Source organism: Anabrus simplex, chromosome 2 (assembly GCF_040414725.1).
Source record: "Anabrus simplex isolate iqAnaSimp1 chromosome 2, ASM4041472v1, whole genome shotgun sequence".
Lineage (NCBI taxonomy): Eukaryota > Metazoa > Arthropoda > Insecta > Orthoptera > Tettigoniidae > Anabrus > Anabrus simplex.
In genome coordinates, this window is record NC_090266.1 from 337,640,946 (window position 1) to 337,929,303 (window position 288,358).

At 41.3% G+C, this 288,358-nt stretch overlaps 1 protein-coding gene across 1 annotated transcript; it reads left to right on the top strand.

Moving 5' to 3' along the window:
- The first annotated feature begins 2,058 nt into the window (after positions 1-2,058).
- Positions 2,059-147,298, top strand: Gat (GABA transporter). Its single transcript, XM_067139069.2, has 13 exons — positions 2,059-2,128; positions 74,705-75,132; positions 76,668-76,769; positions 95,831-96,014; positions 103,431-103,563; positions 109,894-110,028; positions 114,429-114,532; positions 116,921-117,045; positions 117,634-117,746; positions 126,690-126,821; positions 139,078-139,281; positions 141,843-142,010; positions 145,177-147,298. Exons 2-13 carry the CDS (start codon positions 74,745-74,747, stop codon positions 145,264-145,266), a joined length of 1,878 nt encoding a protein of 625 aa, XP_066995170.1. The 5' UTR covers positions 2,059-2,128; positions 74,705-74,744; the 3' UTR covers positions 145,267-147,298.
- Positions 147,299-288,358: the final 141,060 nt, after the last annotated feature.

Sequence of the window (288,358 nt, forward strand, 5' to 3'; positions counted from 1 at the left end):
GTGGACCCCGTTCCAGCCCTCGTACCACTTTTCAAATTTCGTGGCAGAGCCGGGAATCGAACGCGGACCTCCGGGGGTGGCAGCTAATCACGCTAACCCACAGTAATTATACTTTAGAATTTAGAGTTCAGTGGCGACCTGAGTCTGCGTTTTTCGAACCAGTCACGAAAATGATTCTCCTAAGAATATTTCCATTATGAAATATTTATTCGTGAAAACCGCTTAGAAATGTAAACATGACAAATTGGAGGAGAATATCTCGCGGCCGCCACGGCCGATAATTGAGAAACACCGCTCTAGGCCACAACATTCGCCAAGGCTTCTACTTGTAAATGCGATATTCTGTAAACATCTTGAAGCATCCAAAGTGTTTATGCTTTTCGGCCTCATGCCACAAATAAAATGTTTAGAACTAGATATATTCATCAGCACTGCACACGACATGAGATCTTATGTGGAATTTAATGAAAATCCACAGCCTGTTTCCAGTCATTCGACCGGGTCAGCAATGGAATGAATGAAGCCCCCATCTAGCGCCGAGGATTGGAATTGTGCCGGCTGCCGAGGCCTGTCGCACTCCTCTGGGGCGATGATTAATGAATGACAGATGAAATGAAATGATACTGGAGAGTGTTGCTGGAATGAAATATGACAGGGGAAAACCGGAGTACCTGGAGAAAAACCTGTCCCGCCTCCGCTTTGTCCAGCACGAGTCTCACATTGAGTGACCGGGATTTGAACCACGGAACTCTGCCTGAGCCACGGAGGCTCGTTGAAATTTAATACATGAACAACTTTGGTGCAGAATTTGTCTTACTCATTTTCAACAAACCATAAAAACGTTTTCCCCCTGGAATATCTGATATATCATTACTAGGCCCCGGACTTTTAAAAAATGCATATGCGCATATGCAAATGCATATTTTGAACGTTAGTGCATATTTTGAACATTAGTGCATATACAGACATATTTTTCTCTTGTGTGTGATCGATTATCTAAGATTTCTGAACGAAATGAAAAATTTAATGAAATCTGTATGTTGCACATCACTTGGTAACATGAGAAACCTTCCCTGATCAAGGAAAGTGCTTTCAGTGTCGCAATACAAGTAGGTAGATGGATAAAGACGTTTTCCACAACTGCAATTTCCTTCTTTCTGACATTCCTTCCTCCTTCTCCTTACAGTTGCCTGCCAAGGTTTGCTTAAACAAGTGCGTTCATCTGTTAACTTGCTCTTCGTCCATTGCAATGTTTTACCAGATTAAACTGCAAAAATGCCTAAAGTCTTTGCCAGAAGGATGTTCCGAGCAGTCAGAGCCGGTGTACAAGTATTGCCCAGTTACGTCCGTCGACGTACAACGATAATTTTCAGCTTATAAATTACTTATGTCCGACAACAGAATGTCATCGACTCCTGAAAACATTGACAAACTGTTGAATCCTACTGCCATGTATCATTTTATAAGGAGTGAAACTTGTTTATCAATTTAACACTGAGTTAAAATTAAATAATTTGTTTGGTAATTGCAATATGTTTTATATTTAGTGCATATTTTCGTGCATATTTTTAACATTTTTAGTGCATATGTGCATGCATATTTTCGGAGTTTTTAGTGCATATGAATCCGAGCCCTAATCATTACACAGATCGTCAGTGATTGTGCTCATGGATAGCATATCTCAAAATGCCAATGACTGGCCGTTAATTAGAGTGAAAGCTAACAATAACATTGTAGAACAAGCTGTCCTAAGGAAGAGTAAATAATTGGTATCCGCAGCAGCGATGTATGACAGCGTGGGGTAACTTTTGGGGACTTCCTTGTCGAACTCATTATTTTCCCAGTCGTCAATGAGGTACCCTACTGTTGCATATGCGGTAGCATCCTTTAAGGAATGACATCAAGCCATAAATCAATATAGTAGTGGGGTTGCTCTATGAGCGTTTTAGCAATTTTTGAAGAGCTGTCATGTGAGCATTCGTAGGAACCCGGAGGGATTCGCATAGTGCGAAGTGTGGATTGGCTGGCACGCGGCAGAGTGGCGGGGGTCCGGTGAGACGACGAGGTAAAGCAGGGCGCGCGTCGAGTGCCACAAGAGTTGCGGCCGCCAGCCCGCTAGGACCACCATGTGAGTACGCTTGTAGTAACTTGTTAACAAGAAACAACACACTCAGTTGTACTGCTGCTGAACTCCACGTGAGTACCTAGTTTACAACACAGTCAGTTGTACTGCTGCTAAACTGTACGCGAGTACCTACAGTAGTTCGCCAGTCACAACGCAGTCAGTTGTACTGCTGTTGAACTCCACGTGAGTACCCAGCTCACAAGGCACAACACAGTGAGTGCATCCACAGTACCCAGTTCACAAAACGTAACACAGTGTGTCATTTCTCAACATCTAGTTTACAAGACATGAGACAGTAAGTAATTTCTCAACATTTAGTTTACAAGATATAACACCGTAAGTAATTTCTCAACATCTAGTTTACAAGACATAAGACAGTAAGTAATTTCTCAACATTTAGTTTACAAGATATAACACCGTAAGTAATTTATCAACATCTAGTTTACAAGACATGACACTGCATGTAACTCTTCAACACCTAGTTTACAAGACATGACACAGTATGTAACTTCTCAACACCTAGTTTACAAGACATAACACAGTAAGTAATTTCTCAACATCTAGTTTACAAGACATAACACAGTAAGTAATTTCTCAACACCTAGTTTACAAGACATAACACAGTAAGTAATTTCTCAACATCTAGTTTACAAGACATAACACAGTAAGTAATTTCCCAACATCTAGTTTACAAGACATGACACAGTAAGTAACTTCTAAACACCTACTTTACAAAACATGACACAATATATAACTTCTCAACACCTAGTTTAAACTACTTAACACAGTAAGTAACTTCTCAACACCTAGTTTATAAGACATGACGGAATAAGTAACTTCTATACACGTAGTTTACAAGACATGACACAGTATGTAACTTCTCAGCACCTAGTTTAAAACACATAACACAGTAAGTAACTTCTCAACACCTAGTTTATAAGACATGACGGAATAAGTAACTTCTATACACCTAGTTTACAAGACATGACACAGTATGTAACTTCTCAACATCTAGTTTACAAGACATGACACAGTATGTAACTTCTGAACACCTAGTTTACAAGACATGACACAGTATGTAACTTCTGAACACCTAGTTTACAAGGCATGACACAGTAAGTAACTTCTGAACACCTAGTTTACAAGACATGACACAGTATGTAACTTTTGAACACCTAGTTTACAAGACATGACACAGTATGTAACTTCTGAACACCTAGTTTACAAGACATGACACAGTATGTAACTTCTGAACACCTAGTTTACAAGACATGACACAGTATGTAACTTCTGAACACCTAGTTTACAAGGCATGACACAGTAAGTAACTTCTAAACACCTAGTTTACAAGGCATGACACAGTATGTAACTTCTGAACACCTAGTTTACAAGACATGACACAGTATGTAACTTCTGAATACCTAGTTTACAAGACATAATACAGTAAGTAACTTCTCAACACCTAGTTTACAAGACATAATACAGTAAGTAACTTCTAAACACCTAGTTTATAAGCAAATGGTCTTCCTACTGGCTATAACCATCACGAAAGTACACTTTCTTTACAATGCATGCAACAGCTTCTACAATAACACCTCTGCGTTCCATCACCCACATTATGTATTATTTAGACCTACAATGTTTAGAATGTCTCTTTAGTCTGCGAAATTCGCAAGGAATGGATGACTGAGTGTAATTTGAAGAACGGTACTTTCATTTCAGTTTACTTTACGTGCTGCTGCTTTATTTCATACGCTAGTTGTTTGGTAATGCAGGCAATAACAAGTGGAGCCTGCTTGATCCACTTAACTGGAACACATTTCGAATTTGTTTCAAATAATACCTCTGAAATTATTTTAAATATGTTGACGTTTGAAATTATCGGCAGGTATGGGATTAAACTGCCTCCTCCGCGGTGTGGCGGTAACGAATCTGTCACTTTCGCCAAGTTTGATTACTAGCCATGTCAGCTGGATCTGAGGGGTGGTTCCGGGTCCACTCAGCCTGCACGAGAACACTTGTGAGGTAACGGCCTAGAACTAGAAAACCAAGACTAACGCTGACCACGTGTCCCTTCGCAATCTGTTGGTCTTCGGGCTGAGCAGTGGTCACGTGGTAGGCCAAGGCCCATCAGGGTTGTAGCGCCGTGGTGTTTGTTTGTTTCTTCCTTTCTCTATGAGATTAAATGCAGCCCAGTAGCCTATATCCCAGTCATTGTGAAAGACATTTGCAAGCCACGCGACGTCCGACGTAGAAGCTCATCAGACATCTGCCAAATCTTATTAAATGGGACTAGAGACTGCGGTTAGTGCTTTTCAAGTAACCGATCAGTTTATATAATGTTAGTTGTCTAGTTCCATTCGGTTACGCAATGCAGTTGTGATACCGCTCACTGATAGAAATCTGGTGCTTTCAAATGGTCAGCCTATTGGGTTAACTGTAGGTACAGTGTGTTAAATTTCTCTAAGAGATTAGGCTTATCAACCAGTTAATCATGCTTAACGTAAAAGTATGATTTTGTTAACTTTTCCGAAAACGGAGGAGCGACATAATAGCGAGTGACATCATCAATGGCTTCTCGCCAAGGTGACCGTGGTCCGAATCCCTGCCAATGCGAGTAGAATTTTCTAACAGAGTGATCACGTCCCCATGGGTCTGATTCCACATACGACTGGAGTCCTGGAACTATGATCACGATCTCAAAAGTCACGTAAAATACTAGCTTGATTACAATATTTACTAAACGCAAATTATCGGGCATTTGTTAAAATTTCCAAGTGAATAAAGGATCACTGAAACAGAGACTGTACGATACCCGCAATTATTAACCACTGTAAGGAAATTCTATCACGGTTTGTTGACTGGAGCGCGCCTTGCGGATAAGTTAACACATGCTGGAAGTGATAGGCCAACATCATTCTTACGCCTGAACAACAGCCATGTGCGGTGCTTTTGGGGAAATACTGACGCGCGGCTAGGGCATATTCAACACCTTCTTGTAATATTTAATAATAATAATAATAATAGTAATAATAATAATAATAATAATAATAATAATAATAATAATAATAATAATAATAATAATAATAATAATAATAATCACTGGTGGATGCGAAGTAATATTCAAAACAAAAATAACACAATCATTCACTCATGTCCGACCACAGTCTTCCCTATAACAAAACTAAAACAAAGTGACTTTTCTACATTTTGATGTGACAGAATCATATGTTAGGTCATCCGAGTTCCGAATTTCATAGTACGGTTGGTACTCAACAATCCTCTGCAGGCTGTACAGAAGTTTCTCTCATTGCTGCGGCATTCCACCTATGAAAGTTGTGCGGGGTTGATTTTTTCACTTCTCCATTATTATTATTATTATTATTATTATTATTATTATTATTATTATTATTATTATTATTATTATTATTATTATTAGGTCTATTATTTATTTTCCTTAAATTGTACTTGTACAATATAGGGGTGGTGGGTGGTAAAACGGCAAGCCCCACATACACGGAAGTGCTACCTACGTCCCCGCATATATGTTTACGTAAACTCTATTTAAACTCTACATAAACTTTGTATACTTTGCCATGTTAGAAATTAGAAGTGTAGAAGTGCCAATATACTTTCCAAACTTCAATTTGCGTGATATCGGCTTTGGCGCACAAAATTTTATAACGTATGCATTACCAACTCGTGACTGTCGACGCAGAATGCACCAAAGAACGTCAGTATCAATTCCTTAAAAGTGATTTAATCCATACCTTAGTACCGAAATAAAACAAAGTTTCACAGCAGTGTTTGCTTAACCGAAGTTTGAAAACAGTAATCGACGAAACTAAATTCAACTTCTTTCAGCATTTTCATGAAATAGTTTGCATCAAGTCATATTAGGATTATGTAATATTTTAACCCATCCATGTGCAGCATGGTTCCTTTATTTTAAAATGAGAATGGGGACCCCTAAGGAGGAGAGGGAGGAGTGTCAGCGGCTGATGGGTTCATCTTTATCTTTCAACGAGCCTACACGTGGCTCATGTGCCATACAGGACGAGAATCTTACATCATACACAATATTCAACTGTAAGTGGCGGAGGCTTTTTGGCAGTGTACATTATAATGTTTCATGTATGTGTCTTTGCACGGTAGAAAATTAGTTAGGGAGACTTATCAGTGATCTCCGAAAGGATAGACAAGGTATAACTTTGGTGCAGGTCACGATGGTCCATGAAGGAGCTGAAGGTAAAGGCCTCCACTATTCCGCTGTAAAGTACTCTTTTACCGGTTCGAATTGCAAGGTGCAACTCTCATCCAATTTCGAGAAAGGAGGATGGGAATATTTGGAGAGTGTTTCACAGGACCACTCCAGTAGCAATGAGCAAGCTCGTGGACCACTCCAGTAGCAATGAGCAAGCTGTCAGCTTCGTAAGCTCGTGGACCACTCCAGTAGCAATGAGCAAGCTCGTGGAGCACTCCAGTAGCAATGAGCAAGCTGTCAGCTTCGTAAGCTCGTGGACCACTCCAGTAGCAATGAGCAAGCTCGTGGACCACTCCAGTAGCAATGAGCAAGCTCGTGGAGCACTCCAGTAGCAATGAGCAAGCTCGTGGAGCACTCCAGTAGCAATGAGCAAGCTCGTGGACCACTCCAGTAGCAATGAGCAAGCTCGTGGAGCACTCCAGTAGCAATGAGCAAGCTGTCAGCTTCGTAAGCTCGTGGACCACTCCAGTAGCAATGACCAAGCTCGTGGACCACTCCAGTAGCAATGAGCAAGCTCGTGGAGCACTCCAGTAGCAATGAGCAAGCTGTCAGCTTCGTAAGCTCGTGGACCACTCCAGTTGCAATGAGCAAGCTCGTGGACCACGGATAGAATCTCACCTCGATGGTTATTTTTGTTTCTTTTTCCTTGTTACGGGAACATGGTATTGTTCTTTTCATACCATAAATGACAGACAACTAGTATACGTGTGAAAACAATTTTGTGACTGCTTTGATCAAAATTATTTATCCAAACATAAAACAAAAACGGCTCGAATTTTATTGTTATACCAAACTTATAATCGTCAGTTTATAACCAGCTACGCAGTTCTTGCAACAATTACCGTTTAACAATAATGTAAGTTACTCATATTTTCAATACATGTGCCAGATGGTAATACGCACATTAATCAGCCAATGTTGTTAAACATATAATACTACAGATAACTTTAAGGTGCTTGTAATGAAAATGACATAAGAATAAGCCCAGCATTATAGCCTGCTCCGTAGCGCAGGAGTAGCCCCTCTACTTTTTACCCGAATGTCTTCGGTTCGATTTCCAGCTCGTTCGTGAATTTTATTCCTAGTCTCATGGTTGGGGCTAAGGTTACTCAGCATCGTGAATGCAACTAAGGATTGTCCGGCTCCGTGGCAGAATGGTCAGCGTAATGCTCTTCCGTTCTTAGGGCCGCGGGTTCGATTCCCTGCCGGGTCGGTGATTTTAACATTAACGCGATTTAATTCCCTTGGTTCGGGGAACATCCCTGCAACTTATTTTCTTAAAAACAGTTTCATTCACTACCTAATCAATATAATATTTTTTTACTAGGACTAGTTTCGGTATGTTTCACAACTTACTCGTTTTTTGAGCATCAACGGACAATGATAGATTAATGTCGTTTTAAATTAACAAGTGTTGATCAAGATAAAATATCCTTGTTTATGGACCATACTGAATATTTTAGCCCGCCTCTGTGGTGTAGTGGTTAGTGTGATTAGCTACCACCCCCGAAGGTCCGGGTTCGATTCCCGGTTCTGCAACGAAATTTGAAAGGTGATACGAGGGCTGGAACGGGGTTCATTCAACCTCGGGAGGTCAACTGAGTAGAGAGTGTTTCTATTCCCTCCTCAGTCATCCTCGAAGTGGTTTTCCGTGGTTTTCCACTTCTCCTCCTGGTAAATTCCGGGATGGTACCTAACTTAAGGCCACGGTCGCTTCCTTTCCTCTTCTTTGTCTATCCCTTCCGATCTTCCGATCCCTCCACAAGGCCCCTGTTCAGCATAGCAAGTGAGGCCACCTGGACGACGTACTGGTCCTCCTTCCCAGTTGTATTCCCCGACCCAAAGTCCCAGGCTCCAGGACACTGCCCTCGAGGGAGTAGATGTGGGATCCATCGCTGAGTCCGAGGGGAAAACCAACCCTGGAGGGTAAACAGATTAAGAAAGAAAGAAGAAAAAGACTGAGTATTTTAATTGTTTAAGATATATATGTGTTTTTTTCGGTTATATATGTGGTCATAGATTTTTAAGATTCAGTCTTATTTGACGTTTATATTAAGACATTCAATTTTAATAACACTATGTCCTTCCTTACACTGTTTTGCTATGAATAGCTGAAGATGGCCGTCTACATCGGTCGAAAGTAGTCCTAGTAATAAATATTTTATTGATTAGGTGTTCAATAAATTTCCAATTTATTTGAAATCATTTAAGAAAAGGCTAGAAATACAACAGTTAGGGAATCTGCCACCTGGGCGACTGCCCTAAATGCAGATCAGGATTGATTGATTGATTGATTGATTGATTGATTGATTGATTGATTGAAACTTTCATTAAGAAAATAAGTCATAGCCATCAATACGGGCCTAATAAAACATTCATTGCTTATCCCTGCAACTCTCACACAACACACGGCACTATCCTCCACCACAATAACTCGCAGTTTCCAATACACGAGAGATGTCCCCCCCCCCCCCCCTGGTCGGAGTGTCTGCCTTACAAGGACTGCGCCAGGCTGAAATAGCCACACGAAATTAATACATAACTGAGGATTGTCTAGGATTAAAGGCAGTACATCCTCTCAAGGAAGCCAGGTGATACGGCTGAGGAAGTCTTACGCCAACCACGTGACACTCTAATATCTGCAGGCCATCTGGCTGCACAGCAGTCGTCTTAGCAGAAGTGTTTAATAACTTGCACTCATCATCTTTCATGTACATGTCACTGGGTATACGAAGTAAGAGAAACGCTTATGTCGATCTCTTTTTCTTAATTCCAGCAGGGAAGCTCAAGCCTGCGTATATTTCTGATAAACTATTGAATGTTATGGAAAATGTTAAATAACACGTCACTGGCAAACTGTCTTAAACGTGGCTTCATCTAATTTCATCGAGAACTGTTGCTATGTAGTTACTTATATATAGATGGTGGTTTGTACCTGGTTATGTTGTGTTTAATAATGTTCATATCTACTAGAAGAAAGTATCTTTCCAAGGAGAGTTTCAGAAAACATATTTTCTACTGAATTAGCGACTGATGTGTTTGCCCTAATCTTTGAGGGCATATTTTCCGGTTTGTTTACAACTTGGAATGAGTATTAAACACCGTAACTTCACCCCCGCACACCTACTCCACAAATCGTCGTCGCGCCCCTGCTGGTAGACATCTCACTCTTCAGTCTTCAAAGAAGACACATTGGGATGAAGTGTAATATTTTTCACTTGCATGTCATATTTTGTTTTCGTATTGTTCGACTATTGTCGACATCATCTTTGATTACATTTTTTTTTACATAGAAGAAGGGCGTTGTGAGCCGACGGTTTATTTACGAGAATTATCTGAATGTTGTTAGAACTACAAGAGACTCGGATCAAACTGGTACTACGTTCTGTCTCTGTCATTCATACCAGAGTTCAGCCACATCTGAAATTTCACATAAACAGGTTTGGTAAAATATGAACCTCATGAATTTCAGTCAGTTTTTTACATTTTTCTTTGACGACTGATGAAAATAATAAAAATAATAATGGCCGGCCCTGCGGTGTAGAGGTGCCTGTCTCTTACCCGGAGGCCCCGAGTTCGATTCTCGGCCAGGTCAGAGATTCTTATCTGGATCTGAGGGGTGGTTCGAGATCAACTTAGCCTACATGATTACAGTTGAAGAGCCCGGTGCAAGAACCAGACAGCTCCAAAATATAAAACTTTTCAGAAGACACAAAAAACTTCATAAAATAATTACAGTGACTCGCATAATTATTCAGACAGACATGATTTATTATAGTTTCCTTTGTATTAGTGGTTTCAGTAATAATAAAGCACTCATATAAATTAGATACAAGTTTCTGTATGGAATATAAAAACTAAACATCCATCATTCTTCTAATGAACACGTTCAATGAAAATATAATAATTAAAAACAAAATCAAAATCAAAACCAATATTGCACAAAATTATTCGGACACTTGGCGTTTTACTTATGGTCCTAAAGGTTGAGTATCTGATGGGCTTTCCTTTCATTATAATTACTTCCCTGAGTCGACTTGGCATGCTCTCCACTAATTTCCGGATGTAATCGGGAGATATTTTCTGCCACTCTTCTTGAAGTCCATTTTTCAGTTATTCTCTAGATGTGATTGTTGTTTTCCTTATTTTTTTATCCACTTTGTCCCAAAGATTCTCAGTCCCATTCAAGTCTGGTGATTGTGGGGGAGGATGAAGCACCTTTGCGCAATTAAACAATAACCACATCCTTACATTCCAGGCCATATGCTTTGGGTCGTTATCTTGATAAAACGTAAACTGTTCACCAATCCCCATCTTTTCGGCACTCTTTTTCATATTGTCCCTCAGTATTTTAAGGTATTGAAAGTGGTCCATTTTACCCTCAATAAAAACCAATTCACCAACTCCACTCGCCGACATGCACCCCCACACCATTACCTGTCCACCACCATGCTTCACAGTTGCTTTCAGATTTTTCTCTTGAAGCTCAGTATTAGGACGCCGACAAACTGTTATCCTGCCATCAGATTGAAATATGTTAAATTTACTCTCATCAGCAAATATAACGTCATTCCACCACTCATTGCCTTCTTTAACAAGCTCTTTGGCAAACAGAATTCTCTTTCTTCGATTTACTTGATTTATAAAGGGCTTCCTTCTTGCAATATGGCCGCGAAAGTTACCTCTTCTGAGCACTCTCCGTATTGTTTCGGAATGCACTTTCTTTCCGGTGTCTGTGGCAATCTCCGTAGCGAGTTTTGGAGCACTGAACTTGGGTGCCTTTTTCATTTTTCTGATGATGTAACACTCTTCCCTCACAGAAAAAAGTTCTTAGACATCCCGTATGCGGTAGATGTCAATCCTATCTTCCTCCCGGAATCTTGTGATAATATCAGAGACTGTACTTTTCTTCATTTGTAGCATTTAAGCAATTTTACGATAACTTTTACCTTTAGCATGGTGAAAAATTACTAGCTGCCACTGTTCGATTGTGCTCTCTCTTCCTCTGCGGCCCATTTTCACCTACGTTGTACACAGCACTCTAACACACTGAATGTTTACGTTCACACTGCCCGTGGCTCTTTTACATACGACCTCTGCACGGCAACAGACTTTTGTCCGAATAATTTTGTTGAAGCACGTTAACTGCGTTCTGAGGTTCCGTGGTCGCTGGTTCTCTCCTGTTTTATACAAGTACACATTTGAACGTCTTGTTGAATCTGTGAAACTGGGTTCTGTTAGAAACTAGTTTGCGTATACGATATTTTCTCCGAAATATAGGGCCAGTGTGTAGCAAAGACTATAATTACTAACGTGTCCGAATAATTATGTGAGTCACTGTATATGTTGAAAAGGTAAGGGTTATCTACGCACACTAGCTAGACGCAGTAGTAACATACGTATTGAAGTGGAAATGGTGCGGGTTGTGTCACTGGACTCCTCTCTGTTTATTCACACAATCGCTGGAGCTGTCTTGTTTCATGCCCCGGTAAACTATGTTTGCTATGAAGAATGCAATAACCAGTACTATTTGCCTGAGTTATCAGTGTAAGATATTTTATTACACAGCAGACTTACTGTGGGAGTAAATATCGTTACAACGGGACAAGATTTATATCCGCCGAGGAAATGGGGTTCACAGGAAGTTCATCACTATTCAGCACCAACATCATCAAAGAGTGGATCATCACTCCCAGTTGAAACTATCTGGTTGTAGAATCACAAACAGTCAGGTGCAACATATTTCGAAGCTATATCTTTAACATCCTTTGCCTTATTTGCATTGAGTTTTAAGACCCTGCGATGTAGAACACTTGATGCGTTTGGTAAGGAAAGAGTAGCTCCCGCTTTCTCCAAAACAAAGATATCCCTTACAATTAGAGACGGGAATTATAGGCACGAATAGGTTAGAAAGCAAACGTATTTGAAGAAGGCGCAAGTGTAATCCAGCCGCTCTACAGTTATGTCGGGGAATTCCATAAATTTTTGGGGTTCTGTTTGTCCAGACCGATAATATATATGCAAATCTCACCGCAGAACCGTCATGCGGGTAACATGCACCTGCGCCTTGGTTAAATACGTTTGCATTCTAACCTATTCGTGCCTATAATTCCCGTCTCTACTTACAATGGTACTCGCATTGACACTGCAGAACAGTCCATTGCTGTTGTATTCAACGTATCTATATTTTCACACTGTCAACGTCGCATCTTTACGAAGACTGACGTTTGATTTGAAGAAGGTTTTGAAGTCAGTCATCCAGTCCAAAAACATTATTCGTGTTGCATCGTGAACAATGTACTTGCGACTCGCATTTTGTACCTGGGCATGATAGTCTTGTGGCAAATATTTCTCTCTCACTTTTGTTTCTCCTTCTCGATTACATCAAAGGTGCGGTCGCGGTGGTCGAACATTGAACTACATTCGCTGCAAGAAACAGACAGCTCCAGTAGCTGTCTGGGTTCATGCACCGGCACAAACAGTTCAAACAATCCCGACAGCTCCTTTTACACTCCCACTACGCACCAAATCAGCGGAGCAGTACACTTCTTGCACCGGCAGATAGAGCTAATTTTTAGGATAGCTTACAGCAAAAAGAAAATAAATTGACCAAAAGGTGGAGTTGTCAGGTTCTTGCGCCGGGCTCTACAATTGAGGAACTACAGTATCTAACGGTGAGATGGGGGCGCTGGTCTAGAAAGCCGAGAATAATGGTCCAGAAGATTCGTCGTGCCGGCCATACCACACCTCGTAATCTGTAGGCCTTGGCCATTCGGGGCTCTTGCGCCATAATAATAATAATAATAATAATAATAATAATAATAATAATAATAATAATAATAATAATAATAATAATAATAATAACGGCCGATGTGTCAGAATGTTGTCCCGGAAGAGTACTTTCAAGTGCCAGTGTATCTACCCACGCAGCGTGCAGTACCACCGGACTGAGCCAGGATTCGAACCAGTCAACTCGGACTCAGAAGGCCAGCACTCCACCGTCTGAGCCACTCACCCCAGCATATAAACCTGATTTAATTTCATCATCACTGTTTCTTTACTCTTTACTTTATCGAGAATGTGATTTAGAATTGTCATACCTAGGCGACTCCACTATCCTTCTTTCTACCTTCTTAAAAGTAAATGAGCAAAAGGGTTGTGATATCATAGTAACTTTGTTGCTAGCAGCCGCGGTTTGAATCTCGGTGAATACATATGGAATTTTTGAAATTAATATTACGATCCCGTCGTCCGGATCCCACGCAAAGCAGGAGGTTCCGTGGTTGTGATCATGATGTAAACAGTCACGCAAAGCTATAAGCCCCAGAAGCAAGCAAGTACTAATATGTTCTTAAATTGTTCAGTATATGCCAGGCTGAGCGGCTCAGACGGTAAAGCGCTTCTGAATTCAAGTTGACGGATTCAGTCCCGACTAAGTCCGGTTTCGGGAGATTTACCGATTCGTAAAAAAACTCTTGTGAGACAAACTTCCGGCTCCTCGACGTCTCCTAAAGCCATTCAAGTACCCAATGGGACGTAAAATCAGTATTAGTATTTAGAACTTGTCATAATGCCCCTGGAAAGAGATTGAAGTAGTTTTAAAGTGCATATAAAACGTATCTACTGGATTACTGCAATTATAGGTCACTCTGTTAGTCAGGAGTCAAGTGTCGGCCTACAGATCCCAAGATTGTGGGTTCAGTCCCGGCACGGGCAGTAGGATTCTTCAAGTCCAAATGACACTATGTTAGCATATATGAGGTCTCTGGTAGCATACTTGGTGTTTACCCGACAAAATTAATTTAAACTCGGCCATAGGTCGCCCAACAGAGATCCGTTTTCTCTGTCATGTGATAGATTAAAACAAGGAAAGCAAACCAAAGCAATCTCCGTAAAGGCCATGAAGGCTCTTGGTGGAGTGAAAGGTAAAAGCTTTCACATATCACTAAGTGGGGCGGAGTGCGCAGCCACCTTTGTTCCCACGGTCATGTGCCTTTCCAGAAGTGCAAATCACCTTTATAAACGTTTGAGTTCCTGACGGGAAATCGAACCCAGGCCCTTTCGTGTGAATTGACTACGCCTTTACCGCCTTGGTTAGGCAGCCTCTGGTAAAGAGAAACGGAACGTCGAAACTGGTGCGCATAGAGCATAAATGGTATCGTTTCAAGTAGCTCTGGTCATGTCCTCAGCCTGGTTCCAGTCATTCGACCAGGTTAGGTAATTTACCATTGCTTTCCTCATAGGGGCAGCAAGGGCTATTTAAGCATGACTGACCCTATGAATAATACCTGTCTCAGACATGCCCCGAATGCCATTACTCAGCACCACCCAGCAGCTTCCATATTGTCACAGCCATAGGTGAGACTGGGACTTGGGTGGAAGCTACACTTTGGTCTGGCCTGTGCCAAGAAACAGATGTACAAATTAAGGTATGAAGGCTTTCACGGCCGGTGTCAATATAATAAAAATCTTCCGGGCTATTATGCCGTGGTCGACTCCTCTCGATTCTCCCAAACGTTTCGACTACCGCTCTCCCGCCGGGATACAGGAGAGCGTATCGACACGACGCCACAGAAGATGACTACCGCAGCGAGAGGAGTGGACCACGGCATAATAGCCCGGAAGATTTTTATTATAGATGTACAAATACTGCATCCATCAAGAAGTGCTTAATACATGAAACGTACACATATGCAGAAATCAGCTCTCTAGTTAAAGTTTTACGTTCTTTAATTGCCCGCATGGGGATTCCATACCGATTAAAATATTTTTTGAAGTTTTACTTTTCAAATTTGGTTGCCATCTCATTTCGAATTTTGGATGTCTCTGACGTTTCGGTGTAGAATCCATTCCGTAATTGCCAGTGGCAGTAGCTGAGCCCATTCTCCACCGTTTTAATATAGTACATTTGCTGCGCCGTGGACAATATTGTTACAACTGCTCGAAGGAACTGTTTTCTTAAGGCGCAGCTGTAAACCGTTATCTCACTGCACAAGGTCGCGAGTTTTGCGCCAACGTTTATATTGAAAGAAGGTTTTGTCTATTCTTACAATATCGGAAGCTGGTACATGATTTGTGTTTTCTCTGAGTAAATATGCGTTATCATTGCTAACTCTTGTGAACGAGTGCGTTTGTCCCGAATATTTGAGTTCGCTAGCACGTTAGGCCGCCAAAAGACGAGGTCGTGTGGTTTTTTATATCCTGGGTGTGTCAATCCCCCAAAGCAAGTAGCAACTATCCGTGGACTCAGATGAGAGAAGAGAGATATTCTCGCGGTCATTCATAAAAATGGCTTCCTTGGCTTCCCATTTCAACTCCAGGCAAATGATCGGATTCTACTCTTCTCGAAGATCAACTACTCTCTTTCCACTTACAAATTTTTGAGTATACTGGCCGGTACACATACCACAGTGACCGTGGTTCGAATCCTAGCAAAGTAAATGATATTTTCGAAACGGAACGAAGGCTATATTTAATGTAGGCTAGGTCCGGTGTAGTCTCTGAGTGCTAGGTGTAAGCTATGTCTCAGCATCAGTTTCCAGTCAGTCAGTTAGTCAACTGTAATCACTAATCAGAGTGTTAAGCATTAACAAAAGCAAGCAATCAAGCAAGCGTGTAGTTGTACGCGGCTATTGATGTGTTCGTAGCTACGAGAACCGAGCGAGTTGGCTGCGTGGTACGAACCACGTAGCTGTGAGCTTGCATTCGGGTGATGCTGGGTTCGTGTCCCACTGTCGATAACTCTGAAGATGGTATTCCTTGGTTTCCCATTTTCATTCTAGGCAAATGCTGGGGCTATGCCATAATATGGCTACGGTCACTTCTTTTCCCGTCATAGCTCTGCCCTGTCTCACTGGGTCCATAAGACCTGTCTGAGCCCGTGTGACATAAAAGCTATATTAAGAAAAGTAGCCACGAGACCTCCTATTTTGCGTGGAATCTGAACTGCAGGGATGTAATGTTTCATATTAAAATATCCCACATGGATTCGCTGATATAAGAACCTTGGCCACATTGGTAAGAAGCCAGTGACAATGCCACTCGACTATCACACCTTGCATTTTAAAGCGGAAGTCGAGGTTTGTAGATCGACAACAATTCTCGATATGGCTGCCTGTTACGGATTACATTTACATCAATTGTCAAGAAATCGTACGACACAAGATAGAGTTCCGAAGTAAACTTGAGCAGGGATCAAATTAAGTAAGCAACCGGGCGAGTTGGCCGTGCGCGTAGAGGAGCGAGGCTGTGAGCTTGCATCCGGGAGATAGTAGGTTCGAATCCCACTATCGGCAGCCCTGAAAATGATTTTCCGTGGTTTCCCATTTTCACACCAGGCAAATGCTGGGGCTGTACCTTAATTAAGGCCACGGCCGCTTCCTTCCAACTCCTAGGCCTTTCCTATCCCATCGTCGCCATAAGACCTATCTGTGTCGGTGCGACGTAAAGCCCCTAGCAAATTAAGCAATATCGCTGACAATCGTCTGTTCTTCTATTTCTACCAAACGAGAGTTACATAAACTCAGTAACAACCGTCTATTGTGCTTTATATGTTTGCCAAGTGAAGGCTGCCCTAACAACTTTAACAATCGTCTCTTCTTCTTCCTCTTCTTCTTCTTCTTCCTCTTCTTAATCTGTTTACCCTCCAGGGTTGGTTTTTCCCTCGGACTCAGCGAGGGATCCCACCTCTAGCGCCTCAAGGGCAGTGTCCTGGAGCGTGAGACGTTGGGTCGGGAAATACAACTGGGGAGAATGACCAATACCTCGCCCAGGCGGCCTCACCTGCTATGCTGAATAGGGGTCTTGTGGGGGATGGGGAGATTGGAAGGGATAGGCAAGGAAGAGGGAAGGAAGCGGTCGTGGCCTTAAGTTAGGTACCATCCAGGCATTTGCCTGGAGGAGAAGTGGGAAACCACAGAACACCACTTCCAGGATGGCTAAGGTGGGAATCGAATCCACCTCTACTCATTTGACCTCCCGAGGCTGAGTGAACTCCGTTCCAGCCGTCGTACCACTTTTCAAATTTCGTGGCAGAGCCAGGAATCGAACCCGGGCCTCCGGGAGTGGCAGCTAATCACACTAACCACTATACCACAGAGGTGGACGAACATCTCCCTTGGTAAGCTATTCCAATACTGAACAATTCCTGGGTGTCTTAAGATGTGTCCTATCATTCTATCTCTTCTTCTGGTCAAATTTAGCCAAATCGATCTCCTCTCGCTAATTCGATTCAGTATCTCTTCATTCGTGATTCGCTAGGAGTGGGAAGGAAGCAGCCGTGGCCTTAATTAAGGTACAGCCCCAGCATTTGCCTGGTGTGAAAATGGGAAACCACGGAAAACCATCTTCAGGGCTGCCGACAGTGGGGTTCGAACCCACTATCTCCCGAATACTGGATACTGGCCGCACTTAAGCGACTGCAGCTATCGAGCTCGGTACTCCATTACCTTTGCTTTGGACTTATTTATTTTCATCTTGTGTTCCTTCCCCAATACTCTGTCCATACCATTCAGCAGTTTCTCCAGATCTTCTGCAGTCCCAGATAAAATAAAAAAAAATCATCAGCATATCTCAGGGATTTGATTTCCTCTCCTTGGATTGTGATTCCTATCCCAAATTCCTCTTTGATTTCCATTCAAGATCTACAAACGCCATGAATGTGGGCTTAACCTTCCTAATTCGATCCTCCAAGATCAGACCTAAAGTCAGGACTGTTTCACGTGTTCCTACATTTCTTCTAAAGCCAAATTGATCTTCTCCCAACTCAGTTTCAACTTGTCTTTCCATTCTTTTGTAAATTATACGCGTTAACATTTTGCAGACGTGGGATACTAAACTAACGGTGCGGTAGTTTCCACACTTGTCAGCACCGTATTTCTTGGGAATAGGTCTACATTCTTCCAAAAATCGGATGGCACTTCTCCTGTCTCGTACATCTTACACACTAAATGGAATAACCTCGCCATGCTGGTTTCTCCTAAGGCAGTCAGTAGTTCAGAAGGAATGTCATCAATTCCAGGTGCCTTGTTCCTGTTTAGGTCTCTTAAAGCTCTGTCAAATTCTGACCTCAAAATTGGGTCTCCAATTTCATCAGCCTCTTCTTGTTCCAGAACCATATCATCTACGTCATTAGCTTGATACAATTGTTGGTTATGTTCCTGCCATCTTTCTGCTTTGTCTTCTTTCCCTAGAAATGTTTTTCCATCTGAGATCTTAATATTCATACACCTAGTTTTCCTTTCTCCAAAAGTTTCCTTGACTTCGCTGTATGCAGCATCTACCTTTCCCAGTGCCATACAACCTTCAACATCCTTGCGATTCTCCTTCAGCCATTCTTCCTTAGCTGTCTTTCACTTCCTATCCACTTCATTTTTTAATCGCCCATATTCCTTTCTGCTCTTTCCATTTTTTGCATTCTTGTACTTTCGTCGTTCGTCAGTCAGGTCTGGTATCTTCTGAGTTATCTATTGATTCTTAGTTGATTTTTACTTTCTTCCTAACATTTGTTCAGCAGCCTTACTGATCTCATTCTTCACTCAGTTAAGTTGGAATAATATAGACATCTCTTCAACACAGGTAATCAGACATGATGTACTGACGGCCAATGTGTCACTGATCTCTTACAAGAAGCAACAACAACAACAACCAACTGCTGAATTCGTCATTCCCAACAATATTTGGGTGATGTCTACATCTCCAGGTCATTGCTGTTACATACGGGTAGACTTTTCAAAAATAAAATAATATATTTGTAAATGCATAAAACTTGTTTCATGCTTATCTAAGAGAGAACAGAAATTCAGACCCCCCCCACCACTAAATAGCGTACAAAATAATTCTAATAATTGTCTTAGGTCGTCTCTCTCCTGTGTCTATAAATGAATTGAAACTGGATGCCCCACATTACGCTCACGTGAAATTAAAGTGAATCAAGACGAGCTTGATTTATTACTTGACTGTTGAAATTGTGATCATAATCATGGAACGTTCCATTTTACATGGCTGTTAATGTCGTGGTCACAGCGACGGGACGTCCAGTTTTACGCGGCTGTTGATTTCGTGATCATAGCTAGGGGACGTGTAGTTGGAATTCATAGCCAGAGGACCTCTAAATTTACACATCCCGTGATTTTATGGTCAATGAGTAACCACTGATCTGCATTTCGAACAGTCGCCCAGGTGGCAGACTCCCTGTCAGTTATTTAACTAGTCCTTTCTTAACTAATTTCAAAGAAGTGGGAAATTTATCGAACATCTATCTTGATAAATGATTTCAATTCCTAGTTCCTCTCCCTATAAACGAATATTTGCCGCAATTTGTCGTCTTGAATTCCAGATTTATCTTCATATTGTGGTCTTTCATACTTTTGAGAATGTAACTCAACATTCTGCGTTTACTAGTGTCATCCCACACCATCTCTCCACTCTCCACTGACAGCTCGGAACATAGCGCTTAGTCGAGCAGTTCGTCTCCTTACTCCCAAGTCTTCCCAGCTCCAAGTTTGCAACATTTTCGTAACACTACTCTTTTGTCGGAAATCACCCAGAACATGTGCTGTTTATATTTGGATTTTTTCCAGCTTTAGAATCAAGTAATCCTGGTGAATGTCCCATTCACCGAAACTCTATACTCTATTTGTGCTTGTCCTTTACATGTTTACTAGAACCCCTAGATACCTTCATAACCATACGAAGAGATCTGTAACCTTTATTTACAGTCCCTGGCCAGGGGACCTCTAGTGTTAAGTTGATGTTGATTTCGTGATCATAGCCACGGGACCTCCAGTTTTATGCGAAACCAAACCATAAGGACGAGGTTTATAATTAATATCCTCCCCGTCTTCTGTCTCTTCGTTTCGAAATCGCACATTCATTGGTAGGGATTCAGTCCGTGGCAGCTTTGGTGAAAATTCGGCGACATTGTCACTCGGCTATCGGACCCTTCAACTTACTTTACGTCGCACCGACCCAGATATGTCTTACGTCGACGATGAGATAGGAAAGGCTTCGAAGTGGGAAGGAAGCGGCCGTGGCCTTAATTAAGGTACAGCTCCAGCATTTGCCTGGTGTGAAAATGGGAAAAGCACGGAAAACCGTCTTCAGGACCACCGACAGTGGGGCTCGAACCACTATCTCCCAGATGCAAGCGCACAGCAGCGTACCCTTAACCACACGGCCAACTCGCCCTGTGCGTAGGTATTTGATTCCCTTCGTGTATATAACGGATTAAGGTACGTATCTCAATAGTGCTAACCCCTCAAGACAATCGGTACAAGCGAAAGAAAATATTCTCTCCTCAGTTAGGACTATTCGTAAGTCGTCTGAATGTGTATCAGAGGTCACAAATGTCTATTGTTTTTTATAATAATAATGGCTTATGGCCTCCGGAGAGGCCTGGTGCGGGTCTTTTTCTCGTAGACGGCCTGCATGTCTGTGAAGATGAGGGCCCTACCTACGATGATTTCTAATGTTGAATACGCCACATACACCCAGCCCCCGAGCCATTGGAATTAACCAATTACTGTAAGGTTAAAATCCGCGACCCGGCTTGGAATCGAACCCGGGACCCTCTGGACCAAATGCCAGCACGCTAACCATTCAGCCATGGAGACGGACTATTGTTTCTTCATGATCAACAGTCATGTGAAGTGTGTCCGAGAACCTGTATAATCGTGGTGTATGTACTGCTATTTGTGTGTGCATTTTAGTTAAATGGAACTAGAATTGGGAAGGAAGTCATCTGATCCGTGGGTGAGGTGTCACTCCGTAATAATAATAATAATAATAATAATAATAATAATAATAATAATAATAATAATAATAATAATAATAATAACGATGCCTGCCTGAGCAGTTAAAATGATAGAGCGCCGGCCCTCTGAACCTAGGGGTCCATGTTCGATCCCAATTTGAAGGTATTTGAAGGTAGGCTACTCAAATAAGCCAGCCTCGTGTCGGTTGATTTACTGACACGTAATAGAACTCATGCGGGACAAACTTTCGGCACCTTGGAGTCTCCAAAAACCATAATAGAAGTTAGTGGGACGTAAAAGGTCCTTCTAACTCTTTTTACGGTTGTCGGAGACCTCGAGGTGCCGAAATTTCGTTCCATAAAAGTTCTTACACTTGCCGAAAAATCTACCGACACGGGACTGATGTACAGTACTTGACCGCCTTAAGAAGGAAACAAAAAGTAGACTGAACTGTGCTGGGGTCTAACATCTGAGCCATTCAGACCGGCAGTACCACCAGGAGTTAAAGGTAACAAATACAGTAAGCCATTCCTATGATGGCACTTCACGTCCAGTGTTCTAGATCAATATTAAAATTACGACTAAGCCAGGAATCGAACCAGGACCACCCAGACGGGAACCTGTTCTGCTAACCCGTAGAGCACTGTGATGACCTCCTCAGAAAGGTAGCCGAATTTATTCGAAGAACTTCTCTCACGGTGGATCTGGAATTACTGCGGACAATATAACTAGACGCGCGAGCCAGGCAAGCGATGATATCTGAACTCATGACATCAGTTCCAGTCTTGTGAATAAAATACTCCGTAACATATTACAAGAAAGGGTATTAATAATGTGATTTTATAGAGAAGGCTGGAAAGTGTGTTACAATAGAATGATCACTTTGTTATACAGTCGCTTCATTCTGACTAGCGGAACAGGAACTTTGTTTATTCTAATATAAACATAGCCTTCTGAACGAGCCGGCGAAAGGGTACACTTCCTTTCTTTTTCTTTGAAATCTCTGCTTCCCTGTCCTTGGCACACTTCAGTTAGTTAATTTAAAGTCCAGAAATATAGTCTTCATCTCTGCTAAAATAGCTCCGTCAGATACGAACACCTGTCTTGTGTAGGAGACTGGGAAACGTATATTCCATTACTTTACTCGAAGTCAGCAATACCTGCACTGTAATGAAACTGGTTTACAGTATTAATTAGTACATATAACTTGTTCGATTGTAGAAGGATAATACTTTATATATATCTTAAATGTCATAGTTACTTTAATGTTCAAACCTTAAACATTATTTCGTTAACTACAGTAATATCAATATTATTATGTAACTAAAAGTGAATTTAGAAAATAACCAGAAATGTCAAGTTAGACTTGTGAGCCTCCGTGGCTCAGGCGGCATCTCACCGCTGGATTCCGTAGTTCAAATCCCGGTCAGTCCATGTGAGATTTGTGTTGGACAAAGCGGAGGTGGTTGCTCCTGTTTTCCCTGTCATTTTTAATTCCAGCAACACTCTCCAATAACATTTTATCTGTCAATCATTAATCATTACCCCAGAGGAGTGTGACAGGCCTCGGCAGCCGGCACAAATATCATCCTCGCCGCTAGATGGGCGCTTCATTCATTCCATTCCTGACCCGGTCAAATGATTGGGGACAGGCTGTGGATATTCATTTTTCAAGTTAGACTTAAATATTGCACTCCTAAAAGTGGAACTGTTTTACAGTTATCGGCCTATTGCAAACTTCTGCCGACCACCTTTCGCATTTATGTCGTGTCCCTCAACTTCTATGCAATTCAGTAAAATTATGGTCTGCATTCTGCGTAGTCAAGGTGGCAAAGCAATGCCCATTTCATTCGAAAAGACATTCGATTGATTCCTAGCCAGGAAGTGGAAACATTTCGGAACGAGTCTTCGACTTCTGAAGAGCCATCCTCTGGGGTTCCAACAGCCTGCTACAGAAATGAGTAGCGGATTCATTTCTGGGGGCAAAAATGACTAGGAATAGAGCTAAACATTCTACCCAACTCACTTCCGCGGGTGGTTTTCTCTTCCACCCCGACAGCCTTCATGGCATATGCGTAGGCGACTTTGCTTTCGTTAAAAAAATAAACATTTATCGATCTCAGGCCTGCTGTTCTCTCCGATATTCATAAGTGTGAAATTCATATTTCAAATTAGTGTGGACTGCAACAAAAGAGTCGATTCGTAATTTAAAATGTACTATACTTAGTCCAAATTGTACCAAAGTTTAAAACTGGATTATTTCTGGTTAGTACAGTTGGTATTATTGTAAAACAGTTAAATTGATTTCCTTGAAATAACAAACTTGATGAGCAAATATAAGTGATGACTTCTGTTATCAGAAGAATTGTCCGGAAATTGCGCGTTTCATTGAGAATATTAGTACTAGAAAGTTCTTCGAGATATTTTATGTCGCACTCTTGGCATTAATGCAATCGAAATATTTCCATGTGCAGACCCTAGGGAAGTGTTTCGTGAAAGCATTTTACAACGGTATGGATCGTCAATAGATCCACCATCAGATGACATAGGTAATGTCGTTAAACCTCCCAATGTTCAGTATATGGCCATTATACATGAGATCTACAACCAATGGAATTAATAATCTGTTAGTATTCTTATTTGTGAGGTTATCGTGTCATGTTTTTGATGATGCTGATCATTAAAACAAGGCTTTGTTGATATTTTAGGCGAATTGATGGTGAAGAACAAAATATTTCCCTCTTGTATTTCCTGCAGAAGACAGCGAAGAAGATTCTCTTCTTATACATAATGCTGAGGAATGAAAGCATTTCATCATACAGGTTTTCTTTACAAAACTCCTGTAAAATGCTCGAAGAAAATTCGAGTTTTACGAAGATGGCGGATCCCTTTCCAAATGTTCGTATTGATGGTAGTACAGAACAGTTAATGCTCTCTGTGTGCGTACGGTATGTACAACAATACCCCTTTCAGACCTGAAAGAAAACTGGAGGTGTGAATTTTTGTTTGTACGCCAAGAACTGACTAAAATGCTCCTCAATACACATAATAATAGTTTATTTTACAAAATAAAAACTAACATCCGAAAAACAGGACCAACACAATTGTGCGTATCAAAATTCAAAACCTGGTTGTATCACGTACGATGGTGTAGCTTCAAAATTTACGTTCACTAACCAATGTACACACTTCATTGAATATATTCCGGTATTCAGTAAAGCTTCTAGATTAATATAAACGCAGTAAATAAATACTTACTTTCGGCACTACTGCTACCTGCCATCTCGCCGATCAACTGTGCTTTTTAAACTCTTCTTCCTTCGCCCTGGCGGTCAAGCGCATACTAAAATCAATTGAAATACACGCCACGCGTCCTGCACAATCACTGCAGTCCGGTGTAGCGCCGAAAAAACATCAAATACGGTCAGGGATAACTAAAATACGAACCCGCACAATTGTGCATACTCGGTCTGAAAGGGATACAATATTAGGCGCTGTTTCGTATCCTTTGGTATTAGTGCTTCGAGTAAAGGTTACGATCCAATTCATACTGCAGTGGTGGTGATGGTGGTGATTGTTGTTTTCAGAGGAAGTACAACATGGCAACCATCCGCAGTTCACACTGTAGGCAAGTGATCTCATCATCACGGCGGCTGTCAAAAATCCAATATGTATTTAGAAGTATCTTTCAGGAAATTGTGTCCTAATATCTGCAAGAACTATTAGACAGTAGACATAGTCAGCTATGAGAGTATGAAATTATATTACAGTATTTCTTCTCACCGGTCTTAGCACATATTCGTTATGTCATTACCATTCTTGAAATGGGTAGTGGAGTGGTAGGAGAGGAAGCCATATCAAACCTATGCGTCCATACATGTACGGACAAAGAATTTCTATGAACTTTAAAATTTCCATATACGCACCATACATAATCAGACACGAATATAAAGCATTTGGACATCCTGGAAACTATTTTCATCACTTTGCAGGACTACGAGCACAAAGAAAGTCAATATCCCAAACTAAGAGTGGATTCTCTACGATTTCTAAGTTCTTACAACCATGTCGTAAAATTAAAGTTAGTCTCATAAGTCTACCAGGAAATCGCTGTATTATGAAATAAAAATAGTTAGAGATCATGGCCATAAGTGAAACTTGATTTCACCTTGCTAAAGGGCAAACGAAACAATACTGTATAAATAAAGGAAGGAGACAGGTAATAGAGAAATTTACGCCATGTTTCCCAGGAAAATAAGCGAGGCGATTGATAGTGTAACCAAAATACAAGCCTAGAGTGGCCTGTCGTTCATAAAAGATTTTAGCTCCACTAGTTATTTTCACCTTCACTACGGGAGAAAAACTGATCTCATTAACTAAACGGTTGTCACCACAGACGAGTTATTTCTATACTCTTGGCATTATGTCACTCCAACTCAGGCAGGTCTTATGGCGACGAAGTGATAGGGCAGGGAAGGAAGTGAACGTGACCTCAATAAAGTTACAGCCCCAGCATTTATCTGGTATGAAAATGGGGAAACCATGGAAAACCACCTTGAGGACTGCCGACAGAGTGTTCTAACCCACCACATTTCGAATGCAAGCTCATAGTTACATGGCTGAACCGCGTAGCTAATTCGCTCGGTGACAAGGAAAAAATGATCGAAAGCTATACAGATGACGTACGGTAATATACGACTCGGTTCAGAGAGACGTTATGACGGTGAATGTAAACCTAATACTCGCACAGGAGGCCTACTATGATTTTAGAAAATTGAATCACGTCAGCCTCGTGTCGGTAGATTTACTGGCACGTAAAAGAGCTCCTGCGGGACAAAATTCTGGCACCTCAGCGTCTCGGAAAACCGTAGAATACTAGTTAGTGGGACGTAATAATAATAATAATAATAATAATAATAATAATAATAATAATAATAATAATAATAACAAACGGTCGTGTTAGCCGTGCCGTTAGGGGCGTGCGGCTATGAGCTTGCATTCGGGCGATAGTGAGTTCGAAGCCCACTGATGCCTTCCCGTTGTTTCCCGTTTCCACACTATGCAAATGCTGGGGCTGTACCTTCATTAAGGCCACGGCCGCTTACTTCACTCTCCTAGGCCTTTCCTATGCCATTGTCGCCATAAGACCTATCTGTGTTGGTGCGACGTAAAGCAAAGTGTAAATAATAATAATAATAATAATAATAATAATAATAATAATAATAATAATAATAATCGCTTGGCTTCTTCTACCATGTACAGACATTATAATATGGCATCATTTAGGCTGCCTGCATGTCAATTTCCATGTTCCGTTTTACTCTGCCACATGGCAGTGAAATGAGGACTTTGTTGGCCAAACAGTTTCTGAGTTAATTCATTCCGTCATGTAAACACAAAATGTGTAACCGGATATTCTTTACATGCCGACACTCTGTGGCACAGAGAGTAAAATGGAGTTTTTCTTTCCCTTCAAAAATGTGACAACCTCACTTCTGCCGGGCTCGAACTCGCGATCTTATGATCTAAAGGCCAACAGTGTCAAACACGTATGAAACCTGAGATTTTTCTTGTGTTTTAAATATCGTCTCCCGTGTTTATAATGATTTACAACATTTGTTGCTGATTATAAATAAGCATGAGATCTGAGGTTACGCAATAGAAAGCAAACGAATCATACTAGATAACTCTCAGAAACATCCAAGCTGAAATAGGTCACATCTATCTAATAAGACCTGACAGGTATGTTAGAGAAGCCTGTTTCGTTGGTGTTTGCATTGAAATGACGAAAGGCTCGAATTATTTCGTTTTCGTTGCAGTTTTATCCAATGGAATCAACATTCAAGTATTCTTCATCCAACAACTGTGAAGTGCACTGGCGTAAGAAAGCAGTTTCTACAATGTTCTATACCCGCCAATTAGTAACATTGTGTGTCGACTGATTTCTCACATTCAGGGTGCCAAAGGGAATGTCACAGTCACTAAATGGTAAAGAAGCGGGTCTCAGATTAGCGCCCCTCTTACAGGAAAATCTTACTAGAAAGGGGCCGTAGGCAAGCCTCAAGTTAATAAAAATCCAAACGCATCTTACTGTACTTCTGAAAATGTCATATACTGTAGTCACTACGTTAGATCTTCGAAACGAAAAATAACGTACCTCTGGTTTGGATTCCTTGTTGCAAGGATATGACCGTGATATCAGACGTGACGTAGACCTACAAATTTTCTTTCCTTACTCAGTGAAGAATGTTCAATCATGGAAAATAGACTTGTGCAACAAAAGCGAACAGTAGTGTTGCTATGCTGGTCATACAATGATGGTGTAGGAAATAAGGATCTTGGAGATGTAAGGCATCGACCATTATTATTGCTATTTACATTTTTCAGGTCACGTAATAATGAAGGTTCCTGAAACCATTTTTCCTGAAACATGAGCAAGGACTGAGTTAATAAATCTTATAATTCAGGATAGGATCACTATAATCACTACTGATCTGCATTTAGGGCAGTCGCCCAGGTGGCAGATACCCTATCTCTTGTTTTCCTAGCCTTTTCTTAAATGATTGCAAAGAAATTGGAAATTTATTGAACATCTCCCTTGGTAGTTATTCCAGTCCCTAACTCCTCTTCCTATAAACGAATATTTGCCCCAATTTGTCCTCTTGAATTCCAACTTTATCTTCATATTGTGATCTTTCCTACTTTTAAAGACACCACTCAAACGTATTCGTCTACTGATGTCCTCCCACGCCATCTCTCCATTGACAGCTCGGAACATACCACTTAGTCGATTCGAATGCCAGGTGATTTATACCGTTCCATTCATGCAGACTATCCAATCTACCGGTGGTCCGTGAACTGTAGGAGCTAAAATATCATAAACAATATACGTCATTAACACCAGCATCCAGCATCACAAAAGTTCCCGAACACTGCTAAAATATTTTCAACATGTCCCGGTCCTTTGGGAGTGGCGAAGCCCCACTCCCATTTGACAGACCGGAGACTCCAGGAGACGAACCGTAAAATAATCTGACGTTCGATGAGTCGTCATCAGAATCAGTGGGTCTTGTGGAGGGAAAGAAGTATGTAGACTATTTTATAACTTTTCTGTACAAACCAAGTAAACACAGTGTAGGCCCCTTGGATGGATTAGGAGATGAAAGGTATGCTTTAAAGGAATAATTTTTAAATTGTTTTAGATCTTGGAATTACATGGGATGAAAATAAGAATGTAAATAGAATCTCGTTTGAGGAGATGTAGATATGGTGAGGAATGTCAGATATGATGGAATACTGTTACAAGATAGGGCAAAGATGATCTCACAGGATAATATTGCCATAGAATTAGGATACGTTACTTTCTGAGCGGACAAAAGCCTGTAGGATGACTCCAACAACTGCCGTGATACTTATATGTTTAGAGTAGCTCCGCAAAACAGAGAAGACTGCAATACTTCGTCTCACTTAGACGCTCTCCTCCTGTGCTCAAGGTAGCGGGATAGAACCCGACACAGGTAAAGTAAAGGCTTCTACTATCCATTACCTCGACATTACGTTTGAGTGAGTGGTTGGCTCAATACCCGACCACCTCTGCTCTCCAGAATTTAACCCAGTATTCATTTTTTGCGTGGTACCATTTGACTCCAGAAGTGGAAGTCTAATTTCTAAATATTTTGACTTCATGACGGGGCATCGAACCCACGTCCTCTTGGGTGAAGCGAGCACGCCTTCACCATTTCGCGTAGGCAGCTCCTCGCGACAGAGTCGATTAACACTTAAGAGAGCTTCAATGTGAAAAAGGTGTGTCCGTAGATTTGACCGAAACGTTAAGAAAAAACCCTCTTGAAGCCGAGTTCGTTTCAAACAACCAATAATGGCACACCATTCATTGCTTATCGTACGTTTTATAGATCATCAGTTGAAAGGTTCGAAATAGTAGAGTAGTATGAAATTAGGTGGAAACATTGGAAGCAGTTCTGCTTTTACTGATAATATGATTATGCCACTGACTCGAAAACGAAGATCTAATACCATGAGACTAGTAGGGAGTATGATGTATGACAATCAGCATTTTCGAGCTAAAGGTGGTATTGAAAGGAAAGTGGAAATAAAAAAAATTAAAGGAGGTAGTCAAAAAAGGCATTATGGGAGAAATCAAATCCAGTTCATTTTGCTGGTGATTTACCATAGCACTAATGCATCGAAGGTTTTTGGTGATGCAAGGATGGGAAAGAGCTAAGATTAGTAAGGAAGCAGCCGTTGCTTAAATTAAGGTACAACCTGGTACGGTATGAAAATTGGAAACCATGGAAAAACATCTTCAATGCTGACGACGGTGGGGTTTGAACCCACCATATCCCGAATTTAAGCTTATCACTACGTGACCCGAACCGTACGGCTAACTTGCTCAATTCGAATTCAATTATTTCATTTTCACTTCATTTCATTTCATTTTTGTTCTATCAAACCTAAGTTAATTCGCAAAATAAACAAAAGAATCATATGTCGCTCTGTAGTCTGGCTGACTTTGCCATGTTGAGTATGAGCTGAATGTAACAATGATGCAAGTAGCGGCAGGTGAAGTAGGCCTACTGCATTCGTATTTGAGAGCTAAAGACTAAGTTCGGAAAGAATGCATTGAATGAAATGGATGTAGGTGTTGGAGTCATGTGGGGTGAGTAAGCAGGATACATTCTTCTTCTTCTTTTTCGTCCATGGCTCAACAGCCCTTCTATGATCTTGAGCTATTCAAGGACACTCTTCATTAATATCGGATCAACATCTTTCTTTCCCATCCTTTAATTTCATGGTAACTCAAATCCTACCCTTCATTGTCCAACCATCGCATAACTATTGCATAACATTTCTCCTACTTTCATACATTTTTTAGAAGGTTAAGTTCTTTACCTAATATTCTAGCCTCTGGAAAACTCAAAGAAAGTGAACACATATAGCCTACTGTAGTTCTCTAAATAACTTTCCTATTTTACTGTTAAGTAAAATTCTCTATGTCCATACTTCGATCCAAATATTTTTCTGAATATTTTTCTTCCAAAAATCTTTAGACATCCTTTTTCGTCAATATCGAGGACTCGGACCTATAGATCTATACTGATCTCAAAAATAATCTATTTTAGATAGCATGAACATCAGAAGGAGGTTAGATTATCTAGGGGATAACAAATCATTAATAGTAATGGAACGGATTAAGTGGCTCTGCGGTTTGTGTCATGTAGTTTGCATTCGGGAGACAGTGGGTTCGAACCCCACTGTCGATATTCACACCAGACAAATGCTGGGAATGGACCTAAATTAAGGCCACGGTCACTTCCTTCCCGCTCCTAGCCCTTTCCTATCCCATCGTCGCCATATGACCTATCTGCGTCGATGCGACGTAAAGAAAATTGTGAAGAAGAAAAAAATATAAAACAAGATTAATCGACTTGGATATAGACGGTAAGGGAGTTAGAGGGACGTCTCTAAGACAATGTTTTGAGTTAATATTTACTGTAATTATTTTTTGAGCGGGAAACGAGGTATGGCAGAGGCCCCTGTGAGCAGAGTTTTATGGATGTACTTAGCTCGTTCATAAAGCTGAATGGTCAGCGTTGAGACTTTCGGTTCAGAGGGTCCTGGATTCGATTCCCAGCAGGGTCGGGGATTTTAATCCCCTCTGATTAACTCTTCTGGTCCGAGGACTGGGTATTTGTGTTTGACCCAACACTTTCCTCTTCATATTCAGACAACACAATACACTACCAACCACCACAGAAACACGCAATAGTGATTACATCCCTCCATATAGGGTTGGCGTCAGGAAGGGAACCCGGCGGGAAAACAGAGCCAAATCGAGATGTGCGACACAGTTCACAGCCGCGACCCCACAGATGTGGGAAAAGCGGTAAAGGAAGAAGAAGAAGGGAAGGAAGGAAGGAAGGAAGGAAGGAAGGAAGGAAGGAAGGAAGGAAGGAAGGAAGAAGATCACTGTTATAATGAAAATGTTTACGATGTTGACTACATTGTTATACGTATACGTAATCTACACAAACTAATTAGCTAACGTCTACGAGGTGAGGACGATGCTATAATTTCTGGAAAGTAGGAGATAAACCTAGGCCTACTGGTGTCAAAACAGGTAACATATTTAGAATCATTAAGGTCAGTGACTGAACATCTTTGAATAGCGGTGACATTCAGTTTCCAATTAGTAGATATGCTAAGATATACCAGTAGAAGCAACAAAAGATCGAAATACTACATTATTTCAATAGGATCATTTAGCAGAGTAAGACACCACTTCCTACAAAGGTGAAGAAGAGAGCTCAATCCGTAGAAGTATTGGTACATCATTTTTCACTAGTTCTGTACTTTGGAAGGATCAACATATGATATGTGAGCCAGTCCGTAGCTCCTCGCACAAGACACAGCCACACGCACATTTCAGCTTGTTTCTCGTGAATTACGCAATGACCCTCCAGGAACGCCAATTTGTGCTCGACCCGGCAGCACCCTTAATAGGGAAGTCATCGAGTCGAGTGGGATACGTTTATTTGTTCATGAGAAGTTGTGAAACGCGCAGATTGTGCGATTAAATTGCTAAGATATGTTATTTGCTCTCCGTCGCCTTGCGGAGTGTATCCTGGATTCAGATTTTCTTCTTGTGCTGCATGTGCACTTCCCTTTAACTAATGAAAAGATTGTCCACACAAAGTAAGATAGTAGTACTGTATTTATGGAGATATATCTCAGTAGCTCGAGGTTGTGACTCTTTACATGTAAAATCTGCCTCGTGGGGAATTCTTTGCCTTCGCTGTTGTGTATCTCACGCTAATGCTTTATGTTTATCTACTATGACTCTTAAGAGACGCCGGAGAGGCCAAATTTCACCAAGAAAAGGGATTAGTAAATATTATTATTATTATTATTATTATTATTATTATTATTATTATTATTATTATTATTATTATTATTTACAATTTGCTTTACGTCGCACCGACACAGATATGTGTTATGGCGACGATGGGTTCGGAAAGGGCTAGGAGTGGGAAGGAAACGTCCACGGCCTTAATTAAGAAACAACGCCAGCATTTTCCTGGTGTGAAAATGGGAAAATCATGGAAAATCATCTTCAGCGCTGCCCACAGTGGGGGTTCGGACCCACTGTCTCCCGAATGCAAGTTGAGGTACGTGACGCGAACCACTCAGCCACTCGCTCGCTTACAGAAATATATATAGACACGTGTCTCTAGTGTTAAACACTCTTAAACACAACCAACTGCACAAAATATTCCATTGCGCAACCTTGAATATAGGCGATGACTAGTGAAATACGCTCCATAGCTGGTCATTCTCCTTCATTCAGAAGTCGTATCCCTCAAAAGTTGTACGCACTGGATGATAACACGTACTGAGATAGTGCAGTATTTTATCACGTTATTCCACAAAATTTCCTACAAGCTTAGCCTAAATATCGTCGTTGCCGGGACTAAACCTCCTATGTGATAATATTTCTGGAGATATACTGACCCGCAGCACATACATCATGAAGAGCGAGAATGCCTTGACAGTATTCACACAATATTGCACCTTAGATGACAGAACATTACCGGACAAAGTTCTAAGATAAAGTATTTCACATAGGAGGTTTTGTCCCAGCAGCGACGATATGCTCTCCAGTCAGCGTGTCCTCATAGCATTACCAAATGACTCACATTGCTAACCATATGTTATTGTTGCTTTTACTGCTATATACAAGATCTTGGAACATCGTGGTTAAACGCCCTGTGTGATTATCGCATTTGCCACTTGTCTGATGACCTTACGTTAATTTATTTACGTTCTAGACGATATCTCAGATCTGATATCTACAGTCATTCTTAGATTCATGTAGGCCTAATTGAATGTTAGGTCGCTTTTTTAACATGTATAAGTGTAAGCCTATACTTCATTCCCTGGTAGCTCTGAATGAGACTTAATTTTATAAAATAATGTTTCTAAAAGTATCTGAGAGCCTCCAGGTTTGATTCCTTACTCAGTCAAGAATGTAAAAAAATTACTTTGTGGCAGTAGCGTAGCCAGGATCGGCCGATGGGCGTGGGGGCGGGGGTGGTAGAACACAATGATGGCGCAAGCATGACTTGTCATTACAAGGGCACTGATGTAAGCGATATTGGTTCTACAATATTATATCTCTGAATGTTTATTTAGTTTATTGTTTATTGCCGGGCTGAGTGCCTCAGACGATTGAGGCGCTGGCCTTCTGACCCCACCTTGGCAGTTCGATCCTGGCTCAGTCCAGTGGTATTTTGAAGTTGCTCAAATACGTCAGCTTCGTGTCGGTACATTTACTGGCACCTAAAAAGAACTCCTGCGGGACAAAATTCCGGCACCTCGGCGTCTCCGGAAACCGAAAAAGTAGTTATTGGGACATAAAGCCAATAACAGTATCATTATTTTATTTCTTGTAAAAATTCCATTGGAGGTTGTGTTTGTTCGAATCCCCAGTAATCCCACCCCCGGCTACGCCCCTGCTTTGTGGTTGTCTGGCCTCGTGCGGAGAAACGGAGAATATACTGGCTACTAACTGCTCCTTACTTCGACAGTCACCTCAAATAGCCAAGGAATGAAGCGACCGTGGCTTTACTTCAAGTACAGCCCCAGCATTTACCCATCGTGGGGTTTCGAATCTACCATTTCCTGAACGAAGCTTACAGCTCCGTAGCCCGAACCACGCAGACAACTCGCTCGGTGATCAAATGTATCTTGCCACTAGATTGAATGAATGAATGCACAGTAGGTAACCCCGCGTTAAAGAATGTGGAAATAATAATAATAATAATAATAATAATAATAATAATAATAATAATAATAATAATAATCTGTCTGTTAGGTCATCAGCCCAGAGGCTGGTTGGATCCTCAAATAGCACCACCAAAGGCTATGCGGTTATAAGGAAACCGCAAAAACCAATGGCAGCACCAAAATGAGGCGTACTAGGCAAGACAAGGAAAATAATAATAATAATAATAATAATAATAATAATAATAATAATAATAATAATAATAATAATAATAATAATCGGAATAGACTTTCAACGTATTTGGTCGTGTTCAGTACACACAGGCTACTACACACCGAAAAGTACAGAACAAAAAAGTCTAACCGGACACCAGTGGGATCCAAGCCAAAACCTTCCAATTTCGCGTCGGATGCTGTTATCATTTGAGCTGTGGTGGCCTTGTTCGAATTTGTTCTCTAGGAAGATCTCTACCTTAAACTAAATGTCTACTTCGAGCAAAATACCGTCGTGAAAATTCAACATTCATTCAGACATAATAATGTTATTTGTTTTGCGTCCCGTTAACTACTTTTTGGGAGATGTAGAAGTGCCGGAATTTCGTCCCACGGGAGTTGTTTTTATGTGCCAGCAAATGTACCGACACGAGGCTGACGAACTTGAGCACCTTCAAATACCACCGGACTGAACCCTCGAACTTGACCTCAGAAGGCCAGTGTTCCACCGTTTGATTCGGGTCTACTCAAGCTGGCGGAAATATAATTCTTCCCTGATTTAATGTTAATTCCCGCATATAACAATTTTGTTTCAGTGTCTTAAGATGGAGCTTTAACGAAACTATTCAAAGGTAATGAGTAAATGTTTTGACGTCGCACCGAGTCAGTTAGGTACCGGGCGAGTTGGCCGTGCGCGTAGAGGCGCGCGGCTGTGAGCTTGCATCCGGGAGATAGTAGGTTCACATCCCACTATCGGTAGCCCTGAAAATGGTTTTCCGTGGTTTCCCATTTTCACACCAGGCTGTACCTTGATTAAGGCCACGGCCGCTTCCTTCCAACTCCTAGGCCTTTCCTATCCCATCGTCGCCATAAGACGATTGGATAGACAAGGACTAGGACTGCAAACGAAGTGGCCGTGGCGTTAATTAACATTCAGTCGCAACATCTGCCTCGCGTGTAAATGAGAAACCAAGGAAAATCATATTTAGGACTGCCGACGCGACGGTGGGGTTCGAACCCACCACACCCCGATTGCAAGCTCACAGCTGCGTGACCCGAACCACGTAGCGAAGTCGCTTGGTTAAAAGGCAATAACTTGTGAATCATTTACTTTACGGTTCGAAGTGACATCTTGCTGAATTTTATATCCATGGAAAATATAAAACACATCTGTTAATGTTGGTAGGTAGATATGAGTTCCTTGATTTTGTGGAAGGAGAAAAGTAAATGCTCGGTAAGGTGGATGTTGTTCTTGATGTACCACGGTTCATATCTCCAGAGGTGTTGACAGATGTGAGCCAAACCGTGGAGCACGCGCCCAGCCCAGGTATTTATTTCTAACTGAGTTGGAGGAAGTGGGAACGAGGTGAAAGAGGGTGGGGAAAGGCACCGGATGCGGCTCGTTACTCGCGAATCCCCCCACAGCCACATGCAAACAAGCAAGTATCACGCCCTGCACTGAAGCTCCCAATTATCTATGATTGCCTGCCAGCCAGTCAGTCAGTTTTCTCAGCCGGCTGAGGACACATCACTGACAAGCAACAGGTAACGTCCCAACGTTCTCTTGGTCTCCAACCGACAGATCAAACATTTTCTTGGTATGTTTACCCATCGGAAACATACAGCGGGGACCAACAAATCTCATAAAGAAGCTACCTGCGCATTAAAGGCACTCAGTAATGACTACTGCACCATATGGGGGATCAAGGGTGTTGGCAGTAGCAGCGATTGGCAATAACAAGTGGTGGTCGGGGGGGGGGGACACAAACTTGTACAGGGAACAAGATGAACCCGGGTTTGAGGAATGGGGGTGGGGGTATATGCATCAGAACTGAAAAAAAAAAAAAAAAAAAAAAAAGCTAGAAAATGGTAAGGTTTGTGATGCTCTCTGAGCGAATTTCAACAGCAAAGTAAAGGTTGAGAGTTTATCAACTTAAGTGTGGTAATAATAGTTTTCTTGATTCAATACTATACAATATAAAATTCACCAAAGGGACACATGTATTACAATTAAATAGAAATACGACGCGTGATTACATAATTATTAAAAAGTCATTTAGTTTTTGACTACAAAAAAGTCATTTAGTATTTGACTACAAAAAAGTCATTTAGTATTTGACTACACACTAAGAAACCAAGACATTAAAGATATTGCCACACTGACGAATGCGCGCGTCAAGCGGGTGAATCAAACCTCAGAGTGTCCATGAACTTGGCAAAAAAACAAAACTATTCGGTTAGCCGCGACGAACGATATTTTGTGCACATTTCCGCTAATAATTTTGTTAATAATTAAAGAAAATAAGGGAAGGAATCAGCTAATACGACAATAGGGGTTGTACAAATTGCTTTTAAAATAATTCCTATAATTCCTAGTTTCATTCGACTAAAATGGAATAGAAATGTAACGGTTTTTCCACAAAGTGTGTGTGTGTGTGTGTGTGTGTGTGTGGAGGGGGGGGGGAATTGCGCAATTGCATGTGCTGTAAGGAAGAGTAGCAGGTGTTTTTTTTTTGCCAAGTTCTTGGACACACTGAGGTTTGATTCACCCACTTGCCGCGCGCATTCGTCAGTGTGGTAATATCTTTAGTGTCTTAGTTTCTTAATCACCACTACTGAGAGTTGACATCAAATCAGCTATGTCTTTCAAACCAAACAATTCGAAATCGTGACAATGATGCTTAGCATCCGCTGTTCCTGGAGCAAGACATCAGGGGCACATTCTCTCTCAATGTAGAGACGTTGACAGCAACGAACGGAGAAGTCAGATGATATTTATTCTCCTATAGAGAGATAATTCTGCCACACGTTCAATTCAAACATACTTGCCGCACTACTGTGGTAAGAATGGAACCTCTTGTACATCTCAATATAAAGAAAGGAATATTCCTCAGCCTTTCATACTGCCGCGACATTGATCTTAGTGATATATTCGGTTAATCGTTGACCTTTCGTTCCCAGGAGAGCGGATTCTATCCCGCCTGAGGTCGGAGTTATTTAAAGATATTTAAATGCTACAGCTCCGTATTATTGGCTTCCGACTCGTTAAATAACTCCTGTGGAACGTAACTTGGACACCCTTGTGAACTTGGTCAACCACGAATCACAAGCCTTCCAATTCGTCCATGGACTCGCCAGAGGTCTGAGATTTGAGACATGAGGTCAAGGAAACATTTTGAACTCCTCATTAATTTTTTTCTAGCTATTCGGAAACAATTGAGGAGACGTAGGAAGATTCTTTAACCAATTGAAAGAGAACGAGCTTCTTCCAGCCCTGATGTTTACTTCTCGCACTCATTTGACAAGGTTCTTGTGGGATGTTGCTAGCTACTACACACAGTCCCATACACAGCAAGATAATCATAATTAACATCACTTACGATTTGCTTCTCAGCAGCCCGTCTAGGCGGGATGGACTTCAGCCTCACCGCGTACATCTCTCATCATTCCTCTCTCTCTTCTCTTTTGTCTTTGCTCTCTTCCACTTGTCCGACCACAATATTTCATCGTCATTCTACCTATATTTCTGTCATCCAAAAATGTCGATTTGGATGTGTAACGGGAGCTTAGCGTTCAAGATATCCTTCCTTTAGAGATGCAACCTACTGCCATTGAATGGCCACGAAATGATGTTCTGTGGTATGACGAGATAGATATTCATGTAGAACCAAGAGAGAAATGTATGGTATTGGAACTTGGATTCACCTCAACACGAGTAGTGAAAACTTGGTACTACACAGGCCGGGTCTATGGACCATGAAACCCTGCGTAGCGGGAGGTCGTGCGGAAGATTCTTAGGGGTTTTATAGGGAGTTAATATCGACGGTTTTTGGTATGTGATTATTTTCTCTGCTAGAGTTTAGCGCCTGTTTCTTCGGGCAGCAAGTGGTAGGTTGGTCATTCTGGAGTTCATATAGATGATTTTGCGATAGTTTAGCTGGTCGACAGGCTATATGTTGGCTATTTTGAATGCGAAATAAACTTCTCCACATTGCGTAATTTGATTTTTCGTCCTCTTTTATGAAATTTAGTGTATTATTTGTTGCAAGTAAGACTGTATTCGTATAATTTTTTATTCATACAATGATAGGCTGCCTAAATCTGACAACGTTATACCGTAACACTTGAATGCATGTTTAACCATGGAGAGTTTTCTGGACTTAGTCCTTCTCGTATGCAGGACCGGTGCTCGAAGGTGATTTATAAACATCTGGACAGAGCCTTTAATGGCCAAGACGGCTAAATCACAGTATAGATTCTTGGGAATGCCCAGGTAACATGAGTGAAAGAAGTGGAGCAGCTGAGAGACAGTTGCAGGATTTAGAAATCAAAAGGTCCAAGAAGAACATAATTAATTTGACAGGAATTTGCGAAAATACTCTCTTTCTCTGTAGAATTTTCTTTTTTTATTCATGTGCTGATTTTTTATTGTTGTAGACCGATATTTGTTAATGTTCTCTAACTTTTAGACTGAGAGCAGTGCTACGGCTATGGAGTCAAGTTCTGCATTTGGAAGGTGAGTGTGTTCGAAACTCACCGTCGACTGTCCTGAAAATGGTTTCCTGTTGTTTTCCATTTTCACTTGCAGGCAAATGCCGGGCCAGTTCCTGTTTATAGGCCACAGCCGATTTCTTCCAACTCGTTATCCAATTTAATTCACCATCATTCATTTCATCTTCATTAGTTCCTCAAATGAGATTGGCGTCAGGAAGGGCATCCGGCCGTAAATAATCCCATAAAATATCATCTTACCTCAGTCCCGACCCCATATCAAAAAACGGGTCTAAGTGTAGACATACATACGTTTTCTAAGTTTTAGAGGAATCCTGAGCTGAGATGACATAAACACGGAAAATTAAATACAAGTTAGGCCTATTTGGTATTTCCATTCTTTCCAGAAAATTCTTCCAAAATAAGAGGGCTTTTTAGTAGTTTTGGCACAGGTGCCCAAATATTACAGATTAGGCGCTGGTTCTACACCAAGATGATGGAGAATCAAACCATTTTCACTACCTACACACGTTTCTTTTCTGTTAATAATAATAATAATAATAATAATAATAATAATAATGCTGTTTGTTTTACGTCCCACTACCTACTTTACGGTTTTCGGAGACGCCGAGGTGCCGGAATTTAGTCTCGCAGGAATTATTTTACGTGCCAGTAAATCTACCGACACGAGGCTGACGTATTTGTGCACCTCCAAATACCACCGGACAGAGCCAGGATAGAACCTGCCAAGGTAGGGTCAGAAGGCCAGCGCCTCAAATCGTCTGAGCTAGTCAACCCGGTCCATCTTTTGCTGTTGGCTTTACCTCGCTCCGATTCAGACAGATCTTATGGCGATGATGGTATAGGATAGAGCTAGGGCTGGGAAGTCTGGTGTGAAAATGGGAAACCACTTAAAACCTATTCAGGGCTGCCGGCAGTTGGGTTTGAACCCGTCATCTCCTGAATGCAAGCTAACCGCGCAGCCAACTCGCTCGGCGCATATGTTTCTCATCATGAGTGTACTATGGACCAGATGTCGAAGTAAAACACATCCTAACTTATGAATGAGTCCTACACGGGTTGTAGTAGTTTGGACACTGGTAACGTACATAATCGGAGCCAGGTAATAGCTACACTTCGTAAGATATCACACAGGTAATTACTGTTTTGTAATTCCTTCAAATGTATTCAAGATGATATTTTTATGGGCCTAACATCTAGGTGCCGGCCCCTGGAAACATTTTCAAGTGTTACTCACGCCATATATACTGTGTATTACAAGTTGCTTTACGTCGTGCCGACTCAGACAGGTCGTATGGGACAGGAAAGGGCTAGGAGTGGGAAGGAAGCAATTGTGGCCTAATTAAGGTACAGCCCCAGAATTTACCTGGTGTGGAAGCTGGAAACCACGGAAAACCATCTTCATGGCTACCGACAGTGGGGTTCGAACCCGCGATCCCCCGAATACTGGATACTGGTCGCACTTAAGCGACTGCAGCTATCGAGCTCGGTACACGTCATATAAAGACATATCGCAGCCGAAGTGAGTGTTATCCACCGAAGATGCCAGGTATGCAGACTGCTGGACGCCTCCCAAGCTCATGTAAACACACTCGTACCCATTCATTTACGAGCTCCATTGATCATTAGGCGAACAGCTAAAAATAAAACATGAATAGGCCGCTACTACGACAGCCGACCTTGGCAAATCTTCAGCTCTACAGCTGTTCTCCAGGATTGAATAACCCAATAAGCTGATATTAGAGTCGGTAATCATAAAGCTGCCAGAATATCACGTGATGGAGTGATTCATGCTGCATGTTGTGGGGGAGTGCCTCTCTTCGCTTCAGACAAGCCACAGCAGATGGACACGTTATCAATATACCTCGGTATCAGCGCCTCAGAGGATAATTTTTACATTTCTACAGCAATTTAGTGAACTTAAAACTGTGCAAATTTTCTCATCTCACAATGTGGCGATAGATATTTTGAAATACCAGATCACGTGAGATCTTCGAATCTGAGCTACTTTGGGCGTGGTAACCACGTGTAGGAAAAGTGGAAAAGGAATTGGTACTCTACCACAAGTAAACTCCAGCTGAGTGCCTGGTCTGATTGAAAGTACTGGCTGGAGTTTGGGTAAGACATTAGCTTAAATGCGTGCAACGGAGAATTCACTTGCTTGCTATTAAATAAACGATCTTTTATTTGATGATTTTTCGTGCTAATCAGCTGGAGCGGTGTAAACTTTAAACAGCTAAAGTAAAACAATTATTAAAACGTTGTTTATCTCAGAGAATTCGTGAGCAAGGGCATCCCTATGACTGAAATATGGCAGTAGCTATAGCTACAGAAATCGTACAGCTTTGCATATCTTCTTCTTCTCCTTCTTCTTTATCTGTTTACCCTCCAGGGTCGGTTTCTTCCTCGGACTAGGCGAGGGATCACACCTCTACCACCACAAGGGCAGCGTCCTGGAGCTTCAGACACTGGGTCGGGGGATACAACTGGGGAGGATGACCAGTACCTCACCCAGGTGGCCTCACCTGCTATACTTAACAGGGGCCTTGCGGGGGGATGGGAAATTTGGAAGGGATAGATAAGGAAGAGGGAAGGAAGCGGTCGTGGCCTTAAGTTAGGTACCATCCTGGCATTTGCCTGGAGGAGAAGTGGGACACCACGGAAAACCACTCCCAGGATGGCTGAGGTGGGAATCGAACCCACCTCTACTAAGTTGACCTCCCGAGGCTGAGTGGACCCCGTTCCAGCCCTCGTACCACTGTACAAATTTCGTGACATATATACAGTATACAATACAATACTGCAGCTAATCACACTAACCACTACACCACAGAGGCGGACACAGCTTTGCATATACCAGTATGTAAAACATTCAAAAGTGTCTTTTTGCTAGTGGATTTACGTCGCACCGACACAGATAGGTCTTATGGCGACGATGGGATAGGAAAGGCCTAGGAGTTGGAAAGAAGCGGCCGTGGCCTTAATTAAGGTACATCCCCATCATTTGCCTGGTGTGAAAATGGAAAACCACGGAAAACCATCTTCAGGGCTGCCGACAGTGGGATTCGAACCCACTATCTCCCGGATGCAAGCTCACAGCCGCGCGGCTTTAACCGCACGACTAACTCGCCCGGTTTCAAAACTATTGACATTTTGACTGATCCAAGTAAATAAATAAATAAATAAATAAATAAATAAATAAATAAATAAATAAATAAATATTTTGACATAAATTAATTTTTAAAATATTTTTCTGATAATGATGTGTTATTTTTGGAATAAAGTAAACTTGTGTCCTCGACCTGAGATGGTGCAGCTCTTTTCAGGATGCGAGCTGCATGTACCGTTTCAACCACAGAAATTACCAACCCTCCTGCCGTTCTTAAACTTCTGGCAGAGCCGCGAATCGAACCTGGGCCCTTGAGGATGGCAGCTAACAGTGTTAACCGTTACGCTGCGGAGGCGGACACTTTCGGAATGATAAACCATAACTTGTGACAGAAACAATAAATTGCACATTTAAGGCTAATGTGATGATGGAAAAGGAATTCATGCCACTGCCCTTTGTTCCACTATGTTATCCGCTGAACAAACAGCCCGGGTCACCTGCCTACAGAGAGAACTGGAGATTTCTTTGAGAGAACTTGAAGAAGGCCTTGCCTGTTGATGAGCACACTTGAGTGCTACGGGTACAGTTAATGATATGGATTGAAGAGTTAGTAAACTGTGTATTATCAGAATTAATACGAGGGGCGTACTATATTGTTTAACACTTTATATTTTGTACGTCTGGGTATGGTTCACATTTCACTTTTGAAGGTGGTGACGTGTAACTAGTGTCTTGTTCCACCGTTTGGTAGCAGCACACGCACAACGGCCAGTGAATGCACTCGTCATAACTATTTCATTTTCATAACAACGCTGTCAGCGTAGGAGCAGACAACATGGAAAGCAACCGTCAGGGACAGCGCCATACGTCTTGGTTCCTATGGAAAGAAGGCGTGATCACTGCAGAAATTCATCGGCGCTTGGTGGCAGTTTGTGGAGAACATGCGCCGTCACGGAAAACAGTTTACAGCAGGGTGGAAGGTTGGAAAACAGGGCGCACATCGGTGGACAAGGGAACCAGTTCTGGAAGGAATGTGACAGTGTCAACATGATCATGGCGTTGCAAAAGTTCTCTGCTTACGTCCACACCCCTCTGCTTTTCGTCTGCAGACAAGAGTCTAGGCACCCACGTGGATGACACCGAAATCCTGGCATAGAGGAGCGTAGAACGTAAATTCACATTCAACACAAGTGAATCCACAGCTTTAGGAGTTCACCGTGTCTTCAAAAAGACATAGATATAAGAAGTGAACAAAATAGATTTTGAATCGAGACGTTGTTGGTTCATCACATTAGATGTTGGCGTTTGACAATGTGACAGCCTTAACTGTTGTGTGATCTTTAGCAATGTGTGTAATTATCCTGGCCTAAGTGTGCAAGGTGCCTCGGGAGTTGAAGTAAACACTAGCCTGGCGTTTTCTTGGAGTGAGTGAGAGAAACCTGGAGTCAAGATAATCATAGTTAGTGTCGGTTAGCAAATTTCGATTTTCTGAACGATACAACTTCTCAGTCATATTGCGGATGCTAGTAGTTTAACGTCGCACTAACACATCGAAGGTTTCTGGCGACACAAGGATGTGAAGATAGCGGCCGTGGCCTTAATGAAGGTCTGGTGCAAAAATGGGGAGCCACGGAAACCATCTTCAGTGTCGTTGATGGTGGGATTCGAACCCACCAAACTCCAAATGCAAACTCACAGCTTTGCGACCCGAACCACGCAGCTAACTCACTCGGTTAACAATCTGGATTGAAATAGAAAATTCTCTCCGACATCTTGATTTTCTGTGAAAGTGTCAATCAAAAATTAGACCAAGAAAAATAAATGGAAACGTTAATTACTTTCGTGTGGCTGTTGGAACTAGATGCATCCTTTGTAATGCAGATCCTCCGATGAGGGTGGATGACATCTTCCGCGTAATGGATGCTTCGTGTTATTGTGGTAGTGTTACGTGTTGTGTGTATGTTTCAGTGATGCTGGCACGAACATCCAGCTCCGGTACCAAAGGAATGTACAGTTTTGCGATTAAAATCCCACGATCCAGCCGAGAATCGAACCCGGGGTCCGAAATTCTCAAGGTAGAGACACTGAACACTCAGCCATGAAGCCGGAAAATATACATGATGGAGTTTTAAGACAGTTATCTTCCTGTGTGGACATCTAAACCCGCTGTACACATGCAATGCCCGACACTGCACTGGCTGTTAGTGAGTCATGTCCTTGTTTCTTCATATTTTGGTGATATTTATTCAGCTTTATCGGTTCTAATAAAGAGTCTAGATACTGGGTACTCACAAGGTTTACCGATGCACTCTGGACATTCATCTAAAAATAGCGACTGATTTAGAGTCCTCATTGCGACGTACAGGACCATGCGCGAAAAGTACATACATAGCTTGGAGTAAACTTGAATTTTACTTAATTGAATATATCAACAAAAAAAACCACCACGCACCTCCTAAAATTTTAAATTTTATGGAGTCTGAAGTGCGTACTTTTACGCTGCTCCTCTTTGCCACCTGCGAAGACTCACGGACAAGTACTGTGCATAGCCGCTCTCTGTAAGACTGGTTTAGACGTTCCGTGAAAGACAGTCAAGTATTGGATCAAGGGGCAGAGAGAAGTGGTGACATTTTCATGGTACATCTAGTTACTTGTTCAAGCAGAAGATTTGTTTATTTATTATTTATACTACCAGGAGAATGTGACTCCAGTTATATAGCTGCCCTGAGCAAAATATATATCACAAGTACTTCATGAAAAAGAAATTGAAACATTACACAAGAACAAAATTTAACTGTGAAAGTTACAAACACACATTTAAAAATATTATCTGAACAATAGAACAATTATTTTCTCCGAAAATATAGCTGGCTTTCTAATTAAAATTCAAACAAACGAATTATGTTCATTGAATTCACGTTCCGTCAATAGTCTTTCCGTTAAACATGTAAACTGCTTTGTATAATGTTACATTTAGTAATTGTCGGGACCATGACCGAAGTAAAAATCAAAGTTATCAACTGTATGTAGCATATGCTTGTATGTCGTGCGTGTACTGCCTACTTCGCTATTTCTGTGAAATACTGTCTTACTTAATAACTGGAGATAATAAAGAGCTGCCTAGATCTTAAACTCCCTTTCCTGGTATTGAAAGATACTTGTTGATGGAAAGAACAGCTCTATTTCATTATTCCCAAGTTTAAGCAGAAATACTGTATTTGCTCAGCCATCTGTTCAATAGTGATGTGCAGGTAAACTCGTTCAGATGTTCTCTGTAATGGGTGGTGCTTCTGGGGACAAATCTCTGATGGTAAGTTCAAAGTAACGGATGAGATGTGATATTTGGTAAACTGATGTACAAGCAGACTAGTTTTGAAGGCATGTCTTGGTGTACTGCTCACTGCGAATCGCTAACTGCAGAGAATGAGACAACCCATTGTGAAATTATCACTCTCAACTGGAAGACTGAGCGCTGTTTCAGCCCTGGGCTTGAACATTCTAACTAGTGCCTATAAGAGATACGAACACTAAAAGCCATTGCATTTGCAAAACAATACTGCGTTAACATCAAAAGGAATGAGCATGCGTCTTTCAAATGTAGCTCATGTTACTGAAAAAAATATATATACCCTATATATATATATATGCATAATATATCTTTCAAGGTAAACTGTTTCAGTTCAGCGGTGTCATTTCCTCGTAGTTTATTTATTCAGTCAATTTCTCTCGAAGCATTTCCCTGGAATGAATGTATAAGTCACGGAGAGAAACATTGCTGTTAAACTCGCTCTTCCCGACGAAATAGCATTCTTGTCTAAAATCTGCCAGTGGGAGCATTGTAAAGTCGTTCATGTGGTCTCTCTTTCCTGTTTGCCAGCAGCATGGCAACCGTCTTAATTGGTGACATACTCAGGGTGTTTTTATGTCATATTGAATTTTTAATGTCATGTTGAATATATTCGAAACTGAAAGGACACAGATGGTTTAATGCTCCATTTCTGTATCTATTGAATTCAAGTTTAAGGGGAATCTTCATTTCGAGAGATCCATAAAGAATCTCTTTCAGATAACATTTCTCCCCACCCCCTGGCATTTCTGAAGTTCATTGATAATTATAGGGGTGGTAAACGTATTAATAACATTATTATTTATTTACGTATTCTAATTCACAAAGTGGCTACACAGCCGCAAGCCAGTTTCTTGATTTTTTCCTCATCTTTTGTCGCTGCGTCATACAGCCAGGCCATATTGGTCTCGAACACGCAGCCGTAGATAACCCAAGTTACAGAGCCAACATCTTGACCCAAAACTACATCGGCCGGCAGAAACACGCTTGTTTTTAAGGATACGAATGATGGTTATTGGTAAGAAGGCACCGAGCAGATATGACGATGGCGTTGCCTCACCCTTAGAACAGTAAATGTTTTATACTTCTGTAAGCAATGTCACAAAAGACTGTTATTTTGTCCCTGGTTCCAGATATGTACAGCTACGTATAAAAGAGCTGAACATTTATTCATATATCATGAAAAGAACATACACATAAAATATTAATTTTACCGTGAGCTTAGCTCTAGTTCGTAATGCGAGTGAACCTCAATTCCCGTGATGACATTGTTGTTACTCTGTAAATTATTTCACAAATTGCATTAATCTAATTCGCTTCAGACGACGAGAAGTGACCGCAGACTTCATCGAATGAGTCAGTGTTCTAGTTTCTACATTTTTCAAAGTGATTCTTACAAACTTATTCTCATCCACATCAGTAATTAGATGGGCCGAAGAACAATTGTTTAAGTAAGTCACAGAATGCATTCAGTTGTAAACCCGTAACATTTTTTGGTTTTAGCCTATATCCTTCATCAAAGGTAAACCTATTTCAACCCGTACATTGTTAACAGTGACCAATAAAAACATTTTTTTAAATATTGATATATTAGGCTAAAATATACTACATTCTTTTAAAAGTTTGGATTTTCCTTAATGCACAACAGAAAGCGATAGTTCTATCTGAATTTATTGCAGTAAATATTATCGACTCATAAATTATTGTTTGGCAGAAATTGTGATAAAAAGCCGTCAGGTTTTTGCTACTTTACAGCTTTCGTCGTGTTCTCTCCTTTAACGTTAATGACGAGAACGGTAGATCCCTTCAAGGTAAAGGACGAAGGCACTCTTCCAGACCTACTTGAAGTAGTATTAAGGTAAAACAAATGTTAATTGTTATCACTTACAGCAAAGGCACCTGGTGCATGCACTGTGCACGGTGCAAAAGACAACTTCGCTCGGTTGACCAGAGTGCAGACCCCACTCCTCGATTTGGAGCAATAGCGCTGTCTCTCTTTCCCCACGCCTGTGTCGTTCGCTCCGCCTGTCCCCTTCTTCCTCACTTGCGCCGTAGCGCTCCAAATCCGAGCCGAGTTGAGCCGAGCTTAGCCGAGTAGCCCAGAGACGAAGCGTTGGTCCGAGCCGAGCCGAGTGGGACCGATGCACTGTGCACAGGAACTCTGCGCCTCAGTTTGCACGCGTGAGGTTTTGGGCGTTTGAGAGGCCCTGACTTACAGTTTCGAGTATAACCGCACGTCAGTTATTAAGAAAGAAACTCCCGCATGGAGTAAAACTTGTGTCTATTATTAAGAAGTAATGAACACCAAACAGAGATACTAGTAACTTGCTATGCCCACAGAACGTGAATAGTTGTATGCGGTCCAGTTTCTGAAAAGAAAGAGCCTGATACTTAGTGAGAGTTTTGATGCTTTCAGAATCTATTATTCTCTTAACAGAAAAGAATAATTGTCACTAATCTATACCGGCAACTTAAATAACTTTTCAAGGCAAAATTTCGACACACTGAGATCTCCAATTGTTGAAGGGACAGAATGCATACGAATTCCTGCATTGTCACTTTTCGTAGTTAACACTGAACGTAAATCGGCTGAAAATCAGAGTTAGTTATGCGTTAGCCGGTCTTGCTTAAGGTTGCAAGAGTGACTAACCACCTAACCACTTGGCATTTAAAGGTGCTTCTGTGTGAGGGACTCGAGAAGGTAGATTCACATGCACGTTGGTGGACTAGTTCCAGAACGTAATTACAGAACTTCAGCACCTTCTAAGCGTACGCTGGCCTCCTGAGCCTAACCTGGCAGGTTCGATCCAGACTCAGTCGCGTGGTATTAGAAGGTGCTCAGATTCGTCAGCCTCGTGTCAGATTTACTGGCACATAAAGGAACTCCTACAGGACCCATTTCCGACACCTCGGCGTCTCCGGAAACCGTAAAAATGTAGTTAGTGGGACGTAAAACCAATAACATTTTTATTCTCTTAAGACTGGTAATGGTCACCTGACAGGCTGTCGGCGGACCTGTGGTTATTGCCATAAGCGAACACAAGAATGGCCTACGAATGTCGGAGCATTCTTTTTCTGATCTGAATCCGATACAACAGGTGCCTCCTTATTTCCCTCCATATAATCTCCACCTGAACTACTGTCAGTCATATGGACTGGAAGGTTGCCTAAACTCAAAGATCTACCATCTCTGAACTTGCGATACTAGAACATTTTTTCTGGATCGCGAATACAGCATAAAAGAATGGAGGTCTGGCCTTGTACTGATGTCATATGTTCCGGATTTGACTCTCTGGTGTACTGTCTAGTATCATGACACTCATTATCCTCACCATCTACCCTATCACAGACGCATTTCCTTGCTCCTGACTATCACACTTTCCCAGATTATAGGCAAGTTCAGTAGAGTTGTTTTCGTGGTTTCTTAAAGCAAATTTCATTACCAAACTCCAAATAGCATTAAGCAAGAATATCTTTCTTTTCTTTATCCCCGAAATGTTATAAGGGTACTGATAACGAATACGGCAAAACGTTATAGAAATAAAACAAATAAACCCATAATTAAGAATGTTATTTCCTCCTTTATTGTTGTCAGGCATCTATTCTACAGTACTCTCTAAACCAGAGTTACTCCCATCACAACGTGATCTCCTCAAAGTCCTCTGAAACGTTCCTCTTGAATGAAAGGAATGAAAGAGACAATGCTCACAGACAGTTCAGAGCTCTACTTTTCGTAGTGACAGTGGCTAACAGCAGTTCTAAGCCAGTCTTTGTTGCCGAGTGCTTACTCCTGACCATCATATGTAATTGCCAATATTAGTCAATACACAGCTGTCTCCCGTTACAGAAGTTAGGAAAACTTAATCATCCTACTGTGGTAAATTTATTTCATGCGGGAGGTGACGTTCTCCGGAGGCCGTGCTAAAGCAAGGTGGCTCCAGATGTTGTGTGAACCATCTCCTATGGCCATTTAGAGCCCAGATTTTTAACCACTAATAGGTTAGAAGCAACTTATTTAAGAGCGTAGCAGATATTTTTTAAGTCGGTACAACGATTAGAACCCCTAGAATGTATGCAACTCGCCGAAATAATTGTACGGCGGGCTCACCACTTGCTACTTGCCAAATAAGTTTGAATACTAACCTAGCAGTGCTTGAAAATCCACCGAGCTCGATAGCTGCAGTCGGGCTTTAGACTGAACAGAACACATTTACTATACTGTTTGCCAGGTTTCGATCGAGTCTAGTCATCAACATTCTCTTAAGTATTGCAACGAACGTAGTCTTAGTTGTATTATCCAATATCGGTTCTTATGTAGTAATTCAAGTAGTTTTTGAATGTGTATTTCATGTAGACTACTATCAAATGAAAGTATTCGCTGGCAGTGAAATTTGGAAAGTTTGTCTAGTCCAAATCTCACAAACGCATTTGAACTACATGTGACATAAATATAGCCTTAACATTTGGATATTGTTGGTGAGACCGAATAGTAAGGCTTACAACTAACTGGAGACCTAATTTGGTAACTTAAATTCCACGAGCCCAGACCAACCGGTGTAGTTCAATTTTTGAGAATTTTCGTATAATGGAGTTTAAAATTTAGCATAACCGTCCCTCAGGGAGCACCCGAGATCGAATTGCTGGTGATAATTCAGTAACGAAATGAAAGTGGTACATTCTTCCTGATGGACTACAAACAGATAGCATGTTGTCCTAACGAAACCACTTTTTTTGCAATATTTCCCTCACTTACGTAATTTGGGTCAGTGTCAGGCCTAATCTTGTGATAGCGAGTTTGATCCAGAATTTTATATAGTGGAAGGTCATTGTATTCTAAGAGACTGGACCTCAGGGATGTCCAGCTTACCAATGTTACGTAAAGAAAACCATGGCAAATTGTATCTTGAACTACAAGTAAAATGGGCCACCTAAGATAACATATTACGGCTCATGAAGTTCAAATTGTCACCTGATTATCATTCATACTTGACAAAGTTGTAAACCAATTTTCCTGTTTGAGAGCCTATAATGCCTTACCAATTATTTTAATCCAAATATTAACTGCCTCAGTGGATAAAAGATAGATTGTCTGTTTATTATTCCCCAATTATACGTTCGAACCTGGCAGAGGTAGTTGGTTTTTGATGGACGAAAATAACTCTTAGTACCCCGTGATATAATTTTTGACACACCAAACTACGGTACCTTTGGTACATTGTCAGCATACATGTGACAAATTTAACTCCTTAGCCTTAGAAACCGCTTGGTAAAGATCTAAATGCACGGCTAGATAGCAGTACAATGAACGTTGGAACGTGTCTCCAAGTGACACCTCTTCAGATGGTCTGCAAACTGATAAATATTCATATTGCACCCGATAGCCATGTAAAAGGATGCAATATGTTTACTAATTTCATCACAGAAGTACAATGACACCATGAATTCTTGCTTTATATGGCAATAACCACGTCTCAAGCGGACGCTTTGAGGTTGAGGCACCGGACATGTTCTACACCTTTCTCTTTCCTAGCGATTTAATTCAGTCAACTGATCATTGTGAGAATATGAATTCAGGAGGAAACACTTGGCACCCCTAGAAATTTAACTGAGTCAGCTGATCATAGTGAGAATATAAATTCAGGAGGAAAAACGCCTGGTAGGCCTACCAAACCCGTGGTCTTCCCTTCTTCACGGACCCTCTACCCTCTATCTTATTTCACATTTCAAATAATCTCCAATTGACTTACACGGGAATTAATCTCAAGTTCCTTCTGGCTTCCTTTAACGTTACCTTTTGTTTAATCTTATACAGTAAATGAATACACGTTGAAGTAAATACAAATATGCATGTAATATTAACAATTCTTGAAAAATTAGAAACTTATTTTCTAATCCAAGTTGTAAACCAATTTTCCTATTTGTGAGCCTATAATGTCTTCAGACTTTCGGAATGTCTCTAAGGAATGGTTGTTGCTCTACTCCAAGAAGAGAAGATTCCGAAGGTAAATACAACGGACAAGAAGGGCGAGCAAAGATAAGTAGCGTCCTTCGAGATTGGCGCTTACTGTTAGAGCTAGGGCACTAAAACACTGTTTGCAACTACTCTAGCCACGCTAAACAATGTATTGCATGTTCTGTATAGAGGAATCGAGGTTGCTCAGGAAAACCAGTGTTAAACACAAGGTTTTCCGTATAAAATCTGACCGCTCACGCGCAGCTAAGACAAGGACGGCTGACTGGTCGGCTTCCCCTACACCCGCGGTCCACCTGGCTGTCTGACTCCCTTCCTGTCCCTCACTTCCCATGTTTTCACTACTTCAGTACACGATCTTGTGAATAAAATTAAGATTACTGATTCAGTGTTAAACCAGAAACACACGCGAAGACTTACAGTGTTAACAGAAGGAACATCAATCGAAACTGGCACAAAACTTCAACGTTCGCCACGAAAATCACTGCCGAAATTAGTACAGAAAGCTGGGTTTTCAGTGATTTCTGCACATACAACATCAAAATTACTAAAACAAAAACCTTAAAAATGCACACGTGTTCATAATTTCAAGCCAGCTGATCCCATAGCGCGTGTGCGTCTTTGCGAGTAATTCGTGTCATCAGTCCATCAAAATATGTCTGCCCGGTTACAAATGCCTCTTTAGCTGCGGAAGGACGACGTTCCCAGCATTTGTAATGAGGTAAGAAAGTTTAGTTTCTAAGGTACTATACATGCAGATTTACAGATTTAAGAAGTGAAGACAGCCAGATGGGCCGTGGGTGTGGGGGAAGTCAGGGTGTCGACCGGCACTGGCTCAGCCACATGCGAGCGGTCAGGTTTCATACCAAAAACCCTGTAGTAACGAAGATGTTCTCTTCTCAGAAAACAATCACGTTTGGAGAAAATGAAAACTTGTAACTTATGGCGACACAGAAGGGATACAGAAGACCCCTAGGAAACACATGGCTATACTATGGTTTTAGTATCACTGTGTGCTTAAGCTATCGAATAAATATCAAGCAGTGTTAAGTGTTCCATAACGAATATACTATACTCTTGGCGAGGTGGGGGACATAATCGTTTCAGAGGTCACTTGCTTATCCATACATACGTATGTTTAGTCATTAACCCACAGGTTAGCTTGATCCTCAAATAGCACCTCCAAATATTATGGTGTTATACGGAAACTGCACAAATCTATGGCGACGCTATAATGAAATGTACTAATATTGAGATATTCGGCATTCCTTTCCCCACTGAGCCAAAAGTGCTACTGTAGCATGACTGACCCAGCGAGTGACATTTTCGTAGTACCCAGATGCACCAGTCGTGCCCTAAATGTCATTACCCATCACAGCCTATCAAAAAATATAAACAGATGGATCTACAAAATATGAACGAGAAAACAGTTTTGATTGTAGGTAAACATGGTGTTCATTATGATAACGAACTATTAATGGTGAGGAATACAGTTTGACGATCTTAAGATATTCTGTATTCATTAAAACTAACGGGAAACACATGGGAATGTTTACGAAATTTCTTGTAGCATAAATATTATTCCAGGGAAATAATGGATAGGAAGTGCATTGTGGTATATGAGGTTTTGGTCGCGCAGCGACGATATATGCTTTGATTCTTGGATATTAAATTTGCTGTATCCAAACGCTTTTTACTTCCATTTAAAAATGCATTTAATAACCATTCCTTCTAGGAACTGTAACAGCAACGGAAAAGTTATATGAATATGCACATTTTGCATTCTTGTCACTTTATCAGAGTGAAAAATATAGGACTGGAAAAGTGATTTTAATGCGTGTATTAACTCCACTATGAGCGAACCTTCACATAAAACGCGTTGACTCTATAACATGTCTTAACAAACAGGAGGTCAGACTCGTTGGCTGAACGGTCAGCGTACTGGCCTTCGGTTAAGAGGGTGCCGCGTTCGATTCCCGGCCGGGTCGGAGATTTTAACCTTAATTGGTTAATTCCATTGTCACGGGGGCTGGGTGTATGTGTTTTCTTCATCATCATTTCATCCTCATCACGACGCGCAGGTCGCCTACGGGTGTCAAATAGAAAGACCTGAATCTGGCGAGCCGAACCCTTCCTGAGATATCACGGCACTAAAAGCCATACGACATTTCATTACAAACAGGAGAGGTATACTGAGTACTGTTATGTGTGTGCACTTGAAGAGTCATTTCAAGAGATGATGATGCTTGACCACTGTCCCATGCCAGTAGTCATATTCCCATTTGTGGTGCGAATGGAAAGGTGGACGATCAATGCTGTCCAGTGAGGATGTGTAGTGGACCACACCTCACTGACACACACAATAAAAGTATTGACTTCCAAGGAATCCATACAGTTGAGCTTGTACATGTCACATTTTGCTGCATGTTTACGAACGTAGACAAGGGAATCATCGGCCGATTGCGACTGCATTTGCTGGCTTTTTGTTGAAGTTTTGCCGTCCAAGACGACCAGCGGCCAGTTATCATTAAGAGCACATCCGGTTGTGAATCTGCCAGGGTCCTCAACCCATGGACATGTCCTTATCATAAGAAAAAATGGTATCACATATTACACATTTTGAAGGGTGGCTCAAATTTCTAATTCAACAGAAATCCATGTTTATAGACAACTTAAAGATGACGAGGAATAGTAATCGAAAGACGTTCTGAGGTCTATGACGTCGATGTTCGCCCTTAAAATTATGAACATTATTATTATTATTATTATTATTATTATTATTATTATTATTATTATTATTATTATTATTATTATTATTATTATAGGCCGCCTGTTGGCCATGGTTTTTAAGGCGTCAAGTCGATAAGGTATGACATCGTGGTTAACCTGTTCGAGTCCCGTTGGTGGAAAACACTTTCACGATCAGAATGTTGGCCGGCAAGATAGGGGAGATGGTGGTATTACTAATCACTAGATTCCACGTCAAAAACCCGGATTCAATTAAATCTCTCCACATTATTCGTATGGGTTGAGGGCATATGACGCTGTTGATGGTGATTCATCCGTCACATGGAGACGTAATAATAATGATGTTATTGGCTATACATCTCGCTAACTACTTTTACGGTTTTCGGAGACTCCGAGGAGGTGCCAGAATTTTGTCACGCACGATTTCTTTTACGTGTCAGTAAATCTACTGATAAGAGGCTGACGTATTTCAGCACCTTCAAATACTACCGGACTGAGCCAGGATCCAACCTGCCACGGTGGGGTCAGAAGGCCAGCGCCTCAACTGTCTGGGCCACTCAGCCCGGCGGGGATGGAGAGGTTAAATGTACTACTTGCTTTACGTCGCACCGACACAGATAGGTCTTATGGCGACGATGGGACAGGGAAGGGCTAGGAGTGGGAAGGAAGTGGCCGTGGCCTTAATTAAGGTACAACCCCAGCATTTGCCTGGTGTGAAAATGGGAAACCACGGAAAACCATCTTCAGGGCTGCCGGCAGTGGGGTTCGAAACTACTATCTCCCGAATACTGGATACTGGCCGCACTTAAGCGACTGCAGCTATCGAGCTCGGTGGTTAAATGTTGAGCAGACCCCTTGGTGTTATTCGACAGGAGTAGATTATGGCCGACACCAGGTTTCACCTTCTCCCTTCCTTACTGTATTATCATCATCCCACATATTATTATTTTTACGAATGAAACTGGCGGGTTTATTGGACTAATTTAATCTAGGATGACCCAATTACTACACACATACACATAATTATACTTGACAATAAATGACAACACTTCACTACTTAGTTTCTATTTACTAAAGTTTCTTGTCCTTACAGTGGCTCTCCGGCTTGCTGGTGTTTACCTGGAACGGACGATCTTTCCGCAATCCTTCTCACCTTTCATTTGGCTTCACAAGCACCAATCACTTCACACAACAGCTCATGCAGACAGGTTCGAACACGTCTTTCTTGACTACCACAACGCACGTCTACTATACACATGGGTCGACTCCAGACAAGGCCGATAAGTCGCAAGCGTGACTATTCTACACACTGAACTACTCAACACATATCACTCGACAACCTAGCACCAACAACTCAACTACGACCAACACTAAACAAGGACAACTCTTGTTTGAGGTGAGCCTCTTTCTGTACACCTGATGAAGTTCTTGTATCTTCGGGGTGTGGCCAGAATAGGAACGTTCTACTGTCGCCTTCCAGAAAATCCACGGAGACACCAGCCGTACATCACAATATAAGGAGAAGTCGTCATATACCCGCGGGTCGGCCGGGAACTCGCCAGCCTGACTTCCCGGCAATACCAGGTGCTGCCGCCTTTAAGAGCTGATCACTGTGATCTTTATCTTCTTCAGCTGCTCTTCGATAAGGCGCCAATCGGTCCAAATGCACCACCTTCGTCTTGCATCTTGGGTTCCGTTGTATGCGATAGATGATATCATTCCGAACGCGATAAGGGCCGTTCCATGCCTTCTGGACCTTGGGACACAAGTGTCTCTTCCTTACGGGCCTATACACCCACACTAGGTCGTTCTCATGATATCCGCTCGTTGATCGTATCATGCCTTCATTCGATCACTCACAGTATTTACAATACTATACGAGACAGTCTCCCCCACTTCCATCTCAACAAATCTTACAAAATACAGATTTCAGCACTCCCATCTCATGAAAATCTACAAAATAGGGTAATAAACCTTAGTCCCCTCGAACTGATTACAGGAGAAAAGGTGGAAGGGTTCGAGCCGTGAGTTTTCCGGTATAGAGTCTGTCTTCGATATCTAGTACGAATTTTTTCGTTCTGATGTGCCATTTGTACCGTAAGACAATTTTTGTAATAGGGGCTCATTAACTGGCTAATGTCCGACTCGTTGGCTGAATGTTCAGCGTACTGGCCTTCGGTTCAGAGGGTCCCGGGTTCGATTCCCAGGCGGGACGGGGATTTTAACCTTCATAGGTTAATTCCAATGGCTCGGGGGCTGGGTGTTTGTGCTGTCCCCAACATCCCTGCAACTCACACGCCACACATAACACTATCCTCCACCACAATAACACGCAGTTACCTACAAATGGCAGATGCCGCCCACCCTCATTGGAGGGTCTGCCTTACAAGGGCTGCACCCGGCTAGAAATAGCCACACGAAATTTTAAAAAACTGGCTACTATTTTTCAACCATGCCGTTACTGTGTTTAACGGGCTCATGTAGCTTCCTTTATAAACTTTTATTCGAGTATTATCGATTATGATAGCGTGCTACATTTTTGTGACATTTTAAATGTTGCTTTCATTACGATTTTAATGAATTCACATAATTCTATTTCGATTGGTTTTTATTTTTACATTTTGTGGAGGGTTGGAAGAGAAAGCAGACTTCAGTTATATTTCGTTCAGTACGAAATGATATGCAATAAGGGAGGCGTGTGAAAGAAATTTGCCGAGACGCGAGGTCGACATTTATGAAGCAAGGGTTTAATTACAGGCCGTCTTATTACTAGTGATATTGTAAGAAATTGGCCACCTTCTGGTATTCACAGCCCAATGTGCCATTATATGTGTATAAAGGGTATTCGTAGATATGCAAATAAATTAATAATTGAAAGATTATCTTGATTCTCACAATTTGCGTTCGTATACAATTTTACGATCTTTCATTAGATTTGGAATCTGAAAATTTTGAAGATGGAGCATTCTTTAATTACAGTAATAATTATTGGTATTTGAAATGTACCTCATATACTAGAAATACATGCAAAATGTGTTCAGATAAGCTTCATATCGTTTGTTTCAGCAGAGTTTCCCAAACAAAACTAATTAATTCCTGTATCTTAAGAAGTTTAGTAATATTTTATAAGGAATACTTGAACTCCATAAAGGAGTCGTGATGGTTTGACTTTCACGAAGAAGTTCACTGCGTAGCACTCATGAAAATACACTGACTGACAGAGCAAATGCAACACCAAGAAGGAGTGGTCAGAACTTTATGCCAATTGCAGGGTAGACTGACGTCACTGAGGTATGCTCATGATGTGAAATGCGCCGCTGTGCTGCGCACGTAGCGAACGATAAATGGGACACGGCGTTGGCGAATGGCCCATTTCGTACCGTGATTTCTCAGCCGACAGTCATTGTAGAACGTGTTGTCGTGTGCCACAGGACACGTGTATAGCTAAGAATGCCAGGCCGCCGTCAACGGAGGCATTTCCAGCAGACAGACGACTTTACGAGGGTTATGGTGATCGGGCTGAGAAGGGCAGGTTGGTTGCTTCGTCAAATCGCAGCCGATACCCATAGGGATGTGTCCACGGTGCAGCGCCTGTGGCGAAGATGGTTGGCGCAGGGACATGTGGCACGTGCGAGGGGTCCAGGCGCAGCCCGAGTGACGTCAGCACGCGAGGATCGGCACATCCGCCGCCAAGCGGTGGCAGCCCCGCACGCCACGTCAACCGCCATTCTTCAGCATGTGCAAGACTCCCTGGCTGTTCCAATATCGACCAGAACAATTTCCCGTCGATTGGTTGAAGGAGGCCTGCACTCCCGGCGTCCGCTCAGAAGACTACCATTGACTCCACAGCATAGACGTGCACGCCTGGCATGGTGCCGGGCTAGAGCGACTTGGATGAGGGAATGGCGGAACGTCGTGTTCTCCGATGAGTCACGCTTCTGTTCTGTCAGTGATAGTCACCGCAGACGAGTGTGGCGTCGGCGTGGAGAAAGGTCAAATCCGGCAGTAAGTGTGGAGCGCCCTACCGCTAGACAACGCGGCATCATGGTTTGGGGCGCTATTGCGTATGATTCCACGTCACCTCTAGTGCGTATTCAAGGCACGTTAAATGCCCACCGCTACGTGCAGCATGTGCTGCGGCCGGTGGCACTCCCGTACCTTCAGGGGCTGCCCAATGCTCTGTTTCAGCAGGATAATGCCCGCCCACACACTGCTCGCATCTCCCAACAGGCTCTACGAGGTGTACAGATGCTTCCGTGGCCAGCGTACTCTCCGGATCTCTCACCAATCGAACACGTGTGGGATCTCATTGGACGGCGTTTGCAAACTCTGCCCCAGCCTCGTACGGACGACCAACTGTGGCAAATGGTTGACAGAGAATGGAGAACCATCCCTCAGGACACCATCCGCACTCTTATTGACTCTGTACCTCGACGTGTTTCTGCGTGCATCGCCGCTCGCGGTGGTCCTACATCCTACTGAGTCGATGCCGTGGGCATTGTGTAACCCTCATATCGGTTTGAAATAAACATCAATTATTCGTTCGTGCCGTCTCTGTTTTTTCCCCAACTTTCATCCCTTTCGAACCACTCCTTCTTGGTGTTGCATTTGCTCTGTCAGTCAGTGTATGATTGGCATTGTGTTGTCGTTGATCTAGGTATTGTGGATCTACTACGTCGCGTGCTGTGTCTACACACCTGTGGCTTCGAGTCCGACTGTCCGTGCTTGTTTATCAGTAGTCTTTTGTAGAAGTGATTTGCTGCAGAAAGCCGTATAGTTAACTTAGTTCGTATGGAAAATATCGAATTCTTGACGTGTGAGAGCATAATGCATCGTTTTAGAAAACTGTATATCGGTGGTGAACGGTGTTTCTGTTGCGCGAAAAGCATGGAGAAAATTATTTAATGTAGTACATACAACATTCCGGACGTCAGATGCTGAAAAATTCTAGACGAAAATTGTCATCTTGTAATAATGTCAATGAATGACCATCCTGTTCGATGTGCTGTGTCAGTGCAGTATAAATTCATTCAATGTTCTCCACAGCAGTTTGCCGCCGTCTATTACATGACCGTTACCCTCTCCGAAGGTTACCTACCCTTGTCAGTCCATCAAAAGACTACCACGCTTCGTTGGTACAACGAATAGAGAGACTGGAAATAACATCAGCAGAATATTGGTTTCCCGACGAATCACGCTTTTTCTCGATCGAGCGTGTTGGATGACCTACGTGAAAGAACGACCTAGTGAACGGAGTTATCAGGACTGTATTCACATAGGTGATGCCACATCAACGGGTATTTTATGGTTGGGATGCTAAAGGATGTGTCAGGAAATTATATTTCGTGTGGTATCTGACTGCCGTTACTTGCACCCACTATGCCAGTGATTTTTTGAAGCTAGTGGAGCTTCCGTTCTTATAGCTAACAAATTACAGGCCATGATTCAGTAAGACGATACCAGGACGAATGTAGTGGCGACCAAACGTGCCATTTTTCATTTTTTCTAATGGTTTAACTTCGTACTAACACATGGAAGGTTTTCGGTGATGCAAGGACGGAAAAAAGGCTCTGTTTTAATTAATGGCACCGTCACTTCTTTACCAGTCCCAGCACTTTCTTATACCACCGTCACCAAAAAGCCTGTCTGAATTGGTGCGACGCTGAACTTCCAGGAAAAGAAATAAATTTTGAAATACCATTGTTACATGTCTGTTTCCAGGTTCCTAATACACGCAGGTAGAAAATAAACACAAACACACTCCATGGAATTTTACGAAATATGAATTATAATTGGAAATTAGGTCCATGTTGACGGGCAAGGATGAAATGAACCGAAGCGTTGACCTTCTAGCCATTTCTTCAGTGGTTCGAACAGATAAAAGTCAGACGTTTTGGGATAGGTGCCTTCGAACTTGAAAAACGAAGGCCTATATTTCCGTAAGTGAGTGTACGACAGTTACAAAAAATACGAGGCTGTATCGAAAGGTAACAAGAAAGTAAGGAAACAAAAAGTACGCACAAGGAAACTACTGGTTTTACATTTTTCTCAGCACATGAGGCGTCTCTCGAGATATTTCTTCCGCCACAAGACCAAGTTGAATATCTACATCGTTCATGGAAGTCGTTCCCTGGGAGTACAGCCACCTGCGAACGACCGATTTATCGCCTTTATCTGAACCAATGAGTTGATATCCTAAGAATATCTTCAGTGGTCGGAACAGGTGACAGAGCTCACCCCAACGTTTTTTGTGTGAAATTGTTAATGAGTAAGTCAAACAAATAAATATGTACAAAAATACAGGTTTACAGGTTTGACCTATTTTTAACACATGAATAAAGCCTCTCGAGACACTTCTCCCATGTAATACAATGGTAAATATGTTTCGATCATAGAACTCCATTCCCTGAGAATGTAGTCATATAGGTAGGACCTATTTCACTTCTCCATCTGAACGGAAGCGTTGACGTGCTAGGAATTTCTTTAGTGGCACGAAGAGGTGAAAGTCAGATGGTGCAAAGTCCGAACTGTAGGGTGTATGACTGAGTTCCTCCCAGTTCTACCTCTCAACGTTTGCACGAGCAGAAGCCGTGACGTTCAGGCGATATTGTCACCTCTTCGGAACACTGAAGAAATTCCTAGGTGGTCAATGCATTGATTAAGCTGAAGACGATAAATAGGTCATACACAGGTGGTTATACAGCCAGGGAGCGGGTTTCTATGATCGAGGGTTATTCAACTTAATGTCGTGATAGGAGAAATATCTTGAGTGGCTTGGTTCATGCATTGTGCATTTTTTGTTTTCCTTACTCAATAGATATTTCTTTTAACATATGTGCGTTCCTTTTCGGTCCACTCTCGTATACACTTGGAAAGACTACTTTCACCATCTGGGCTCCGACTTCATTCTTCAGTACATTGATTTTTCTCGTTTGTTCTGCGGTATAATTTTATTTTTCATGCCAGATACTGGACGTTTGTGTCTATAATAAGTGAGGAGTGCAGGAGAGTAGGCCTACTTTATTCACATTGTATTGCTTGAAGCTGCGATTAGGTCTTCACTATAAGAGACCAATCGAAATCAAGAGCCTTATCTAAACCTAGAACCTGACGACCTAGCCATAGCTAAAGCTAATTCATAGGTCTCAGATCAGGCATCCCGAGCGGGAGTTTACTTGCCTTTCTGTTCCTCCTCTCGCCAGCAGCACGTGGAATACTCACGCCCAGTATTAGGAGATCCGATGTTTCAACATGGCTGCTATTGGCATAGTCGTGCACCTGTCGAGTAAATACCACCACACAACAAATGATGTGAAGGCTGTATGCCATTGACATGTGAGCACCACTATCGAATAAAGGTGGGAAAAGTGTCTAATAACATCCCACAAGGCAGAAAAACGTGGAGGAAAGAAGAAACAATGTGACACTCAAACATTCGGTCTAGAATTGTATGATAGGGATATCTTATTGAAATGGGAGTTAAGAATAGTGCAATGAGGACAGGATTTCATTTCAGTGTCACCAAGCTCGATAGCTGCAGTCGCTTAAGTGCGGCCAGTATCCAGTATTCGGGAGATAGTGGGTTCGAACCCCACTGTCGGCAGCCCTGAATATGGTTTCCCGTGGTTTCCCATTTTCACACCAGGCAAATGCTGGGGCTATATCTTAATTAAGGCCACGGCCGCTTCCTTCCCAGTCCTAGCCCTTTCCTGTCCCATCGTCGTCATAAGAATTATCTGTGTCGATGCGACGTAAAGCCAATAGATACTATAAATTTCAGTGTCACGCCATCAATTCTCCTCTCTCTTTGAAACATGTATTTCTTGTTAACTAAAAGTATAATTTCGTAATGTTTATACTGATCTTTACTGTATTACAGCAGGCTATTTCTGACACATCTCACTCGATCTCCTCAGTACTGCACTCATATAAGGCTCTAGATCAATACGAGTTTTAGGAATCCAAAAAATACACTTATCTTATTTATGCGAAGTTTTATACAATTGCTTTAGTGACTATTAGAATTCAAATTATTAGAATTATTGCTAGAAGAGAGCTTGTAGGTGGTGGATCATACGCTTACTGTGTATGCCTAACTTATAGAGAGCAGTACTAGAAAGACAGTGGACTGGTGTAAAATATATCTTCACGTTCAATGAACGTCGTGATGTTTTATGACTGCTACTAACAGATACGGCTTTATGTTATGTGATATTTATGGCCGGACCATTAGCGAAAATCCATACGAGAAGGTTGACAAGTAGATAAAATTACATTGAATAGGAAACAGGATTTTGAAGGAGATTGGTATTCCTCTTCTACTTCTTCCTGGCCTTTTTCCCAGTTACTTGGGATCTCCACTACTTGTGGGTTAAGCTGAGTTTCACGGCTGTAACATATGCCTTTCCTGATGTCAACCGTATGTGGAGAGAGATGTATTCAACACTGCGTGTTTCTGTGCTGATTGGTAGTGGGATATGCTGTGAATAATGAAGGGGCGTGTATTAAGACGCGGCTAAAATCGCCGACCTAGCTGGGAATCGAATCTGAGGCCTTCTGAACTGAAGGCCACTGTGCTGACCATTCAGCGAAGGAGCCGGTATGAATTTCGAGGATAATTCCGAAGTACTACTACTACTGCTACTACTACTACTACTACCGCTGCTGCTGCTATCGATGGTCGCGCAGCTGTGAGCCTGCACTCGGGAGATAGTGTTTTCGACCCACTGTCGACAGTCATGAAGACAATTTTCCGTGGTTTCCCATTTTCATACTAGGCAAATGCTGGGACTGTACCTTGATTAAGGCCACATACGTTTCCTTCCCACTCCTAGCCCTTTCCTGTCCCATTGTCACCATAAGAACTGTCTGTGTCGGTGCAACGTAAAGCTAATTGTAAAAAAGCACTAACTGACTAACTTTCTATTTGACGCCTATGGGTGAACTGCGCGTCTGTGAGAATGGAGATCTACCTAGGACGAACTCCAATGTTGAAGGTGCCACACACACACCTAGTCCTCGAAACCGAGAGATTAACGAACAAAGTTTAAAATCCCCGACAAGGCCGGGAATCGAACCCGGGAACCCTTGGACCAAACGCCAACTTGCTAACTAATTATCCACAGACCCACACAATTGCAAAGTACAAAATTATTTAATGAGGAGATTACAAAATAAATTGGAAACAGTGGGCAAGGGTTGAGGAGTTCCTAACTAGCTGACTAATTTTACAAACATATATATATAAAACTGCATTTAACTTGAAAATCTGAATATCTTCATTTAAAATGGAAATTAAAAAAATTAACATTCATTAAATAAAATACACACTCGTCGAACCTTGTACTCACACTTCCTTGTTACCTGCTTACTTACACATACGTTATTTGAAGGGCGCCAGCTGTCACTCAGTACAGCAATAATAGAATGAGACTCTTGACCATCTCTAGGGTGTGGGGTAATAAGCTTACTTTTGACAACATACCATATAAGTTCTGGGAAAAGGAGATTGGCGTTCGGTTTCCCCATTAATTTTGAGGTTAAGATATTTTACTGTCAATGAAATGAAACTCTGAACTCGTTTGATTGAACACTATATATTCTTTAAATAATATATCAAAAAATAGTGAGTCTTGTTACGATAAAACAGATGAGAATATGAAATTATGACATTGCAACTGAAAGAAACTAGGCATGAATTTGAATTCTTCTTGACCGGACATTTAACAATTTATACGAAATATTTCCCTCACTGATTCACTTGACTGTACCTTCAACACTTTTAGTGTAATTACGACATATTCCTTTGATCTGGTGTTTACTGTAGATGTGTCACGCCTAACGTGGTGATACATCCTTGAGACTGCTTCTTCTCCATATCATCTGACTTCTTTGTAAGTCAATATGGTATGACCTCTTGGCAGGTCCAGGGTTGCCCTCTCTGACTCCTTGGTAAGCCTTGCGTCCGCGTCTTCCACTAAGTGACGGACCAACCATTTGGTCTCACTCTTTCAATGACCAATAATGGCTCACTGAGTCTTCACCATCTCTCGTTCACACTGGTTGACTGACCAACTAAGGCCTCTTGATCTAGTAGACTACTTCACTGTACTGCATCCGTATAACTAATGACTGACGCTACAATATGCACCCACCTTATATAGACGTTGGTTGACACAACTACGTAATCTCCAGAAATAACAATGACATACTCCCACCTACGCGACAGATATTACATACAGTGGTGAAATAGCCCTGCGGCGGCCGACTCGCTGAGCGCATATCTAAATAAATACAATGCCGTAGCCATGGCGCGGCGATGACTTGGCAGAATCTCCACTGGTATAGCAACATAACAACGTCACTTCCAATCTCTGATATATACAACAATTCTCACTGTACAGGTATTGAGTGTGATTCTACACATACGAATATATGCATACATCTAAGTACAATCTTGCAAGCAACAGGCAATTGCAAAATCGAATTGAATAAAACGGATAATTACGATAATAGTGATAATATCACAGATAAAATAATAATAATACTGACATAATAATAATAATAATGATAATAATAATAATAATAATAATAATAATAATAATAATAATAAAATACAGATAAAATCATACAATAATAAAAATACAGATATCATCTTGTAACGAGATTTGAACCGTTACAGGCTACAGGAATTGCATTTTGTAGAAAAGAACATTTTAGGAAAGGAGTGATAGACAAGGGCCAGTGTTATTTTTCCATCTAGAAAAACTTGAGGTAGATGCTAAGTGAACACTAGGTTGGCCTATATGGCTTTTGCAAGTTTATTCAGTGAAAAGGAAACCTGATGGTTATTGCACCATATTTTCAAGTGAATTGGGAAATAGGAAGATTATTTTTTGACTCAACAGACTGAGTGAATACGAAATTTGTACGAATAGGGACTGAACCAGCGTTAGAGGTGTTCGTTTGACAGTGTGGCAGGAAAGAAGGAGGCTGAGAATTTAATCTCAGAAGAATTCGACTTCACAAGCGCTGTTAATAACATTTCGCTGTCCACGTTAATTGTGAAGTGTTATGATATAGCCAGAATGATTTAGACTAGGTTTTGAAAACTAAGAAAGCATTCTGGTGAAGTGTCTAGCGAAACGTGAGGTTAGTCTTCAGTGCATTCACTGCGGTGAAATGAAATGAGTGGTTGAGCTGATACGTGTGTCTACTGTCACATGTTATAAAATGAAAAGAGGGCCCAGTTTTTGCCGATGATCCCATTACCTTGCCCATGAAACAACATTCACCGCCGCCAAGTCATTGTTAACAGCGGTTTCATTACGTTGGGAGCTCGTTCATTGCTGGTGTGTTATTCTTGGCGCATGATTTGCTAGCCTGTGTGAGATGTTCTTGGTAACCTGTGTTCCTGTAATGTCCATCGTGATGAGTAAATTCAGAGCAGGGCTAAGAAGGAGCCGACAATGAGCGATGAAGAAGACACCATCCCATCATTTACCTATAGATGTACTGAGAAACCTCGGACGACCATGACAAGGAACATTGTCAGTAGGTATCGAGCTCACTAAGTTCATGAGTTCAGGGACAGACAACATCGGTCACTGTGGTAACTTGTTAGGTCTTACCAGGACCATATACCTAGCCTTGTGGCTGCCGGTCGGAGGCTGTGATGTCACTAACCAGACGGCTGGTAGCTAGCTGCGACTTTCTCTGGTTTGTTCTGCTCATCACCAGTTCTGCGCGAACACTGTACCTTTAAGTGATGCAGTCTTGTAATCTCGTGTTTGTAGATAGGCCAACTGTATTTATAAAGCAATAACTGTGAGTGAGTATCGTGTAGCTGTGTTGCTGTCCTTAGGTTCTTCCGAGAGGTAGAATGAGTTGTGCGGTAGCTACGTGGAAAAGTTATTCTAGAAAGACAAAAAATATCTGGGAATAGACACGGTTTATCACAGGTTCCCAATAGCTCCTGTGACTTGCATAATTTGGTTGACTAAATGTAAACAATTGGACTTGGTTAATTGTAAAAATGCATAATATGTATGCAGCGATTTTTTTTCTCATTTTTCTACCTATGATTATGAAGATGACTTGAAAAAATAGTTTGTTAGGATATCTCTAAGACAAATAGTGAAGACAAGTGTTATCCCATCTCTCAAAACTACCAGGTCATGCGGAACAACAGGAAACAAGTAATTCAAATTCGGCTTTGCGACTTAAAGTAAGAAAAACTCGTTTACCTGCCTTGGAAAGACTGGAAAATGTAAGCCCAAGGAACCAGGCACAGAAATAGAAGAAAATTCCTCGGGTATCTCCATTCAAGAAGTTAATGTGCGTTGTGTTCACTGTTTTCGTTGCGATAAATTACTCGAAGAAAATAAATCTCTAACGAAAGTAGTTCACGCTTTCAAGACAAAATTTAATATTTTGAAACAAGAACAACAGAAACATTGCAAAATAATTACCGATAAAAAACGGAATCATTGCAAACACATTCGAATGTATATTAGTAAGGCACACGAATTAATACGAGAACTTTGCGTCATTTAATGCAAACACGAAGAAAACTCTCATTTGAAGAACTGGCTCGCTCGACTGTTCACACTTACGCAGATGCGGTCACTGGCACATGGAGGAAAAATCACTCGATGAACAAGCAAAGACATTTTCTGTTCAGTAATAATGAGGGCCTTATCTCCAAAAGCCTACGACTTCTGGGAGGACAAGCTTGGATTCCCTTTGCCCTCACCAATAACTTTAAGCAGGTGGTGCGCGAAGTTAACTTGTTGTCCCGGTATTCTTGGTAACATACTAAAGTTGGAAGTGAACAGAGACACTTTGTGTTCTGAGCTTTGAAGAATGCACATAAACTGCAAGGTTGTTTATCATGTCGGAATGCTTCAAATTCTTGGTCCCCATTCGAAAGTTGAGGTAGCAGTAATCAGAGGACTGTACGCTCAATGGAAACAGCCTGTGTATTTTGATTTCGTTAAGACTAAGAAACGATCATTACTTTTCAAGATCATCACCGCTGTAGAATCTTGAGGAATTAAAGTGTTTTTTTTTGCTAGTGGCTTTACGTCGCACCGACACAGCTAGGTCTTATGGCGACGATGGGATAGGAAAGGCCTAGGAGTTGTAAGGAAGCGGCCTTGGCCTTAATTAAGATACAGCACCAGCATTTGCCTGGAGTGAAAATGGGAAAGCACGGAAAACCATCTTCAGGGCTGCCGACAGTGGGATTCGAACCCACTATCTCCCGGATGCAAAATTAAAGTGTTAGCCAATATTTCGGATACAGGAGGTTGCGGCGCACTGTGGAAGGAACTCTAAATAGCAACACAGAACACACATTTTATTAACCCTGCAGACTCTGAAAGGAAGGTATGGGTTTTCGTGGGCATGTCACACTATATCAAACTTTCAAGGAGACACTTGCTGGATGAAGGGATCGTAATGGAAGGTGGTACAGAGATATATGCGGGAATCTTGATTGTTCTGTTGAAGAAAGTTACTGGTGAAATGAAACTGTGTGATCCTTATTTTCTTACTACAAAGGGAACGAAGGACAACGTGTTGGACCAAAAGTATATTTTACGTTTATAAACAGCTTTTATTAAACAGCTATTAGAATGAAGGCGTTGGTGTCATAATTCGTTATCAGTGTAGTAGTACGGTGTGGCATTAGCATCAGACCAGAAAGCATTGTACCTGGCTTACAGTGAATTAATTAGTTAATCAACAATATCTCTCCTACTTTTATATACGCCATTCGAGGTTACTCGTCTATTAACCTCCTGAGGCCTGGCGTCCTTTTGAAAGGACACTGTTCAAATATGGATCATTTATTTATATTTAAAAAATTAAATAAATAAAAATTTGCAAAAGTTTGTGTTACCATTTTCCGGAAATTCATTGACCTTGGTGTGGTGTGCTTCTCACTTCACTATCACCCACCAAGGCACTGTTGGGGAAGTAAACACTTTTATGAGATTTGACCAAAAGAAAAATGGTCTGGGCCTCAGGAGGTTTGTCATTCCACGCCATTTCTCCGCTTACAGCTCGGAATATTCTGCTTAGTCGAACGGCTCGTCTTCTTACTTCCAAGTCTTCCCAGCCCAATGTTTGCAATATTTTCGTAACACTACATTTTTGTTGGAAGTCACCCAGAACAGATCGTGCTGCTCTTGTAGCACATTTCACCTGAGAAAAGAAAAGAAACTAGACCATAGGCTTCGGATTTAAACCATTAATGGTATAAGCTCTCATCCATTCTTTTAAACTATGGAGAGTTAGCTTTCTATCGGATTTTTATAGATACGATAACGATTTAAGATTCGTATATTTTATCAACAACCAGCCAACGGAAATGAAAGACTGTCGAGAAAAATCAGAATATTCATAAAGGCATAGGCCTAAGTAAACCTACCGAGCTCGATAGCTGCAGTCGCTTAAGTGCGGCCAGTATCCAGTATTCGGGAGATAGTAGGTTCGAACCCCACTGTCGGCAGCCCTGAAGATGGTTTTCCGTGGTTTCCCATTTTCACACCAGGCAAATGCTGGGGGATGTACCTTAATTAAGGCCACGGCCGCTTCCTTTCCACTCCTAGCCCTTTCCTGTCCCATCGTCGCCATAAGACCTATCTGTGTCGGTGCGACGTAAAAACAACAGACCTGTTTGTTGCATACTTGGCATAACTTCCATCTTTTGAGAAGCAAAACCTGAAACCCACGGTGATATGAGAGTTTTTTCACTTCTTGACTGATGTGGTGAGTTTACAGGTATCACAAGTCGGTAGACTGAACGACAGAGATGCATACAGTGTTTAACTGTATTTTTCTACTTTTTGTTGGATAATGGCAGGACGAGGATGGGGGTCGCTTCATCAGGAAGGAACTATGGTATATCTTAATCTCAGCCTGCAAGTATCACTGATCTGGGCACTCGAGAAATATCGGCGGCCTTCCCTTCCTTCGCAAACTTGCAGGTTTGGCAGGGGTGTAACGTTAGGGCCTGCAGAGCCTGCAATGCGGGCGGGCCCGGGCCCTTAAGGGGCCCCGAAGACTCTTCACAAAGAATAAAAATATATATATATCTAGCCTAATGCACGCTCCTCACAAAAGACCAGCACCAAATTATTACAGCAATAGAAATTGATACCAAAATATCATATTTTAGTTAGGAAATGATACTTTGTTAACGTGTAGTGCATCTGATATCGTATTATGCACAAGTTTTGCTGAACATTTAACTTGTATCACACATTTATTCGAGAACAGTGTATAATGTTGGTGTAGTAGCAATCAGTCATCTCATTTTCGAACGAGCTCTCTCTGCACCAAGTGCGGTTTGATAGCTTTCAAACTTTCTTTGAAACATTTTCGATTTTTTAAAATTCGAGTACATTATTATAACCGAGATTTCGTTATTGCTTACAGAGTATAGGCCTAGTTATGTAGTTACTGAAAAATGAAACCAATTAAAGTTAATTAAAGTTCATTTAAGTGTTTCATGGTAGGATGTTCGGAAGCTCAACCGCTAAACCAAGGAGGCATCAAATAAAACCTATTAACATTAAGTTTTCATAATCTTACGATACCAAATAATCGTATCGTATCGTTGTCCGTTTAGCCTCCAGGGTTGGTTTATCCCTCGGACTCAGCGAGGGATCCCCCTCTACCGCCTCAAGGGCAGTGTCCTGGAGCTTGAGACTTTCGGTCGGGGATACAACTGTGGAGGTGGACCAGTACCCCGCCCAGGTGGCCTCACCTGCTATGCTGAACAAGGGCCTTGTGATAGGATGGGAAGACTGGAAGGGATAGACAAGGAAGAGGGAAGGAAGCGGTCGTGGTATTAAGTTAGGTACAATCCCAGCATTTGCCTGGACGAGAAGTGGGGAAACCACGGAAAATTACTTCCAGGATGGTTGAGGAGAAAATCGAACCCCCCTCTACTCTACCCCCCGAGGCTGAGTGGACCCCGTTCCAGCCCTCGTACCACTTTTCAAATTTCGTGGCAGAGCCGGGAATCGAACCCGGACCTCCGGGGGTGGCAGCTAATCACACTAACCACTACACCACAGAGGCTGATCGATACTAAATAATACTTTTGTTTATATAACTTGACAGTATATTACATTAATTCTATCTGTTGTAATAAATAAGTTTTTACATTTTATTTGAGGGGTGCCCGAAGTTTTATTTTTGGAGGCGGGCACGTGTCACATTCGTTACCCCCGAGGTTTGTTCAAATTTGGCTTGCTTTCTGTGCGTCGAGAATAAAAGGAATGCAAATAAGTTAGAATATACGCAAATGTACGCTTAATTCGTATTTTGTCCGAATATGCTCGAACGTGCAGTATAAACGTTTATCCTATGCCTTTATTTTCACGAAATTCATCGAATCCCACATTTGGTTGAGATATGCCGACGCAGTAAAGACTTCCCTGTGAATACAATTCTCAGGTCTATTTGTAGAGCCTCCGTGGCTCAGGCGGTCGATCCATGTGAGATTTGTGCTGGACAAAGCGGAGGCGGGGCAGGTTTTTCTCCGGGTACTCCAGTTATTCCTGTCATAGTGCATTCCCGCAGCACTCTCAAATATCATTTCATTTCATCTGTCATTCATTAATCACTACCCCAGAGGAGTGCGACAGGCTTCGGCAGCCGGCACAATTCCTATCCTCGCCGCTAGATGGGGCCTTCATTCCTGACCCGGTCGAATGACTGGAAACAGGCTGTGGATTTTCATTTCTCAGGTCTAGTTTTAAGTAACAGTACTAACAATGGGCGATAGGGCACTGCCTGAAGGGGAGAATATCAAGGTTATCTTTCAAAATCCATGTCTACTTTCACTGGAGACAATAGCTAATCTGTTCGTCTGTTAGCGCAGCTATCTTCTTCTTCTACTTCCTGACATATTGTTGATTACTTGAGGTCGACAATACATCTGGTTTAAGCCCAGTTATACGGCCGGATGCCTTTTCTGACGCCAACCCTATATGCAGTGATATTTTCACTATTGCACGTCTCTGGTTGTTGGCAGTGTGATATGTTGTATGGAAATGAAAGGGGAGGGTTATACAAACACCCATACCGAGCTCGATAGCTGCAGTCACTTAAGTGCGGCCAGTATCCAGTATTCGGGAGATAGTACGTTCGAACCCCACTGTCGGCAGCCCTGAAAATGGTTTTCCGTGGTTTCCCATTTTCACACCAGGAAAATGCTGGGGCTGTACCTTAATTAAGGCCACGGCCGCTTCCTTCCCACTCCTAGCCCTTTCCTGTCCCATCGTCGCCATAAGACCTATCTGTGTCGGTGCGATGTAAAGCAACTAGCAAAAAAAAAAACACCCATCCCCGAGTCTGACGAATTAACCTGATAGCATTCTGGGCCCGGCCAAGAATAGAACCCGGCACCCGCTTAATCGAAGGCCCTTCACTGACGATTCAGCCGAGAATCCAGACAAATTAAATATTCAATGAATTAATTGTTTCTGTATTAATAAGTTTCACGATTACATGGGTGTACTGGCATCTAGAACGTTGTCACTTCTATTACTGTTCACATTTCTGACTGAAAGTTACATGACCGGTCATGACCGAGTGACATATCAAGTCACATTGTTCATTTTGGCTAGAAGATCACAGTCAAAGGTCAGCATGTCATAGTCGGGTTGATTTTCTGGAACTGATTCCACTGGTGCTGACTTAACAGTAAAAGCCAATTTTCCACACGTACTCGTTCCGCCATTACGTTTTCTTCCTGTCACCGTCTATCAGATTATCCAGGACCCAGGTACAATAGGTACTTTCAAGAAAGGTTGAAAATGTATTTACCTAGGAGAAGTACGTCAGTTATATTTGCACCTGAATCTGTTAGCTTCTGGACTATGACTCTCGGTCATCATTTAACAATAGAAAGTGACTTTCAACTTAACGGACTATGATATTTCAGTATTTACTCACCAACGGATAGGCCTACAAGTTTCGCTTTACTGACTGTATCTACTCTCTGTAGCTGTCTTTCAACTTTGTGTTATGAATTCGTTCCGACTGTTCACTTCCTTTTGGTGAAGTGGATAGCACGGCATTTCTTGGTTCTAGCCGTGTAATGGTATATGGTCATGTGTCGAAATAGCTGAAGCCAAATAAATTAATATCCAGAAACCCTCCCTGCACTCACTTCCTTGGCTTGACTAACATTGTCCGGCTGAGTGGCTCAGATGGTAGAGCGATGGCTTTCTGAACCTAAAATAGCTTGTTCGATCCCAGATCAGTCGGGTGGTAATTGAAGATACTCAAATACGCCAGCATCGTGTCGTAAGATTCACCAACAGCATGTAAGAACTCCCGCGGGATAAATTTCCGGTACCTCGGCATCTCTGGAAACCGTACAGTTAGTTATTGGGACGTAAACTGTCATAAGGTAACTTAGGGAGATCCCGACATGAGGGAGAACTCGACACTTTTAAGCTTAGCGCCACTGGTGACCACAGTACTCTACAGGTCGAACTAGTAACTACATGTATTGGAGCCGTAGGGTGTTGTGGTCATTGTGATCCTGGTAGCAGACGATTATCACTATAAATACAAGACATCTGAATAGTTGAAGGTCAGTATGTAAGTGATATGTGATGGAAAAGTAACGTACTATAAGATAATGAGTAGGTTGTATAACGAAATACGTAGATATGCGATATTTTTAAGACAATGTTTGAGGTTAGGCGCACAAAGCACGTTTTGGAGAAGCGGCCATGTCATTTCCAAATCGCCAATCATTCAGCGTGGTAAGTGCTGCCACCTCTTGCCTGCCAATGTAACTCGGGGAGATGTCGACATGACAAGCGTGGGAGATCCCGACACTCCCGGGAAAGGGGATCACTAAAGATAATTTTGGAGACCTTCTAAAGATGGCTTGGGACAAATCGGCAACAGCAGGAAATTTTACCGGCGGATTTAGGAAATGTGGCATTTATCCGTACAATCCCGATATCCTCCAAGAAGACATTTTTGAATACGACCTTGTGCAAGACGAAAATGGTTCAAATCACGTACATGTTGGAGAAGATATTGCTGTAGAAGCTAAGGCCAGTAGTCCTACATTATCACAGGAACATGAAGCCTCACCTGCATTTACACCTCCGAGTTGCTCAGTGCAGGAGTTATCTCCTGTTCCGATATTAAGACTCCTATCTGGAAAAGGAAGTGTAAGAAGAGTGCAAGAATCCGCCATGGTGACTTCTCAGGATTAGTTCATCAAGCAGTCGTAATTGCTCGGAGAATTACTGCGCAGTATGTGATGGCTATTTCTATGACGACAACCGAAATGAGGCATGGGTCCAGTGTAGTGGGGAATGCAGGAAATGGTTCCACGAGATGTGTGTGGAAAATGGAAACGACGAACAGTTTATATGTGCCCACTGTGTACAATAGTTGTGTAACTCTTCCGAGGTCCTACCTAGTGTCAGGTTCTCCCTAAGTGCGGGAGAAGTGGACATTTTTGCATCGTTTACTTATTTTCTAATTTACAATGATATGAAGTGTTATTTTTTGCCATAAATAATAGAAAACATACACTAACTGTGTACAAATTCACCAGGTAAAAATTGAACTATTTTGCAAATAAAGCATGATCAAAATTACAGGTTTTTGCTTAGCGTGTCGAGATATCCCTAAATGACCTTACACATCAGGCAAATGGACAACACAAATGTTCTCATTTTGAAGTTAATCTTAAGTTAGGTTTTAGTTAATTAAAACATTGCTCAGTGAAAGGAATAAGCCTTCGTGACTCAGGCGGCAGCGCACCGGCCTCTCACCGCTGGGTTCCGTGGTTCAAATCCCGGTCACTCTATGTGAGATTTGTGCTGGACAAAGCGAAGGCGGGACAGGTTTTTTTCCGGGTACTCCGGTTTTCCCTGTCATCTTTCATTCCAGCAGCACTCTCCAATATCATTTCATTTCATCTGTCAGTCATTAATCATTGCCCCAGAATAGTGCGACAGGCTTCGGCAGCGGGCACAATTCCTATCCTCGCCGCTAGATAGCGGCTTCATTCATTCCATTCCTGACCCGGTCAAATGACTGGAAACAGGCTGTGCGTTTTCATTTTCTCAGTGAAGGAAGGAAAACTTTCAAAAATTCTGAATAATTGTAAATGTTTCAACTGAATCAAATGTTTTCTTCTTCTTCTTCTTACGGTACTGGTGTTTTTAGCATCCAGTGGTCCCTTTCCTTACTCTAGGAAATTGTAGTCATTGAGAGATACATTTCGTATCATAGCTGATGTGTCGACAGACACGCTTTCAATGTATTAGACCGCTTATGTAGTCTACTGCCCAGCGACACACACACTCTTCCACGAATTTACTCTTCAGTAATTTAAATACCACAATCATCCTGCTGCGAATCATTGGTAACTTTGAAATTTTTAAAGCAAACTTCAACTACGTGTGGGGCCGATGACCTTAGATGTTAGGCCTCTTTAAACAACAAGCATCAATCATCAATCAACTACGTGAGAGTGTTTTAGCCAGAAATCTTTACCCAATTCTTTTCTTTTTAATTAAAAATAATACGTAAAGTTCTATTGCTGCATTTTAATCAACAGAGAGAGAAAAACACTGCACTGAAATATTCACCAACTGTTAAACACATGAAGCGAATGGACAATGCAAAGGTTCCCATTTCGAAGTTAATCGTATTAATTTAGGTCTTATTTAATTAAAACATTGCTCAGTGAGGGAAGAAAAACTTTTAAAAAATCTGAAGAACTGTAAATGTTTCAACTATATAATAATCTGTTGAATGGAGATCGGCTTCGGTCCAACGGTTTATGCTGGGTTCTTGTTTCAGTTTGCAGGTTGGCATGACGTGAACACTGCCGACTTCCAGCATGACGGAGAACCGTGAGTGTGCGCTGACCAATGAGAAGCACCTGCTGTCCCTGGAGATGAACCAATGTGGCAGCGGCAGTGGCAGTGGGCCGGTGAGCGCCACGGGGACGGTGGAGGTGAAAAGCAAGGCCAAAGATCTGCCAGACAGAGGCACGTGGTCCGGCAAGTTGGACTTCATCCTGTCTGTGGTGGGCCTCGCTATCGGGCTTGGCAATGTATGGCGCTTCCCCTATCTGTGCTACAAGAACGGAGGAGGAGCTTTCCTTATCCCCTACTTTCTCACTCTCATCCTTGCAGGAATCCCCATGTTTTTCATGGAACTTGCTCTGGGCCAGATGCTGACCATTGGGGGCCTTGGAGTCTTCCGCATATCACCAATATTCAAAGGTAAGGGCAAATAATAAACTGCCTTTTGATTTTAGAGAGTTACCTTGCGTCCTACTAGGATTTCTCATTCACAGTGGATATACATACACCGGTCGTTCCAAGAACAAGTTGCTTGTATCGCTAAGAGAAGTTCTGGAATAGCATTTACAGGATATAAAGTAGGACTTAAATCAGGAACGACAGATTCTCATTAATCACCTCATTATCCTTAATAGAGTGTTTCCATTTGTTTCTTATCAATGCATTGCCCAACAATTTTTTTGACAAACTAAACAATAATATGATTAAGATAGTGTATTATAAACATGTAACATAATTATGCCCACCCTCGTCGGAGGGTCTGCCTTACAAGGGCTGCACTCGGCTAGAAATAGCCATACGAAATTATTATAACATAATTATGAAACACATCGTCGCTGTTACAGCAAAACCTCGTATCTCCTAATGCTCTTCCTATCCATTGTTCTCCTTAAGACTGCTCACGCCTCCCAGACACAGTCCATCAGTACAGTTTTCGTTGTGTTCATTTTCGTATGCTCATGTGTAAAGGAAAATGAACCTTAAATACATTATACTGTAGGAGTGCGTAAATACGTCATGCAAACATACATTCCTACGGCGCGGTAGGGTAAGCTTTAGCTAGCTTTTCCCTTTCTCGATCGAAATTACTAAGGCATTTCTCGGTCATAGTTGTTCTCGAGCATGTTCTGATAAGTTTCGTGGTTGAAGAATTTCGCTCTGTCGTCGCAGGCAACCACAGGGAGAACTAACACAAATTTTAATAAATCAACACCTTGAAACACCCTTCCATTTTGCAACCTTTTTTTAGAAAATACGAAGTGTGTTGCCACAATCCTTATGCATAACTTTGACGAGGTGCACTGATCATTCATGTGTGAAATAGTTTCCTCATCTCGATTATATAACTTAGTGAAAGTGTCGAGGATATTTTAATCCATGGATAAATCTGAGTATGGACCAGCAGCAGAAACGGTGTGAAGTAGTATATCTATATAAGTTTACTGGAAAAAGTTCTTAGCCATTTCTGCAAAACATTGCCTTATTATTTCGAAAAAATGTGAATTTTCACTGTTACATTCTGATCATGATCGTGTTTTTCCTTGTTAGTTACTATTTTCATCCGTCTTTTTTAGAGGTATGGGTTTTTTCGAAATTTGAAAGAGTTAGGATTCAGCTTTCAGGAGGCATAATATTTTTTCCTTGAGGTTGTGATAGCTGAGTAACATTGTCGCTAAGGTGCCAGATCAATGCATGCGGGATCCTTAAAGCGAAAAGTCATTTCTCTATAGTTCGGATTCCACGAAAAACTGGAGGTCGCGTGGCTTTGACTACGATGTCAACAGTCGCGCAAAACAACAAGCTTGAATCAATTCTTAGACTATTTATTCTCATTTATAGACTATTGATGAGAGAGAATATCTGTAGATATTGAGCCGGTGGAGTAACCTTACTGTAAACATAATGAGGGATGAGATCAAATGAAGTGGCTAAAATGTTTAAGTTTTCTGTCGTAGGTATTGGTTATGCAGCAGCCGTCATGTCTTGCTGGATGAATGTCTACTACATCGTCATCCTCGCCTGGGCCATCTTCTACTTCTTCATGTCACTTCGAACTGGTAAGTAGATACTTTACTTCTTGTTGTTGCTACTGCGAGGCATTGATGTTTGTAGCCCCGTGTAACTTGTGTGAGTCAAGTTTGTCTAATATGACGTGTGTGACTGTACCCCTACAGTAAACTGGATTAGGATAGGAAAGAAGCATTCATCTTTAGTACAAGTGAATGTCCACTTCTTGGATGGCCGAGAATGGCGTTTTAACCTACTTCTCTTCTCAGTTATTTAGCCGAGGTTGAGTACACATTCTCACACCAGTCTTACGTAGGTGTCGAAATAGGGAATCTAACTTGAGCCAGAAAGATAGGAAGCTCCTATGTTATGGTGATGGATATTTGAAACTAACAGTTGCCCTACGAGGAGATAGCCTACTAGTCAGAAGGAAACATTCCGACGCAGTATAGAAAGTGAAGCCAGTGATATCCACCAGATCTTGTGTCGTAGCTTTAAACCATTTAGCGTTTCCTTTACAAGAATATATTTTTACCACCATTATCACTAGGCTGCGCTGCTTGGCCACTGCTGCGTGTGAGTTCCTCTCAAACGCGCTCCTTGGCCACTGATGTACGTGAGTTCCTCTCAAACGCGCTCCTTGGCCACTGATGTACGTGAGTTCTTTTCAGATGCGCTCCTTGGCTACTGCTGTATATGAGCTTCTCACAGACGCTCTCTTTGGCCTTTGCTGTAGGCTATATGAGCTTCTCTCAGACGCGCTCCTTGGCCACAGATGTATGTGAGTTCTTCTCAGATGCGCTCCTTGGCCACTGCCGTATATGAGTTCCTCTCAGACGCGCTCCTTGGCCTTTGCTGTAGGCTATATGAGTTCCTCTCAGACGCGCTCCTTGGCCACTGCTATATAGGAGCTTCTCTCAGACGCGCTCTTTGGCCTTTGCTGTAGGCTATATGAGTTCCTCTCAGACGCGCTCCTTGGCCTTTGCTGTAGGCTATATGAGTTCCTCTCAGACGCGCTTCTTGGCCACTGCTGTATATGAGTTCCTCTCAGACGCGCTCCTTGGCCACTGCTGTATATGAGGTCCTCTCAGACGCGCTCGTTGGCCACTGATGTATGAGAGCTCCTCTGAGACGCACTCCTTGGCCATCGCTGTATATGAGTTCCTCCCGGGCACGCTCCTTGACCACTGCTGTGAATCAGTTTCCTTATTGGATGGGTGTGATTGTCTCGCTGTATTTACTGATAAAATACCACCGGTAAATTATAATGGAAAATGCTTTCTTACATATATAGATAACAATTGTTGATAGTTGTGTAACATTTTTTGGTATAAGGAACTGTTAAGGACTCTTCATGAACGTAGATATTTATGCCATTTAATTTCGAAAGAATGTGCGAAAATTACGATATAATTGCACGCCGAACTTTGTCAACAACGAGTGATGACAACAAATTCGAGTAACTACAGTTTAGACTTTTATCCGAGGAAACCGGCAAACTTCCGAATGAAACAAAATTGTATACATTCATTGCTCATTTACTCACAAAGCTCAGATAACACCATGCCATGTAATGACAATTTAATAAAACTTGCTACCTCTACTGTGCCTTCCAGCGAAGTTTCAAATTTTGGTGACATTTCTCTTCGGAAATCTACGCTTTTCCAACTCTCACGTTGACCGATTTTCTTGACTTCAGGTGTATAATCATACTCTGTCTGGCTGAAACTGTAAAGTCGTGCTCGTTTTAGACAGAAGGCCATGTATTGAATTCACCATCAGGAATCCGAGACATTTAAAAAACAGACTCTCCCTTCTAGAGATGCGCATGGCCATGCGGTTTACTCGTCCTTCAGCAGAAATGGGTAGGCCTACAACGTTAAATCCTGAGACTACCACTCTCTCCTACTTAGTACCGAGGTTACGTACAATGGAAGCCTTTACCTCCAACATCTAAAGGCCCTATAAGGTCTTCATGGCCTGTACGGAAAGAACACCGAGCTCGATAGCTGCAGTCGCTTAAGTGCGGCCAGTATCCAGTATTCGGGAGATAGTAGGTTCGAACCCCACTGTCGGCAGCCCTGAAAATGGTTTTCCGTGGTTTCCCATTTTCACACCAGGCAAATGCTGGGGCTGTACCTTAGTTAAGGCCACGGCCGCTTCCTTCCTACTCCTAGCCCTTTCCTATCCCATCGTCGCCATAAGACCTATCTGTGTCGGTGCGACGTAAAGCAAGTAACACGGAAAGAACATTGCTTGCTTCGCTTATGCTGGTCATTTCGTAAGATACCCTGAGTGGAACTACCTAGGTATACAAAAAAAGGAATACAGTATTGCCATGTTTCAAATTCAATTTTGTTATTCGAAGAACATATAGGTCTAATAACATTAAGATATTGTTTTGCATGTACACGTGCATGCGAGAGGCTAGGAGTTTATGGTTCAACTATCCACTCATTCAATAGATTTTTAAAAATTCTTCACTGATTCAGCAGACCTGCGGGCATTTAAAAAATATAAACATGCTATTTGTTCGGGGCGTCGACCTAGAAAGATCTTTTGCCCCATATGTGAGGAACCTGCGTGTATTTTGTAAATGGCGGAAGTGTAAAGTGTTCAATGTGAGAAAATGAACGTTAAGGACGACACAAACACCCAGTCCCCAGGCCAGGGATATTAATAATTTACAATTAAAAGCCCCCTGACCCGGGCGGGAATCGAACCCGTGGCCGCCAGGTGACAGGCGGACGCGTTGTTCCCTCCACCGCGGGGTACCTGTGGGCATACTTTCAAGATAAAGTTCATTACCGATTTTTCAGTAGGAGATATTTTCCTAACACAAGGAAATCAGAATTCAGTGCATTCAGTATAAAATAAATTGCAGATAGGCCTATTAATTTATCTCAAAGCGTTTAACCACAATGAGGTAGAAGTATATCTGCACGAATACCATAAGTTTCACCCCGCTTGTATTACCTCAATGGTCATAAATAATTTAATTCTAGATAGCCACTGATGTGGAAGATGTCCTGTAAAGGAGTTTGCTTTCGAATACTCTAGAATTGCATAAAGAGTGGAATAAAGACGATTAAATTTCGAAGGGAAATATCGTTCCAGGAATCATATGTATAGGGATCAAAACGGGCCAATATTCTCAATTTCTCTTTCTATGTTCATATGTGAGCTGCCCTGATTGCGTTAGCCCCCTTGTTGCGCATGATCCCAACGATATATTCTCGCAACGGTAAAAGTATTTGGCAAAATCCTGAGACTGAAGGAACTCCGCAGTATTTCACAACCAGCGGCACTGTTTTACTGTAGTTTGCAAATACCGCCCCAGAAGCGTTGTGGGCATGATTGGTACAGACTATTAGGCGAGTGTTCTTGAAGTTTTCTTTCAAATGAAACCAGTATCCCAGCCAAGCTTAGTAACATCTCTGTCTACCCGCCAGTCGATATGAACTATTGTCTTCAGGTCATCATTTCCAGTCGACAGACTCCTTTGCCAGAACATCTCTGTCAGAAGACGGAGGTCACCCTGTAAGTGCACTCATCCGCTTCCGAGTCGCGAGCTTTCAGGAAGCCGATGGCGACAATTTGGAGACGAGGCAGTTAATTGCGCCCTCATGGTGAATGCACTCTCTCACTAGAATTCTTCTCGTCTGCTACAGAGTTGAGATGTGTTGTGCATCGTTATACAAGTGTTTTAACATAAAATGTGTGTTGAAATTGCACTTTTGTTTGTCACAAGTTTACGTAGAGACAAGTAAGGCCGTAGAAATCAGTGAATGATGATAATTATAGGGATGGTTATGATTATCTCTGTGCCAAATCCTCGGAAAATTCTTTGTTTTCTTCTCTCAGATTGTTCTGCATATAACACTTTTATTGTAATGTACAGTTTATGTAATATTGTATCACATCTTTATGACGGTAGGTGGCTGAGATTGATTTCGGTGTGACGCTCATGAAGGGAGTAGCGTAACCGAGACCATGAAGAATGTCTTTGTGAAGACTGAAGTTTGTTGCTCTAACCTCCGCAGTGTGCTGTCACCATTAGGATACCCATAGACAGAACCATGTAGACTTGGGAAAGCTCGAGTTGTTTGTGAGGTTGTAGTTCGAATTCTGGGCTCGGTAACTGTTCCTCGTCAGAATTCTTCTCATTCGTTCGGCTGGTCAGCTATTACTTCTAAGTCTTGGGTTGGTTTCTCTAAAACCACTACGTAGACAGCACGACAACTCCACACGTGAGAGATGTTGCCCACTGCTTTGTAGTGTCGGTATGAAAGAACTATAGACCATACAGAGAGAACAAAGTGCTTGAGTTACAACAATTATTTACCAGGTATCTACGGATGTTGAGTTATGGTAATGTTATTGGTTTAGGTCCCAGAAACTACTTTGACGGTTTTCGAAGATGCCGAGGTGCCGGAATTTTGTTTTAGGTGTCAGTAAGTATATCTACTGACAAGAGGCTGACGTACCTAAGTAACTTAGAATACCACCGGAGTGAACTGAGCAGTTTGACCTTAGAAATGTAGCGCTTCATCTTCTGAACCACTCGGCTTAAAGGTGAGTGGAAATGGTGGTCTTTCTCCTTTCACTTCCTGGCCATAACACTTCTCTATCCGCACCTCTTGGTACACAATTCTTCCCAAGTCCCGATGGCCAAGGATTTGTTTTCTTGGAATCATATTTTTCTTCGTAATACTATCACTAGCCATGATCACTGGAGACTTATAACCATAATGTTAGGTCCCTTAAAGCAATTATCAGTCATACATCAGGTGCTGTTAAAGCGAGCCGGGCTGAAATGCTCAAGTTGTGCGTGGAAATCATAATATATATGTATCTTCTGATGCTTGCGATTCATCAACACGGCGGTCAGCTACTCCGAGTGAAGATGTTCTCAGTCCCTCCCTTGCCACTCTACACTTTACTTTACATCCAACCGGGCGAGTTGGCCGTGCGCGTAGAGGCGCGTGGCTGTGAGCTTGCATCCGGGAGATAGTAGGTTCGAATCCCACTATCGGCAGCCCTGAAGATGGTTTTCCGTGGTTTCCCATTTTCACACCAGGCAAATGCTGGGGCTGTACCTTAATTAAGGCCACGGCCGCTTCCTTCCAACTCCTAGGCCTTTCCTATCCCTTCGTCGCCATAAGACCTATCTGTGTCGGTGCGACGTAAAGCCCCTAGCAAAAAAAAAAAACTTTACATCCAAGTACTACAAAATCCTGACTTGAAGGAAATATCGGTGTAGAGTTATTAAGATTAATTCCTCATAGTGTAGAATTCTTGAAGATGCTGTTTTCCAATGACCAGAAGCCTTATTCAATAATCTTTGCATATGAGGGATCTCCGTTCTGTTTCAAATATCTGTGAATATCCTCTCTAGTCACTGTTCAAAGATAAGTAACTGAGGAGAGTTCAATACTGCTAAGAACTTTACTGAAATTCTCTATCGGTCCTGAAGTGTGGACAACAGATTCAAAGTGAACCTGTCCCACGGACACGTTTCACGAACTTAGTGGGACTCTGTTAAAGTTTAGTTTAATTTACTAGAATAATATTTTTGTTGAAAAACATTAACAGCACATGAACTGAAGTTTAAAAATATGTATGTTCTCTACATTGAACTGCACATTCTTTAAAAACCTTCCTAGTCTGAGACACACATTATACAGAAGTTTATACCTATATTCACAAACCACCACATCACTAAATAACACACAGGCTCTACAATTTTACACCATGAACATTCATGCAAAATTCTCTTACTGACAGTTTATTAAATTATAAAGACCGTGGATCATTTACTGAAACATGTGAAGTGACATGGAAGAATTCAGTTAGATGGGAATGCAGTAAGCAGTTTGGACTATGCCGACGACTTGATCTTAATGGCAGACTGTACTGAAGGCCTGCAATCTAATATTTTGGCACTTGAAGATAGGTGCAGTGGGTATGAAATGAAAAGAGGCCCAAAATACAAACTTGGAACAAGTAAATCATTTCGTGTATTTATGGCAGTTGCGATCAGCGGTAATCTGAAAGAAATCAGATTCCGAAATAAACCATCTCTACATCGCTCTGTTTTCAGACTTACTTTGCTGTGCAGGAGTGAAAATTAGGTGAAATCAGGTAGATGTAACGGATATGAAAGTAGTGAAAATGATTGCAGGTACAAGCAGATGGGAACAATGACAGGAATGGTATTCGAAATGAGGAGATGACATCTAAATTAGTATTGAACTCGATCGATGAAGCTATACGCATAAGCCGGCTCCAGTGATGGGTTCACGTGAGGTGAATGGAGGAGGTCCGCCTCTGTAGTGTAGTGGTTAGTGTGATTAGCTGCCACCCGCGGAGGCCCGGGTTCGATTCCCGGCTCTGCCATGAAAATTTGAAAAGTGGTACGAGGGCTGGAACGGGTACCACACAGCCTCGGAAGGTCAAATGAGTAGAGGTGGGTTCGATTCCCCCCTCAGCCATCCTGGAATTGGTTTTCATTACCTATAGTTACACTCAATTAGTGAACGAACGAACGCTCTTAGCGTATTCACACGTTTACGAAGAATGATAAGAAAATGTAAATATTTTGACAAAATATTGGTTAAGTTTTGTTCATTAATACGTCATAAGAGCACTCCATCAACACTTGTTTAGAGGGGTGGAAGGTAAAGGCTTCAACTGTCCGCAACCTCAGCACTTGATGGGGTAGACTGGTTAGCTCTACGCCCGGCCGCCTTTGCCCCTAGGATTTAACCTGGTACTCATTTTTGGTGTAGGCTGAGTGAACTTCAGGGCCATGTGCATCTCCGGAAGTGGAAATCTCGTTTCTTAAATTCTACGACTTCCTTACGGGCGAACCGAGCACGCCTTTACCGCCTCGGCCAGGCAGACCCTTTAAGTCAGTGGTAGAGTATAAAATAAATAAGCAATCCCCCAAAACCGTTTGATGTGCGAACTTTGGACGAATTTTACAGGCTCAGCTGACAGTGGACTCTCCAAAATGTAAAAACTTTGAATAATAACTTTCATTTTAAAGCCGTAACGAAGTACGGGTATCATGCTAGTATTGTATATTTTCATGATGTCCGGATAGTTTAATGCGACGTCTTCATGTACTCCTTCTTTCTTTCTATCTTTACTAATCCATTTATCCTCCAGGGTTGGTGCTTCCCTCGGACACAGCGAGGGATCCCACCTCTACGCAATGTACTCCTTAACCGGTCGATTTCTCAAGTTTTGGTGGCCATAGTGCTATGGGGCTGGTAAAGTAATTGAGTAAAAAGCTGCAAAACTGAAGTTCAAATAATATCTAGTGCTCGTATTTATGTCACCAGTAAGGGAAGCCTATCCACAGAGTGCCTTTATATGAGTATGCAACTTACCTATTTCCGTGTGTATCATACCCACAACTGGGCGAGTTGGCCGTGCGCGTAGAGGCGCGCGGCTGTGAGCTTGCATCCGGGAGATAGTAGGTTCGAATCCCACTATCGGCAGCCCTGAAGATGGTTTTCCGTGGTTTCCCATTTTCACACCAGGCAAATGCTGGGGCTGTACCTTAATTAAGGCCACGGCCGCTTCCTTCCAACTCCTAGGCCTTTCCTATCCCATCGTCGCCATAAGACCTATCTGTGTCGGTGCGACGTAAAGCCCCTAGCAAGAAGAAGAATCATACCCACAAATGGCTCATTAATTGTGACGAACGCAAATCTCAGCGTGAAGCTTTGCTGGTGGCGTGTTGCCAGTGCCACCCAGTGCTGCTACCTTGCCAATAGCGACTAATAGTCTACATATTTGTTGGACATCTGTAAAATATATATATATATATATATATACAGTATATATATATATATATATATATAATGACATAATATAAGGCTACACAGTCTCTCATCTTGAACCAAGGCGGCTGGAAATGACCTCGTTTATGTGCCAGAACATGTCGTCTCATTTCACCAGCTCATTTCACCATTGGAAAATGTGACAGCTGCTAGTACTCCTACACTCTTAGTGCACTGGGTTCCATTTACTATTTTGAGACTGGTGTTTGTGTCTGAAATGATATACACTCAGCACAAGCCTCAGTGGATTTAGGATGCTCTAAAATGTTATTTCTGTGTTTCCCAAAACAAGTACGAAATGGTGTACCCTAGACTGGCTGAAAACTCTTTTCTTATAACTCGTACTTCATCAGAATATCAACTACATAACATTAATAATAATAAAAGGTAAAGTTATTTTCTATTACTTGTTTCCCGGTTCTGTGGCAGCATCTGTATTTCTGCTGAATGGTCAGCGTTGAGGCCTTCGGTTAAGAGAGTCCAGGGTTCGATTTCCGGCTGGGTTGGGGATTTTAATCGCTTGCGATTAATTCTTCTGGCTCGGGGACTGAGTGTTTGTGTTTGTTGCAACATGTTCCTTTTTATATTCAGGTAACACACTACACTGCTAGTCAACAGAAAAACACACAATAGTGATTACATCCCTCCATATAGAGTTGGCGTCAGGAAGGACATCTGGTTGTAAAACAGGGCAAAATCTACATCTGTGACACAGTTCCCACCCGCGACCCCACATATGTGGGGAAAGCGGAATAAGAACAAATAGTCTGCAAGATGGATAAGATAAATGTTCCAGTCCATCTAATTAGTGCATATTCTGTTCTGTTAATATTTCTTGGTGTTCTAAAGAATTGTCTTGCTGAAGTATCGCACGCGTGGTATTGACAGAAGTTGGGCAGTGTCCTCTTTTAACTTCGTAAATGTCCGGCTCCATGGCTAAATGGTTAGCGTGCTGGCCTTTGGCCACAGGGGTCCCGGGTTCGATTCCCGGCAGGGTCGGGAATTTTAACCTTAATTGATTAATTTCGCTGGCACCGGGCTGGGTGTATGTGTCGTCTTCATCGCCAATTCATCCTCATCATGTCGCGCAGGTCGCCTACTGGAGTCAAATCAAAAGACCTGCATCTGGCGAGCCGAACTTGTCCTCGGACACTCCCGGCACTGAAAGCCATACGCCATTTCATTTTTTTTACTTCGTAAATGCAATAAAGTTGCTCACAATAAAAGTGTGTGTCAACTCGACCGCTTCGAATTGAACAACTCCCTCGAAATTCCACCAAATTCACAGCATCCCCGTCTGCCCAAAGCAACCTTGACGAAATTGATTGTTTTCATGAGGCACTTCTAATTCCTTTTCTCAGTATTGTACAAAAGGGTCCAGTTCATCGCATGTTACAATGCATTCCCACAATCATTCACTGGGAGATATATGAGAAGTTATTTGCAAATATCATCTCGTCTTTGAATTGTCGTCAGATCATGAGGATCTTCCTGTTCGCCAGTGTGTCAACTGAGATGTGTTCTAACTGTGGCTTCGGTAACTCCACGATATAGGCTACTCGCAGTCCAAGAGCGGTCTTTTCTATAACTCAAGAGTGGTTTCCCTTCAAGGCTAATATCTCATCACTGAATTGACTGATCTGAGCTGATGCATTATGTTACAGCACTGAAGAATAATCTTGACCAGTTTGGTACAAATCTACCCACGCAAGAAAGTTGACAAAGCCTTCAATGAAACGTGTAGGCTTATTACAGGTTGTTTGAGGTCTACACCTCTTGTAAAATTCTACCACTTTGCTGGGATAACGCCACCAGATATTCGTTGTGAGGTAGCTGCAAATGCAGAGAGAACTAAACAAGTCCATCAGCAATCCCACCCACTATAGGGTTGTGCATCAGCTGCTCCCAGAATGAGATCCAGGATAAGCGTCCTAAACACCACAGCGGTCTGACAAACTACAGCAGCTGGAGCAAGAAAACAAAGTTGGGTTTCTCGTCTTGAGAATATCTCTACCTGGCATCACCTTTCGAAACGCCTTCCAGACCATGGATCATCTACTGGATTGCCTGCTGTACAGTAGAAGATCTCCTTGCGACACCAAATGCTGTTGAGGTTGCCCGTCACTGGTCTGACTTGCTATGACTTAGTTTACGATTGCAATATATATATTTTTTCTCACTGGAATTTAAAAAAGTTGATGCTTTTTCAATTCAAACCACCCCTTCACCTTCGAGTTCCCAGATTTCACCCGTTGTTGACTCACACAAATCTTTTCTCTAAAAGTCCAAAAGTTTCCAAAAGTTTCCATTGATATTTTTGAAAATATACGCCTAATGCACAAATGTGAAACACTGTTGACACACTCATCACAATATCTCTAGAACCACTGAATCGATGAGAGAAAAACTTGACTTGAAGTTTCCTCGTAGGCTGTAAGTAACAGTTGCTGAACCTTCCTTAACATTCAAGCCCTAAGGGGTACACACACAAAGTGGGCAATTTTTTGCGGTGATAGGTCGTGGGATGCTATGATATTTAATTTGTATACCACTTAGTAGCGTTCATAAATCGTGGGCTGCTGTAAGTTAATAGATATTTATACCACTTAGTTGTATTCATAGGTCGTGGGCTGCTATAACAGTTCATTTTAATGACTCTTAGTATCGTTGATAACTTATGAGCTGCTTCAATATTTCTTTTCTATCTTGATAGAGAAGGAATTCATGGATAACTCCCGCAAACATCCTAAGAACTAAGGTAGATGTTTATATTATTTTTCTTATATGCAAAAAAAGTGTTAACTAAAAAATCGTCGTGAGATCAGGGGCAAACCCACTATTTGTCTAAAGTATTTTTCAAAAACTTTCAGCCTGATTAGTAACAGAGGCCACGGTCGGTTTCTTTCCAGCCTAGTTCCAACTGCACATGTTATGAGAGTGAACATTGACGTTATCCCAAGCAGCAATTACTCTAATTACACTACTAATTACACTAAGATACTAGAAAATTACCAATGGATTTATACTGTTCTAACAGTGAAGCTAAAATATTCATTAAAGGTATATCTTCCGGAGTGAAATGAAGGAGACGAGGTGAAAGCAACTTATCGTGAAGTAAGGAGTTATACTCCTCAGAGTATGGCATTTTGTGTACTTACAACGAAAACTCGATATAAACAAACTAGTCAAACGTGAACACCCAGGAAATGCCAATAACTTTCTATGTACTGTATATCTTGGACTGAGATTTCTGTCAAAAAAATGTACTACACTTAGATATTCATTATAAATTGAAATTGTACTGACTTTGTTAGTTCTCACTCCTTCGGAATATTTTTAAGAAAAGGAAATAACATATTCGACAATTAGTTAAAGGTTTATTTTTTTATTCAAAGAATCGTGTATCTAATGATTTAGTCCATCTTTCCAGTAATGTGTTAGGAATTTTTTCAATTAGAATTTTACCCTTAGAATTGGCACTTTGGGGGCGAAGAAGTAATCTAAGTGCTTCTGGGCGATGTTGAAGTAATCAAATAATTTTCTTGAGAATATTTCTCGGGAACTGAAATAGATGTTAATTAGAAGTCATATGTTGACAGAGCGAATTGGCTGCGCGGTTCGGCCCGTGTAGCTGTTAGCTTTCATTCGGAAGATGGTGGATTCGAACTCCACTGTCAGCAACCTTGAATATGGTTCTCCGCGGTTTCCTGTTTTCACAACAGGCAGATGCTGAGCCTATACCATAATTAAGGCTATGGTCGTTTCCTTCCTAGTCTTAGCATTCTCCTATCCCATCATCGCCGTAATACGTTTCTGAGTCGGTGTGACGTAAAAGTAAGAGAAAAATAGAAGATAAGATGAGTGTACTAAGACGTCCATCGTAGCCATTCGTGCCACTTTCTTGAGGTCAACAGGAGCACGCGAGACTGTGCGTTACCTTGGTAAAATACAAGGTTAATACTAGGTTCTTTTACTTGTTGTGGGATTATTCCTCCAACTGACTCCACAGCAGATTTAAATCGATCTTCTGACGGTGTGGAAGTAGCTAATAGTAGAGTTTACACTTGAAATGGGTTCGATCCTGTAACTCTGAACATAGGATGTGAATGCTAAACGAACCCAACCATGCAGCCGTTCCATGCACCAATTGGTTGTGTAATGCATAGAGACAGCCAAGTCATAAAAATAAAATTTTAATAATTGTATTTATACGAGAAAAATTATCCGAGGTGTATGTCACTACCCTCCTCCTTCGTCGGTCTAGAAATATGCTCCGATTGGAGATCTGAGCTGCAACTACTGGAGCTGATTGCCACTTTCCTGGATACGCAGTTTAGTATTTATTTTAAATGTGATGGTTTTTCATTCCAAAAGTAGTACATTATTATAACAAATATTTTAAAAAGTATTTCAAAATAATTTTATTTGTTTATTTGGATCAGTCAAATGTTAAGAGTTATGAATCTTTACGTAACGGCATATGCAAAGCTGTACGATTACTGTAGCTACCGCCAGACTCCAAACTTAGGGATGTCCTGGCTCACGAATTCTCTGAGGTAAACAACATTTTTTTTTTTTACTTAAACTGTTTAAATTTTACACTTCACTCCAGCTAATTAACAACAAAAGTCATAAAATAAAAGTTAATTTTTGAAAACACTATCGACACCTAGCGAGTTGGTTTGTAAGGTAGAAGTAAATGCAAACTTGTAAAATAGTCAAGCAGATATAACAAGCAAGTAAATTCTTCTTTGCACATATGCAATGTTGTGCATTTAAGGGTTACGTCAAGATTTTCTTACAACTATGTGCATACACTACCACAATTTCAGTCCTGCTCCATGGCTAAATGGTTAGCATGCTGGCCTTTGGCCACAGGGGTCCCGGGTTCGATTCCGGGCAGGGTCGGGAATTTTAACCTTAATTGGTTAATTTCTCTGGAACGGGGGCTGGGTGTATGTGTCGTCTTCATCATCATTTCATCCGTATCATGACGCGCAGGTCGCCTACGGGTGTCAAATCAAAAGACCTGCATCTGGCGAGCCGACCTTGTCCTCGGACATTCCCGGCACTAAAAGCCATACGCCATTTCATCTTTACCACAATTTCATACTCGGGAAGCTAGACATTAGAACGTAGGATTCTGTGATATTCTAATAAGTACTTTGTGAAGGTACAGTGGTTATTTCTAGTGGTTTAACATTACACATAGGAGGTTTTCGGTGCCAGAAGAATGGAAAAGGTTTAGGATGGGGAAGGTAGAAGACGTGGCCTTAATTAAGGCACATCCCCAGCATTTGCAGGTGTGAAAATAAGAGATTACGGAAAAACATCTTCAAAGCTGACGATGGTGAGATTCGAACCTACTATAATCCGAATGCAAGCTCACAGTGACACGGCCGTACCGCATATTTTGGGAAGTGGTGAGAAATTCCCAAAGCAAGCTGTGTCATTGGCCACGAGAATACGGCTTCACATGAAATACAAACCACAGTGACCGAGCTCGATAGCTGCAGTCGCTTAATTGCGGCCAGTATCCAGTATTCGGGAGATAGTAGGTTCGAACCCCACTATCGGCAGCCCTGAAAATGGTTTTCCGTGGTTTCCCATTTTCACACCAGGCAAATGCTGGGGCTGTACCTTAATTAAGGCCACGGCCGATTCCTTCCCACTCCTTGCCCTCTCAAAAAAAAAAAAAAAGCAAACCACAGTGAGCTCACGCAAATTGTTCCCGTATGGGAGCCTATCGGGGCCAGTTTGTTGAGGAGACACGTTGCTAACGTGTGAAAGAGTATGCTGTTCCGTGGTGCCGCCGCACGTGATTGATAGAGAACATCAACATGAGTTGGGAATGTACTGTGGGTCGTAAGCAAAGAGGTCATGAGGTTTTGTGGGTGTAATTGGTCTCCTGATGTGATCAAGTGGCTAAAGGGGAGATACATTACGTAAGCGATCCATTCTGCTGATGAGATGATTTTGGTAAATCCGTCTCTCCTACCCGGGACACGTCACGGCTTTTGTTATTCCTTAATCCTTAAAGAGAGCCTCTGATTGCAGTAGAATGGAACAGTAAGATGAATTGGCCATTGTGTGTTCAGAGGCTGTGACCCAATCCTAGTTCTCACTCTTCCTAGCAAGGATTATGCATTCGTTCCTCGCAGGACGCCTCTGGCATCTTGCGTTTTCTCTTCACAAATAAATAAATAAATAAATAAATAAATAAATAAATAAATAAATAAATAAATAAATGATATTTTCCTTATATAATGGTGTTCTTGGAAAATTTGGAAGAATGGAAGAATCGTTATTTCTATATGAGTGGCAATAATCTAATTCCGCGGCTTAATGGTCCGCATTCCGGTTCTTGACCACGGAGTACCGGATTAGATTCCAGGCCGAGTCATGACGGATGATTAGTGCTTTCGGCTCGGGGGAAAAAGTTTCTGTTCTTTCCGTCAAATGCCTGCTGCTCACACATTACCACACAGTGACCCCAAAGTTCACTTACCACACCAGGCGCCGCACAACTGCTGCACCAGATTAGATAGCAATTCAAAATAACTCAGACTTATGAGAGTAACGGAGTCCGAAGTCTATTTAATACTATTATTATTAATATTATTATTGTTAATGTTAATATTATATATATTATAATATTATAATCAAATAGTGGTCTGTATCACCAAAACGTCTCCGGAATACCCACGTATTCCTATTAGCTTTCCTGAATTCAAAGTCGGTAATAATATACTGTGGTCTATTATGGATCTGGTGCCACTACCCTCCCATGTGTAGCGGTGAATAGCCTCATGCCTAGAGAATGTATTCATACCTGATAATTGATATTATTATTATTTTTTTTTTGCTAGCGGCTTTACGTCGCACCGACACAGATAGGTCTTATGGCGACGATGGGATAGGAAAGGCCTAGGAGTTGGAAGGAAGCGGCCGTGGCCTTAATTAAGGTACAGCCCCAGCATTTGCCTGGTGTGAAAATGGGAAACCACGGAAAACCATCTTCAGGGCTGCCGATAGTGGGATTCGAACCTACTATCTCCCGGATGCAAGCTCACAGCCGCGCGCCTCTACGCGCACGGCCAACTCGCCCGGTTATTATTATTATTATTATTATTATTATTATTATTATTATTATTATTATTATTAACGAGCCTTCGTGGCTCAGGCGGCAGCGCACCGGCCTCTCACCGCTGGGTTCAGTGGTTCAAATCCCGGTCACTCCATGTGAGATTTGTGCTGGACAAAACGGAGGCGGGACAGGTTTTTCTCCGGGTACTCCGGTTTTCCCTGTCATCTTTCATTCCAACGACACTCTCCAATATCATTTCATCTGTCACTCATTAATCATAGCTCTAGAGGAGTGCGACAGGCTTCGGCAGCCGGCACTATTCCTATCCGTGTTGCTAGATGGGGCTTCATTCATTCCATTCCTGACTCGGTCGAATGACTGGAAACAGGGTGAGGATTTTCATTTATTGTTATTATTATTATTATTATTATTATTATTATTATTATTATTATTATTATTATTATTATTATTATTTTGCTAGGGGCTTTACGTCGCACCGACACAGATAGGTCTTATGGCGACGATGGGATAGGAAAGGCCTAGGAGATGGAAGGAAGCGGCCGTGGCCTTAATTAAGGTACAGCCCCAGCATTTGCCTGGTGTGAAAATGGGAAACCACGGAAAACCATTTTCAGGGCTGCCGATAGTGGCATTCGAACCTACTATCTCCCGGATGCAAGCTCACAGCCGCGCGCCTCTACGCGCACGGCCAACTCGCCCGGTTATTATTATTATTATTATTATTATTATTATTATTATTATTATTACAGGGGTATGAAGAGCAAGTGGTATGGCCACTTGTTTCTTACTAAGGCAATCGCGGTTCGAATTCCAGGCAATACATTCGGGATTTTTGCAATGTAAATTCATTCTGAGTCATGCTCCTCCTTGTGCTCAGGCGGCTAGGACTATACAATCCACCGGTGGTTTCTAACTCGTTAGAGGAGAGATCCTAACTGGGACTATGTGCAAGTAGGGTAGCATCTTTCTTCACAGAACCAAGCTCAGACCTATGGGTGTAACGGAGTCCGACGTCTATTCAATAGGCGAGGGACTCCATGCAAACAACCCGTCGAACGAAATGGAATTCAATGGGGAGCTATCAGTATTAATGGGACTTCTGAAAGGAAGAAATTAGAACCGGCTGAATCAGCAAGTAGGATGTTCTGGATGTGTTCCGATTTAATGATATTTGGGTAAGGGAGGAAGAGCTATGAGATTATAATATATCCTGTACGAGTGCTCAAAAGCGAAGGGCAGAGTGTGGGGTAGGACTGTTCATCAGGAATACTGTTGCACGCAACATAGTTACTGTTATTCACGCAAATGAGCGAATGATGTAGCAGATTTAGCTGTTGGAGGAACTAAGACGGAAATGTCTGAGTCTAGTCACCATGTGAGGGTGCATATGAGGATAGAATTGACAAGTTTTATAAAGCCTCCAGTGATATCATAATAAGTGTCAGCAGAAAGAAGGAGATAGTGCTAATGGGTGATTTTCGTGCGAGAGTTGGAAATAGAACCGAAGGATACAAAAAGGTGATGGGTAAAAGTGGGAATGCTATGGAAGCTAATAGGAAGGGTAAGCGTTTACCGGACTTCCTTTTTAGTATGAAATTAGCAGGTATGAATACATTCTTCAAGCATGAGGATATTCACCGCTACACATGGGAGGGTAGTGGCACCAGATCCTAATAGACCACAGTATATGATTACCGACTTTGAATTCAGGAAAACCGGGCGAGTTGGCAGTGCGGTCAGGGGCACGCGGTTGTGAGTTTGCATCCGGGAGATAGTGGATTCGAATCCCACTGTCGGGAGCCCTGAATGTGGTTTTCCGTGGTTTCCCATTTTCACACCAGGCAAATGCCGGGACTGTACCCTAATTAAGGCCACAGCCGCTTCCTTCCAACTCCTAGACCTTTCATATCCCATCGTCGCCATAAGACCTATCTGTGTCGATGCGACTTAAAGCAACTAGCAATTTAGGAAAGCAATTAGGTATACGTTGGTATTCCGGAGACGTTTTGGTGATACAGACCACTATTTGATCTGTACTGAACTAAGTATCTCTAGGCCTAGGGCAGAAAGTGAAATCTGTCTGCAGACAAATAAGGGCAGAAAATCTCCAAGACGAGGAAATAAGACAGAAGTATGCCTACATGGATATGATTAGTGAAATGTTCCGAACAACAGACAGTAATAATACTAATAATAATATTTGTTTTACGTCCCACTAACTATTTTTACGGTTTTCGGAGATGCCGAAATGCCGTAATGTCGCCTAGAAAAGTTCTTCTACGTGCCAGTAACTCTATCGATACGAGGATGACGTATTTGAGCACCTCCAAATACCACCGCTCTGATCCAGGATCGAACGTGCCAAGCTGGGGTCAGAAGACCAGCGCCTCAACTATCTGAACCACTCAACCCGGCAATAGACAGCTAGCAGTGTGGCTGGCATACAGGGATGCTGTAGTAGAAACAGCAAGGGAATTCCTAGGTACAACTGTGTGTAGAAATGAGATAAAAGCGAACGTCTTGGTGGAATGATGATGTGAGAGCAGCCTGTAAACGTAACAAGAAGGAGTATCAGAAATGGCTCCAAATAAGGACCGATACAGACAAGGAATCTCACGTAGATGTAGGAAACAGAGCAATACAAATAATTGTTGAACCCAAGAAGAAGTCGTGGGAAGATTTCGATAATAACCTGAAAAGGCTAGGTCAAGCTGCAGGGAAACCTTCCTGGACAGTAATAAAGAATTTTAGAAAGGTAGAGAAAGAGGAAACGTGATTGGAATTGAGGAGGTAATCGACGGTGAGATAGCGGCCCCGGTCTAGGATGTGAAGAATAACGGCCGAGAGGATTCGTCGTGCTGACCACACGACACTCCGTAATTTGCAGGCCTTCGGGCAGAGCAGCGGTCGCTTCGTAAGCCAAAGCCGTTTAAGTACTGTAGTGCCATGAGGTTGGGTTAGGTTAGAGAAAGAGGGAATGAATAGTGTATTGAGTAAATCAGGCAAACTCATAATATTTTTCAGTTTGCTGTACATCGCACCGACACACAGGTCTTATGGTGACTATAGGATAGGAAAGGGTTAGGAGTGGAAAGGAAGCGACCGCGTTCTTAATTAAGGTACAGCCCCAATATTTGCTGGTTTGAAAATGGCAAAGCACGGAAAACCATCTTCAGGGCTGCCGACAGCGGGGTTCGAACCCATTATGACCTGAATGCAAGCTCACAGCTCACTAGGTTACAACACCACCAATGACCTCTATATCCCACGAGACCATCGTCATAGATTGAACCCTTGCCTCTAGCAACAATACACATACGACATAAAATGAACCCTTAAAAACATATAAACCAATAAAAAGCTAACTAAAAGTAATCAGTACCCTGTCATATGACCGTTCCATTCTTATCGAGTATAGCATCCAACTAGCTATGGCCGAAATTTCTTTCTAATGAAATCACATCGCAGACATTACAATGTTTTCTTTCCAACTCCCCTCTGCGTCTAGCTAAAACAAATGTTACTGTCTGAGATATAAGTTGAAATACGAACTGAAGATGAATGCAAACAAATGCACGTGGCGAAGTCGTACTCTGATTTTAACATGATACAAAGATGACGAAATGTAGGACTACAGACATGTTTATTTACAAATAGCTTCATTATCTAAAGTCATGAAGCATCAGACAAGTAAATCTCCGAAAAGTGGAGAGAAGCAATTAATTGTAACGATGTAAATACAACGAATTTTGAGTGTACCGGTTATTGGAATAAGTCATTCCAGTCTGTTCTTGTGTTATTTATCCTGATGTTTATTGCCAATAGAAATTCTGTCGCATGACACAGTGTGGTTTGTTTAATTTTCTGTTGAGATCTGAATCCGATTGCTGCTTTTAGGAAGATATTTAATTTCTATTTTACAAAGTGTACGGATGCCAGCTTAAAGCGAATGCCATTCTTTTGACATTATGCGTATTTCTGATTACAAACTCTTAGTTTATTTGGTTCAGCATTCCCAGTACAGCTCTCCACGAGGCGAGATATTTCTAACTAATCAGATAGTTCTTCCAGGCGGAGGGATACTGTCACTTAGTTTACATCTGTTCAAGGAGTGAAAGATTTACAATTTGTTTTGATTTCTTGCTTGTAGATGTTCCTTGGAGAACGTGCAACAATTACTGGAACACTCCGAGCTGCGTGAATGCATACGAGAGGAGCAACCTGACATGCTGGGACACGTACTACAACAACACGGCTACCAGCAAGATCTGCTCCGTCAACAACATGAACATATCCGTGAAGGAGCTGACAGATCCCGTCAAGGAGTTCTGGGAGTAAGTACTTCCTTTTTGTTCGTACTGCCCCACGTTCTTCAAAGCCAATTAGTCACCCAGTTTCATCAACCAACGATTTGTAAAGGAATAAAGACAGGAAATTGTTATGGCTGGGGACCAAATACGTAGGAGTCGGCGAATTACATAAACACAGAGATTATTTAGTTATTCGTATCAATTGAAGGTGACATCTGGTAATGCCAGAACTAAACGAGACGCAAAGTGCAGCACTTGACACTTGACTAGGGAAGTGGATCGTGGTAAGCAAGCAGAAACGTTCCAAGATTACATTAAGTGATGTTGATGGTTGATTTATGGGCCCACACATCGCGGTAAGGAGGGAAGTGTATGGAAAAGGAAATCCTTCAACATCGAAAGTTTAAAAACAGTTCGTGCCTAATTGACACCGTGATGACATTGCAGGCGAACGATGTTGGCTATTAAAGAGCATTTTTGCCGGTCGACCTCAGTAGCACCGTTAATTTTTTTATTTTTTTTTTTGCTAGTTGCTTTACGTCGCACCGACATAGATACGTCTTATGGCGACGATGGGGCAGGAAATGGCTAGGAGTGGGAAGGAAGCTGCCGTGGCCTTAATTAAGGTACAGCCCCAGCATTTGCCTGGTGTGAAAATAGGAAACCACGGAAAACCATTTTCAGGGCTGCCGACAGTGGGGTTCGAACCTACTATCTCCCGAATACTGGATACTGGCCGCACTTAAGCGACTGCAGCTATCGAGATCGGTGCACCGTTAATTGACCTTCTGTTTCCAATGTAGCGGGTTCAATTTCAGTAGCATTCGGTGGCATTTGAGGGTGTTAAATACAGTGCTACAACTCCGTGTTGGTGGTTTCCGGTACGTTAAAGAAATCCGACACTCTAACGTCTGTTAAGACCGCTAGCTGTTAGACCGGACGTTAAACAAACAGCATTCATTCATTACCTCTCTCTTGTATAATGCTCCATGATAGGACTGAGAAGCAGCGCAGGCATAATATTCAAATCTGGGCGTGATAAGAGGATTCCCGAGTGATTCATTTCCTTGGTTTATCCACACTCCGCAAAATTATCTCTTTACAGTCCTTGAATATCCCTGGATGAATGGGAGGTAAAGGCTTCTACTATCCGTAACCTCGGTAGTAAGTGGGATGGAGCTCCTTTCTAATGTAGGCTGAATAAACCACTGAACCGTGTGCCTCTGTATTGCAGTCGATCCCATGTCCCTTTACCGCCCCAGCTAGGAAACACTCCTTATCCGCACTCGCTTCAGGAAAATGTTGCAAAAGTACCTTTTTCAAGTTAGAAATATTCATCTCAATTCTATGGAGAAACAATTACAGTCTTATACGCTACCGCAGACGCCACGATAACATATGACCGAGTATGTCTCAAGCTTGTCACGTGAGAAAGTCTTCTAAAAACATTGGTGCAGCCTCTTCAGTTCATTCATAACCGACCGCACACCGCGTTCAGTGAGGTGTTCTCATTCAGAAAATGTTCAACATACTAAATGAGTGAAAACCCCGTGGCACAGACAGGACTTCGGTCTATTGAGATGGCTTGTGTCAACCAGATGGCCTGCAGTTATTGGAGAATTACGTGATCAGTACGACGACTTCCTTAGCCGTATTGTCTGGTTTTCTGGACTGGGTGCACTGCCACTCATACCAGACACCTCACGATTTCAAGTGAAGCACATTTTAGGCATCAATCTAAGAATACAACTCTTGGAAAAAATGGAAACTGAACCCGGGAACTCTGGAACAGACATTTTCCAGTACCACGAGACTGATTTAATCTAAATATATTGATCATGGTTTACTTGCTATCGATCATGTGAGACTGTTATGCAGTGTATGCGGTATGATTGCTCATTATCTCAATGGTCGTGATGTACACAATGTATCTTTTAGGATTACAGTACTACACTACCTGATCAAAGTGTCCCGACGCCTATGTGAAACTGCACTTAGACTTTACATTCACGTTCCCTATTACTGGACATCTGTTTGGGTGGGTCTACCCTTCGCCTTTATGATGGCTTTAACTCTGCTGGGGAGGTGTCTGAATGTCTGTGGAGGAAAGGCAGCCCATTCTTCCTCAAGAGCCGAAACCAGAGAAGGTAGTGATGTTGGACGTTGGGATCTGGAGCGGAGTCGACGTTCTAACTCATCCTAAAGGTGTTCCATTGGGTTCAGGTCGGGACTCTGGGCAGACCGGTCCGTTTCAGGAATGTTATTTTCCACAAAACATTTGCCTTACAGATGCAGCTTTATGACTGGGTGCATTGTCATGCTGGTATAATCTTCTCCGAACTGGTCCTCTACTGTACGCAGTACACAATGGGTTCAAATGTGTTCATTTCCTGCTGCATTTAGAGTTTTCTTAAGAGCAAGGCCCCTGTTCAGCATAGCAGGTGAGGTGAGGCTACCTGGGTAAGGTACTGGTCCTTTTCCCCAGTTATATCCCCCGATCCAACGTCTGACGCTCCAGGACACTGCTCTTGAGGCGGTAGATGCGGTATCCCTCGCTGAGTCCGAGGAAAAACCAACACTGGAGAGTAAACAGATTAAGAAAGAAAGAAGGAAAGAAACAATACACAATGTGGCGGTCCATAGTTACGTTGCGAAATGTATTCTATCTGCTTTTTTTAGGGATGTCTGATCAAACGTGCCTTTCCACATTAAAAACGTTGTGCGGAAAGTGCAAGGAACGTAACATAAAAGGCACATGGAGCGTATCCATGATCGGGTTTGGTACAACTCTTAAGAAATTACATTTTTCAGGTGTGGATTGCTTATGGCAGTCGATAGTATTCAACTACTGTAATGCATGTGGAAGAAATACTGAAACTATGGAGAAGAGAGGAGTAAAAGTAGAAGAAATGTTGGAGGAAGGAAGGGCGTGATGGAGAGGTAGACAACTGTGGAGGTTCTTGATTTACAACCTGATCCAGAAGACTGGAAACGGGAAATGAATAATAATAATAATAATAATAATAATAATAATAATAATAATAATAATAATAATAATAATAATAAGAAGAAGAAGAAGAAGAATAAGAATAATAATAAGAAGAAGAAGAACAGAAAATGCTAAAAAAAATAAAATGCTTCATTCTTACTTTTAAAATGCTAAAATCTACCATTTCTACTTATTAAAACATTATCCATTTTTACTTGTAATCAAAGAAATTTAGGGTTAGTTAACCAAGAAAGCCTAAAGTGGTATACGATCATAGCCACAGGACCTCCAGTTTTATGCGGAATCACAGTCCAAGAAATGTGCTGTATCGAGGTTCTACCATAAAAATAAACTCTGGAATGCTATGACGTTAACGACACGCTCTATTTCTCGTACAACATACTATATCTTCATAAATGCTGGTCAGCTGTGTGGTCCAGTAACCTCGGCTGACGTGCTGAGTCACACTTATCTAGTGAGGGTGACGGAGCAAGTTCAAGCCTGGGAAGAAGTCCTGAAGTCCATCAACAGATCCCTGTCTCTACCAAGATAGTGAAGCCGCTGACACCATGCGGTTCATACCTCCCTGAGTTTTATTCCCGGCCGAGCCGAGGATTTCGTTCGCATTTGGTTAATGCCTTATAGTTGGTGGAAGAGGACGCATGCCGAAGAATATTCAGTAGGCTAAGCGATCGTTTATATACCATCACTCAGCTTCTAGAAATGTACACGTTTCCGATTTCTAGAAAAAGCATGAGCTCGATTTGAAACTCCCACTATGCAATCAATAGATGGGAACGCCTGATGTGCAGAAAAGAAGATGGATTTATTGCCAATCAAGGAAAAATGTCAGAGTCTATTCTTTCATTTGGTTTTGTAAAGTATGCTAAGATAGCTTTACTTTGTATGGCCCATTGGTTGACAATGGTAGATAGTGTATAAAGAACACCGCTATTCATAATTCGACCAGTTGTGTACAGAACCTGATATTATGAAATCCATTAAAATTGGTAGGTTAGCTGGGCTGGGCCTGTCATATGCTTGGACGAGGAAGATCAGCAAGGAAAGTTCTCCTCCTGGAACCAGGTGGAAAGAAGACTGGGACGACCGATGCTCAGACGGAAGGACGGAATAGAGGAGGAAGCACTAAGAGTTGGCTGCAGGGTGTGGAAGACAGTTGTCAGGGGCAGAGACGGATGGCCATACTCATTGAGGTACCCAAGTCCCACCTTGGGCTGCAGCACGATCGAAAGGAGAAGAAGAAGAAGAAGAAGAAGAAGCGATATCGCTGCTTATTTTCCAAAACCGGGCGAGTTGGCCGTGTGGTCAGGGGCACGCGGCTGTGCGCTTGCATCCGGGAGATAGTGGGTTCGAATCCCACTGTCGGCAGCCCTGAAGATGGTTTTCCGTGGTTTCCCATTTTCACACCAGGCACATGCTGGGGCTGTACCTTAATTAATGCCACGGCCGCTTCCTTCCAACTCCTAGGCCTTTCCTATCCCATCGTCGCAATAAGACCTATCTGTGACGGTGCGACGTAAAGCCACTAGAAAAAAAAATCCGATGTGCACATCAAGCAAGTGTGAAGCGTAGAACCCGGCAAATTTTAAATGCGGCAGATAAGAATTATAATTAGTGAGTTAGATAGCGAGTAATTCAAGGGTAACATGGGTGTTCACGTGCACTTGTGCTCTACACAAGCCACCGCTACTAAGAAGTGACATTTCAAATCGAATTTTGTTCACCGAAATGACCGAAGCAAACCGTTTTTGTCTACGGATGTTTTTGTTATGTAGGATGTTGGAAACAATGGATGTTTGTTACATTCTTATGTTGGATATTCTGAAAATTAGGCGCCATTCGCTTACTGGTCAGACTGCGTTCGGTTGCAATATGATGATGGAGCAAGATCTCAGTGTACAGGAGCACTAAACATGAAAAAATTGTATTTCTAAACACGTTTTTATCTACAATATGTAATATTTCTTGTTAATGCAATAGTTTCTTTCAGTTACGATATAATTCCGTAGTTTAAGTAATTCAGTTCACAGAGCAAGTGGCTGTGCATTTTGAGACAAGTAGCTGTGAGCTTGCAATCGGGAGAGAGTGGGTTGAACCCCACTGTTGGCAGCCCTGAAAGTGGTTTTCCGTGGTTTCCCATTTTCACACCAGGCAAATGCTGAGACTGTACCTTAATTAAGGCCACGGTCGCTTCCTTCGCACTCCTAGCCCTTTCCTCTCCCATCGTCACCATAAGAGCTATCTGTGTCGGTGCGACGTAAAGCAGAGTAAGATATAATTCATTATAATTAATAAATCATACTGTAATATTGTGAGGATCAAACGTATAATTTCCGAGGTGTTTTCCCGATTTTCATAAAATAAAATTCTGGGATGATTTCATTTTCCGTGGTTCTTGGGTGAATGTTTATTCCTGGGTGCATGTTTAACGTAGAAATATTTTGTTTCTCTTGTAAACATTTGTTCAGTGGACATAATACGCTTTGTAGCAATCCTCCCCGTCTATCATTGAGATACGCTGTGAGTGTGTTTGTCAGCCGCTTACGACCATCTGTGCAATTAGTAGGCTAATCCAGATATTCGAAAGCATGTGGGTGATATCAGGTGGGAGCTGGCGGCAATACTTCTCTTGGTATGGATCGTGTGCTACTTCTGTATCTGGAAGAGTGTAAAATGGACCGGAAAAGTACGTATATACTTTAATCAGAGTAGTTAAGTGGTTAGTAGCTCCAGCCTTACCAGATTTCCAGATAACTTTGGTGTTCTTCTTCAACAAACATGTACAGTTTGGACAATAATGATATATATTTACCACTGTACTTTTCTGTCTCCCACCATCAAGATAATTTCTGAGGTTCACGGCCTGAGATCAATCTAACTGATGAGAGGTAAACGGTAAATGCAGTTGATAAAGTTATGTTCATGGGAAGTGAAAAGATAGTGTTATTAACACAATTAATGGCGGAAAAAATCCTCCAGTTGCGACCTCCATCTCATGTTTTGCCGTGATATACGGCTTAGGACTCAGCTAGCCACATGGAAGTCTTTGCAGAGTGGAGGAATGTGAATTTATTTTGTGAAAGGTGAAATTCTGTTCCATTGCCTAATAAGATATCGCATGTCTACTGAAAGACATCAAAGGCAGGTAACGTGATTACCACGAATAGATAAAAAGACTCAAGCAGAGCGGTTTGAAAATTAAAGGAAAATTAAGATCAAATTGAAGGACTATTGAATTTGAGAAAGCCTCCGCTGCTCAGACGGCAGCGCGTCGGCCTCTCACCGCTGGATACCGTGGTTTAAATCCCAGTCACTCCATGCGAGATTTGTGCTGGACAAAGCGGAGGCGGGACAGGTTTTTCTCCGGGTACTCCGGTTTTCCCTGTCATCTTTCATTCCAGCAACACTCTCCATTCTCATTTCATAGCATTTATCAGTCATTAATATCACCTTGGGAGTGGCGACCCCATTGTAATAATAGCCTATATCTGGTTCATTCATTACATCTCTGACCCGGTCAAAGACTGGAAAACAGGTTGTAGGTTTTTTTGTTGAATTTGAGACATTTTTATTTTAGGTCTTAGAATTTGTATTATTCGCAAACCTGGCGTTTGAACTCCGGGGCCGACAATAACTATTGTGAGTGGCGCCTCTATCCAACATTTTCCACGTACACTCCAGGTAAAGATAGGACAGTACCTTATTTCAAGAATCAAGTCATATATTTTATCCAAATATCTAACGATTTACGGCAACACGCACTACTAAAGAACCCACAGTAATACAGGTTATGAGATAACTCCTAGAAATACAGATTCACGGGCTTTATGAGCCCAGATATCCCAGTCTATGACAATAAAACTATGACAACAACAGTTCCGAGATAATGGAGTGTATGAAGTCTTCTGAAAAGGAGACGTTATGTGTCTCAGACTTTTAATTTCTGCTAGGTTTCATTAATATATTTTCCTCCGTTTCTGCCTATTTGAAGTTGTTGGTATTCTATTACACGCCCATTTTAAAATTTATATCAGGTTGTTACAGTTTAGAGTGTAAACACAGACAAGAAGAGTTTAGCATGAGACTTCTTCATCGTGTTCGACAGATCACTTGACCTGTATCCAGTTATACAAGCTTCTGATTGTAACAAGATGTGTGAAGTTTCCAAATACTCCAGTTTAACTTATACCTTACTTCCTGAAGATGGTTTTCCTTGGTTTCCCATTTTCACACCAGGAAAATGCTTGGGCTGTACCTTAATTAAGGCCACGGCCGCTTCCGTTCCAGTCCTAGCCCTTTCCTGTCCCACCGTCGCCATATGTCGGTGCGACGTAAAGCCAATAACAATAAAAACCCTTACTTCGTGTGAATAACGAGTGTGCAAGCACCTTTACTGTGTTTGGGCTAATGAACTTTTCCCTTGTTTGCAGACGCCGAGCGCTCCAGATATCTGAAGGTGTAGAGTACGTGGGAGGTATCAGGTGGGAGCTGGCGGGAACACTCCTCTTGGTATGGATCATGTGCTACTTCTGCATCTGGAAGGGTGTAAAATGGACCGGAAAAGTACGTATATACTCTAGCAAGTAGTGCTTAAGTTAAGTATTTACTGACCTGTCTGCAGGTGGGAAGAGAATATTTAATCACGGATCTCTGACCTACAATAAGCAAAGAATGTTGCTCACAAGTTAAGAAGTTGAGAGAATGATAAACTATTTTTCTGTTCATAATGATCTGAACACATTGAAGGAGTTACAATAAGCCTCTGATTTACATAGGACGAGTATGATTTGTAGCACGGATAAATAACATTGTGTTCGGATTGATACAAGTACAATGGTTCTAGACCTTTCAAAAGGCGAAACGCAACAGGGCACAAACTGATAGAGAAACATTTACGTACGTCGCAGTATTGTTTACTAGTGGTCTATTAAAGGCAATTAGAATATCACGTTTGCATGTAAGACAGCCGTATAGTGAACTTAGGAAGTTCGAAAGAGATCGCAATGTTGGCAGATGTGAGTCTATTCTGTCGTTTTAGAAAGCTGCATGGTCGAACAGCAGGTTTTAAAGAGGGATGTAGGCCTAAATTCAATCACATAGAGAAACATCCGACAGTGACTAGTAGTGGAGCATCTTCTTGTATTGATATCATTGTTATGATTCATCTGTTGTTAAGGTAGCATGACGACAGTAACACTGTATTGAATATCTTCGTCGCCGAGTGCTTCGGTATGGTTAGCACGATTGTTGCTTCCTTACAAAGTGATCTTCCTCATTGGCAGAATATTTTGTTTTCCGATAAATCACGCTTCTGTTTAGGAGCTGTTTTCGGATAAATCGCCCACTTCAATTCCCCAAACGTACAGGATGTGGTTATAACGTAATTTTCTGTACTCATGACAAATCTTAGGTGTCCAGTGGTCTCCTGAAATGTTTTCAGACCTACACAACAAGTCTATACTATAAAAATGAGATGCTGTCTGCTGTTTGTTTCGGACAGGCTCGAAAAGTATCGGACCAATTCGTCTGAAATTTGCTAAGGATGTAGCTTCAAATCACGAGTCACGCAAGGGACACTTTTGATTTTGATTATATTTCACCGTTTCGAACCACTGGGGGATTTTACAGCGATATGCCCCGAATTTGGGCAATTTTTGCCTTACATCAACTAAAATAATGAGTAAACGGTTGACCCTATAGAAAAATGAAGTGCACTGTGTGGCCTTGAACTGACATTTTCTACAAGAAATGTCATGTGCATTTTCTTCGTAACTTTAAGTGTGTTGAAGAAAATTCATCTTTGTTGTGTTTTTCGCCTTCACTAATGAATAGGAGCGTAAGTTGTTCCTTTGTTAAGAGGCCAACTGACGAGTGAGTACACTGTTCTGGATTCCACAGTTGTATTACTGGATTGAGAAATGCTGTGAGCTGTAGTTTATTATCGCCATCATCGTCATGTACATTCGTTGTTTCTGCCTTTTAAATATTTTGTACGTTTACGATTCATATTTAGTGGGTTTATGATTCACATCCATTTTGCGTCATTATGTATGGAAAGAATGCTTCAGTGGCAGCCACCTTTACGCGGCGTGCTCTCCACTGTCGAGAGTGTGGGGCATGTACTGGGTGAGAAGGTCGTGAATATTGTCTACAAGACACACATACGCTTTCGGACCGCCTTAATTTAACCACTTTAATCCTTGCTCGTAAATCCATACGAAGAACGGGTACTTCAGCTAGTTATCTATAAAGTTTTAACATTTTAACCTCTTTCCACTGATTCTCACCTTACCTCATGTGTTTCCTTCTATTATTCTCACTTATTCTCTTTTCTCGTATTTGCTGTCCAGTTTGCTTGACATTGGAAGACTGGCCAGTTGTACGACGGGATGGTTTAGGAGTAAAACGGTGCAGATTTCCATAAGTGCAAACCCCAGGTTGGAACAAGGATTGGAGTGCGGTAAGTGGTGCAGGAGACTTAGGACCAGTATTTTCCGACAAAAAATGCATCAGTTCTTTTTTAAAAGTTATTTTCTTGCATAATACTTGGACGACTATTCTAGGATATTGAGATTTTCGATCTCATTCTGACAGGCGTTCTATTCTTCTTTTAACCTTTTTCCTTTCTTTTAGCATACCTTTTCTTTTCGTACCCTCCGAATCCATCTGGTGTTCCATATTATTCCTGTTGCTTTATTTCATTTTCTTTTCTCTTTACAACTTCCACGTTTCCTCTTTTGTTAGAGTCTTTTCCTTTTCAGTTTGGGAAAAAAGAACTGCATGAAATTTTGGACTAAAATTACATCATGAAAACAAAAACTACCAGCTATTCAAATATCGATGTTTAAAGCCTCAACAGGAATTTAAATCACACACCCTTAGCTATTTAATTTTAGTCATCTCCGTACAGACCATGAAGGCCCTAGGAGGGGTAGAAGGTAAAGGCTTCCACTCCGTAACCTCAGCACTTGGTGCGGTAGAATGGTAAGCTCTACGCCCGGCGACCTTTTCTCCCAGGTATTAACATGGTAATCATTTTCGTTGTAGGCTAAGTGAAACTCAGGGACATTATGCACCTCCGGAAGTGAAATTTTGTTTCTTAAATTTTTTGACTTCCCGACGGGGAATTGAACCCAAGTCGTTCTGGGTGAAAGGCATAGTTATTTAAAACAAATATTTAAATAATTGGACATGGGAGGTAAAATTAAAATAAAATTATTTTCTTTTGTACATCCTGTCTATTAACCGCTTGCAAAAGTTTAAATCCCTTGAGATGTTAACATTCGTTTTTGTATTAATGCCAGAGGTTTGAATTTTGTTAGAATGAAAAACAATCAGAAAACACAAATTATCACCTCCATACCTTTCAAGGTGGAGACGGAGTGGGATGGAGATGGCAGTTGCAGGGAAATCTATTTTTTTTTTTTTTTTTTTTTTTTTTGCCGTTTCCTTCGGCAAATGTTCAGCTTGTTTTGGCCACGATTTCATCACCAAATATTGTCGTTAGGAAAATATGATTCAAATTCACACTGTGTTTTCTTAATAAAAGGCAAATTAGGGCGGAATTGATAATGTAGGATCGGACAGAACACCAAATGATGTTTCAATATTACACGACATTTCTAATTACTAATTAGAAAGTTAATTAAAATAAGCAACTGCAGGAACTTACCTCCCTGTCAGTCTGTTGCCATACAACCTCAGATTTCAATTGCACTCTAGTTGCAGCATGAGAAAGAGGGATTTCTTGGGGCGGAGGTGAGAGGAAAAAGAAGCACCAAAAAACAACTTCAGCCCTTCTGTGTTGTGTAGACACAAAACACGGTATGCTTTATATAGATCGTCGTGCTCCAGAGAGTTTTAACTCAAAATGTGCTTATCTAAACAAGAAAGTATTAACTTGAATACTCGAACACACGTGGTTAGTTAATGTCACCCTGAGTGGAAGGAAGGGACGGAGTTACGACGTACAAGATGCTAGCAGTGAACAATAATACCATTACACATGCGTATTATGTCCATGACGTACTGATACCAGGAGGAATTCTGTTCTTACCGACGAACCTCTTGATCATACGTCAGCAAGAAAATATCAAGTCGTGTGTAATAGCCTCTGCACTTCTATTTCTATGTGATAACAATTTACCAATTGCTCTGTGGCCCGTTAGATAGTCAGATTTATAACCCACTAAAAATTTCAGACACATGATCAGTCGATGATTGCAACATTAGGCCTACAACTTTTACCAACAAATGTCGATGAACTTTGGACAAGGGTGAACGAAGTATGGAAGGTTACTCCTCAGGACATCGTTATAATGTTACTTGGTTCGATGCTGTGATGAGTTCGGCAGGTTATACAAACCAGGGATTAACATGTCATTTATTAATTTATTTTTCACCTCTTGCACGAGTGAGAGTGACATGTTAAAACTCCTTCAACAATACCAATTAACTCAACTGACTCCTTGTGTTTGGATATTTATCAACAACAGTGTACTCTGTTAGAGGACGGCAAGAATATATTAAACAGCGAAACGCAGGGATAACGCAAGCATAAAATGTCTTCATAAAGTAACAAGACTTGGAAGAATGTAGCAATCACATGAACCAAATTAATTTCTCTGATCAGTAATCACATTAGGTTTGTATAGTCATTGTGAAGAAGAGCCTAAGATTATTGATGGAGAATAAAACGGATAAAATTAGTGGGAGTTAAAAACACAAACGGTATGTCAGGACAAGGTACTGTATTTCAGTATGCGTCAGGTAATTGCGAAATGCTATGAACGGAGTAGATACGTTTGTAGACTTTGAAGAGGCTTATGACAGTGAACTAATGGAAGAATGTTGACCACATTGAGAGATTAGAATACCGAAAGTTACCGGGCAGTTATGTTTATTTATTTATTTATTTATTTATTTATTTATTTATTTATTTATTTATTTATTTATTTATTCAGGATCAGCAACAGCATAACGTCGAATTACAAAGATCCGAGCTATGTACAATAGATATTAATCTAAAATGAAAGATATATAAATATTTAAAAAGGACACAAATATACGCAATAAAAACTGTACAATCATACATAATACATTACAACGACATTAACAAAGGAAAATACATTTACACTAAATACATGGGCAGAACAGGAAAGAACAAGAAGGAAAATTAAGTTATATGAGAAATATCATGAGAGTAGGAAGGAAACGTTACGAAGATGTCTAGGTTCTTGTTGATAGATAGGTTATTAAACATTGCTAGAGTACGTACAGAAAGGGATCTTTGGGTGAGAGAAAGCCGGGAGTAAGAAATATGGAATAGGGTATTCTTCTGGTGCTACAGGATGGGACGTGGAAGGGGAATAAGGAAACTAAATCAGAAGACCTAAATAGACCATTAGCTGCTTTGTATAGCAGCCTTAGGTCGGCTACTTCCCTCCGAGCAGAAAGAGTCTTGAGTTTCAGTTTCCCAAGCATTTGGATAGTGCTTAGGTTGCGACATGCAGGGAACCTAGCTCTGACGATAGCACAGAAAAAAGATTGTACACGGTCAAGGTGGCTGAGATTTGAAGAAGCAGATATGGACCAGACTGCAGAGGCGTATTCAACAATAGGTGAGATACAGGAAACGTAGAATGCTCTGAGGGCATTTAAATCTGTGATGTCAGAAAACCTGTAGAGTAAACCAAGGAGTGACATAGTCCGTGAGGTGACACTGTTTATGTGCGAGACAAGCAGCAATTTACTGCTGACAATAAGGCTGTTGTGAGGGCTGATGAGAGAATTAATTCTTGGTCTGAAGTAATTTCACTGCAATCAACTGCCAATAATTTTCATAGATTTTTGTATTGAAATGCAAGAACTGGCTGGTTGGTGATCAGTCGGTTTTGTAAGCAGTGTGGTTGCAACGGCACGCAGTCGTATGATTGAGGAAATGTTGCGAGAATGGAATAAACATCAGCACCTTTTGTATTTGTTTTACGTTGCAGAACACAGACAGGTCTTACGGCAGCGATAGGAGAGGACAAGTGTAAGACTGGTGCGAAAATGGGAAACGACGTAAAACCATCTTCAGGGCTACCGACAATGGGGCTTGTACCCGCCATCTCCCGAATGTAAGCTTACGGCTACCACGCTACCTTCTCAAAAACTAATGAGTTTTTGGATGAGTTTTTGAATCCCAGGAAATCAATATTAAACAGGAACAAATACGCCATTTCAAGTTCTTAGATACAGTAGAAATAAAAGCCGCATCAAGGCGCTGCAAAATCAACGTTGTTGAGTTAGCTGTTGTAATCTACGATGTTTCATAGGAAGGGAGTTCACCTTGCATCAGACAGAATTCAGGCCCATATTGTTGCATGCAATCGACGTCTAGTTAAACTGTGGATATCTCATCTATACGCTAGAGGTACCAAGAATGGAAGTAGCCTAATTATTGCTAGAACTAATTGGCGGTGAAGATTGCAGTAGGGTATTCGTTATGAAATATGCATTAAATTCGGGAAAAAATAGGTTTCAGAAGTTGTGTGTACAAACTGGTGTAAAAAATCGGTCATGTGTCTTTCTCTTACCCTCTAAGGCCGAAACCATTAGATTCCTAACTAGAGTGCCGTCCTCGAATTTACCTCTTACGAGCATTTTCTTACACCGTTTCGTACGCACAGCTTCATGAAACGAATGTTTAGTAGCACTTACGAGTACAAACAATGGTTTTACTATATTTAATGGTTTCAATGTAGAAAAACCATAAACCGGGTGGGGGGTTGAGTTTAGGTATTTGTAAGTAAACGTTTTCTGTGCTTTGCGTACCATTTTTCTGCATTATGGTGTGTGTATTCAAAGAAAGCTTCTGTACGATTGAACACGTGTTTATGACTGTTCCAGGTCGTGTACTTCACTGCTCTCTTCCCGTATGTGCTGCTGACAATCCTCCTCATCCGTGGTATAACTCTACCTGGAGCAGTGGAGGGCATTCGCTTCTACATCAGTCCCAACCTCTCCAAGCTACGAGAGTCTGAGGTGTGTATATACTGTCTTCTATTAAATATACATACATTAATTTTAGACCTAACATTCTAAAGGGGCTAAGCGCAAAAAACTACTTTAAGAGATAATGATGAAAAACATTACCAAATGCTCCAATTAAATAATGTTGCCTCCTTTTTCTGACAAACCCATCATTAAATCACATATGGACCCAATCATTTACATTATAAGGTGTTATATTTATGAGATCTCTTAGAAAATATTATTTAAAAATTGAAATGGCAGAAGGGGCTAGACGAATAAATTATTCATTCTATATGAATGAGTCACTTGCAGTTGAGCTACGACAGAGCCCTTTTAGTATGATTTGCTCATACGGACGCCTTTGCTGGCAACACCTAGTGTATACACTGCTCTATGTCTTCTGATGTAGGCTAGAACAAATTTGTTACATTCATTGACTTGTTTCAGTCTCATCATTGGCTTTGACCACATACAAGAGACCGAGGTATGAGTGATGCTAGCAATGCCATTCCTTATGCACCCAGTCCCTGTTATGAATAGTGTGAAAATGTTGCTCATAGGGTTGGTTGGTGTAGGTATTTCAGTGGGCTTGGCAGACTGAGATCTAATAGCAACTTCTGGCTCAGTGAGGAAAGCAAGGGGAAATGACCTCACTCCTCATTTCCTTAGTACACCTCTTCAGTGATGCATGGGCCACCTAACGGAGTCTGGCCCCATGGCTAAATGGTTAGCACGCTGGACTTTGTTTGATGGGGTCCCGGGTTCGATTCCCGGCCGGGTCGGAGATTTTAACCTTAAATGGTTATTTCCACTGGCTCGCGGACTGGGTGTGTGTGTTGTCCTTAAAAAATTAAAAAAAAGGAAAAAGGAAGAAATGAGAAAACATCAGTAATTAAAAACAAAACAAAAATTAATTTAAAAAGATTTTAAAAGCGGGTGATGGCGGAGCTGTTGAGGTGGGCTGAGCACTCAACATACTCATACGAATGCACTACCAGCAGGTCCATTAAAATGAAATCAAAAAATTAGGTGCTTAATCCCTTTAGATCGTTAGGTCTGCAATTGGTACTGTGCTCGGACAATCAAGGCTCAAGTAGTGTGATCCTCAGGCCACTTACAAACCTGGACCGCGGTAAACCATGGGAAAGATTGCAAGACACGTAGCTCGTGCGGTAATTTAATCAACATTTGTGCAGTTAAACACTTAAGAGTGTGTTCAGGACTAGATGCGGGAGGGAAAGTCGTACGGGTGTAATGAATTGTGACTCGAAACATTTTATTGCTATTTCATATTGTCATGAACCTCATCTCAGTATCTTTATAGTAAGGTCTGTATCATTAGTCTTTGTTTTGTTTTTGTTCTGCAATATTGTGAGTTTTACAAATTCTGAGCAATTTTCACAAGACTGCAACTTCTGCTGTTTCAGTAATGTTGTACCCTGTATGTTCTTAATATTTTTATTTCACACAGGAACAAATACGTGAGGGAAAATGAACAGGAATACAACAAAATCAAGTGGTAAATTTATAAAGTCAGAATATTCTGATAAGTTTGAAGAGGTTGTGGCGCTTGTACTGACTAAGAATAGTATACGAATCTGTCTATCATGGCAAGGCAAATAACTAAAAATATAAAGATGACATACACAAACTCTTGAGTGAATCCAAGAAAAACTCAGCTTACTGGCAATAGTGTCGGCCATGCATGTGCTTCTCTTGGCAGTTAAATGAAAACTATCCGAAACGTTAATCCAAATCATTTGTTTATTCTGTCGAAGAATGTCAGGCATCGGAGCTGATGGTCGTAATTTTAATATTCCCTGGACTGAACCAACAATCAATCAATTAGTGAATCAGTAATGACGTGAGGAACAACACTTCCTTTCTTCCTCCAGACCATGAAAATGATCAATAGTCGAAAGCACTCAATCAATTAACACAAAAGCATGTGGCACAGCAATATCCAAATATCTCGTATTCTCATTACTTTTAAGTATTCCTACTGCCATACCTCCACTTAATTAATGTTCCTCTAGGTAATGGACTCAACCTTCCGTTTGAAAGTGTACGAAAACATGTTCAGTGTACATTACTTTGTTATCAGGCCGATATTATCTGCGGACAGTTGGCAGCTTAAAATCCCATTCGTTTCAGTTCGGAGTCTTTTGAATGTGAGAAACACTCCATACTGTAGTTATTACAAAGCCACAATCGACTGGGTTTGTATAAAACGTCTTTCTACGTAGATCAAACTTGCACGAACAGCCCAAAATACGACACATATGGTTTGTCTATGGACATCAATTTATGTGAATTAAAAATTATATTCCAGCCTAATACTGCTTGCGGTGTGTATAATGAAGACAGTAGTAGATTTTGGAATGGGCTCGAAATCTCATTCCAATATTAACACTGCTACGTACTTTGTATTTTTGTTACGCGACGTACATGTAGCGACATCCAGGACTTCATACTGTCAACAATTTGAGGGATGTTACACTGGAAGATCCTTCTTGTTTTAAGCGTTGTATCGGAAATAGCACACAGTAATTTAATATCTTCAGCCGGTCCCGTGGTCGGGGTAGTGAGCCTGCCTCCTACCAGTAGGCCGCAGGTTCAAATTCCGGCCAGGTCAGGGAATTTTATCTCGATGTGAGGGCTGGTTCGACATCCAGTCAGCCTACGTGAGAACAATTGAGGAGCTGTCTGACGGTGGGAAAGTTGCCCTGGTCTAGAAAGCCAAGAATAACAACGGAGAGAATCCATCGCACTGAACACGCGTCACCTGTGCAGCGGTTGCTTGCGACTCACTAGATTGTACATCAGGCGAGGGATAATCGTTCACGTTATCACTTCCCTTATATTAGAGTAATAGTTGCAAGTTCTTGAATGGAGCAGGGCCGTTATATAACGACGAGTTGGTGGATATGCTGTTAGTATATGGGGAAGTCGAAGAAATTAGAGGCAAGTAGCCACCTTATATAGACAGCGACAGCCAAATCATAGAATAGTCTGCCTTTCTGACTGAACACTTGGGTGTGTTACTGGTTATTGCCCCTCTTCCTATTAGAAGATTTAATTCTTTAACAGGATCGCTATCCATCACATAGGACAAGATAATATCAGTTTTATTTTAAATAAAAACTATCGTTTCCGGCACACAGGTCTCAGCAGTCCTTTAAATGTGTAGCCACCAGGATATCCAGATCTCACACTCATGGAGTTCCTTTTGTGGAGGAGCTAGACGCGGTACATATCAGGAAAGATCGTGAGAAGGACTAGGGCAGGCTGAAGGTGTCACACCCCTTATGTTGTCGAGGCTGCAAGGAAGTATTATGTGCGTGACAAGAAGCTGAGTATTTGAACATATTTTATAAATAACTTGGTAAATGAAATGGCGTATGGCTTTTAGTGCCGGGATGTGTCCGAGGACTTCGGCTCGCCAGGTGCAGGTCTTTTGATTTGACTCCCGTAGGCGACCTGCGCGTCGTGATGAGGATGAAATGATGATGAAGACGACACATACACCCAGTCCCCATTTCAGGGGAATTAACCAATTATGGTTAAAATTCCCGACCCTGCCGGTAATCGAACCCGGGACCCCTGTGGCCAAAGCCCAGCACGCTAATCATTTAGCCATGGAGCTTGGTACTACACAGTAACGAAATTGCACTGTTTATGTTCTTCATTCCTTTATTGGAGTCTTTCGCCTGTAAACTATAGTGTCCCGCTACACAGAGAGCTTGACGGTACATTGGGAGTTTGGACTGAAAATCTATTATGGCCGAAGCACCTGTTACTGTAAGCTTGTGGTACGTCTGACTAGACGTGGCACTTAGTGGAGGAAGCGCGAAGGTCAACTAAACTAACTTTATTGTAATCTTCACATTGCATCAATTTTCGCACAAACATCATTTATTCATAAGAGAAGAAATAAAAGAAACGAAGAGCTGGATACTACATACGAAACAAGACTACTACACTGCGTGGGCCGATGACCTACATGTTAGGAACTTTAAAACAACAATCACCTTCGCCTTTACACTGTGTGATGAAATGGAATCAAGTGTAGTTTCAAAGTGTTACATTTCTTCTTGGGAGGGTGTATTTATCTGGCATTATACCACTTTTAAATTCTTCCTAGGAGACATGCATATTGTAAAGCTGCATCAAAACCTTTTGTTTTGGGGCAAACACGCAACTACTATAGAGTCTAGATGTGAGTGTACTGCTGTCGTATCTACATCATCATTCATCATGGGCATTCACTTCCTGGTATAGTAGTTTAATCATTTGTGAACTTTACTGAGTTACTTTCAAATCATCTGTGCCTTCCTTGATTGAATGAACTGACTCCCATCACTCTTCAGCAATGCTCTCCTTTTAATAAGAACACATTTCTGTTTCAGGTGTGGATAGATGCTGTTACTCAAATTTTCTTCTCTTATGGACTCGGCCTTGGAACACTTGTGGCTCTAGGGAGCTACAACAAATTCACCAATAACGTATACAAGTGAGTATAAATACCGCCAGACCTTCAAGAATCAGACGAGTCACATGGTTATTAGACAAGGGCACTTGCAACCAAGTACTTTATCCTCATAATCCTCCTAAAGCACACATTTGAAGGTTTAAAGGGGCAATGACGCGAAAGTGCGCAAAATTAGATCAACTACTCTGGAATCACACAGCAAGCTTGGCATGAACTCCCAACGAGAGCAAAAGGAATGGAATGCTAGAAATACTTAGCACCCAGTTCTAAGTTATGTGTAAATTCAATGGGTCGAAACGTCTTGAATTCCTTTGGAGGACATTTTCTTGATTCACTCCAGAACAATACGTCTTTGATTGTAAAATGTGTAAATACGGGCTGAGAGCCAGGTCCTTTTGTGAGCAAAAAGGTTATTTTATGCGTGGTTCGAAAGACAGCAGCACATGTCACGAACGCGTACCATCTTCCAGCACGACCGAGGAAGGGAATTGGACGCGTGAACAGGAGGTCAGAACAGTCGGAAAGATTTCGTTTTCATTTCGGTACCCGATGGACTCCCTGCTGACAGACAGTGTGTAGACTGGCCAGCCAATTTGAAAGAATTTGAGAGAAAGTGGTCCCGTCTGAAGCCGGCCCGCTCAACGGAGAATATTGTTGCTGCGAGGGTGGCTGTGGCTCCAGTCTGAGCTTGCACTTTTCCCGTACAAAATGACAACTACGGTACCATGACAAGCAGCGGTGAGTACGGTTTGCTGCGTTGGCTATTGTAGAAGGTGATCCCGTATTGCACAACACATGGTTAAGTGATAAGGCGTAAGTTTATCTCAAAGGTGCTATGATCAAACAGAATGGCCGGATTTGGGCAAAAGTACAGCTAGGTTGAAAGTCATGGTGTGAAAGGGTGTGTATGCGTGGGCTGCAATTTTCTGTCATGGAATTATTCGGCCAGTCTTTTGCCAATGACACAGTCAATAGCGTGTGTTACATGGACATGTTGCGAAATAGTTTCCTTCCACAACTCTTTGCAACAAGACTACGAATAGAGACACAATGGTCCTTGCAAGATGAAGCTCGTCCGCACACAGCAAATGTTGTTCTGGACTTCCTGCATGAACATTTCGGGCCCCGTGTGATGGCTACCACTAGCCCCAGTCTTACTCCCTGTTAATTCCTCCTTTGGGGATATTTGAAGGAGATAATCTACATATACAAATAAGAAAGAAGTCTGACCTTTTTCCGATGGTTAAGTGAGGACATGTGTCGTAGAGTGGTCACGAACATGCAGATTTGCCTCGACGCTGTTGTGCCCCGAGAAGGTGGGCATATTGAACATGTCCTACATAACTCCAGTGATTGTTGTAATGCAATTGTTTATTAAATATGTTTTATATTAAATATTCTATAAACAATTTCCAGTGTATGACATTTTGTGCGTTACCCTGTAGAAGGCACAAAAAACAAATCCACACGGGCTATGAAGGTCCTTGGAGGAGTAGAAGATAAACGCCTCATGAACTAACCTGTTACTCCTTTCTGGTCTTGGCTGAGGGTATGCACCTCTCCAGAAGTGGAAGCCTTATTCTAAATATTCCATCTTGTTTACGGGTAAACGAACTCACGTCCCTCTCGGTGATGGTCACGCCTTTATCGCGTCAGATGGGCAGCGTACTATATACTCGTAAACTGTGCATGCCACTCGATACCACTCATCCGCGAAGTGTGGAAGGCCTCCCTGAAACCAGATATAATGTACCGAACTGTCTACATACGGTAAATTTCTCATAACACTGTGTGCCTTGCTGGAGATGTTTCTTCATTTTTGAGAATTCTTTTCCGAATGTTAGAGAGACACGCGAGAGAGGAACAGTTGACTGTCAAAACTAATGCTCAACCTTACATTTTTCTCTTCTGTTTCAAGTCACGATACACCTCTCACATACTTACAAGTACAAGAATTGCTCTTAGGACATTAATCACCGCCACTAACTGACAAGTACTCAAGTTTTGAGAATGATTTCACTTCGAAATGCAATATATTTCTGTTTCAATAGTCCGTATCATTGAAATTTTTACTCGTCTGGGAATCCAAGGAGCATGTAGACACCGAGTAAATGGCTGTCTGGTTTGGGTCAGGCAGCTATCAGCTTGCGTTCGGGAGATAGTGGGTTCGAACCCCGCTGTCGGCAGCCCTAAAGATGGTTTAACGTGACTTTCCATTTTCACACTAGGCAAATGCTGGGGCTGTACCTTAGTTAAGGCCACGGTCGCTTCCTTCCCACTCCTAGCCCTTTCCTATCCCATCGTGACGTGCGCGATACAGCAAAATGAAACATAAAGAACATGTAGACCTGACAATGTTGAGAAATATTATTTCTGTTTACAAAAATATTCTGATTTGTTCTCTTTTAGAGATGCCCTCATCGTATGTTCCATCAACTCGAGCACTAGCGTGTTTGCTGGTTTTGTTATCTTCTCTGTCGTCGGCTTCATGGCTCATGAGCAGGAGAAACCAGTGGCAGAAGTCGCAGCTTCAGGCAAGTTTCAGCAAAGCTTCCATAGTCTTACAGGGTGACCCCTGATTATTATTTGTTGCCGCTATGGACTCGGGACTTTGTGTTGTACTTTGCCATTATTTTTTTAACTGCAATAGATGTGACTGGCAAAGTTTCAGCTCAACAGCCTTGTGGTCTTTTGTTTATTAGTATTGTGGGAAATGTTCGTTTCAAATATACAGATAACCATCGATATGTTAATATTCTACTATTTGATTGTTCAATGTTCGTTCGGGAAAAATGTGTTAAATTTGACATGGGGGTTTCTCAACTATTCTTATCACCTCACATAAACACTCCCGCAGGACTTTACTAATTACTAGTTCAAATTTGTGATTTTATGGATGACAGTTTGAACTAGGGATCAGAAGAATTTTCCTTAATTCCCTGTAAATTTTGAGGTTTGCTTTACCTAGTCTGTGCTGACTGAAATTATTTCTTCTAACAATAAAAATCTTTCAAAATCCAACTTACTGGTAATATTGTGAATCATGTGGACAATGATGGTAGGCAGGAGACTACTTTGTTAGTGGAGACATGTAAGTAACTAATATATTACAATGTATTCAGGTCCTGGGTTGGCGTTCTTGGCTTATCCATCAGCTGTGCTGCAACTTCCAGGCGCTCCAATCTGGTCGTGTCTCTTTTTCCTCATGTTGCTTTGCATTGGTTTGGACAGTCAGGTGAGTGGCATGTTATTAGTTCATTCACATTTTGGGAGAATACTTGCTCTAATTTATAGTTCAATTAATAGCCTATGTGAGGGGACCGTAATTTAGGGAAGATCTCGATCGATGAAGAATGAAATCATCTCCCAAGTTCATTCCCCTTCCTTTCAGCTAGTAACCATCATCGCAGCTCTTCTCTGGTCAATAATTCTAAGAGAACATCGCGAAGAGAGATCAGACGTGAAGCCAGCCAAGCCTAAGTTCAGCATTTGAAACAGTATGATAGAGTACAGTCTCTCAGACTCGATCCAATGTGGATTAGAGGGGTATCGAGTTACAAAAATGCCCACTACTACGGACTCGCCCAACTTCTAAGTCAACTACTGTTTTATTTACACTTTTGTCCTGTATGCAGTCCCTCTAACGCATTCAGTTTAATTTCTACAGTTACTATGTTTTTCTTCCTCTTTTTACCACATGACATTTTCATTGGCAAAACAAGACTGCACTCAACTTTCCCGCACAACGATTTGCTTAGAAATGGCATGTCCAAACCATGAAAAGTGAAATTAATTCACGAAGGTCGCCATTTCGAGTACATAATGGGTTAGCGAACTTGTGTTCAAGCACCTCAAGTCCTTTTCACCGGCCATACTGTTGCCGATCAAACCGATCATCAAGCGATCATATTCATTGCAACATAAACATCCATCCATTTGCTGACAACATTTATGTGAGACAACTTACCCGCTCGGTAAGAAATAAATAAAAAAACAGTACCCGCGGGTACTCGAACCAGCTCGCACTTTATCCGGCCGCTCATGAATTTATTGTTGGTTTCCAAGTAAGATAACGAGGGACCTACAGTAGGAAGATTACACTTTATCCAGTACGCTTGGCGTAGACCTAATGCACTCTTCCGCGTGTATAAAGGTTTCATTCGCAGTGAAAATGACTAATGAGTTGTCAGGAGAGCTACTACTCCCAAAACCAAGGAATAAGGCCGTCAGAACTCTACGGAGTGCACTCAGTTACATCCGTAGTAACTGTATATCGAAATGGCATGATGTTTGTTGATTGTCTATAAAATGCACGTGTTCGAAGTGTGGCCTAAAACTACATTTAACGGGGCACAATACTCGCACTGCATGTCTTGGTGAAATGAAATGGCGTATGGCTTTTAGTGCTGGGAGTGTCCGAGGACATGTTCGGCTCGCAGGTGCAGGTCGTTTGATTTGACTCCTGTAGGCGACCTGCGCGTCATGATGTGGATGAAATGATGATGAAGACGACACATACACCCAGCCCCCGTGCCATCGAAATTAACCAATCATGGTTAAAATTCCCGACCCTGTCAGGAATCGAACCCGGGACCCCCGTGGCCAAAGGCCAACACGCTAACCATTTAGCCATGGAGCCGGACTATGTCTTAGTGAGAGAATGTTAATGGTTAAATGCTCAATTACAAGAAACTAATACTAATATAATAATAATAATAATAATAATAATAATAATAATAATAATAATAATAATAATAATAATAATAATAATAATAATAACCATAATCTGTATCGTTATTGGCCAGATGTCTGTAGAGAACTGGAATGTAGAGGCTTCAACTATTTATAACCTGCGCTCCGTGTCCTTTTTTTTGTTACAATTTTCCCAACGATGGGTCAGGAAGGGCTAGGCGTGGGAATGAAGCGTCCATGGCCTTAATAGAGGTATAACCCCAGCATTTACCTGGTGCGAAAATGGGAAGCCACGGAAAACCATATTCAAGACTGCCGACAGTTGGGTTCGAACCTACTATCTCCCGAATGCAAGCTCACTGCTGCGCGACCCCAACCGCATGGTCAACTCGCTCGGTCGCTCTAAGTGTGACAGAGTGGATAGGTCTATGCACGACCATCCCCGCCCCTCAGTAATGGGTCTGGCACTCTGGTACTCAGTTCTCATGTACTGTAGGCTGATAATGATAAGGTAATGGGCCTCTAAATGTATTTCTAAGTGTATGAAGTTCCTGGCGGGGAACCAAAAGTCACGCCGTTCTGGGCCAACCGAGCAAGCTATTACTACCTCGACAAGACCGTCCCCAGTAATAATAATAATGAACTCAGACTACTATGAATAATAATAATAATAATAATAATAATAATAATAATAATAATAATAATATAACTTTACGAACACACTTATATTACATTCTCTCCACAGTTGGGTGATGATTCTAGCTATTCAAGACTATTAGTATCAAATGACACTTTAATTGAAATTTATATAGACTGCCTGACAAAAAAGTTGAGCACCCAGAAGGAGTGGTTGAAAATGACACTACATATGCTAAAAGAACATGTGCCTTTAATGAAGTGATTGCAATATGGGATGAAAGAGACAAGGCCGTTGGCAGTTACAGATGGAATGTTGGCGCCAGGTCAGTAGGGTATCGCATCCACCCTGGCCGCAATACATGCCTTACGCGGTTCGGAATGGTGTCAAACAGCCTTTGGATCCTCTCCTGTGGCAAGTTCATCCACAGTTGTTACAGCTGTCCCTCCAGGTCCCACAGGTTGGTACTGGGACGGAGTCCCATTCCAATGTCATCCCACACGTGTTCAATGAAGGAGTCGTGCGGGGATCATACTGGCCACTGGAGGACCTCAACATGCTCTAGGCAGTCGATAGACACAAGTTCTGTGTGTGGACGTGCATTATCTTGTTGGAACAATGTTCCAGGTTGCTGTGCCATAAGGGGAAGGACGCAGAATGTCTGTGACGTATCGCTGTGCCGTCAAAGCCTGCCGAAGCACAATTAGAGGTGACCTGAACGTATATCTTAAGGCTCCCCACACCATGATGCCTGTGCGTCTTTCCGCAATATGGGTAGGATCTGCCCTCTGCTCTCGACGTGCCAAACCCGCACATGATGGTCATCGGAGGTTATGCAGAAGCGGGACTCATCACTGAACATGATGCGACGCCAGTCGTCCTCTGTTCATGATGCCCGGGAAAGGCACCACTCCAAAAGCAGGAGTTTGTATTCTGGTGTCAATGACAACCGACGCATGGAGCGGTAGGACTCCAATCCGGTGGATGCAGCCGTCGAGACACTGTGCGGGAACTCACAAGATGTTGTAGAGTCTCCAGTACATGTTCGCGTATGGCGGGTGCCGAAATGGGATCCTCAATGCTTGGCGCACCTCACGTCGGTCCTCCCTCGGAGTGGTGTTTCTTGGTCGACCCGAACCTGCACGACGTGATTGGGTGTCCTCATGTACCCACTGAGTCCAACATCGGGCCGCATGCCTGGCAATTGCATGATACGACCAATCAGCCTCATGCAGTCCCACAATGCAGCCTCTGTCAAGTGCTATCAATTGGTGGATAGGCTGTCTAACGCGTCTGCGAGGCAATTCCGGTGCTTCGTACGGTACGTAGTGCTCTCTGCACGCCTTGGTAAACTGTCTGCCTCACAGCAGTTGACTGGTAACAGCTTATCAACAACAGGACGGTGACTTCACGAATGCACTCTGGTGGGCATTCTACACGTACAGATCCTTGTAAATCTAATTATTTACTCACACATCACTGGTATGCATGTATACCGAAATGGGATAATATTGGACCACTCTTTCTGGGTGCTTAACTTTTTTGGTCAGGCCGTGTAAATGATAATACGTTTCGAAAATTCCTGGCAAGTTTGTGCCACGAGGTCACCAAAAATCCCCCAAGTCCTGAGAAATATTCAGAAGTGGAAGCGGCATTCAAGGAGCCTTGATTTCTAATTATTTTATCTAATTGAAAACTTAAAAAGTGTTTCCTAGAAAACACAAACGCTGTTTCCCCATTACAAAACACACATTTTAGGCTATTGCCATTATAGCCATATTCGCTCCAACACCAGTTTTCACGAGTATACAGTAATCCGCACCACAGGAAAACAATCTTGTAACCAGTAGTGAGAACGTTTGTTAGAAATAATTCGACCAATCCTCCACCCACCCCCTTGCAAAAGTTAACAAAACAGAGCAAACCCGGCTTTCGTTCCACTGGTTCCAGGCTGGTTTGGTGAAGGAAGGATAATGTGAGTGTGAGAAAGAAGGGCAGTGTGACAGACAAGTTTCTCTGGATTTCTACATGTATTTTAAACATGTTTTCTCATACATCTCATCATTTGCATCCTGTCTAGGGCTATTTCATCATCATCATCTTCATCTGTTTACCCTCCAGTTTCGGTTTTTCCCTCGGACTTAGCAAGGGATCCCACCTCTACCGCCTCAAGGGCAGTGTCCTGGAGCTTCAGACTCTTGGTCGGGGGATACAACTGGGGAGTATGACCAGTACCTCGCCCAGGTGGCCTCACCTGCTATGCTGAACAGGGGCCATAGTGGGGGATGGGAAGTTTGGAGAGGATAGACAAGGAAGAGGGAAGGAAGTGGCCGTGGCCTTAAGTTAGAAACCATTCCGGCATTTGCCTGGAGGAGAAGCGGGAAACCACGGAAGACCACTTCGAGGATGGCTGAGGTGGGAATCGAACCCACTTCTACTCCTTTAACCTCCCGAGGCTGAGTGGACCCCGTTCCAGCCCTCGTACCACTTTTCAAATTTCGTGGCAGAGCCGGGAATCGAACCCGGGCCTCCGGGGGTGGCAGCTAATCACGCTTACTAGGGCTATTTGAGGAATGTTTTCTGGTTCACTCTGCAGAATGAGCCTACTAGCTGGAGCTCCATTTTGCTGTAAGCCAGTGAGCTCCTTAGAGGCCCTCCGCCCTGCGGCCGGCAATGGGACGAAGACAGAGCGACTGGACACGGTGTGGCTGCTATCCTGCCACACGTGCTGGTGGGCGTTCCTCCTCCTTACACGAAGCAAACACCACCTTTGCATAAACAACCAACGTTCGAATGCGACTTCCGACTGAGAAATCTGCTGTTAAATCTTCTCTTTTTAAAAGATTGTAGACGACGTTCCTTCTCATGCAGTGAAAAGCTTGATGTAAATTTGACGTTTGTTGCATGCCGCCTCCATGATGTAACAGTTTCAATGGCCAGCATTGCAGCAACTTGACATGATATGGCTACGCAACCACACCACGACAGCACAATGGTTGTGGCTCAAGTTTGTAACGAAATGCGACATTGTTTTCACACTCTGATGTCATTTTCTTTACAATTGGCTTTACGTCGCACCATCTTATGGCGACGACGAGATAGGAAAGGGCTAGGAGTCGGAAGGAAGCGGCCGTGGCCTTAATTAAGATACAGATCCAGCATTTGCCTGTCGTGAAGATGGGAAACCACGGAAAACCATATTCTGGGCTCGAATCCCACCATCTGCCGAATGCAAGCTGACAGTTGCGCGCCCCTAACCACACAGACAACTCGTTCGGTACTCTGCAGTAAAGTTCAACCAATGTTGCAATCTGTGGACGATATCACCTAAAGAATGTCGCAGGGCTGAGTGGCTCAGACGGTTGAGGCGCTGGCCTTCTGACCCCAACATGGTGCGTTCGATCCTGGCTCAATGCGGCAGTATTTCAAGGTGCTCAAATACGTCAGCCTTGTGTCGGTAGATTTACTGGCACGTAAAATAACCCCTGCGGGACTAAATTCCGGCACTTCTAAGTCTACGAAAACCATAAAAGTAGTTACTGGGACGTAAAGCTAATAACATTATTATTTATTAACAAAAATGTCGCGGGCTGTGGTCGAACGCAGTTCGCGCGGGCGACACGCCCTCTCACCTCAGTCGTTCCATTTGCTTCCTGACGGTTGTGCTGTAAAATGGCGAACGAACAAGGCCAACGAGCGCCAGGTGACTCTTCCCAAGATCAGCATGTTCATTCTAACGAAGATGGACAGTCAAATTACGAAAATAGAGGTACGCGTATAAAGCGAAAAACTGGTAGTCAAAGAAACTTGATAAGGAAAACGAACTGATGAAGTAACACGTCGCTTGTCTGATTGAATAAGCACACAAGAAGCGAAGGTTGATTACAGTACACTTGGCATTTTTTTCCAGTCATTATATGACCGCCTCAAACTGTAAACTGTCTCTTAGCTGAAGTAACAAATAATTGAGTGTATCCTTGGTCAAACTAAAATAATTAAATAATTTGTCATCGTATACTGATACAGTAAGTGACTCTGACTTTTGCCCCTCTTTGCTATAATAGGATGAATTCTAACCTCATGGCACTACAGCCCTGAAGGGCACTGGCCTACCAAGGGGCTGCAGCTCAACCCGAAGACCTGCAGATTACGAGATGTCGTGTGGTCAGCACGACGAATCCTCTCGGCAGTTATTCTTGCTTTTCTAGACCGGGGCCACTATCTCACCGTCAGATAGCTCCTCAATTCTAATTACGTACGCTGGGTGGACCTCGAACCAGCCCCCAGAACCAGGTAAAAATCCCTGACCTGGCCGGGAATCGAACCCGGGGCCTCTGGGTAAGAATGTAGTTCAGAAATAAAGCCAACCTCGACCGCAAATTTATAATTACGAATCATACAGGTGTTCCGACGACTTCCATGGTTATGGATAGGCTATAACACGTCACAATATGAGCAAAGGCAGTATTCGACGCCCTCGTACAGCGTCCATCTGCGCTGGGTGACATTCCACTGTCTGAACCTCTATAGACTCTTCCACCACCAAGATGGGCCAGTCTACCGGAATTCACACCTGACGGCAACGCTCAATCAGCATTTTCTGCAAACACCATTTCAAGTCAATATACAGAGGATTCCCTTTCGACAGACGTATTTAATTAAGGTTAAACTTTGTACCTCTCATATATAATAATAAATACCTGAAGAAATTGTTGAATTTACTTTATTGCGATAGCGAGACATTCTGCTGGTGGTATACGTTTTCTCATAGGTGTGTTGTTCCGACGTAAACTGTCGCTTAATTGAAGTAACAAATAATTGCGTATATCATTGGTCAATCTAACATAATTAAACATCTTGTCATCGTACATTCTCAAAGACTGATACAGTAAGGGAAACTGACTTTTACCCCTGTTTTCTATAAGAAGATGAATCCAATTAACTCTGTTTTAATGATGCCGACTTCGTCGACGTTGTAGAAGCCATAGCAGTGCTTTCTCCTCGAAATCCATTTCAGTACTTTGTAGGTCTACTTATGACTATAGAGTGGTTCGGAAAGATTGTGACCGATACGAACTTCAAATAACCACAAAGAACCACTTAAATCTGCTTACAAGTGGTCAATTGTAGCCACAGCCGAACCACTCAAGATCCTCCGTTTTATAGTTGGAAAGGGTACTTGTGAAGGTGGCGTAAGCTGAGACGAAATGGGAGTGAATCAGATGGTTGAGGCGACAGTTTGTGAAGAGTATGCGGCTAGCTGCAATGGAGGGTGAAATGGGACCGAGTGTGTACTGTTAATGCAGCAGCGCTTTAAAACGTTCTTTCCCACTCCGCCCACATTCGTTATTAACAAAGCGAGATAGTCGTTAGATTTCGTATACCCGTACTTGCATATTAATTCAATTGCATTGTAAAAAGTACACTTTTTCTTCTTCTTCATCCGTTTTCCCTTCAGGGTCGGTTTTTCCCTCGGACTCAGCGAGAAATCCCACCTCTACCGCCTCAAGGGCAGTGTCCTGGAGCTTCAGACTCTGGGTCGGGGGATACAACTGGGGAGTATGACCAGTACCTCGCCCAGGCGGCCTCACCTGCTATGCTGAACAGGTGCCTTGTGGAGGGATGGGAAGATTGGATGGGACAGGCAAGGAAGAGGGAAGGAAGCGGCCGTGACCTTAAGTTAGGTACCATCCCGGCATTTGCCTGGAGGAGAAGTGGGAAACCACGGAAAAACACTTCAGAGGATGGCTGAGGTGGGAATCGAACCCACATCTACTCAGTTGACCTCCCGAGGCTGAGTGGACCCCGTTCCAGCCCTCGTACCACTTTTCAAATTTCGTGGCAGAGCCGGGAATCGAACCCGGACCTCCGGGGGTGGCAGCTAATCACACTAACCACTGCACCACAGAGGCGGACAACAAAGTACACTTTTAATAACATTTAATCGCTTCAAGTATTAACAACAGTTTTTTAAAAACGAAAAGTCATAATACATGTAAATATTTAATATTACAGCTTCCCGCGAAATTTTATAGTGGCGATCAATGTCTTTTTCTCGTGTTAAAAACAAAGCCATACACAAAACATTGATCGCTATTTCCACAAGAACTCACAAGGAATTCCTCTTCCCATTCCATATTAAACAAATCCGATGTTCTTTTCGAAATGTTACCAATTTACTTCCGCTTTATTGCCTGATTGAATGTCTTTTTACGCATTTGTCACACATATCAAGCGTTCCACTTCCCCTTCCTCCCATGGCTACATACAAGCAGAATAGTCCTCTTGCCTGAGCACGCAGCAAAACAACCGAATAACCAGTAATATCCTAACTAGTTTCACTCTTGAGAAAATAATGATTAGGAAAATAAGTGGCTCGTAATGGTAGTGATTCAGTGAACCATTCAGCCAAATGAGAAGTCGTGCCTTCCCTTAATTCATTTCACTTTCATAAGACGGTAACAAACGGGCCTCGGTGGCTCAGGCGGCAGTGCGATGTCCTCTCACCGCTTGGTTCCATGGTTCAAATCCCTGTCATTCCATGTGAGATTTGTGCTGGGCAAAGCGGAGGCGGGGCAAATTTTTCTCTGGGTACTCTGGTTTTCCCTGTCATAATGCATTCCAGTAACACTCTCCAATATCATTTCATTTCATGTCAGTCATTAAACATTGCCCCAGAGGAGTGCGACAGGCTTCGGCAGCCAGCACAATTCTTATCCTCGCTAAGATGGGGGCTGACCCGGTAAATAACTCGAAATCATGTTGTAGATTTTCAAGGCTGCAACAAAATTCCCAAAATAAGTTTATCTAATGCCATTTTTAATTATTTTTTAATTATTGTGTTTTCAGTTCTGTACAATGGAAGGCTTCATCACGGCTATGGTTGACGAATGGCCGCAGCTACTTCGAAGAAGAAAGGAGATATTCATCGCCCTTGTCTGCTTCATCTCGTATCTCGTTGGATTGTCCTGCATATCCGAGGTAAGTGTGGCACAACTCAAGTATGACAGTTCTATTGATAGGAAATCTCGCCAGCTTGTTTGAAAGTTGTCAACTGGGGCCAAGTAGATGTCACAGCTCTCCAGGGGTTGGTAGAGAGCATGGAACCGCTTACGAATGTGATAATTTGTGGATTATCAGTCGTGAATGTTAACAGAAAGGAAATTGAAAAGATATTCCAATTGTAAAGAGATATCCGAGGGTGTCTTGGAAAGTTCAAGTTACAAATCGATTATCATATCTTCGTAGAAATATAGTGTATCTTCAATGCTATTAGTAAAAAATGAAATGGCGTATGGCTTTTAGTACCGGGAGTGTCCGAGGACAAGTTCGGCTCGCCAAATGCAGATCTTTCGATTTGACTCCCGTAGGCGACCTGCGTGTCGTGATGAGGATGCAATGATGATGTAAACGACACATACACCCAGTTCCCGTGCCAGCGAAATTAACTAATTATGGTTAAAATTCCCGACCCTGCCGGAAATCGAACCCGGGACCCCTGTGACCAAAGGCCAGCACGCTAACCATTTAGCCATGGAGGCGGACACTGCTATTCGTTTTAGAGAACAGCTTTAGGTTCCGCCAGTTGTTGTAGTGCTAGGGTGCGTACGTTGGAAAAGTGGCTGAAAATGAGCACAACACAGTAATAACTAGTGCTCAGAAGTTGAATACCTATAAATCGCCCAAGAAAGACATACAATTATCCAAAAATGACTAACAAATTGGAAGAATGTAGGACGTAAAAATGTGATCCAAATTAATTGATATTTTTCGTTTTAATTACATGTTTAATGTATGTAATGCTTAACGAATACAAAATTCTGGTGGTATGCAACATGCAGTGCGAAGAAACTATATGAATGACATTATGGTATATATTTTTAAATTGACATTTGAAACAGGAATTCCATGTTTGTTAAAAAGAAAATTACTTAGAGAATTCAGAATTAACTATTCTTGCCACCTAGAATGAATTCAGTGAACCTGAGATGGACAACCTGGAGAAAGAAATTGAAATTAGTATAACTAGAATCATATTGGGCTTAACCACACTAGCACAGAAATTTGACATTTCTTGGCAGCCCTGTTTCCTGCACTCGCGTGCTATGTCCAGCGATCCATATAGTATTTTCTGTAAGTTGCATTGTCGCATACATTAGGTTATTTTCAATCGAAAGGCCTGAAGGTGATGGCGGTAGGTTAGGGAACTATCTAAAGTTACACCGAGGCTTTTGGGGGTAGCATTACACCGCAGTGTGTGATTTCTGAACCTGATTGTCTGTTGGTAGTTTGCATTCCTGTTACTGAGGTGAAACGTAGCTACTTCTGTCTTTAGAGGGCTAGGTGTCAATCGCCACTTTGTGAGATAAGCGGCCATCTTCTCAAGGTCCTGGGATAGGATTTCTTCAGCTTCACTGAAGTCTGCTCTTTGTATGGTGAGGTTGATGTCATCTGCATAGATGAACTTGCGAGGTGTGGTTTCTGGAAGGTCATGTATGTATAAGTTGAAGAGAATTGGAGACAACACTGAACCCTGTGGCAAACCATTGTTGAGTTTGTGAAAACGACTGCGGACATGTTCTGTATGAAACTGGCAGCTAAACTGAAAAGTCGTAACAACCTTCTGGGTAGACTAGCTGGAACATCATGGGGTGCAGATGCGAATTCACTGCGAACAACTGCTTTAGCACTAGTACATTCTTCAGATGAATACTGTTCCGCTGTATGGCTGAATAGTTCCCATACTCGTCTGGTCGATGTCTAGCTGCGCCATACAATGAGAATCATATCTGGCACCCTGCACTCCACTCCTGTACAGTGGTTACCCGTACTGAGCCACATTCAACCTCCTCACATCAGACGACAAAATGCCCTTGTCAGATTATGGACTAAGGTGATGATGAACAGCTCACTTCCCACCCACCAGGATACAGAAGAAAACGCCGTTGCGAGATTAAAATCCCGGAAACCTGCCTGGAAGACGGGCAGGGAACTAACTGACATGCCTTTTAGACTTGACGAAGCATGGAAGCAAGAATGGGCCAGATTACACCCACATGGTCTAATCAACATTGATGACCCAACAGCTAAACCTCCTGGGTTCAATCTTCCACGTATGATTTGGACTAGATTAAACAGGATACGCTGCGGCGTTGAAAGAACTGCTTCTGCACTACACCAATGGGGGTAGTTGGAGTCTCCTTCCTGCAACTGTGGTGCTGAAGTGCAAACCATCAGCCAAATCGTGAAAGAATGTCCTCTACGAGCATTCACTGGGCCTATGGAGGAGCTACATCAAGTAACCCCTACGGCATTCACTTGGCTGGAAGGACTTAACATCAGCTTGTGATGTAATCTCAGAAACTGCAGTTGTGTGTGTATGTATGTGTGTGTGTGTGTGTGTGCTTCCTAGTTAGTCTGTAAATACTCTATATCTATGTATATAAATATGTTTATATTTTTCTAGTAACACTTATATGTAAAAATACATTTCAAACGATTGTCAAATGAAGCATCATACGCTAAATAAATAATCGAAAGGCCTGTCCCTATCTTCATAATTACTAAACTTCTGCTGAGGTCTTTGCTCAATGCATTTGGGCATCAATCTCTTTTTCATATTTCCTTGATAATAAGTCGCAATATGCTCTTACCTAATTATCAGGTTAAATATTACGGGTAAGTGGTTGGATTCTGCACAGCCTTTAACTGTTATTCTCTCGACCAGTTGTAATGCCGCCCTTGCACATAAGTTAATACTAGGTCTATAACACTTCCTACCGTTTCTGTTGTATATGTCAAGCTACTCATTTAATCTCCTGGCCACCACCGATTCAGAATATACAACTCTTCTGTACCACATGGTTCTAGTAATTCTTTCGCCGTATATATTATACCCGTCCGCCTCTGTGGTGTAGTGATTAGGGTGATTAGCTGCCACCCCGGAGGCACGGGTTCGATTCTCGGCTCTGCCACGAAATTTGAAATGTGGTACAAGGGCTGGAACGGGGTCCACTCAGCCTTGGTAGGTCAACTGAGTAGAGGTGAGTTAGATTTCCACCTCAGCCATCCTCGAAGTGGTTTTCCGTGGTTTCCCACTTCTTCCCCAGGCAACTGCCGGGATGGTACCTAACTTAAGGCCACGGCCGCTTCCTTTCCTCTTCCTTGTCTATCCCTTCCAATCTTCCCATCCCCCCTCAGGGCCCCTGTTCAGCATAGCTGGTGAGGCCGCGTGGGCGAGGTACTGATCCTCATCCCCAGTTGTACCCCCGACCCAACACCTCACACTCCAGGACACTGCCCTTGAGACGGTAGAGGCGGGATCCCTCGCTGAGTGCGAGGGAAAAACCAACCCTGGAGGGTGAACGGATTAATTAAGAAAGAAAGAAAGAAAGAAAGAAAGAAATAATTTTTTTTGCTAGTTGTTTTACGTCGCACTGACACAGATAGCTCTTATGGCGACGATGGGACAGGAAATGGCTAGGAGTGGAAATAATGCAGCCATGGCCTTGAGTTTGTGAAAACGACTGCGGACATGTTCTGTATGAAAATGGCCTGATTTGCCTGATGTGAAAATGGGAAACCACGGAAAACCATTTTCAGGGCTGCCGATAGTGGGGTTCGAACCTGCTATCTCTCGAATACTGGATACTGGCCGCACTTAAGCGACTGCAGCTATCAAGTTCGGTGAAAGAAAGAAAGAAAGAAAGAAAGAAAGAAAGAAAGACATATTATACCCTTCATCTTGACGTTCACTTTTTAACTACTCTTTCCTCTACCTCTTTACAGTACACTGGCTTTCGATATGCAATCCTTGCATTGAAGTTCCCCATCAGCAGAATACCTGCATCTTCGTACATATTTCTCAATCTGTTTATGTGTGTAAAATTTTATAATATATTGTTTATAACGAAAAAGTGACATTACCCCGTTGTTTACCACTCGAAATTCGCTTGTATACTTTTTTATTGCATCAGCGCGGTTCCTTTGTTAGTGTGTGTGACTGTGGCATCTGCACTTCTGTATTTGGCTTGGAAAGGACGCGAATTGGAACTCTCCCCTGGAATTGCCGTGAAGGACAGAAGATGACTACGATTATCGTGCTCAGTGGTGGTAGCTGAGATTATAGCTCATTCTATACAATGGAGAGACTACAACAGACGGGACACTTGATATACGACTGTGGATATTGGTTTGAAACTCTCGCACTACTTCCGCCTTCAATGTTTTAATCGTCCGCTAATTAAAATAGTAACACCACCGAACGAACTACCGTAGTAGCTTGGCGCACACGTAAGAGAACTTTGCAGTATAACCACATAAACTAAGTGTACTACGGTGTTCCAAGTCACTAAAACTAACGACATTATTATTATTATTATTATTATTATTATTATTATTATTATTATTATTATTATTATTATTATTATTATACTGTTTAATATTGTTTCTGCTGTATCAAGCTCGTGCAGCAGTCGATCAGTCGTTGACCTTCTGTTCCTAAGATAGCAGTTCGATTCCAACTGAGGTCAATGGCTTCTAAGGGTGCATAAATGTGACAGCTTCGTGTTGCTGACACCCGGCACAATGACGAATTCCTGTGAGACATCTCGAGCCGTGCTCGATTCACACGGAAGGACGTGGGTTCGATTCCCCGTCAGGGAGTCGAAACATTTTAAAATGAGACTTCCATTCCCGCAAAGGCATACGGCCATGACTTTCACTAAGCTTACAGCCGAAATGATTACTTGGGGTCAAAGATGGCTAACCTTAAAGCAACCCACTCTATCCCACATAGCACCGAGGTTACGGATAATGAAAGCCTTTATCTTACTCCTCTAAAGGCGTTTCAAAGCCTGCACAGAGGTAGAATTATTATTATTATTATTATTATTATTATTATTATTACTTTTCTCCGGTTGTTTAGATCCATCATTTCAAAATACTCTTCTTTTAATCCTTGTGAAATAAGTTATAATACTGTATTCTTCTTCCTAGCATTTTTTCAGCTTCTTGAGGTCGCATTGCATGTGGATTTGGCTCAGTTTTACGGCTGAATGCTCTTCCTGAAGCCAACCCGATATGGAGGGATGAATTCACTCTTGTGTGTTTTTGTGGTGGTTGGGAGTGTGGTGTGCTGAGTGTACTGTAGGTCAAAAGATGTACGTTAAAATGTACACAAATACCCAGTCCCCAAGCAAGAGGATTTAGGCGCATGCGGTAAATATCCCCTACCCTGCCGGCAATCGAATACGGGATCCTCTGAACCGAGGGCCACTACGCTGACCACGCAGCCAAGAAGCCGGAAGTGAAAGAAGTTATAATAGGCCTAATATTTGAAAGCCGAGCTTCTGATCAAGGATGTCTCAAATATGATTAAACGCCGGGGCCACCACCACCACCACCACAAACAACAACAACAACAACACTACTTTAGTGAACCATGACACAGTTAGTACGCACGGTCTTGAAAATCCTCCAAGACCATCTCATAGATTATTATTATTATTATTATTATTTTTTTGCTAGGGGCTTTACGTCGCACCGACACAGATAGGTCTTATGGCGACGATAGGATAGGGAAGGCCTAGGAGTTGGAAGGAAGCGGCCGTGGCCTTAATTAAGGTACAGCCCCAGCATTTGCCTGGTGTGAAAATGGGAAACCACGGAAAACCATCTTCAGGGCTGCCGATAGTGGGATTCGAACCTACTATCTCCCGGATGCAAGCTCACAGTTGCGCGCCTCTACGCGCACGGCCAACTCGCCCGGTATTATTATTATTATTATTATTATTATTATTATTATTATTATTATTATTTGATCTTTCCCTCATCCATTCCACTATAAAGTGGAAGCTGTAATCAAGTTCCTAAACAACCTGCCGTTCTTATCATGTTTGGTATTAACAGAGAACTGCACATTACTTGGAGTGAGTTCAGCTGCGAAACACACAGATCGCATGGCCGTCTAAAAGCTCATGATTACGGGAATAAAGCCCTTTACCAGAGTTTTGTCACTTGATCTTTAATTCTGTGAAAGAAATTCGAAATCCTTCGAGTGCAGATGTTGTCGATCAGCGGCACGGTTCCTGTGAATGTTTCCGTGAAAGTACAGAGCCAATGGAAAGTGTTAGTGGATGGTTCATAAATAACGTGCAAGCCTACTTAGTCTGAGCAACAACAAAATAATCATTCACAAAGGGAACGTCTCTAGACCGAGTACAGTCATCACATGAGTCTCACATGACCAACGGGACAAGATGGATTTTTTTAGAGAAAAAATAAAATAGTACAAAGGCAAAAACATAAGGAGAATTCAGAATGGAATACGCATTAATCATTCTGGAGCTAGATACGTTAGAGCGAAATAAACCACTGAATCACCTAGGACTGATCGTTTAACGGAGCAGACATAGATTTAGCGCTCCACTGTACATGGTAACAGAGCCGCATAACAGAGCAAAACAAGCAGTACTTCCTGTCATGCCGAATGCAATCATATTTTGAACACATAATACGTCCTGATCCCGGACATCGCCTGTCTGTCTACAAACCATTTAGTCAAGCACTGATCCCTAAAAGTTATGATGCCGAGAATGCTCTGGTTTGTTTCCATTGTGTTTTGATATATTTATTCTCAGCAACAATAAGAGAATGGTTTATTCTTCAAATAAGTTAGTCACGAATTTCAGCTTTGAACAGTAAAATATCTGTAAACTCCCACTTAACATGGTGTCGTGATATTTCGTCTCGGACATTGGGTCTCGCGACAGTTCGTTCCACATTATGAAGTCGTCCCGCAACAAATTGTCACAGATTATCGAAATGGCAAGCAATATTTTAGGTGACCTATATCTCTAATGATGAACCATTCTGGATTAACTACCACTCGAAAAGTAATCCCAAACTGATAATTCAAAGGAAGGATATAAGGTGTGTATTCAAAGCACTGGCAGAATAACGATGAGACACAATGGAGATGTGATGTGAGTGCGTCATTGCCAGAAACACACATCAAATACTGAAAGAAACCGAACATACACCTGGGCCAGGCTGGGGCAGGTGTAAGGCAATGGAAGTTGTTACTGCATTGAAGGAAAAGGCGGGGATATCAAATGAAGCAATGGCTTTAATAATTAATAGACACACAAAAATTCAGTATCTACTGAAACTTACACAAAACTACCTAAGATGGAATCCACGAGATGAACGATTCAGAGGGTAAGAGAAGGAAATCTTCCGCCAAACCTAAAATCTTTGATGGATGTTTTCGATATTTCTGAAAGGTACAATACTGAGAGGCGAGCAATGGCTTTTGAAGTTCAGTCGTGAAAGTAAATTGGTACTACTGTATATGCCACACACACTCATTTACCTTATTTGAAGCAGGCGCCCATGTGACGGAAGTTTCACAGCTATTCCCAAATTAATGCGCCAGATTTATACAATCCACAGGAATATTCGGAGAAAATGGTTCTCACTAGTGATTGTTTTAATGGTAAGAAAAAGAAGAGATGTACACGCATGTCTTTGAAATCCAACGTAACGAGGTCGAAAGACTCTTCGGAGAAAATTTATCTACTGGCTTCGTTTCTATGGATTATGAAGGCTATCCGAGGAACATTCCCAAACTGCAGTATTTGTGGCTGCTTTTTCCATTTCAGACAAATCTTATGGTGGAAGGTGCAGGCAGTAGGTCTTGCTGAGGTGTACATGGCTGAAGAAAATGTTGACATTCGTAAACACTTTCATGCTCTAGTTGTCTTTGCTTTCATAACTGACAGAAACAATGGAGCAAGTGTAAATCAATTTTCGACCACTTTAGAGAATCCTCGAATGAATTGATTGCCCCTGTAATCGAGCATGCTAGTGAAAATTACAAAAGGGGCAGGAGGAGAGGACGAGGAAACGGGCACCTTCCTTCTCACCAAATGATCGAGTGATTGCTAGACTCCCTCGAACTACAGACCAAGTAGAGGGGTTGCATTTTAGATTGAATAATCTTGTTGGAAAATCACATTAATCGATATAAGAATTCCTTGAAGTATTATAGAATGAAGTTTCAGAAGTAAATAAAATAATCCAGGGTCTAGAAAGTGGCGGTTCTCCTAGGATGAAGAAGCGAAAACACCAATACACAGAAAGACGAGTGGAGCGATTTGTTTGTCGGTTTGAAGAATACCAAGAACGTGGTGATGAGATGGATTATCTTCGTGCTCTGAGACATGACATTGCGGGAAATATGTTCTGATTATTAAGGTTCACACAAATATGTACTGAAGGCAAGGTACTGAAGGCAAATACATTCATTGAACTCAGTTCGGAGCAAAATGTCCACTGGGACTACATCTTAATTATGATGAATTCTCCTTGGAGCTAATCTGTACGTATGACGACTTTGATTTGGGACGATGTTATTGAGGCGAGTAGTCATGAGACGGATATTCTGAGACAACTTGTTGTAGACTCAATTAACGTACTTAGTGATTTGTGAATGTTTGTGAAAGTCGGATATCCGTAGTGTAAATTACTATAATTGAAAATATGCAACACAAACGGGTGCGTTTGGAGTGGTGTCGTGACCGGGAAGCATGGACTGCTCATGAATGGCGTCGCATTGTGTTCATTGATGAATCGCACTTCTGCACTACCCTGGACGACCGTCATCTGCGAGTATGGCGGCGACCTGGGGAGAGGTCCCCTTCTTCCAATGTTTCGGAGAGACACAACGGTGTTACTCCTGGCGTCATGGTGTGGGGAGCCAACGGGTATGAGTTCAGATCACGGATTGTAGGGATTGAGAGAACTCTGACGGCACAACGGTCCACACTCGTCCACACACTATCTGAGGGATTCTGAGGTACTCCTGTGGCCAGCAAGATCCCCAGATCTGTCCCGGATAAGATATATGTGGGACCAGCTTGGACGTCAACTTCGCGCTAGTATCCAGGATATCAAGGACCAGTTACAAGAGTTGTGGACTAGCTTGCCTCAGGTGAGGATACAAAGGCTTCATGACACGCTTCCCAACCGAATCAGTGCATGCGTCCAGGCCAGAGAGGGTGCAACGTCATACCGAAAGTGGGCTCGTACTGCGAGGTTCTTTGTAAATTTGACTCGACTTCATAATCACTGAAATAACATCACCTACCCTCTCAACACGTGAAGTTTCATTTAGTTTGCGCCTCTCCTTCTGGGTGCTTCAGTTTTTGCAGTCTATTTGCGGAACAAAGATTGAGCAAGAGTGAGGAATAACTTCAGATCATAGTCCAGGTTTTGAGTTATCTGTAGTATTTCCTTTAATACTGTTCACATAGTTGTATTATTCTAACATCTTTCATTTGATTACACAATAATTCTGATAAGGCTCACATTAATTTGATCCCTCAAGAGGAAAACTAGTTATGGACATCTCCGACGTTGTAGTAGGGAGTCAATGATAACAGTAGCGTAATTTCCGCCCACTGCTACCTATTCACAATCCTCTGCAGCGGCTTGCCAACGAGAACACTAGATCAGTTACGGCTGGCCACACCTGCTGATAGTCGACGATAATTTTGTGTCCTCTAAGACGTAACCATTTGGAATCAAACATACTTTAATACTCGATGTAAGGATGCATATTGCTGGTCATTTGAAATGTAATTACGGTAATAATGCCGAGTGAATCAGCTCTGCCTTTTTTCTTGAACATATGCAACCTACTAGAAATTAATTGTCACTTAGTCGTATCTTACGAAAAGTCTTGCAATTTTATGTACAGTACATATACTGTTGTCTGATGTAGACTTCGCCGCACAGATAAAAATATCATGCAAACGGCAGTAAATGAAGCATATCTTAAAAATACTGTACCCTTGCAGTCCACTTCTCTAATTATATCTATAAAATATTACTGCACTGTACAAACTATATTCATTCTTATAGCTGTCACTGGAGAACTTCTTATCTGATTGGTCCAAGTAGACATTTCTTTTTTGGTAGAAAATGGCGCAGCGGTAACGTGGCTATTCACTACCATATTGGACAGTCTCACATCACATCTTAATGGATAGGAAAGCTTTAAAAAAATCATGATATGAACTGTGGTATTTAGTTTGTATACAGCAGAGGTGATAGCTTACGCCATGTAATTACTACTTTTACAGCGTTCAATACAGGTTTAAACCAGGACCATAAAGCATTAACGTCTTTGCGAGGTGAGAAATTCGATGTCCTTGTGAATACAGAGTTATAATGCCTCAGTCTGAATGCTTCAGGAAACTATGTTGAATTATATAGGGTAGATAGCTGACGTCTAAGAGCGTTGAGGACTCAAAACCTCCTTCACTCATTAATTTTTATTTTGTACTCGGGTAGTCATCCTTTATGAAGATCTGACATTCTTGAATTTGAAAATTTGCTTATAATGACACTATAATACACGGGGAGTGTCTGTTCAAAAGGTGCTATTTCCATTTCCAAAAGTAAACCTGTATTTCGTCCACATGCATTACAGTAGTTGACTGCCATGAGCAATCCACACCCGAAAAATGTAATTTCTTAAGAGTTGAACCAAACCCAATCATGGGTACGTTCCATTTGCCTTTTATTTTACGTTCCTTGCGCTTTTCCTACAACTTTCTTAAGGTGGAAATAGCACCTTTTGATCAGATATCCCTCAAACAAAGCAGATATAACGCACGCAACATAACTACGGACCGCCATACCATTGTTAGTATTTTGCTAGATCTATAGAACCAAGCAATAGGCACATACCCTACTCATTTGGAATGGTTAAGAAGGGCACGATTCAACAAACACACTGCGGTCATTGCTGCAAGGCAAATCTGTCTATTCATTGTGCAGTATTTTACTTTTGATTGGGGTTTAACGTCTCAATTACATATCAAAGGTTCTTAGCGACGCAAGGATGGGAAAGCGCTGAAGAGTGTCTGTACATTCGAGTCGATGTTCTTGTAGCGGCAGCTACTATGTGTCAGGTGATGACTACGTGTATAAGATATTACTCAGCCGAGAAGCAATATGTAATCCCCGACAAGCACAGTACACGATTTCCTAGACGAAGACCACCGACTTCGGATACGTTTCGAAGGGTTGAGAGACGGTTACGTGGAAGGAACCTCTCGCGATGTTCCAGTGACGTCTGATGATAAGGAAGAAGCTGTACATAACGCAATTGAGAACAACCCGCATATCAGGTCCATGAGCCTTACTTAGCAAATGATCACACTATCAGCCAGGTGTCTTTAATGCACATATTGCATAGCAATAAATTATGTGCGTCAAACATGGTATGTGATTATAATTACCATTGGTCTTTATTATTTCCACTCACACAGAATAGAAATTAAATAAAAATCTACTGCCTGTTTCCAGTCATTCGACCGGGTCAGGAATATAAACATATTCTGCCAGCATCGGGTTTGAACCTCCGGACATACGGAAAAACATTGTCCTCTAACAACCGCGTCTACAGCGAAGTCGGTTGAAGGTTTTCTTATCCCGTAACATTTCAGTGTCGACGCAGTGTTGATCAAGACGGAGCGTTTCGTTATATGCGTAGAACGGTTTTCTGTGTTCATTTATTATTACCTCCTTATAGCTGATTTGTCAGTAACGAACACGCCCTGTACCTACGTAAGAACGTATTGTCGGACGACAGAGGTGGTGGAGATTGTTTTAACGTTATATGCTGGTTGCATAAATGCGAAGAACCTCGGGTAGCTGATTCACCCGGAATGAGTTTCTTACAACTTAAACTCTGTTTAAAAGCATAGATATGCGTAGTTTTATTTTTGAACGGTTGAGACGTAGCCTCCTAGTGATCAAATTGATTATAACTTTTGGTAGGAATTATATATGTGCATTTAAGAATTTTTCCGACGATAATTTCTTATGTCCAAAGGTATGCCAAGTACTGGGAAGTAAATTAAAGTGTGTGTTCGATCCTGGACCTAACTTTATGCAGCTATCCAGATTATGGTTTGTTTTCTCACATTCCCTCCGTGCAAGCTTAACCATAGTACATTGCCATGGGGCACTTAACTGAATCCTTTGACACATTCGATGCCTCTATCACAAAAATACTCAAAGAATACCTATAAATGAAAATTGTATTGATGACCAAGGGGTTATTTCCCCCATACGTACATCATATTATGTTTCTCATCTGTGCTAAAGGTTCTCTTTATCGATGAAATGGTTTAACTCATTGTGTTAATCTGTCTCTTTCCAGGGAGGAATGTATGTGTTCCAGATCCTGGACTCGTACGCTGTCAGTGGATTCTGCTTACTGTTCCTGATATTCTTCGAGTGCATTGCAATTTCGTGGGCGTTTGGAGTGAATCGTTTTTATGACGGTATTAAGGACATGATTGGTTACTACCCAATTGTTTGGTGGAAACTATGTTGGACAGTGTCCACTCCTTTCATATGTGTGGTAAGCTGAATTCCATGTATGAGTGTACATATTTCTTATTCTTACTTTGTTGTTGTGTTTGATTAATTTATTACGAGGTACAAGTTTATAAATAGTCTTAATAATGCCCGGAGAAGAAAAACCTCTTCAGCCAATTAAAGCTTTAAAATATTCTGGCAGAACTAGGAAAGCAACATCCTGAAACCCTGATCTCTCACACACTATAGGTTGCATACCATACACTGTACATTGATTTACTAGAGGCCACATTTGTATGTATACAGTAGAGTCTGCTGGGTGTGTTGAAATCCTTTGTGTACCTCTTCTAGCAATAATGCAGACTGCAATTCTCACATGTAAGCGATCATAGTGATGACAAACATCATTCTTCACAATGGAGCTCGACACCTATTTCACCTAATGATGAGTTGGGCATGGATTGTCACCAGTGTGGAATAACCAGACTAGACTGCTTGCAATCCAGTCGAATAGGCCTACATACTCAATGGGAAACAGGATTTGGTGAACACCTTGGGGAGCACATCGGTTACACGAGTGGCATGCGGGAGGCATGAACTTACTGGAGTAGCACATGACCGTTTTGTACGAATGGTAGCAGAATAGGTTGGTCAATGTTCTGGATGCATCGTGCACTTTACGTATAGCAGAGGCAAATAGACATAGTTGAGTATGCCGCCCCCTATCCAGTACGATACAAGGTGTTATTATTATCTGTTTCTGTCGTATTCGATGTGGAAAGTGTCGTTCTGATCTACGCCACACATACTAACGACTATCATTCTCATCGAGGTAGAGTGCGCTTTTATCACTGAATACACAACTTAACCATTCGTTCCTAGCGGGTACACATGAGTGAAATTCTGCCTAGTGACACTCTTGATTTTTACCCACCTTCAAGTAAATGATTGTGTGTGATTCTCGCCGACACCTCTTTTGCGGATCTACCTCTAATCTGTTCTGCTGTCGCAGTGTAGTCTACTAAGGCCACTCGTACGTTACAACTGTACCTCTGTCTTGAACCACGATATTACTTACTTGAAGTCGTGTTTGGTGTGACTTTCGACACCTTTTATTGATTGTCCATTCCACTATGCCTTTTATAACTTTTGCAGACAGCTTTCATGAGATGTTCTCTACTCTTTAAACTTATTCATTTCTCTCTCTCTCTCTCTCTCCCCTGTATACTTTTCCCTATTCTGCCGTTCACTGACACAATGCACTAAGATTGATTTTACCGTCGACTTTTACTTGTGTATCATTTGTAATATTTTTCTATACCGCACTGCTCCGTCATATTATGGAATAATTCTTACAATCAGAATATCTGCTGAACTGGCATGACTCGTTCATTTATGTACCCAACAGCAACTATCTTGTGTTCTTTGGTTTTTCTGATGAATAGTCCTGCTCCCATATTACTGAAGATCTACCGGTTCTGATGGCGCGGTATGTTAGAGAAACCATATACTCTACTATTTCCTCCATTCCTGCTCTTACCAGAAAACTACTGTTGCCGAGCACATTCCGTCTCATTTTGCGTTCCGACTCAGTCCATTCTGTAATTTTCTTCTCGCAGTCCCATTGGCAGTAATGTTCTACGAATTTTACATCTAGCGGTCGAGGGATCAACGAGTGGGTTGAGTATCCCAATCCAATGTAGTCGAGATTTTCAATAGCAACTAGTTTTTATTGCCGTATTAAGTCGCACAAACGTATGAGTGTCCTATGGATAGTTACGTAACTGACACAAATATGACAGCGATAAGTAAGAATCACATATTATTACGGCTAGTCTCATTATTGTTCACGGTTTCTGTGATCGGGTACCTGCTTGATCATATCAAGCAAGAGCTCGACGGCCGAGACAAGATGGTACAGTTCCTGGACCAAGTCAAAAGTCAACCTTAGGCATCTACGATACTCACTCGGATTTTTAGGTGGTAATAGGTTAGAATGCAAAGTAATTTGGTTTGTAGGAAGTGGCATGCAACCCGTTGTACCATAATGTCGGAAGAGTAGCAGAAATTCAAGGAGTTCTATAGGCTGTACCCCTAATATCTATGCAAATCTCATTGCATAACCGTTGTACAGTGTAGGGTATACTTGTTACTGGCTTAAGGAAGTTTGCATTCTAACCTATCAGCACCTAATAATCCGGATTCTACTTATAAGAGATTGGAAGCCACATCGGTAGGGATCAAAATATAGTCTATAACATGCAGATCAATCTGTATCATAGAATTCGTAATGATAACTGGGAAAATACAATAATTCAACTTTCCTTTCTTCAGTCATTTCTCCCCCTCCTACAACCTCATGCACCCTGCAATAATGTTACGGGGTGCTTCTGTAGACACGGTGTATGTAATAATAAGGAATGAATTTATGAGACACAGTGGACAAAACTAATTAGGGATGTACTCACTATATTCCAAATTATTTTAAGTTTGATAGTTGATTTTCCTGGAATCTATGCAGTTTATTAGTGTTTCTTATTGTTGAGCATTGAGACGGGATAATGCTGATAATAATTGTGTGTTTTGTGTTTTTGCTTTGTGCAGAGTGTGTTCATCTTTAATTTAGTTCAATGGACTCCAATAAAATACCTGGATTATGAATACCCGTGGTGGAGCCACTGCCTGGGATGGCTCACTGCCCTTTCGTCCATGCTTTGCATTCCTGGCTATATGATATATCTGTGGGTGAAAACCCCGGGAGACTTCAGGACGGTAAGGATTCCTATACTTCAAATCTATCTCTGAAATTTCTGAAGATTACTGCTTGCAAATCGTATATATAATGAAAGGAAAATATTAAATATATTTAATCTTTTAAGAACTTTGGAATTAATAGCAAAGTTCTAGATACACGAATTTGTGTACCTGAAATGTGCCCAGGATACCTCATTCCTCAGCAGACCAAGGTCTTCATTTAAATAATTGTCTCGATGTCAATGTGGTGAATCTCACCAATTTTAATATCAGTTTATAGTGAGAGCTGTTCGTTTGGTATCAATGAGTTCATCACTTGTTCTCATGAGCTTGTATCACACCGGTCCAAGACGTTACACCAATAAAACACCCACAGGTGCGGCTGAGAATCATATTGGGAGTATCTTCAGAGCAGTCAGTAACTGAAGTCCCACCGAACTAAGACAGTATTCGAAAATTTGCACACAGCCTCATATTGTCCGTGCCTAATATCCTCTTTCCATTATTCTAGACATTTGTATCCTTCAGCTTAAATCTGTTAGGGTAAATTCTAGAGCTAGACCAGCTCTTCGACTTCCTGATTTCAGTTAGCGTAGCAGCCTCATCTAAATCTGCACCTCTGACAATAGTGTGAATGATCAGATATGGCAATCTCCCAGTACTATATGCAACTGATTCCGTTAATAATCCACCCACAATAATATCTTTCTTATTCGTGGCAATGAACGTGAAAGTTGAATCACTTCTTTCCCGTGTAAATAATAATTTTAAAAATCTGTTCTTAAGATACGTATCGTTACCTTACGTCCAGGGTGTTTTGTTTGATCTGCAAGAGGTCTACAGAAGTACGTGATACAAAATCTATATTATTCTCTAGGTTCGTTCTATATGTGTAGTTTCATACTTCTTGTGCTTTGTGAAATGCAATGCGACTTTCGTTTGATAAAAATTAGGTGTCAAATGCTGAATGAACTAAGATTATAATAAATACAACCTTTCCAATCCCTTAAAGCCCATGGTCTCCTACATGTACAGACAAAGCTCGATTCAGCTCCTCAGGTAATTAAGTCGTGAAGAGTGTTAGATTAGTGTTTTCTTCTTAACAGGGTTTTTAATTAGCACTACCTTATCTAACACTTTTTACATCATACACATACCTCCATACATTCATTCAATGGGAGTGATATATCTCTGTCACTACTGTGCCTTGACATGACGACCAAGAGTATACACATATTGTTCATTCTTGTGCCTTCTGCAGTAAGTCTTTCATTTTAAGCGAGAACGCCAACATTAATTAATTATAGGTATCTGGAATGAATCCGTAAAACGAGCACAGATACGTAGAACACGTACCTTACAACAGAAGACACACACACAGACCAGGAGTAGGTATTGTGTAGGCTGGAAACTGTGCGCTGTATGTCAAGCCTCACAATATATCACTTGGCAGGGCCGTGATGGGAGTTATGATAGTGGACGGTGCTCGAACGTTTGAATCCCATGCAAGTATTTTTTATTTCTTTCACCGCCAATTGCCTGGGATGTGGTAAGGTTACGTACTTAATAGCTTCCGCAGAATAATGTAATTGGCCGTATGCATTGCGGGATAGGGTATTGAGCTGAGTTGGACGAGGCTGAAGAGGTGATGGCCTGTGGCTAGGAAACATGCAACCAGTTAGCAACGTCGTACATGTTCCAAACTTCGTAGACCACAGATGGGGCAAAGTGTGCCCTACTGGAACGGTAACAACATGCGATGGCAGGCATCGATGTAGGTATATAGCTGCGCGAACTCCCCTCCTTCGAGGCAAGTCAGATCACAAAGCTTATTTACCACCTCGTGATGTATTCCAGCGACGCGTATGTGGATATGTTACTCATCTATGGAAAAGATAGACGGAAAGCATATCAGGCACAACGCCTGTATCAAGAACGCTATCCGGGTAGACAACAACCGTCAGGCATGGCATTTGACGCCTGCTGGCTACTGCGTCCCTGGGAAGGACACGGCCTGTCGTCTGCTCACAATGAAGAGGTTTTGTTAGACGCTGTCAGGCATAACCCTCACAATAGCACACGGGCCATTCCACAGGAGACGAACGTCGGCTGGGCGTCTATTATGCGGGTAAGGCATACCCAGCGGTTTCACCCGTACCGTCTGCACGTACACAAAGAGCTCTCCATGGTCATGTCTTTTCTTCATATTAAAAAGTAGATGTTATTAGTATCAGCGTATTAGGTTAAGTGTAAGAAAAGCAATACATCCTTAACTTTGCCAGGATAAACAAAACATCTTTATACATTTTTTTCCAATTTGCTTTACGTCGCACCGACATAGATAGGTCTTATGGCGATGGTAGGATAGGAAAGGTCTAGGGTCTTTAACAAAGCGACCGTGGCCTTAATTAAGAAACAGCCCCAGCATTTAACTGATGTGAAAATGGAAAACCATGGAAGACCATCTTCAGTGCTGGCGACAGTGGGATTCGAACCCAACTATCTCCCGAATGCAAGCTCATAGCTACGTGACAAAACCGCGCAGCCACTTGTTCGCCCCTCTTTATATTTCATAATTTCTTTCTGATATTGGCTATTTTTATATTCTAAAACGCCCTGTCAAATATTCTTACAAATTAATCTTTTTTTCTTTCTCACAGGCTACAAGAGTTTAATTTCGATGTTATTTTCAGAGCATTCGAAAACGCTAATGTAGTTCAGAATTTCCTTCCGTCAGTCAGTTTTCGTTGGTCTTTATCTCAGTTTCGAAACATACCCTCCCATTCTGTCTTCAGACAATGTCCTTGTCTACTATTTCATCCCACAGATATTTGAAACACAAACCTTTTTTCAAACGAAGACTACCTGTCGCTGTAACTTCTTGAGATGGAAAAGGAGAAAAATCTACTTCCTTCCCACATAGAGATAGGAAATATAGAATTACACATTCTTAACGAGTCTTCAAGTCATATAATTTCGGATTTAGGTTGATAGCCTTCTACAAAACAACTAGGTTTAAATTTCAATGTCTTTAAAATGGGTGAACTCCTGTGATCTTTCAATGTATTTCATATATTTTATTTGCAACATATATTTGTAATTTACAGTATGTCTGACGTTAATTTGAACCATATAAATCCGTCACATTATGCTGTACGTCTTAAGCTTTGTCGCATATTTTCAGAAATTCAAGCTGCTGGTTCGGATAGACGATGATATAGCTGCACTACGGGGAAAGATGACTGGCACAGTGTCTGAAATAACATCTCTGTAACCTGTACGAGTGACTAACGGTGCAAAAAGGAGAGTGTTTGAAGACATTAAGGAAGATTGTTTTACCAAGATGTTTGGAACAATAAAGTGATAGTGTCTGGTTCTCTGGTGATTTGAACAATTAAACAATCTCAGGCATCACACCTTCCATAAAACCGTTCGTGTTTGAAGAACATTTAACGTGTGACATTTAATTTGCAACTTAACATAGTAGAGCAGCTGCTACTGATAAGGATACTCATTGAATTACCTGCATCACAATCGATGTGTTCCACCATGAATTCATGAATATGGATGCAGTTATTGGTCAGAATATAGATCTGGAACACATCATGTTCTGGAGGGGGAATTATTCTGGCTCCAACTGATTGAGGTTGTTGTATAGATATTTATGTAAGTAGAAGTAGAAACTACTTATACTTCAGATGTTACCTTAAAGAACACAATAGGTTAAGTTTGTCAGTTCTACACCAGTTGCCTATATGTAAGTCAAGAACTGATGCATTAATGCTGGTGTAGAACTTCCGTCTATGCGCAATGTAGGACTCTGGTCCAAATTGCTAATTGTGGCTGAATGAAATGCAAATGCGAAGTTTAGGGACTGTAGATTGCTGCGTCGGTTACTTTCAATTAAGGAAATGATACAGCCAGTTGAAAGTGTCCATTCAACGTTAACTATTACCTAACTAGCATTCAAATTACTCATTCATACTTAAAAGTTCTGTCTGATGTCATTCGAGAAATAAATATACGGTACGTATTATTATTTTATAATATTAATAGTTTTTCTACCACATTTTGTGTGTAAAGCAAAATACACTAAGCAAATAAATTCAGTACAGTATCACCCATAAAAGTGGTATTTAAAGAGGAAGTCGTAAATGGTATTCTGCTAAATTGACACAGTAAATCGTCGCTGCCGGGACAAAACCTCCTATGTGAAAATATTTTAGCTCAGAATTTTGGCCGATAACGTTCCGTCATCTAAGGTGCAATATTGTGTGAATACTGTCAAGGCATTCTCACTCTTCATAATGTATGTGCTGCGGGTCAGTATCTCTCCAAAAAATTATCACATAGGAGTTTTTGTCCCGGCAACGACGAAATACTGGATAGAATATTACTTGATGAGGTATAAAATCTTATAAAATCTTATCAACGTAGTGCGGAACAACGTCTTATACAGGAAGTATGCATTATACACAATTATGATACCGACACATGCATGAATTGTAGAATTTCAATGAGACATTTATTTCCACCCTGAATTTCGTATGCCTATTCGTAGCCCAGTCGCTGAAGATGATGTATTAAATCCCCTGAGTGATACTGACAAGAATACAGTAGTTCTTTAGCTTTCATTGTAAAAGAGTCTTTAATTGAGCAGTAAGCAATGTGAAAGAAACGGGTTGAAATAGCCACATCGTAAAAAAAATATTCCATTTTTCCAACTATGATCAGATAGGTCAAAAGAATGGAGAATTGAGGAATATCATTCGTAGAACGAATAAGTAAATATCAAATCTTGCTGTGTTCTTCATCTAGTGTAGTAGAGTCAAAGTACAAGATTTTCCATAGTATGTACAGTTGAAGGGTGAGATCAGTTAAATACTTACGACTGTATAGCTGTGTATGTATGCATAATCAGATTTTCAAATGAATGTAATGAGCTGTTTATGTACATGGAATGTGAAAGTAGTAGTTCATAGAAGTGTGATGTGTAAATAAATCATTTAAACTAATATTCCTAGACTCCTGCAGTGCATGAGTAAGATGTTTAAGTATTTGGAGAATTGAAGTCATCTCTTAATTTTTACCTTGGTGTACAATCATGTGCTCCACTACCCTAAATAAAATGAAGGATATTTAAATTAGATATAAGGGAAAACCTGTAAATAAAAATATAATTGCTATGAAACTGTCATAAAGCTGGATCATTTCTGTGGATAAATATTGAAATTTTTATTGTAATATTGCTCATAAAATTGTACTTGTTAAGATATTACTAATAAATGTGATGCTAAAACTCTAAACTCACCTCTTTATATGTTTCTCCCTTAAGACATTGAACTCCATTTCCTTCTTTTATCTGCAAAACAGTTTTACCTTATAAAGTATGACAGCAATGTAAAACTCTTCCAACATTTGGAAAGGAAGCGGAACACTTCATGGAACTGATTCTTACCTTCATAGAAACAGACTAGAACAACTTTCCTTACTCTGAATTTTCTCGTAAGAAATATTCTACATTCCACATTCTCCTTTTAAAGAATATTCAGTAACGTGATAGTGGCGAAATGAGATGATTCCCCATTAATTTCGTGACCATTCAGCAGTTATACCACCTTCAGCATCCACCGCGAGCCATGTGACCTTGCAGCCAGTGGCGAAGCGTGAACTAAGTAAGGGGGTAGACAGAGATTTCTTTTATTTAAACTGTTTTAATCATATTATTATATGGAATTTTGTTTTCGACGCATACATCTGTATTCAGTATTATATTAATGACTCTGAAAATAAGACAAGCCCTATAACCCTACGTGCACTTGCTTTATTTTTAAATATAGACGAAATAGGCCGCGGGAGTTGTCAAATAACAACATACTTATAGAATAAAAATAGCAATATACACTGACTGACAGAGCAAATGCAACACCAAGAAGGAGTGGTTCGAAAGGGATGAAAGTTGGGGAAAAAACAGAGACGGCACGGACAAATAATTTATGTTTATTTCAAACCGATATGCAGGTTACACAATGCGCACGGCATCGACTCAGTAGGATGTAGGACCACCGCGAGCGGCGATGCACGCAGAAACACGTCGAGGTACAGAGTCAATAAGAGTGCGGATGGTGTCCTGAGGGATGGTTCTCCATTCTCTGTCAACCATTTGCCACAGTTGGTCGTCCGTACGAGGCTGGGGCAGAGTTTGCAAACGGCGTCCAATGAGATCCCACACGTGTTCGATTGGTGAGAGATCCGGAGAGTACGCTGGCCACGGAAGCATCTGTACACCTCGTAGAGCCTGTTGGGAGATGCGAGCAGTGTGTGGGCGGGCATTATCCTGCTGAAACAGAGCATTGGGCAGCCCCTGAAGGTACGGGAGTGCCACCGGCCGCAGCACATGCTGCACGTAGCGGTGGGCATTTAACGTGCCTTGAATACGCACTAGAGGTGACGTGGAATCATACGCAATAGCGCCCCAAACCATGATGCCGCGTTGTCTAGCGGTAGGGCGCTCCACAGTTACTGCCGGATTTGACCTTTCTCCACGCCGACGCCACACTCGTCTGCGGTGACTATCACTGACAGAACAGAAGCGTGACTCATCGGAGAACACGACGTTCCGCCATTCCCTCATCCAAGTCGCTCTAGCCCGGCACCATGCCAGGCGTGCACGTCTATGCTGTGGAGTCAATGGTAGTCTTCTGAGCGGACGCCGGGAGTGCAGGCCTCCTTCAACCAATCGACGGGAAATTGTTCTGGTCGATATTGGAACAGCCAGGGTGTCTTGCACATGCTGAAGAATGGCGGTTGACGTGGCGTGCGGGGCTGCCACCGCTTGGCGGCGGATGCGCCGATCCTCGCGTGCTGACGTCACTCGGGCTGCGCCTGGACCCCTCGCACGTGCCACATGTCCCTGCGCCAACCATCTTCGCCACAGGCGCTGCACCGTGGACACATCCCTATGGGTATCGGCTGCGATTTGACGAAGCGACCAACCTGCCCTTCTCAGCCCGATCACCATACCCCTCGTAAAGTCGTCTGTCTGCTGGAAATGCCTCCGTTGACGGCGGCCTGGCATTCTTAGCTATACACGTGTCCTGTGGCACACGACAACACGTTCTACAATGACTGTCGGCTGAGAAATCACGGTACGAAGTGGGCCATTCGCCAACGCCGTGTCCCATTTATCGTTCGCTACGTGCGCAGCACAGCGGCGCATTTCACATCATGAGCATACCTCAGTGACGTCAGTCTACCCTGCAATTGGCATAAAGTTCTGACCACTCCTTCTTGGTGTTGCATTTGCTCTGTCAGTCAGTGTATTTCATTGTTATGTAGATTTAATAAGAGAAATAAGAAATAAATAGTATTTCGTACACGTCACCTTAAACAATATTCTTGTAAATGAGTTTAATCCGCCTGTCCTTCATTTCGGCAAATATATCTATTACTCTCGTCTTGAAGTCGGGCGTCTTGCTAAGATTCCACAGAAATTTCTTCTCTATAGCTAGAGTTCCCAAGTTAGACAGTCTCTGGTTGGTCATCCAATTCCTTAAATACGTTTTAAAGCACTCATAGCGCGTTCACTAGAAACTGACTTTAACGGAATATACAGCATCAAGTTAAGCAATTTTTTCCGTATGCGTACTCTGGAGTACCTTATTAAGACTGGAAGCCAATAGTTATTGGGGTTATAATACCGCAACTAATATTGGCGGGCAAGAAAATGCACGAACTTGAAGGGTTTTGATGCTGTCATTCATTTATTAGGTGTAAGTTTACTATACTTCGTATTTAAATATTATTAATTTATTTTTATACGTATCTTATAATAAAGTAAATTCAAATTAATAACAATAAGAGCACCTTTATAAGAGAGATCCAAATACTAGCCAATGAGAGCAAGAAGTGACGCTGATAAGTCTGTCTACTGGGCGGAGACATCTCGCTATAGGAAAGTCCTAGTTCCACAGTCAGCACCTACAGATAGCGTTAGTGTTGTTCTATCTGAAAGCTTTGAAAATCAAAGGGAAAATACACAGAATGGACAGCGTCTACTTTCGCCTACGTGCTTCGTGTAACTAACGCGAGCCTTAGCATTGCCGAAGTGAGACGAAAATAAGTAAAGCGGGGAATACAATAATGTCACCAATCTGGGAATATTTAATGTTCTAAAAAGTAATTGAATTAACTAGACAATATTTCTTTCACAAAATGTTAAGGGTACACGCTGTCTACCCTCTCTCCCCTGACGCTTCGCCCCTGCTTGCAGCAGAATTGCAAGGGCTGCTGTCTACACGATTGTAATAGCACTTAACATGGCGGAGCTGCGTTGATACTGCTACACGGCTCAAAACAACGGGAAACTACAGCTGTGACTAACTCCCTAGGACATGCAATTCTTTCTGTATGAATGAATGATGATGGCTTCCTCCCGGGTAAAATATTCCGGAGGTAAAATTGTCCCCTACTCGGATCTGCGGGTAGAGAGTGCACGAAAAGGGGCACTCATGGATACCGATATTCTGCGATGCAGAGTGCAAAATGTCAGAGGTTTGAATCGTTGTGATAAGTTAGAGAATCTGATAGACTAAATTTAGATGTGGTTGGTATAAGTAAAGTACGTTGGCAGGAAGAGTAGGATTTTTAGTCAGGTGACTGTATAATTATCAAAACAAAATCAAACAGGGAAATGCACGAGTTGGTTTGATAATGAATAAGGAAATAGAGCAGCGGGTAAGTTACTACCACCATCATAGTGAAAGGATTATTGTTGTCAAAATAGACACCAAGCCAACTTCCATCACAATAGCGCAGATCTTCATGCCTACTAGTTCAGCGGATTATGAAGAAATCGGAAGAATATATGAAGAGAGAGAAGATTAATAAGTAACAGAATCTAATTGTGATGGGAGACTGGGAGGCAGTGGTAGGCTATGGAAGAAAAGGTACTGCAGTAGGAGAATTATGGTTGGGACAAAGAAAGTCGGCTGGTTGAATTCTGAACCGATCATAATTTAATCCTTGCTTTAAACACTTGGTTAAAACACCACAAACGACGGCTGTTAACGTGGACGAGTCCTGAAGACAATAGACTTCGTTATGATTAGGCAGAGATTCAGAAACCAGATGCTGGATTGCAAAACTTTCCCAGGAGCAGACGTGGACTCTGACCACAACTTGCTTGCCATGAAATGCCATCTGAAGTTGAAGAAAGGAAGGAATGCAAGGAGATGGACAAGTTGAAAGAAACAAGTGTGAGGGATTGTTTCAAGAAACATTTTGCACACGGACTAAATGAAAAGGCTGAATAAAACACAATAGAGGAAGAATGGAGAGTCGTGAAAAATGAGTACAGTAGGGCTGCTGAAGAAATGTTAGAAAGAAAGGAGAAATCAATCAAGAATCATTAGATAACTCAGGAGATACTAGACCTGATTGACGAACGACGAAAATACAAAAATGCATAACATGAGGTTGGTAGGAAAGAATAAGCCTACAGGCGATTAAAGAATGAAGTGCAGTGCAGATAAGGAAGAATGGCTGAAAGAGAATTGCAAGGATGTTGAAGGTCGTGTGGTCGTGTGCTTACAGGAAGATCAAGAAAACCTTTGCAGAAAGAAAAACTAGGTGTATGAATATTAAGATCTCAGATGGAAAAACACTTCTAGGAATATAAGACATGGCAGAAAGATGGTGGGAACATATCCAACAGTTGTATCAAGGTGAAGAAATACATGATACGGTACTGGAACAAGAAGATGTTGTTGATGCTGATGAAATTGGGGACCCAGGTTTAGGGGTCAGAATTCGATGACATATCCTCAGAATTACTGAATACCCTAGGAGAACCCAGCATGGCGAGGTTATTCCATTTAGTGTGTAAGATACAATTTTAAAAACTGCTATTTAGAGATTGAGTGTAGATAGTGAATAGGGGTAATTGTAATGTTTAATGTGGTAATAGATAAATTAATTGTGAGGCACTGGGTCGGGGATACAACTGGGGAGGATGACCAGTACCTCACCCAAGCGGCCTCACCTGCTATGCTGAACATGGGCCTTGAGGGGGAAGATTGGAAGGGATAGACAAGGAAGAGGGAAGGAAGCGGCCGTGGCCTTAAGTTAGGTACCATCCCGGCATTTGCCTGGAGGAGAAATGGGAAATCACGGAAAACCACTTCCAGGATGGCTGAGGTGTGAACCGAACCCACCTCTACTCAGTTGACCTCTCGAGGCTGAGTGGACCCCGTTCCAGCCTTCGTACCACTTTTCAAATTTCGTGGCAGAGCTGGAAATCGAACCCGGGCCTCTTCCCATTAATCAAATCAAATCAAATCAAATCAAATCAAATCAAATATATTAACATTTTTCTGTTAAACACTCAGCTCATCCTTAATAAATTTATGTTATTTACAAAATTCTACTCATAATATCTTTTGTACTTACACACATAATCAGCTCATATAACGTGCATAACAACCTGCTGCATCTTAACCAGAGCCCCTTTTGACATTGCTTTTCAGGGTTCCTGAAGGGCCTTCACAGACTACCGTAGCGGTCCCAGAGCCCTCGAAGTCCCCACTGTATTTCACCCTTACAGGCAGTTCCCTACTTCAGCTGTCCTGTCTCCACAGACAATGGGATGGAATAAATTTATTAAAAAATTCTTTATTACAGTAACCTACACAGGTCGTATGCCTTCTAACATTTCTTTTCTCCGTTGCCGTTTATTCTTTTCTTGAATATCTGTACAGATTTTGGAAAAGGATCAAACACTTCCCCTGGTAAACTGTTCCACTCCTTCACGCCCTTCCCAATGAATTAAAATTTACCCCAGTCGCTTCTGCTAAAATTCCTTCTAATTTTATACTTGCGGTCAGCCCTGCCGATATAATTATTTTCCAACTGAAGCCTTTCACGGATTTCTCCCCATGCTTCCTCTCCTGTATAGGCCCTATATAATCCTATAAGTCTAGTTTTCTCCCTTCTGTTACTTAAAGCTTCCCACCCAAGTTTATCTGTAACATTCCCGATACACTACCTTTCTCCTGAAATCCCCTGTTACAAATCTTGCTGCTTTCCTCTGCACACCATCTATTTCTTTTATTAGGTATTCTTGGTGAGGATCCCAAACACTGTTTGCATATTCCAATAATGGACGAACCATACTTAAGTAACTTTTCTCCTTTAATTCTTTGTTGCATCCTTTAAGTAGCCTCATGTAACGATCTGTATGCCTTCCCAAAAATGTCATCAACATGACCTTTCCAGTGCAAATTACTTTCAAATCTCACACCTAAGTATTAGCACTTACAACCTTTTGGGGCAATTACCTCATCCAAAATTCAGTTTTAAGCTCTTGTTTGTAAATGTTGTGACAGTTGATTTGCCTCCATTAATCTTCAACCCATTGTTGGATACTGTCAAGGTCCCTTTGTAATTCTGTACAATCCTCTATGTTATTTATTTCCCTATGAACAATTATATCATCTGCATACTATCTTATTTTTGATGTTGTTCCCTAAATCATTTGCATCTCAGACAACTTTCCCGAGCTCTAATTTGTAGCCGCTGATAGGGTTCCTTTCAGCAACTTTCCAGTTCAGGACGAAGGAGATACTTGAATAAATGGTCATCTGAGTTTTCCTCCTGCACCAGAGGAATCTGAAGTTCAAATTTCTGGACTATCTATTCAGTATCGCTGATACCAGTGATCAAGTTTCTCCAGAAGTCTGGATGCCAATACCACATGCTTCATGTACCAGTTTTTTTAAGATTCTCCAGTTTGTTGAACTTCCCCCAACTGCCATAAGACCAATTCCAGCAAGAACTGAAACTACTTTAAAATATGGAGTAAATGATCAGAAGGGGAGGGCATATGCCTTAATGGATACTCCACATAAGAAAAGAGGGAAAGGGGAAGGGAGGAAAATCTAAAGACCAGACAAGAAAGAAACAAAAGAAAGTAGGACTACTTGTCAAGAAAATATTTCATAAGATGAAAATGTAGTGTAGGCGATAGTGAAGAATCCAGTGACAAAGATATGACAAATTTCTAGAATAAAATTCTAGCCAAAGAGCTACAAAGTAACTTTGAAATTGACGGTATGGAAGCCGGGATCTTTGTTCTTATCAGGCTGTTAGCTAAACACAAGTCAGTAAATATTTTCTGAGAAAAATCTATTAGAACAAATCAATTTGAGTCAGACCTGGTCAAGGTTCAGTAATACCAATATAAATGGTCCGTTATTGGACATTATAAATTTTCCAGCTAACTCACTCCTGGTTGCCAGCGCTTCGCCCCCGGGTGCTAGGCTGGGCTCATCAGTTGGTACCTTGCACACTTACCAAGACGCTGGCTAGCGCACACCATGGAGGCCACTGCGTAGGCTAATTGTAAAATATTTACATAAGATGCTATGAACATCTGAGTTATCTAGACTATGTAACTTGTATATGTTAAATGTATCGCACCTCTGTAATGAGTTTAACTCACTTTCCGTTTATTCTGATGTAAAACATTGTAATTAAGATTCTGCGTTATCTCCTAATTCTGCTACATGTATATCAGATATGTATTACACCTATATGAATCATGGCTCAGGTTCCCCTTAACGGAATAAATGAAATGAAATAATAGTTGAGAAGTGCTTAAAGAAATAAACCCCACAGATCTCCTTCTGGCAGCAGTAGTGAAGAGGAAACCATTCGTTTTTGCTCACCTTCTCCGGCAAAACAATTTCCTGCAGAATATATTTCAGGGCAAGGTACTGGGTAAGAAGGGCAGAGGAAAACCATGCAAGATCACACAAGAGGTAGCGGAGATCGTGGGGTGCCAAGGTTGCGCACACATGAAATTAACTGCAGTGAGAAGAAATCACTGGTTGCAGCAAAAAGGTCAGCCTTTAGAAAATGAAGTTCATGATGATGATGATGAAAATGAAAATGATGATGATGATGATGATGATGATGATGATGATGATGATAATGATGTGGTATTGCTTAAAACATACTCTCCTAATCTCTGCTACAAAATTTATTCGTCCCATTGTACATACTGTCCCCTTTTCCGGGGTCGCTCGGTCGACGGAGCGAGAGTCGCAACGGGTGGAACGTTCGCAGAGCCGTCTTTACTATTTCGGGACAGACCTTTTAAAAATTATAATTGCAGGGCAGTAGGGGATTGAATAGGTGACATATCATAATGAAAATCAGAACAAAACCACGCTGATATTTCTTAAAATAACAGTCTGGACATGAAAAAAAAATAAAAAAGTAAATTAAAAATATTCAATTACAACATAAAATGAATGCTCCTGGATTCGTTAATATGAACTTATTTACATTGCATGCTTTTGCTTTCCTTTCATATACAATCCTATGTTCCTTGAATTCCTCATCCGTAATAATGCCTCCGGTCTAAACCGTTGATCTAACGTAACTGCAACATTGAACAGATCATATGATATTAGTGAAAATATCGTTACAATCGAATATTACTACATCCAGTCATCCAATTACGTTTCAAACTCATCAAAATATTTTCGTAAGTTTCTCAAGATTAGGCTTGCCTTCTCTATTATCTTTTCTCTTTCTAATCAGTAATTATTCAATATTTCCTTAACAAATGAAATCTTTACAAGAATTATTCATAAATTCTATTACAAGATTTTTGAATCGTCGGGCTGATTCTTTCAATGCTTAGTTCAAATTCTTAACAAACTCTTTACAAATTAATTCAACTTCTTTACAAATTCTTGGCGAATTCTTTACAAATTCTCCGGTATATTCGTTGGCAAGTTTCCCCTCCTTCTCAGATTACGTCCGACTGAATTCCTATATTTTATTTCAAATAATCATCCATTTACTAAGTTACTTATTAGCTGAGTAGTAGAGTATAATCACAAATAAATGTGCGACAAACTGTATCGAAATTCACATAATGGGAGTACGTGAAAAATCACCAAAAGAAGTCCTATGATTAGAAATACACTGCTACAAACTATCACGCAGTCGCATAATCTCCCCAATTATTTATGTAACAAATTTATCATCGCACAAAGTTCATTATTATTATTATTATTATTATTATTATTATTATTATTATTATTATTATTATTATTATTATTATTACCTCTCCCCTCTGGATTATGTTGGAGACCCTTACATAATAATATCCATAGATCATAGCAGTGAATAACACCATGAAATGTAATAAATGACCATAATTAGATGAACAAAAATCGTTATCACCACTAATTTTGAATGCTTCGAAGAATATACATTCACTTCACCTCATAGAAAGTTTCTAAATTTTTACATAACACTAGTTGTTGAGCCTTATATTATTATTATTATTATTATTATTATTATTATTATTATTATTATTATTATTCCCTAAATAACTGACTATATTACCATAATCACAAATATCTGCACGACTAACATGTACCCTAGCGGTCATCATGTTGTCAATTTACTCATATAAAAATCACCAAAAATTCGTCATTCGCATTTATATCTCAACAACATCATTACATTTTTCCTTATTATTATTATTATTATTATTATTATTATTATCATTATTAATTTATGATTATTATCTTTAAGTGCACCATCTTGATGAACTACCTACTGGCTAACAACTATCACCATTCCCTCTTAAGGTCTCTATCAACGCTTCTGTTAAATCATTGCTTTAAAGTTGACTGATAAATTGTTATTATTATTGTCATGATTTTTATTAAGATCTTTCATTATTATTATTATTATTATTATTATTATTATTATTATTATTATTATTATTATTATTATTATTATTATTATTATTGCCTTCATTTTTCAGTAATCCATTTTGAAGATCATGACTAACTCTCATACCCTCACGAAATTCATCAACAAATGGGTTAATAATCAATGAATCAATACAGCAATAATTCAAGAAATCAATAAATCGAGAAATCAATTAATCAATAAATCAATATCGACTCTACCATCACCAAAATTGTGAAATTACTACTCATCTAACTAAACTCAACATTTTCTTTACATAAGAATACAATCCAACTAGTAATGTACACAAAGAAAGGACAATGTTTCAACAGTACTTATTGTTTCGATGTATATCTCCTGCGTCAGGAATACAGATGTAGCTGCAGGTTCTCTGTCTGGATTATGGTGTATTATAGATGAACAAGTACATTGTGCTGGCTACCACACCTCAGCTTAATAACTCATGATTCCAGTGTAGTCAGATAGTATGGATCCAGCGATATCTTGAAGTTCCCCTGGAATTCCTTTCTGGTCGGTCCATGATGAAAATCGGCTCTTGTAGATTTGCTGAAATTAAATTTTATATTAGAATTGTTTCTTCGCTTGTTGTATTCCAATAATTTGCCTTAAAATGCTTAACTGGCGCAATGATGTACAATGCGGTTCAACACTTAGATAAAGACCTGAATATTGACCCTATTATAAGTTTCATAACACTTCACTGAATAGTCATATTTCGAATACTACACACGAGCTTGTTAACATTTTCTGGAACAATGTTCATCAGCGAAGTTGACTTTCGAAGCTTCCAGTTCGATTATTACATTGCTTCTTGGTGCCTGCTAGAACATTCTAGAGTTTACTGCAGTCGAAATTCAGCGTAATGCCTTACTGTGATGGTCCGTGGTTTGTACTATTACTCCCAGTCCAATCTAATACGATGTAATGTCGTACTCTGCTTTTCCGTGTCTATAAGGTAAATCAGTACAGTCATACTGGAATGCAATGTAATGCTGTGCAGTACTGTTCTGTACTTGACAAAGTCCTTCAATACTACGTAGTAGTAACTCTCATATTCAGTCTGTCTGTCGCGCAGTCCCACGCTGAAGATACTCTCCTTCTTCCTTCCGGAGTGATTTCTCTCTGTAGAGTAATTTCATTCCTTCTGATTGGCTGACAGCTATTCTGCAACGTGATTCGTTGTTCCATATTTGGTATAGATGTTTCTAGAATTCTCACTCCCTTCGTCTCCGGCTCTTGCTGTATGACGTAATCTATGTCCTTGGCCGCCTGACCTTGTTCAGCTCGCTCGCAACGGAACGGCCTGGTAACCAGCTGATGCTTGTCCGTGCGTATTCCTGTATAAAATTACGGGAACTGAATCAAACCTCTATTTTCCTTATAAAATACCATTTGGACGGGTACAATACCCACCCGTCTGCAGGTACATCAAGGTTACATACCTGCGGACACAAGTCACATTGATAACACCTACTGCAGGATTACCACAACTAGATCTAATCAAATATATAGCATGTAGTATTTAACACATATATAAATGTGCTTTAAAGGTTCAAATGTTTTAATATCGAGCTTTTAAAAAACAGAAACTAAAAAGTGCCCCTAGGTAAAGCAGCTTCCCATATAGGTTCAATTGTTTCTGAGAAAAGTGTACCTGCAAGCAACTTATACAATACATTGCACCCTTTCTTGAGTATCTGTACATTTATTAGTAGTTTGTTCATTCTTGAATTCAATATAATAATTAATGAGGAGGAAGGGAGAGAGAGAGCATGTGTGGAGTGACGTTTTGTGTGTTTAAACCATCTTGCCATTCTTTTCATTCCACTTCAAACACTGCTCCAATACAAAGGCAGCTAACTTAAAAAATTTGGCCTCATTTTCATTACTATTTTTTGTCTTGTAATTTTGTTTACATCCTCTGATATATTTTTCACCTCATAAATTAACTGTAAAAGCATGTGAAAGTATTATGTATAAAATATTATATGCACAATTAATTCTCTGCAGATTTTTCTTATAAATTCCAAAAAAGAAAAGACTAATATCTTGTAACAAGAAAGATTGCTGCTCACACCTTCAAAAGCAAGTACCGTACTCAGGATGAACAATTTAACACAGTGGCATCTTTGCTTATTCCACCATTGACCAGGTGTCAAGTGGCAAGCTTCCAAGCCCATGCTTATGGTACCCAGCTGACTCATCATTGGTGAAAAGGTTACATGCATTATTTGCTCTCTATCTTGGTACAGATTTGTAAAACTGTAAAAGTGAAATCATTTGTTGACCAGGCATTGATGATATGACAGAAAGAAAAAATACAGTAGATAATAGTATTAATAAAATAATCTAAATAATAATTGTATTTTAAATTTAAAAATCTCTCACTACATACCATTATTTTTCCAAAATAATGAAAACGGTGGTTTCTAGAACAAAGGAAATTATACACAAACATTATTAAACCTTATTAGCCGGCCATCCCTATCGAAACCTAAATGTATGCTAGCTCTTAAAATAGAAAAAATATCCTTAATATAAGTTATCTTGCTTACTGACTAACTTTACATACACAGAAGGTATAAGTGCATACCTACATATTCTCTGGTCTGATTTTCACAGAGTATTACATAATACATATGCTATGTGTACATTTGCTGAAAATGTGACCATCCACAGAGCTCTGTTAGCTGCATTGAAGAGTGTACGTTTCTGAGCTAAATTTTTAAAATATTGCCAGACATACATGCACACTGAACTTGCTTTGAGCTGTGCATCTGCTCTTAAGTAGCACTTCTTGTTCTGACATTTAAAAAAATCCTAGCTTTTAGTGAAATATTCACTCAGATGAAAATGTCACTTGAACTATTACATGAAAATGTATGAAAATAGGCATGCTTGTGGAACAAACCATTTGAGCATTATCAGAACTGGAACATTGTGGATAATGATTTTTAGGGAACTAAATACCACATGTTGTTATTTTGTCATTCATTCAAGAAATTAAAAACTGTATTAATTAAACTTATTTAAACATTAATGTTTTCTTTGAAAATAAATCAAGGTTAACATAAATAAATATATAAAGAAATAAAAGAGAGAGAAAGAAAATATTATCACAGAGAATGCTTGTAAGGAGCGGTAAGCTGTCTCGATTTCAGTAATAGCCGTGTGAGCGCTAAAGGTGTGTTTTGTACGTGCCATCTGTCAGCATTCAACTCAACTGTTGGAATGGCGGTAATAGGCGGCGATTTCAATTTCTATCGCGTACTACTTCCTAGCGAATTTGGATTTTTACCGCGGACTACTTCCTAGCGCTTGGCGGCAAGGGTCGATGATTTGAATTTTTAGAGCGGCGTACTTAGTAGCGTTGCGCGCTAACCTGCCACTTTGTTTAGCTTTCTGTGCGTCCGATGTGTTTCACTTGGTCTGTTATTACTAGAGATGGGAATTTGCCTATTTGCCTATTTTATTCCTCTGTTCAGAAACGTAGGCTTTTGAGATATAAATCCGTTTAGGATCCTTTAAGCTAGATTTCGTTGGTTTTATTGTGCCTGTAAATGCCTGTCTCAGGGGTTTGTGCCTATTTGGAGTATAATTGCCTATTTGATGCCTACTGAATCTATTTTAAAGAAGCCGATTTTCTTCCAGTGCATTATACAGTATTGTAACTGATGTGCTCGACAGTATTGTCTTCTCATTCTCAAGATCTGTTTACCCCACGAACAAAAATGGGAATTCTTGGAAGTCACCAGAAACAGTTCTTGGGAAATTTCCGTCAGGAGAAACAAGGAACAATTTGACCTCGAAGCCTTCAACCCCTCCATCCTTCTAAGACATACGGTATGCGAGAACCAATCAACGTCGAACCCTTATACCTCCTTCTCGATGTGAACTGTTGTACGCGTACGCTTTACCTTCAGAACGTGTTGTGTTTTATTGAGAAGAAGAAGTGTGTCTGTGGCAATGCCCAAAGAAAAGTCACCGGGCGAGTTGACTGTGCGTTTAGGGGCGCGCAGCTGTGAGCTTGCATCCAGGAGATAGTGGGTTCGAACCCCACTGCCGGCAGGTCTGAAGATGGTTTTCCATCGTTTCCAATTTTCACACCAGGAAAATGCTGGGACTGTACCTTAATTAAGGCCATAGTGGCTTCCTTCCCACTCCTAGGCCTTTCCTATCCCATCGTCACCATAAGACCTATCTGTGTCGGCGTGACGTAAAAAAATTGTAATTGCAAAAATAAATCGTCGAAGTCCTACTGGTTGAAGCGATGGATCACAGGGGATCCCAGTTTCACTACAGATGGAAGGGTAGTCTTCTGCCAAGCTTGCTCTAAGGAGGTAAGTTCGTTTGTTCCTTTTATCTTCTTTTTTTGTGACTGAACTACGATCGCATTTCATTGTAACATTTACAGGCCTATTAATTTACGTATTGTGGAAAGTTGTTTAGTTTCAGTGCTGTATTAATCGTGAACTTTCAATAATTTATATTGCTAAAATATAAATAATAATTTAATTGCTGAACGAGGAGTTAGAACGCAGGTGGTCTCTTCTCACAGAGTGGATGAAAATTAAAAATCGGTATTTTGAACTCTGATTCAATTCCCATGAATATAGAGATTTACAACTGAAATATTTCTTTCTTTCTTTCTTTCTTTCTTTCTTTCTTTCTTTCTTTCTTTCTTTCTTAATCTGTTTACCCTCCAGGGTACGTTTTCCCCTCGGACTCAGCGAAGGATCCCATCTGTACCATATCAAGGACAGGGCCCTGGAGCGTGAGACATTGGGTCGGGGTATACGACTGGGGAGGAGGACTAGTACCTTGCCCAGACAGCCTCACCTTCTATGCTGAACAGCGGCCTTGTGAAGGCATTGGAAGACTGGAAGGGACAGGCAAAAAAGAGGGAAGGAGTTGGCCGCGTCTTTAAGTTAGGTACCATCCCGGCTTTTTCCTGAAGGAGAAGTGGGAAACCACAGAAAACCACTTCGAGGATGGATGGGGTGGGAATCGAACACACCTCTTCTCAGTTGACCTCCAAAGGCTGAGCGGACTCCATTCCAGCCCTCGTGCCACTTTTCAAATTTCGTGGCAGAGCCGGGAATCGAACCCGGGCATCCGTGGGTGGCGGCTAATCACGCTAACTACTACACCACACAAGCGGACTACAACTGAAATGTAATTTTAAAAAATCGTGAGTAACTTTCACCAGCGCTATGGGCAGGCTCTAGTGAACTCTATTACCCTTCCGCTAAGCCTTCGCGGAACATAGGTTGAAGATCGAATGTGGTGCAGCTAGACATACAAGATGCCACGGCTTGGACGATGTCATCGCGTGTTTAACAACGCTACAAAGGGTATCATTACAAGACCAGGCCAGTGAAAAGACCGTTGGTCTGGATTGGTGAGGTCCGGTTAGGAACCGTTGTGCTATGGGGGCAAGCAAGGAGGGTCTGGGGTGCGTAAGCTATAGCATCCCATCGACAGTCTTACTAAATTGTGCCAAAAATAAAACAAAAGGTTTATGGGCGCATGCCACGACAATTTCAAGTCACGCGGTTTTCTAATTTTCAACGAGGGTGGCAGCTTTGTGGGCACACATGATGCAGGATCTATTGCAGGCAACAGAAAATAGTCTTCATGACAGCTGACCCGGCTGACCAAAGCCGCTGAATAGCAACATATAAAATGTTCACAAATCTGAGATTCTTCTATTAAAAGTAAGAATACTGCTAGGGGCAGCTTGGTGAGTTTCTGGTAAGCATATAAAAAGGATCTCTCCTCTACGCTACTCAGGTATCATTTCACGTCATTTTTATTATTTTTTCACCCTGTGAACTCGACAGGAAACTGCCAGGTTATAACTGAACATTCTTGAATACGTATTTCCACGTAAACTACGAATTCTCTTGTTCCTACTTTAAAGTTTTGTACTTCTAGAAACATCACCTCTAATAGTCTTTCTCTTTTTTTTATGAATCAAATGCATGTTTATACTGTCCGGCTCGTTGGCTGAATGGTCAGCGTACTGGCCTTCGGTTCACAGGGTCCCGGGTTCGATTCCCGGCCGGGTAGAGGATTTTAACCTTAATTGGCTAATTCCAATGGCTCAGGGGCTGTGTGTGTGGCGTATTCAGCATTAGAAATCAGGTAGGGCTCTCATCTTCACACACATGAAGGTCGCCTAATAGGCCATCTACGAGAAAAAGACCTGCACCAGGCCTCTCCGGAGGCCATACGCCAATATTATGTTTATACTAAGCATTATTGCCAATTAGCCCAGCTATAGACCATATAGAGCAACATAGAAATACCGCGATGCATTTGACACGAGTACAGAAAGCTCTGTCATCGCAGCTTTTCTACCAGTCCACTGTGAACAGCGACCAACAACAATTTTCTGTCGACCTGTGCACTGCAATGGTGGGAGCTAATATCCCACTGCATAAACTTGAGCACCTCCAAACTTCAACAAGCTGCCGGGGAGCAATCACCGAGTTGGAGACGAGTGGCTTTCCCTCCATGGAGTCATTTAGGGTTTTGGAAGAAGTCAGGAGAAGTTTTGACCGAACCTCTGGGAAGGTACCGGTAGCCGCCGTCAGCAAAAAGTTCTATAAGAGTCTTGCAGCAGACCGAACATGGAAAACGACTGTAAAAGTAGCCAGGGTGCTACGAGGTGCGGTAGATGAAGCGGTTGAACTAAAACCAGATTTAGTTTCGTGTGGCTATTTCTAGCCGAGTGCAGCCCTTGTAAGGCAGACCCTCCGATGAGGGTGGGCGGCATCTGCCATGTGTAGGTAACTGCGTGTTATTGTGGTGGAGGATAGTGTTATGTCTGGTGTGTGAGTTGCGTGGATGTTGGGGACAGCATGAACACCCAGCCCCCGGGCCATTGGAATTAACCAACGAATGTTAAAATCCCCCGACCCGGCCGGGAATCGAACTCGGGACCCTCGGTACCGAAGGCCAGTATACTGACCATTCAGCCAACGAGTCGGACACTAAAACCAGATGAAGTGGCTTCAATGAAGTTTTGTCCAATCACTTCCTGTAATGCTGAGAGATTTCTCTCAGTGCAAAGCATTCTGCCCTACAGGAGAACAAGATTGTTACCGCAAAGCATTGAAAGGTTGCTTTTATAGTAACTGGGCGTGTTATTAAATTATAAGTCTTTTTTCATGCCTATTTTGTTGCCTATTTTGCACATTAGTGCCTATTTATATACCTATTTTGACTAATTTAAGAGCATATATGCCTGCCTATTTTAACTGTTTTAGTGCCTATAATTCTCGTCTCTAATTAATACGTTACTATTATTATTACGTTAAAATTGTCTTGGATTCTAGATGAAATACTCGATTTACAGTTATTATTCTGGGCTATCCAATTATTACGTTTAACTCTGCTTGTTTTTAATACATTGTCTTTTCTTCTTTGCTATTTGCTTTACGTCGCATCGACACATATTAGTCTTGTGGCGACGATGAGATAGGAGGGGCCTAGGAATGGGAAGGAAGCAGCCGTGGCCTTAATTAAGGTATAGCCCAAGAATTTGCATGGTGTGAAAATGAGAAACCACGGTAAACCATCTTCAGGGCTGCCGACAGTGGGGTTTGAATCCACTATCTCCCGATTACTGGATACTGGCCGCACTTAAGCGACTGCAGTTATCGAGCTCGGTGGTACATCGTCTCGATTCTCGATGAAGTTTGCACGATTTACTGTTCTATGGTCTTTTAATGAAAACCTACAACCTGTTTTCCAGTCAATGACCGGGTCAGGGATATGAATTGTGCCGGCTGCCGAGGCCTGTCGCAATCCTCTGGGGCAGTGATTAATGGCTGACAGGAGAATTGAAATGATAGTGGAGAGTGTTGCTGGAATGAAAGATGACAGGGAAAACCGGAGTACCCGGAGAAAAACCTGTCCCGTCTCCGCTTTGTCCAGTATAAATCTCACATGGAGTGACCGGAATTTGAACCACGGTACCCAGCGTTGAGAAGCCGGCGCGCTGCCGCCTGAGCCACGGAGGCTCTGTTCAATGGTCTTTTAATGAATAATAATAATTATCAATTTGCTCGGTATGTTTCACGTGATGACCGCCTCTGTGGTTTAGTGGTTAGTGTGATTAGCTGCCACAACCGGACGCCCCGGTTCGATTCCTGGCTCTGCCACGAAATTTCAAACGTGGTACGAGGGCTGCAACGGGGTCCACTCAGCCTCGGGATGTCAAATCAATCAATCAATCAATCAATACTGATCTGCATTTAGGGCAGTCGCCCAGGTGGCAGATTCCCTATTTGTTGCTTTCCTAGCCTTTTCCTAAATGATTTCAAAGAAATTGGAAATTTATTGAACATCTCTCTTGGTAAGTTATTCCAATCCCTAACTCCCCTTCCTATAAATGAATATTTGCCCCAGTTTGTCCTCTTGAATTCCAACTTTATCTTCATATTGTGATCTTTCCTACTTTTATAAACGCCATTCAAACTTATTCGTCTACTAATGTCATTCCACGCCATCTCTCCGCTGACAGCCCGGAACATACCACTTAGTCGAGCAGCTCTTCTTCTTTCTCTCAATTCTTCCCAACCCAAACTTTGCAATATTTTTGTAACGCTACTCTTTTGTCGGAAATCGCCCAGAAAAAATCGAGCTGCTTTTCTTTGGATTTTTTCCAGTTCTTGAATCAGGTAATCCTGGTGAGGGTCCCATACACTGGAACCATACTCTAGTTGGGGTCTTACCAGAGACTTATATGCCCTCTCCTTTACATCCTTACTACAACCCCTAAACACCCTCATAACCATGTGCAGAGATCTGTACCCTTTATTTACAATCCCATTTATGTGATTACCCCAATGAAGATCTTTCCTTATATTAACACCTAGATACTTACAATGATCCCCAAAAGGAACTTTCACCCCATCAACGCAGTAATTAAAACTGAGAGGACTTTTCCTACTTGTAAAACTCACAACCTGACTTTTAACCCCGTTTATCAACATACCATTGCCTGCTGTCCATCTCACAACATTTTCGAGGTCACGTTGCAGTTGCTCACAATCTTGTAACTTATTTATCACACTATAGAGAATAACATCATCCGCAAAAAGCCTTACCTCCGATTCCACTCCTTTACTCATATCATTTATATATATAAGAAAACATAAAGGTCCGATAATACTGCCTTGAGGAATTCCCCTCTTAATTATTACAGGGTCAGATAAAGCTTCACCTACTCTAATTCTCTGAGATCTATTTTCTAGAAATACAGCAACCCATTCAGTCACTCTTTTGTCTAGTCCAATTGCACTCATTTTTGCCAGTAGTCTCCTATGATCCACCCTATCAAATGCTTTAGACAGGTCAATCGCGATACAGTCCATTTGACCTCCTGAATCCAAGATATCTGCTATATCTTGCTGGAATCCTACAAGTTGAGCTTCAGTGGAATAACCTTTCCTAAAACCGAATTGCCTTCTATCGAACCAGTTATTAATTTCACAAACATGTCTAATATAATCAGAAAGAATGAGTAGAGGTGCGTTCGATTCACACCTCAGCTTTCCTGGAAGTGGTTTTCCGTGGTTTCCCACTTCTCCTCCAGGCAAATGCCGGGATGGTACCTAACTTAAGGCCACGGCCGCTTCCTTCCCTCTTCCTTGTCTACCCCTTCCAATCTTCCCATCCCCCCCACAAGGCCCCTGTTCAGCATAGCAGGTGCGGCCGCCTGTGCGAGGTACTGGTCATTCTCCCCAGTTGAGTCACCGACCCAATGTTTCACGCTCCAGGACGCTGCCCTTGATCGGTAGTGGTGGGATCCCTCGCTGAGTCCGAGGGGAGTAACCAACCCTGGAGGGTAAACAGATTAAGAAGAAGAAGATGTTTCACTTCATCCATTGTTACGTTTAACTCCACTTGAATTTGGTACACTCTCTTGGACTCTGTATGGATTTTGTCGACTTATCAGATCTTTTGCTGTGAGTGTAATACGGGTATTAATTCTACAAATATTGGGAGACATATGCAATTAGTCCATGGAGAGAAGGAGGAAGTAATGAATCGCTGTTTGGAACCATCGTTTACTGCAAGCTTCCATTTCAAAGTAGATTGAATAACACATCTTGAGGAACAACATCATATTCATAGCTCTAATCAAGAATTGATATTTGATTCCTTCCAAAGTAAGACATTTCTTTCCCCTACATACCCTATTACATCTTTTCCTCTCTCAGATTTTCTTATTAATTTATGGTTTAAAATAATTACTATTCAATGGCGATTTCAACGTGCACAATGGTGCAATGCACTAGTTTATTTACATACATCTTCATATAGACTGTTCAGCGTTCTGTCTGCAAACCTCTGTGAACTTACTATACACCTCCACAATCCTCTATTAATTTTGCACCTAAGATCCTTCTTAGGACATGGTAGGATTCGCCCTTAGGTTAAAACATTTCTGAAACCCAAATTAGCGACGGTCAGCTTCTTTATAGGACCCGTTCATTATTCTGCTAGGTAACATATTGTCCTCCATTTTCCTCATATGGTCCTACCACCAAAGGCGGTTTATGCATACAGCTTCATTGATAGAGTTCATTCCTAACTTTGCCTTTATCTCCTCATTCTGCGTGTCCTGTTGCCATTTTCAGCAATCATTCACGCTACATTCATGTGTGTTGCTTCTAACGTATGAATAAGACATTCTGAGTCCACCCAGCTTTCACTTCCGTAAAGCAGAGTTGGGTTGAAAACAGAACCGGTGTAACCCCTTATGGGTGGGGGACGCAGATGAGGAATACACCCATGGTATCCTCTGCTCACCATAAGAGGCGACTAAAAGGAGCAACCCAGGTGCGGAAATGGATTGTGGCTTTAGTACCATGTGTTGTACCCCCTGTGGATGGGAGGAGCTGAATACATCCACAGGCAATACCTGCCTCTCATAGAAGGCAACTAAAAGTGTCATGTGGCCATTGGTCCCCTCTTTATCTTTAAATTTTTTCTTGAGGTTTAGTTGTAGACTGAATCAAAATGTTGATGTGTGTGCAGCTTGGGGAGGGTCTCTTACGTGTGCGATGATGCTCAAAAGAGCAGATGGTATCCCAAGAGTCCAGTTGGGTGGGAGCGCCATGTACTCAACAGTAGTATCCCCCTTACAATGCAGGTCCCTGCACATCCTAATGCCAGAAGGAATTATTATACTTTTTACATCTATACTTATCACTCTGTATACGCTATGAGGTACATGCTATTGCAAGTGATTTGAGGAAGGGTGTCCTTGTGCTCATAGCCTCAGTCAGCCTGTATTAGGCACTATTCAACATTGGACCGCGGGCAATGCTACGACCAGGTGGGCAGCTTGGTTCGGCTACAGAGGCCCCTGAACGGAGTGGGTGGTATTTGGGAAGATGTTTCTCGGCATGGCTTTAAAATGTCTCAGATCGGCCCAGGTTCGTTGCCATCCATGTCTTTAACTTGTGATTCCCTCAGGAGTTCAAACTCTTGGGAACAGGCGCAGCATGAAAGCATGGGATCCAGCTTCCCTATGTTCCTACGTGCAACCAGAACTGATGGGCAAGATTTCAAGGTGGTGAAGTCTGTTTTGTTCTGTAAATAGGCCTACAGTGAAGGTGTCTACAGCAAACTGGAAGACTGAAAGAAAATGCACAATGGTAGTTTGCTACTCAAGACTTGCACTCCGCTTCAAGCTGATCAGTTTCTCAAGTGCGACCACTTTAGCAAAATCGCCATCAAAGTGAAAGAGCACAAAACCTTGAACGTGGTTTGTGGAGTTATGTACCACTGCCATCTTATCTTGAACACTGACAATGAGTTGATGGGAGACATGAAGCTCCGTAGCGTGACACACATCCCAACGTCCATTTCTGATACACCTTCTTTTGATATAGATATTGATTCCCATAGGGAACCTGAAATATTTGCCCTGAATGTGTAAATTTATAATACAAATATAAATATCAATGGTCCGTTATTGGACATCATAAATTTTCCAGCTAACTCATTCCTGATTGGCAGCGTTTCGCCCCAGTGTACTAAGTTGGGTTTATCAGTTGGTAAATAGCACACCCACCAAGACTCACGGCTAGTGCATAGAATAGAATAGAATAGAATAGAATAGAATAGAATAGAATAGAACAGAACAGATTTATTTATCATCACCAGGTTATTTTCCCAATTAAAGAGGATTCAATGAAACATAATATACAACAAATACACCTTAAGTAAATAACACTAATTTCCTAAAATAATAACCAAATTCAAACTAAATCTAGAGACCATTTTTATATGCATACTAGCAAGATACCCGTGCTTCGCTACGGTATTATACTGAAATTTATAATTGAATGCTTATTGTTTTAGATATATAATCCGCCGAAATTCGCGATCTGACTCGTTTTCTGCGAGAATCCACCAAAATTCCCGATCTGACTGGTTTTCTATGATTTTACGGCACGTTTCCTCTCATTTTTAAATCTTCCTTTCCAGCAACCGATTTCGTACTTCCCGGGCTAGGCTCAGGTATTCCTCCCGGTCAGTTGGGTTCGTAAATCTTTGCCATCTTTTCCTATAATATTTTTAATATGGATAAAATCCTTCAGGAGATCCGGCGTGGTGTCATATTGGGTGCCTTGGCGGCACTGAACCCGCGGCCGGACTGCATTCTTAGTCATTACCGTCCAGGAGCCGTTTCCAGCGCGGTCCGCGCTTTTGACGACGGTCCGGAATATTATTATTATTATTATTATTATTATTATTATTATTATTATTATTATTATTATTATGTGTTGCTGGAATGGCTGATGACAGGGAAAACCGGAGTATCCGGAGAAATACCTGTCCCGCCTCCGTTTTGTCCAGCACCAATGCCACATGGAGTGACCGGGATTTGAACCACGGAACCCAGCTGTGAGAGGCCGGCGCGCTGCCGCCTGAGAAACGGAGGATCCTGATAAGTACATTAATAACAGTAAAATCAATTGGTCTCACCTCCTTCCAAACCCCACCCCCCACCGCCGTTAAGTTTAATTACCGCCAACCCCCCCCCCCCCTCCACCAACAAATTTAAAAGAATGCTTGTTTCTTTATGTTTAAGGGAGATTCCAGACACCAATGTTCACGTCTATTACCTTCGGTTTTGAGATGTAAATATCCCCATAAAAATAATTCAATTTCTTTCACTTCCTTTCACACTCCTTCCCCCCCCCTCCCCTAAGTGAATTTTCCGCAAAAAGTACTTCTTTCTTTAATAGTAAAGAATCTTCTAAATACCAATTATCACGACTCTGACTTCTTCAGTTTTTGATTTATGTGTTCTCATGAAAGGAATTCAACTCCTTTACACTCCCGCCCTCCAAGATAGTTTCCCCACCAAAACGCGTTCTTCTTTGTTTTTAAAGGAGGTCCAAATACGAATTTTCACGTCTGTAACAACTTTAGTTTTTATTAGATGTATGTATTCTCATACAATTAAGTCAATTAATTTTTCAATTCTTTCACCCCCCCCCCCCACTTCTTTGGATTTTCCGAGAATACGTGTTTCTTTACTTTTAAAGCAGATTGCAAATATCAAATTTCGCGTCTGTAACATCTTCATTTTTCAGATATTAGTAGCCTAATTAAAATAATTCATCACCATTTTCAGTCACTTTTACCCCCCCCCCCTCCAACCAAGTGGTATTTCCGAAAACTAAAAGTACACGTTTCTTTATGTTTAATAGAGATAAAAAAAATACCATTTTTCTCTTCTGTAACATGCTAAGTTTTTTTAGATATACTGTAAAAATTCTCATTTTAAAATTTCACCCCTTTTGAGTTGGAGTTTCCAAAAACAAATCACCTATATTTTTTACATTTACAGGAGATTTACACCCACTCTTTACGTCTGTAACATTTTACGTTTCCAAGATATTCTGTAGATAGTCTTTCAAAAAATTCACCCTAATTTGTCACTCCTGTTTAACCGCCATTAATTGGCTTTTCCAAAAACTAAAACATACGTGTTTCTTTATTTTTAAAGGAGATCCCATATGCAAATTATCAGTTCTGTAATATCTTTCGTTTATGAGATATGTGTATCCTCATTAAAGGCATTCAACCCATTTTTCACCCTTTTACACCCCTCCTATTAGGATTTACGGGAAACAAAAAAAATACGTGTTCCTTTATTTTTAGAAGAGATTCTAACTACCAATTTTTACATCTGTAAATTTTAAAGTTTTAAGATGTAGACACACTCAATTTAAAAAATTCACGCCCTCTTTTCACTCCCAATATTTGGATTTTCCAAAAACGAAAAAATGCGTGTTTCTTTACTTTTAAAGTAGATCCAAAATACCAATTTTCAGGTCTGTAATATCTTCAGGTTCTGAAATATAAGTAGCCTCATGAAAGGCATTCAACCCATTATTCACCCTTTTAAACCCTTCCTATTGGGATTTTCCGAAAACAAAAAATACGTGTTTTTTATTTTTAAAGGAGATTCTAAACACCAATTTTTACATGTATAAACTTAAAAAGTTTTGAGATATAGATACACTCATTTTAAAAAATCACCCCCTTTTCAACCCCCCCCCCCAATTAATTATATTTTCCACAGACAAAAATGCGTGTTTCTTTATTTTAAAAGGAGATCCCAAACACCAATTTTCAGGTCTGTAATATCTTCAGGTTGTGAAATATAAGTAGACTCATGAAATGCATTCGACCCCTTTTTCAACCTTTACCACCCTTCCTATTACGATTTTCCGAAAGCGAAATACACGTGTTTCTTTATTTTTAATGGAGATTCTAAATACCAATTTTTACATCTATAACTTTTAAAAGTTTTGAGATATAGATACAATCATTTTAAAATATTACCCCCTTTTCAAACCCCTTAATTGGGTTTTCCAGAAACAAAAAAATACGTGTTTCTTTATTTTTAAAGGAGATCCCAAACACCAATTTTCAGGTCTATAATATCTTCAGTTTCTGAGATATAAGTAGCCTCATTAAAGGCATTCAACCCCTTTTTCACCCCTTTTCACTCCTCCTATTGCGATTTTCCGAAAACAAAAAAATACGTGTTTCTTTATTTTTAATGAAGATTCTAAATACCAATTTTTACATCTGCAAACTTTAAAAGTTTGGAGATATAGATTCACTCATTTTAAAAATTCACCCCCTTTTCACCCTCCCATTAACTGGATTTTACAAAAACAAAAAAATACGTGCTTCTTTATTTTTAAAATAGATCCAAAGTACCAATTTTCAGGTCTGTAATATCTTCAGTTTCTGAGATATAAGTACCGGTATCCTGATTAAAGGCATTCAACCCATTTTCCTCCATTTTCACCCTTTTTCATCCCTCCTATTGGGATTTTCTGAAAACAAAAAAATACGTGTTTCCTTATTTTTAAAGAAGATTCTAAATACCAATTTTTACACCTGTAAACTTTTAAAGTTTTGAGATATAGATACACTCATTTTAAAATTTCACCCCCCTTTTCACCCCCTTAGCGACGGAATATCCAAAAATCCTCGCTTAGCGAGCACCTACATTTTAATATGAATATATCCCCAAAATTTCATTTCTTTATGTCCAGTAGTTTTGGCTCGGCGATGATGAATCAGTCAGTCAGTCAGGACAAGTTATCTATATATATAAAACAAGCTACTTTATATATATAGATTAAGAACAGTAAAATCAATTGGTCTCACCTCCTTCTACACCCCACCGCCGTTAAGTTTATTTACCGCCATCCCCGCCCACCCCCCCCCCCCCCCCAAAAATTAAAAGAAGGCTTGATTCTTTAGGTTTAAAGGAGATTCCAAACACCAATGTTCACGTCTATTACCTTCAGTTTGGAGATATAAGTATCCCCATAAAAATAATTTACTTTTTTCACTTCATTTCACACTACTCTTCCCCCCCCCCCCCCAAGTGAACTTTCCCGCAAAAAAATACTTGTTTCTTTAATAGTAAAAGATCTTCTAAATACCAATTATCACGACTCTAACTTCTTCAGTTTTTGATTTATGTGTCCCCATGAAAGGAATTCAACTCCTTTACACTCCCACTCTCCAAGATGGTTTCCCCACTAAAACGCGTTTTTGTTTTTGTTTTTAAAGGAGATCTAAATACGAATTTTCACGTCTGTAACAACTTTAGTTTGTATTAGATGTATGCATTCTCATACAATTAAGTCAATTAAATTTTCAATTCTTTAACCCCCCCCCCCACCCTTTCATTGGATTTTCCGAGAATACGTCTTTCTTTACTTTTAATGCAGATTGCAAATATCAAATTTCACGTCTGTAACATCTTCATTTTTGAGATATCAGCAGCCTAATTAAAAGAATTCAACATCATTTTCAGTCACTTTTACCCACCCCCCACCACCCAAGTGGTATTTCCGAAAACTAAAAATACACGATTCGTTATGTTTAATAGAGATAAAAAATACCATTTTTCACTTTTGTAACATGTTAAGTTTTTTTAGATATACTGTAAAGATTCTCATTTTAAAATTTCACCCCTTTTGATTTCCCCTTAAGTGGAGTTTCCAAAAACAAATCACCTATGTTTCTTTACATTTACAGGAGATTCCAAACACCCACTTTTTACGTCTGTAACATTTTACGTTTCCAAGATATTCTGTAGATATAGACTTCCAAAAAATTCACCCCAATTTGTCGCTCCTGTTTAACCGCCATTAATTGGATTTTCCAAAAACTAAAAAATACATGTTTCTTTATTTTTAAAGGAGGTCCCATATACAAATTTTCAGTTCTGTAATATCTTCAGGTTCTGAAATATAAGTATCCTCATTAAAGGCATTCAACCCATTTTTCACCCTTTTACACCCCTCCTATTGGGATTTACAGGAAACAAAAAATTACGTGTTCCTTTATTTTTAGAGGAGATTCTAACTACCAATTTTTACATCTGTAAATTTTAAAGTTTTAAGATGTAGACACATTCATTTTAAAAAATTCACACCCCCCTTTTCACCCCCCAATATTTGAATTTTCCAAAAACGAAAAAATACGTGTGTTTCTTTACTTTTAAAGTAGATCCCAAATACCAATTTTCAGGTCTGTAATATCTTCAGGTTCTGAAATATAAGTAGCCTCATTAAAGTTATTCAACCCATTATTCACCCTTTTACACCCTTCCTATTGGGATTTTCCGAAAACAAAAGAATATGTGTTTCTTTATTTTTAAAGGAGATTCTAAATACCAATTTTTATATCCATACACTTTAAAAGTTTTGAGATATAGATACACTCATTTTAAAAAATCACCCCCTTTCACCCCACCCATTAATTGGATTTTCCAAAAACAAAAAAATACGTATTTCTTTATTTTTAAAAGAGATCAAAAGTACCAATTTTCAGGTCTGTAATGTCTTCAGTTTCTGAGATATAAGCACCGGTATCCTGATTAGGCATTCAACCCTTTTTTCACCCTTTTTAACCCCTCCTATTGGGATTGTCTGAAAAAAAAGTACGTGTTTCCTTATTTTTAAAGAAGATTCTAGATACCAGTTTTCACATCTGTAAACTTTTAAAGTTTTGAGATATAGACACACTCATTTTAAAATTTCACCCCCTTAGCGACGGAATATCCAAAAATCCTCTCTTAGCGAGCACCTACATCTTAATATGAATCTATGCCCAAAATTTCATTTCTTTATGTCCAGTAGTTTTGGCTCGGCGATGATGAATCAGTCAGTCAGTCAGTCAGTCAGTCAGGACAAGCTACTTTATATATATATAGATTTACAAAACCTTAAATAAATAAATAAATAAATAAATAAATAAATAAATAAATAAATAAATAAATAAATAAATAAATAAATAAATAAATAAATAAATAAATAAATAAATAAATAAATAAATAAATAAAACTCAATCTCCTTAAATAATTGACATTATTAAACTACATCTAGTAACATTTACATATTTACATATCTTACATATAGGGCCTTACATTCATGAGGTCATTAGGGCATGTCTGATTTTAGACGGGGGTGAGTGAAAATGGTCCACTTATTTACCCACCTCATTCAGTGATGTTAGTGCCCTCACAAGCCATGAGTTAGCCCGAGCCACAGTTCTCACTTTCGGCAGATGAAAAACATACCTTTGCCTAGTATTGCGACGAGGAACATGTAATGGAATCAGCTCCAGTAATGTTGAGCAATCCACTCTGTTCGTCAGACACTTATAAAGAAAGAGGGCATTGGCACATCTGCATACTGTGGATGCTATCTATCTATAAATGTTTTCATTCCCCTCCCTGAAGGGGTGGAGTGGGCCACCTAGAGGGTAACGCCCTCTCTCTGGCCAAGAGATGCGGGCGGGTTGGGGAGATATGATGGAAGAAGGAGGTGGGTAAAGAATGTGAAGAGGAAGTGTGCCTATGCCTAAGTACTGGACAATTGCTTTATTTATTTCATCTATGAAGTTACAAAAATACAAGACTGATTGTGGCATGTTACAAAAGATAATTCACTGGGTTACAGGCATGTAGGAAAGCATGATGGGATAGGGAGAATATGCAAAGGCTGTGGGACAAAGAAGGGGTTTGTGCGAAGGGTAAGGCAATGGGCTAGGATGTGAAATAGACAAGAGAAGTTATGCAACGAAGTGAATAAGAGATTGAGGAGGTTCGATGGGAGCGGTATTGGGGGAGAGAAACCGGGTGGAGGTCAGAACGGATTTGTGCCTCGGTGGAGAGCAAGGAGGAGCTGGCCGGGGACGGCAACGGGGTGTTATAGGGCGGTTAGAAGGTTGGGGAGGAGTGCGAGATGGGTCAATCTGATGATGGCGGCCTTGAAGATGGATACCGTTGGCGATGAGTTGTTGGGCGTCGTCCGGAGTCGGTAGGTGGAGTCTCACGAGGTATGTGGGCCCCGAAGCGTTAAAAATCCGGGTTGCTCTGCGAATTTGTGTTCCTGCCAGGCGAAGGTCCTGAGCGATGTCGTCTGTTGATAATAGCCGTCCACGCAGCGGATGACGCAGGTGCAATCGGGCGGTGGTGGTGGCGATGATTGACGCGCTGTGTCGGTGGTAGTTTCAGCTGCTGGTGGTTGTTGTTGACTTAATGGGGCAGGGTAGGAGGAATGGAGGAAGATATTGTCATTATAAGGGAAGGATGGGATATAACCGAAGTAGTGATGAAATTTGTGAGGGAGTTGTGAACAGAGGAGGTTTTGTAGTGGTGGTGTAGAAGTAGTGGAAGGAAAGGACAAAGTGTGTGGCGGGGGTGTATGGAGGTGGCGTGGTGGCGGTAAATAAAGCAGCGGGTGCAGGGAAATTAGTCGTATAGTGAGGTAGTTGTACCAGAAGATCACTCGGTGTGGTTTCCACTCGATGGAGGCGTCGGCGGATATACGCTCCACTAGTTAGAAAGTTGTCACGGGCTGTTGAAGAGCTGAGATAGAGAAGTACGTCTGTTGCTGGTACGGAGCCTTCGTAGAGCCGGGTTGCACAATAGACTCCAGTATTGTGGAGGTCGGAGAGGATGATCTCTTTGGAGACTGATGGGCGGACGTCCAGGGCAACACAGGTGAACATGTTGGGTAGGCCGACATCCAACTTGGCGTCAGACCGATATGTTTTAATGAGGTGGCTGGGTGCGAAGTTAAAAATGCGGCGTCACCCGGCCGAACCAAAAATAAGTTGGGATGGTGTAGAGGATTGCAGTCCACTTGTAGAGGATGTGCCTTGATAAATCCTGATGCTGTGTCTTGCCTCCTGTGGATGTTTTTTCCTCCATGAAGGGGAAGGGCGGGACACCTTGAAGGTTACGCCTTCATCCTGGCCAGGAGTTTCGGCTTGTTTGGGAAGGTGTAATAATGTCAGGAGGAGAGCAATTGAAGTAAGAAATGAGGCGTGCGCAGGGATGATTTGAATACCAGGGATGTGTGAAATGACTGAAAATTCAGAGGAGATTACTAGGGTGGAGATGAAGGGTTAGGTGGTGTAAGGTTGCGGAGATATTGCACAGTGAGGTGGTGAGGAGTCGGATGAGATCGAGTGGCGGAGGTAGTTGGAAGAAGAAGCTAGTTGGGAGAAAGGGTGGACTGACGGGTCGACGAGGTGGAAATAGTGGAGGGACTGTGGCCGGCCGGGGGCGAGGACGCGTGTTGTTGGGGGGAAGTCTAGTAGAAGGTTTTGGTGGGGAACGAGAGGGTTCTACTATGTGGAGGTGGCGGTATATAGAGGCACCCTGTTGGATGAGGCGCTGCACATCCTCTGCGGTGGGGAGATGTAGGCGGACGAGATACCTGGGACCGTTGTTGTTCTGGATTCTGGCGGCTCGACGTGCTGGGACGCCGTCTTTATGGAGTTCCCGAAGTACTTCTTCTTCGGCGATTGAAGGGTCAACTCCGCGGATGACACAGCTGTACTGGGCCTGAACAGAGGGTGTTGCCTGCAATGATGCGGCTGCTTTAGAGGGTTTGGTAGGCGTGACAGATGCTTCGGCTTCGGCTCGAGAAGATGGCGGTGGTGAGACGGTTGCTGCGAGCGTGGCACAGGCTGCATTAGATTGCGGGGGTGATATGCACTGACGACTAGGTTGTCCTGGGGTTGGAAGTAGAGGGAGAGATGAAGTCATAATTGCGGAAGGATGTAATATTACGACAGTAGTGATAGGAATATGGGAAAGGTTAGAGGCAGATATCGTGGTGGTAGTGGTGGTGGTAGTGCAGAAGGAGGACGAAGACTTTTGCCACGGAGATGGTGTTGCTGCAGCGGGTGTGGCAGACTTCTCATCAGATGGTGGTAATGGGGTATACCACGGACTAGTTTCCACTGTGTGTTGGTGTCCGTATAAATACGCGCCGTTGATGACAAGGCGCAGGACGTCTTCTTCGGTGGGGAGCTGTAGACAGACCAGAGGTGTTGGGTCAGAGCCGTTCATTATCCTGGACACACTGCGAGCTGGGACGTTCTCTGCGTGGAGTTCGCTGAGGATATCGTGGTCAGAGTAGGCAGGATTAACGTCGACAATGATGCAACTATACATGATGGGGAAGCCGATTTCCAGCTTGGTGTCAATCAATCAATTAATACTGAACTGCATTTAGGGCAGTCGCCCAGGTGGCAGATTCCCTATCTGTTGTTTTCCTAGCCTTTTCTTAAATAATTTCAATGACAATGGAAATTTATTGAACATCTCCCTTGTTAAGTTATTCCAATCCCTAACTCCCCTTCCTATAAATGAATATTTGCCCCATTTTGTCCTCTTGTATTCCAACTTTATTTTCATATTGTAATCTTTCCTACTTTTAAAGACGCCACTAAAACTTATTCGACTACTAATGTCACTCCACGCCATTTCTCCGCTGACAGCTCGGAACATACCACTCAGTCGAGCAGCTCGTCTCCTTTCTCCCAGTTCTTCCCAGCCCAAACTTTGCAACATTTTTGTAACGCTACTCTTTTGTCGGAAATCACCCAGTACAAATCGAGCTGCTTTTCTTTGGATTTTTTCCAGTTCTTGAATGAAGTAAGCCAATATGCGTAGTTAGTTCGGCGGGGTGCTAGATAAAGATGTGGAATCACCTGGCCGATCAAAAAGAAGAGGTTGCCTTGTGGAGTACTGAGCAGTCCACTATAGAGAGATAGATCCTCTTGATTTGTGATCTATGTGTGCGCCTCTCCTGTGGATGCCACTGCGTAGGCTACTTGGAGTCACCGGTAGTACCAATGCACTATGATAGACTTTGTCTCATTTTCAAAAATTGATGCTTGCCTGGTCATCAGATGATAAAGATGTTGATTCCCATAGGGAACCTGAAATATTTGTTCCGAATGCGTAAATTTATAATACCAATAAAGTCGGTCGGTTACTGGACATTATAAATTTTCCAGCTAATGCATTCCTGGTTGCCAGCAGTTCATTCCAGTGTGCTAAGTTGGGCTTATCAGTTGTAAATAGCACATTCACCAAGACGCATGGCTAGTGCATACCGTGGAGGCCACCGCGGAGTCTACTTGGAAAATTTGAAATTTACTCATTCGGAACAAATATTTCAGGTTCCCTATGGGAATCAAATTATTTATCATTTGATGGCCAGGCATGCAAAAAATTTTGAAAATGAGACAAAGGCTCTCATAGTGCATTGGCACTGCCGGTGGCTCCAAGTAGCCTACGCAGTGGCTTCCACGGTATGCACTAGCCATGCGTCTTGGTGAGTGTGCTATTTACCAACTGATGAGCCCAACTTATCACACTGGGGCGAAACGCTGGCAATCAGGAATGAGTTAGCTGGAAAATTTATGATGTCCAATAACGGACCATTGATATTTATATTTGTATTATAAATTTACACATTCAGGACAAATATTTCAGGTTCCCTATGAGAATCAATATCTATATCAAAAGAAGGTGTATCAGAAATGGACGTTGGGATGTGTGTCACGCGACGGAGCTTCATGTCTCCCATCAACTCCTTGTCAGTGTTCAAGATAAGATGGCAGTGGTACATAACTCCACAAACCACGTTCAAGGTTTTGTGCTCTTTCACTTTGATGGCGATTTTGCTAAAGTGGTCGGACTTGTGAAACTGATCAGCTTGAAGCGAAGTGCGAGTCTTGAGTAGCAAACTACCATTGTGCATTTTCTTTAAGTCTTCCAGTTTGCTGTAGACACCTTCAGTGTATTTATGGAACAAAACAGACTTCACCACCTTGAAATCTTGCCCATCAGTTCTGGTTGCACGCAGGAACATAGGGAAGCTGGATCCCATGCTTTCATGCTGCGCCTGTTCCCAAGGGTTTGAACTCCTGAGGGAATCACAAGTTAAAGACATGGATGGCAACGAACCTGGGCCTATCTGAGACATTTTAAAGCCATGCCGAGAAACATCTTCCCAAATACCACCCACTCCGTTCAGGGGCCTCTGTAGCCGAACCAAGCTGCCCACCTGGTCGTAGCAGGTATTGCCCGCGGTCCAATGTTGAATAGTGCCTAATACAGGCTGACTGAGGCTATGAGCACAAGGACACCCTTCCTCAAATCACTTGCAATAGCATGTACCTCATAGCGTATACAGAGTGATAAGTATAGATGTAAAAAGTATAATAATTCCTTCTGGCATTAGGATGTGCAGGGACCTGCATTGTAAGGGGGATACTACTGTTGAGTACATGGCGCTCCCACCCAACTGGACTCTTGGGATACCATCTGCTCTTTTGAGCATCATCGCACACGTAAGAGACCCTCCCCAAGCTGCACACACATCAACATTTTGATTCAGTCTACAACTAAACCTCAAGAAAAAATTTAAAGATAAAGAGGGGACCAATGGCCACATGACACTTTTAGTTGCCTTCTATGAGAGGCAGGTATTGCCTGTGGATGTATTCAGCTCCTCCCATCCACAGGGGGTACAACACATGGTACTAAAGCCACAATCCATTTCCGCACCTGGGTTGCTCCTTTTAGTCGCCTCTTATGGTGAGCAGAGGATACCATGGGTGTATTCCTCATCTGCGTCCCCCACCCATAAGGGGTTACACCGGTTCTGTTTTCAACCCAACTCTGCTTTACGGAAGTGAAAGCTGGGTGGACTCAGAATGTCTTATTCATACGTTAGAAGCAACACACATGAATGTAGCGTGAATGATTGCTGAAAATGGCAACAGGACACCCAGAATGAGGAGATAAAGGCAAAGTTAGGAATGAACTCTATCAATGAAGCTGTATGCATAAACCGCCTTTGGTGGTAGGACCATATGAGGAAAATGGAGGACAATATGTTACCTAGGAGAATAATGAACGGGTCCTGTAAAGAAGCTGACCATCGCTAATTTGGGTTTCAGAAATGTTTTAACCTAAGGGCGAATCCTACCATGTCCTAAGAAGGATCTTAGGTGCAAAATTAATAGAGGATTGTGGAGGTGTATAGTAAGTTCACAGAGGTTTGCAGACAGAACGCTGAACAGTCTATATGAAGATGTATGTAAATAAACTAGTGCATTGCACCATTGTGCACGTTGAAATCGCCATTGAATAGTAATTATTTTAAACCATAAATTAATAAGAAAATCTGAGAGAGGAAAAGATGTAATAGGGTATGTAGGGGAAAGAAATGTCTTACTTTGGAAGAAATCAAATATCAATTCTTGATTAGAGCTATGAATATGATGTTGTTCCTCAAGATGTGTTATTCAATCTACTTTGAAATGGAAGCTTGCAGTAAACGATGGTTCCAAACAGCGATTCATTACTTCCTCCTTCTCTCCATGGACTAATTGCATATGTCTCCCAATATTTGTAGAATTAATACCCGTATTACACTCACAGCAAAAGATCTGATAAGTCGACAAAATCCATACAGAGTCCAAGAGAGTGTACCAAATTCAAGTGGAGTTAAACGTAACAATGGATGAAGTGAAACATCTTCTTCTTCTTAATCTGTTTACCCTCCAGGGTTGGTTACTCCCCTCGGACTCAGCGAGGGATCCCACCACTACCGATCAAGGGCAGCGTCCTGGAGCGTGAAACATTGGGTCGGTGACTCAACTGGGGAGAATGACCAGTACCTCGCACAGGCGGCCGCACCTGCTATGCTGAACAGGGGCCTTGTGGGGGGGATGGGAAGATTGGAAGGGGTAGACAAGGAAGAGGGAAGGCAGCGGCCGTGGCCTTAAGTTAGGTACCATCCCGGCATTTGCCTGGAGGAGAAGTGGGAAACCACGGAAAACCACTTCCAGGATAGCTGAGGTGTGAATCGAACGCACCTCTACTCATGTGACATCCCGAGGCTGAGTGGACCCCGTTGCAGCCCTCGTACCACGTTTGAAATTTCGTGGCAGAGCCAGGAATCGAGCCGGGGCGTCCGGTTGTGGCAGCTAATCACACTAACCACTACGCCACAGAGGTGGACATCAAGTGAAATATACGGAGCAAATTGATTAATTATTATTAATTAAAAGACCAGAGAACAGTAAATCGTGCAAACTTCATCCAGAATCCAGGACGATGTACCAAAAACCAAGGAGAGTTAAACATAATAATAGAAAAGCCAGAATAATAACTGTAAATCGGTCATTTTATTCAGAATGCAAGACAATTTTTAACGTAATAAATAAATAAATAAATAAATAAATAAATAAATAAATAAATAAATAAATAAATAAATAAACAAATAAATCAATCAATCAATCAATCAATCAATCAATCAATCAATCAATCAATCAATCAATCAATCAATCAATCAATCAATCACTATGGATCTCTATTTAGGGCAGTTGCCCAGGTGACAGATTGCCTATCTGTTGTTTTCCTAGCCTTTTCTTAAATGATGGCAAAGAAATTGGATAATTATTGAACATTTCCCTTGGCAAGTTATTCCAATCCCTAACTCCTCTTCCGATGAACGAATATTTACCCCAATTTGTCCTCTTGAATTCCAACTTTATCTTCATATTGTAATCTTTCTTACTTTTAAAGACACCACTCAAACTTAATCGTCTACTGATGCCCCCCACGCCATATCTCCACTGACAGCTCGGAACATACCACTTAATCGAGCAGCTCGTCTCCTTTCTCCCAAATCTTCCCAGCCCAAACTTTGCAAAATTTTTGTAACGCTACTCTATTTTCGGAAATCACCCAGAACAAATCGAGCTGCTTTTCTTTGGATTTCTTCCATTCTTGAATCAAGTATTCCTGATGGGGTTCCCATACACTGAAACCATACTCTAGTTGAGTCCTTACCAGAGACTTACACTGTATATGCCCGCTGCTTAAATCCTTACTACAACCCCTATATACCCTCATAACGATGTGCAGAGATCTGTACCGTTTATTAACAATCATATTTATGTAATTACCCAAATGAAGGTCTTTTCTTATATTAACACCTAGATACTTCAATGATCCCCAAAAGTTACACACCAGCAACGCAGTAATTAAAACTGAGAGGACTTTGCCTCTTTGTGAAACTCACAACCTGACTTTTAACCCCGTTTATCATCATACCATTGCCCACTGTCCATCTCACAACACTATCGAGGTCGCCCTGCAGCCGCTCACAATCTCGTAACTTATTTATTACTCTGTACAGAATAACATCATCTGCAAACAGCCTTATCTCTGATTCCACTTCTTTACACATATCATTGATATATATAAGAAAACATAAAGGTCCAATAATACTGCCTTGAAGAATTCCCCTCTTAATTATTACAGGGTCAGATAAAGCTTCGCCTACTCTAATTTTCTGAGTTCTATTTTCTAGAAATATAGCCACCCATTCAGTCACTCTTTTTTCTAGTCCAATTGCACTCATTTTTGCCAGTAGTCTTCCATGATCTACCCTATCAAATGCCTTAGAGAGGTCAATTGCAATACAGTCCATTTAGCCTCCTGAATCCAGGATATCTGCTATACCTTACTGAAATCCTACAATCTGAGCTTCAGTCGAATAACCTTTTCTAAACCCAAACTGCCTTCTGACAAACCAGTTATTAATTTCGCAAACATGTCTAATTTAATCAGAAGGAATGCTTTCCCAAATCTTACATACAATGCATGTCAAACTGACTGGCCTGTAATTTTCAGCTTTATGTCTATCACCCTTTCCTTTATACAGAGGGGCTACTATAGCAACTCTCCATTCATTTGGTATAGCTCTTTCAACCAAACAATAATCAAATAAATATTTCAGATATAGTACTATATCCCAACCCATTTCTTTAGTATATCCCCAGAAATCTTATCAATTCCAGCTGCTTTTCTAGTTTTCAACTTTTGTATTTTACTGTAAATGTCATTGTTATCATAGGTAAATTTTAATACTTCTTTAGTACTACTCACATCCCCTATCTGGACATTATCCTTGTAACCAAAAATCTTTACATACTGCTGACTGAATACTTCTGCCTTTTGAGATCCTCGCATACACACTCCCCTTGTTCATTAATGATTCCTGGAATGTCCTTCTTTGAACCTGTTTCTGCCTTAAAGTATCTATACATACCCTTCAACTTTTCACTAAAATTTGTATGACCACCAATTATGCTTGCCATCATGTTATCCTTAGCTGACTTCTTTGCTCGATTCAATTTCCTAGTAAGTTCCTTCAATTTCTCCTTACTTCCATAACCATTTCTAACTCTATTTCTTTCCAGTCTGCACCTCCTTCTTAGTCTCTTTACTTCTCTGTTATAATATAGTGGATCCTTACCATTCCTTATCACCTTAGATGAAGTGAAACACATCGGACGCACAGAAAGCTAAACCAAGTGGCAGGTTAGCGCAACGCTACGAAGTACGTCGCTCTAAAAATTCAAATCATCGACCCTTGTCGCCAAACGCTAGGAATTAGAACGCGTAAAAATCCAAATTCGCTAGGAAGTAGTACCGGTACGCGATAGAAATCCAAATCGCCGCCTATTATCGCCATTCCAACAGTTTAGTTGAATGCTGACAGATGGCACGTACAAAACACACCTTTAGCGCTCACACGGCTATTACTGTAATGGAGACAGCTTACCGCTCCTTACAAGCATTCTCTTTGCTTACAAGGTGTGCAGAGAAGAATCCAGTTGGCCGTGTGATGGACACGTATACGCTACTGGAGGAACCAGCCCAAGTGTTGATAACTTCGGCACATAAAAAAAAAAAAAAAAAAAAAAAAAAAAAAAAAAAAAAAAAAAAAAAAGCTCAGGAAGAGGATTGTCCGCCTCTGTGGCGCAGTAGTTTGTGTGATTTTATGTCCCTTGGCATAGATGGCCGTAAAGAAGTCGGGTAGCTTAAGTAGCCGGTGAAGGTTTACCCCTGGTATAATAATAATAATAATAATAAGAATAAGAAGAAGAAGAAGAAGAAGAAGAATATGATTAACCTTATACCTATTTTCTAAACGACCCACTGGTACCAGAATTTGATTAAGACACTCTTACGTAAGGACGGAGCCTCCGTGGCTCAGGCGGCAGCGCGCCGACCTCTCACCGCTGGGTTCCGTGGTTCAAATCCCGGTCACTCCATGTGAGATTTGTGCTGGACAAAGTGGAGGCGGGACAGGGTTTCCTCCGGGTACTCTGGTCTACCCTGTCAATCAATCAATCAATCAATCAATCAATCAATCAATCAATCAATCAATCAATCAATCAATACTGATCTGCATTTAGGGCAGTCGCCCGGGTGGCAGATTCCCTATCTGTTGCTTTCCTAGCCTTTTCCTAAATGATTTCAAAGAAATTGGAAATTTATTGAATGTCTCCCTTGGTAAGTTATTCCAATCCCTAACTCCCCTTCCTATAAATTAATATTTGTCCCAGTTTGTCCTCTTGAATTCCAACTTTATCTTCATATTGTGATCTTTCCTACTTTTATAAACACCATTCAAACTTATTCGTCTACTAATGTCATTCCACGCCATCTCTCCGCTGACAGCTCGGAACATACCACTTAGTCGAGCAGCTCTTCTTCTTTCTCTCAATTCTTCCCAACCCAAACTTTGCAACACCCAGAACAAATCGAGCTGCTTTTCATTGGATTTTTTCCAGTTCTTGTATCAGGTAATCCTGGTGAGGGTCCCATACACTGGAACCATACTCTAGTTGGGGTCTTACCAGAGACTTATATGCCCTCTCCTTTACATCCTTACTACAACGCTAAACACCCTCGTAACCATGTGCAGAGATCTGTACCCTTTATTTACAATCTTATTTATGTAATTACCCCAATGAAGATCTTTCCTTATATTAACACCTAGATACTTACAATGGTCCCCAAAAGGAACTTTCACCCCATCAACGCAGTAATTAAAACTGAGAGGAATTTTCCTATTTGTGAAACTCGCAACCTGACTTTTAACCCCGTTTATCAACATACCATTGCCTGCTGTCCATCTCACAAGATTTTTGAGGTCACGTTGCAGTTGCTCACAATCTAGTAACTTTTTTATCACTCTATAGAGAATAACATCTTCCGCAAAAAGCCTTACCTCCGATTCCACTCCTTTACTAATATCATTTATATATATAAGAAAACATAAAGGTCCTTGAGGAATTCCCCTCTTAATTATTACAGGGTCAGATAAAGCTTCACCTACTCTAATTCTCTGAGATCTATTTTCTAGAAATATAGCAACCCATTCAGTCACACTTTAGTCTAATCCAATTGCACTCATTTTTGCCAGTAGTCTCCCATGATCCACCCTATCAAATGCTTTAGACAGGTCAATCGCGATACAGTCCATTTGACCTCCAGAATCCAAGATATCTGCTATATCTTGCTGGAATCCTACAAGTTGAGCTTCAGTGGAATAACATTTCCTAAAACGGAATTGCCTTCTATCGAATCAGTTATTAATTTCACAAACATGTCTAATATAATCAGAAAAAATGCCTTCCCAAAGCTTACATACAATGCATGTCAAACTTACTGGCCTGTAATTTTCAGCTTTATGTCTATCACCCTTTCCTTTATACACAGGGGCTACTATAGCATCTCTCCATTCATCTGGTATAGCTCGTCCGACCAAACAATAATCAAATAAGTACTTCACATATGGTGCTATATCCCAACCCATTGTCTTTAGTATATCCCCAGAAATCTGATCAATTCCAGCCGCTTTTCTAGTTTCAACTTTTGTAACTTATTGTAAATGTCATTGTTATCATATGTAAATTTTATTACTTCTTTGGTCTTAGTCTCCTCCTCTATCTCGACATTATCCTTGTAACCAACAATCTTTACATACTGCTGACTGAATACTTCTGCCTTTTGAAGATCCTCACATACACACTCCCCTCGTTCATTAATTATTCCTGGAATGTCCTTCTTGGAACCTGTTTCTGCCTTAAAATACCTATACATACCCTTCCATTTTTCACTAAAATTTATATGACTGCCAATTATGCTTGCCATCATGTTATCCTTAACTGCCTTCTTTGCTAGATTGAATTTTCTTGTAAGTTCCTTCAATTTCTCCTTACTTCCACAGCCATTTCTAACTCTATTTCTTTCCAGTCTGCACCTCCTTCTTAGTCTCTTTATTTCTCTATTATAATAAGGTGGGTCTTTACCATTCCTTATCACCCTTAAAGGTACAAACCTGTTTTCTCATTCCTCAACAATTTCTTTAAACCCATCCCAGAGTCTGTTTACATTTTTATTTACCGTTTTCCACCGATCATAGTTACTTTTTTAGAAATTGCCTCATGCCTGCTTTATCAGCCACATGGTACTGCCTAATAGTCCTACTTTTAAGACCTTCCTTTCTATCACATTTATTTTTTACTACCACAAAAACAGCTTCATGATCACTAGTACGATCTATTACTTCAGTTTCCCTATAGAGCTCATCTGGTTTTATCAGCACCACATCCAGGATATTTTTCCCTCTAGTTGGTTCCATCACTTTCTGAATCAGCTGTCCTTCCCATATGAACTCATTTGCCATTTGTTGGTCATGCTTCCTGTCGTTCGCATTTCCTTCCCAATTTACATCTGGCAAATTCAGATCTCCCGCTACAATCACATTTCTTTCCATGTCGTTTCCCACATAGCCGACTATCCTATCAAATAATTCCGAATCCGCGTCAGTGCGACCCTTTCCCGATCTGTACACTCCAAATATATCAAGTTGCCTATTATCTTTAGAAATGAGCCTTACACCTAGAATTTCATGTGTTTCATCTTTAACTTTTTCGTAGCTTACAAGTTCTTCTTCCACCAGAATGAACACTCCCACTCCCACAATTCCTATCCTATCTCTACGGTACACACTCCAGTTCGTGAGAAAATTTCTGCATCCATTACATCATTTCTCAGCCATGATTCAACTCCTATTACAATATCTGGTAAATATATATCTATTAAATTACTTGATTCTACTCCTTTCTTTACAATACTTCTACAGTTCAACACTAACAATTTTATGTCATCCCTGCTTGATTTCCAGTTCCCTGTTCCCTTATCACCGCTCCCTAGGCCATCCCGTTTCCCTGAATGTACCTCCCTATTACCCTTCCAAACAAATTTCCTAACTTATACGTACCACTGCGGTTTAAATGAAGGCCATCCGAGCGCAGAGCCCTATCTCCTACCCACCCATTAGGATTTAGAAATTTCACTCCCAGTTTCCCACATACCCACTCCATAGTCTCATTTAAATCCCCAATCACCCTCCAGTCAGTATCCCCCCTACACAGTACTCCACTAATAACAATCTCCGCTTTCTTAAACTTCACCCGTGCTGTATTTACCATATCCCACACATCTCCAACTATGTTGGTACTAATATCAGCTTGCCTTACGTTGTTGGTACCAATATGAAACACTACAACCTTCTCCTTCCCCTCCTCCCTCTCTTCTACTTTCCTCAACATCTGCCTCAACCTAATTCCTGGATAACATTCTACCCTGGTTCCCTTTCCTCCACACACTTTCCCCACGTGTCTAACGATGGAATCCGCCATGACCAGAGTCTCTACCCTACCCACCTCATTTGATCCCCTCCCCTCCTGGTCAGCCCTATCTTTCCTGATATCTGCAGAAGCTACTTCCTCCTCCCTTTTCTCCTTCCCGTGACACTGTTCCACCTGTCTTTTCCTATCCTCTACTCTACATTTCCCTTTCCTACCTTTTCCCTTCATCCTACTTCCACACATCTCACTAACAGTTCCCTGTCCCTCATCTTCCCTCTGTTGTTCTACCTGGAGTGACTCGTACCGATTTCGTACAGACACCTGTCCTGAATTCTGATCGTGAATAGAGCCCTTAGCCTGCAATCTCCGTCCCCTTAGAACATTAGACCACCTGTCTTCTACAACTCCCCTCTTTCCTTCTCCTCCCTCTTGTACACCTACTGTAACCTGTACATTGTTTGAAGGTGTCCTATCTTCCTTCCTGTCTTCTGTGAGAATCCTAATTATCTCCCTCAAACTTTCCATCTCCTCCCTCATACTCTTCAATGCCTCGCCATACACACAATTCGTACACTCGCGCTCCTTAGCCATTCTTTACGGGGAAAAAATGAAATTAAAAATAAAATAACTTATTTGCAAAAAATAAATGAACGGAGGGATATATTGTCTGGGATAGTACCTACTCAAAGATCACACTACAATAAGGTAATTAATATACGGCTACAACACTACAATACTACTTAGTCGTGCTCTATTGTTTATCCTACAACCCCTAACAGGATAAAAACTGCTGTTAATTACTGAATATCGAAAGTAATACACAAGAACTACACAATTCCAAACTGCAATTAAGCCTATCCTAATTACAACAACAGTATTTAGTAAGAGTTTCTACGGATACCTCTACTACACCAGCACTACACAAATATTTTACAATAATAAAATAAGCACACTAAATTCTAATAGGATTTTACTCGTGTACTACTGTACAGTACACTACAGTAGTTTTTAAACTAGTTTCAGACGTATCCTAATTACGATACCGGTATACAACAGAAATTAAATTTGCAAGAACTACTGTACTCAAAGATTACCAACGAAGCTAAATGCTTTGACAAATTATTATTAGTATTACGGTCTAATAGATACACACGAAAGATAACACACGAATATAGCAGGCAAGATATGGCACTATCTAAATATACTGTATCTATACTACAATGTATCTACACTACACTACACTACACTATACTGCGTTTGGTTAAATGCTTAAGTATCGAAAGAATTGCCGTACACGAAGAAAAACATGAATATAACTGGCAAGATACTATCTAATATATTATACCTTATCTTCACTACAATTCTACTGAAATGTGGTTATGTGATTATTACAGCTGGTGGATTACTATTATTTTCCCTACTCCACGGGACGGAGAATAAAAGTGTCCTTAATTTGGCCTACTGAAAAATACAAGGTTGTCTACAATAATTTCTCAAATATTTCTATCAATACTACTACTACTATTCCAGGGACTTGAACTGCAAGTACTGGGATATATGAACTTTATTATTATTAGCTAACCGCTCATAAATACTGAAAGATCGAGGGAGCGAAATATAAATTACGGATACTTTAACTACCTACTCAGAAGTACAAATGATTGGAATACAAGATCAGCTGATTTTTATTTATATTTACTTGACTACACTACTCCCTTTGTTCACGACTGTAGCCAACAATGCAATATTTGAATATGAGGAGCGACAATAATCAATAACAATACAACGACTGTTAACTATTACTGTGTAATCTCTTTAACTACCTTTTAAATGTAAGTTTACAGGCGTACCGGTATCGTGTTTTTTAATGTAGTAAATTATTACCTTCGCGATAGTTTGGACGGATATCTATACGAAATACCGGAGAAATTTCGGCGGATGATAATCTGCCTTTGTAAGTATTATACCAACGAACCTACAGATATTCACAAATATTTTTAAAGATAATATTATTACCTAAAGTATTTCCTAAACCTAAATTAGAAACAAGGTACACCTAGCTAGCCTACTTAACCTAGAAAACGTAATTTACTGAAGACCAACTGAATTACTTGTTATAAAATGTAAATAAATATCACTACTCCCAATTTCTACCAACAAGCACCAAACACCACTATATAAATAGCACTAAATGAATCACAAATACAAAAAATTAAGCTATTTCAATAGGTTTTAACAACTTTATCACTACAATAATGCAAGAGCTCTCTCAACAGCCAACCGTTCTCAAGCGCATCCAACAATATTTCATATTTCATATTTCATTCCAGCAACACTCTCCGATATCATTTCATCTGTCATTCACTAATCATTGGCCCAGGGAAGTGCGGCAGGGTTCGGCAGCCGGCAAAGTTCCTATTCTCGCCGCTAGATGGGGCTTCATTCATTCCATTCTTGACGGTTCGAATGACTAGAAACAGGCTGTGGGATTTCATTTTTCTAACATAAGGCGGCATAAGGCAAGGAACATCAAAGCCGAGCCACGCGTTTACGTTTAGAGAAATCCAGTAATACATGGATATGATTAATTAAAAGTTGCAAAGAATAAACAGTCCGTAGTTCTTTGAATGATTATATAAATACTATTTCATTGTGTTCCTTCTAACTGCAAACTCTTTGGATAGAGGCGAAGAGTATTAAGTGCTACTGCAGAAACACCACAGAAAGCTTCTAGAAACTGTAAGTTTGTCCTTCGTATTTGATTGTCGTATAGAAATAAATGTTCCCGGTGTTAAATTATTACCTGAGTCGTATAGTTCCAAAACCTGCCTAGTCCATTTTTTTAATTTTTACAGGAAAGAGCAAAAACTGTTTCAACATGATATGTTGAGGTATACCTGACATATGTTACATGATTAAAACCATCTTGAATTGTAGAATTTAATCGTATATTGAAAAGTTATTCACATAAGTGTGTATTATTTATATTTAAGTTTTGATGAAGGATAAGGCAGCTTTTGGAAATGCACATGGCTGTAGGCAGGTTTTGGAACAATTTCCACTGGATAAGGCAGTTTATGGAACAATCCCTTGAAATATGCAAAATGTAGTTTTGGGAATAACAATGATGCATGCAGGCTTTAGAATGAATGAATCACCGTTGCTTCGTAACCTTGAATGATAATGTATTCTTTTGTGTATTGATAAAGGGTTAGACAATACAAAACCGTATGAAAAAGGGGTTTGATGTCATCATTGGTCAAAAGATTTTAAACTCTTAATTCATTCTCCCAAGAATCATCTTCATGTTCGCACACTTCTTCGTCTTCAACATTTTCACACCCTCTGTCCAGAATGAGAACACAGATAGCCAGATCTAGATTATCTCGCCAGTTTTCTGCAAAATGACTCGATAGGAGCTCATTCACATCGTTTAGCTTCGCAGGTTTTTTTATTTAGTCCACTCTTCTTCAATTATTTTTCTTTTACGACCTCTTTCTTGAGGACGAACAAAACTGTTATTATCCATTTCGGATTAAGATGTTATATTCTTCTTTGTACCTATCAGAACCGGGGCTCTATAATCACAACCTCATGCAACAACGATGCAACAAAACAACACTCTATTGTCCTCAGCCTCAGCTACTCTGTTTACAAAATAATAACCGGTGTAAACAACGTGAAAAACAAAAACATGCCAGCCAAATCTGTTATTGTGGCAAATTAAGTCACGATTGATACAGTATAAAGTTAATAAGTACATTACATGGAATAGGCATGTTTTGGAATTACAACTTCCTTCGCCATATTTATGCACTGCAGCATATGGCAGTTTTTGGAATGGAGTGGAGAAGGCGTGTTTTGGAACAAATTAGTTGAGGTTTAGACTCTTTTTGGAATAAACTCAATATTTTGTCAGTGTTTTTGCCTGAGATAAGAATTTTTTGGGAACAAACCAAGAATTGATATCTGTAGAGCTTCCGCCATTTTATAATTTGGTGTCAATATCTCTTTTTTTATTATTGAGGAGAAGGCAGGTTTTGGAACTATACGACTCACCTGTGAGTTTTAATCGAATATTAGGTACTCTACTAGCCTTCATCTTTGGTATACTTTTATTATGTGCTCTTCTCGCTGGGCGTCAAGCCAAATGGCTCTTTGACATGTAGAAAGTACTGTTGTATAAACATATTTCTTGGATATGTAAACGAAATATCACTATGCTGAAATTCTCACACTTGCTATCAATTTCAATACAGTAACGAATTTACAAAATATTTGGAACAGAGCAAGAGTCATATTTTAAAAGCTCACACCGGTTTATCGAAGGTCCATCACAATACCGTTTTTGTTGTGTTGGGAGACGAAGATTTCTCCGTAACAGCTGCCAGTTTAAGGGTGATTTTGTTTTAGAGAGAACAAATATTCCCAAAAGTAATAATGGTTGTCTCCTCCGGAAAATTCTGGTGAATGTCATTCAATTTGATGTTCATGGGTGACCTGCGGTGAGTATGGGTCCCTACCTAGGATGAAACTCCTGCTCCTGACCCAGAGGAAGGTTAATATCCCCAACCCATCTGGGAATCGAACCCAAGACCCCTTGGACCTAAGGCAAGACCACGGAGCAGGGCAAATTCTCAGCGAATAGGATACAGATGAACCTCAGGTATACGGCTAAGGCAATGTACAAATGAGGAAACGTAAAGGTTGGGCTCATTTTTCTTATGGAACTATGTTACTACATCTTTACTCGAACTACCGTATAGGAAAGCAATAAATGAAACACACACGCAATATAATATTTCGAGTACAGTATGTACTTATAGTTTTTGTGTACTGGCACGGTACTGGTGCTTTACAATGATTTTAAAAAATCATCCATTTTCTTATTTTTCTTCGAATTTTTCACGCTACTGCAGTTAAGCCTATCCTAATGATAAAAATTGTATTCTAGTAATAGCTAAATTTCTGGAGATATTCTTCTACTACACAATTATTTTGCAATAATAAAATAAGCATCCGCCTCTATGGTGTAGAGATTAGCGTGACTAGATACCACCCACGGAGACCCGCGCTCGATTCCCTGCTCTGCCCCGAAATGTGAAAAGTGGTACAAGGGTTGGAACGGGATCCACTCAGCCTCGGTAGCTAAACTGAGTAGGGGTGGGTTTGATTCCCTCAGGTATCCTCGGAGTGTTTTCCGTGGTTTCCCACTTCTCCTCCAGGCAAATGCCAGGATGGTACCTAACTTAAGCCATGGCCAATACCCTCCTTGTCTATCCCTTCCCATCTTCCAAACCCCCACATAAGACCTCCGTTCAGCATAGCAGGTTGAGGCCGCCTGGGCGGGGTACTGGTCCTCGTACCCAGTTGTATCCCCAACCCAAAGTCTCACTCTCCAAGACACTGTCCTTGGGGTGGTAGGGGTGGGATATCTTGCTGAGTCCAAAAGAAAAACCAACCTTGGAGTGTAAACAGATGACAGCAAGAAAGAAAGAAAGAAAGAAAACTACACTTCATTAATCGTAGACTGTATTTACACATATTCTATATGTCCACAAGGGTCCAAGAAAAACTGACGTACACATAATTTGCTATTTCATTGGAAGCAAACAGCTGTATCCTTCAAATTTAAATAACCTGGCATTTACCTGGAGTGAATAATGGAAGCAGCAGAGAATAAATGAATGTTGCAGTCTAATGAGAATATACGTATTTCTTTCTTTCTTTCTTTCTTTCTTTCTTTCTTTCTTTCTTTCTTTCATTCTTCAGTAATCCGTTTACCTTCCAGGGTTGGTGTTTTCCTTGAACTCAGCGAAGGATCCCACCTCTACCACATAAAGAGCACTGTCCAGGAGTGTTATAAGCATTTTAGGTTCATTTTATGCTGTTATTTTCTCTTCATCAAAAACATAGTCGTAAAATAAGAATCAGAACTGTTGTAAGTTTCCAGACAATCTTCAGAACAGGAAGTGAGTGAGTGAGTGAGTGCGTGAGTGAGTGAGTGAGTGAGTGAGTGAGTGAGTGAGTGATGCTTTTGCAGTTAGGCTGTTGGCCCTCCCTTAGACTTAACCACTGTAGTAATTCATTACAGCCCAGAGTACATAATAATACATAGTTAATATCTAATCTATTATAATGGTACATTGCGCTTTTTTAACTCACAGTCATCTACTTATCCCGTCATATAAATTAGTCAGGAAATCTTGACAAGCGGTCATAAGTTTAGGTATCTCTGGCACTGACAGGCTGGGATTTCCAATGTCTGGAACCCATCACAACAAAAGAATTTTAGACATAGAGGATTCGTGAACAGGAAGAAAGGGAGGAACCAGAGGTGGGATTATTGCTGTGAAGGGAGGGCATGTAATTATTTGGGAATGAAATGATGTATTAACTGACATGATTGTGTAGATTTTGTCCATGTTAAGAGGCTCTGTGAGATAAGCAATTATGTTTCCCCTTAATAAGAGCCTAATGCCTAGAATTTACATGACTCTTTCACTCTACGTATCAATTATATTTTCCTCAAAATAGGCTATGGTAAAATGATACTGACTGACATAATACAAACCTGTTATGTCCTTGTCTGCCCGCCTGCTCCTTTAAATGTCATTGTATCTGCTGTGCAATATTCAAAGCAGTGATGTTTATTTTGTGAACTAGGAAGTGTAACTGTGCCTGGATTAGTGTCAGGAGTTAGGAGAACATTAATCTAGATAGGACCAGACGCACATCATCTGAAATGTCATACTGGTTTCAAACTCACTATTAAGTTCAAACAGTTAACCATGCAGTTAGGTTTCTGCCAGCAAGTGATGGTGATATATAGCTGTGATGGTATGGACTCACAATCTACCTGCTAACCACTGTAGTATGTCACCACATCATCTTTCGTCATTATCGGCAAAGACTATGAACTATATTTCTCGCCAGCATCCTATGAACTAAACGCGGTACACCATACGTCAAATTTTGTCTGACGCTATCAAGTGGTACCTTCTCTCTGTAGCCTCAAGTTTTCTCAGCAGGTGCAGGTATTTGGTTCGCTGGAAGTGTGTTTCCTGCTTCTTTTCTCCTCACTCCTGCTCACTCTCCAAGCTTTCTTATATAAATTAACCTACATTAAATTATAATTGTGTTGCGCTTTAGCTGCTGGAGAGAATACAAGCAGTGGCTATGTGCATTTCTCCTCACATATTCTGGATGTCACTATGCCTTAATGAGAACTGTACCATCAACTATGAGGCATGCTGTTTATAAAAACCAAGTTCTTGATACTTCACTAATAAAATGAGCAAGCAAGCAAGCAAGCAAGCAGCAAGCAAGCAAGCAAGCAAGCAAGCAGCAAGCAAGCAAGCAAGCAAAAGAAGTTATAATTCCCCTCCCTGAAGTTTTATGTTGGTCCACCTAGGTAGTAAGGTCTTCTCACTGGCCAGGAGACCTGGGTAGGTTGGGGAGAAGAGAAGAATTAGGAGAAGGGTAAAGGATGTAATAAATAAGTTACAAGATTGTGAACAACTGCAAAATGGCCTCGATAATGTTGTGAGATGGACAGTAGGCAATGGTATGATGATAAACAGGGATACAAGTCAGGTTGTGAGTTTCACAAACAGGAAAAATCCGCTCAGTTTTGATTACTGCCTTGACGGGGTGAAAGTTCCCTTTGGGGATCATTGTAAATACCTAGGTATTAATATAAGGAAAGATCTTCATTGGGGTAATCTCATAAATATGATTGTAAATAAAGGGTACAGATCTCTGCACATGGTTATGAGAGTATTTAGGGGTTGTGGTAAGGATGTAAAGGAGAGAGCATATTTGTCTCTGGTGAGACCCCAACTAGAGTATGGTTCCAGTGTATGGGACCCTTACCAGGATTACTGGATTCAGGAACTGGAAAAACTCCAAAGAAAAGCAGCTCGATTTGTTCTGGGTGATTTCCGACAAAAGAGTAGCGTTACAAAAATGTTGCAAAGTTTGGGCTGGGAAGACTTGGGAGAAAGGAGACGAGCTGCTTGACTAAGTGGTACGTTCCGAGCCGTCAGTGGAGAGATGGCGTGGGAGGACATCAGTAGATGAATAAGTTTGGATGGTGTCTTTAAAACTAGGAAAGATCACAATATGAAGATAAAGTTGGAATTCAAGAGGACAAATTGGGGCAAATATTCGTTTATAGGAAGGGGAGTTAGGAATTGGAATAACTTACCAAGGGAGATGTTCAATAAATTTCCAATTTCTTTGCAATCATTTAAGAAAAGGCTAGGAAAACAACAGATAGGCAATCTGCCACCTGGGCGACTGCACTAAATGCAGATCAGTAGTGATTGAAGCATATGATGAGTTCAGTGAGGAGATGGGAAGGAGTATTTGGCCTCTTGGCTAATGTGTTTAATGAATTTTTTCAGTTAATTTAATAAAACATTCAGTTTCATTTTATGCTTTTAAGACTTTATTATGTAAATTAGTAGGGAGCTTGTGGGGCTTCTCTTTTTAAATAATAAAGATGGGGCAGAGGCTGAGACGGGATGGGGTTGAGACTTGTATTCTTGTCAATGAGAAATGAGTGTTAAAACCTGAATGTGATTTTTAGTAGTGAAGATTTAATGTCTGATTAACAGCTGCTGGTAAATGAGCAAGAAGGAGGAGAGTTGGAGGAAGATATTTAAGATTCTCACAAAACGCAGCAATGAAGGTAGGTCTCCCTCAAACAATGTACAGGTTACAGCAGGTGTAAAAGAGAGATGCGAAAAAAAGGGGAATTGTAGAAGACAGGTGGTCTAATGTTCTAAGGGGAAGGAGATTGCAGGCTAAGGGCTCTATTCAGGATGAGAATTCAGGACAAGTGTCTATGAGAAATCGGTACGAGCCACTCCAGGTACAACAACAGAGGGAAGATGAGGAACAGGGAACTGTTAGTGAGATGTGTGGAAGTAGGAGGAAGGGAAGAGGTAGGAAAGGGAAATGTAGAGTAGAGGATAGGATAAGACAGGTGGAACAGGGTCATGGGAAGGAGAAAAGGGAGGAGGAAGTAGCTTCTGCAGCTATCAGGAAAGATAGGGCTGACCAGAAGGGGAGGGATCAAATGAGGTGGGTAGGGCTGAGGCTCTAGTTGTGGGGGATTCCATCGTTAGACATGTGGAGAAAGTATGTGGAGGAAAGGGAACCAGGGTAGAGTGTTAACCAGGAAATAGGTTGAGGCAGATGTTGAGAAAATTAGAGGAGAAGGAGGAGGGGAAGGAGAAGCTGGTAGTGTTTCACATTGGTACCAACAACATAAGAAAGCTGGTATAAGTACCAACATAGTTGGGGATGTGTGGAATCTGGTAAATGCAGCACGGGTGCAGTTTAAGGAAGCGGAGATTGTTATCAGTGGAATACTGTGTAGGAGGGATACTGACTGGATGGTGATTGGGGATTTAAATGAGACTATGGAGTGGGAATGTGGAAAACTGGGAGTAAAATTTCTAGATCCTAGTGGGTGGGTAGGTGATAGGGATCTGCACTCAGATGGCCTTCACTTAAACTGCAGTGGTACGTATAAGTTAGGAAATTTGTTTGGAAGGGTAATAGGGAGGTACATTCAGGGAAACAGGGTTGTCTAGGGAGCAGTGATAATGGTACGGAGATCTGGAAGTCAAGTAGGGATGACATAAAAATATTAGTGTTGAACTGTAGAAGTATTGTAAAGAAAGGATTAGAATTAAGTAATTGAATAGATATATATTTACCGGTCAGCTATGTGGGAAACGACATGGAAAGAAATGTGATTGTAGCGGGAGATCTGAATTTGCCAGATGTCAATTGGGAAGGAAATGCAAACGACAGGAAGCATGACGAACAAATGGCAAATAAGTTAATATGGGAAGGACAGCTGATTCAGAAAGTGATGGAACCAACCAGAGGGAAAAATATCCTGGATGTCGTGCTGATAAAACCAGATGAGCTCTATAGGGAAACTGAAGTAATAGATGGTATTAGTGATCATGAAGCTGTTTATGTGGTAGTAAAAAATAAATGTGATAGAAAGGAAGGTCTTAAAAGTAGGACTATTAGGCAGTACCATGTGGCTGATAAAGCAGGCATGAGGCAATTTCTAAAAAGTAACTATGATCGGTGGAAAAGAGTAAATAAAAATGTAAACAGACTCTGGGATGGGTTTAAAGAAATTGTTGAGGAATGCGAAAACAGGTTTGTACCTTTAAGGATGGTAAGGAATGGTAAAGACCCACCTTATTATAATAGAAAAATAAGGAGACTAAGGAGGAGGTGCAGACTGGAAAGAAATAGAGTTAGAAATGGCTGTGGAAGTAAGGAGAAATTGAAGGAACTTACTAGAAAATTAAATCTAGCAAAGAAGGCAGCTAAGGATAACATGATGGCAAGCATAATTGGCAGTCATACAAATTTCAGTGAAAAATGGAATTGTATATATAGGTACTTAAAGGCAGAAACAGGTTCTAAGAAGGACGTTCAAGGAATAATCAATGAAAAAGGGGAGTGTGCATGTGAGGATCTTCAAAAGGCTGAAGTATTCAGTCAGCAGTATGTAAAGATTGTTAGTTACAAGGATAATGTCGAGATAGAGGAGGAGACTAAGGCCAAAGAAGTAATACAATTTACATATGATAACAATGACATTTACAATAAGATACAAAAGTTGAAAACTAGAAAAGCGGCTGGAATTGATCAGAATTCTGGGGATATACTAAAGACAATGGGTTGGGATATAGTACCATATGTGAAGTACTTATTTGATTATTGTTTGGTCGGAGGAGCTATACCAGATGAATAGAGAGTTACTATAGTAGCTCCTGTGTATAAAGGAAAGGGTGATAGACATAAAGCTGAAAATTACAGGCCAGTAAGTTTGACATGCATTGTATGTAAGCTTTGGGAAGGCATTCTTTCTGATTATATTAGACATGTTTGTGAAATTAATAACTGGTTCAATAGAAGGCAATTTGGTTTTAGGAAAGGTTATTCCACTGAAGCTCAACTTGTAGGATTCCAGCAAGATATAGCAGATATCTTGGATTCTGGAGGTCAAATGGACTGTATAGGGATTGACCTGTCTAAAGCATTTGATAGGGTGGATCATGGGAGAATACTGGCAAAAATGAGTGCAATTGGAGTAGACAAAAGAGTGACTGAATGGGTTCCTATATTTCTAGAAAATAGATCTCAGAGAATTAGAGTAGGTGAAGCTTTAGTGTAAGAGAAGGCCTAATGGCCTTAACTACGCCAATAAAGACATTTATCTATCTATCTATCGGACCTTTATGTTTTCTTATATATATAAAAAATATATGTAAAGGAGTGGAATCGGAGGTAAGGCTTTATGCCGATGATGTTATTCTCTATAGAGTGATAAATAAGTTACACGATTGTGAGCAACTGCAACGTGACCTTGAAAATGTTGTGAGATGGACAGCAGCAATGGTATGTTGATAAACGGGGTTAAAAGTCAGGTTGTGAGTTTCAAAAATAGGAAAAGTCCTCTCAGTTTTAATTACTGCGTTGATGGGGTGAAAGTTCCTTTTGGGGATCATTGTAAGTTTCTAGGTGTTAATATAAGGAAAGATCTTCATTGGGGTAATCACATAAATGGGATAGTAAATAAAGGGTACAGATCTCTGCACATGGTTATGAGGGTGTTTAGGGGTTGTAGTAAGGATGTAAAGGAGAGTGCTTATGAGTCTCTGGTAAGACACCAACTAGAGTATGGTTCCAGTGTATGGGACCCTCAACAGGATTACCTGATTCAAGAACTGGAAAAAATCCAAAGAAAAGCAGCTTGATTTGTTCTGGGTGATTTCCAACAAAAGAGTAGCGTTACAAAAATGTTGCACTGTTTGGGTTGGGAAGAATTGAGAGAAAGAAGAAGAGCTGCTCAACTAAGTGGTATGTTCCGAGCTGTCAGCGGAGAGATGGCGTGGAATGACATTAGGAGGCAAATAAGTTTGAATGGCGTTTATAAAAGTAGGAAAGATCACAATATGAAGATAAAGTTGGAATTCAAGGGGACAAACTGGGGAAAATATTCATTTATAGGAAGGGGAGTTAGGGATTGGAATAACTTACCAAGGGAGATGTTCAATAAATTTCCAATTTCTTTGAACTCATTTAGGAAAAGGCTAAGAAAGCAACAGATAGGGAATCTGCCACCTGGGCGATTGCCCTAAATGCAGATCAGTATTGATTGACTGATCACAGATATTGTAATAGGAGTTGAATCATGGCTGAGAAATGATATAATGGATGCAGAAATTTTCTCACAGAACTGGAGTGTGTATCGTAGAGATAGGATAAGAATGGTGGGAGGGGGAGTATTCATTCTGGTGAAAGAAGAATGTGTATACTATGAAAACCTTAAAGATGACAAACATGAAATTCTAGGTGTAAGCCTCATTTCTAAAAATAAAAGGCAACTTGATGTCTTTGGAGTGTACAGACCAGGAAAGGCTAGCGCTGACATGGATTCAGAATTATTTGATAAGATAATCAGCTATGTGGGAAACGTCATGGAAGGGAATGTGATTGGAGCAGGATATCTGAATTTGCCTAATGTCAATTGGGAAGGGAATGAAAATGACAGGAAACATGACCAACAAATGGCAAATAATTTAATATGGGAAGGACAGCTGATTCAGAAAGTGATGGAACCAACTAGAGGGAAAAAATCCTGGATGTGGTGCTGATAAAACCAGATGAGCTCTATAGAGAAACCAAAATAATAGATCGTATTAGTGATCATGAAGCTGTTTTTGTCGTAGTTAAAAATAAATGTGATAAAAGGAAGGTCTTAAAAGTAGGACTATTAGGCAGTACCATATGGCTGATAAAGCAGGCTTGAGGCAGTTTTTAAAAAGTAACTATGATTAGTGGAAAATGGTAAATAAGAATGTAAACAGACTCTGGGATGGGTTGAAAGCAGTTGTTGAGGAACATGAAAACAGGTTTGTATCTTTAAAGGTGGTAAGGAATGGTAAAGATCCACCTTATTATAATAGAGATATAAAAAGACTAAGAAGGAAGTGCAGATTGGAAATAAATAGATTTAGAAATGGCTGTGGAAGTAAGGAGTAATTGAAGGAACTTACTAGGAAATTGAATCTAGCAAAGAAGGCAGCTAAGTATAACATGATGGCAAGCATAATTGGCAGTCATATAAATTTTAGTGAAAAATTGAATTGTATATATAGGTACCGGTACTTAAAGGCAGAAACAGGTTCCAAGAAGGACGTTCAAGGAATAATCAATGAAAAAGGGGAGTGTGCATGTGAGGATCTTCAAAAGGCTGAAGTATTCAGTCAGCAGTATGTAAAGATTGTTAGTTACAAGGATAATGTCCGGATAGAGGAGGTGACTAATGCTAGAGAAGTATTAAAAAATTTACATATGATAACAATGATATTTACAATAAGATACAAAAATTGAAAACCAGAAAAGCGGCTGGAATTGATAAGATTTCTAGGGATATACTAAAGAAAATGGGTTGCGATATAGTACCATATCTGAAGTACTTATTTGATTATTGTTTGATTGAAGGATCTATACCAAATGAATGGACAGTTGCTATAGTAGCCCCTGTCTATAAAGGGAAGGTTGATAGACATAAAGTTAAAAATTACAGGCCAGTAAGTTTGACATGTATTCCATGTAAGCTTTGAGAAGGCATTCTTTCTTATTATATTATACATGTTTGCGAAATTAATAACTGGTTCGATAGAAGGCAGTTCTGTTTTAAGAAAGGTTATTCCACTGAAGCTCAACTTGTAGGATTCCAGCAAGTTATAGCAGGTATCCTGGATTCAGGAGGTGAAATGGACTGTATCGCGATTGATCTGTCTAAAGCATTTGATAGGGTGGATCTTGGATGACTACTGGCAAAAATGAGTGCAATGGGACTAGACAAAAGAGTGACTGAATGGGTTGCTGTATTTCTAGAAAACAGATCTCAGAGAATTAGAGTAGGCGGAGCTTTACCTGACGCTGTAAGAATTAAGTGGGGAATTCATCAAGGCAGTATTAATGGACCTTTATATTTTATTATATATACCGGTATATATTATTGTACCGGTAACGGCGGTACAAAACTAAGTCCCCGTAATGGAAATTTAAAACTTACACGTTACGCTCCCGACCGGCAGCGAAAGACTGACTGAACAGCGAGCAAAAGCTCTGTGCGTGTGACGTAGAACGAGTGACGTCACAGCCTGCCTCACCGCAACACAGAGAGCCTAGACTAGCGTGGAGTATTCCTCGAGTTTCTATGGATAATGACTTTCCCCACAATAATAATTAGATACAATTATCCACATCATCGTGTAGCCCAATCCTTTATCTATGCTCCTGTGAAGTTTCACGTAAATCCGACATGAGACGGCGAAGTTATGGAATGAGATGTGAAGGGACGGATCGGATATAAATACAGTACTGCTTCGCTGCTATCTCCTTCTTCTTAGAAATTAATAGCACGTCGGAGGCCATGTATATCTTAGCAGATCAGTGTGTGGCCAGTGTGTGTATGTGCACGCATGGCAGTGGAGTTCGTGCAGTCGGTTAGCGAGGACCGCGATATAGCGTGAAGCAGCCGTCACACTTCGAGTCCGTGGACTTTAACTCAATCGCGACGAGTATGAACTTCTTTAAACTGTGAGTGATAAACTTCTGCTCCAACGGGGCGTGATATAAATTGTGCTTCACCTGAACATCAACAAGTGACTGTTTATTCTACACGAGTGTCTATGACTTGTGAATATTTTTTAAGTGCTCGTAATTTAAGGTTTAATGTTGTGGACAGGATTTGGAACAGTTTGCTCCTTACAAAGTACTGAATACTTCAAGTTAACGAGACTGTGCTTTAATTCAGAATTACTCAAATTGCAAGCATGACTACGTCACTAATTTACCATTTCATGAACTGTGTAAATATTTGTAGGTAATGAACTGTAGGCTGTGTAAGTGAACTGTGCATTTCAATTCTATTAAGAACTGTACATTTCAATTCTACGAACATTCAGCTGTGCGTTTCGATTCTATGAACAGTCGAACCGAGGACTGTTAATACATGATTAATTTCGTTTTATTCTTATTTCATGTCATTACCAATGCGTAAACAAGTCTGAATTCACGAGTGAAACATCCCTATTTTTTCAATCCAATTGATTACATTGAATGGTGCTTCAAACTAAGAACTAAGTCGTGTGGCATAACTTCACATTATACCAAGTGCCACAAACTTCACGTGACTATTTTGAAATTCGACGATAAGTTTCGAGTGGATTTTCATTTCATGAGTGTTAAACTTATATGCTCATTCAAAAGAAGTTTTTGCATTAACTCGTCCCAAGGCTTAACGGTGTTTATTCACGTTCATCATTTACGTGGTCTATCTCAACGCCCTTCATCAGCACCGTATGGATCTTCTAGAACTTCCATCGAGGGAGGAATTGTGGTCCACTGGTATGGAAAAGAGAGGAGCTGTCGGAATCCCAGGACATCGCCAACCCTAGGGCGAGAACACTTTCTACTGTATCTTCTGTACAGAGGTGACATGATTTTGAACTTATTAATAATCTCAGAAAAAATTTTTTGAAAGATTTTCTCTAAACAAACCCTCTCCCTCTGTATGCACTTCAACAGATTGGTACATGCCCTGCGTTTCTCGTGCTCACCGAAGTACCACATTTACTGTTACAATATATATAAGTGATATGAGTAAAGGAGTGGAATCAAATGTAAAGCTTTTTGTGGATGATGTTATTCTGTACAGAGTAATAAATAAGTTACAAGAAGGTGAGCAACTGCAACATGAGCTCAATAATATTGTGAGATGGACAGCAGTCAATTGTATGTTGATAAACGGCTTTAAAAGACAGGTTGTGAGTTTCACAACCAAAAAAGACCTCTCAGTTTTAATTACTGTGTTGATGGGTGAAAGTTCCTTTTGGGGATCATTGTAAGTATCTGGGTGTTAATATAAGTACATAGGGGTAAACACATAAATGGGATTGTAAATAAAGGACACAGATCTCTGCACATGGTTATGACGGTGTTTAGGTGCTGTAGTAAGAATGTAAAGGAGAGGGCATATAAGTCTCTGGTAAGACCTCAACTAGAGTATGGTTCCAGTGTACGGGACCCTCACCAGGTTACTTGATTCAAGAATTGGAAAAAATCCAAAGAAAAGCAGCTGGGTTTGTTCTGGGTGATTTCCGACAAAAGAGTAGCATTACATAAATGTTTCAAAGTTTGGGCTGGGAAAAACTGGGAGAAAGAAGACGAGCTGCTTGACTAAGTGGTATGTTCCGAGCTGTTGGTGGAGAGATGGCGTGGAATGAAATTAGTAAACGAATAAGTTTGAGTGGCGTCTTTAATAGTAGGAAAGATCACAATATGAAGGTAAAGTTGGAATTCAAGACGACAAATAAGGGCAAATATTCATTTACAGGAAGAGGAGTTAGGGATTGGAATAACTTACCAAGTGAGATGTTCAATAAATTTCCAGTTTCTTTGCAATCATTTAAGAAACGCCTAGGAAAACAACAGATAGGGAATCTGCCACCTGGGCGACTGCCCTTAATGCAGAGCAGCATTGATTGATTAATTGATTGATTGACTGATTGATTGATTGATTGATTGATTGATTGATTGATTGATTGATTGATTGATTGATTGATTGATTGATTGATTGATTGATTGATTGATTGATTGAAGTGGGCAGTGAAATGGCTGAATATTATATAGTACCATCGTATTGAATCTTATTATATCTTTATTGGCAGGGTGCGGAAAAAAGAGCAGGATGTGGAATTTGTTGCATCATTGTTGTGTAATGGTGTGACAAATGCAGATTGATTAGCTGTTGTGTTACAGTGTGCTTTTCATCATCTTGAATAAGTTACACGAGGCTCCCCACAGGTCTTGCAGCAGGATGGTTGGTCTATGGATGATATCGTCGGCAATTGTGGGCCCGGCACTCCAGATCCTGCAATGAACAAGATTGGGGTGTGATGATGATGGTGTCTTGAGTAAAGACAGAGATGAGGCCTGAGGGTGATGTGGAGACCAGCAGAGCTGAGCCAATGGAGTGCATAACTTTCTCTGCTGCCTCTTCACCATTAATTTTGATAATTACTCCATTTGAGGTGGACTGAATGTCAGCAATTTATTCCTGCCACTGGTTGAAATGGTGTAGTTTTATGAATGTTTTAATAAGAGAGGGAAACTCTGGGACACGATTGAGCCAAAGAAATTCTCAAGCGCATATAGTGGTCATCTGATAGGAGTGAGAGATGACAAAGGGGTTGTGTGCTCCAGGTAAGGGGAGGTAAGCTGAATCTCAGTAGTAGTAACAGTAGTTAGGGGTAATGTGAGTGTGTTCATTGTCCAGAGATGATCATCGGTGCACGTGCTTGTGGAAGCAGTAGTTTCTGGAGAATCCATGATGATATGGCATGAAGTTGGATCAGCGTAGCAGGAAGGATGTGATGCTGTTTGTTTTTACTGGAACGTTGAGTCTATTCCCTGAGGAACTGAGGCAGGTAGCGGGTACGATAATATGGATTGGCATGAGTAGACATTAAGGCAGTGTGGTAGACAATGGCTGCTGAGTCGGCTACTGATTGGGTAGTAACTATGGTTGTGGTGTTGGTTGAGGTGGAGACAACCGGAGTGTATAGTGTAGATGATGGTCTGTGCACCAGGATTTGTCTACCTCTGTCGGCTGAAGCAAATGGTGGGGGAGTGTGAGGACGTTGTTGAGCTCAGGAGCCAATGGGGGCACCCAATAGGGGGAACCCCCAATTGCGACAACCCCAACCAGCCTCTGCAAGACAGATGCACACAGTCAACCCAAGTAAAAGTCCAAAAGGGACACAACCCTTCCTCTGCAAGGTAGAGGCACACAGGGAACTACTCCAAAATTCCCAGGAGATGGGCATTGAAACAAAGAGAAAGAGTCTGGAGGTGAAACATCCTGATACATTACTTAGTCTGCCTTGCTGTGCACTTTATCAAGTGGTAATAAACCACTGTGTCAGATTTTGGTGTAGGAGTGATAGTTGTACTGTATAAATATTTTTGACAAGCCACTGGAGTGATTAGTCAATGAAGGATGATTAACTTCTCTATCTCTATACACAAGTTTTCATTCTGTCACTGAAGGGGATGGTGGGCCTCCTAGAAAGTAATGCCGTCTCTGGGGGGAGAAGATTCATAATGGTGAGCGAGATACTCAGAGAATGTGAGGGGATAGGTAGCCATGGCCTAAACTAGGAACTGTCCCAGCATTTGTCTTAGTGCAGAAGAATGGAATACCAAGGAAAGCCATTCTCAGGAGAGCTGGCAGTGGAGACCGGTAACTCTCCATCTTCCAAATATAGAGGCATAGAGCCATGGTAGCCCCTTCTCTGTTCGGTTGTTCAGATGGAATGCCAAGTTGTCAGACCACAGGCCAGCTGTGGCCACGTGTAGGCTAAAACCTACTCTACATCTGCTGATGTCACTTCTCTGGTTGGTTGCGTAAACATCATTCCATACCTGTATAGGTTATAGCGGGCCTCCTAGATGGTTACGCCATCTCTAAGGCCGAGGAGACTTGTGTTGGTGATGTGTTTTATGGAGAAGGTAGGGTGGGTGCGGCCATGTCCTATATTAGGAACTGTCCCAGCATTTGCCTTAGTGCAGGAGATCGGAAAACCACAGAAATCCATTCTCAGGACAGCCCCTCTGCCTCGAAAATATAGAGCCGTACAGCTAGCCAAAACTAGTGGCTGTGCCGAGCCTACTCTACTCTCTGTCATTTCTCTATCTATCTACAAAAGTTTTCATTCTGCCCCTGAAATGGACGGTGGGCCACCTAGATGGTAACGTTGTATCTCAAGCTAGGCGTTTTCTAACAGCAAAGGAGATGCTTGTAAAAGGTGAGGTGGTTGGCGGCCATGGCCTATACTAGGAACTGTCCCAGTATTGTCCTTAGTGCATGAGAATGGGAAACAACTGAAAACCACATTCAGGACTCTTGACGGTGGGTACCAGCACATCTACATCTCCCAAACACAGAGGTGCAGATTCACAGTAGAGCTGTTGCCACTCCTCCTCTGCTTGGTTGATCGGTTGGAATGCAGATCTGTCGTACCATGGTGCAGCAGTGCCTCTTATAAGGTGAAACCAACTCCGCATCTGCCAACCTTTCCAATTCCCTTTTTTTTTTTTTTTTTTTTTTTTTTTGCAAGCTTTTACTCCTCTCTTGAAGAGGATTATGGGGGTTTAAGTGAGATGTGCTGGATGTGGGTGAGAGTATGTAGAAGTGGTGGGATTGAGGGGTTGGTTGGCCTCTTTGCTAAGAGTTTATTTTGTTTCTAAATATGTACATTGTAGTGTACAATGAATATAACAAAGTAATGAAACAATATATTAGGATACATATATTCAATACGCTGCCTGCTGTCATTTCTTGATGGATACGGTACTTTTGCATCCATCTCTTGGCACAGGCCAGAGTAAAGTGTAGCTTCCACCGAAGTCACAGTCTACATCCATGGCTGTGACAACATGGAAGTTGCTGGGGTATGGGCAGTGGTGAGTAATGACATTCAGAGCTTGACTAGTGCATCTGAGTGTTATGAAAGGTTCTGCTCATAGGGTCAGTCGTGCTGCAATAGTACCTTCTGACCCAGTGAGGAAAGCAATGGCAAACTACCTCACTCCTCATATTGCCTAGTATGCCTCATTTTGGTGCTGCCATTGGTTTTTGGGGTTTCCTTATAACTGCATAACCTTTGGTGGTGCTATTTGAGGATCCAACCAGCCTCTGGGCTGATGACCTAACAGACAGACAGACAGACAGACAGACAGACAGACAGACAGACAGACATATTCAATACTGAATTATGTGAGAGATCATTAGATCATCACATATTCTTTTATTTATACTCATGGTACCAGTTTTGGCAAAGTGATTGACATCATCAGCCTAGGGAATATCTAGAAAGACATTCAAAATTACATTAATATTTGACTCTTATAATTAATGTGTACTAAAATGGATATCCATATGAAAGCTGAAAATTGATATGTACAAGTGTTACATGATATTCCTTGAACATTTACATTTCTAGGTTTACATCTTAACAATCATATAATTAAAAAGAAATTGACAGATTAAAATTTGAGTGATTGATTTAAAATATACACTATATGAAAAAATATAACTTATTCACAGTTTTTATCGTTCACTAGTAAATTTTTGCACACATGACATTGTTTTTCTTTTCATTAAACAGCTTAATTCAGTTATTAGTCCATGGGTTTTTTAGCCTTATTTAGTGTGGATAGGCTAATATGAAACCAACCAAGATTCTTGATAAAAGGTAGTTCCTCATGGTAATATAAGGTGTGTAATTATATAAATCACTCAGTTAGGATTTGACAAACTTAAGGTCCAGAGAAAAAATAATTAAAAATATCCTCCTAGCTTTAGAAATAGCATATGACTGATTTTGTCTATCAGTACCAGTAATATGTTGTGTACAAGTAACAGGGAATTCCTTATATTATAAAATACTTGAGTTCATTAAAACAGGGTTGTTTCAATTATATGTCCATAAGCATTGTAGCCAAGTTTAGTATTAATAGGCTGACATGAAAAGAAGTGAGGTACTTGATAGAAGGTAATTTTTCAAAGAAATGTAAGCTGCATAATTGTAAAGCACTTGGTTCAAACTACGTGCTAATATGTATAATCATAACAGCGGAGTGGATCTTATAGAACAGATTTGTTAACACAGGTGTTGATCTGGAATGTTCTCGATCCAAGGCGGAACCTCGGTTGACAAGTTGGTGGTAGTAATGAAAAGGAAAGCTGATTCAGAAAGTGACGGAACCAACTAGAGGGAAAAATATCCTGGATGTGGTGCTGATAAAACCAGATGAGGTCTATAGAAAAATCAAAGTAACAGATGGTTTTAGTGATCATGAAGCTGTTTTTGCCATAGTTAAAAATAAATATGATAGAAAGGAAGGTTTTAAAAGTAGGACTATTAGGCAGTACCATATGGCTGATAAAGCAAGCATGAGGCAGTTTTTAAAAGTAAATATGATTGGTGGAAAATGGTAAATAAGAATGTAAACAGACCCTGGGATGGGTTGAAAGCAATTGTTGAGGAATGTGAAAACAGGTTTGTACCTTTAAAGGTAGTAAAAAGTAACTATGATTAGTAGAAAATCGTAAATAAAATTCTAACAGACTCTGGATGGATAAAGCAATTGTTGAGGAATGTGAAAAGAGGCTTGTACCTTTAAAGGTGGTAAGGAATGGTAGAGACCCACCTTACTATAACAGAGAAATAAAGAGACTAAGAAAAAGGTGCACATGGGAAAGAAATAGAGTTAGAAATGGCTGTGGAAGGAAGGAGTAATTGAAGGAACTTACTAGAAAATTGAATCTAGCAAAGAAGGCCATTAAGGATAACATGATGGCAAGCGTAATTGCAGTCATACAAATTTTAGTGAAAAATGGAAGGTTATGTATAGGCACTTTAAGGCAGAAACAGGTTCCAAGAAGGACATTCCAGGATTCATTAATGAACAAGGGGAGTGTGTATGCGAGGATCTTCAAAAGGCAGAAGTATTCAGTCAGCAGTATGTAAAGATTGTTGGTTACAAGGATAATGTCCAGATAGAGGAGGCGACTAATGCTAAAGACGTATTAAAATTTACATATGATAACAATGATATTTACAATAAGATACAAAATTTGAAAACTAGAAAAGCGGTTGGAATTGATAAGATTTCTGGTGACATACTGAAGACAATGGGTTGGGGCATAGTACCGTATCGGAAGTACTTATCTGAATATTGTTTGCATGAAAATACACTACCAGATGAATGGAAAGTTGCTATAGTAGCCCCTGTGTATAAAGGAAAGGGTGTTAGACATAAAGCAGAAAATTACAGGCCAGTCATTTTGACATTCATTGCATTTAAGCTTCGGGAAGGCATTCTTTATGATTATGTTATATATATTTGCAAAATTAATAACTGGTTCGATAGAAGGCAGTTCAATTGTAGGAAAGGTTATTCCACTGAAGCTCAACTTGTAAGATTCCAGCAAGATATAGCAGATATCTTGGATTCAGGAGGTCAAATGGACTGTATCGCAATTGACCTGTCTAAAGCATTTGATAGGGTGGATCATGAAAACCTACTGGCAAAAATGAGTTCAATTGGAGTAGACAAAAGAGTGACTGAATGGGTTGCTGTATTTCTAGAAAAGAGATCTCAGAGAATTAGAGTAAGCAAAGCTTTATCTGACCTTGTAATAATTAAGAGGGGAATTCCTCAAGGCAGTAATCTTGGACGTTCATATTTTCTAATACAGGGTGAACAAAAAATGCTGCACTTGTTGGTCAGCATGCAATTCCTCATTCCATTGCAAGAGAAAAGTTTCTATAGCCAATTAGGATCTGGTGCGGTTGGAAAAGAAGTCGAAAATGAGAAGCTGGCAGCGCATCGGAATGTAATAGAAAAACGTGCATCATCCCACTCTACCGTACCTGCCATCGAAGCTCACTGAGTTGACTGCTCCGTTATCAAACCCACATGCACCATGGAGCTACGGCTCGAATTTATGTCAGGGTTTTTTGTTTTGTGTGTGTGACGTCAGGTCCCTAGTTCCCGTCGTGTAACTGCGTTTGTAAGCATGACATCCTGTTGTCACATGACAATAGTCGAGCACATGACAGTGTGATCCATTCAACTGATTGCATGAGTCGACTAACCACGCAGTGCACAACCATAACTGGTCCTATAAATTGCATGTTTTTTTTTTTTTTTTGCTAGTGGCTTTACGTCGCACCGACACAGGTAGGTCTTATGGTGACGAAAATTGCATGTAGGGCGGCTTCCTGATGGAGTACACAAACGGCGAATACGTCAATATGCTTTTAGTGTTGGGTGCATTCGTTAACCAAGCTTCTGCTGCTGTGAGTATGCAGCACGGTACCCTCAAACGCACCATTCCAATGAGAATGTTTTTCGTCGCCTTGAGCAACGCCTGTTGGGAGCCGGTAATCTTCAACCACAAATAGTGCACAGAGGTCGTCCAAGGACTAGACATACTCCACAAACAGAGGACGACATTCTTGAAGCCGTTCACCAATCACCTTGGTGAAGTACCCATGATATTGCAAGGCAGTTCCAGGTATCTCAAACACTGGTTGTTGACATGTTGCACGACGAGAAACTGCATCCATATCAATATACGTTAACTCAACACCAGCAGCCAGAAGACCGCAGTTAACGAGTACAGTTTCATGAATGGCTTTTGCAATAAGTTGAACATAATGAACATTTTATAAAGAATGTGATATGGGGTGATGAATGCAGCTTCATTCGGGAAGGTATTTTCAACCAACACAACAGCCATTACTGGTCTGACTACAACCCACGTCACCCGTGAACATGGTTTTCAGGCACGCTTGCCATAAACTTGTGGGCTGGAATCATGGGAGAAGTGCTTTTAGGCCCTTACCTACTGCTGGACAAGTTGAATGCACCCCGCTATCGAATGTTTCTGGGCAATACTTTGCCTGATGCTTTAGAAAACGTTCCACTTGGTGTTCGGCGACAGCTATGGTTTCTGCATGATGGTGCATCGCCACACTTTGGAATGAAAATGAAATGGCGTATGGCTTTTGTGGGTGGGAGAGTCCGAGGACAAGTTCGGCTCGCCAGGTGCAGGTCTTTTCATCTGACACTCGTAGGCAACCTGCGTGTAGTGGTGGGGATGAAATGATGATGACGACAACACATACACCCAGCCCCCGTAACAGCGAAATTAATCAATGGTGGTTAAAATTCCTGACCTTGCCGGGAATCAAACCGGACCCCTGTGACCAAAGGCCGGCACGCTAACAATTTAGCCATGGAGCCGGACCACACTTTGGAATGACTGTGCATAACTGGTTAAATGAAGCGTTTGGAGGGAAATTGAATGGTCGTAGAGGTCAAATGTTGTGGCCTCCATGTTGCCCGGACCTCCATCCACTGGATTTTTATTTGTGGGGACACTTAAAGGAACATGTGAATAGTACTCCACCCATGGATGTACAAGACCTAATAGCTCACGTACATGCTGCATCGGCAATGGTGGATGCAGGTGTGTTGCGTAGGGTCCGGCAAAGTATGCTCCAGTGAGTGGCGAAGTGTTTTCAAATGCAATGTGAAGTGAACATTGCTCGTATGTGTACCGGCTCTGTGGAGATAAGACTGGATGTCACACGTACACTATGGAATTATTGTGCCTAGCATAATGGGCAATCCAGTGTAGCCTACCTACTGTACTGTATTGTGTTTCCTTGTACCGCATTTTATAGAGACGATGTTACTGTATCCACTATTATGTTTTACAAATTGGATTTATTTTGCCATGGACGAAGCAAAGTGGTAGTTTACATCTGTAAGAAGTTCATGTTATGTTTGAATGTTTAAATAGTGGTAACTGTAACGGTATGACAAAACATAGTGTATTACATAGTGGAGGTGTACATTGGATACAATTTGATATATTAGCTGGAAAAAAAAATGTCGCAAACACGACTTCAACATTGGCGTGTTCACACTATCGGCATTTATTGCATTACCTCGTCTCACTGAGCTAATGAGACACCTCCGGCAGAGCGCCGAGTTCATGGGACCTGTGCTTGGCCATGCTGCATGCTATTACAGCATTGCCAGAGCCTCGTTTCTTAACTCGCATTTCTATTAAACCTATTGGTGGGACCAGGTTTTGCAAGATAAACTTTTGTCGTAAATTTCGATGAGGAACCGCATGCCGAACTCCACGTGCGGCATTTTTTGTTCACCCTGTATATATAAATGATATGAGTAAAGAAGTGGAATCAGAGGTAAGCATTTTTGCGGATGATGTTATTCTGTATAGAGTTATAAATAAGTTACAAGATTGTTAGCAACTGCAAAGTGACCTCGATAATGTTGTGAGATGGACAGCAGGCTATGGTATGTTGATAAATGGGGTTAAAAGTCAGGTTGTGAGTTTCACAAATAGGAAAAGTCCTCTCAGTTTTATTCACTGTGTTGATGGGGTGAAAGTTCCTTTTGGGGATCATTGTAAGTATCTAGGTGTTAATATAAGGAAAGATCTTCATTGGGGTAAACACATAAATGGGATTGTAAATAAAGGGTACATATCCCTGCACACCTCCTCTGCGAACCATGTGACCTTGCCGCGGTGGGGAGGCTTGCGTGTCCCAATGATGCAGATAGCCAAGCCGCAGGTGCAACCATATTGGATGGGTATCTGTTGAGAGACCAGACTAACGAATGGTTCATCGAAAGGGGGACAGCAGCCTTTCGGTAGTTGCAAGGGCGGCAGTCTAGATGATTGACTGATACGGCCTTGTAATAATACTCAACATGGCTTAGCTGTGTTGATACTGCTACACGGCTGAAAGCAACGGGAAACTACAGCCGTAACCACCTCCCGAGGACATGCAGCTCTCTCTGTATGAATGATGTACTGATGATGGCTTCCTCCCGGGTAAAATATTCCGGAGGTAAACTAGTCCCCCATTCGGATCTCCGGGTGGGGACTACACGAGAGGGGGCGATCATCAGGAAGATGGATACTGACATTCTGCGAGTCGGAGCGTGGAATGTTAGAAGTTTGAATCGTTGTGGTAGGTTAGAGAATCTGAAAAGGGAGATGGATAGGCTAAAGTTAGATGTAGTTGGTATAAGTGAAGTACGTTGGCAGGAAGAACAGGATTTTTGGTCAGGTGACTACCGAATTATCAACACGAAATCAAACAGGGGTAATGCAGGAGTTGGTTTAATAATGAATAAGAAAATAGGGCAGCGGATAAGCTACTACGACCAGCATAGTGAAAGAATTATTGTCGCCAAGATAGACACCAAACCAATGCCCACCACAATAGTGCAGGTCTATATGCCTACTAGTTCAGCGGATGATGAAGAAATTGAAAGAATATATGAGGAGATAGAAGATTTAATACAATATGTCAAAGGTGACGAGAATCTAATTGTGATGGGAGACTGGAACGCAGTGGTAGGCCAAGGAAGAGAAGGTAGCACAGTTGGAGAATTTGGATTGGGACAAAGGAACGAAAGAGGAAGTCGGCTGGTTGAATTCTGCACTGACCATAATTTAGTCCTCGCCAATACTTGGTTCAAACACCACAAACGACGGCTGTATACGTGGACGAGACCTGGAGACACTGGAAGGTATCAAATAGACTTCATTATGATTAGGCAGAGATTCAGAAACCAGGTGTTGGATTGCAAAACTTTCCCAGGAGCAGACGTGGACTCTGACCACAACTTGTTGGTCATGAAATGCCATCTGAAGTTGAAGAAATTGAAGAAAGGAAAGAATGCAAAAAGATGGGATCTAGACAAGTTGAAAGAAAAGAGTGTGATGGATTGTTTCAAGGAACATGTTGCACAAGGACTAAATGAAAAGGCCGAAGGAAACACGGTAGAGGAAGAGTGGAGAGTCATGAAAAATGAAGTCAGTAGGGCTGCTGAAGAATTGTTAGGAAGGAAGAAAAGATCAACTAAGAATCAGTGGATAACTCAGGAGATACTAGACCTGATTGATGAACGACGAAAATACAAGAATACTAGAAATGAAGAGGGCAGAAAAGAATACAGACGATTAAAGAATGAAGTGGATAGAAAGTGCAAGGTAGCTAAGGAAGAATGGCTGAAGGAGAAGTGCAAGGATGTCGAAGGCTGTATGGTCCTGGGAAAGGTAGATGCTGCATACAGGAAAATCAAGGAAACCTTTGGAGAAAGGAAATCTAGGTGCATGAATATTAAGAGCTCAGATGGAAAGCCACTTCTAGGGAAAGAAGACAAAGCAGAAAGATGGCAGGAGCATATCCAACAGTTGTATCAAGGTAACGATGTAGATAATTTCTTTCTGGAACATGAAGAGGCTGTTGATGCTGATGAAATGGGAGACCCAATTTTGAGGTCAGAGTTTGACAGAGCTGTGAGTGACCTAAATAGGAACAAGGCACCTGGAATTGATGATATTTCCTCTGAATTACTGACTGCCTTAGGAGAAACCAGCATGGTAAGGTTATTTCATTTAGTGTGCAAGATATATGAGACAGGAGAAGTCCCATCCAATTTTCGGCAGAATGTTGTTATACCTATTCCCAAGAAAGCCGGTGCTGACAGGTGTGAAAACTACCGCACTATTAGTTTAGTATCTCATGCCTGCAAAATTTTAACACGTATTATTTACAGAAGAATGGAAAAACAATTTGAAGCTGAGTTGGGGGAAGATCAATTTGGCTTCAGAAGAAATGTAGGAACACGTGAAGCAATCCTGACTTTACGTCTGATCTTAGAGGATCGAATCAAGAAGGACAAGCCCACGTACATGGCATTCGTAGATCTAGAAAAGGCATTCGATAATGTTGATTGGACCAGGCTATTTATGATTCTGAAGATGATAGGGATCAGATACCGAGAACGAAGAATTATCTACAACCTGTATAAAAATCAGTCTGCAGTGATAAGAATCGAGGGCTTTGAAAAAGAAGCAGCAATCCAGAAAGGAGTGAGGCAAGGCTGCAGTTTGTCCCCTCTCCTTTTCAATGTTTACATAGAACAGGCAGTAAAGGAAATCAAAGAGAAATTTGGAAAGGGAATCACAGTCCAAGGAGAGGAAATCAAAACCTTGAGATTTGCCGATGATATTGTTATTTTATCTGAGACTGCAGAAGATCTCGAGAAGTTGCTGAATGGTATGGATGAAGTCTTAGGTAAGGAGTACAAGACGAAAATAAATAAGTCCAAAACAAAAGTAATGGAGTGCTGTCGAACGAAGGCAGGTGATGTAGGAAATATTAGATTAGGAAACGAAGTCTTAAAGGAAGTAGATGAATATTGTTACCTGGGTAGTAAAATAACCAACGATGGCAGAAGTAAGGAGGACATAAAATGCAGACTAGCACAAGCCAGGAAGAGCTTTCTTAAGAAAAGAAATTTGCTCACTTCAAACATTGATATCGGAATTAGAAAGATGTTTTTGAAGACTTTCGTGTGGAGCGTGGCATTGTATGGAAGTGAAACATGGACGATAACTAGCTCAGAAAGAAAGAGAATAGAAGCTTTTGAAATGTGGTGTTACAGAAGAATGCTGAAGGTGAGATGGATAGATCGAATCACGAATGAAGAGATACTGAATCGAATTGGTGAGAGGAGATCGATTTGGCTACATTTGACGAGAAGAAGAGATAGAATGATAGGACACATCTTAAGACACCCAGGACTTGTTCAGTTGGTTTTTGAAGGAAGTGTAGGTGGCAAGAACGGTAGGGGTAGACCAAGGTATGAATATGACAAACAGATTAGAGCAGATGTAGGATGCAATAGTTACGTAGAAATGAAAAGGTTAGCACAGGATAGGGTGGCATGGAGAGCTGCATCAAACCAGTCTATGGACTGATGACTCAACAACAACAACATCCCTGCACATGGCCATGAGGGTGTTTAGGGGCTGTAGTAAGGATATAAAGGAGAGGGCTTATAAGTCTCTGGTAAGACCCCAACCTGAGTATGGTTCCAGTGTATGGGACCTTCACCAGGATTACTTGATTTAAGAACTGGAAAAAATCCAAAGAAAAGCAGCTCGATTTGTTCTGGGTGATTTCCGACAAAATAGTATTGTTACAAAAATGTTGCAAAGTTTGGGCTGGGAAGAATTGGGAGAAAGAAGACGAGCTGCTTGACTAAGTGGTATGTTCCGAGCTCTCAGTGGAGAGATGGCGTGGAAGGACATTAGTAGACGAATAAGTTTGAGTGGCGTATTTAAAAGTAGGATAGATCACAGTATGAAGATAACGTTGGAATTCAAGAGGACAAATTAGGGCAAATATTCTTTTGTAGGAAGGGGAGTTAAGGATTGGAATAACTTACCAATGGAGATGTTCAATAAATTCCCAATTTCATTGAAATTATTTAATAAAAGGCTAGGAAAACAGCAGATAGGAAATCTGCCACCTGGGCAACTGCCCTAAATGCAGATCAGTATTGAGTGATTGATTGATTGATTGATTGATTGATTGATTGATTGATTGATTCACAGCTTATATTAACACGAGGAACTACCTTTTATCTAGAATCTGGTTGCTTTCATATTAGCCTATTCACACTAAATAAGGTCATAAAACCCACGAACTTATAATTGAATTAAGTTTTTAATGAGCATAAACAATGACATGTGTCATGTGTGCAAAAATTTACTTTACTTTTTTTGCTAGGGGCTTTACGTCGCACTGACACAGATAGGTCTTATGGCGACGATGGGATAGGAAAAGCCTAGGAGTTGGAAGGAAGCAGCCGTGGCCTTAATTAAGGTACAGCCCCAGCATTTGCCTGGTGTGAAAATGGGAAACCACGGAAAACCATCTTCACGGCTGCCGATAGTGGGATTCAAACCTACTATCTCCCGGATGCAAGCTCACAGCCTCGCGCCTCTACGCGCACGGCCAACTCGCCCGGTCAAAAATTTACTAGTGAATGATAAAAACTGTAAATCATACAGTGTATATTATAAATCAATCACTCAAATTTTAAACTGTCAATTTCTTTTTAATTATATGATTGTTAAGGTGTAAACCTAGAATTTTAATATTCAATGATTATCATGTGTAACACTTGTACAATACAATTTTCAGCTTTTGTATGGATATCCATTTTAGTACAAGTTAACCATGAGTCATGTTAATGTAATTTCGAATGTCTTTGTAGAAATTCAATTGGCTGATGAAGGCAATCACTTTGCCGAAACCGGTACCATGAGAATATGTGATGATCTAATAATCTCTCACATAATTTAGTATTGAATAGGTGGATCCTAATTTCTTGTTTCATTACTTCGTGAATCTTGATTCAATACGACCATAAAAATGAAATTTTTGATGTTAAACCATAAATATAATACATACAATAAAAGCATGTACTTCGTGATAGCTTGGTAAGAAATCTTAGGTAAAACATGCATCAACTTCCTCTGAGTTAATAAACAAAATGCATCTCATTATCGGTTACAGTTTTATAATATAATTAAATTGGTATTTTCAGCCTTGGGTATTAAAATTGAAGTAGTGTATTTAACAAGACACTTGTGTGTCGAATGAGCTTTTTTTTATGGTGATAGATTAAAAAAAACCATCTAGAATACCGTACTCATCCTACAAACAACATACGGTACATACTATTCCACGGATACCGGGCGAGTTGGCCGTGCGCGTAGAGGCGCGCGGCTGTGAGCCTGCATCCGGGAGATAGTAGGTTCGAATCCCACTATCGGCAGCCGTGAAGATGGTTTTCCGTGGTTTCCCATTTTCACACCAGGCAAATGCTGGGGCTGTACCTTAATTAAGGCCACGGCCGCTTCCTTCCAACTCCTAGGCCTTTCCTATCCCATTGTCGCCATAAGACCTATCTGTGTCGGTGCGACACATGGTTAACTTGCCCCTAGCAAAAAAAAAAGAAAATTCCACGGATTGTCGTGACCCTAAGGGATGTACAACAGGCTGAGGACTTGGGTTCGGAGTTCTGGGAGCGTATAGTCAGATTGGCAAAGTTTAAACACTAATTATATTCTACACCCAGGATATTCACACATCAATATATACAATAATACATACAATATAAAATCTCTGACACCATTTACTCTCAATCCCTTCTCAACTTCAGATCTATGAGAATGTCTTTAAGTCTTGTTCCTAGTACACACAAGAATACTTATAATGCATATATTTACTGTTGAATACTTAACTACGAGGTATAGCTGATTCTTGTACAGCTGACGTCTTCACTCTTCCCTTCTTGTCTTCTCCTCTTCTGCGTAGGTATTCCTGGAACTCGTTAATCTTCGCGGCGACGTGAATTATCCCAATTACAATTAAGCTGCTAGTCTATAAGCTGATATTCCAACACCTACTTTGACAATCGGTGTGGAGAATCTTTGTGATTGTTCAGCAACAAGTCACACTCAGTTCAAGAGGCTGATACCCCTCTATCTTACTATCACTTTACTGCGTCTGCGACTGAATGCTAAGTCTACCAGTACTCCAACAGTTCTCCCTAATTAACTATTCACTCTTCTGCGCGATACTGCTTACCGTCGAAAAGCCTCCTTTGAGGTCTACTAGTCCAAAAGCCTTCTTCGAGTGTCGTGAGTCAAAAGCCCTCTTCGAGGGATGAAAGTCAAAAGCCCTGTTGTTTACAAGTTACCCAGTTATATAGTTTCTTCTATTCTTTCTCGAATAATCCTACTGATTCATATACCACCACCACAAGTCACTAGTTCACGTCACAACTGCACTGTTCTCCGATTGGTTGTTGCGCACGGAACCACCCTGTCACGTTGCATTACACACATTGTTCTAGAACATTTGGAAGCTGTTTCTACGTCTCTTACACGTGACTCTGTATATTTCTAACCCAAAAGAAGTGCGCATTTGACTTACACAATGTTCCACAATATTGAGACACAAAGCTCTTGGCTTACGAGCTCCCAAAGCAACATCGAATATTCTAAATCCTTCTTTGAAATACCGGTATTCTGTTATTTCTCTTATTATTAGACTATTATTATTGTCATTTATGAATTATGAGTTATGAATATACACACACTCTCCTATCATTTCCCTTCATATATACATGCGTTCATATGCCTGCTACTTTTAAATCACAGGCTTTCTACCCTGGAGTTCGCGGATTCGAATCCCATTCGAACCCGTTCGCTCTCTCGTTAATACGCGGAAGGCGCGTCGTGAGCCACCGTTCACGACAGGATAGAAAACATAAAGTGAAAATCCTGAGTAATTTAACTTATCTCATTAATCACAATAATTGTAGATACAATTCTGCAGATTTGTTAGTGGAGTAATAATAATAATAATAATAATAATAATAATAATAATAATAATAATAATAATAATAATAATAATATGTGTATAAATATATAAATGCTACATTACATATATAGTTTTTTTCCACTGACAATTGGACAGGAGAATATGAAGCGGTTTCACATATAATACAGTCTTATTAAAAAAATGAACTTATTTATTTGCAACTTAACCAATATAAACTTAGCTACTTCTGCTGGCTTGTTAAGCAGAGTAACTAAATGAATAGACCTAGCCAGCTTTCTGCTATGTAATGTTCAATAAATATGTAAAGAGTATTGAACGGTAATAACTTAAATTAAATCTGCAACCTGTTAATAGTGTAAAGGTGGAGTAAAGAAATGAGTACTTAAATAAGGTTTTAGAACTATATACATATGTACAGGATGGCACATTTAGCAACAAGCTGGCTGAATCTTTATGACAGGAGAAATTGTGGGTTCTAAATCTTGCTAATTGAGGCTAACTTGTAATGCTATTTCATGGTCGATGGTGAGGTGGTCAGTGTGATGCCATAGGGACCATAATGAAAATGAAAATCCACAATCTGTTTCCAGGCATTCGACTGGGTCAGAGATGGAATAAATGAAGCTCCCATCTAGTGGCAAGGAGAGGAATTGTGTCGGCTGCCAAAGCCTGTCGCATTCCTCTGGGGCAATGATTAATGACTAAAAGATGAAATGAAATTATATTATAGAGTGTTGCTGAATTGAAAGATGACAGGATAAACCGGAATACCCAGAGGAAAACCTGTCCTGCCTCTGCTTTGTCCAGCAAAAATCTCACATGGTGTGATGGGATTTGAACCACAGAATCCAGCGGTGATAACCCGGTGTGCTGCCACCTGAGCCACGGAGGCTCTACTTAGGGACCTTAACATCTGAATATAATAGCGAACTATGAGGTACACTAGGTTGCTAATGGTGGGAGGAGAGATTGTGTATGGGCACAAACACAGTCATCTCAATGAGGAGGTTGGGGAAGGGGGGGTTGCTGGCCGGTCTGTGTGTTGGGCGAGGGTGTGGTAATAGTGGATTTTTTTTGCTAGTTGATTTACGTCGCACTGACACAAATAATTCTTATGGCGACGATGGGACAGGGAAGGGCTAGGAGTGGGAAGGAAGCGGGCGTGGCCTTAATTAAGGTACAGCCCTAACATTTGCCTCGTGTGAAAATGGGAAACTACGGAAAGCCATTTTCAGGGCTGCCGACAGTGGGGTTCGAACCTACTATCACCCGAGTACTTGGTAATAGTGCAAAGGGGATAACGTATGTTGAGGGGTCTTAATGTGTAGTGACCAGAGTATTGATGTGATGGGTTGGTTGGGAATCAAGGCTTTAACTAGGAATCTTTAGAACAGGAGGGAGATGTGGGTGCCCAATTATGGAAAGGAAAATATGTCATTGAGGTCTTTGGTATGGTAGAGTGATGGGAGACGGAGAGAAATGCAAACCAGATGACGTTTCATGGATAAGAGAGGGGGATAGTGGATATGATGGGAATGGGCAATGGCTGTCCACGCTGGTTGACCATAGTTGATGGTGGGTCTGATGAAGTGTTTGTAGGTTGGGAAGAGGGGTTTAGTGTTGAGATCCCAGCTGGTGTTTACTAGTCAGCGAAGCAGCTAGGATCTGCAGATGGCTTTTGGATATGATATTAGGGAAGTGAGGGCCAAAGGGCAGGTGTTGTTTGATGGTGAAGCCTAGGTATTTAAATGTAGGTTGGAATTGAATGATGGGTGTTAGGGATTTTGAGGCAGAGGTGTTTAGGATTTTGGTTGGCGGATAGGTATCCATGATGGAGTTGGAGTATGATGGATTGGGGTTTGGATAGGTTTGTGTGCAGATGCCAGCAGTTACACCAGGAGGTGGATGAGTTCAGACAATGTTGAAGAATTCACTTTGCGGCTTGGACTGATGGGAGGGGGACAAGGACTGCAGTATTGTTGGTGAATTGGGGAAGATATAGTGGTGAGGTTGTTTAGGGGATATCGGTTGCAATGGGAATGAAGAGCAATAGAGAGAGCAGAAAGCCTTGAGGAACTCCTACAGATATTGAGAAGGGCTGGAAGTGCTGGCCTTGGATGGATATGTCGGTGATTCTGTTGTGTAGGTAAGAGGCAAAGAATTGGTTAAGCGACTCAGGAAGGGTGAAGCAATGAAGCTTGGAAAGTAGGGCTGAGAGCCAAATGGTGTTGAAAGCTTTATTAAATCAAAGGTATTGAGAAGGCTTGGGTTATCTAAGTTGAAATTATTGGCTATACACTAGATGAGGCAGAGGAGCTGGTGCGAAGTGGAAAGTTCAGGAGGGTAACGGCATTTGTAGTGTGGTAGGAGGTGATGGGACTTGAGGTAGGGGTGAATACAGTGAGTAAGGATCTTGTCCACGTGTTTGGTGAGGATTGTTGTAAGACAAATAGTGCAGTATGTGTCAGGGTCAAATGGGTCCTTTGTGGATTTAGGGAAGATGAGCATGGTAGATCGTTTCTAACTGGGGGATAAAAACTGGAGTTGAGGATGAATGTATTTAAGGTAGCTATTAGTGAGAGGAGTTGGGATGGGATTTGATATATATGTCGGTCATGGATGCAATCGAGACCTGGAGTGGTGTCTCGAGTTTACAATAGGGTATCTGTGATGTCAGTCACTGCTATCAGGGTGTTTATGACGTGAGGTGTGAGGGAGTGGTTGGAGGAGGGTTGTAGGTAGAATGAGAATAGGAAGTTTTGATAAAATGTGTATCAGCTAGGGAACAACAAATTGTGCGGATAAAGCGTTTTTAAAACTGAGAGGAGAACATCTCCAGTTTTTTCTCTGTGTTTCTTGGAGATTGGCCATTATGAATGATGGGATGGATCTGGGTGCAGTGTTGGCCAAGAATGGAAGAGAGCTTATGCCAGAATTTGGAAGGGGAGGCATGTTGCTTTTATAGGGAAGTGCTGGTGTCTGATCAAGATCCGCGATGATAGGCATGAATATGTTTGTTAAATGTATGGCTGGTTTGTCAGTGGAGGTGGAGAAAATCTGGAGAATTCAGAGAGGAAGTTTCTAGAGAGGTGGAATTTTGGCAGGAGTCGCAGTATATGGGGTGTGTGTAAAGGTAGCTGGGAATATGGGCGTCAGAGACTGAGGTTGTTTTAGTATGGGTGAACTCTGCTATGGTTTCTATGGATTGGGCATCAGTGGTCGGAAGAGCTGGTAGGGTGAAGTATCGGTTATTGTGGCACTAAATCCTGGCGAGAGGGCTTTAGAAAAATTAGTGTTGGTGTGTGGGGGGAGGAGGGGTTTTGAATTTGGAGTAAGATAGGGAGGTAGTCACTGCTTATACTGGGGAAGAAAGAGACTTGCAAGAGTTTTACAATGGAATTATGAGGGATAACGACATCAGGGGTGGTTTTATGAGGAAGGGCATGAGGTCCTGGGATGGAATGAATGATAAATATATGCTTTATAGAAAGGTGTCAATGTTATTAAGTTCAGTGGCTCTTCCAGCATGTAGGTTCAGAATGGCGAGGATGATGAAGTGTTGGAATGAGTTGTGGAGATTGGTGAGGAAGTCTGTCAGAAGATGGGTGGTGGATCGGTTATATACTGTGGCTAGAAGGATTCTGGATCTGAATAATTGGTTACAATTTCTTCTATCAAGATCTCTTTGTCTAGTTCATTTATACTAATTTCTAGATTACTCCAAGTGTTCATCATCCCGTCCTCATATTTCCACCTATCCCTGGCGCCTAGCAAGACCTTGAAGTAGGTTACCCATTGGTCATAGCCGATTACAGCTTTTCAACCCTTTTCCCTTCTCTGTTAATTCTGTTTATTCTTTCCCATACTCTCTCTGCTTGGTTTAATTTGCATTCCCTGTTGATTGCCTCTGTTTGTTCTGTAATCCAAGACTTCTTTCTCTCATCAATTTTCTTTTTATATTCTTTCCTTAACCTACAGAAAGCTTCTCTATCCTCCCTATCCTCACTTAGTCTATATTTTTTTAAAGCCTTTAGACTTGGCCCCTTAGTATCTTGCAATCTTTATCGTACCAACCATCCATTCCATTCTTCCTCCTGCCCCTTCCTTTCTCCATCCGTGCTGTCCTCCTTATAGGATACTCAATTAGGTCTAAAGCCCTATGTATATTATTTTCCTCTAACACCACTTCCCACCCACATTTTATTAGCTGCACCTCCTGCTTCATAAAATCCTCTAATTTTCTAGGTGACTTCTCAGTCCATATATATCCCTTTCTTCCACTCTATTTTTAAGCCCTGTCCTTTCTTCCCCTATATTTCTTTCTACCCATACCCCTATCGGTGTGTGTTGTGACTCTATCCAGTACTCAATTTCCATCCTTATAATTTTCCTTAGTATATCTCCCGAACACAACACTATGTCAATCACACTTCCCCCTTTGGCAGTAATATATGTCAATTTCCCTTCTTTGTCCCCCTTCCAAAAGCCATTTAAAATATAGAATTTCCCTGCCTCACAGAACTAGATTAGCAACCCTCTATAACAGTTTCTTTCCTTATCTTTACTTCTTCTTTCTACCCTTGGATCTACTTCATCTTCTTTGTAGAACATTGGTAATAGCTCCCCTATCCTGGCATTCCAGTCACCCATCAGTAATATCCCATCTTCTTCGAACTTCTCCCTGATCATACTGAATTCCAAGAGTAGCTCCTCCAGCAGTTTATCATTATCATTCGCGTACGGAGATCCCTTGGGGTGGCAATATACACATGCTATACATATCTTTCTTTCTTTTCTTTTTCCTCCTCTCTTCCTATATTACATCTTAACCATAACACTTCCTCCAACAACTCATTAATTTCTTCCTTAATTAACACTACTATTCCCCCAGGCACTCGTCCTTTCTCTTTATGTTTTTTCTTTGCTTTGCATTTAACTGTGAACCCCCCAAGTTATAATGGTACCCAGTTGTATCCAAGTCTCCAGTAGTGCTACAATGTAATAACTTTCAACTACCTTTATCACCTCTTTATTGTTTCTTTTTCCTAGCAGGCCTTCTATATTTATAAATCCTACTTTCCATTCTAGTTATAGCTTACTCCCACTTCCTCCTCTATTACTTTCCTTATTCTTACTTTTTGTCATCATTAGCATCTTGCCCTCTGCCAATCACCCTTCATATCTTGACAGTTTAGGTCATTCTTATCGATATCCTTTGTGCTCTTGTTTTTCTTACCCACAAATCTCATAAGCTCCTGCTTCTTCCCTTTGACAGAGTGTCTCTCCCATTTCTATCTTCCTTCGATCCACTTCCTTCATTCATAGCCTCGGCCCCCTTTGTTCTGCATTAGGAGTTCTTTTATTAGTATCCTCTGCTGCCCCTACCACCTATGAACATGTCATTTGTTCCTTGCAGCACTGCACACTTACCCCTTCATTGGATTCACCTCTTGTCTCGCTCCCTTGCTCCTCTTGATCAGCCGTCTGTCTTCTGTCCTGTCTTGAACCCAGGTCCTCTTCTTTCAGGTTATCTTCCATAACTTTCAGCTCTGAACACCCACAGCCATTGTCCACTAATATATGCTTTCAATCTCTGAGCTCTTGCCCTTCCTTGATGTCTCCTCAAAATTCTTAGGATTTCACTGCCCTCTTTCCCCATGGCTCCCTTAATCCAAATTTTCTTCCCTTGCAGATTGCTCACATTTCTTACTATTATGTCTGCCATTGTGGTAGATATCAATTGCACTTTTATTGGTCTCCTTCTCTTCATTTTCCCTATTCTTCCCACGTCGTTGATATCCACCTCACTGAAGTTAATTTTCATAACAATTTGTATAAAGTCCACAACTTTGTATATTGCCGTTACCTTCGCCTCTGACTCCTCTTCTTGCACTCTGTATATTAAAACACATTTCTTACTCCTCTCCTGATTTATTCCTGGTATCTCTCTCTTCAATAATACCACCTCTTCTTCAAGACTTGTGATTTTCTCTTTTAGCCCCTGGATTTCTTTCTCGTTTTTTCCTGCCCTCGTCTCCTCTTCTGCCTTGGTGCTTTTCATCCACTCTCTAAGTTCCTCTTATCTCTTACTTATAACTTTCAACTTCTCCGTTACCTTTTCTATGTCACCTCTCATCACCTATCGAATCTTCTCTATACCTTCCCAATTCAGACTGCCGTTCAGTCCGGGGTTCAATTCCAACCCCCCCCCCCCCCCACCCATCAGCAGCAGCACTGCTATCACCTCCTCTAATATTAGTGCCTCTCCAAATTCCTTTTCCAAACTTGCTTGCCATCTTCCCCCGTAGTTGTCTTCCATCTTCCAGGCCAGCTCCCTATCACCGCTCGGTATTGCTCTACTCCCACCATAACTGACCGCACTCCTCTCTCTACACGTCTGCACTCGTTGCCGGTTGATCTAAGACTGAGCAACTTGTTCAGGATGGTTTTCAGGAGGGTGAGGATGAGCTTTACATAGGTGTAAGTGGGTGGGATGAGATTGGCCACAGGTTTAACAGATAGGTGGAGTCTGGGTGTTGGGACATTGGTTAGTGGGATGAGATTGAGTTTAGTGCCTTCAGACTCGTTGATGGGCTTGGCATTCTGCAGTTCAGCATTGTATATAAATAAGACATTGTTCACACTGTATGGGCTGATGTAAGTTAGGGGGGCCTTCGATATTTCAACTCAATAATGTTGTTTATATATTGAGACCCTTGCATTTACCAATTTATCCACGTATGACGTGGAATGAAGAAGGACCCAAACCAGGATGGTCAGCCGGACATGTTCCTAATTCAGAAGACTTTCCATGCTGGGATATACTCTACATTAAATTCATAGATGATCATAGAGTCAGTGAGTTCCAGGTTGCCCCTCCTGTTTACAAAGCTATAATGACTGTGTCTTCGGCGGGGTTGAGGAATCTTGATGCAGGGTAGTGAGAGGCACTGGAAAGGGGGAGATGAGCCTAGTTTTAGATATCCTATAGAATTTACTAATTTAGATGTGGGATCCTCACAATAGAATTTGGTGGTATATTCGAGTTTTTTTTTTTTTCATTGCTGGTAGGTCTGATGTCAGTTATCTGTTCTCTTTTCATATGGTATCTATATAATTTGCAAAATATGGCTTGGGGAGAGTGGAACAGGGGAACTGGATTTTCAGGAGAAATCTGTGAGCTCAATGAGAGCAATGTTAAGGGATCTGGCATTTCAGATCAGGCAGGTGGTTTGGGAGTGGGGAGGGGGAGTGGATGATTGTGGTTGAGGAGATGTTAGGGGAATTGGTGATGTCTTGATTGGGTGCCATTCATGGACAAGATTGGCTTCTGCAGTGGAATTATCAGTGCCAAAAATTATTCTCTGGCTGGGTCCTGCTGGCGATAGATTGTCTATAGATGTGGTAAGCCTTGGCTCGTGCCGGAAGTAGGATAATTTGTGATGCCATCTCTCAGGCCAGGAGATTTGTATTGCAGGAGGATATGTGCCTATGCTAGGCCTGTACTGAGAACTATCCCTGCATTTGCCTTAGTGCAGTAGAATGGAAAACCATGGAAAAATATTTTCAGGACAGTCGATGGAGGAGACGAGCCCTTCTCCATCTTCTGAATACAGAGGCATAGAGATGTGGCCACCTGTCCCCTATTAGGTTGGCTGAAGGGAGTGAAGAGCTGTGGGACCACGGAGCAGTTGTGGCCATATATGGGCCAAGACCCTTTCTGCATCCAAGGAAGACACTTCTCTGCTGCTGCTGCTACTCCTGCTGCTGAGCATGTTTTTATTCTCTCACCTGAGAGGGTAGGGTGGGACACCTAGAATGTTAGGCCTTGTCTCTGGCCAGGAGATTAGGTGGGAAGAAGAAGATTTGTTGGATGGATGGAGATGGTTCGTTGGAGTTTTGAAAGATTGGAGATAAAAAGTGGGGCCTCTTGGCTATTTGTTTTAATGAAACATTTATATTTACTTGAAAACACACAGATTCAGAATTATATACAATTAAGCAAAATTTTCCAATCATTCAGTATTATATACAAGCAGATTCTTCTTCTTCTTTCTCTTTTCCCTTTATGCCCTCGCAGGTGTCAGGTCCCTCAGCCACTTCCTGTATGAAGTCTGATCCAGTGCCGATCTTCTCAATTCTGCTGGAGTCTATCCCCTCTTTCGTATCAGGTCAAAGACGTAGCTGTTCCACTCCAGCCTTGGTCGTCCCCTCCCTCATTTTCCCTTGAGTCTTGCTTGGAATATTTGTTTAGGCTTCCTTTTCTCTTCCATCCTCACCAGGTGCCCCAAACATCCAAGTTTGTTTTCAATTAAAGTAATCATTGGTTCTTCGTTAAGACACTCTTCCCTTGTCCTAATATTTCTAACCATACCCTTCCTTGTCCTTCCAACTGTTTTATGCAAATACTTTATTTCTGTGGCAGTGAGTCTGCTCTCTAATGTACTCTGCAGTGTCCAGGTTTCAGATCCTTACGTCAGCACTGGAAGATATACTGATTTGTATATTCTAATTTTTGTTTTCCTGGCAACTTCTTTCTTTCCTATGACAGTATTATTAACAATATAATATACATTGTTAGCTTTTTGGATTCTGTGATTTATTTCAGAATCCACTTTCCCATCTGCTGTTATGATGCTGGCTGAGTATTCAAACTGCTGAACCTGTTTTAAAATCTCATTCTGCCACTCGATTTTAAGGTCTTTATGTTCCTTCCTAGTAAGCTGAATAACTTTACTTTAACTAACATTAACTTCCATCCACCTGTCTTGGAGTACACACCCCCATTCCATCACTGACCTCTGTAAGTTGTGTCTATCTGTTGCCAAAAGTGTGATATAATCTGCATATACTAGTGCCTGTGTCCACACTGGTCTCATCTTGAAAAGTCCGACTTTGCATTTACTTGTTCGCCTCTTAAATTGTTTAATAACTTGATCTATGAATATTATAAAGAGTAGAGGACTAAGCCCATCACCTTGCTTGACACCTCTTTTCTTTGTAAATTCCTTTGGGGTTTGACCCTTTATCCTCACTATACCTATAAACCTCCTGTTTCTACTTTTAATCACCCTGGTCAGTTTTGGAGTAATACGTGCCTTCTGTAAAGTCATCAATAGCTCTTCTTTTGGTACAATGCCAAATGCCAACTTCAAATCGATAACTGCTGCAAATAGTTATCCTCCCTGATTTAGGATCTTTTCTGCTGCATTTCTCAAATAGAAGATCCAAACTTGTGTTTGCCGATGGGGTCTAAATCCAACCTGTTCTTCTTCCAGTTCTTCCTCCACTTGCTCTCTAAGTCTCTTCTCTATTATATTGAATATAACTTCTGGAGACCTGATGCTAAGCATATCACTCTGTAATTATGGCAGTCAGTTGAGTTTCCCTTCTTGTGAATGGGAACTATGATGTTCCGCTCCCAATCTTCTGGTATTTTCTCAGAATCCCACACTAACTGGAAGAGATCCTGGAACCATTTCTCTAGTTCTTTCCCTCTGATTTTCACAAACTCCGGGTAAATATTATCCCAACCTGCTGTTTTACCAGTCTTGATTGCCGTAATTGTCTCATGCTCTTCCTTCAATCTAATACCTTCTTCTATTTCCCTCTCTCCAATGTTATTCTCTTACATTGGTGTAATGTCTACCATCTATTGCTTTCCTTGAAGTTTTCTGAGTAATATTTGCTCCACACTTCCGGGATGGCCTTTATGTTGGTTTTCACCCTGTTATTTTTATCCTTAATGTTTCTGATTTTCTTTCCCCTTCATCCCTTCAAGCTTTTCACCACATGCCAGAACTTTCTTTGATTTTCCTTATAATTTTCTTCTATTTCCCTTCCAAACTCTTTCCAGGATTCCTTTTTAGCTTCCTTGACTGCTTTCTCTGCTGCATTTCTTAGTTGTATAACGTATATGTTCCTTTGTCTTCTTCACCTCTGGATTTCATATATCCTTTCCATGCTTTCTTCTTGGCTGCTCCACTTCTTTTACTGTTTTGCTCCACCATCCTGTCTGTCTCCTATTTCCTTTGACTCTGCTGAACCTGTGTAGCTACCTGGTTAATCATCTCTTTTTTCATCTTCCATTTGTCTTCCACATTCTACATACCTCTGTAATTTTGCTCCTTCTGTATGAGTTTTCCGCTGAACTTATTCTCATGCTTCTGTCGCTTGGATATATCCTCTAAGGCAGATACTTTGACTTTGACATAATCCATTTTTGTTGATTCTGGTATATATCTGAACCAGGTTTTCATTACCAATAAACAATGTTCAGTATTGAGTTCTGCACTGCAGAATACCCTCACATCTATTACATCATAGTGAGTATTCTTTGGGTATTCATAGTAGTCTATTGTACTTCATACATTTCTACTAATTGCCTCGAAGGTAATTTGGTGGATATGTTTATGAGGGAAGAAAGAATTCTCTATTCACATTTCATTATCTATGCAGAACTCAAGCATTCTCTTCCCATTGCTGTTCAGACTTCACTCTGCCCCATACCTACCCAAGTTTCCTTGGCCAGAATTTATCTTATTCCCAACTCTAGCATTCCAGTTCCCCATTATTTTCACTGATCCTATGGTATCTCTAGCTTTGTCCAATGTCCTCTGGAGGGCAGAGTAAAATATCTCCTTTTCTATCTCCTCACTATCTTCAGTAGTAGCATATATTTGTATGAGAGCAACTTTTCCTTTATTTTCCAGATCCAGATCTAATCTCATTATCCTTGGGCTCATTGCCTTCCAATCCACCACTTTATTACTTAATGTTCACTAGTGATAATTCCGACTCCTTCTTTAGCTCTACTTCTCTTAACTACTCCTGAATATCTCAGAACATATCCCTGGTCCAGTTCCATTAACCTGTTCCCTTTCTCTTCACTTCACTGATCTTAAGAATTTCCAGTTTGTACTTCTTCATCTCCTCTACCACTTCCACTTCCTTGCCTGTCAGAGAGGTAATATTCCAGGTTCTGATTCGATCATATTGATTGGGATGGACCTAATCCGAAGATTGAAAACTGTAGACAGTGTATGCATGAAATTTTACCTTTCTTTACAGTACCTGATGATGTTTCTGAAAGGAACTAAACACAAGGGGACATCAAGATAAGAACAGCAACAATTACTTTGCAAACATAATATGCACAATATAATATATTTTGATAACTTAATTCCGTGATCAATAATATATTGTTTAATTTGAATGATGCAGGGGGCTTCACAAATTTTTGAGCATGCTACCTCTTCATAGTAAGATATTAAGTAGTGCAGCCACCTTGTTGACAACATAACAAGGATTGTAGTAAAACCGGTAATGGTTTTTATAATTTTTTAATAATTACACAATAAATATTCCGTTAAATTTAAAATGTTCTACTTATTGCATTCCCTTTGTCCCCTCTCACTTATCAAATATTTTCCTAGTCATCGCCATTTTATTTTAAAGAAAATTTAGGCTGAAGAACTTCGAGTCCTGTCTTCATCACCTAATCATTGTTCACCTCTTGGGCTTAAGTGGATACGGAGCAGTAATTAGTCACATCATGCTCTCTGCATAAGATTCAAATCCCAAACTGGGAAAGTGAACATTTTGTTTCTTCAAACACAATAGCAAAACCTGCACAAGGTAGTCTAGAGAGCTAACACACAGAGAGAGAGAGAGAGAGAGAGAGAGAGAGAGAGAGAGCCTGTCAGTGAAAAAGTCTAAACATGCATAACCATGTCCATGTGATCACTGCATGTCAAAATAGCATGACCTTAGTATGACACATGCTCAGTCTTGCTATCTTGTTCCAAACGTTAGATATAGCTATCATAGTAAATTAAATTTTCTAGTGTGTTACGAACACAAGGGTTTGGTCCCTGACTGATGCAAAGAATACTGTAGGCCGCTGTAAGCCTCTAGATTTAAAATTTATAAGCTCCAAAGTTAAAATCTAAAACTGAGTCTTCCAAACGCTAGCGTATTTAACTCCACAGTCGCACGGATCCGAGACCTTCAAGTACTTCCCATATAGTTGCTATCTTGCCTAGTTAGGTTAAGCTTCTACACTTGGATATCAAAGTTGAGATCTGTAAGGTTAACGCCCTTGTACTGTTAAGCATGGGAAAGGGATCGAACCAATGGCTCGTAAGGTTACACCTGTACGTCATGCACCCTCAGCCACCAGTCCGCATTCCAAATCACCCATGCTGTGATGTCACAGCTCTGTCAGGAGAAGGCCTGCGCGTTAGGTTATGACGTTATGTGAAGATAAGCATACACTCTTGGCCAACAGTCCACATTTTAAATCGCCCACGCTATTACGTGACAGCCCCCTCACTCCTCCAAGGGGAGACGACAAAGAGCCTGTGTGAAGTAAGGTTACGGTTCATAGCCAAAGTTAGGTAAACACACGTATTAACCACACCCACGAGTCACCTCACAAGTTCGGCTCTTTCAAGGGGAGCCCGTAAGGAGCCTGTCTGAGGTTAGGTTAGCGTTCGTCGTAACGACGTTAGTTTAACACTTCATCATGACGTCATAACGTCAACTACAAGTCACCTAACAGATTGGACTCCTCCAAGGGGAGCCGATAGAAAACCTGTGTGAGGTTAGGTTAGCGTTCGTGTGCAAGGTTAGGTTAACACGTCATAATGACGTCTTAACCACTACTGCAGGTCACCTAAACGATTTAGCATCTCCAAGGGGGCCCGACCGATTCGGCTCCTCCAAAAGGGTCGGGTTACCTGTCCAATCCGGCTCCTGCAAGGGGGCCCGTCCAATTTGGCTCCACCAAAGTGGCCAGTGAAGTTAGCATTGCCCTCGTACGTAAGGGTGTGACGTCTAAGGGTTGAAAACACCCCAGGTTGGCCAGTGATGTTAGCATTGCCTTCGTACGTACGGGTATGACGTCAGAACCTTACCTAGGGCTCAGAAGTTCCCCAAATCATTCTCTGACCAATTGGGACAGTGATGTTAGGATTGCTCTTGTACGCAAGGTTATGACGTTCTTCCGTGTCGTAACCTCACCGAGAGGCCATTGAACCCGGGAAAGGAACCACATATGCACACTGCTAGGTCATTGTGCCAAAATCGGCATAGCTACACTACTTTAAAAAGCGTGGGAAAATGCTGACACAGCACCCATTCTTTTGTAACATACTTTGCCCTTCTACTTACTAGAAATGTCCGGCTCCATGGCTAATTGGTTAGCGTGCAGTCCTTTGGTCACAGGGGTCCCGGGTTCGGTTCCCTTCCCCGCAGGTTCGGGAATTTTAACCATAATTGTTTTATTCCCCTGTCACGGAGACTGGGTGTATGTGCCGTCTTCATCATCATTTCATCCTCATCACGACGCGCAGATCGCTTACGGCCGTTAAATCAAAAGACCTACATTAGGCCTCTTCGGAGGCCACACGGCATTTCATTACCAGACATCTAAAAAAAGAAAAGAAATTACGTCGTTAGTAGAGTTGACCAAAAATCTTGAAATGTCTTTAAGCGACATGGCTTAAGGATGTGGCAAGCTGCTAAAGCCTGGGGATATTACCAGTGAGGCAGCCGGAGGGTGAAGTGTTTCGAAAGCGGCATTCCTGCTGAAGAACGGGGGAAGGTGTTGTGGTTTGCGCACGGTATTAGCCATCAGTTCAGATGGGGCAGATGCCTGCTGTTGTTCAACCGATTCTCTACAATCCGAAGATTTACATGTCCTCTTCCATATTCATAGTTAATGAGACAACATAATCACTCTTCCCACAATGCGTTGGCACAATGCGTTAGCCGTATTAGAAAGTATTTCGCTCAGCTTAAGAGAAAACAGATCCCCCCCAATCTCTTATAAGAGGGAAATAGCCTAGCCTAAACACGTTTAATTTGATTACCGGGTGGTTCACCTCCTTCAAAAATACTAACAGAGACAAGATCAGCAATATTGACAGTGATCGTGGATAAAGATTCACGACTTCCTTCTCTCCATACACACGAATGGAAATAGGTAGATCTAAAGAACCGTTTAATCTTGACGCGCCTGTCGTAACCGTGCCACCAGATTGAAACTTTCTATTTTCCAGCTCATAAATAAGCTCTTCCTGACGTAAATACCAAGGAGCAAAGACATCTTTGGTGCCAGATGTGATGAATGGTAATTTTGACAAATTTTGGAATAATATAAAAACCGAACAATTTCTATTGTTCAAACACTAAATTTAGAGAAAATAGGCAAAAGGGGTTTTGTCCAGGCCCATTCAACCACGCTCTGCTCCCACTTGATCCGTGGTTTCCGTGGTTCACAGAGGAATAAGAAGCGCCTGGGTTGAATGGCTCGACAAGGGGTTACTAATAGCAACTAAATTTGGAAATGTTATTTCTTTCCTTTCTTAAAATTGAGACAGAGAAAATTTAATAGAATAATGAAGAAAAATTGAAAATGTCACCAACAAGCTCGTCAGCTCTAACAATATCTTAGACTTACAAGTCGTAAATCTGGTACAAAGAACTTGAGGTTTACATAGAAAAGAACATAACTGTTCCTGACTGGTACAATATTTTGAAAGAGCAAGGATTGCTCCGAGCAGGAAGACTTCAGAGAAGTGTGAGCTCCAACATCGAAGAGGCAAATCAGTTTCTTATGCCACACTTACATTACACTAGGCAACCCATCGGGTGACCCCACCTCAAAGTGCTCGTACAGAGTTGCCCCATGATGGGCATATCAATTGCTCCACAATAATAATGATCACTGTTCCCAAGAGTCCTCGTGGCTCATAGGGCAGCGTGCCGGCATCTCACCGTTGGGTTTCGTGGTTTTAATCCTGGTCACTCCAAGTGAAATTTGTGCTGGACAAAGCGGAGGTGGGACAGGGTTATCTCCGAGTACTCCGGTTTTCCCTGTCATCTTTCATTCCAGCAACACTTTAAAGTACCGTATCATTTCATTCCGTCTGCCATTCATTAATCAATGCCCCAGAGGAGTGTGACAGCCTCGGCAGCCTCCCATGGGCGCCCATAACCGGGGGCAAAGTGGTGACGCGGCGCCCCCCTAGCTCTCAGGGAAAGAAACATATCTAATATATTCAGGTGTTTTTCTTTCAAGAAAATTATTTAAAGGTCGGTATTACGTAGAAGTGGTAGGGAATACCGAGTGTGGTATTCTACCGTGGAATACAAGTCGCCATTCATCTTCCAAAATATTAAAAATACTACATATCTCCAGGTCAACCTCCCCCCCTACATCTGTCCTATGGGCGCCCTTGCGGAGCCGGCACAATTCCTATCCTCGCCGCTAGATGGGGGCTTCATTCATTCTATTCCTGACCCGGTCGAATGACTGGAAACAGGCTGTGGATTTTCATTTTTCACTGTTCCCCAAATGAACCAAAACAAAGACACAGTTACCTTAAGAATAATATAGAATAAACAGGGACATACTTACCTACACCACACCGCCTTAAGAGTAAAAAGGAGATGGTTGCACATAACATGCAATAAAACAAAAAGCAAGAATGTGAAACAAGAGCACTCCTATACATTTCTGGAAACCTAAGTGGCTTTAAGGCCCAATGACGCAGAGGCTAATCCCATGCTAAAAAGGTGACTAAATGAGGAACATTGAAAGCCGACACTGATTTTCAAAATTCAGAGGCTGAAAACTTTAGTCAAAAGTTGAATGGGAGACGACAGAGGTTCACTACTCGCGTTCACTTACATTACATATTCCCAGTAGGGAATAGAACTAGAGTCGGAAGATTTCATCAAAAATCCTACATTTAAACCATCATATTACAAAATTACATAAAGAGACGGCTGAAACCTTCCCCTCCGACTACCTGCAGGCACTATCACATGTTTACGTAAATTCTGCCATTACCTTGTATCGCTGGATCTTCTTCAAGCAGGCCGCACCCCTGCCTCCCAAGCCCTCCGTCAAGCCGCACTCTCAAGCAGTGGAGCAATTCAGACAAAACGGTCCTAAGGAGGGCTGCTTTCATAGTTTCGTAAGGGCGTATTACAGATAAAGTTGAACTACTCTTTGCTGATAGGCTGAATTCCCTTACAAACCCCCGGATTTGATTGGCTACAGAACATGTTTTCAAGCATGTTAGATTACAATAGAGGTGGAACCAGCCGAAGTGTTGATAACTTGGGTACATTTAAAAAGAAAGAACACACCTCGGGAAGAGGATTACCAACTACAAGAATGAAATTTCCTAAGTTATCAGTTGTTTTTTACTCCATAAGTTGCCCTGAGTAACTAGACAGCAGAGCCATCTCACCATCGAAAAAGAAAGTGTTTGGGAGTTTAAAGTTTATGTCCATTGGGCTAGATGGCCATAGAGAAGGTGCGTAGTTTAAGTGCCTGGTGAAGGTGTACCCTTAGTACAATAATAATAATAATAATAATAATAATAATAATAATAATAATAATAATAATAATAATAATAATAATAATAATAATAATAATAATAATACCGAGCTCGATAGCTGCAGTCGCTTAAGTGCGGCCAGTATCCAGTATTCGGGAGATAGTAGGTTCGAACCCCACTGTCGGCAGCCCTGAAAATGGTTTTCCGTGGTTTCCCATTTTCACACCACGCAAATGCTGGGGCTGTACCTTAATTAAGGCCACGGCCGCTTCCTTCCCATTCCTAGTCCTTTCCTGTCCCGTCGTCGTCGCCATAAGACCTATCTGTGTCGGTGCGACGTAAAGCAACTAGCAAAAAAACCAATAATAATAATAATAATAATAATAATAATAATAATAATAATAATAATAATAATAATAATAATAGTATTTCAACCCTATTCCTATTTTCTAAACAGTGCACTGGTACCTGAATTTGAATAAGACCACTCTTACATAAGGACGGAGCCTCCGTGGCTCAGACGGCAGCGAGCCGGCCTTTCACCGCTGGGTTCCGTGGTTCAAATCCCCGTCACTCCATGTGAGTTTTGTGCTGGACAAAGTGGAGGCGAGACAGGTTGTTCTCTGGGAACTCCGGTTTTCCCTGTCATACTTCATTCCAACAACTCACAATATCATTTCATTTTATCTGTCATTCATTAATCATTGACCCAGAGGAGTGCAACAGGCTTCGGCAGCTGGCACAGTTCCTATCCACGCCGCTAGATGGGGACTTCATTCATTCCATTCCTGACCCGGCCGAATGACTGGAAACAGGCTGTGGATTTTCATTTTTCTTACATAAGGCGGCACAAGGCAAGGAACATCAAAGCCGAACCGCACGTTTACGTTAAGATAAGTACAGTAATATATGGATATGATTACCGTAGTTAAAATTTGCAAAGAATAAACAGTCAGCAGTTCTTTGATTGATTATATAAATACTACATCACTGAGTTCCTTCCAACTGCAAACTCTTTGCATAGAGGTGAAGAATAGCGTATGTGACAACAGGACCAGTTCCGTTATAAAAAATGTAAGTATGTCTTTCGTATTTGATTTTCTTATAGAAATAAATGTTCCCAGTGTTAAATGATTACCTGTGAGTTTTAATCCGATATTACTTTATTAGCCTTCGTCTTTTGTATACTTTTATCATATTCTCTTCTCGCTAGGCGTCAAGCCAAATGGCTCTTAGACATGTAGAAAGTGCTGTTGTATTAAACATATTTCTTGGATATGTAAACGAAATATCAAGTTCTCATGCTTGCTATCAGTTTCAATACCGTAAAGAATTCACGAAAGATTTCGAACAGAACAAGAGTTCTACTAAGAAAGCACACAGCTGTTTATCGAAGGTCCATCACGATTCCGTTCGTGTTGTGATGGGAGACGAAGATTTCTCCGTAACAGCAGCCAACTTAAGGGCGATTTTGTTGTAGAGAGAACAAATACTCCCTTTAACAATAACGGCGGTCTCCTCCGGAAAGGTCTGGTGAATGTCTTTCAATTTGATGTTCATGGGCGACCTGCGGTGAGTATGGGTCCCTACCTAGGATGAAACTCCTGTTCCTGACCCAGTGGAAGGTTAATATCCCCAAGCCATCTGGGAACCGAACTGAAGACCACTTGGAGCAAAGGTAAGACCACGCAGCAGGGCAAATTCCCAGCGAATAGGATGCAGATGAACATAAGTTACACGCTTTGAAAGGGAGACGGCGAAGACAATGTATAAGTGACGAAACGTAAAAGTTACTTTTTCTTATAGAACTATGTTACTACATTATTACTCGAACTACCGTACAAGAAAGCGATAAATGAAACACGCACACAATATAGTATTTCGAGTACAGTATGTACTTATAGCACTTGCGTACAGGCTGCTTTACAATGATTAAAAAAAAGTCATCCATTTCCCATTTTTTGCTTCTTCGAAATGGTCACACAATACTGCAGTTAAGCCTATCCTAATTATAACAATTGGATTCTAGTAATAGCTAAATTTCTGGAGATATTCTTCTACTACGCAAATAGTTTGCAATAATAAAATAGGCGTCCGCCTCTATGTTGTAGTGATTAGCGCGATTAGCTGCCACTCTCGGAGGCCCGGGTTCGATTCCCAGTCCTGCCACGAAATTTGAAAAGAGGTACAAATGTTGGAACGGGAGACACTCAATCTCGGGAGGTTAACTGGGTAGGGGTGGGTTTGATTCCCTCAGCTATCCTCGAAGTGTTTTTCCGTGGTGTCCCAATTCTCCTCCAGGAAAATGCCAGGATGGTACCTAACTTACAGCCACGGCAATTTCCCTCCTTGTCTATCACTTCCAATCCTCCCATCCCCCACACAAGAACTCTGTTCAGCATAGAAGGTCGAAGCAGCCTGGGCGAGGTACTGGTCCTCCTACCCAGTTGTATCCCTTACCCAAATATCACGCTCCACGACAATGCCCTTGGAGTTAGCTGGATTCTAATGTCCAACGATGGACCATTCATATAGGTATTATAAATTTACTAATTTGTGACAAATATTTCAGGTTCCCTATGGGAATCAACGTCTATATCATCTGATGGCCAGGCAGGCATCAAGTTTTAGTAATGGGACAAAGTCTCTCATAGTGCACTGGCACTGCAGGTGGCACCAAGTAGCCTACGCAGTGGTCCCCATGGTATGCACTAGCAATGGGTCTTGGTGGGTGTGCCATTTACCAACTGATGAGCCGAACTTAGCACACTGGGGCGAAACGCTGGCAACCAGGAATGCTTTTTTGCTAGTGGCTTTATGTCGCGGCGACACAGATAGGTCTTATGGCGACGATGGGATAGGAAAGGCCTAGGAGTTGGAAGGAAGTGGCCGTGGCCTTAATTAAGGTACAGCCCCAGCATTTGCCTGGTGTGAAAATGGGGAACAACGGAAAACCGCCTTCGGGGCTGCCGATAGTGGGATTCAAACCCACTATCTCCCGGATGCGAACTCACAGCCACGCACCTCTAACCTCACAGCCAACTAGCCCGGTCAACCAGGAATGAGTTAGCTGGAACATTTATAATCTCCAATAACAGACCATTTATATTGGTATTATAAATTTAGTCATTCGGGACAAATATTTTAGGTTCCCTATGGGAATTAACATCTATATCATTAGAGCACATAGCCTAATAATCAATAGTAAACAACCTAAAGGTAGGTAGTCTCAGCAAGCAGTTATAAATGTAGGTACCGGAAATGAAGTGTTATCTTTGACACTGACAGTAAGGGAATTCCAATGTCTGAAACCCGTCTCAACAAAGAATGGTTATACATAGAGGATTGGTGAACAGGTCCAGAGCAGGGATTACTGCTATGAAAGGAGGACAGGTACTTAAATGGAAATGATATGTTGTATTAACTGATGCGATGGTATAGATTTTGTTCAGGTTAAGAGGCTCCATTTGAGATAAACAACTGAGTTCTCCCTTAATAAGAGCACAATACCTAGAATTTACATGACTGTAGCACTCTATGGATCAGTTATATTTTCCTCATTGTGAAATGGATAAATCAAACTTGGCCATACATGTTGGGAAATTATATATAACATTTGGTCTGGTTCAGCAAGCAGGAATCTGTTAGGGAACTCAGACCCATGAGGCTTTATACCTTCCAAAATAGTTGATCCTGTGGTAACATGTATTCCTTGACAAAGTTCTCATTCTTTAATGTTTATAATTTTGCATTAGGAAGGATGGATAATGAAGCCAATGCTATGTGTACCATTCACAGTGATATTTAGGAGTGACTCAGCAGATGTTTCCTCTTTTGCTTCCAAAAGAGCATCATCAGCAAATGAAAGAACTGAAATGTTGTAAACTTCAGAGGCCAGTTCGTATATAGGCCTAGTAGGCCTACAAATGCTTTTCCATTTTCATCACCTTTCAGTTCTTCGATGGTATCATAAACAGCCAGATTAAAATTCTAAAAATAGTATCTGTTATGTAACTTATATTGTGTTATTTTTATGCCTAAATCCTCTCAAAAACACATAAGATAGTTTAAAAGTGGATTCTTTATGTCAAGTTATAAGTATTTTAGGTTCATTTTTTTGCTGTGATTAAGTTCCTCTTCATCAAAAACATAGTCATAAAATAAGAATCAGAAACTGTTGTAAGTTTCCAGACAATCTTCAGAACAGGAAGAGATAGATGGGTTGTAAATTATAGTTTCCTATATACCCTATTTATTTATTTATTTATTTATTTATTTATTTATTTGTTTATTTATTTATTTATTTATTTATTTATTTATTTATTTATTTATTTATTTATTTATTTATTTATTTATTTATTCATTATGCTTTTGCAGGTAACAAAGATAGGGCTCTTGGCTCTCCCTTACACGTAACCACTGTAGTAATTTATCAATGGGGGCACAGCTTAGAGTACGCGTTGGTAGATGCAGAGTGGGTTGTTGTCCCACATGCTCTGTACTCTGACCGGACAACTAAGCAGAGGAAAGTTGGCCACGGCTCTACCGTGGCTCCACGCCTCTGCATTTGGGGGAGGGGTCTGGGGCACAGTGCCGGAATTCATGCCTGGCCCCACCCGTTGGCTGTCCTGAGAATTATTTTCTGTGGTTTTCCATTATCCTGCACTAAGGCGAATGCCGGGACAGTTCGTAGTATAGGCCACGTCCGCCCAAGTGTTCTCAGCAGGAGTAGGTATTTGGTTTACTGGAATTGTTTTTTTACCACCTCTTTTCTCCTCACTCCCGCTCTCTCTCCAAGCCTGCTTATATAAACTGACTAATTTCAAATTATAATTGTGATGCGCTTCAGCTGCTGGAGAGATACAAGTGGTGGCATTGTGCATTTATCCTCACAAATTCTGGACTTCACTACAGCTTCATGAGTACTGTACTTTCAACTATGAGGTATGCTGTTTAAAAAACTGAGTTTTTGATAATTCACTAATAAAACAAGCAAGCAAGCGAGCAAAAGAAGCTTTCATTCCCCTCCCTGAAGTTTTATGTTGGTCCACCTAGGACTCTTGCTCTAACTGGCCAGGAGATTTGAATAGGTTGGGGAGAATTGGAGCATTAGGAGATGGATAAAGGATGTGTTCAGTGAGGAGATGGGAAGGAGTATTTTTGGCCTCTTGGCTAATGCGTTTAATGAATTTTTTCACTTAATTTAATAACATATTAATTTTCATTTTATGCTTTTAAGAATGATTATGTAAATGAGTAGGGAGCTTGTGGGGCTTCTCTGGTTTTAAGTAATAAAGATGGGGCAGAGGCTGAGATGGATTGGGGTTGAGACTAAGGTTTCCATTCTTGTGAATGAAAAATGAGTGTTTAACCCTGAATGTGATTTTTAGTAGTGAACTTTTAAATCTGATTAACAGCTGCTGGTAAGTGGGCAAGAACAAGTGGATGATGGAATGGGTGAATATTATATAGTACCATCATAATGAATCTTATTATATCTTCATTGGCGGGGTGTGGAAAAAAGAGCAGGAGGTGGAATTGGTTGCATCAATGTTATGTAATGGTGTGATGAACTCAGGTTGATTAGCTGTTGTGGTAGAGCCTGCTTTTCATCGTCTTGAGTCAGTTGCATGACGCTCCCCACAGGTCTTGGAGCGGGATGGCTGGTCTATGTTAGGGCATCTGGAGATAGGTTGGCATATTGTACAATGGATGCACGCTAGATGTTCTGCTTTGCACTGAGAGATGATGTAGCTGTTCTAGGTTAGGCAGTGCTCACAATGAATTGGCTGTGGTGGGAGAGGTTTAGAATGGTTCTGCTTTAAGTTTAAGGCTGGCATATTGTTTTCTCTCTCCTGATTACCAGATTGACCTTCTTAGAATTTGGAAGTAGGATTCACACCATGTGGTATGGCCCAGCAGCGTACTTAATTTGTAAAGATTTGCTGGCAGGGATACATTTCGCATTCAGTTACTTTGGATGATATCAGCAATTGCGTGGCCTACACTCCAGATCATACATGAACTACGTAGATTGGGGTGTGATGATGATGGTGTCTTGAATAAAGGCAGAGGTAAGGCCTGAAGGGTGATGTGGGTGATGTTGAAACTAAGGGAAGGAATCTGGAGGTGAAACATCATGATACACTACTTAGTCTGCCTTGCTATGCACTTTTTCAAGTGGTAATAAATCACTGTACCAGATTAGGGTGTAGGAGTGATAGTTGGTCTGTATAAATATTTTTGACAAGCCGCTGGTGTGATTAGTCAATGAAGGATGATTCACTTCTCTATCTCTCCACACAAGTTTTCATTCTATCCCTGAAAGGGGACGGTGGGTCACCTTGAAAGTAATGCCATCTCTTGGGCCAGAAGATTCATGATGATGAAGGAGATACTCAGAGAATGTGATGGGGTTGTTGGCCATGGCCTAAACTAGGAACTGTCCAAGCTTTTGCCTTAGTGCAGGAGAATGGAAAACATCAGAAGACCATTCTCAGGACAGCCAATGGTTGGGACCAGCCCCTCTGCCTCCAAACATAGAGTCATAAGGCTAGCTAAAACTAGCTGCTGTGCCGAGCCTACTCTACTCTCTGTCACTTCTCTATCTATCTACAAAAGTTTTCATTTTGCCCCTGAAAGGCACAGTAGGCCACCCAGATGGTAACGCTGTACCTCAAGCCAGGAGTTTTGTAACGGCAAAGGAGATGCTTGTAAAAGGTGAGGTAGTTGGCGGCCAGGGCCTATACTAAGAACTGTCCCAGTATTTGCCTTAGTGGATGAGGAAGGGAAACAACTGAAAACCATTCTCAGGACTCCTGGCAGTGGGTACCAGCACATGTCCATCTCCCAAATACAGAGGCATAGATTCACGGTAGAGCTGTTACCACTCCTCCTCTGTTTGGTTGATGAGTTAGAATGCAGAGCTGTCGTACCGTAGAGCAGCCATGCCTCTTCTAAAGCAAAACCAACTCCGCACATGCCGACATTTTCAATTCTTTTTTTTTTTTTTCTTTTTCTTTGCAAGCTTTTATTCCTCCCCTGAAGAGGGTTGTGGGGGTTAAGAGAGATGTACTGGATGTGGGTGAGAGTAAATAGAAGTGGTGGGATTGAGGGGTTGGTTGGCCTCTTTCCTAAGAGTTTATTTTATATCTTGATATGTACATTGTAGTGTACAATAAAAACAATACATACAATAAAAGCATGTGATTCTTGATAGCTTGGTAAGAAATCTGAACTATAATTAAATTGGTATTTTCAGCCTTGGTTACTAAAATTGAAGTAGTGTATTTACAAGATTCTGGTGTGTTGAATGAGCTTTTTTTAAGGCAATAGATTAGAAAACATCTAGAATATTCATATATATAAACAACATACATACTTTTCCATGGAGAGAAAACATAAAGTGAAAATATCTACTGAGTAACTTAACTTATCTCATGAATCAAAATAATTGTAGATACAATTCTGCAGTTTTGTTAGTGGAGTAATAAATGATAGCTATGTGTATAAATATATAAACGCTACATCTATATATATAAAATAAGAGTTTTGTCTGTACATTGCTCAGAATTTGAAAATAATGGTATTTCTGTATCGGTCATGTCCATAGTAACATGAAAATGCACTTTTTACTTTTCCGTAATTTCTGTCTGTCTGTCTGTCTGTCTGTCTGTCTGTCTGTCTGTCTGTCTGTCTGTCTGTCTGTCTGACTGTCTGTCTGTCTGTCTGTATGTATGTATGTACACGCATCACGAGAAAACGGTTGAAGAGAATTTAATGAAAATTGGTATGTGAAGTCGGGGGATGAGCCTGTACAATCTAGGCTATAAATCATTTTGCTCACGCTGAGTGAAATGGTAGTTTAGGGGAAGGCCTAAAATTGAATTCTCAACTATTTATGTTATTAGTGGTCTAATGAAAATCGGTATGTGAAGTCCGGGGATGAGCCTCTACAATCTAGGCTATAAATCATTTTACTCACATTGAGTGAAATGGTAGTTTAGGGGAAGGCCTAAAAGTGAATTATCAACTATTTATGTTATTAGTGGTCGTATTTTAAAGAAAATGGGTATGCAAAGTTGGGGAATAAGTTGCTACAATCTAGGCTATCAATAATTGTATTCACGCTGAGAAAAATGGTAGTTTAGGGGAAGGCGTAAAATTCAATTCTCAAATATTGTTGTTATTAGTAGTCCTATCTTGATGAAAATCGGTATGCAAAGTCAGGAAGTAAGTCACTATAGTCTAGGCTGTAAATTATTTTATTCACGCTGAGTGAAATGGTAGTTTAGGGGAAGGCCTAAAATGTAATTCTCAAATATTTCTTATTAGAGGTGTAATCGATGAATGCTACATAACTAAGGTTATATAGTATTAAATTTCCTATTATTCATGTCTTATACATTGTTACCGTACTGGCTATGATCACAAAGGTATTCATGAATTTGGATTTTTGTTACTAAGTACATATCAGCGCCGAGTAACGAGAAAATGGGTAAACAGTATTTAATGAAAATCGGTATGTAAAGTCGGTGAATAAGAAACTACAGTTTATGGTATAAAATATTTTACAAATCACAGAGTCGAAAGAAAACTAAATGTGAAGGCCTACAATATAGAAAGCTCATAACATTGATCAACAATAACATTACATTGACCATTGTTAGTCGTGATGTGCTTTGTGTCTTCTGTTGCCCTTCATCTCCGATAGATAGGGTTACTGCTGCGTACAGAGTATTTTTTATTTGATTTACGTTGCACCGACATAGATAGGTTTTATGGCGACGGTGGGATAGGAAAGGGCTAAGAGTGCCTTAGGCCTTAATTAAGGTACAGGCCCAGCATTTGACTGGTGTGAAAGTGGGAAACCACGGAATACCATCTTTAGCGCTGCCAACAATGGGGTTCGAATCCATTATCTCTCGGATGCAAGCTCACAGCTGCGCACCGCTAACCACACGGTCAACTCGCCCAGTTGTACAGTGTGTAACAGCCTGTCTGAATATTGATGGGAAGTAGCTGGGGAGTTAGATAACTTTCTTCTTTAGCATGCCATTCCCCTGGTTTATAAATTTTCTGATACTACTGGTACGTAACACACTGGATCATCATAGCATTCGGGCTATTCAATCCCTACTCTGAGGCACTGATTGGAATGAACAGTGTGCATATTTAGCGGAATAATGACAGATGAGTGTTCATGGCAATCTGCGGCCTGGTCATCCCAGCTCTGGAACTTTGGACTATTAGATTGGCACCGCAATCTAACCGCAGCACTGTTCGTTAAAAGTGATAAAACGCGCGGCTTTCCATTTGATCGAGTAATTTATATGATAGCATTGCTTTTAATCGCTACATTCATAGTTACGTTTTTGTAATGACCTATGTTGATTTCAGGTTAGGAAAACCACAAAGTCAGTCTTTCTGAGAATCCCGTAGCGAAGCACGGGTACATCAACTAGTTAAAAATATAATCCTTTTTTTCCAGTGACAATTAGACAGAAGAATATGAAGCGGTTTTACATATAATACATTCTATTAAAAAAATGAACCGATTTCTTTGCAACTTAACCAATAGAAACTTAGGCTACTTCTGCTGGCTTGTTAAACAGAGTAACTAAATGAGTAGATCTAGCCAGTTTTCTGCTATGTAATGTTCAATGAATATGGAAAGAGTGTTGAATGGTATAATAACCTAATTTAAATCTGCAAACTGATAGGAGTGTAAATGTGGAGTAAAGAAATTAGTATTTAAATAAAGCATTAATTTATACCAACTATATATAACACAGTTTTAAAACTATATACATATGTACAGGTTGGTACATTCAGCAACGAGCTGGATGAATCTCTATGACAGGAGCAGATTGTGGGTTCTAAACATTGCTAATTGTGGCTAACGGGGAATGCTATTTCATGGTCGATTTTGAGGTGGTCAGTGTGATGTCATAGGGACTATAATGAAAATGAAAATCCACAACCTGTTTCCAGTCATTCGACTGGGTCAGAAATGGAATAAATGAAGCTCCCATCTAGTGGCAAGGATAAGAATTGTGCCAGCTGCCGAAGCTTATCACACTCCTCTGGGGCAATGTGATTAATGACTAAAAGACGAAATCAAATGATATTGGAGAGAGATGCTGAATTGGAAGATGACAGTCTAAAGTGGAGTACCCAGAGGAAAACCTGTCCTGCCTCTGCATTCCACAGCACAATTCTCATATGGAAGAATGGGATTTGAACCACAGAATCCAATGGTGAGAGGCCAGTGTGCTGCCATATGGAGGCTCTACTTAGGGACCTTAACATCTGAATATAATAGCGAACTATGAGGTAGAATACGCTGTTAATGGTGGGAGGAGAGGGTGTGTAGGGGACACAAACACAGTCATCTCAATTAGGGGGGTGGGTGGAGGGGCAGTGCTGGCCGGTCTGTGGGTTGGGTGAGGATGTAGTGATAGTGGAGAGGGGATAGTGTATGTTGAGGGATCTTAATGTGTAGTGACCGGAATAAGGATGTGATGGGTTTGTTGGGGATCAAGGCTTTATCTAGGAATATTTGGAACTGGAGGGAGATGTGGGTATCCAATTTGAGGAAGCAGAATATGTCATAGAGATCTTTGGTATGGTAGAGAGATGGGAGATGGAGAGCCATGCAAACCAGGTGATATTTCATGGATAGGAGAGGGTGTTAGTGGATAGGATGGGAGTGGGCAATGGCTGCCCAGGCTAGTTGACCATCTTTGATGGTGGGTGTGATGAAGAATTTATAGGTAAGGAAGTGGGGTTTAGTGTTGAGATCCCAGCTGGTGTCTACTAGTCAGTGAAGCAGCTAGGATCTGCAGATATCTTTGGCTATAATATTAGGGAAGTGAGGGCAAAAGGACAGGGGTTGTTTGATGATGAAGCCTAGTTATTTTAAAATAGGTTGGCATTGAAGAATGGGTGTTATGGATTTTGAGTGGAGGAGAGGTGTCCATGATGGAGTTGGAGTATGATGGATTGGGGTTTGAAGAGGTTGGTGAGTAGATGCCAGCGGTTACACCAGTCGGTGGATGAGTTCAGACAATGTTGAAGAATTCACTTTGTGGCTTGGACTGATGGGAGGGGAGCAAGGACTGCAGTATTGTTGGTGAATTGGAGGTGCCATAGTGGTGAGGTTGGTTAGGGTGTATCAGTTGCAATGGGAATGAAGAGCAATAGAGAGAGCAGGAAGCCTTGAGGAACACCTAGAGGTATTGGGAAGGGCTGAGAGAGCTGGCCTTGGATGGATATGCTGGTGGCTCTGTTGTGTAGGTAAGAGGCAAAGAATTGGTTGAGGGAGTAAGGATGGGTGAAGCAATGAATGTTGTAAAGTAGGGCTGGAGGCCAAATGGTGTTGAAAGCTTTATTAAAATCAAAGGTAATGAGAAGGCTGGGGTGATCTAAGTTGAAATTATTGGCTATGCACTAGATGAGGCAGAGGAGCTGGTGTGAAGTGGAAAGTTCAGGAAAGTAACTACATTGGTAGTGTGGTATGAGGTGGTGGGGCTTAAGGTAGGGGTGAATACAGTGAGTAAAGATCTTGTCCACATGTTTTGTGAGGATCGTTAAAAGACAAATAGGGTGGTATGAGTCACGGTCAGACAGGTTCGTTCTGGGTTTAGGGAAGAGGAGCATGGTGGATTGTTTCTAAAAAAACGGGAGTTAGGGATGAATGTATTTAAGGTGGCTATTAGTAAGAGGAGTTGAGAAAGAATTTGGCAGAAGAGACCTGGAGCGGTGTCTCGGGTTTGCAATAGGGCATCTGTGATATCAGTCACTGTTATCAGGGTGTTTAAGATGTAAGGTGTGAGGGAGTGGTTGGAGGACAGTTGTAGGTAGAGTGAGGAGAGAAAGTTTGGTAAAACTTGGGTCAGTCAGGGAACAACAGATTGTGGGGATAACCTGGATGCAATCGAGACCTGGATTGGTGTCTCGGGTTGGGAATAGGGCTTCTGTGATGTCAGTCACTGTTATCAGGTTGCTTAAGATATGAGGTGTGAGGGAGTGGCTAAAGGATGGTTGTAGGGAGAGTGACGATAGAATGTTTTGATAAAAAATATTGGTCAGTTAGGGAACAACAGATTGTGGGGATAAAGCATTTTTAAAAGTGAGAGGAGAAAATCTCTAGTTTTTTCTCAGTGTTTTTTGGAGATTGGCTGTTATGAAGGATGGGGTAGATGTGGGTGCAGTGTTGGCCAAGAATGGAAGAGAGCTTATGCCAGAATTTGGAAGGGTTGGCAAGATTGTTTAGGGAAGTGCAGGTGTCAGACCAAGATGCGTGATGATGGGCATGGATATAGCTGTTAAATGTATGGCTGGTTTGGTGGTGGCGATGGAGAAATTAAGGATCGTGTGTTCTGGAGAATTCAGAGAGGTAGTTTCAAGAGATGGAGGAATTTTGGCTTGTGATATATGGGGTGTATAAACATAGGTGGTAATATGAGCGTCAGGGGCTGAGGTTGTTGTAGTATGGGTGAACTCTGCTATGTTTTCTAGGTGTTGGGCATCAGTGGTTGGAAGAGCTGGTAGTGTTAAGTATCGGTTATTGTGGGCACTATATCCTGGCCAGTGGGCTTTAGAAAAATTAGTGTTGATGCAGGAGGTGGGGGAGGAGGGTGTTGGCATTTGAAGTAGGATAGGGAGGTGGTCACTGCCTATACTGGGGAAGAAAGAGACTTGCAAGAGTTTTATAATGGAATTATGAGGGATAATGACATCAGGGGTGGTTTTTCGAGGAAGGGCATGATGGTCCTGGGATGGGAATGAATGATAAATCTATGCTGTATAGGAAGGTGTCAAATTATTAAGTTCAGTGGCTGTTCTAGCATGTAGGTTCAGAATGGCAAGGATGATGAAGTGTTGGAATGAGTTGTGGCAACTGGTGAGGAAGTGTGTCGGAAGATGAGTGTCGAATTGGTTGTATACTGTGGCTAGAAGAAGGATTCTGGATCAGAATAATTTGTTACAATAAAGTAATCAGGCAAAGAATGGAAATGTGTATGGAAGATGGATATGTGATAGGAGAGAGGAGTGGATAGTAATAGCTGCATCCCTATGAGTGACTCCATGTGGATGTAGGCTCTGCAGAGAGTGAAGCCATCTAAATGAGTGGGTTGGGAGTGATAGAGCATGATTTCATTGATTAAATCTGTACGTGCATGGTTTTGGTGTAGGAAGTTGAAGGTGAAGGTTTTTCTTTCTGAAGGACTGAATGTTAAGGAAAACGCTGGTTATGGGAGGGGAGGGTCTTCTGCTTTGGGTTGTTTTGTCCTTTAGACAAGGGTTTTGAAGCAGGTGAATTGAAAATTGCAGTTTGAACCAGGGTTGGTTATTTGAAAATGGAGGATTAAGGCTTGGTTGGAGGCAGCTGGAATGTAGGTGAGTGCAAGGAAGCAGTGATAAGGAAGGGTGTTAAGGAGAGATAAGGTAATGAAGCAGACAGTGTCTTCTGTGGATGGGGGAACAAACTGGAACATGAATTAAGTAGGGAGAGTAGGTGTCAATGATTTGCATGGGAGCAACTTGTTCTGGATGGTTTTCTGGAGGATGAGGGTGAGCTTTACATAGGTGTGAGTAGGTGGGATGAGGATGGCCACAGATTTAACAGATAGGTGGAGTCTGGGTGTTGGAATATTGGTTAGTGGGGTGAGATTGAGTGTAGTGCCTACAGACTGGTTGTTGAGCTTGGCATTGTGTGGTTCATTGTTGAATATAAGCAAGACTGTGTTTACATTGTATGGGCTGAGGTATGGTGACCTTGGATATTTGAACTCAATAATGTTGTTTAAATATTGAGACTCTTGTATTTAACAATCTATCCACATCTGCTGCGGAATGAAGGAGGACCCAAACCAGTAAGGTCTGCCTGGATTCGTTCCTAATTCCGGAGTCTTTCCATGCTGGGACATTCTCTGCATTAAATTCATAAATGATTATAGCATCAGTGAGTTCAAGGTTGCCCCTCCTGTTTACACAGCTATAAAGATGGTGTCTATGGCGGGGTTGAGGAATCTTGATGCAGAGTTGGGGGAGGCGCTGGAAGGAGGAAGATGAGCCTAGTTGTAGAGCTCCTATAGTATTTACTAGTTTAGAGGTGGCCCATTCACAATTGAATTTGGTGAATTATCTGAGGTTTCTGTTGTGCTTCTGTTCATTGGAGTTAGGTCTGATGTCAGCTATCTGTTCTCTTTTCATATCGTATCTATATAGTTTGCAAAATATGGCTTGGGAAGAGTGGAACTGGGGAACTGGACTTTTAATGAGAAATCTGTGAGCACCCAGGGAGCAAGATTGTGATTGAGGAGGTGTTGGGGAAATTTGTGCTGTCTCGATTGGGTGCAGTTAATGGACAAGATTGGCTGCTGCAGTGGTATTATCAGTGGCGGAAAGTATTCTCTGGCTGGATCCTGCTGGCGGTTGATTATCTATGGATGTGCTAAGTCTTTTTTCGTGCCTGGACTAAGAGAAGTGGTGATGCCATCTCTCAGGCCAGGAGATTTGTATTGGAGAAGAAGATGTGCCTATGCTAGGCCTGTGCTGGGAACTGTCCCAGCATTTGCCTTAGTGCAGGAGAATGGAAAACCATGAAAACATATTTTCTGGACAGTCGATGGATGGGATGAGCCCTTTTCCATCTTCTGAATACAGAGGCATAGAGCTGTGGCCACCTGTCCCCTACTCGGTTGGCCAGAGGGAGTGCAGAGCTGTGGGACCACGGAGCAGTTGTGGCCACTTGTGGGCCGAGACCCACTCTGCATCCATGGATGACACTTCTCTGCTGTTGCTGCTGAGCAAGTTTTTATTATCTCACCTGAAGGGGCGGGGTGGGACACCTAGAATGTTACACCTTGTCTCTGGCCAGGAGATTACGTGGGATGAAGAAGACTTGTTGGATGGATGGAGATGATTGGGTGGAGATTTGAAGGTTTGGAGATAAAAAGGGGGGCCTCTTGGCTAAAAGTTTTAATGAAACATGTAGATTTACTTGCAAACACACAGATTCAGAATTGTATATGTAGTGTGTTTTTTAAGTAAGTACTGTTTGGAAATAAACAAAAAACAAACAGAGATTTGTTACAATTTAATTTTTATACTTTTCAACATAATTCCCACCAATATTGAGGCACTTGTCATATCGTACAACGAGCTTTTGCATACCATTTTCTTAGAAGTTAGCTGCAAGCCGCATGTCATGAAGCAAAAGGACACCCTTACTGAGCATGCCACGCCTTTTGTTCTTCGAGAAACTTGAGGAATCACGTCAGATAATGATGTAATCGTAAAGCGTCTCTTTTCTCTCACTGCTCGGTCAACTGCTTCCACAAAATCTTCACTAATGACTGGGTCGCCCACTCCGTTCCTCCATCGCTCATAATGTTTGGTCCGTAAACTGCATAGATCTCACGATGAATATCGATAGCCTTCAAATCTTTTGCACTCAGAAAACGAAGAAACAGACCGGACTTCAAAGTCAGCGGGACTCTCGATTGGCGAGGCCAATTCAAATGATTGCCAACAAACGTACACAAGGGCAACTATTGCCGTAATGGCATCTCAGCCTTGCCAATAGATGCAGGTACTCAGCGCGCATGCACGGAATGCTGAACTCAGTGCTGCATCGGCGGAATATCAAAACGGTACTTACTTACAAAACATGCCTCATAGAATTAAGTGAAATTTTACAATCATTCAGTATTATATGCAAGCAGATTCTTATTCTTTCTGTCTTCCCTTTATGCCCTGGCAGGCAACGGGTCCTTTAGCCACTTCCCATATGAAGTCCGGTCCAGTACCAATCTTCTCAATTCTGCTGGAGTCTTTCCCCTCTTTCGAATCAGGTCAAGGACATAGGTGTCCCACTCCAGCCTCGGTCATCCCCTCCCTCATTTTCCCTCTGGCCTTGCATGGAATATTTGTTTAGGTTTCCTTTCCTCTTCCATCCGCACCACTTGCCCCAAACATCCCTGTTCCTTGTTTTCAATTAAACTAATCCGTGGTTCTTGGTTAAGACACTCTTCCTTTGCAGTAGTATTTCTAACCATATTCCTCTTTGTCCTTCCAACTGTTTTATGCAAATACTTCATTTCTGTGGCAGTGAGTCTGCTCTCTAAATTACTCTGCAGTGTCCAGCTTTTCATTTCTGTACATCTGCAATGGAAGATATGTTGATTTGTATATGCTCATTTTTTGTTTTCCTGGTAACTTCTCACTTTCCTGTGATGGTATTATTAGTATTATAGTATAGATTGTTAGCTTTATGGATTCTATGATTTATTTCAAAATCCACTTTCCCATCTTCTGTTATGATGCTGACTAAGTATTCAAACTGCTGAACCTGTTTTAAAATCTCATTCTGCCACCTGATGTTAAGGTCTTTTTGTTCTTTCCTAGTAAGGTGCATAACTCTACTTTTAATAACATTAACTTCCATCCACCTGTCTTTGAGTGCGCATCCCATTCCATCACTGCCCTCTGTAATTTATGTCTATCTGTTGCCAAAAGTGTGATATCATCTGCGTATACTGGTGCCTGTATCCACACTGGTCTCATCTTGAAATTTCCAACTTTGCACTTACTTATTCACCTCTTACATTGCTTAATAATTTGATCCATGAATATTATAAAGAGTAGAGGACTAAGCCTGTCACCTTGCTTGACACCTCTTTCCATTGTAAATTCCTATGAGGTTTGACCATTTATCCTCACTATACCTAAAACCCTCCTGTATATACTTTTAATTAACCTAGTCAGTTTGGGAGTAATATGTGCCTTCCATACAGCCATCAATAGCTCTTCTCTTGATACTCTGTCAAGTGTTGACTTCAAATCGATAACTGCTGCAAATAGTTCTCCTTCTCAATTCCTTCCTGATTTAGGATCTTTTCTGCTCCTTTTCTCAAACAGAAGATCCAATCTTGTGTTTGCTTATGGGGTCTAAATCCAACCTGTTCTACTTCCAGTTCTTCGTCCACTTGCTCTCTAAGTCTCTTCACTACTATAGTTGAATATAACTTCTGGAGAACTGATACTAAGTATATCGCTCTGTAATTATGACAGTCAGTTGAGCTTCCCTTCTTGTGAATGGGAACTATGATGTTCCGCTCCCAACCTTCTGGTATTTTCTCAGAGTCTCAAACTAACTTGAAGAGATCCATATACCATTTGTCTAGTTCATTTCCTCGGAATTTTACAAATTCCAGGTGAATGTTATTCCAGCCTGCTGCTTTACCAGTCTTGATTGCCTTAATTACCTCATGCTCTTCCTTCAATCTATTACCTTCTTCCGTTGCCCTCTCTCCACTGTTATACTCTTCCATTGGTGTCATCCCCACCATTCTATTGCTTTGCTTGAAGGTTTATGAGTAATATTTGCTCCACACTTCCAGGATGGTCTTTATGTTGGTTTTCAGCCTGTTATTTTTATCCTTAATATTTCTGATTTTCTTTCCCCTTCATCCCTTCAAGCTTTTCACCACATACCAAAACTTTCTTTGAATTTTCTTATAACCTTCTTTTTCCCTTCCGAACTGTTCCAGGATTCCTCTTTAGCTTCCCTGACTACTCTCCCTGCTGCATTTCTTAGTTGTATATATGTTCCTTTGTCTTCTTCACTTTTGGATTTCATATATCTTTTCCATGCTTTCTTCTTGGCTGCAACCGCTTCCCTTACTGTTTCGCTCCACCTTGCCTGTCTCCTGTTTCCTTTGACTCTGCTGATCCCGAACACCTCTGTAGCTACCTGGTTAATTGTCTCTTTCATCTCCTTCCATTTGTCTTCCACGTTCCACATACCTCTGTGATTTTGCTCCTTCTGTATGAGTTTTTCGCTCAACTTATTCTCATACTCCTGTCGCTTGGAGATATCCTCTAAGGCAGATACTTTCACTTTGACATAATCCATTTTTGTTGATTCTGGTATATATCTGAACCGGGTTTTCATTACCAATAAACGATGTTCAGTATTGAGTTCCGCACCGTGGAATACCCTCACATCCATTACTTCACAGTGGGTATTATTATTGTACACATATTAGTCTATTGTACTTCGTACATTTCTGCTAATTGCCTTGAAGGTAATTTTCTGGATTTGTTTATGAGGGAAGAAAGAATTCCCTATTCACATTTCATTATCTATGCAGAACTCAAGCATTCTCTTCCCATTGCTGTTCAAACTTCTCGCTGCCCCATACCTACCAAAGCTTCCTTGGCCAGAACTCATCATATTCCCAACTCTAGAATTTCAGTCCCCCATTATTATCGCCGAACCTATGGTATCTCTAGCTTTGTCCAATGTCCTCTGGAGGGCAGAGTAAAATGTCTCCTTTTCTATCTCATCACAATTTTTAGTAGCAGCATATATTTGTATGAGAGCAACTTTTCAGTTATTTTCCAGATCCAGAACTCTTCGTACTATCCACCACTTTATTACTTAATTGTTCACTTGTGATAATTCTGACTCCTTCTTTAGCTCTACTTCTCTTAACTACTCCTGAATATCTCAGAACATTTCCCTGGTACAGTTCCATCTCCCCTGTTCCCTTTTTCTTCACTTCACTGATCTGAAGAATTTTGAGTTTGTACTTCTTAATCTCCTCTTCCACTTTCACTTCCTTGCCTATCAAAGAGGTAATATTCCAGGTTCTGATTCTCATATTCTGTTTCATGCCAATTCATCGCCTTGTGATCGGTCTGGCTTCAAATTTGGTATTTCTCTGAATTGTTTTGAAATTTACTCTATATGGGTAATTAACCCTGTGATGCAGCTAGGACAGTGAGAGGGCTGCTCCCTTAAAGCCTCTGTCCTTGCTTGATTTTCTTTCTTGTTTTACTCCCATAGCCTTTTGGTCAAAACCCTATCCACAAGGCAGTAGATTGCTTCAGTTGATCCACGGTTGTTTATTTGGTATAACCTTATTCACACCTGCCCTGCACATCTAAGGAGCTTCCTCTATCAGCCATTGGGATGCACCGTGTCATGTTTGATGCCCCCAATCCCAGTCTGTTCCCTAAAGAGTACTGACTGGCTCCTACTCAATTCAGAACCAGTCCCCAACTGGGACAAGACCAGGCATAGACAAGCAGATTCAAACAATTGAAATATTTCTTGATGGCTTGGAGCATATTGGGCATTTTTAATGGACTTAAATTATTAGCTGCCATCTTGTCTTACTTATAACACAAGAAATAAATCATTCAGTATTACCAAACAGACAAACAAATTTGGAATTATGTGCAAGAAAATTAAAATTTCCATATAAGAATATAGAGAGAATTGTAATTATATACTAATTCATGTAATTAAAGACAAAGTAGACGTAGGACTAATGAATAATCGGGACCAGACAGAATATGTAAACTGATATACAAATATTAAGGTCTATATACCAGTAACAAAAGTGACATCTGTAATCCTATGTAGAGTAAAATCAACTATGCCTGGATCCCTTCAACAGGTATTGACAAAAATATAGATTTCCTTTCCTAGTTATACAGTTTTAAAATCTCATTTAAATAGTATTCAGCTATTACATTAGTGTTAAAAAGCTGGATGATATTTTGTCAGATGGAATCTCAGATTTCTATATCTAATACTATATACTTATTTACAATTTTACTAGCACAATATATGCTACTATAAAGTCTGTGCCTGTCCAAATGTATACATACTAAACAAAAGACATACTGATATGTGAAGATTGGTGTGAATGTGGTGCTGGAGATGAGTAATGAGTTGATGTTGGGGGAGTCCATGAGGTGTCTGTCCCCCTCAACTCAGTCCCGCCGGTAGAGGTGGCTGATATGTAGGCTGGGGAAGTGAATGGAAGTAGTGGTTGGGGGTTAGGATTTCGGTGGCTGGTTTCAGTAGAAGCTGAATGAGTTGGATGATTATTGGGTTGTTTAGGTCTTCGGATTTCTGGGTGAAACGTTGGAAAAGGAAAGACGTGTGGGTATCTTGTTTACGAATTGGAAAGACATCATATAAATCTGTCATCTTTCCATACCAAGGAGGGGTGGATGAGGTTACAATTATGGTTTACTGAAGTGTTCCAGGCAGGAAGATCATATGTAATGTAAGAGCAAATGGAAGAAGTGTAAGTGTGGTGTAGAAGTTGGGGGTTGAGACCCCAGTTGGTTCTGGCAAGCAGGGAAAGCAACCAAGATTTCTCTTGAATGCAAAAGTAAAGGTTCTACAAGTAAGAATGATAAGTGAGGTGTTGGTCCAATGATTTCCAGGTATTTCAGGGAAGGTTAAATTTGTATTGGGATGTGGCTTAGGGGAAGATCATCATGGTTCTGATAGATGTAAGGTGACCATTCCTGGGGCAGATTAAGATGGATTGGTTTGTGGTAGGTTTAACTTTAGATGTCAACTGTCACACCAATGGATCAGGGAATTTAGGAGGGGTTGTATGGTTTGGTTGATGAGTTGGGTGGAAGGAAGAGGAGCAGGGTGGCAATATAATCTGCAAACGGTAGGAGAGTGGTTGGGGGAGCGTGTTGTGGATTGTCTGCAATGAATAGGACAAAAAGTAATGGCTGAGTGGGTAACCTTGGGGGATGCATAATAGGGTTCCTTGGAACAAGATTCAGGCTGAATGGTTGGAGAGGTAACTGGTTGGAAGACAGATGTAGGATTTGGTGAGAGTGAAGTGATGTGATTTGAAAATGAGGGTGGGGTGTCAATCAAAATCAAATTCCTTGTCAAAATCAAAGGTAATCAGGAGAATAGGGCATCAGAGATTAGAATTAATGGCAATAAGTTGGATGAAGTGAAGGAGTTGGTGGAATGACCGGTTTGGAAGCCACGGTAGGAGGAGGGGATTAAGTGATTGGAGTTGAGGTAGGGATAGAGGCAACGGACTAAGATCTTAGCAAGAATGGATATCAGGCAGATGTGTCAGTTGGAAATAAGATTTGCTGGGTTTGACATGGTTTCGGGAATAGGAGCTTGATGGTTTCTTTCCAGTTGCACGGGTAGAAATCTGTGGGGAGAATGAAGGTACAGAGTTGAGGAAGGCGTATTAACAAGTCAGGTGGGGATTTTTTTTAGGTGCCTACACTGGATATTGTCAGGACCTGGGACAGTAACACACGTTTTATGGAAAGCATAGGAAATTCCTTTGTGTTTAATAGGATCGTTGAGGATGTATCTAGTTGGGATAGATGAGGGAAGGGGTATGTGTGGGTGATGTTTGGAGCATGGTGTAGTGTTTAGTGTCAGTATAGTCGAAGTGTCTGTCAATATTATATCTGAAGCGTAGTTCAAAGGGGAATGCCATTATCTCCAGCTTTTCTGGTGTTGAGTTTCAAGATCATCCCAGATTGAAATAGTTAGGTCTTTGGATGAGTGAGGATGGGATAAACATGGAGACAGGGTGGGTATTTGGAAGGGGATAAAGAGATGGTCGTTCCCAATGCTGGATAGATATGTGACTGTGAGAAGATGAACTAGTGATTTATGTGATATTACAGCAACTGGGATGGTTAGGGTGCTGGGTCAAGAGAGTCCAGGAATTCGGTTGAGTGAGGAGCCTATTCTGTTTAGGGCTGAATGTAGAATCTGAATTTCTTGTTAGGTACGGCTGTAATGGTTGAGGTCTGCTATGATTAGGAAGTGGGGAAATGTAGTGTGGAAGTGGATTAAATAGTTTGTGGGAAGGGGTTGGGTCTTTCGACTATAGATGGTACTAACATATTAGGATTTATGATGTAAGGTAAGTGGTTGCTGTGTGGGTTCAGGGAAGGGATTGTTGGGAGGGGTTGATATATATAGACAAGGAGAGAGGGACGAACGGCAATGGCTGCACGCCCTCGGACAATGTCAATTGGATACACGGATCGGTGGAAAGTGTAGCCAAGACGGTGGGCTGAGAGATGGGGGCATATGGGCGGGATGTTGTTGGGTGATGGGATGAAGGTGAAGATGCTTCCGGTGGAAAGATTGAGTATTCAGGAGCATGATGGAAATGGGGGAAGGAGCCTCATTCCGGGATGACATATAACCCATGCCAGGCTGAGTGGCCCAGACAGTTGAGGCACTGGCCTTCTGGCACCAACTTCGCAAGTTCGATCCTGGCTCAGTCCGATGGTATTAGAAGGTGCTGAAATACGTTGGCCTTATGATGGTAGATTTATTGGCACTTAAAAGAACTCCTGCAGGATTAAATTCTGGCAACTCAGTGTCTCTAAAAAGTATTTAGTTTGACATAAAGCAAATAACATTATTACTTATAACCCATGATTAGACCAAGCACTCTAACTGAAAGACGTGAAAATGGGAGTTAAAACTGGAGTCGATTATTCGGAAATGGAGGTTCAGAGCTTGGTTTGCTGCAGCTCGAAGTTGAGTGAGGACAAAGGGTCGGTGAATTGGATGAATGTTCATTTGAGCTACTGCTGTAAATTAAACAATGTCTTCAATGGTGGGTGGGATAAAGGTGGAGCTGAGTGGGTCTATTGCAGGATCTATGGTTCTGAATAGGAGCTACCAAGTCGGGGCTGTTTTCAGGAAGGAGTGGATGCACTCGACACCTGTGGGAATACGTTGGGAGAGTTTTGCAACACGTGTGACAGACAGGTGGGGCAATGATTTTTGGACAGTGGGGGAGTTGTGATGGAGCTGGTTGCAATGCTCATGGACTGGTTTATAAGTCATGCAGTGGTTGGTATTGTGCTCATTAACGGAAAGACACCAATCGCAGAACAAGGGGTGAAGTGGTGGAGTGCAGGAGGGCTCTACACTGAGGTGCTTTTTGAAAATCCTCATCCTGTGTTGTAATAGGCTATCAACATTTTGAGGTGTAAGGAGTAGTATTCGCCCCATATGGGTTGGCCCAGATTCTCAATCTGAAAAGTTTTCTTGATGGAAATGTCCTCAGAGTTATGTTCAGAGATTATGGTGGCTTCAGAAATGTCCAAGTCAATCCCCCTGGCCACGAAGCTAAATAGACTTTGTCGAGGATGTGGATGAAGGGTGTTCTGGGTGGGCTGGGTAAGAATTTGAAAAGGGGGTGGATGAAACTAGCTGTGTTGAACCTAATACATTTATTATTTTATGTGCTGCATCTTCTCCATTCACTTTGATGATATGTCTATTTCCAAAGAGTTGGATGACTGTGATGTCTGTAATGAGTTTTATAAGTTATGCCTGCACATTGAATAGTGAAGTGTTGGAGTGTGATATAGATTTTATGTGAGGAGCAGAACTCTGGGGTTGTGTTTATTAATAGAAGGGAATGGGTGCCTTGGATTTGAGTTTGAAGGGTGCAGTTGGATGTGATCCGTCCACTGGCAATTGGTAAACGTGGAAAATCTACGGGGGATTCAGTATATGGGCAGGTGTCGTGTTCAACACCTTGCTGGTTCTGAAGTGAAATGCTGATTGATGATGGTTGCAGTGTGCTTGTGGCTAGTCTGCGTGGAGCTGGTTCAGTTCTTTCAAAGCTTTGTAATTGTATTGAACGTTTTAGTATGATAAGGATTTCCTATGAGGAGAAAATCTCTGGGGGTTGGGTGTACTAATAGCAGGGAATCAGTGCCTTGGTGTCGAGGCAGAAGGGCACGGTTGATGTGATAGTAAGGTGGGCAGTTGGTACGGGTAGAAATTATGTAGAAGATTCAGTGTTTTGGAAGATATTGTGTTCCATATCTTGCTGGTCTTGAAGTGAGATGTTGGTTGATGATGATTGTGGTGTGCTTGTGGCTGGTCTGCGTGGTGCTGGTTCAGTGCCTTGTAGAGCTGTGCATTTGTATTGAACTCTGGAGTCTCTCATGGCTGTGGATTGTGCTAATGGATACATAGTGAAAGAGTAATGTACAGGAGTCATTACCGTGGTTGGTTACAGAGGGTGTTGGAGGTGATTTTTGTGATTTTGGGATACCTGTCTGATCCATCGTGGCTCACTGAAGATTTCAACACTGTTAAGCTGTTATTTTCCTTTTTTGAGGGGGGGAATTTACGCACGCACGCGTTCGGATTACAATCGACTCCAATCTACATCGCACCTGACATGCCATCAATTATAAGAAGAAAGACACAGTAGGGAGAATTGGGAAGTGTGGTACTAAGGATGTATCTGAAAGCTCCAGGTAACTGTGTTAGTTGGTAACGGGTATCGTGCTCAAGTCATTATGCCATTCCATGCTGGTCTAGTTATTCAGGGGATCAGTTCCTCTGGGAACTGCTGTGACTAGTGCGGGCCTTGTCGTTTACTGAGCCATGCAGCAAGAAATCCTAGTGGTGAATAGTGGTTAAGGTTTGGTGAGGGCGTTTGAGTGGAAGTTTGAGGAGTTGTGTTATGAGGGCATTTCCTTGGTCAAGGGATCGCTGGATGAAACATAGAAATAGATCAGAGCCAAGGACTTCAAGTTTGATGATTGGGAAGATATTGTAAAGGTCATGGGTGTGGCAGTAGGGGGAAGGTGGAGGGAAATTGGGAATAGTATTCTCCCCATGGATAGAAGTGGACAGAGTAGATGGTGGTTGGTGCTAGTTGCAGCGATCCAGGCTGGATATCTGTATGTGATGATGGAGCAGATGAAGGATGTTTGTGTGAGGATTAAGAGTTGGGAGTTGGGTCCCCAGCTGGTTCTGGCAAATTGACAGAGCAGCTGGGATACCTGCTGGGGTTGGGTTTTATGTGAAGGAAGTGTGGGCGGAAGGTTAAATATTTGTGAGTGATAATTCTGAGATATTTAGGGATGGTTGGGTCGATAGCGATTTTGGGGATATTGAGCTTCATTTCTTCAGGATTCTGTGTAATCGAGAGGTGGCCTTTGCGGGACTGTTATGAGTGGACTGGTTGTCAGTAGGCTTGAGCCTGAGTTGCCAACGATCACACCATACTACAAAGGATTTAAGGAGGGGTTGTAGACACTGGTTGACGCTTTGAACAGATGGAAAGGGAGCGAGAATATGTGTGTTGTTTGCAAACACTAGTAGATGTATTGGAGGTATGGGCTGAGGACTGCTTGCGACGAATAGAATGAATAGCAGTGGAGACAGTTGGGAACCGTGAGGTATTCCAGTACTCATGTGGAAAGATCTGGAATGGTGGCTTGGGTGAGAATGGTTGCCGAACGGTCGGTAAGATATGATGAAATGAGACTGGTGTAGAATTAAGGGAGAGCAGAATGGTGTAACATGAAGATGAGAGCATCATGCCATATGGATTATAAGCTATAAATTTCATTTTTTTTCTGTATTGAACAGTAATTATAAGAATACAATACAATATATCAAGTAAATAATATTATATTAGACTTTGGACTAGTTTCAGCCACTTAGCGGCCATCTTCAGCCAAAATAAAAATTAGACAGATCATGTGACAACTAAAACATATGTATGTAAGATAAAGACAATATTGCAGGAATAATTATAACATTAAAATGTATATAACAACAAAATGTATCATTGTGATCTTCTTGTCAAATATGATGTTGTCTTTAAGTTGAGTTAGGACCTCAGGCAATGAAGAAAATCTCTCGAGTGAAACATACAGTACATCTAATATCTGATGTAGAACAAAACACGGACATGCTAGAGGAAGTAGGCAAGCCATGGAAACAAAGGAGTGGTTAGGGAACGGAATACTAACAAGCTGTAGGAAGCAGGCAATGGAAACAAAGGGTAATGAAATGGACAACTTTTTTAGCTGTAGGTGGGGGAAAAGAGAATTATCATGAATGGTGCAGGTGTTGATTGACCGAACTGGTGCTACTAGGTCGGGGCAGTTTTCGGGAGGAGTGAGCCAGGCTTTGCAAAAGCGGGAGTACAGTGGGCAGTTCTGTTCACAGGTGTGACATTAGGGAAGGGCCTAGTTGTTGGGGCACTTTGGGATAAGGTGGAGCTAGTTTCAATGACCGCACATCAGCCATCCAGCTTTGCATTGTGGGGTGCTGTGATCATTACAGGACAGACACTATTCGCATCTCAATGTTTGTGGTGATAGGGCACAGAAGAGCTCTATATGGTAGTGCAGAGAGAATATGTAGACCCCCTCTTAAAGCAGGCAATCCACATTCATGGTCATTGGGAGAAGAACCCTCACCATGTAAGCTGACTTGGACTCAGTTTTGATTCAGAAAACTTTCCACACATGTATGTCTCCCAAGTTGAGTTCAGCAAGGATTTCTTCTTCAGTTATGTCCAGATCAAGTCCCCACCCCACTGAGCTAAAACGGCTGTATCGAGGGGTTAGAGGAGGGGTTTTGTGAGAGGGGAGGGTGAGCGGTTTGAAGGAGGAAGTGGAGCCAAAGCAGGATGAGCCTATGGAGATAATAAATTTAAAGGCAGCTGCTTCCCCATTAAGCTAGTTAATCATGCCGTTGGTGGTCGGTTTGATGTCTACTACATCTTGGCACTATATGTATGTTGGATCTTGTAAGGACCTGGAAGATTCTCTTCCTGGATCTGAACTTGGGGAAAGGGTTTAGGAGAAGGAAAGAGTGCGTGCCAGGTGGACACTGCTCAATATCTCGAACGGAATTAATGGGTAAACAAAATACAGGGAGAGGAGAAAAATCATTATGGGAGAAGGTGTTATATGAAAGTTGTGCAGTGTCCATGGGATTGTTTGCTTGGAGTTCTGATGAAGTGGCATTTAATGATGGTGAAGGTGGTACAACAGCCAGATGGCTTGATGATGGTTCCGTTTCCAGTGGATGTCAAGAAGAGTGTCTTTTGAACTGCACTCAGGGGCCCTGGACAGAGGCTGGGAGCAAGGGGATATGACGACCGGTGCTAGGACTAGCCACGGAGTCTGACAACACATAACAATGAAAGGTTGGAGGGGTGGTCGAGGTCAATGAAATTTTTAGTTGGTACAATGAAAATTATTTCGTGCACTGGTCCTTGTGAGGTAGCACTAATTAAAGTGTCCTTACACTCACTAACTCTCTCAGAGAAATAGGTGGGGTCGAACCCAGGAATGTACTCAGCTGTTGGGACAGAGCCCTCCCGGTCCCTGATGGGAGTTCTGGTATCAGGAAGTCACCTCAACATTATCTGCTGTAATGCCGAGTTGTCCAATGCTGGTATCCTGGAGTGAAACTGGAGAATTTAAATACTGGAGTGAACAAAATTAATTTTGTTTAGTGTTGATAATATGATCTTAAATAATATATTCTAAGCATAATTAACCAACATTGTGTTTGCCCGGTTTGCAATAAATATACCGGCTTACACACATTTTATCTGACTAACCATTATGGATTCGCTATCCTCAATCGTAAGTTTAACGGATGATTTCTTTTTTTACACATATACATGAACATCTATATATACACCTAAATATACAGATATATACCACAGAAGATTGTAGGATATGAATATTTTAAGCATCTGATATTTTGCTTTTCTGCATGTGAGTGAGAACAGCATTAAACTTACATGCTAGTAAGGATATATATATTATATAGACAATTATAATAGGCGGTCCTTAATTTTGTGAGATAAAATAAGTAAATGTAACAGGGTTTTGGACTCATTATCAACTATTGTTAACAATTTTATTCAAGGATAAAGACTGGAATATGCAAAATAGTTGAATGTGCATATGCTGGGTGATGACAAAATAGTTATACATTAGTTCTTCCAGTTGCAAGAGTAAACAAACTTGAACCCAGTAATATTCCTCCTGTTAATAAATATCATGATATTTACAGTAGGTAGTCCTGCTTACATACCTTTTATTAAACTAACTAAATGGATTCATCATCTTCAATCATTGATAGTTAACTGAATTGTGAAATATCCAAAATTAATGCTGCCAGCATCCAAGGTGATGACATTCAATAGAAGCAAGTTTGTCATAAGATCACAGTGACATATTTAAATCTATGACTACAGACAAGGGTGACTATATATATATTTACACGAATCTGCTTCTGGTATTACCTACTACACTTATATACTCATAATTATTTATAGATACCAGTAGATATTGTTTGTGGATGATGTGACGATGGTCACATGTTTTGGATACAAGGAAAAATTTGGGTATTAATTCTGATTATAAGGGAATGTCCACCAAGCTCGATAGCTGCTGTCACTTAAGTGCGGCCAGTATAAAGTATTCAGGAGATATTGGGTTCGAACCCCACTGTTGGCAGCCCTGAAGATGGTTTTCCATGGCTTCCCATTTTCACACCGGGCAAATTCTGGGGATGTGCCTTAATTAAGGCCATGGCCACTTCTTAACTACTACTGTCCCATTGTCGCCATATGACATATCTGTGTTGGTGTGACATAAAGCAAGTCGCAAAAAAAAAATAGAGAGAGAATGTCCTAATCAGATATTTAAATATAATTGATATTTATTTATGGAATTTTTGTTCTTGTAGGTTAACTGAAGGCTGAATCGACATAGTCAGTGGTGATGTGAATTATGGCAGCATTTATTATTAGACTGTTGGTCCACTTCTCTACTACAAATGTTTTCACCCCTCAACTGAATGGGGAAGAGGGGCTCCTAGAGAGTGATGCTGTCTGTAAGGCCAAGAAGATTTGTATTGGTGGAGAAGATGAAGGGGTGTTGGCCGTGGCCTATACTAGGAATAGCCCCAGCATACTCCTTAATGCAGGAGAATGGAAAACGACAGGAAAGCATACCAACTTTCTCTACTACTACTACTACTACTACTACTACTACTACTACTACTACTACTACTAAATGTTTTCATTCCTCTCCTGAAGGGGGAGGCGGGCCTCATAGAGAGTGACGCCGTCTCTCAGGCCAGGAGATATGTAACGATGATGGAGATGCTCACCAGCCCCATGGTGTAGGGGCAGCACGCCTGCTTCTTACCCAAAGGACCCAGGTACGAGCCCCAGCCAGTTCAGGGTTTTCACCTGGATCTGAGGGCTGGTTTGATGTCCACTCAGCCTACGTTATTACAATTGAGATGCTATCTGATACTGAGATGACGGCCCCAGTCTAGAAAGCCAAGAATAACAACCAAGAGGATTCGTTGGGCTGACCGCATGGCACCTCATTATCTGCAGGCCTTCAGGCACAGCACCAATTGTTTGGTAGGCCGGGGCCCTTCGAGGCTGTTGTACCTGGGCGGCTGGGTGGGGGTTTGGTAAAAGATGTGCTTGGGGAAGGTGAGGGGTTTGGCGACCCTGGCCCAAACCAGGAACTGTCCTCACATTCGCCTTAATGCTGGAGAATGGAAAATCACAGAAAAACATACAAACTTCTCTACTACAACTACTAAACATTTTCAATCCTCAACTTAAGGAGGTGGAGGACATCCTACACAGTGATGCTGCCTCTCAGGACAGGAGATATGTGGAGAAGGTTTGAGGGTTAGTGGCCGTGGCCTATACTAGAACTGCCCCAGCATTTGCCATAGTGCAAGAGAATGGAAAACTGCAGAAATGCATACCTAATACTACTACTACTACTGCTGCTAGTGACCCGGGTTTGATTCCTGGCAGATTCAGGAATTTTAACCATAATTGGTTAATTCCCCTGGCACGAGAAAAGGGAGTATGTGTCGTCTTCATCATGATTTCATCCTCATCACAATGCGCAGGTCGCCTACGGAAGTCAAATCAAAAGACATGCACCAGGCCTCTCCGGAGGACACACGCTAACTAATTTACTACTAAAACTAAATATTTTAATTTCTCCCATGAAGGGGGAGGTAGGCTTCTTAGAGGGTGATGCCATCTCTCAGGAAAGGAGATTTGTAATGTTGAAGGAGTTGCTCAGGGGAGGTGAGGGGGTTGGCAGTTGTGGCCTGTACTAGGGACTGCCTGGCATTGGCCTTAATGCAGGAGAATGGAAAACCACCGAAAACCATTCTTGGGACAGCCAAAAGTGGGGACCAGTCCCTCTCCATCTGCAAAATACAGAGGCGTAGAGCCACAGTTGAGCCATGGCCACCCCACCTCTGCTTGGTTGGCCGGTTGAAGTGCAGAACTGTCAGAACACGAACCAGTCGTGGCCACTTTTGGGTTAAGACCCACTCTGCATCTGCGAAACCCACTTCTCTACTACTACTATTAAAAAGTTATCATTCTGACCCTGAAAGAGACAGTGGGCGTTCTAGGCAGTAACACCATCTCTCAGGCCAAGGAGATGTGATACAGTAAAGGAGATATTGGGAGAAGGTGACAGAGTTGGCGGCTGTGGCCTACACTAGGAACTGTCCCGGCATTTGCTTTAGTGCGGGAGAATGTAAAACCACGGAAAACCATTCTCATGACAGTTGACGGTAAGGACCAGCCCATCTCCATCTCTCCAATGCAGAGGTGTAGTAACACGGCAGAACAGCGGCCACCCCTTCTCCGCTCAGTTGGTCGGTCGGAGCACGGAGATGTTGAACCATGGACCAGCTATGGCTGAAACCCACCCTGCATCTACCGACCACACTTCTCATCACCATCATCATCATCATCAAAAGCCACCTGGAGGGTTATGCCACCTCTCTGGCTGAGAGATGTGGGCGGGTTGGAAAGAGGTAAGGGAAGAAGGAGGTGGGTAATGGATGTGAAGAAGTAGGAGAGGGGGGGATATTCCGAGCCTCTGGACTAAGCATTGTATAGATTTATTTACTTTGTTAGTTACTATTCGGTCTTGCATTGTTATACATAAATTGTAGTTTTTTTTTGTTATGTCTACAGTTTCATAAATTCATAAGTAAACTGCACTTTTAACAAGGAACTGAATGGTAGTTTTCCCTTGAATCCTACACCTGGCAGTACCAATAAAAAAAGAGACAGGTGAAAGTCTAAATATGCTAGTATGTGGTAAATATGTTCTCTTAGTACACTTACAACCAATGATGAACATAATATAAGTGGCAGCATTGGTGACCGTACACTACGTGGAAGACAGAGCCTATTTGTTAAGCTGGGAGACCTGTGGGTGGCTTTAGACCAGGGTGTCGAGATGTGTGAAGCTGAAATGTGTATTTTATCCAGAATAAGTGTTTGAGAAGTGAATGTTGAATGTTTGATTTGCATCTGCTTGTAAGTGATGAAGGACTAAAGATCTATTGTAGGGATGAATATTGAGTAACAAAATGGTTAAGAAAAATATCTTTGATTGTAGGTGGCAAAAAAGAGAACGTGTGGGTGATATGGGATTGTCGATGGTTTTAATGGGGGCTGTGACCTCAGATTGGTTTCGGGGAGGTGCAGGGTGACGTCTGCAGTGATGCAAGTATACTCGGCCAGTATCCTCACAGGTAACACACAGGGAAGATGATGTGTATTGGGACATCGGAGTGTAGAATATTGGATTTTTTTTTGTTATTTGCTTTACGTTGCACTGACACAGATAGGTCTTATGGTTATGATGGAACAGGAAAGGCCTAGGAATGGCAAGGAATCAGCTATGGCCTTAATTAAGGTACAGCCCCAGCATTTGCCTGGTTTGAAAATGGGAAACCACGGAAAAACATTTTCAGGGCTGCTGACAGTGGAATTTGAACGCACTATCTCCTAGATGCAAGCTCACAGCTGCGCACCCATAACCGCATGGCCAACTCACCCAGTTAGAATATTGCTGGCTGCAGTGGCCACAGGTGGGAGTTTTAGCTGTGCAGTGAGTGGTGGGGTGATTGTTATAGATGAGACATTGCACACACCAGTGAACTGTGGTTCCTGGGCATGGGATGGTTCCACTTTGTGTTGATGTCAGTGGATGGGGACTGCAATGGCCAATACAGGGTCGATGTCTTCAGGTGATCGTAAAAGAATCCGCAACATGTAGTTGAGGCAAATTGCATTCTTGATCCGGAGTTCCTGCTTAACAGGTATGCCTTCTGCATTAAGCTATGCAATGACAGTGTATTCGGTAATGGAAGGGTCTACACCTCATATAACACAACTGAGAAGTCTACAGTATGGAGATTTATTACAATGGTGAGCAGGTGGGCAGCAGCGCCTCCGTTGACCTGGATGATAACTCATGTAGCAGTTTCCTGGATATCTGTGATGTCCTCCCAGTGCAGTTTGAATCTGATTTGAGTGGATAATATGGCGTGGCAGGAACTGGAAGTTGGGGGAGGGGTGGGGAGAGTAAAAACAAATGTGTACCTGATGGAGTAGGTTTAAGGAAATGGAAGTGGTTGATAGGGCATCAAGTGCTGGATATAGCGGAAAGTGCAAACTGGGAAGGAGTGGTGGTGCTGGTGGTGGTAACAGTTGGAGAGTCAGTCTGCTTGGTGACATCCAAGGACAGTGAGCCCGATCGATATGGAATCAAGCAATAAGGGAAACAGCCTCGACGCTTAGACTAGGGATCTCCGAGCCTGTCTACTGGTAGAAAGAAGCGTCATGCAGACAAATCAGCTCAGGCTACAACTGGGTAAATGTATATTTCGCCTAGTTCTGTTGGTACAGTATTAGAGCAGCCATCACATATTGCAATCAACCCTTTGGGAGAACCTTCTAAGGCTGGGTTTCACCTCCCAAGCCCAACGCAAACTCCTATCAACCCTGTCTCATACATACCATCCAATGTACACACCTATACTCAGGCAGCGAGAAACATGGCTCTCCCACCAACCATTCGACAGAGAAGAGCCATCTACACCTCTTCAAACTCTATCAAGCCCACTTTCTTCGTTATAAAGCTCATTAACATACATCTTGATAAAGCCAACCCCAGGCACATTTTCCAGTTGATTGCCCGCTTCACTCCAAACATACCAGAATTCCAACTCGAGCTTCAACGGATCCATAAGGGATACAATATAAAGACCAATAAGCTATTCTACAATCATTTTCTCACTAACATTGGAGCCCACCAACTAGGCGAGCACTGCAATCCTCACCACCACAATTGCTCCGCTGCGACAGATGCCAGTGGTATAATCACTTTCAATTACACTGTAATATGACAGTATTGCATCCTCCTGTTAATATCTGTTCTGTCCTTGTTATTACATGACCTCAGTACAAGACAATATCGATGCATGGCTACGTTCCTATGGTGCTAGGTTAATAACGCTATAATTTAGTTTATATCAACAAAGTAAAACATCATAAGGGAAATACGGTGGTATCAGACAGGTTAAGTTTTCTTGGACTAGATCTTCTTCAAAAGTTAAAAATGACTCAAATTATTTTACAGCATCTTTACTATCATTTTGAAGGATTTACTTACGAATAATTTAAAAAATATAAAATGCAAGTAAAGTATTATGAATTTAAAATATCACAAAATGTCTATACCGTAGCCTACTTTTGCAAATTGGAGTTGGTATCAGACAGTCACTCTTTTCAAAGAAAATACATGTTTATCAATGTAAAGAGTATCCAATACCTCTTGACCAGACAGTCACTCTTTTCAAAGAAAATACATGTATATCAATGTAAAGAGTATCCAATACCTCTTGACCATTTTGTAAATTTCACATTTGTAACATGAAGCTCAGCCATCAAGACTGGCACAGTTTTCCTTTGTCCCCCCACTGCAGACACTGCACTTAAACCAGTCTTCAGTAATGTTCTCTCCAGAAATGATCTACCCTCATCTTCTGTAACTTACTATTTTTGTAAAATGAATTTTTTTCTTCACAATCCCTCTTACTTTTCCGATATTTACCTAGAACAAATTAATTAACTAACAGTAAGTACGATGGAAGTGCAGCCATATATGTCTGACAGCACTCACTAATTTATAACTGTGATGGTGAAAATTAACAAACCACCCACTAATTTTGCCACCAATACCTCCCGAAAGTTGTTCCTCAGAATATCAATGTTCAAATCAGATGCCATTGAAGAAAGACAGACTCTAAGCCCATGGAACATCATCTTCCTTCTTCTTTCTCTACTGCTTTTAACACATCTGTGGAGTTGCTGGTGTGAACTGTGTCACACATGTGGATTCGGCCCTGTTTTACGGCCGGCTTCCCTTCCTGACAACTATCCTATATGTAGGGATGTAATTACTATTGCATGTTTCTGTGGTGGTTGATAGTGTAGTGTGTTGCCTGAATATGAAGATTAAAGTGCTGGAACAAACACAAACACCCAGTCTCTGGGTCAAAAGAATTACTCAGATGGGATTAAAATCCCCGACCCAGCCAGGATTCGAACTCGAGGCCCTCTGAACTGAAGGCCTCAATGCTGACCATTCAGTCAATGAGTCAGACCTAAACCCATGGAACATAAACCAGTATAACTGGCTTCATTTAGAGTACTTAAAATTTAAAAGAACTCACTCTCATTGCAGTTGCTTCTTTCTAAAAATAACTCCATGCAAGTTGAAACTCATAAAAAGAAGAAAATTCTCCTTGACTCACTATGAGAGCTACCTTGTAACTGGTTACAATGTACCCTCATGTCAAATATCCAGGCAGACTTGTCAGACACAAAATAGGATTTTCCACTACCTGCCAGCATTAGAAAGACTGCCCGCCCAATATCATCCACCATCTATTACCACCCACACTTCCCTTAACCATTTTTCAACTCTGGAATGTGAAAGACAGGGTAGGGGTAAGAATGGAAGTAACAGTGTCTCACTTCCATTTGACAGACCACGGATCCCTCAGAAACAGCTTGACGAACAACACAGAATTTATGGGAAAGCTATCAATATAAATATGGCTTATGGAGGGAAGGTAGTAGAACTTATTGAGTCAGCAAACAGGATGCATCTGGATCATACAAGGAACCCCTTTTATCTGTAAGTGTCGAATCTGATTAAGATTCGGTACGACGACTTTAATAGGAATGCTTTATTCAGCCATACCAAAATTAAATGCCCAGTAGTTGGATATATAGCATTTGTTTTGTGGTGTCAAAATGTTCTCATTTAAGCACTGCATGGACAGAAGTGAGCAGCAAGACGCAGGTAAGGGCAGGGCAGCCATCCAGTTCATGTGTCACTCTCTCATATGCATATTACTTCCACATCTCTACCTGCTTCCCGCCGATCACTCCTGTCTTTGTGGTACTTAAATGAGCAAATTTTGACACGGCAAAACAGGAACTAAATATACAGTTGGGCATCTAATTTTGATATGGTTGCAGAAAGCATTCCTACTGAAGTTGTTGTATCAAATCTCAATCAGATCAGTGGCTTTACAGTTGAAAAGGGTGTCCTTATTAGGAATTAGTGATATTTGAATAAAGGAAGATATGGCTATTAAGTGATTTAACATCGGTTAAAAGGGGAAGGGTACTGAGTAGGGTGGGATTTTTCTTTAGGAAAACTATAGTGTGCAACACACGCAAGGGACCAAACTAAATGCATGATTTGGATAGATCTAAGAGGTATAAGAATGAAGACAAGATTAATCTCACTGTTTTCACTATGTGAGGGACAGATGGCGATGAAGTAGACGAGTTCTGTGAAGCGCTACATGATGTCATAGTTAGGGTCAACTGTAAGGATTGGATAGTGTCAATGGGCAGTTTCAATGCGAGAATCGGAAATTGAACCGTGAGATATGAGAAGATAATTGCTAAATGTTGGGAACATATAGAAGCTAAAAGAAATGGCCGTCACTATAAAACCTACGTGTGATGGTGCAACGTAAAGCAAATCGTAATAAAAATTTAAAAATAAGAAATGATTATGAGTCCCATGGGCTAGTACACAGTATTCACCATTACATGTTGGAGGGTTGGGGAACAATATCCATTACAAACTGTATCATAACTGACTTTGAATTCAGGAAATCAATGAGGAATCTATTCCATGGACTTACCAATGATACAGACCACTATCTGATCTGCAGTGCACTAGGTATGGTATCAGCCTGCATGTGGATATGGGCAGAAACATTTCAGGATGAGGAAATTAGACATACATTAGGTACATGGATACGATTGGTTAAAATTTTCAGAGAATAGACAGTCAGCAGTTCAAGAAATAGAAAGAGAATGGGGGTCATATAGGGATGTTGTACTGGAAAAAGTTAGGGAATTGCTAGGAACCACTGCATCCGAAAACGGGAGAAAGCAAATGTTTGGTGAAATGAAAAATCTAATGATCTTATGTGAAAAGGTGTATCAGAACTGTTTTCAAGTTGTGAGAGAACTCTGTGCAGATTAAAGAAACAGAATGAAACATATCATTGTATATTACAAGAAGAAATTTTGAGATGATTTTTGAAATAACCTGAAAAGGAAAATCCTTCGGGGCTGTAATAAGGAATTTGAGAAGGAGAGGAAAAAGAAAAATGAGTGTTGTTTTGAGCAAAATCAGATGAACTCAATGTGAATCCTAAGCTATCACTGGACAGATGGAAGCTATATATTAAAAAAATCATCTCTGTAAAGGAGGAAACCTTTCAGGTGGAAGTCCCAAACAAACATGTTCATGAGGAAGAGAACTATCATGGAAATGGGATTATGTTTGAGGAAGTGGAAAAGGATGGTAAATAAAACACAGTGTCATAAAGGAGCAGGAATGGATGTAAATAGACCTGAAATACTCAGTAGAGTCATCTTCTGAGACTTGATGCCTAGAGGATAGGCACCCACACAACTCTCTGTGTTACACATGATCCCGCATTACACAGCGTACACCTAAACAGAACCACATCCACCCTAAAAATAGTCGCCGTTGGCCATTAACCACTTAAACAGAACCACATCCACCCTCAAAATTGTCGCCGTTGGCCATTAACCACTTAAACAGCACTACATCCACCCTCAAAATAGTCACCGTTGGCAATTATGCACGTTTGCCAATGTTGGTATAGCTGCTGGAAGCACCGCTGAAAGGAAACACCATGTTTCATCTCCAGTTATTATCCGGTTGAGAAACGTCGGATCATCATCAGCACTACTGATGAGGTCACCACAAATTGTCATGCGATCAACGCATTGGTCTTGCGGCAGGATTCGCGGCACACTGTGCTGGGTAACAAAGAGACATGTTGAGGTCATCTATCAAAATTTTGTGGCAAGTATCATGGCTGACCCCTATTGCTGCTGCGAGATCGTCTACCAATTGGGAGCAGTTAGCACGCACCACCATTGCAACTTCTTGGATCTTGCGTTCCATTCAAACTGTTTGCGGCCAACCAGTACGCACATCATCTTCCAAACTGTCCTGTCCTTGTACAAAACATTGGTGCCACATAAACACAACACTGCAACTCAATGCGTCCTCACCATAAACTGCTGCAACATTTCAAACATTTTGGCAGCGTTTTTGCCTAATTTCTGGCAGAATTGATGTTTACCCATTGCTCAAACTGTGATATGTCAGGGTCCGACAAGTGCATTCAGATCACCGTCACATCAACAACCGTACATCTGCTTCCAGTGCATGCACTCAACTGCCTCTAGCAGGGACGAGAGACTAACTGACATGGTACCATATCACGGCACCACCTATGCGCTATAGTGCACCACAGCACCATCATGTGGTCAGTCTCAGAACTTAATGACTGTACTATGTAGTGAGAAGGCCGAGAGAAGATGATACCATGGATTAGTCAGATAAGCGTGACATCCATGTAACGTCAGCTTCAAATTTAAAGAAATTATCAATTGCATCTATCTATAAGCACGGAAATAGGAAAGACTGCAACAACTATCGCGGTATTTCCTAGATCAGTATACTAGGTAATTTAGAATGGAGTGTGCAATAATGGTGGAAATTAAATGAAATTCAATGTGATTTCAAACCACAGAGGGACTGCCAGGACCATATTTTCTGCATGAAACAAGTAATTGAAGAATGCTCCAAGAGGAGGATTATATCTGTTTATATCATAGATCTAGGTATGCACGTGGCTTAATACTGAGCGAAGTGATGTTAGCTGTACTGAGGAAGCATTTGATCATGTGCCATATGACTTGATTTAGCTAGTATTTTGACATGTTATCTGAGAGTAACAAGTTGGTCGCATTCAGCTGCTTTATTCACTGCCAAGAAACTTTATTTCAGCTGCTTAATGTGGTTCTTTTAATATTGGAATTGTTCATTACATGGGTACCATGCTTAAAAACCAAACCCCATTGTGCATTAGCCCTGAAGGACCATGGCCCTCCTGGCAGAAGCTGCTCTGTCTGAAGACCTGCAGATTACAAGTTATGTGGTCAACACGATGAATCACCTTGGCCATTCTTCTTTCTACACCAGGAGGTTCCATACTTGCTGCCCCTCTTTCCTTGCTCCAAGATATTACATTACAGGCTTTCAGCATAGCCTGCCATTAAGACCCTGTTGTCAACATAGACAAATCTACTTATTATTTCCACCCAACTGAATCCCTCGCTGCCAATTTATATATTTCATTAATCACTCTATTTATGAGTTAGTTAGATCCAAATGTCACATATCCACAAAAATTAAGAATCGAGATATTTTGTTTTTCATAATCTTTGGGGCTCTTTAATGTTTTGTTTCATAACTCTTCCTTTTCCTATGATATTAAATATTAGAATTCTAGTTCTGTTCCAAAACTGAGTATGTCCACAACATGCTCTGTTCCATAACTTATCATGTCTCAGGTAGCTTTGTAACTGAAGGAAACTTATTATTGTAAGAAATGTTTGCTGTTATCTATCTATAAAGGTTTTCATTCCCCACCCTGATGGGGTGGGGCAGGCCACCTAGAGGATTACGCCCTCTCTCTGGCCAAGAGATGTGGGCAGGTTAGGGAGATGTGATGAAAGAAGGAGGTGGGTAAATGATGTGAAGAAGGAGGAGATGGGAGAGAAATTTTGCCTATGCCTAAGGATGTTACTTCTGTATTTTTTTTTTAGAACGTACATACAAGCTACAAGTATATGCATAATAAAGTGGAAGGTTTTCATACAGTATGCTTATTTTTCTTTTTGTAATAACATAATTTACAGCATTAACAAAACTTGAGGGATTGTCTATTATACCTGACACCTGGGATATGTGGTATGAAAACAGACAGGGAACGGTGGAAATATTTAACCATGGGATGATGTTCTTGTAAAACACTTACATACCTGAAAGATATACGGGAGAGTACGGGAGGTTAAACCAGTGTTTCCAGAGGGGTGAAACTGAAATGGGAATTTAAGCTGGAATGCGTGGTGTAGAAATGGAGGTTTAAGGCTTGGTTGGCTGCGGCCTGCAGGAGATGGAGGACTAAGGAGCGATTGTAGGAGTGAATGTTGAGTAGGGAGAGAGTGACGAAACGGATGAGATCTTCAATGGTGGGTGGTGAGAATAGAGAGCGATTGGGCGATGTGGGCGGGTCTATGGTTCTAATTGGGGCCACCATGTCTGGGCGATTATGGGGAGGTGAAGGGCGGCTTCTACAACGGTGGGAGTATATGGGGAGAGTGCCTCCACAGGTATGATACTGGCGTGGTTGGTGGGTGTTGGGACATCAGGGAGTAGCGTGTTGTTGGTTGTAGTGTCCACGTGATGGGCTTTGGGCAGTGCAGTGCGTGGTGAGATGATGGTTTTAAGTAAGGCACCTCTCACACCTGATGGTCTGAGGAGGCGGTGCACATGAAGGCAGGTGAGATGACCTCCGTTTGTTGTTCACAAAGTTCCAGAAACACTTCGGGTTGGTACCTAATTTCGATTCCATCAAAGTTATATAGTTTTGTATTTTTTGAGCCAAAGTTCCTTAAATTCACCGCGTATGGTCGGAAATTGCATATGTCATACCAGCATGGGTACTTCTGCATGATAACTATCTGGGATGGTACAGTGTCTTTTATTACAGGGGGAAGGAGGTCATAAGGAAAGGTTAATACATCATCAACAGAGGAGGAATCTTTGATTAAATTCCAAGGTCACAGCAAAAGATGATCTCTCATTGGAGGAAAATCGGTCTTAGTCCATGAAAACATTAACTTCCTCTGCAGTACGGGGTGCATAACTCACAGTAAAGATAAAGTGAATTCTACAGCTTGATGGTCAGATGTAATTACCATCATATAGTGCGCCAAGCATTGCGGGATCCCATAAATTCAGCACCTGCCATCTGCGAAAATGTACTGGAGACTCTACAACATCCTGTGAGTTTCCGTACAGTGTCTTGATGACTCGCATCCGCCGGATCGGTGTCCTAACGCGCCCAGCATTGAATGGCATTGACACCAGAACACCAATGCTTGCGTTTGGAAAGGTGCCTTGCCTGGGAGGCATGGACAGAGGACGACTGGCATCACATCATGTTCAGTGGTGAGTCCTGCTTCTCCATAACCTACTATGACCATCGTGTGTGGGTTTGGCATCATCGAGGGAAGTGGGCAGTTCCCTGGGATCATGATGTGGGGAGACATAGGATATGCATTCAGTTTACCCCCAGTAGTGCTTCGGCAGACTTTGACAGCACAGCGATATGCCACACACATTCTGCATATACACGTCCTACCCGCTTATGGCACAGCACCCTGGGATGGTGTTCCAACAAGATAATGCATGTCCACACACAGCACATGTGTCTATGGACTGCCTAGATTAAGCTGAGGTCCTTCTGTAGCCAGCACAAGATCTCCGGACCTCTCTATCATTTAACACGTGTGGGATGTCATTGGAAGGGGACTCCGTCGCAGTACCAACCTGCAGGAGCTGCAGGGACAGATTCAACAACTGTGGACAAACTTGCCTCAGGAGATGATATGATCCAAAAGCTATTTGACACATTCTGAACTGCTTAAGAACATGCATTGCAGCCAGCAGGGTTGCGACAACCTACTGACGTGTCGCCAACATTCCACCTGTAACTGCTAACAGCCTTGTCTCTTTCATCCAATATTGTAATTAGTTCAATAAAGGCAGCTGGTCTTCCAGCAGATGTAGTTTCATTCACATTCAACCACTCCTTCGGGGTGCTTAATTTTTTTCTCAGGCAGTGTATATTCAGGTAAGGGGAAATGAAGAGCAAGATATAGGAGATTATGAAGCATTGTAGACAGGTGTTAAAAAGGGTAGAGCAGAGTGTGGATAGGACTGTTCATCAGGAATTGTTTCAGTGCATTCACCATGCGAGGGTGCAGATGAGGAGGAAATTGACAGCTTTTGCGAAGCATTGATTGACATCATAGTCAGGGTCAACAGCAAGGATAGGATAGAGCTAATGGGAAATTTCAATGCAAAGGTTAGAAAAAGAACTGAAGGATATAAGAATGTGACAGGTAAATGTGGGGAAGATATGGAATAGAAAGTATTTACTATACTTCAGTGCTACTATGGGATTAGAAGTTATAAAGACATTCTTCAAGCATGAAGCCATTCGTCGCTTCACATGAGAGGGTAGGAACACCAGATCCATGATAGACAATATCTTAACCATCTTTGAATTCAGGAAATCTGTTAGGAATGTGTGGGTTTTATGGGGATTTTTTTAATGATACAGACTACTATCTGGTCTGTAGTGAAATAAATATCTCTAGGCCTAGGATACAGAAAAGTGAAATCTGTCTGCAGATAAATATGGCTAGAAGAGCTCAAAGACAACAAAATTAGACAGAAGTACATCAATATTATTAGTGAAAAGTTCCAAACAATTGGCAGTATGCAGGTTCAGAGTATCGAAAGAGAATGGGTGTCATACGGGGTTGCTGAAATAGAAGCAGTAAGGAAATGCATAGGAGCAACAGTGAGTAAAGGTGGGAAAAGGTGAACATCTTAGTGGCATGATGAACTTAGAACAGCATGCAAATTTGTAAATGTAAAAAGAAGGTGTATCAGAAGTGGCTCCAATCAAGAACTGATCCAGACAGGGAATTTTATGTAGATGAAAGAAACAAAGTAAAACAAGTGGTTGTTGAATCAGCGAAGTCATGGGAAGATCTTGGTAATAACCTGGAGGGGCTATGTCAAGCTGAAGGGAAAACTTTCTGGACAGTAGTAAAGAACCTTAAAAGGCAAGGGGAAAAGGAAATGAATAGTATTATGGGTAAATAAGGTGAACTCATAATAGATCATATGGAATCACTAGACAAGTGGAAGTTGGTGAAATTATGCTTGAGCAAGTGGAAAGGGTGGTAAAAAATTTCATTGTTACCATTGATGCGGAATAGAATAGTGTTTTGGGTAAATAAGGTGAACTCATAACAGATCATATGGAATCACTAGACAAGTGGAAGTTGGTGAAATTATGCTTGAGCAAGTAGAAAGGGTGGTAAATAAATTTCATTGTTACCATTGATGCTTTTATGGCCCATACTTATAGACATGATATAGAGTTTTTGGGCTTATGCTGTGTAAAGAAAATAAGGTGAAGTCCAAAAAGCCTATAACATGTATACAAATTTCATTGTCATGAAGCAGCAGGAAGAGATAAAATTATAATGGGAACGCAGGGATTATATTCCTTCATAGATTAATAAGATTATTATGGAAAGTTAACAAGGTATCTTCTGATTGGCACCTATCTATAAGCAAGGGATTAGGAAGGTTTGCAACAAATATCAAGCAAGTTCATTTATCAGTATACCAAGCAATGTGTTCACTGGCATCTTGGACAGTATGCTCATGTTTTGTAGATCTAGAGAAGGCATATGACAGAGTACCAAGAGAAGAGATATTCACCGTACTGGGGGACTGTGGGATTTAGGGTTGGTTAAAATTAATCTAAGGCACTTATGTTGATAATTGGGTTGCAGTGGGAATTGACGATATAATGAGTTATTTGTTCAAGGTACTTACAGGGGTTAGTTGTTCATAGTGTACATGTATCATCTCTGAAAGGTTTTAAGTGGCAAGAAAGTATTCAGTTAGGTGGAAATGTAGTAGCAGTTTTGTCTATGTTGATGACTTTTTCTTAACAGCAGATGTGCTGAAAGCCTGCAGTCTAATATCATGGAACTTAAAATAGGTCCAAGAGTATGATATGAAAATTTCCCTTACCAAGACTAAATTTACGTCAGTAGGAAAGAAATCTGGGATAACAGAATGTCAGATTTGGAATTCAAATCTGGAACAGGTAGATAATTTCACTTTAGGATGTGTTTTCTCCCAGGATGGTAGTATAGTAAGCAAGATTGAATAAAGGTACAGGAAAACTAATGCAGTGTATTCACAGTTGTGATCAACAGTATTGTGTGGAAAGGATGTTAACTCCCATATAAAATTATCTTTACACCAGTCTGTTTCCAGACCAACTTTGCTTCACGGAAGTGGAAGGTGTTTGGAATCAAGATATTTAATTTGTAATTTAGATGTGACAGGTATGAAAGTATCCAGAATGATTGCTGGTATGAACTGGTAGGAACAGAATTTATTACTTTAAACATGATGGTTCAATCCTATTCATATTGCCTTATATTCAGTTTCTATGAAGCACTTTTCTGCCTTGTCAATACTTTAAGTTTTATTATAATTATCTACCGTACATGTTTCGAGAGCTCAACTGCTCTCTTCCTCAGCAGTGCAAAAACATCAAACATAATCCTTGGACCTCACACATTTGTACAATATGGTCATCAACAAAACAAATTATACATAAATCTTGAAATTGTTAAGATATCTCTTTTGTGTGTAAACTGTTCACTTACACTTACTTTGTTATTCAGTAAGAACTTTAAAAATAGAATAATATTCAAATCTTGCCATGAATAAAACCTATTACCGAGCTCTATAGCTGCAGTCGCTTAAGTGCGGCCAGTATCCAGTATTCGGAAGATAGTAGGTTCGAATCCCACTGTCGGCACCCCTGAAAATGGTTTTCCGTGGTTTCCCATTTTCACACCAGGAAAATGCCGGGGCTGTACCTTAATTAAGGCCACAGCCGCTTCCTTCCCACTCCTAGTCCTTTCCTGTCCCATCGTTGCTGTAAGACCTATCTGTGTCGGTGCAACGTGAAGCAACTAGCAAAAGAAAAAAAACGCTATTAAGTTAGACAATATATAATAAAATTTGAAATGCTTTCTGCTCTGTCCTTGAAAACTTCTCCTTTCCTTAAATCCTTATTTACACTGCTGTAGTTCTAAGACCTTTCATATAAATTGCAATTTCTCCTTTTAATCTCAGCCGAGACAGAGCAGACAGCATTTCAAATTTTAGTATATAGTGACTAGCTTAATAGGTTTTATTCATGTTATGAAAATTATTCTATTTCTAATGTTTTTACTAAATGACATAGTAAGTGTAAGTGAACAGTTTAGACACAATTTTAACAATTTCAAGATTTATGTATAATTTGTTTTCTTGATGACTGTATTGTACGAATGTGTCAAGTAAAGGATTGTGTTTGATGTTTTTGCACCACTGAGGAAAAGGGCAGTTGAGCCCTTGAAACATGTACAGTAGATAATTATAATAAAATGTGAAGTATTGACAAGGCAGAAAAATGTTTCATAGAAACTGCTAAGGACAGTCGTAGGAGGGTACGCAGAATGAGGATATAAAGGATTAGTTAGGAATAAACTCAATGGATGAAGTTGTATGCATAAACCAGATTTGATGGTGGGGACATGTGAGATGAATGGAGGATGATAAGTTACTTAACCCTCTCAGTGCCGCGTGTATTTGTTAGATACTAGCCAAGAGTGCCACCCACTTTTTGTCCGATTTGCAAAACTCTAGAAAAAAATTCATCACTTTCTCAATTTACATCCATTCTCAATGAAATTTTTTTCTGGTACCTAGAAGGAATGTCCCTTTAAATTAATGGCAGTTTATACCTAAAATAAATTTTGTAGTTAAAATTAAAATAAATAAAAAATTTGAAAATTTAAAATACAATTAATGAAAATCCACATTTTAAGGCAAATATGTAGTTCTAACAATCAGTATGACACACTAACTGGTGGTATTTTTTATAACACAGACTCTTGACTGTCATATTGGATAAAATTATGTTATTCGGAGTGATAATATGTCATAAAAATCAAAATATATGGTACAGCAAGTGACCGACAGACCGACATTGAACCTGCCAAGTTGGTCTAAGAAGGCCAGCGCTCTACCATGGTGGTTCACTTGCTTTCTTGGCTTACGCTGCCTGAACTGTCAACGATAGACCCCAAGTGTAAGCATACGAATTGTAGAGCATAAAAACCTCTACAAAAAAGTCCGCGATGGTATATAGCTGTTTCGAACCGTTTGGCCTCTAGAAGCGATTTTATGTTATAGTCTGCGGTGAAAAAACATAACTCGTTAGGATTAAATAAATATTTTGATATTATCCTCTAACTCCTCATAGAAATAAATTGTTTGACCTCCTCCACTATTTCATAAGGATTACAATTACCTTGTCCGGACATTATTTGCATGAATGGTTCACAAGATATGACCATTTAAGACTGTGGTGGTAATTTGTTCCCTGTTGTCTGCTAGCAAGTTGCCTCTACCTCGCCGCTAGAGGCGCTAGTGTCGCTCCATCTGTCAAGTGGATGAACCTTCCTCTTATTAGAGCTTCGCGACTGTATATATTAGACTGTGGTTGACATGTGCACATCAAGGAGAACGGTGCACATGATGTGCGGACACAGCCTTAACTTTTTTAAATGTTCGTCATGCGAAAACAAATAATTTTTATGCGGCTCGTAGTAGTAAATTTGGAGACTACACAATTTCCTTGATAAGAATTTACGAATATACTGATATGTGCTGCCATCTAGCGGAAAAGGAAGAGCTACGACAGTTTCTAAACGAATCTGCATGAGGGATGAAATATCATTCCCCGATTCCTGGCACTTTCAGCGAGTTCACGGAGGAGTGATAAATCATCCCTTGGCGCTCAAAGAGTTAAGAGATTCATGGACTCTGTTATTGGGGGTAAGAGATGTAGAATGAGTCTATGATGATGATGGTTAGACTCAGTTCCCAACAATTTAAAGGTATGAGGTAGAGAAAGAAACGAGGCAATGGAACTAGTTACAAATAGAGGATTGTGGCATCAGTTAGTAAATTCACAGAGGCTTGCAGACTGAATGCTGAAAGGCCTAACATATGAATTCAACTTTTTTTTAAATTGAAATATTCACATATATATATATTCTTTTCATATTTGAGACAATAATTTTTACAAAGCTGGCATTCATACACTTATAGATGAAGATTTTTAAAGAGTCTGTGGCTCATCATTTGATATAATCAATCAATTTGCAATCATTTGCATTGAGTTGATTGTAGGCTATAATAACTGGGTAATCTACCCAGAACTAGGCACTCCCTGATTCATGCATTCCTTTCATTAAATTCTATCATTCAGGCCAGTCATTCAGGACAGTTACAGTGTTGTGTCAGGGTGTCAGGTTGTATTAAGCTACTGGAAGTGGTTCAACGTTCGTCCTTCCACTTCAGCCCTGTGACACTCTAAAGGTCTAGGTGGGAAAGAGTTGGAAGTTGGGACTCTGCCCGCTACTTGCCTGTATTAAAGAAATGTTAGCTGGACCCTTCCAGACCTTAGGAACTTGGCCTGGTTAAGGTTTAAGTGATAGTTACATAACACTACTACTGTCCAATATTCTTCAGTACATTCATCCTCACAAAACTCGATAATATAATATAATATAATATAATATAATATAATATAATATAATATAATATAATATAATATAATATAATATCGTAATTTTAAAATAGGACATTTGCATTACCCGCTAGGTCTTACACTCACAACATATATAACAAATAAGCACTATAAACATATAAACACAATCATAATATGCATCCAAGCTGCCGTTGTAACTAATGTCCCTTAGGAGTTTCACAGCCAGCTCATATTTTGTTACTTTTGGCATGACGAGCCTGCTGGAGCAACTGATAGCCATCTTCAAATGTAATGGTAACGTCCACAAGGCTATCGATTTCTTCTTGCCATTGATTACAACCAAGTCTGGTTCTTACATCTGGGTGTCCTGGGGAATTCTGTTGGATTCTTCTGCCCTAATCAGCTCCTCAAATGGTACCCACTGGTTCCCTGACAGGTTCCATTCTTGGCAGGTACAGCCTTGATGAGTCATTCGAGAATCTCATCGTGATGTCGCTGCATGGTTGCAAGGTGGGGGCGGCAGTGGTTCAACACATGGGCTGTGGTTTCTTCAAAGTATTCTCACCTACGGCATCGATGATTGTTGTTCCCTTTTTGGAACCTCTTGCAACCATCACGAGGGAGTTTCCCTGGGCAGGCTCTATGTATAAACCACCAATGGGCGAACCTTGTGTACCTCCCAGACCAAAGGGAATGGTTGGAGTGGAGGTCTGGGATGAGGTTCACATCACCTTACCGTCTGCATGGTTGCAAGGTGGGGACGGCAGTGGTTCAACACGTGGGCTGTGTTTTCTTCAAAGTATTCGCACCTACGGCATCGATGATTGTTGTTCACCTGTTGGAACCTCTTGCAACTATCACGGGGGAGTACCCATGGGCAGGCTCGATGTATAAACCACCAGTGGGCGAACCTCTTGCACCTCCCGGACTGAAGGAAATGGTTGGAGCGTATGGTCTGGGACGAGGTTCGCATCCCCTTGCCCTGGTCTTGTTTGAGGCTCAGTTGGTGGAGTTAGAACTCCACCAGGCAATTCCTCAATAGTTTTGCCATATCATGACAAGATTTTATATCCACGATGCTGGAGTTCTTCTTGGGGTTGGGCAGGTGTAGTTCCCAACGATGAAGTGTCTCAGCCCATCCCCAATGAAGGCCTGGTGTTCGGGCTTGGAGTTGGTGAATCTCAGATCTTACGTAGGTCCAAAGTGTCCACACATCCCTGGAGTCTCTGCCGAAGGGCTCCTCCATTGACCCGGAGAGAAAGGTAGCCATTTCCCCTTAAGTTCGATCATGCCGGATCCCCTTCTTGAAGGTAGTGCGGTGGCCCTCCTGCGCGAGCGAAGCAATAGTGGTATCAGGGGAAGTCAGCAGCTTGAAACCATGATTAACAACTTATAAATCTCATTTTCTGTCCTGTCTTTCCTTCAACTCAACTAAGGTTAGGTTGATTGGAGAATTCCACCTTCCAATAATTGTTTGTTTTTTATTGTTATGTTACATAACATGGAATAGCAATAAAAACGAGCAGGTATTGTAAGGTGGGATTCTCCATTCAACCTAACCTTAGTTGATCATGATTAACGGCTGCCAGGCCTGACAGGTCTACTAGAGGTGGAATACCAGCACCACACTGCTATCTCTGGACTGGCACATTGTGCAGAGTTTGAGAGCAGCTTTTGCAGTGGCTTTGAACTTCTTATCCGATCTTCTGAAGAGAGTCTTTCTGACCCATGCTGCCATCAGCATAAACTAGAGTTGCGGTGTTATAAACGTGCGTAAGGCATCAAGCTTCTGCCAAGGGGCCAGAAGAATTCCAGCAATGGCAATCCTCAATCCTTATAATGACATCATTAGATATTTGGTCCACATTAGATCTGGTGGGGACCCCAAGATGCTGGTAGGCTCAACTTCCTGTAGGACTGTCATGGCACCACCAATGATGTTGAAGGTGGTACCGAGGGCACTCCTCTTGTGTAGATGCAATGATGCACATCTTTGGGGTTTGAAGTGTTGGCCTAGCTAGTTAGCTGCACTGCTGAATCTCTCAAGCAGGGTGTTCATCGCTGATTTAGACCTGGCAACAAGGGTTTTGTTGTCAGCGAATGCCAGGACAGGGACAGTATGGTCTCAGATGACAAAACCATGGGAGTCGCTGACCGATGTTGTAGAGCACAGGAGGTATTTAATCACAATATTAAGAAGGATGGGAGACAGTATGCAGCCCTGCCTCACTCCAGCATTGAATGGTATGGAACATGTCTCTCCCACTATGGATCGGACTCTCGTGAAGCTATTTGTATACAGGTCTCGAATGATATTGAGGAAGTGTGGTCCCATACCGATTTCTTCTAATGCCCTTAGGATGGTGGAACGGGGCACCCATAAGGATGAGTTTGTGAGGTCCAACCAGCAGATCACAGCATTCTTTTCCATCCTCCAAGATTCCACAAGGATCTCTAGCAGTATGATGTTATGCTCCATAAAAGCCTCAATGAGCATGAATCCCTTCTGTACTGGGGTGCTGTTGTCGTTGTCAGCAGCAATTCTCCCTAGCCTGGATGCAATGATGGAGCAGAATAATTTTTCAATGGTATTGGACAATGCAATGAGTCACCAGTGGCTCAGGTCATCCTGGTTTCCTTTCTTATAGATAAGAGCTGTTTTCTTTTCCTTCCGGGACCACGGGACCCTCGAGAATCTAAGACAGATGTTAAATATGGTGGCCAGGAGGATTCCGTTTCTGTTAACCTGAGGTCAGTCGTAATAGGCAAGGGTATCTGGTACTGGCACAGTGTTAGGTGCCTTGTACAACTTACTCTAGATTTCTTCAGATAGGATGTCATCAATCATAGTAGATTCCTTGATTCTAGGCAGTGGTGGTATTGCCTCTGGTCTAGCATCTCTACTGCACCCATCTCTGGCCCGATAGATTCCCACAAAGTGCTCTACCAGCCCTTCTGTGGGGGCCATGCAGAAAGGGGACTCATTGTTGAGCATTTTCCTCATAGCTTTCTTTGATCCATGTGGTACAGACACTGGATCTGTGCACCTTGCTGCACATCGAATTCTGCTGTCCATCTTTGACGTTGTTGTGGAGGTGGTTGGTTTTTACTCTGATTCGGCTCTTGGTTTGCTGGAGGTTCCGCTTCGTCTTCAGCAGTGGTGGTGGGTTTATTCCTTATGCTGCGGACCGCTTCTGTCAGTTCACCACAGGTTTTTTTATGAGTTCTCCCATAGTTCAATTTTCCTGCATACCTCCAGCCATGTTAATTGGAACTGACTGAAGTGGTGCACATCAGCTGCCTGGTCATTGTTGCCTTGGCTGGAGTCAGTATTCTGGTGGTGTCGAACGTATTCTTGCTCAGAGAGATCTCGGAGGACACTACATTCTCCCTCCATTAATCTGCCGTTGTTGTTGTTGGTGTTGTTGCTGTTGGAATGCAATGGGGCATCATCACGATTGAGGATCGATGGAGCATCGTGGTTTTGTGTTGATGTGGCTTACTCGGTGTCAATTTGGTGGTCATCTTGGTTGTATCAATACTGGTGGTGGGCTGTGTCTGTGCGGCCTGGGTCTTGGTTGATGAATGGCTCCCTGCCTCTGTGTCGCTGGGGTGGTTGATGTTGACTTTCGTTGGTGTTTCCCTTTGGAGGTGATTGTTGAGGATCAAGTTTGCTGGGAGGATGTCAGTTCCTCCTTCAACTGGTGGTGCAAATGGGGTTGCTAGTGAGAAAGCGGTTGGGAAGGACGGGATGATTTTGAGATGGTGGAATGCGAGAACGGCTGCGAGGGGTAAACCTCTGGGAAGGGGTAGCAGGCAACTACAGTTGCTTGTTGCTGTCGCCACAATTGATGAGGTGGTACTTGGCTTGTTCTTCTGTGTTGAGAGGCTAATCGGGGTATTTCTACCCCCACTGCTTTTTAGCAAGTTCCCCCCATATATTTGTGCCTACTGGTTTCGAATTGTTGATCACAGCATTCAAAGACCACCTCAAGGGTGCATCCTGCCTACACATGGAACTTTCTCGTGCGTTTCACAACATCCCCCTGTTGATGGAACGATTTTAGCGGCACAGTACGTGCTGTGTATGGCCACTTCCCCATGGTGTATGGCATAATAATGTAATGTCTGAGTTACTCAGCCCAGTATAACATTCTGTAATGAAGATGTATGTATGTACACAGTTATTTCTAAGCATTCTCTAGCCATTGCTACTATTGCATCCCAATATTCTTTCTGTTTTCTCATGGCCTTATTCTCAAAGGATGTATTCACAATTTCTAATGCCATAATAGCACAGAAAACCTGTAAATGCTTCCCTTTCCTTTTAGCTTCCATGCCTTCCTCACATTTACCCATTACATTCTCACAACCCACATTTTTTTTTTCCAATTCTCAAACTGAAATAGCTCATTGCTGTTGAACCAACAATTCATACCTAACACTGAGGGCTTTATAAAACTTGTCTACTTCATCTGCTCCCTCATATGGTGAATACATTGTGACAGTTGTCATTTTAATTCATGCAACCACCAAATTCATTCATGATATTAACTCATTTAAATGCCTAACAGAAGGTTTGTGTTGTGGTAAGAAAAGGAAGTCCTTTATCTAATAGTTATGACTCAGTCTTTCTGGAAGATTGCCATAAAATACAGAATACTTAATATGAAGTTTAAAAACAGCTTTGGTGTGTAAGGTACAATATTCAGCAAACTTCAATAAGGAAATATTATTGTACATATATTCAAGAAAAGGAAATATTTTAATAAACTAAACCAATATTTCATGTTAAATATAGATTAAATAAACCAGCTCCTTGGATTGACTTATAAATTAGGGACTGGCTAATAGAAGAAGAGAAGTAAGTAGTTTGTGATCTTTCTGAACTTCATTTTAGCAATGTGAAATGTAGCTTATTGCAATCATTCTAATATCACAGACTGCTTTAGACATCATAGGTTTGTTAATTTACATGACAGCATATAACAACAGCAATACTACTCGTAGTATCCTTGAAAATGCAGGAAACATTTAAGAAGAGATGACAGCTGAGTAATGAGGCCACTGGCTTCTCACCAAGGTGTCCATGGTTCATAATCCATCCATGATACAAGAAAATTTTGTAATGAAAAATTCACGTCCCTGTGATTTGGATTCCATGTATACTGGAATCCCATGGCTATGATCACAATGTCAACAGTCATTTAAAACAAAATATAATTTCAGTTGGAATTATTGAAAGGAATATACAGTATGTATGTTGAGTACCTTAGAAGTGGGATTAATTTTTTGAATCCGAAGGGACCACCAGTTCAGCTTAAAGTGCATCAACAAATATTAACTTAATTATTATTAATTATCCTGATGGTTCATGGTGGGGGTTACTTTAGTCGCATCCTAGTTTGTGAACCATTAGCAATGGTTGAGTGGCCTATTAAGTGGTCCTCAGAGTAGGGA

Excerpts from the sequence above, each read along its gene's own strand:
- Gat (XM_067139069.2), top strand. The coding sequence starts at position 74,745 with ATGACGGAGAACCGTGAGTGTGCGCTGACCAATGAGAAGCACCTGCTG. Across the intron at positions 117,747-126,689 it reads GCATTGGTTTGGACAGTCAG|TTCTGTACAATGGAAGGCTT; the intron begins GTGAGTGGCATG and ends TTGTGTTTTCAG. Across the intron at positions 142,011-145,176 it reads CCCCGGGAGACTTCAGGACG|AAATTCAAGCTGCTGGTTCG; the intron begins GTAAGGATTCCT and ends GCATATTTTCAG.